This window comes from Cetorhinus maximus, chromosome 20 (assembly GCF_964194155.1).
Source record: "Cetorhinus maximus chromosome 20, sCetMax3.hap1.1, whole genome shotgun sequence".
NCBI classification, from domain to species: Eukaryota; Metazoa; Chordata; class Chondrichthyes; order Lamniformes; family Cetorhinidae; genus Cetorhinus; species Cetorhinus maximus.
In genome coordinates, this window is record NC_135898.1 from 3,419,982 (window position 1) to 3,708,339 (window position 288,358).

The 288,358-nt window shown below is 44.9% G+C and overlaps 5 protein-coding genes and 1 non-coding gene across 9 annotated transcripts; 3 read left to right on the forward strand and 3 right to left on the reverse strand.

Moving 5' to 3' along the window:
• Window positions 1–14,031: 14,031 nt before the first annotated feature.
• Window positions 14,032–14,137, forward strand: LOC144695110 (U6 spliceosomal RNA). The gene has a single exon (XR_013579873.1). It is a non-coding gene; the product is annotated as a U6 spliceosomal RNA (small nuclear RNA).
• Window positions 14,138–47,179: 33,042 nt separating this feature from the next.
• On the reverse strand, window positions 47,180–57,061 carry LOC144694737 (nucleoplasmin-like). The gene is made up of 8 exons (XM_078565311.1): window positions 57,004–57,061; window positions 56,020–56,105; window positions 52,140–52,250; window positions 51,801–51,894; window positions 50,260–50,408; window positions 50,145–50,173; window positions 50,038–50,071; window positions 47,180–47,224 (listed from the first exon to the last, which is right to left on the reverse strand). Exons 1-8 carry the CDS (start codon window positions 57,059–57,061, stop codon window positions 47,180–47,182), a joined length of 606 nt encoding a protein of 201 aa, XP_078421437.1.
• Window positions 57,062–61,246: 4,185 nt separating this feature from the next.
• LOC144694796 (F-box/WD repeat-containing protein 1A) lies at window positions 61,247–95,927 on the reverse strand. Of its 3 annotated transcripts, XR_013579825.1 has the most exons (14): window positions 95,121–95,311; window positions 86,703–86,780; window positions 85,689–85,920; window positions 83,687–83,873; window positions 80,042–80,138; window positions 78,702–78,839; window positions 78,099–78,217; window positions 77,286–77,535; window positions 75,807–75,925; window positions 74,619–74,729; window positions 74,088–74,166; window positions 71,276–71,467; window positions 70,260–70,513; window positions 61,247–61,684 (listed from the first exon to the last, which is right to left on the reverse strand). XR_013579825.1 is itself a non-coding variant. In XM_078565396.1 (13 exons), exons 1-12 carry the CDS (start codon window positions 95,163–95,165, stop codon window positions 71,306–71,308), a joined length of 1,617 nt encoding a protein of 538 aa, XP_078421522.1. In that variant the 5' UTR covers window positions 95,166–95,927; the 3' UTR covers window positions 70,208–70,513; window positions 71,276–71,305. The 3 variants fall into 3 exon arrangements, 2 of the variants coding, with proteins under 2 accessions (XP_078421522.1, XP_078421523.1); XM_078565396.1 differs by lacking the exon at window positions 61,247–61,684 and having other exon boundaries at window positions 70,208–70,513; window positions 95,121–95,927; XM_078565397.1 differs by lacking the exons at window positions 61,247–61,684; window positions 86,703–86,780 and having other exon boundaries at window positions 70,208–70,513.
• A 235-nt stretch (window positions 95,928–96,162) lies between these two features.
• On the forward strand, window positions 96,163–111,629 carry pbdc1 (polysaccharide biosynthesis domain containing 1). Of its 2 annotated transcripts, none has more exons than XM_078565398.1 (6): window positions 96,163–96,229; window positions 99,555–99,620; window positions 102,354–102,413; window positions 110,212–110,352; window positions 110,486–110,597; window positions 110,818–111,629. In XM_078565398.1, the coding sequence occupies exons 1-6, from the start codon at window positions 96,209–96,211 to the stop codon at window positions 110,988–110,990; spliced, it is 573 nt and encodes a 190-aa protein (XP_078421524.1). In that variant the 5' UTR covers window positions 96,163–96,208; the 3' UTR covers window positions 110,991–111,629. The 2 variants fall into 2 exon arrangements, with proteins under 2 accessions (XP_078421524.1, XP_078421525.1); XM_078565399.1 differs by lacking the exon at window positions 96,163–96,229 and adding an exon at window positions 101,568–101,610 and having other exon boundaries at window positions 99,549–99,620.
• Window positions 111,630–113,039: 1,410 nt separating this feature from the next.
• On the reverse strand, window positions 113,040–197,593 carry xpo7 (exportin 7). Its single transcript, XM_078565402.1, has 28 exons — window positions 197,521–197,593; window positions 174,334–174,480; window positions 171,195–171,288; window positions 168,633–168,799; window positions 167,018–167,083; window positions 164,168–164,272; window positions 163,277–163,442; window positions 153,054–153,127; window positions 149,268–149,387; window positions 147,101–147,247; window positions 146,253–146,425; window positions 145,850–146,043; window positions 145,188–145,293; window positions 141,308–141,443; window positions 138,579–138,652; window positions 136,593–136,673; window positions 135,462–135,525; window positions 134,876–134,984; window positions 133,786–133,892; window positions 132,868–132,956; window positions 130,535–130,642; window positions 130,135–130,217; window positions 124,798–125,012; window positions 123,342–123,480; window positions 117,639–117,799; window positions 115,257–115,355; window positions 113,851–113,978; window positions 113,040–113,485 (listed from the first exon to the last, which is right to left on the reverse strand). The coding sequence occupies exons 1-28, from the start codon at window positions 197,536–197,538 to the stop codon at window positions 113,392–113,394; spliced, it is 3,264 nt and encodes a 1,087-aa protein (XP_078421528.1). The 5' UTR covers window positions 197,539–197,593; the 3' UTR covers window positions 113,040–113,391.
• A 16,617-nt stretch (window positions 197,594–214,210) lies between these two features.
• Window positions 214,211–266,637, forward strand: LOC144694624 (docking protein 2-like). The gene is made up of 5 exons (XM_078565219.1): window positions 214,211–214,346; window positions 235,592–235,891; window positions 238,831–238,948; window positions 260,247–260,419; window positions 265,437–266,637. The coding sequence occupies exons 1-5, from the start codon at window positions 214,287–214,289 to the stop codon at window positions 266,511–266,513; spliced, it is 1,728 nt and encodes a 575-aa protein (XP_078421345.1). The 5' UTR covers window positions 214,211–214,286; the 3' UTR covers window positions 266,514–266,637.
• The last annotated feature ends 21,721 nt before the right edge of the window (window positions 266,638–288,358 follow it).

The following is a 288,358-nucleotide window of genomic DNA, read 5'->3' on the forward strand; positions in this document are numbered from 1 at the left end:
TTCAGAGAGACATATAGAGAGACTGGCATCATAAAAAGAGAGAGACTGGTATCAGAAAGAGAGACACATACAGACACTGGTACTGCAGAAAAGCAGAGAGAGATATGTATCACAGAGAGAGACACAGAGAGACTGGAATCACAGAGAGAGAGACAGATAGAGAGAGACCGGTATCACAGAGAGAGAGAAACAGAGAAAGGTTGGCAAGTCTTTTTTTTATCCTTGTTCTATTTTCTTCTCTTGTTAAATTTTGAAATCAAACCAGGCCTCTGAGGGCAAAGATAGAAAAGGAAGGTTGGAGACTCAGGAGGAGGTTGGGAGTCAGAGGAAGGGGTTGTGACTGGGAGTGGGGTGTGGATGGTGGGTAAATGACAGCAGAACAAGCGGAGATGATAAAGGGGTTGAGCTGATAGTTCAATGGGGAGAAGGTAGGGGTAGTAATGGGATTGGTAGGAAAGGTAATTGAGTCATGAGAAAGTGAAGGGGAATGGTATTCAATGAGCAGCAGGGGGTGAGATCAGCGTGAATGATTAGGAGTGATAGACAGCAAGCTGTTGAGGGACACATTTTCTCAGAAACCCAACCCAAATGCATCTCAAGCTTATTAAGTGGTAGCCATGACTCAGTGGGTAACACTGTCACCTCTTCAGTCAGAAACTTGTGGATTCAAGTCCCATTCCATAGATTTGAATACATCATTTTGGTTGATACTTCACTGGTGGTACTGAGGGAGTGCTGCACTGTTGGAGGTGCCGTTTTTTAGATGAGATGTTTAAGCATGCCCTCTCAGGTATACGTAAAAAAAAGAGCAGGGGAGTTCTCCCCAGTGTCCTGGGTTAATACTTATTCCTCAACTAACATCACACACTCTCCTGCTCCCTCCCCTTGCCCAGATTATGATCACATTTTAAACCTGATTGGATTAGATTAATGAGGTTAAATTTCACGTTAAAAAGGAATTCAAAGAAGGAAACTTTTTATTGTTCCTTTATATTTTCCCCTTTTCCCAGTCACATATGAATTTTAAAAATACAATTGATTCTTAACTCCTGTTGTGTATTCTTCGAGTAACTTCAATCTGTATATACCTATGTGTAATAGGTACACATTCTGCACAAAATCATCATCCGGGTCAATGCTTGTCCTGTCTATTTGCAAGTGACGCTCTTAAAACAATGTCCTTTAAATAGAATGAATGCCACTATGCCTATGAATCTGCTGGCAGATTGGAGATTAACGAGGAGACACTGGCTAATATTGATCCGATCCCCTCACAGGTCAGCAGGCTTGTTCCCTCATCCTACTCCTCCATTCATAAATACATCAGTTTTCACACAAATAAAAAGCCCAAAGTAAACCTTTTGTGCTTCCACCTCAGTATTTTTACACACTGGAAGCACATGTCAGGAATTCAGGTATTTCCCTGCGTTGGCTGGAAAAATTTAGCTCATCCTTTCAGCAATATTGCTTTTCTCCCCACCCTTTACTCTTTCTTTCCATTTCTTTAATCTTTTCTATCTTTCTCTCCTGCCTCTGGGCAAGCTCGCCATCTGCGAGACCCAGCCGTGCCCAGTTAGGGTGCCCATGTGCTTGCCTATATAACAAGAGTCACCTCACATTCAAGGTAATTCAGTCACCGAGTTGCTTTGGGATGCTCCTCAGGGATCTGACAAGGTGCTATATATATATAAAGACAAACTCAAACTTCCTGCAGCAAAAGGGAATGAGAGTTTTGAGATGTGATGGAAGAGGGAACAACTTTAAACTTGTTCTGTAAAAGTTCAAGATCTTTAAAGAGACAGCACTTTCTTAAACACTGCAGTTTGCCTGCAACATCAGAAAGATCACTGCCTCTTAAAATTACACATGCTAACTTCCTTCAGATTTCAATATTTCAGATTATTATAAATTGTAATAAAGCATATCATGTACTCACCTGAGCTTGGAAGCACAGCAATAGAAACTGCAGGCATCTGTCACAGAAATAATGGCAAAATATATATATATGTAAATTAACAATGCATTTTCAAATTGCTAAATTATGAGAAAATACGCTTAAATTACTGCAGAACTGTTAATTGCAAATGCGACTTTAAATTAAAGAGAAGGCTCTTACAGATAAACGTACTGAAACGCTAACGGATGCATAGCTGATGCTCTCACGTATTTGCTCTTCTCACTGACTCCTTAAACCGAAGGTTGGCAGACTGCCCTTTTTTTTCTCTGTTTCCTGTCGGCCGACAGTAATTCGACAGAGGTCCGGGGGAAGGGGGGGGAGGGAGGGGGACGGGGGTGGTGGCGAGTGAAGGAACCTTGCGCCTTTAATGCAGCCTGCAACCCAGTCAGAAGCGTCCAGGACTGAGCAAGGAGCCTGGGAATTAAATGTTTTCTTCCCCCTTTTGCAACACAGCGGAAAGGTGCAAATTCTCAATATGTATACATTAGAGAGAAAAAAAATCTTGCACTTTGTTCTGATCTTCAAGCCGAATTCCCCAACATCAGCTGTGCATTTTATTAGGGGTTTGCCTTGGTTCTGCACACAGTCTCGCCGTTATTTATGGGCTCCGGGGCTGGTCGAAGCAGCAATCTCATCTTGCCCACGGTGACAAGTGTCAGAGGAAGTCCCGTGTCTTTGAATAGAAAGTTCTTTTTTTAAGCTGTCCAGATTGGGCCTCTTCTTGCATTTACTCCATTGATGGGAGAGGTGGCTCTGCCTTTCAGGCTGGCAAGGGATGGTTTGAAAAGTAGAAGGAGGAACTGGAGAGATAGAGTGCACGGGGGGTGGTGGGTGGGGACAGGGGGGGGCGGTTGGATGGGGGAGGTGGACGCCCGGGAGACACAGTCTCTCTCTCTTGTCACTTGTTGAATTAAAAGCCTCATGGCTACTGGCTCCTGTGGTGGGATAATGACTTGTCCTGATACCAATCCATTGAGAACAGCCGATCAGTAAACACTTGCCAAATGCCCAGGCAATCATGTCCTTTTAATTACTGTATTGAAGCTATAAACACAACATTAAAATTCATGAACGGTGGAAAGAGAGCTCGCCTAGAAATGTCAGTCCCGGCTTTTTTTTTTGAATCACAAAATAAGGTGGCAGAATGTACATTCAGTGAGATCTCAGCCAATTTTTGGAACTTACTGGAATTAAACTTCCCCCGTTTTTTAATTTCCCCCCATTTTCAACCTCCGTCTCCTGAATGTTCACACAGACTGAATACTTCAGTGCGGAAAGCCGGTGCTTCTCTCCTCAACACGTGAGTTGGGTCTCCAGTCCCAATTCCTCACTTTACTCCTAACTTCGTAATGTCACCTGCCTCTACCTCAAACTCCACGTCCTCCGCCGCAGAAAGAGAAAGGACTTGCATTTCTAGAGCGCCTTTCACAACCTCAGGATGTCTGAAAGCACTTTACAGCCAGTGAATTATTTTTTGAAGTTTAACGTCCCTGTTCTATTGTGGAAAACCCATAAACAGGCTGCCATTACCTCCAGCCTCAATTCCTCCAACAACCCTTTCACTGAACTTCATCCTATATTATCTCATCAACCATCCAAGGCACTGCCACCTGCCCCTGACCATACTCGACCCTGCTTGATCACCCCAGTCAGCCCTGACCTCCAATGGCAGTGAATGCAAAACCCTAGTCCTCAGTTACAAACCCATGCGTAGCCTCACCCCTGCTTCCTCTGCCTCCGCATTTAAGCTGCCAAAAAGTGCCCACCAGCTGTCTATCCCTCTTCCCCTCTTGCAACTATTGGTGCAAGCTCCTTCAACTGTCCTGGCCTTACTCGCTTGCAATGTCCCCTCCCTCCCCCATCTCCTCAAAACATACCTCTCCGCCTGTGCTTTCAATCATCTTACATTCTTCCACTGATGCCCCAACATCCACTTTATCCCTGTGTAACAAGCTTCTCACTGGCTCAGTGGGTTACACTCTCACCTCTCAGTCTTTAAGGTTATAGCTTCAAGTTCCACCCTCGAGACTTGAGCACATAATTCAGGCTGACACTGTCAGAGGAGAATTGAGGGAGCCCTGCATTGCCACAGATATTGTCTTTCGAACGAGGATGTTAAACTGAGGCCCTAGGTCTTAGGTGGACATAAAAGATTGCATGGCATTATTTGAAGAAGAGTAGGAAAGCTCTGTCTGGCATCTGAACCAATATTTATCCCTCAGCCAAATGCACGAAAACAGATCATTATCTCACTGCTGTTTGTGGGAGCTCGCTGTACGCAAATTGGTTGCTGCCTTTCCTACATTGTATCAGTACGTCAAAGGTACTTCATTGACTGCAAAGCATTTTGGGATGCCCTGAGGATGTGATAGGCACTATATAAAGGCAAACTCCTGCTTTCTTGATAATAGCATACAATCACTGAACAGATCTGTATCACCATGTGGATTCATTGACTCCTTTGTTTTAAGTGGTTTAAGATCTCCAAAGGTGTGGAGCAGGTCGAAGCCATGGAGGGGATCTGAAAGCAGGGTTAAGAATTTCAAAGTGAGTCTTTTCTCCTTCATGTTTTCCTTGGAGAGGAGAGGCTAAGAGGAGACTTGATAGAAGTTTTCAAGATCATGAAGGGTCTGGGCAGAGCAGAGAGGGAGAAACTGTTCACGCTCATAAATGGATCAAGAACTAGAGAGCACAGTTTTAAAGTGTTTTGCAAAAGAAGCAAATGCAAGGTGAGAAAAATCTTTTTCACACAGCGAGTAGTTAGGGTTTGGAATGCACTGCTTGGAAGTGTGGTAGAGACAGGTTCTATTGAGGCATAAAAGAGGCCATTGGATGACTATTTAAATAGAAACAATGTGCAGGGTTACGGGGAAAAGGCAGGAGATTGGCACCAAGTTAAAAATGCTCAGAGAGCCGGTGCAGACACGATGGGCCGAATGGCTTCCTTCTACACTGTAACAATTCTGAGATTCTTTGATTTCCACACATTACTAGGGGGTCGTCCTGTCCTGTGGAATCATCTGGATCATTTCATTTAGCTGAAATACAGGTGGTTCAGGTTGTTGCATTTTGGGTGACATTGAGAAACAAGGGCTTCAAGAAAAATCATGCTTATCTGGAAGGTTTAATGACTTGAGATCAGATGAAATGTGAAGTTGCCCTGAGATCAGTCTGACTGCAGAAAACCATCAATGCAAATTTGTTCTTGGGATGTGAGTGTCACTGCCAAAGCTAGCATTACTAAAACCCTGAGAAAGTGTTTGTGGACCCTGTTCTACAACTTGCTCTGACAACTTATAAAGGATTTTTATGGAGTAAAGAAGGAGAAACAGTTTCCATCAGCAGGTGGTTTAGTACCAGAGGACACAGATTTAAGAGCACTCGTGAAAGGACTTACACAGATTCTTTACGGCCATTCGGCCCACCGAGTCTGCACTGGCTCTCTGAAGGAGCATTCTACCTAGCCCCACTCCCCTGTCTTATCCCCGTAACCTTGCACATTCTCTCTTTTCAGGTAGCAATCCAATTCCCTTTTGAATACCTTGATTGAACCTGCCCCCACCACCCTCTCAGGAAGTTCGTTCCAGACTCCTGTCACCCTTTGGATGAAAAACACTTTCCTCACATCACTTTTACTCCTTTTGTTCCCCTCTAGTTCTTGATGCTCCCTTGAGTGGGAACAGTTTCTCACTATTTACCCTGTCCATACCCCTCAGGATCCTGAATACCTCTATCAAGTTTCCTCTCAGCCTTCTTTTCTCCAAGGAAAACAGTTCCAACCTCTCCAATCTATCCTCATAGCTACAGTTCTTCATCCCGGGAATCATTCCTGCGAATGTCCTCTGTAGATAGATTGCAGAAGAAGCTATTTTTCACCCAGTGACTTGTTGTGATCTGGAATGTGCTGCCTGAAAGGGCAGTGGAAGCAGTGACATTCTAAAGGGAATAGGTTAAATATTTAAGAAGGAGAAATTTGCTAGAGTATGGGGAAAGAGCAAGGGAATGGGACTAATTGGATAACTTTTTCAAATAGTCAGCATAGACATGAAGGGCTTTCTGTGCTGTGTGGTTCTACGAGCTGGCTTGCTTGGCCACTTCACAGAGAACATAGTGTGGGACTGCAGCTACCGGTAGCCCAAATTGGGTGGGGGTGGTTGATTCCCTTCTCTGAAGGGCATCAGTGAACCAGTTTCATTTTGAGGACAATACAGCAGCTTCCATCGTCTTCCCTGATACCAGTTCAAAACCATAGACACGAGCTTTCAAAGCCATGGACAGTCTCCCCAGGTTGCACCATCAATACACAAGCTACACTGTTAATACCTGAATAAACCTCAATGTACAGTAACAATACCCATCTGCTGATGACTGCTAGACTGTGTTTACTCTCCATCATGCAGAAGCTCCAAAGTGCAGGCACATAAAACAATTTGTAACAAGGCTAATTTCTTCTTATCAGTTTAAGTAATGCGAAATAACATCAAACTTTATCAAAGATTGGGGTGGGGTGGTGGTGTGAGCGTGTTAAAGATCAACTGTTCGGCTAATAACATAATTAAGAGTAATTGGATGAACTTTTCTTTCCAACCTGAAGCATTTTATATTGGAGGTGGGTGGGGGAGGAGGGATTTAATGTGCTGTTACAGGATGGGTACTGTACTGGCCACCACCTATCAGGAATTGATAGAACCCCAACCCACATTCATACAAACACAGCAAAACCCTCCAGTGCTGCTTTAAAAAAATCAAACTACTGCAAAGAATTACAACTGAATGAAACTTGCTTTCTGTCTTTATTCTTTCTCTCTTCCCTCCGTTCATTGTGTTCTGTTTATATGGTGCCGATTGTGGTGGGAAAGAAATGCTAAGAGGGGTAGCCGAGAGTTTGGTCAGAGTTAGTGGAAAAGTGTCAGTGGCAGGTTTGCCTCTCTGAGGGAAATCAGTGAAGCAGTTGGCTCATTTTCTGTCACTCTCACATCTGTTGGCAGTTATTGAATCTCCACTGTATCAATAATTTGCTTCAGCGTCTACACATCCTGACAGCCTGTCAAAGCTACAGTGTGTGTGATTCTCCACTATGCAGAGTCTCTGAGTTCAAAGAAGAACTTTCAATTATATAGCACCTTTCAAACCCTCAGGATATCCCCTAGTTCTTCACAATTAATTAAGTACTTTTGAAGTGCAGTCATTGTTGAAGCATTGTAGGAAGTACAGCAGCCAACTTGTGCACAGCAATGTCTTAATGACCAGATAATCTATTTTAGTGATGTTGGTTGAAGAATAAGTCATGGTTGCAGGACATTGGGTAAAACTCCTCTGTTCTTCATCAAAATAGTAAAGTTGGATCTTTTACATCCACTTGAGAGGGCAGATTTTTTAAAAAATAATTTCCAAAATGTGGGCATCAGTTTAGGCCAGCATTTACTGCCCAGCCCTAATTGCCCTTGAGAAGGTGGTGGTGAGCTGCCTTCTTGAACCGCCGCAGTCCATGTGGTGTAGGTAGTGCTGTTAGGAAAGGAGTTCCAGGATTTTGACCCAGCGACAGTGAAGGAATGGTGATATATTTCCAAGTCAGAATGGTGTGTGGCTTGGAGGGGAACTTGCGGGTGGTGACATGCCCATGCATCTGCTGCCCTTGCCCTTCTAAGTGGTAGAGGTCATGAATTTGAAAGATCTCAACTAAAAGGTGGCACTGGAAGTATTAGCCTAGATTTTGCACCAAGTCCCTTCTGACTCCGAGGTGAGAATGCTAACCATTGGGCCAAGGCTGATATTCTCACCTTACGTTTATACTGCTCGACAGATTCATGAGCTTTATAAAGCACCTTTCATGGCATTAGGACAACAGGAAAACTCCCCTGCTCTTCTTCAAAATATTGGCTGTGGGAACATTTATGGCCACTTGAGAGGGCAGACAGGCCTGGGTTTAATTGTCATCCATAGGTCCATTGGCATCTCTGAGTAACTTGGATGCAGCTGCTCAATGATTTTCATTTTGGGTCTCACATGACATTGGGGACCCAGTTATGGGCTGGAAACAAGGGACATCATCAGAATCTCAAAGGTGCTGAAACGATTGGAATGAAGATCAGACAGATTCTCCAAAGATCATGAGTTCAGACCCATCAGTTTCCCAGCTAAGCAGCAAAAACATCTTCATTTAACCTTTGATTTAAGAATTCAATTTCCATGGTAGTTCAAATTGTAAAGTGAGTAGCTCCCAATTTATTAAGTGGTTAATTTTGCACCATTAATTTGACACTTGCCTCCATCTTTGCTAGAAGACCTCCCATGTCATTGCTTGTTGTTAGTCTTGAATCTGGAGCACAGTTTTTGCAATGCTTATCTGTTCCTATACAGTCACTGCCCTTGAATTTAGGAGATTGAAGGAGTGATCTAATTGAGGTGCTGATGGAATAGAAAGAAACTATTTCCTCTGGTGGCTGAGTTCAGGACAAAGGGTCAAAACATTAAAATTAGCGCCAGTCTAGACTGTTCAGGGGTGACGTCAGGAAGCACTTTTTAACTCAAAGGGGAAGGGAAATCTGGAATTCTCTCCCTCCAAAGCTCTTGAGACTGGGGTCAATGAAACATTTCAAAATTAAGATTAATATATTTTTGGGGAAACGTATTCAGTATTATCCATCCAAAGTGGGTAGAATCACAGAGTTGATGCAGTACAGAACCATTCAGCTCATGGTGTCTGCACCACCTATCCAAGTGAGCAGCTCACCTAGTGCCATTCCCCCACCTTCTCCTCGTAACCCTGCACATTGTTCCATTTGATAATAGTATAATTCCCTTTTGAATGTCTCGACTGAACCTGCTTCCACTACACTCTCAAGCAGTGCCTTCCACACCTCAACCACTCACTCCATAAAGAAAGATAAGATACAGATTGGCCATGATCTAGTTGAAGAGCGGAAGAGACTTGAGGGACTGAATAGCCTTTTCCTGTGTTCCTGAGCTCTAAATTGTTAAAATCCAATAATGAGTGGTATTTATCAACATCATGGGTCATTGAGAGAGTAATTGCAGCTGTAAATTTCAGTCGACAGGTCAATGACTGATGTTCTTTCTCTTTTCCTTTAAATATTGTTTCCCATTCATGCCGAAGTATCATGTCTGGGATCTTCCATAGCATTGCTCATGGTAAGTCTGATAATGAGTTTTACAAGATCACGTCATTTATGTCGCGTGTAACACATATTATTCTGCTGTTACATTGCTGCTATATCAAGTTTGGGCTCCATGTTGGTAACAGGCGGGCTGTTTTGCCTTTTAAAGATTGTTTAATATCTGTAACATCTTAAATCTAGAGAATCTCAGATTGTTCACTCTTTATATACATATGATTAGATGAGATAAACACAAACATATTACACACACTACCAATAACAATCAGAGGATACCTTTCATAAGTGTATTAATCTCGTTGCATTGATTGCAGTCTTGGTTTAAGATATTTCCATTCTTTTACTTGAATAATTGACCTCTTGGCTTTCCTTCATCTCCCAGCTTACCTCCATTGGGTAGCTAAAATTCTTTCATTATCACTGGGTCAAAATTCTGGAACTCCCGAACTAATAGTGCTGTAGGAGCATCTTCACCATACAAACTTTAGCAGGACCTCTGTAATCCCTGAGATCTGTGTCCTCCTCCAATTCTGGCCTCTTACACATCCCGAATTCTGTTACACCAGCATTGCCGTTCACCCCTTCAGCTCTCTAGGTCCTCTCTTGAATTCCTTCCCTCACCATCTCTGCCTCTATCTTCTTTAAACTCTTCCATTAAGCTTTTGGTCACCTTCCTAATATCTTATTCTGTAGCTCAGTGCCAAATTTTGTCTGACAACGCTCCTGTAAAACGCTTTGTGGAGTTAACTCTATTAAAGACACTGTATAAATGTAAATTGTTGTTGTTTTTCAAGAAGACAGCTCACCAACACCTTCTCAAGGTCAATGAAGGCTAACCTTGCCAGTGATGCTAAAGTCCTGAGAATGTATAACAACCCTTGGTAGGTACTGCGATAACTGTCACAAGTGACGACTCATTATAGTAGTGAGCGTGAGTGGCTGTTTTATTTTGAGAGCCATCATAGCTGGCCTATCCCTTCCTTCAGTGAGCATCCACAGCAGATGTCCATTCCAGCCTATGTGGCCAAGTGTGTGAACCCAACACATAGTCATCTGAGATTGCCACAGACCAAGGATGAAAGTTGGGACCTTCCTGGTATACACATTGATTACCTTGAAGTTCAATGATTCACCATGGAACAATAGTGCAGCCTATGTGCTGCACATTTTTCCAGACTCAAGATAGCAAGTACCAATTGAGGTGTGCATCATGAAGTCAGGATTAGGAGCAGATTTGTCATATGAATGAAATAAACTGTTGGCTCTCTCTGACATCTCCAACCAAGTCTTTTGCTCTCTGTCTAAACCCCTCAGTTTTACCAATGACTTCCCATTACTGCTACCATTTTTAAAAACCTGCTCAAAAGCTATTGTTCCTCTCTTGCTTTCAGTTATTTCTCACTCGCCCGTGAAGCTCGGGTAGAGGCATTTATAAATTCAAATGGTGCTGCTTCGTTGTTGCTGTTGCTTTTCGTGTTGTTGGTGCGGTTGTTGATGTTGATATTGATGTTTCTGTTCCTGTCATTTCTGTGCTGATGTTACAAAGGTTGGTGTTGATTCTCATATTGCTGTTGTTCCTATCAATGAAATCACTGTTGCTGTGCAGCTACTATCATTACCAAAAGAAGTTCATCTGTTTAATAAAAGACCAAGAATAACTGATACATAAACCTCCCTTTGATCCAGTATCACTTTACACCTCCTTCCCAGACCTGGGATCGTCCATTCTGTCACACTTGAAGATTTTCATTCACCTGCTCAGTCACGGAGACAGAGTCTTGTGTCCATCTGCAGTCTCATAAGGGGCTAACATGACAAATGACGATGGACTTTTGCAGCCATGTAATAGTGATGTCTTGCAGGGTCAGGTCACAGGGCTTACTTGAAATTCCACAGGTATGGTTTAAGAATTCAGAGCAAATGACCATGCGCTAGCTTGTGCTTAATCCTGATACTTAAACTATTCTTGTTTGGAGATGGCGGGATTGAGGAGGGGATGGTGGGAAGGGGATATATTGAGATGGGTCTCATAATGAATGTATTCAAGATTCCAGTCCATCAGTCCAAATCCACACAACACTGATAACCTGTTCTTTTTTAAACTGTCAACAGAAGAAGCGGATATTTGTTGACTCCATGGTTTCACCCAGCCCCATTCCTTCAACTTGCTCCATCCTTCCATCCCCTCCTTCATCCTCCAGTCCTCTGTAATGCTGTAGCCCCTTCCACCTCTCCCCACTCCTTCAGAAATCTTCTCATTTTTGCGACCAAGCTTTTGGGTTAGCACTGCTACCTACCATCTTTTGTGAGACACTGTGGGACTATCCTGTGATAGAGATATGATTTGAAAGCAGGAAAAGAGTTTTGAATACATTTCTATAGCACTGATAGCAGGATGTCCTAAAGCACTTTATAGCCACCAAAGTACTTTTGAAGTGAACTGTATAATGAGTCTCTGCCCCGTCATTCCTTTTCTTCATACAAGGGATGTGAACTTTGCTAATCAAAACTCGACTCTAATAATGAGAATGTAAGAGAACAGGGAATTATTGCCCTGCCAGTGTTTATAGAGGCTTGTGGAAGCTAGAAGCAAACCAGAGAGTCTGGACATTCACCTGTAAGGAGCTGGCATGAGCTTTGTATCGATAAAAGTTGGGCATTTAAACAAATTAGGGGAGTGTTAGCTTGTAAAGGACTTTGTTTAGATCACACTTAAAGTCCTGCACACCTTTCTTTAAATTATAGAGGCACTGGAGAAAGTATGTGGAAGGAGTTTGATAAGGTAGGTGTAGAGAAAATATCTCCACTTGTAGACGAGAACAGAACTAGAAATCATAAATTTAAGATAAATTCATTACAGGATTCAGGAGAAACTTCTTTACCCAAAGAATGGTAAGAATGTGGAATGTGGATGGAGGAGGCATGTTGGAGCACAAACACCAGTACAGGCCAAGTGGGCTGAATGGCCTGTTTCTGTGCTATAAGTATGATGTAATACCACCAATATGCAGTTAGAGACTGACCTATATACTCTGTAGCCACATCTTACATTGACCTGAGAAGGCTGAAGGATTCCTGAGGTTGGGGTAGTCCTTCCAATCACTCTTCTCCTTGCTCCAGATGAGAGTACTTGAAGGATAGGACATCAACTTGGATATGATTTAAGGGTCATGGTGCTGCTGCCTGGCACAAAACAGCAGCGGAAAGATGAGTGATGGCTTTGTTAAATCTTGTTTCCCTCTCACTGTAACTTCAAGGACTTTGCATGCAGATAGAGGGAGCAAAAAAGCAATCGGATCTCACATACTTTGTAACTGTCTCCAATCGACTTTGGACTATTGACAAGAATGCACAGCTGCCAGTAGGTTTGCATGTTGCCCCTCTGCCTAGCCACCTAGCCCAGGTGGGAGGTAGAACTGTGCCATGTTCCCTGGTGCTCTAGAACAGGCCCTACAGTATCAGAGCCAATACAACAGTTTGAAAGTCCGAGGAAAGGGGAATACACCAGCCTCCCAGCCGCGTTTGGGGAATTATCCCAGAGTGTGATTCCTAACAGCAGGCAGGAACACCATCTTGTCGACTGCTTCCCTTTCCCTTAAAAGAGGGCCGTGGAGGGGGAGTCTGGTCTCAAAAGAAACGTTGTTTAATTTCACTTCAAAGAATGCAGTGACTCAGGTTCAATCCCTGGGATCAAACAGCTTCCTCAATGGGATTCCTGACAAATAACTGGGGTGGCCTAAAATAGACAGTTATGTTGCAGGAGCCACACACAAAATGCAAGGCAAGGCAAGGAAAAATTCTGTGACACAGCCGAACTCTGATCGCAATAAGATAGATCAAAAAAAAAGAGAACAGAAGCCATGACATATATACATCTGCAAGCGGCTCTGGAAACAGTTGTGGGAAGGCTCTCTCTTTCTCACTGTCCCTTTTCTTGTCTCTCTGCCTGTCTCTCATGCTCTACTTCTATCTCCCTCTTTCTCACTCACTCTCTCTCTCTCTCTCTGCTGGTCTCTTTGCCTGTCTCTTTCTCTCTACTTCTCATTCTTTTTCTTTCTCTCTCTCTCTCTCTCAGTGTCTCTCTTGATCATTGTCCATTGTCCCCTGGGTTAGAGAGAGGGAAAGTCAGCCAGGGTTCCCGCTCTGGAAGTGAGGGTGCTGGGAGGTGTGGGGAAGGCATGGTTCTCATTCAGATGAGAGTAGTGGGGAGGCAGGGCAGAGTAGAATGTCTGAAGGAATCAGAGAAAGAGAGAGAGGGAGAGTAGGAGAGAGCACACGGCGTCTGTGTGACTACAGCAAGCTCACCCCTACCCTTCCTCTGAATATAGGACCCTGACGTCAGTGTTGCACATGACAAGGAGCTTGAAGCTGTGAGAGTGTTTGTGGAAATTGTACTCACTCCTCAGGAATTTGCAGTCCCCAATCGGAACAGATTCAGGCCCCAGTTCAGGCCCACCCAATTGGGCAGGCTGGAAAAGGCTCCTGTTACCATGGCTGCCGTATCCACTACCCAAACTGGGAGGCATTCTGTCCAAGGCCTTGTGATGGAATGACGTCAGAAGCATAATCCTTACTTAGCAGGCAGCAGTTTGATCTCAATATTCCAACCATTGCCCCTTTTCACCACGTGATCTCATAGATTTCATTCCTGCTGCACACCTGTCTGGAGCTATTATCCTTTATGATATTTTTTTGAACCCTTGAAGAATAACTTGAGTTGCAGTCCATCTTTTCTGGGATCTAAATCATACCCGATCACGAGGCACCCAGCCATCTTTAAACGTAATGGTGCCTTATTGACACAATTTCCCCTCTAGAAATCTCTCTACCCACTGCCATTGTAGAATGTCCTGAAATCTCAGGGCAACATACATGTTCAAACAGGTGAAGGCCATTCAGCCCCTCAAGCCTCTTCCACTAATTAACTAGATCATGGCTGATCTCTATCGGCAGCACATATACTAAAATTGGAACGATACAGAGAAGATTAGCATGGCCCCTGCGCAAGGATGACACGCAAATTCGTGAAGCGTTCCATATTCTCAAAAAAAAGTTACCCACTTTGGTTCCACATTCCTTAATCCCTTTACCTAACAAAAATCTATCAATCTCAGTTTTGAAATTTTCAGTTGATCCCCAGCCTCACCAGCTTACTGGGTTCCAGATTTCCACTAGCCTTTGTGTGAAGAAGTGCTTCCTGACATCAGCCCTGAACAACATAGCTCTAATTATAATGTTATGTTTGCTCTGGGTTCTCCCACCAGAGGAATGAGTTTCTCCCTCTCCCCGTCAATTACCTTAAACACCTGAATTAGATTACATAATTCAACCTGCTCTCGTAAATTAACCATTTCAGCCCCGGTATTCTGCTAAATCTGCACTGCACCCACTCCAAGACCAACATATGCTTCTTGAGGTGTAGTATCCACAATTGAATGAAGTATGCTAAATGGGATCTAATCAGAACTTCACATAACCATATTCGAACTTCCATCCTTGTGATTTCCAGGTCTCTTGGTATCTCTAACATTCCAACAGCCTTTTATACCCCCGCCCTTCTTTACTGCAGCCGCTGGCTCTCCAGAACCTGGTGCATTGATTGGCTGTGAACCCCAAGACCATGTCAGATAGCCACCCCAGCTCACAGCCAGGAGGGCTGGCTGGAGATGAGCCTCTGAGTAACGCTACACAAAGGAGGAAACTTAGTATTGTCCAAGTCTCCAGTGCTTAGCGTCGTATCATGTACCATGTTTATCCACCCACCTATTTCTTCATCTCACTAAGGCTGGGAAGGTTTCATATTGCACACTCCCAGTCTGGGTTGTGTGTGCGTTTGTATGTTATTTCCTCTAGTGTGTAAATGCAGTACAAGGACTGTGTGAGTGTGTGGATCCTTCTGTGAGGGTTAGTATGAGTGTGTGAGTCTTTGTGTGTCTGTATATGTATATGGGTGTGAGTATGAGAATGTATAGATGTCAATGTCTGTGAATCTGTGTGTCATTGTGTTTGTGTGTGCATGTGTGTGTGAGACTGTGTCAGTGTGTGTTTCTGTGTGAGCATATATGTATGTATGCAAGACTGTGTGCGCATTTGTGTAAATGTCTGTAGGTAAGTGTATCTGTCAGTGTGCATGTTTATGTATGTGTTTCAGTGTGTGTGTGTGTATGCATAGGAGAGTGTGTGTATGGGTATGTCAGTGACTGTGTGTGTAAAAGATAGAGGTCAGTGTACATGTGTGTGCCAGCGACTGTGTGTGTGACGTCAGTATGTATGTGTGTATGAGTGACTGTGTGTGTGAGGTCAGTGTGCATGTGTGTGTCAGCAATTGTGTGTGAGAGGTCAGTGTATGTATGTGTCAGCGACTCTGTGTGCACATGTTTGTATGTGAGAGAGAGGTTAGTGTGTGTATGTGTGTGTCGGTGACTGTGTGTGTGTGAGAGGTCATAATGCATGTGCGCGTCAGCAATTGTGTGTGTGAGGTCAGAGTATGTATGTGTCAGTGACTGTGTGCACATGTTTGTGTGTGAGAGAGAGGTTAGTATGTAGTGTGTGTCTGCGACTGTGTGTGTGTTTGTTTGAGAGAGAGGTCAGTGTGTATGTGTGTGTCAGTGACTGTGTGTGTGTGTGTGCATATTTGTGTGAGAAAGAGAGGTCAGTGTGCATGTGTGTGTCAGCGAATGTGTGTGTGTGTGTGAGAGAGAGGTCAGTGTGTATGTATCTGTCAGTGACTGTATGTGCATGCGTGTGTGTGAGAGAGAGGTCAGTGTTTATGTGTGTGTCAGTGACTGTTTGTGTGTCTGTGTGTGTGTGTCTGTGCGTGCGTGTGTGTGAGAGAGAGAGAGGTCAGTCTGTATGTGTGTCAGCGACTGTGTGTGTGTGAGAGAGGTCAGTGTGTATGTGAGCGTCAGCAACTGTGTGCGTGTGTGTGTGTGTGTTTGTGAGTGAGAGAGAGAGGTCAGTGTCTCTGTGTCAGTGACTGTCTGTCTGGCTGTGTGTGTATGTGTGTGTTTGTGAGAGAAGGGTCATTGTGTATGCGTGTGTCAACGACTGTGTGAGTGTGTGTGTGTGTGTGAGTGAGAGGTCAGTGTGCATGTGTGTGTCAGCGACTGTGTGTGTGTGAGAGGTCAGTGTCTATGTGTGTGTCCGCTCCTGTGTGTGTGCGTGTGAGAGAGAAGTCAGTGTCTATGTGTGTCAGCGACTGTGTGCGCGTGTGTGTGTGTGAGAGAGAGAGGTCAGTGTCTTTGTGTCAGCGAGTGTGTGTGTGTGTGTGTGTGTGTGTGTGTGTGTGCATGTGTATGAGAGAGGTCAGTCTGTACGTGTGTCAGCGACTGTGTGTGGGTGTGAAAGAGGGGTCAGTGTGTATGTGTGCGTCAGCAACAGTGTGTGTGTGTGAGAGAGGTCAGTATGTATGTGTGTCAGCGACAGTGTGTGTGTGTGTGTGAGAGAGAGAGGTCAGTGTCTTTGTGTCAGTGACTGTGTCTGTGTGTGTGTCTGAGTGTGTGTGTGTGAGAGAGAGGTGTCAGTCTGTATGTGTGTGTCAGCGGCTGTGTTTGTGTGAGAGAGAGGTCAGTCTGTATGTGTGTCAGCTACTGTGTGTGTGTGTGTGGGTGCGTGTGTGTGTGTGTGAGAGAGAGAGAGAGATGTCAGTGTATGTGTGTGTCAGCGGCTGTGTGTTTGCGTGAGAGAGGGGTCAGTGTGTATGTGTGTGTTTGTGAGAGAGGGGTCATTGTGTATGCGTGTGTCAGCGACCGTGTGTGTGAGAGGTCAGTGTGTATGTGTGTGTCAGCGCCTGTGTGTGTGCGTGCGTGCGTGTGTGTGTGAGAGAGAGGTCAGTGTCTATGTGTGTCAGCGACTGTGTGTGTGTCTGTGTGTGTTTGGGAGCAGTCAGTGTGTATGTGTGTGTCAGTGACTGTGTGTGTACGCGTGTGTGTGTGTGTGAGAGAGAGGTCAGAGTGTGTGTGTGTGTGAGTCAGTGACTCTGTGCGCCCAAGTGTGTGTGTTTGAGAGACAGGTCAGTGTGCAACACAAATTACTTTAGGAACAACTTCAGAGACCACCAAGATATAAAGTTGTGTATAAATGGATTTAAAGCGTGTCAGATTCCTGTCAGGAAGCAGTTGGAGAAGCTGGGGTACAGATGTTTGGGGGGTGGGGGGTGCGGGTGGTGGTATGAGCCTGACTGCCTCTGCCACCCCATGAAGGACCTGCCACACTGATCTTTTAGGACTATTTAGAATTTACCACTTTTCCCATTAAACCATCTAGCTTTTTAAATTGCTCTGATCCTAATGGGGGGCCTTACTTGAATTCCAGTTGCCGGACAATTTACTTTCAATGCTGAAGTGACAGGCTCAATGGATCGGGCAGTTGGTTTGGTGAGACGGGAAGGAATTGAAGATCTTGTGCAGCAATCTGAGCCAGCAGGCAGTTCTGTAAATTCCCAGCGCGACACCCAACCCCCCACCAATCCTTTTCATCTCACCTGTCCCTCAAGTCAGGAAGGGGGATCCCTCCTCTTCAAAGTGTGAGTCAACAGTCTGTGTGGTGACAGACAGCCAGAAAGAATGTATTTAGATAAAGGGAATCTCTTGGCCCAATCTGTTTGTATATTCTAGCTGTATAAACGCCATTTCCATGCAGGTATCCGCACGCTTGTCACTCAAACCTTGCGAGCTGCCACTTGCTAGGGTAATGGGAGGTCTAAACCGAGGAGGTCATAGGGCACCCTGGGACAAATTAGCAGAGCTCAGTCTCAGCAAATGACACGTGGGAGGTGCAGGGGAGCTGGGGATGGTGGAGCGGTGGGGGTGGGGGGGGAGGGGTACAGGATGGCCTGTCAAGCTTTCTTAACCCTTTAAGTGCCACGCGGCTGCAGGCTTCCAGCGTTCAGTGTAACCTGTGGCAAGGGATAGGGCTGCCAGGATTGCCCTGGAGGCTCCAGGAATTCAAGATCAATTTCCAGGACCTCGAGCAAAAATGCATCAGGGCATGAATGTGCTTTTCATTTTGGCTTAATTGTTATTGAAAGATTGTCGATTGGAATTGGCGGGGGTGGGTGGTGGTGGTGGGGGAGGAAAGGCTGTTTCAGAATGATTGCAAGTGGGAGACTGAATGATGAAACCACCAGGAATACATCCAACCTGAGATGGCAAAACTAGGCACTTTTTATATGCCAGTCCTTCATTCATTGACAGGAGCTGTTCCTTCAACCAAGCAAAATGCTGCAAAGCAGTGGTATTAATTGAAAATAAGAACCAATCCACACCTACTTCCCCAGAATTTTTTTAAAAATTACAAATAGATCTTGTAGAACTCAAAATCAGAAGGGTTTCTTTATGAATTGGAAACAGTCTTTGCGAAGTCGCTTGACCAGCAGCTCCAACATCATTCAAGAAGCAAGACAAAGCAAGCCGCTTTATTGGCACCCCATCCACCACCTTAAACATCCACTCCCTCCACCACCGATGCACAATGGAAACAGTGTGTACCATCTACAAGACGCACTGCAGCAACTCGCCATGCCTCCTTCGACAGCACCTTCCAAACCCCTGACCTCTAACCTAGGACAAGGACAGCAGCCACATGGGAACATCACCGCCTGGAAGTTTCCCTCCAAGTCACTCACCATCCTGACTTGGAAATATATCGGCCGTACCTTCACTGTCGCTGGGTCAAAATCCTGGAACTCCCTCCCTAACAGCACTGTGGATGTACCTACACCACATGGACTGCAGTGGCTCAAGAAGGCAGCTCACCACCACCTTCTCAAGGGCAACTAGGGGTGGGCAATAAATGCTGGACTTGCTGTATCCTGAGAATCAAATTGGGTTAAGTTCAAAGCAGAGGTAAAGAGCATATTTGGAAAGTAGTGACTGTCAAACAAATAGATAATAGTCGTGCTTGAACTCATTACCTTGTCTCAGTCGTACCACTTGCCTCTGACTAACAAGGTCAGGGGTTCAAACCACAATCCAGAGATTTCAGTTCAAATCTAGGCTGACACTCCATTGCACTATTGAAGAAGTGCTGCACTGTCTAAGGTGCAGTACTGAGGGAGTACAAGTTGTTGGAAGGACAGTACTGAGAGAGTGCTGCACTGTCAGAGGGTCAGTACTGAGGGAGTGCTGCACGATCAGGGGGTCAGTAGTGAAGGAGTGCTGCACTGTCAGAGGGTCAGTACGGAGGGCATGCTGCACTGTCAAAGAGTCAGTACCGAGGGAGTGCTGCACAGTCGGAGGGTCAGTACTGAGGGAGTGCTGCACTGTCAGAGAGTCAGTACTGAGAGAGTGTTGCACTGTCAAGGGGTCAGTATTGAGGGAGTGCTGCACAGTCGGAGAGTCAGTGGTGCATTATCTGTGGGATTGCCTTTCGCCACTGTTTGCTGAGGTGGGTATTAAAAATCCTCTGGCAACATTTGAGAAAGAGCAGGTAAGTCTTAGTATTATTCCTCCCACAACCGATAATACAAAGAAAAGAAAACTTGCTCTCTTTCCAAGTGCTCTTTCTCGGGTCTTGTTTGGAACAAAATGCCTGCCACATTCCACGCATCCATAATCAATCTCTCTTTGTCTGTTATCTTTCTGCCTATCCATAACATTTTGCTACTGATAATCTAGTTGTATCTTTCTCTCCACAGTGTAATTATCTAACTCTAATTATCTGTGATCTAACCCCCTTAGAAAAGCTCCTATATTTATAATCTACCGCTATCCATAATCTATCTTCCTTCATTTTTTTTCAGAAAGTTGAGTTTTGAAAGCAATCAAAATCTTCAAGATGTGCAGAGAACTGAAAGAGGACAGAGGACTTGAGAGAGAAAGAGAAAGGTTTCAGAGAGAGAGAGAGAGAGAAGGGAGTTGAAACAGAGGCGCGCACACAAAATTATTGACCTATTGATGTTGACAAACTAGCCTTTTCTCAAAGGCCCCAAGAATAGAGTCCTTCCTTCCATGTTCTCCGCTTACAGCCGGTTGCCTTAATCCCCTACTTTCAAAACAAATTTTTGACGTAATCTAATGCTCTTTATCTAAACCTGAGCTTTAATATCCAATAGTGTTTTGATTGCAGGTGACCATTTCACTTGAGGAATCACTCTGGATTGTGCTGGGCCGTTTAATGGCCTCTCACCTGTGGAGATACTTGGGCAATTGTAAATAAGATAAGGCATCGCTTTCAACAGTTGGACAACCTTCAGCAGGAAAAAGGCGGCATTGTCCACTTTCTGTGTGACCTCTGACCTCCAGGAGCCAGTGAGAACCTCTGAATTTGATACCTCACAGATGTAGAGCCCTCATCTAGCATGAAAGCCAAAGTATTTTCTTTTAAGTTTAGTCTGTCTGCCTTCAGGCTACTCTTCATTCCACAATGCTCTCCAGGCAAGCAGGCAGACTGCTCACCTGCTCCCAAGTTTCCGCTGATGCCATGTTTAACCTCAAAAGGAAGGGGGCTCTTATTAACAATGCCCCAAAGTGCTCTCCGGTGAATATGGATTGTTCTTGAAGTGAAGTCACTGTCTTGAGGAAAATGCTGCACTTTTTTGCACACAGCAATGTCTCACAAAACGGAAAGTGAATGGATGTCCATTCACTCCATCAATTTGGCCGTATTTCAGGGAGGAAAGTTGACCAGAATACTTGGCGAACTCCTGGCACTACTTCCAATAGTGCTGTGGGTTATTTGTGTGATCTGAACAGGTTTAAAGCTCCTTTCCAAAGACATCAATCCGACCGTGCAGCATTCCCTCAGTACTGCACTGGATTGTCAACTTGGAATACATTTTCCGATTTCAAACTGAACCTACAAACCCGCTCACATCTCAGCATCACCTTCTCAAGGGCAATCAGGGAAGAGGAATAAACATGGCCCTTGCAGCAATGCCTGTATCCTCAAAATGAACTAAAAAGGACATAAGGTACAGTCATGCAGAATAATAAGGAAAGACCTGGCATTTCTATAGCACCTTTCACAATCTCAAGGTCTTGCAGTCAGTGAATTGTTGTCACTGTTGAGCTGTAGAAAAAGCAGCAGGCAACTTATGCACAGCAAGATCCCACAAACAGCAATGACCAGATAATCTTTTTTTAGCAATGTTGTTTGCGGGATAAATATTGGCCAAGAACCTGGGAGAAGTGCCTTGCTCTTCTAATATTGGGCATGGAAACTTACCTGAGCGCGCAGACAGGGCTCAGTTTACATCTCATTAGGACGATGTCACCTCTGACAGTGCAGCACTCCTTGTGTGTCAGCTTGGATTGTGTGTTCAAGTCTCTTGAGTGGGGCCTGAGGTCACAACCTTTTGACTATTGCCACCTCCGATGTGCATGAGGTGGTTATTCTTAACGAACTGCTACAAGATTTGAATCTCTTCCTCTGTTGTCTCTCCACCCACCCACACTCTGTTACAATGTGTAGGGTTAGTGTAATTAAGAAGAGTGCATTTTGAGCCATTATTTCACCAGTGACCTATTTGGCTCCGAGCATGTTCCAAACATCCCCGATCCTAGTAGGAATCTGATTGGGGGAGAATGAAGCAAATTTGCCAGCTTCTCCATGGATTCCAGTCACTTTGGTATATACGCAGGTGAAAAAGTCGCTTCCCCGGAAGCTGTGCAGGTAAGCCACTTAGCTTTGATGGCAGTGAAAGGTCATTCTGGGGTCAGAAGGGAAGCAACCGTAACTAGATACTTCAATGGCTGAGCTTTTCAGGCCAGTGACTGAATTCCTCAGTCAGCCCTATTCAGGGCCTTGTGTGGCTGTGCGATGGCATTGTGGGAAAGGCTACATTCGAGGCAAAGGCAAGCTCTTCAGCATTGTTGGGAAATTGCTGTCCAAATTAAAGAGACTGGTATTTTTATAGCACCTTTTACAAACCACAGGACATCCCAAAGTATTTTTAATAGCCAACAAAATGCTCCCTTTCAGGTGTATTCACTTTTGTAATGTCAGAGAAAGCAGCCAATTTGTGCACAGCAAGATTCCACAAACAGCAATGTGATAATGACCATACCTGCTGTTTTAGAGATGTTGTTTGAGGGATAAATTGAGGACACTCAAGAGAACTCCCATGCTTATTTTCAAAAGAGTGCTATGGTATATTTGATATCCATCTGGGAGGGTAGACCGGGCATCGGTTTAAAATCCCATCCAAAACATGGCACCTCTGACAGTGCAGGGTTCCCTCAGTATTAGAACTGGGTGTTTCTGTTAGATGCTCAAGTCTCTGGATTGCATCTTCAACCTGCTCCCTTCTGGCTCGCTGATGAGAGAATGCTACCCACGCCTACACTTATGCTGTGCAGAAGTGTCAGCCATGGCTCAATGCATAGCGTTCTTGACTCTGAGACAAAGGTCATGGGTTCATTTTTGAGTGATTTAAGTGTAAACTCTATGCTGACATTCCATTTGGAGAAACAAGGGAGTGCTACACTGTTGGAGGTGCTGTCTTTCAGATGCAATGTTAAAATGAGGCCCCATCTGTTCTTCTAAGGTGGGTGTAAAATGTCCCATAATGCTATTGGAAGAGGAGCAAGGGAGTACTCCACAGTGTCCTGCTCAACATTTATCCCTCACACAACAACACTGAGCCAAACATTGAATCAGTCAGCCCTGCTAGAATCTACTCTGACACTGATTTCTGCAGATATGAGACATCCTTCGAGGCCTGGTCTGTTAGGATATCTTCTTCAATGTATCTCCAGAAGTGATCAGCAGGGACCTTCAAAAAAGAAATTGTTCATAGGCTGTGAAAACCATCTCTAGTTGTTGGGCAGTTATAACTGAGTGACAGGTTAGTTCACAGCTGAAGATGTTTGTTGAATCTCGCCGAGGTCCCTTTCCTTTAGACGTGCTTGTGAGTGAGTGAAATGGGCTAATTTGAATTCAGTTTTATAAGTTTACTCCAATGGCATTTAAACTCAGTAATCTCTGGGTTACTGGTCTCGTCACATAACTACTAACCTACTGTACCCACAAAGCTTAGCTTGTTTTGTGTTGTTCTTGAGTCATGGTGGATGCCATGGGAAGACCTTAGTTATTGCCCAGTCCCCATGTCTCCCCAAGAGTATTGCATCTGCAGGTCACTTCACTCCAAGGTGTCAGGTTGCCATCCCTGAACGATTATGACCATCTGATTTTCTGCCTTTCTTTCTATGTTTCCCTTTCCACTGTCTGCCTTCAGTTGCATTAGCCTCAGGTCCTCGTGGTCTCTCTGGATCCCTTCTCCTCAATACCTCTCTGACTGCACCTTCACTCCCTTCCTCTTCCCTTTGACGGCTCAGTTTCTGAGTTTCAAACACAGTTTATTAAAGGGCTCCTTACAGTGATTGATATGACAAATTAGCCTTTCCAGAACCCTTCAGGGTGCACTGACTGTGCAAAAAGAACTGTCTTTTAATGAGGTGAATACTTGTCAAAGCTCCTGAGTTGAATGCTTGCTCTCTCCTATCTGTCCAGATAAGCGGACAGTACAAGCAATGTCCATTTGCCTAGAGCGTGTGGCTCCTTGCTCTAACCCCCTACAGATGCAGCTGTTCCGAAACAAATAGACGCATACAGCAAGCCTGCAACCTCGATCCCTCCTACACATACACCGTCCCCCCCCACACAACACAAGGCAATGTTATCAAACTGTTATCCTGCAAGCTGTTTGCTGCACGTGTGTGTAAATTTCTGAAGCTGAAGAGCATGTTTGTTAAGCTCCTTAAGAAGACCTGTGTTCAGTTGATCCAATCTAGGGTATTTCATTATGATCATTTTAACAAGCACACTAATTACAATGTGAATATGTCACTGGACGACAAAGAATTACATAGAATTTACAGCACAGAAACAGGGCATTCGGCCCAGCTGCTTTGTGCTGGTGTTTATGCTTCTCCCAGCCTCCACCCATCCTTCATCTAATCCTATCACCATATCATAGACTCGTAGACGTTTACAGCACAGAAGGAGGCCATTCAGCCCACCGTGTCTGCGCTGGTCAACAAAGATCTAACAACACTAATCCCATTTTTCAGCACTTGGCCCATAGCCCTGGAGGCTATGGCAACGCAAGTGAATATCTAAATACTTTTAAATGTTACGAGGGTTTCTGACTCTACCACCCTTTCAGGCAGTGAGTTCCAAACTCCCACCACCCTTTGGGTGAAAAAATTCTCCTCTTAGCCTTAAATCTATGCCCCCTGGTTATTGACCCCTCTACTAATGGAAAAAGCGCTTTCCTACCAACCCTATCTATGCCCCTCATAATCTTATACACCTCTATCAGGTCCCCTCTCAACCTTCGCTGCTCCAAGGAAAACAACTCCAACCTATCCAATCTTTCCTCATAGCTCAGACCCTCCAGCCCAGGCAGCATCCTGGTAAACCTCCTCTGCACCCTCTCCACTGCAATCACATCCTTCCTATAAAGTGGTGACCAGAACTGCACGCAGTACTCCAGTTGTGGCCTAACCAGTGTTTTATACAGATCCAGCATAACCTCCCTGCTCTTGTATTCTATGCCTCGGCTAATACAGGCAAATATCCCACTTGCCTTCTTAACCACCTTATCTACCTGCTCTGCTACCCTCAGGGATCTGTGGATATGCACACCAAGGTCCCTCTGTTCTTCAGTACTTTCCAGGGTCCTACCATTCATAGTGTAATCCTTTGCCTTATTAGCCCTCCCCAAGTGCATTACCTCACACTTTTCCGGGTTGAATTCTATTTGCCCACCAGACCAGTCCACTGATATCCTCCTGCAGTTTACGGCTATCCTCCTCACTATTTACTGCCCTATCAATTTTCGTGTCATCCGCAAACTTCTTGATCATACCCCCTACGTTTAAATCCAAATCATTTATGTACACCACAAACAGCAAGGGCCCCAGCACCGAGCCCTGCGGAACCCCACTGGAAACAGACTTCCAGTCACAGAAACATCCCTCTATCATCGCCCTCTGCTTCCTGCCTCTCAGCCAGTTTTGGATCCAATGTGCCACTTTGCCTTGGATCCCATGAGCCCTTGCTTTCTTGACCAGTCTGCCATGAGGGACCTTATCAAAAGCCTTGCTAAAATCCACGTAGACCACATCAAATGCATTATCCTCATCAACACTCCTCGTTACCTCTTCAAAAAATTCAATCAAATTTGTCAAATACGACCTTCCCTTGACAAATCGATGCTGACTATCCCTGATTGATCTGTGTCTCTCCAAGTGCAGATATATTTTGTCTCTTAGAATTCTTTCTAGTAACTTCCCCACCACTGAGGTTAGACTGGCCTGTAATTTCCTGGCCTATCCCTTCCTCCCTTTTTTAATAATGGGACAACATTAGCAGTCCTCCAATCCTCTGGCACTTCTCCTGTGGCCAGAGAGGATTTGAAAATTACTGCCAGGGCCCCGATATCTCTTCCCCTGCCTCCCTCAATAGCCTGGGATACATCTCATCCTGGCCTGCAGATTTATTCACTTTTAAGGCCGCTAAACCCGCTAGTACCTCCTCTCTCTCTATGTTAATTTCCTCTAATATTTCACAGTCCTCCACCCTGATGTCTATACCTGCATTGTCCTTTTCCATTGTGAAGACCGACGCAAAATATTCATTGAGGACTGTATCCACGTCTTCCGGGTCCACACACACATTACCTCTATGGTCCCTAATTGGCCCTATTCTTTCCCTAGTTATTCACTTGCTCTTTATCTGTTCAAAAAACCCCTTTGGGTTCTCCTTTATTCTGCCCACCAATGCTTTCTCATGCACTCTCTTAGCTTTCCTAATTTCCTTTTTAAGTTCCCCTCTGCACTTTTTATACTCCTCTAGGTACTCTGCATTATTGAGCCCTCGGTATCTGCCATAAGCTTCTCTTTTTTTCCTTAATCCTAACCTTTCTGTCCCTTGACATCCAGGGTTCTCCGGACTTGGCCACCCCCCTTTGTCTTTACAGGAACATTTTTGCCCTGTACTGTTGCTATTTCCTCCTTGAATGCATCCCACTGCTCTGACACAGTTTTATCTGCAAGTAGCTGCTCCCAGGCCACTTGGGACAAATCATATCTTAGTAAAATTCACCTTTCCCCAGTTTAGAACTTTTATTCCCGGCCCAACCATATCCTTTTCCATAATTATCCTAAATCTAACTGAGTTATGGTCACTATCTCCAAAATGCTCCCCTACTGGTGCGCCTTCCACCTGCCCGGGCTCATTTCCGAATATTAGGTCCAGAGCTGCCCCCTCTGTTATTGGGCTTTCTATGTACTGGCTAAAAAGTTCTCCTGGATGCAACTTAAACATTTTGCTCCTTCTCTACCTTGCACACTGAAACTATCCCAGTTAATATTTGGGTAGTTAAAATCCCCTACCATTACTGCCTTATTATTCTTACACTTCTCTGAAATTTGATTACATATTTGATCCTCTATCTCTCTCTGACTGTTTGGGGGCCTAGAGGACACACCGAACAGTGTGTTTTCCCCTTTTGTGTTTTTTACTTCTACTCGTATGGCCTCATTTGATGATCCTTCCAAGATATCATCCCTCCTCACTGCTATAATTGATTCCTTGATCAATATTGAGACCCCCCCTTCCTCTTCTATCCCCCTCTCTATGTCGTCTGAATCCCCAATAACCAGGAATGTTGAGTTGCCAATCCTACCCTTTTAGCCAAGTCTCGGTTATGGCTGTGATATCACACTCCCACATGCCTATCTGTCCCCTCAGCTCATCTATCTTATTCCTCAGGCTCCTTACATTAATATATATTCCATTTAGCTTTGCTGAACTCTCTTCTTTCTTATCTAGCCTATGTTTCCTCTGTCTTCCAGACTCAATTACTAGCGTTTTAACTTCTAATTCCATCTCAGCTTCTCTTCCCTCTGAACTACTTTTCAGGATCCCATCCCCCTGCTAATTTAGTTTAAATCCGCCCCAACAGCATTAGCAAACCTCCCCGCGAGGATGTTGGTCCTGTTCCTGTTCAGATGTAACCCGTCCAACTTGTACAGATCCCACCTCCCCCAGAAACAGTCCCAATGCCCCAGGAATCTAAGGCCCTCCCTCCTGCACCATCTCTCCAGCCATGCATTCATCTGCTCTATCCTTCTGTTCCTATACTCACTACTGCGTGGCACCAGGAGTAATCTGGAGATTATTACTTTTGAAGTCCTGCTTTTCAATTTCCTACCTAACTTCCTAAAGTCTGTTTGCAGGGCCTCATTTCTCTTTCTTCCTATGTCATTGGTCCCAACACGGACCACGACCTCTGGCTGTTCACCCTCCCCCTTCAGAATGCCCTGCAGCCGTTCCGTGACATCCTTGACCCTGGCACCCGGGAGGCAACATACCAACCTGAAGTCACGTCTACAGCTGCAGAGCCACCTGTCTACTCCCCTCACTTCGTGCCCCCCACCACATCCACCACCTCACCTCCACCCCCCCCCACCCCCCCCCCCCACATCCACCACCTCACCTCCACCCCCCCCCCCCCCCCCCCCCCCCCCACCCCCCCGGAGCAGCTGGACCACCCACAGTGCCATGGCCTTGGCTCTGGTTGGCCTTGGCTCTGGCTGGCCTCCACAGATGAACCGTCACTCTTACTGTTTTCCAAGGCCGAAAAATGGTTTGCGAGTGAGATGCACTCAGGGGATTCCCTCACTACCTGCCTGGTCCCCTTCTTCTCTCTGGCAGTCACCCATTCCCTCTCTGCTTGCACTTCCTTAAGCTGCAGGGTGACCACGTCCTGAAGCATGATATCCTCAAACTTCTCAGCTTCACGAATGCATCGTAGTGCCCCAGCTTCCGCTCAAACTCCAAAACCTGGAGCTCGTGTTGCTCCAGCTGGAGGCACATTATGCACACATGGTCATCCAGACAGCCAGTGTGTCTAGGATTTCCCACATAGTGCAGGATTTGCAAATCACAGGACCGAGCTCCCCAGACATACCTTAACTAAATAGAATATGGACCCTTGCTTTTATTTTACCCTTATTCCTACTTGAGTATAGACTAGATGCTAGATCCTCTAGATAGACTAGATCCCCTGGGTGCTGCTGACTGCCTGTCCCAGTGTCCTCCTCTCACACTCTCCTCTAGGTGCTGCTGACTGCCTGTCCCAGAGTCCTCCTCTCACATGTTCCTCTAGGTGCTGCTGACTGCCTGTCCCAGGGTCCTCCTCTCGCACTCTCCACATATCTTCTAATTCTTTCTCCCTCAAGTGTTTATCTAGTTTCCCCTTAAATGTATCTGTGCTATTTGCCTCAGCCACACCTTGTGACAGTGAGTACCACCTGCTCATCACCCTCTGGGTAAAATACTAGTAATTCAGGGAGATAAAGTTCAAATCCTACCAGGGCAGTTTGAGAATTTAGTTAGAGAAGAATCTGAAAATAAATTAAAAAGCTGTTGTTAGTGAGAGTGTCACTATGGATAGTTGTAAAAACCTATCTGCTTCACTAATGTCGTTTGAGGAAGGTAGCCTACTGTCTAGACCCAGTCTGGGCCAATATGTGATGTCAGTCCCACAGCAACCTAAATGGCCTCAAAAGTGACCCTGTGAGTCACTCAACTGTATTAACCTGCAATCAGCGGTTCAAGAAGGTGGCCCGCCACCACCTTCTCAAGGCAACAAACGGTGGGCAAATCAATGCCAGTTTTGCCAATGACACCCATCTTCTGAGAATGAACATGAAAAATAGGAACCTCCTTATTCTGTTTTACATTGATCAGAATTCCAGTCGCGGTGCATTTAAACTGATTGAAAATGAAACCAGGGGCAGAGTTTTTAGGTTGGCGTTCGGGCGTGCACCTGACCTGATCAGCCACGAAATTGCGCGGGATGCCGTTGGGCGAGCGTCCTGACGTCATTCTGCGCTCGGGCGATATTTCGGTTGGCGGGGGTGTGCCTGCCGAGGAGTACTCAAGGGAATTAAAGTTGTAATTGTTTCCGATTTTTTTGTGGCCCATCCAACCTTACGGTTGGCGGACGGGTGAATCAGCCAGGCGGCCTTTGCATTTTTTAACAAACCTCATCCAAGGGCAGGATGGGGTTTCTGCTATTAAATAAAAAAATAAAAATATATGGACACAATTTTCATCATGTATATGTTCAGGTGACTGATTGTGATGTGTGGACATTTCTTTCCGGATTTAAGACAAATTATTTATTGGTTTTAAAGTCTTCGGCTCCCTGAGGCAGCTCTCTGCCTTCAGGGAGCTTTCACTCAGCGCTCGCCTGCGCCCACACTTACGTCAGCGCCCTCCCTCCTCGTCCCCCACCCCAGCAGCACTGAGCATTTCAGCGTTAATTGGCCAGCCAGTGTGAAATCGAATTGGCGTGCGCTAATTAACAGATCGCGGTCAGCGGTCTATTTCCCCGGCTGCTCCTGGACTGCCGGTCACACCCGCACGCCAACCTAAAAACCCTGCCCAGGTTCTGTTATAGACCTGGGGTTCTTTTCATTGTGATTTTTCAGCTATGACTTACAATGTCAGCCCCAGCTCAGTAGCTTGCACTCTCGCTTCTTGAGTTAAAAGGTCATGTATGCAAGTCCCACTCCAGAGATTTGAGCACAAAACCCAAGTTGATACTTCCAGCACAATACTGTCACAGTGCTGCACTGTCAGAGGTGCTGTCTTTTGGATGAAACATTAAACTGAGGCCCCTCTTAGGTGAGGGCAAAAGACCTCACAGAACTATTTCCAAGAAGTGCAGGAGAGTTCTCATAGGTTCTGGGGGCTAGTACTTAACCCTCCACCAATATCACTGAAAAACAGATTGTCTGTCTTTATTGTAGTGCTGTTTGTGGGGATCTTGCTGTGCACTAATTGACTACCATGCTTACAACATTACATTACACTTCAACAATACTTCATTTGCTGTAAAGTGCTTTGGTACACCCCGAGGTTGTGAAAGGTGCTGTAGAAATGCAAGTTATTTCTTTCAGTTGGGCCCAGTGTGCCCCACTGCCCTGGAGTCGATGCTCCGCTCAGGGACTGCTGCCCGGCTCACTGTGGTGAGCTTCGATGGGATGACTTCTCAAGTTTTGCTGATAGAGTGGGGGTGGTGATGGATTGTCTCGCGACCCGCAGCACGGCAGCTCATCCTGCCCACGCTCTCGGCCCGCAGCCAGCCTCAACCAGAATGCCTCCTTTGTCAAAAGAAAAACATTTGTATCCTGGCTGCAAGGAGGGAATGTGTTGCTCCCAGCCTGTCTGATAAGCCGAGTGCTGCCTGCTAATTTACTCTTATCAGCAAATGGGTTATTGTAACTCACCACCTCCAACACTTTGAATCCATGAGACCCTCAGTGAAACAGATTGTATTAACTTATTGGCTGATCACCCATGCCATTGCACACGACCAGGGGAGGGGAGCAGGAGCTGGGGTTGGTGGGGCGGTGGTGGTGGTCACAGGGTAATGGGTCAGTGGTTAAAGGATTTACACTGGGGATGGCACATTGGGTAAATACAAGATTTCATGTAACAAATTTAGGAGAGAGCAGAAAAAGAATTCTTTGTAGAGAGTTGTGCGTCTGTGGATTCATTCCTAGAGTGAGTGATTGAAGCAGAGACCAGGACAATATTTAAGAACAGGTTAGATAGGCAGCTGAAGGATATGTGAACTGGGTTGGTATCTGGGATTAAGATGCTGCTCATTTGGGGGATAAACAGGAACAGGGACTGGATGGATTAAATAGCCTGTTTTGGTGTGATCGCTGTGATCCAGGATGGAGTGGGAGAAAGTGTGAATGGTACAGAACATCAATATACTGGCAGGGGTTGTCAGAGTGGTCGGGGGATCTCTGAACTAGGGGGAAGAGCATGCCATTATGACTTGGGGGTAACAAGGAGAGAGTCTGTGATTTGGAAAAAGTTGGAGCATAACTGTGTCATTGTAAAGGTGTTAGAGTGGACGTTGAGATTACATTCGGAGAAATAATTGTTGGCTCTGTTGCTCTTATAGGTCTTTGAAATGCAAGTTCTTCCATTAATTCTTAAAGCTATAGATGATGGTGGCATAGTGATAATATCACGGGATGAGTAATCCAGAAGCTCATACTAATGCTCTGGGGACATGGGTTCAAATCCCATCACAGCAGCTGGTGGAATTTAAATTCAGTCTGGAATATAAAGCTAGTCTCAGCAATAATGACCATGAAACTATGATTGATTATCATCAAGAGCCATCTTTCCAGAAGGTATTTGATAAAGTGCCACATCAAAGGTTATTGCAGAAAATAAAAGCTCATGATGTAGGCAGTAATGCATTGGCATGGAAGATTGGCTAGCTAACAGGAAGCAGAGAGTTGGCATAAATGGGTCTTTTTCTGGTTGGCAGGATGTGACGAGTGGTGTGACACAGGGATCAGTGCTGGGGCCTCAACTTTTTACAATTTATATAAATGACTTGGATGAAGGGACCGAAGGAATGGTTGCTAAATTTGCTGATGATACAAAGGTAGGTAGGAAAGTAAATTGTGAAGAGGACATAGATCGGTTAAGTGAGTGGGCAAAGATCTGGCAAATGGAGTACGATGTGGGCAAATGTGAAATCATTCATTTTGACAGGAAGAATAAAAATGCTTATTATCTAAATGGTGAGAGATTGCAAAGCTCTGAGATTCAGAGGGATCTTGGTGTCCTAGTGCATGAAACACAAAAGGTTAGTATGCAGGTACAGTAGGTAATTAGGAAAGCTAATAGAATGTTATCATTTATTGTGAGGGGAATTGATTACAAAAGTAGTGAGGTTATGCTTCAGTTGTACAGGGCATTGGTGAGACTACATCTGGGATGCTGTGTACAGTACTGGTCTCCTTTGTTAAAGAAAGATGTAAATGCGTTAGAAGCAGTTCAGAGATGGTTTACTAGACATACTAAGAATGGGTGGGTTGTCTTATGAGGAAAGGCTGGACAGGTTAGGCTTTTATTCACTGGAATTTAGAAGATTAAGAGGTGTCTTAATTGAAACCTTTAAGATCCTGAGTGTTCTTGACAGGCTGGATGGGGAGAGGATGTTTCCTCTTGTGGGAGAATCTACAACTAGGGGGTCACTGTTTAAAAATAAAGGGTCACTCATTTAAGACAGAGATGGGGAGAATTTTTTTCTCTCAGAGGGTTGAGAGTCTTTGGAACTCTCTTCCTCAAAGGTTGGAAGCAGAGTCTTTGAATATTTTTTAAGACAGAGCTGGATAGATTCTTGATAAGCAAGGGAGTGATCCAGGGTAGACAGGAATGTGGGGTTGAGGTTACATTCAGATCAGCCATAATGTTATTGAATGGCGGAGCAGGCTCAAGGGGCCGAGTGGCCTACTCCTGCTCCTAATTCGTATGTATCTGGTTCACTGATGTCCTTTAGGAAAGGAAATCTGACACCCTTACCTGGTCTGGCTTACATGTTACTCTAGACCCACAGCAATGTGGTTGTCTTCTGAAGTGCTCCATTCAAGGGCAATTAGGGATGGGCAACAAATGCAAGCTTTGCCAGCGCTGTCCACATCCCATCAAAGAATGAAGAAAGAAAAGATGAGCCACTGTCCAGGTGTTTTACACATGAAAACCAGAGACCATCAGAGATGAAGGCAGCTTCTTGCCATCACTCTCTCAAGACTAAGGGGTTTACCTATACCCCTGGAGTCTCCAGGAATTGAAGATTAATCTCCTGGACTGCGCAGTGAGAAATATTAACATATTAAAAAGTGTTTTTTTCATTTTCTTCTGTTTATTATTTTTAAGAATAGTAGAGTGGATGGAGAAGTGCAGTTTGATTGACGGTCAGGAATCAACCAAAGAGGAGTCTACTCCCTTTCTAATTGGAGGGTACATCACAAGGATAGATGTGCTGGGCAACCAATGGGAACTGGAAGCAGGGCGTCAATGTGATGAAAGCTCCTTTCAGAGCTGTCCAGGACCCAACCTACATGGAGCAGTGAAGTGAAAGGTCTGGGTCTCAGAACTGTTTGACATGGTTGCATAGAAACAGCTGCAGGTTGAGGGATGAGGCCAAGGTGTGCATACTCCACTCTGCACAGCATACCTTAGGTCAGAAACCCCCCTCATATCTGGTACAAGGCAGAAGCCACTCAGGCAATATGTGTTTTGAGACAATTAAGACTCGTTAGGAGTCAGTGACAAGTGACAGGTCTGCACTAGACTGACAGGAGGGATGCATGAAGTGCAGAGTGATGGTCAATGACAGATTGTTCCCTCATCTTGTCCAAATTAGCAGTTGATGAAACTAATTGTGTCTGGAGGTTTCAATTGACAGTCATCCTCAAACTCTCCCTATTGCTAGTCATATACCTCCCCTTGGTTGGCATTGGCTCAATCCCAGAATGAAAGAAAAAACTTGCAGTTCTTCAGTGCCTTTCATGTCCTCAGGACATACAAATACATCTTACGGCCAATGAAATATTTTTAAGTGTGGTCACTGTTGCAATGCAGAAAATGCAGCAGCCATTTCACACACATCAAGCTCCCACAATCAGCAGTGTGACAATGACAATATAATCCGGTTTTGGTGATGTTGGCTGCGGGTCAAATATTGGCCCGGGGCCCAGGGGAGAACACTGCTGCTCTTCAAAATAGTGCCATAGGATATTTTAGGACCAGTTGAGATGAAGACGGGGACCTTAATTTAATTTCTCATTCCTCCGACAGTACTATTCCAACACAGAGATAAAAACAGAAAACTACTGCGGGTGCTGGAAATCCAAAACAAAAACAGAATTACCTGGAAAAACTCAGCAGGTCTGGCAGCATCGGCGGAGAAGAAAAGAGTTGACGTTTCGAGTCCTCATGACCCTTCAGCAGAACGGACATACACTCCAACACACTCCTGACTAGTCTCTCATGTTCTACCCTCAAACTTGAGGTCATCCAAAAACTCTGCCATCTGTGTCTCAACTTGCAGCAAGCCTGGTCATCCCTGTGCTCGCTGACCTACATTGGCTCCCAGTCAAGCAATGCCTTGATTATAAAAATGTAATTCTTGTTTTCAAATTCCTCCTTGGCCTTGCCTCTCCTGCTCTCTGTCATCTCCTGCAACACCAAAATCAGAGATATCTGTGCTCTTCAAATTTTGGCCTTTTGTGCATCCCCAATTTTAATTGCTCCACCTTTGGTGGCCGTGCCTTCAATGGCCTCAGCCCATAGCTCTGGAATTCTTTCCCTGCACCGCTCCACCTCACTTATCTTAAAGACACTCCTTAAAACCTACCTCTTTGACCAAGCTTTTGATTATCTGACCTAATATCTCCTAATGTGGCTCGGTGTCATACTTCAATAACACTGCTGTGAAACACCTTGGGGCATTTCATTTATGTTCATGATGCCATACAAGAAGTTGTTGTCATTGGCTGGGGCAGGAGACAGAAAAAAGGAAGAGGCAAGGATTTTAAAACCAGGACGAGAATTTTAAAATGCAGGTGTTGTGGGACTGGGAGGATAGTAGATGATGGGCAAAACAGGATTTGGTCTGAGTTGGGAACTGGCCAGCAGAGTTTCAGATGATTTGAAGTTTATGGAGACTGACTCAAGAGAGCATTGAAATAATTGAATCGGAAAACTGAACAGACTAATGTTCAACTTCATGATGAATCTGCAGAATCACAAGTCACCTGGTGGAGGGCTGGAATCATTGTAAAAAAAAACTCAAATTCAAAGCATTATTAATTCATTAATAAATAGTATTCCTTTGGAAGGCCCACAAGGTTAAACTGACTCTTGAATAATTATTTCCTCAAAGCACTGAGAATTCATTTATTTGATCATTTTTAGCTCACATAAGCTCCAGTTTAAAACCCACACCCCCCCTGATGGTGCAAATATTGGTCAGAATAAATGGTCTTTGTAAAGTGGAAATCCAAATAGGCACCTTCTCCTGGGAAACTGGTTGCGACTCAGTCCGTGTTCAAAGTCTGGATCTGTTAGATGTCCAATAAACAAAACACTAGCCGTTGACCCTTGAGGGGCTAAAAGACTGAATGCAACCACTGGTTAGCTATGAGCTTGTGTCTGAAAGAGAACTGCAGAAAGTGACAAAGGGCAATTGGAAACAATTATCTCCCTATTGCGAGTGATTGAGGAGGTAACAATGGGTAACAGGTACTTAGGTTGAGTGTGGTGCTGGGACCGATGTGACTGCTGGGCTTTTGGAAGGCTGGGGGAGGGGAGAGTGAGGAGAGATTCCCCCCCCAGGCAAGTCAACCTAACACAGAAGCTTTTCTATTCTTGTATTCAGACAACAAACTTAACACAACAACCATTAACCCATTAGTAACCATTATTGGTTAGACAATTATGAGCCTGTTTTCTCAGTCTATCGCCTTATTCACGGTCGTTGTGTTTGGACTTGGGTCCAGCTAGTTCACGACACCACTTTCCCTCAAGTGCAGGTTGAGGAGTATCCTGCTGTACATCTAGGACTTTAGAATCTAATTAAGGAACACAGAAAAAAAGGACAGAAAAAGACTAACAGACCTATCTGAACCTTATTCATTAGTCAGTGCAGGCCGGCACACTTCTTGCGACCAATTACAAAATAATTCTAGGGAATTCCTCCCAACTCCTCAGGCAAGGATTGTGCAGTTCCCAATTCCCGGAGATTCAGCTGTTAAAACCAAATAGAGCTATGTTGCCTGGGCTTCATATCTTTCCTTCTGGGTTCATCTCTTGAATTTTGTGGGTAGAAGTTTGGGAAAAAGGCTGCCTGTTTGTAGTGCTAATCTAAAAGCAAAACACTGTATATATGCTGGAGATCTGAAATAAAAGCAGGGAATGTGGAAAAACCCAGCAGGTCTGGCAGTATCTGTGGAGAGAGAGAGAGAGAGAAAGAGAAAGAGAGTTAACGTTTTGAGTCCAACATGACACTTCTTTGGAACATTCTTGTGTTCTGAAGAATCCTATTGGACTTGAAAAGTTTTTCACTCTTTCACTCTCCACAGATGCTGCCAGACCTGCTCAGTTTTTCTAGCACTTCATTTTTAATTCCATCTGGAGTACAGTTGCATCATTGGCAGAGAAACCCTCAATTACTGCTCCAAGATCTGTCAGTATCAACCAAGGCAAACTATTTTTATTCCCTGCTCTCTGAAAACTATGATTTTCTAAAGTTCATTTGGATGCTTTCTAACTTGCTCAGCCCCAGAGACGTTTATACCTATCTTCTTTCACTTCTGCCGTTTGAGGACTCTTCCCTTTTTATGACTCTGATCTACTCTTCATGATGGTGTGCAGAATGTCATACAATCCTCCCAAATGTAGCCAGACCAAAGTCTTATGCAAATTCAACATCACTCCCTTGCTTTTGTGTTCTACAATCCTGAGTTTAAAAATAAAAAGGGTTTGCTTCTTCAGCTGTTATCCATCTCAGTTGCAAAGAGAAAAGGAAAGTCAGAAAGAGGGGGAGGTATAGAAAGGGAGAGAGAGCACTAGAGAAAGGGATAGGTAGAGAGAAAGAGATGAAGCGGATTGAGAACAAGAGATAGAGCAATAGAGACAGTGAGTGAGGCGGAGAGCGAGAGGAACAGAAAGATAAAGAAAAAAAGAGAAAAAGAGAGAGAGAGAAAGAAATTCACCAGTGTATTGGATCATGTTCGACAGGGTTTATTTTGTTTCATATTTGCATCCTGTTGAACTTTCCCTGATCTTGGCTCAGATGTTAAGGGGTGAAACTGTAAAGCCATAACTGTATGAGATGGTATGTCCCAGAGCCCAGACTGTTTCAATTCCCATCAGTTATTTCAGCTAAACTCATTAAGGGACCATGTTACTTGAATATTGATTAATGAGTCATAGTCAGCCATTACTGCAGGCCTCTTGAATTCTCTGATAAAAGCTACCCATTTCTGAAGGTCTAAATTAATCACCATCATAGCACCCTAATTTGGTTGTTAAACATCACATCATGTTTGTTTATCTTGAATTGGAGTATTGTGTGCAGTTTTGGTCTCATTTAAGCAACAATATACTTGGCATAGAGGGAGTGCAGCAAAGGTTCACCAGACTGATTCCTGGGATGGCAGGATTGTCGTATGAGGAGAGATTTGGCCCTCTAGGCCTGTATTCACTGGAGTTTAGAAGAATAAGAGAGGATCTCATTGAAATGTATAAAATTCTGACAGGGCTGGACAGACTGAATGCAGGGATGATATTTCCTCTGTCCAGGGTGGTGGGTGCTGGGGCTCCCGAACAAGGGGTCGCAATCTCAGGATACTTGGTAGACTATTTAGGACTGAGATGAGGAGAAACTTCCTTCAGTCAGAGGGTGGTGAACCTGTGGAATTCTCTACCACAGGTGGCTTTGGAGGCCAAGTCATTGAATATATTTGAGGAGGAAATAGATTTCTGGACTCTAAAGGCGTCAGGGGTATGGGGAGAGAGCAGGACTATGGCATTGAGATAGAGGTTCAACCATAATCATATTGATGGCGGAGCAGGCTCGAAAGTTCAAATGACCTATTTCTGCTCCTATTTTGTTTCTGTTTCTAGCCCTAGAACCTTCCCCATCTCTAACCTCCTCCAGCCCCTACAACCCTCCTTATCCCTGTAACCTTCTCCAGCCCCTACAATCATCCTCATCATCTCTGTAACTATCTCCAGTCCCTACAATCCTCCCCATCTCTGTAACCTTCTCCAGTCCCGACAACCCGGTTTGGGTTCCACCGGGGTCACTCAGCTCTTGGCCTCATTATAGCCCTGCTTCAAACATAGACAAAAAAGCTTAGCTTCCGAGGGGAGAGTGACTGCCCTTGACATCAAGGCCGCATTTGACCAAGCGTGGTGTCAAGGACCCCTAGCAAAACTGGAGCCAATGGAAATTGGGGAAAACTCCCCACTGGTTGGAGTCATACCTAGCACAAAGAAAGATGGTTGTGGGAGGTCAATCATCTCAGTTTCAGGACATCACTGCAGGAGTTCCTCAGGGTAGTGTCCTAGGCCCAACCACCTTCAGCTGCTTCATCAATGACCTTCCTTCCATCATGTCAGAAGTGGGGGTGTTCGCTGATGATTGCACAATGTTCACCATTCACGACTCCTCAGATACTGAAGCAGTCCATGTCCAAATGCAACAAGACCTGGACAATATCCAGGCTTGGGCTGACAAGTGGCAACTAACATTCGTACCGCACAAGTGCCAGGCAATGACCATCTCCAACGAGAGAATATAACCATTGCCCCTTGATGTTCAATGGCATTACCATCACTGAAGTCCCTATCAACATCCTGGGGGTTACCATTGACCAGAAACTAAACTGGACTATCCATATAAATACTTTGGCTGCAAGAGCAGGTCAGAGGCTAGGAATCCTGCGACGAGTAACTCACCTCCTGACTCCCCACAGCCTGTCCACCATCTACAAGCCATAAGTCAGGAGTGTGATGGAATACTCTCCACTTGCCTGGTTGAGTGCAGCTCCCACAACACTCAAGATGTTCGACACCATCCAGGACAAAGCAACTGCTTGATTGGCACCCTATCCATTAACATTCACTCCTTCCACCACCGACGCACAGTAACAGCAGTGTGTACCATCTACAAGATGCACTGCAGGAATTCACCAAGGCTCCTTAGGCAGCACCTTCCAAACCCATGACCATTAGCATCTAGGGAAACTAAGGATGGGAAATAAATGCTGGCCCAGCCAGCGAAGCCCACATCCTGTGAATGAAAAAAACCCCTCATATCTGCTCTTCTTCTGTGCTGACCTCTAATGCATTCTGAATTTTCATCACTCCACCATTGGCATTGGGTGTATCTGCAGTTTTTAAATATTTGTTAACGGGTTGTAGGTTCTTATGTCAAGGCTAGGATTTATTGTTCATTGCTAATTACCTGAGTTGGTGGTGAGGCAACTTCTTGGGCCCCAAGCTCTGGCATTCCCTCCAAAACTTCACTTCCTACCTCTTTTTTCTCCGAGTAGCCTTGTAGGTATGTAACAACCTCATTCTCCTTTTGGATGTTTTTCTCCCACCAAAAGATTGGCAGCTTTACTTCAAAGGTTGGCTGCAGTTGCATTGTTTACTTGAGCCTGACCCAGATTGAGAAGTGGGAGAGGAGATTTGGTGGGGTAAGGGGATTGTTGTTTGGAGGGGGGAGGGAGAGAGAAGATGAGGGGGTGGAAGAGGGATCAGCCTCATCCTACCATGAACAAATGAAGTGGGATTTCAGGATGAATGGCCCAGCAGGTTGCCTCTGGCACTGCCTACACCTGCACCGATCCCTCGTGCAAGCCAACTGCTGGTTGTGAAGGTAACCAAAGATAAAAGAGATTTAAGAACCTTTGTACTACACGATACTCCCACGGATGAACATTCTTGCGCAGTAGGAGCAGGGGAGGGGAAAGATAATTCTGCAAAAATGTCTGTAGAGCTGATACATAGTGGAAACATACAGATGGTATATTAAAGAGGAGTGACAGCATGACTCCAATAGCCAAGTAAAGCTAATCTGAGCAGGCCCCAGAATATCAAAGACCAGCCTGACCAAATGGTGGTAATTATGTGAGGTGTTGCTCGAAGCTCTCTCACTAATTCCTGCCAAATGTACTGGTCACACACAACAAAAAAAAATACCAGGGCATTGACACCTACCTGCAAGAGCCTTTTGTTCAACTGGCAGGAATGCACAGGAGGTGGAAATTTCAGGAGTTTAGAGGGAGGGAGGGGCAAGCGGAGTTAAGGAGCAAGCGGTTAACCCTTTGAGGGGTCAGGTAACATGGTTCTACTCTTGTGCTACAAACACCCAGACCAGTCAAAGCAATCAAGGTGCCAACACTGGGGAGTATCACCACTGCAGCCACCAGCAGCAACAAAACAGCTTTCCCATAAATTCCTCTCGTCAGATCTCTGAATTTTCTGGTCTGGCAATACCTCAATTTTAAACCTCTTCTTCAAATCCCAATGGCCTCACTCCTCCGTTTCTCGATCACCTCCTCCAGCCTTTGAATTCTCCGAGTTCTCTGCCCTTGTCAAATTCTGGCTCCCTGCATATTGCTGATTTTAAATCATTCTGCTGTTGGTGTCTATATACCTTCAGCTGTCTGGGCCCTAAGTTCTGGAATTCCCTCCCTAAACCTCTCCATCTCTCTTTGTGCCTCTCCTCTGCAAAACTCAGTCTTTGAGCAAGCTTTTGGTCTCCTGTTCTAATATCTCATGGCTCAGTCTGTCAAATTTTGATGGATAATACTTCTGTGAAGCATTTTGCAACTGTTTTACCAAGTTTAATTGTTTTACTATATTATATTGGAGGGGTGCACGTAAAGCTTAGGCAAGTTACAGAAATAGAGCGGGGGTGGGGTGCCATATAGATATTTCATCCCTATCCAACACTGCCTCTTAGACATCTCCTTGGCTGTTTTAAAAGTTCTTTTTCTCATAACCCAATTCCCCTCCAACTCATATCTCATTGTGGATGACAATCTCAAATTTGAACTTAAATCCTACTCGTTTCTTAGACATTCCCGATGAAAATCTGCTGTGTGGTTTGAGAGCTGGAATCCTGCTGGGACACGCCTGTTGCCCTCCCGCTGAGCCCTCTGTCATCAGGCCTGCAGTATCCAAATAAACACCGTCTCCCCCACCCCTGACCTCCCAGCAGGTGGAGTTACTCCATTCAAAATGGAGGGGAAGCCACCATTTACCCAAGACCCCCTCTATCCCACTGCACACAGCCTAAAACATCGTTGTTGCCTTGGAGATTTACTTGTTGATAGAAACACATTCACCAAGTTAGTGACAGAGATGCTGCTTTTTTGGGCAAGACATTAAACCGAGGCCCCTGCCTACCCTCTGTGAACGTAAGATACCGTATGGCACCATTTCAAGGAAGGGCAGCTGAGTTCTCCCTGTATTGTGGGACCAATATTTATCCCGCCACCAACAACACTCAAACAGATCATCTGGCCATTATCCCATTGCTGGCTGTGGGATCTTGCTGTGCATAAATTGGCTTTCATGTTTCCCATGTTAAAGCAGTGACTACAATTCACAAAGTGCTTCATTGGCTGTGAAGTGCTGAGGCGGTGAAAGGTGTGATAGAAGTACAAGTCTTCCTTTCATTCAAAGTGCACATTATTTAATAAGAAACCACATTATATTCTGGACCTCCACTTCTTTTAGACAAGTCATCAATTTTCCCTCATCTCTTCACATCCCGCCGTAGACCCTTATTGTGTAAAATATTTTCACTTCCTGAATGTGCAAAATGCTCACAACTGTCAGCCATGAAGAACTGTACATTTTTTCTCTCTGGAAAAAGTGGTTTGTCAAATGACACCCACACCCACAAAGTGCCTGTTCAGAGTCTTTCATCTGGAACAGAATTTTTATTCATCTCAGGTGCTGGAGGGGATCCTTTCAAAGTTTGGAACTTTCGTTACTAGTTTTGATTTTAAAAAGTACATCTCAATATTTCTTTAAAACTTGTGCGCGAGAAGCATAAAGAAGCATGACAGCTCAATGACTTACATGACTCATTCTGAACGTACTTCACATAAGCATTATCAAATGCAATTGGACACCAAGCTACATGGAATCATGGATTCACAGGTGAAACAGCACAGAAGAGAACCATTTGGCATGTCATGCCTGTGCTGAGCAATTCAATTAGCCCATTCTTTTTCCTCTTAGTTATTGATTCATCATGAGCGCTCTGGTCAGGGAAGACTTGGGTGTCCTGTGGCAACACCACCAGTTCACGGACCAGGATTTCACAGGCGACATCGCCTTGCTGCCCTAAAAATCATGCACGGTCCAAGGCATGACCACCAGTCTGGAGAGTAGCAGTGGCAAGGTTGGTCAAACCATCAGCTGAGAGAGGACCAAGACAATGATAGTCAGATGGTAACCAAGCCCTCCCATCACCATCAGGCAACAGAAGAGAGGACGCTAACAACTTCCCCCATCTTGGGAGCAACATCTCCAGGGAGGGCAATGTAGAGACTGATGTCCACACAGGAATCAACAAAGCAGCATTGGTCTTCCTGTGCCTCCACAAAGTCTGGGCATTCAATACCATCAAAATGGCCAAGAAGCTGTGAATCTACATGTCCACAGTTGTGCCAACTGCAAACTATGCCAGCAAGGCATCTAAGAACAGCAAAGTTAAGTTGGACATCTTTCACCAGCACTGCCCACCTTAGATCCCTGGCATCACATGGGGAAGAAAGCATCACCAACGAGGCAGTGCTACAGAAAACTGGTCAGAAGCACCTACAGGATATGACTGAGACACAACCGAGACTGGCAAGACACATTTCACTTCGCAGTTGTGGCAGCAGAACACAGCAACAGATGGAAAAAAGATGATGGGGCCGGCCAAAGACGACCAAGTGAAGTACGTTTAAGGAGGAGCTTACAGAGCAGAACACTACCTGGGTTGGAGTGAGAGAAATTATAATGGACCAGGATCAGTGTCTTGCTGCCACAGCTCCTTTGGTCCCTTGTGGGACTAAGTCTAAGTCTCCTCCTTCCCCAAAGCCCTGTAAATTTTGTCACTTCAATTATTTATCCAATTCCCCTTTTCAAGTTGCTATTGAACTCACCTCCACTGCCCTTTCAGACAGATTCCAGATCATAACTCAGTGTGAAAATGTTCTCTCATGTTACCACTTTTTTTTTTTGCCAGTTATCTTAACTTATTTCATCTAGTTACAACCCTCAGCCACTGGAAACAGTTTCTCCTTATTCACTCCAGCTCAACTATCGACAATTTTGAACACCTCAATCACCCCTTAGCCTTCTCTGCTCTAAGGAGAAGAATACGATTTCTCCAGTCCATCAACGTAATTGCAGTCCTTGATCCAAGATCATGATAACCTCCTCCAAACCCATGAAAGGCCTGACATACTTTCTAAATTGTGTTGCCCAGAATTGGACAATACTCCACAAGGACAAATGGAGCAGGCAGCAACTATTCAGCCCTTCAAGCCTGCTCTGCCACCATTCAATGATATCATGGCTGCTGTGCAGTTCAACTCCTTTGCCCTATAACCCTTAATACCTTAAATGACTAACAAAAAAATAATCTAATTTAAAATTAACAATTGATCCAGCATGAGTTGCCATTTTCAGAGCATTGTAGAGCTGGAGAGACTGGGCAAAAAGTGTTTGATAGGAGTTCAGATCCCAGCCACTTACACTTAATATCTAATTTTCACTGTGAATGCAGCTCACTTCAGGCAATGGGAGAGTACGTGTGTGTCTTGCTGCTGGCCCCTCCTGCAGCATGATGAAATATAGCTCCAAAGAACTGATTTTCTCCTCATTGACAGTTAATTCAAGCGGTGTGCTCCAGCCTTGGGAGTTAGCAAACCCAACAATTCTTATCCCTTCAAGCGAGCACAGAAAGAAAGCTATTTAAGTCTAGAGACTATTTTCGCATAATCAGATTACTGTCCCCCTCATTGATGGCCAACCCACGGGGACTGACTGCACTGGAGAGTGATCAGTAGCAGGCACCATAGTTGACCATTCTGGCTGAGGTCTAACAGACTACACAGATTGCAATCACCTTAGTCTGCATCACTAGGTAGATAAAGGTAGCCAGACACAGGGCAGTAGGAAACTCTTCCCCCACCACTTGGCCCCTTAGCGCAGCGCACCCCTCCCCACCCCTCCACCCCCCACTCTCCACCCCCCCACCCCCACCACCTAGCTCAGTTCAGTACATGACAAATGCTTCACCTCTTCCTTGCTGGTTGGTGCACCAGACATGACATTGGAACATCCTGAGGTTGTGAAAAGTACTTTGCCAGTGAAGTGATTTTGGAGTCATTGTTCTAACATAGGAAATGCAGCAACCCATTTATATAGCAAGATCCCATAAACAGTGATGGGATACTGACCAGATCATGTATTTCCCAATGATAAAAGCAAAATACTGCATATGCTGAAAAACCTGAAAAAGAAGAAATTGATGGAAATGTGTCACAGGTATGCCAGCAACTGTGCCCAGGGAAACAGGGTTCATGGTTCAGTTTGATAACAGTTCTCTCTTCATAACTGCTGCCTGACTTGAGTAGTTGCAGCATTTTGTGTTTTTGTTTTCCAGTGATGTTGGTCAAGGGGTGAATACCAGCTCCACAACACTGGCGAGAACTCCCCTTTTCTTACAAGATGCTATGGCATGATTTCATGTCCAGCCAAAAGGCCATTTTGATTTAATATCACACAGAGCACCTACATCAGTAGCGCAGTGGCAAAGTCAGTGTCGGCCTAGATTTTGTACTCAAGTCTCTGTGGTGGAATTTGAATTCACAACCTCCTGACTGCAAGACAAGTTAGTTTGATACCATGACTGTACTCATTCTAGATTATATTGCAAACATTGTTTTTGCACTCAACTTTGAAATCATCTGATCAAGCCAAGACCCTTTGGCAATGATTTAGAAGTATTTTCATTTCAGCCAGTCTTCCACTGCAACTGGCTGTCAAAATTTGAAAGGGAGGGGCTAAGCTTTAAGTGCAAGCGATGAGGCAAAGAAAAAAGAAACATGCATCATTTTAAAAGCCCTTTACTCAGGACAAATGCCACAGATAAATGGCAGCTATTCAAGAAACTAAAGGTGTTCAGGAATGCACAGGTGATTAGGCAAAGTTATGCTTGGGTCCTTTGTGAGTATTCCCCAGTCAAATAGCCATGAGCAACCCAGAAGATTGTTAAGAGCTACCCATACTCCTGCAATCTGCATTTTCCAGCAGCTGGCACACATCAAGATGATTTAACAAAGTGGTTTATCTTCAATATTAGTTAAAATTCAGAGTTACTTCTGACAATTCAGTGCAGGACAACTGCCATATTTGGATGAACAGGAACATCAGATTGAGTGTATTAACAAGGTCAACCAAGGTTTCGCTCATACCTACTTAACGGAGTAATGCTCGAGGCTACTTGCACAAGTGTCTTTTCAACTAGCTGACTAAATGCACTTGAGGAACCAAAGATGTGGAAACACTGCCCCTCACAGGACAGCAGAAACCTAACATCTAGTCAGTGACGAGGCTGTCTTCCCCAGCCCCACACAAGTCAAAAGCCAAATAGCTTCATTCAAAAATGATGCACAACACAGTGCATTTTTGGCTTACTAGGAAGCCAACCCCAATTCTATCCATTCATAAAACTTGAATTTGAGCAAGAGGCCAGTGCAAAACTGAACATGCTGGGGAGGTGCTATCCACACAACGAGGTGATTTGCATTTCCAATTCATAAATAGCAAGATACTTTTGTTACCCTCAGAGTTGTCCATCCCAATGCTTTCCTAGCTGGCCTCCCATCTGGCACCCTCAACTTAAACTCATCTAAAACTCTGCTGACATTTTCTTAACTCACACCAAGTACCGTTTACCCATCACCCTATGCTCATTGAACTACCTTGACAAAACCACAAATTAAAAATCCTTGTTCTTGTGTTCAAATCCTGTTGTGGCCTCATCTCCTCTAGCTCTATGAGCCAAAATGCCTGCATCTCTCCCATTCTGGCTGAGGAGAAAATCTACAGCACAGGAGCTGTCACTCAGCCTATTGTGTACCAGATGAGAAAGATTGATCTAACCCTAACTTCACTTTGCAGCTCTTATCTGTCGCCATTTCAAATGCACATCCCATTCGTTATTTTTTTTCAAACGCAATGCAAGTTTCTGTCTCTACCAGCCTTGGAGGCAAGGAGGTCCGGACTCCCAGCACTCAGGGTAAAAAATTCTCAACTCCCCTCTAACCCTTCTCCTAATTAGTTCAAATCTACACCTCAAATATTGACCTCACTGCTATGGGAACTAGATCGTTCCTATTCACTCTAGCTAGACACTTCCATTTTAAAAACCAAAATTACATTTCCCTTCAGCCTCCTCTGCTCCACCCTCCATTTCTTGCACCCCACCATCAGTGGCTGTGCCTTCAGCTGTCTTGGCCCCAAGGTCAAATTCCTTCCATTTGCCCACATGGGCCATCACAGACAGACATGAGACACAGATATAGCAAAGTGTGACCTTTATTTCAATAAATTTAATTCCAATTTTACAAAAATAAGTTAAAGTCCTTCCTCTGGGCTTTTGTGGATTACCTGAGGGGGAAAATAAAATATTCTAGTCAAATTAATGAAGAAAAAAAAAGATACTCAAGAGTTGCCAGTTCATATGTGATATGCCTCAGTAGGGGCCAAGACTTGGAGGGTAAAAATTAGAAGAAATTGAATATTGTACAATCTTTGCACACCAAGGGTCAATTATGAAGCTTCCAGTTTTGGACATGCAGGTTGTAAGATATCAGTGCTCATCCAATTCTGGCCTCTTGTACATCACAATCATAATTGCTGCACCATTGGTGGCTGTGCCTTCAGTTGTCTGGGTCCCAAGCTCTGGAATTCCCTCCCTTCCCTTTTCCACCTCCTTCCTTTCTTTGAGATGCTCTTTAGAAGCCTACTCTTCAACCAAGCTTTTAGTCATATGACTTAACATCGCCTTGTGGCTTGGTGTTATACTATCATGTACCTGGGGACGTTTCATTATGTTAAAGGTGCTTTCGAAGTTCTGGTTCTTCTCAGCTCCAACCTTCATCCATGCATGCAACTTGAAGATAAATAGTTACATGCTTGCTGGCTGGCTGTTCATGAACACTGAGCAGAAACTTCATATCGTGGATCCTTGATCTAAGCAATGATTTTTAGACCTCGGTACAAGACTCGATGTGAAATAAACCCTCTTGGAGCAGCACACCCCGCTACAACTAGGGCAATCAATGCAAAACTTGCCCAGAACATAGCTGAATTTGACTTTTCTTACATAAGTTGGATGTTTGCAAACTAACCCCAGCTTCCAATGGCAAATGATTTTACACTACTTGCTGTATGAAATGATTGTTATCCCAACCTTACATTTGATTCAAGTATGGTAGCACCAAGAGCTATAGGGAGCCGAGACACTAACAGTCCAAATACTGAGCTCGCGCTCTCTCTCTACGACCCTCCCCAACTCTTCCAAAGAGAGATTACATGAACAGCCATCCTGTCACTAATGCCTTATTTATTGTGTCCTGGCCCAGCTCGTCTTTCACAAGGGGATGAATCTTTGGGCCCTTACCTTGCAAATATTTCTTCAGCATTCTCCATCAAGTGTTTACTTCTTTCCAGCTACCTTTTTCGCTTTGCTGGACTCTTTTGCCTAAGGCATTAAAGAAAGTATTCATTTCATACTGTGCACATTTCCTCTACAGCAATAAGACTAATTGCCATCAAGGCAGTTCATCAAGGCACTTTTTGTTAAGAGTTTATCCAACAGTTGAAGATTGAGATTTTAAAAGTAGAAGCATAGCTCTGGGGCTTAAGAATAGGTATCCAATTGCAGGGGTAATTGAAAGCTGAAAGCTCCACAAATGGATTTATGGGGGATACACAGGAAGTTGTAAACAAGACTGTTCCATGTGGTGGGCATTTGCCTCAATCCTTTACTGTCAAAGCAATGACAGAGGTCACATGACTATGGCAAGCCACTGTGCACGGTTACCTGTTGTGCACTGAGGCGTTTCTCCAAACAAAGACAAGCATCAGAACAGTCAGGTTTAGGAAAGATAGGACACTTACTTTCTCTGACATATTGGATGGCAGGGATCCAAGAGAGAAGAGGGTGGCTGTGAAATTTCAGGCAGGGGTGTATTAAAGAGGTTTGTTTTTGTAAAGCCAGGTTTTCACAACAAGTTTGTCTCCTCCCTCCAACTCAGTTATAACCTACAAAGTTCTGGCTTAGATGATAGGAAGTTGCCCAAGGTAATGGAAGCTGTAGTTAACATAACTGACTGCCTAAACCGAGGACCAAGTAGAAGACAAGATTTCAATCGGAATTGTATTTCAGGAAAAAATAAAGCAGACCTTCATGTAACTATTCTTCCATGGGATGTTGGCAACACTGTCAAGGCCAACATTTGTTGCCCATCCTTAATAGCCCTCGAGGAAGTAAAGGTGAGCCACCTTCTTGAACCACTGCAGTCTGTGGTGTAGGTACACCCCCAGTACTTTTATCAAACAAGTTCCAGGATTTTAATCCAGCAACAGTGAAGGAATGGTGATATAGTTCCAAGTTAGAACGGTGTGAGGCTTGGAGGGGAACTTGCAGGTGGTGGTGTTCCCATGCGTCTAATACCCTTGTCCTTCTAGATGGTAGAGATTGTGGTTTGGAAGTTACTGGCAAAGGAGCTTTGGTGAATTGCTGCAGTGTACGTTGTGGATGGTACACACTGTTGTCACTGTACATCTGTGGTGGAGGGAGTGGACGTTGAAGATGGTAGATAGGATGCCAATCAACCAGGCTGCTTGGTCCTGGATGGTGTTGAGCTTCAAGGGTTGATCTTGAGTGTGCTTCATCCAGGCAAGTGGAGAGTATTCCATCACACTCCTGACTTGTGCCTTGTAGATGGTGGATAGGGTTTGGGGAGTCTGGACAGGAGTTACTTGCTACAGAATTCCCAGCCTCTGACCTGCTCTTGTAGCCACAGTATTTATATGGCTAGTCCAGTTCAGTTTCTGGTCAATTGTAACCCTCCAGGATGTTGGTAGTGGAGGATTCAGTGATGGTAATGCCATTGAATGTCAAGGGCCAATGGTTAGACTCTCCCTTGCTGGAGACAGTCAGTGCCTGGCACTTATGTGGCATGTATGTTCCTTGCCACTTGTCAGCCCAAGACTGGATATTGTCCAGGTCTTGCTGCATATGGACATGTACTGCTTCAGTGTATGAGGAGTAGTTAATGGCACCAACAGTGAACATCCCCATTTCTGACCTTATGATTGAAGGAAGGTCATTGATGATGTTGAAGATGTTTGGGCCTAGTACACTACCCTGAGGAACTCCTGCAATGATGTCCTGGAGCTGAGATGACTGACCTCCAGCAACCACAACCATCTTCCTTTGTGCTGGGTATGACTCCAACCAGCGGAGAGTTTCCCCCGATTCCCATTGACTCCAGTTTTACTAGGGCTCGTCGATGCCACACTGTCAAATTCTGCCTTCATATCAAGGGCAGTCACTCTGACCTTCCCTCTATGGTTAAGCTCTTTTGTCCTTCTTCGGACAAAGGCTGTAATGAGGTCTTGAATTAATGACGACTTTCAAAACTGGTTTCATTTGCTCCTTAGGCAAAATGGCTGCCTTCTACACCAATCTGCTTTTGATTAGGGAGAAAGGTAGTCATCCAGTAAATTAGCTTGTTCTAGTCCAAGGGAACAAGCTTCCTCCATGGAGCAATTTCCATGATTCACAAAGGTCTCTGTGAAGGTCTGCTGATTTCTTCATTGTGTCTGCATTTTACATTCTACACTTCTTTTGCTTACTGTCCAACTAATTCACCAATAAGATGTTCCAGGACATTCATTCAATCAAAGCACTTGATAAAAAAAAGATAAATTTTTTGTCACCCAAATTATAAGCAATCATGAACATATAACCCATGTACAATGAAAGAGTTATGTAATTCACCAAATGTTAACATGTAATGGAGAGGGTGCAGGGACGGATGGAAGTTGCATCAGGTTCCAGATAGACAGTTAGTCCAGTGTTGGAACAGTTCAATTGGTTTTGCACAGCACAACTTGGAACAGGTCAACCATGTTGCAAAGGGAACATAAAAGCAAAATACTGTGGATGTTAGAAATCTGAAATGACAGAAAATGCTGCAAAAACTCAGCAGGTTTGGCAGCATCGGTGGAGAGAGAAACAGTGTTAATGTTTTGATACATATGACTCTTCTTCAGAGCTGAAGAGAAGCTTGAAACAAACTTTATCTCCACAGATGCTGCTAGACCCGCTCAATTTTTTCCAGCATTTTCTGTTTTTATTGCAAATGGAACAGACTGGGTAATTCTTGGCCCTTAGGCACATTTCCACAACCCAGTGCAAATAATAGAGCTGGAGCAACAGTGGTGTGATAACAATCAGCAGTTTCACAAAGCAACACACCTAATGGAGTTTCAATTCAAGCCTACCTTGTTAACTGGCAGTTCCTCACCAGATTCTTCTCTGAAAACAAAGAAGTCACGAGTCAGCAAGGAAACACTAAAATCTGTCGATGTCAGGTAAACTAGTCACTTACTCTGTCTTTTCAGCTTCTACCTTCTTCTTCTGAAAGAAGAGAGCAATGTTAGAGAACCAGCTCAAACTGTTTTTGAAATGTACAAGGTTTTCCCAAGACAAGGGAGAGTAGCTACCTTTGAAAGCCCTGCTTTCTTGGTGGATGCAGGTCTTTTTGCTGGCTTGGGGGGTGTTTCCTCCTCTTCCTCCTCCTCCTCTTCTTCTTCTTCTTCCTCCTCCTCCTCCTCCTCCTCCACCTCTTCATCCCCCCATGGGTCATCCTCTACTGGAGATTCAAGAGGAATTTCATCCAATTGCCAAGCTCTCATTAACAATGACTGCAGCCAGCCATCCCAGTGCACCTATTCTAATTAACAACTTACTGTCAGACAAACATCCATCAGGTCAAAGCTGGCAGGTGGGCACATCTACAAGATTAACCTCATCCTCCCCCAGCAACATCTTGGCTAATTTTTCTTGCACAATGAGGTTGAAATTAAAACCTCAATTTCAACTTTTGTGCCTGATACCCAAAGTTGAAACAACTGCAGGGTTTTGTCCCAGAGAGTAAGAACCTTCCGGTACTTTACTCAAGAAACTAGCTCAGGGTTTGATGTGCTATTGAACCGATGATAATGCACCCCCTTGACATCAAGACACTGTGAGCACAGATGAGGGGACAAAGTTGGGTGGACAAACAAAGGAATGCAGAGCTGGAAAGCAAAGTACTCTAGATGCTGGACATCTTAAATAAAAACAGAAAATGCTAGAAAAATTCAGGTCAGGAAGCATCTGTGGAGAGTCAAACACTGAATGTTTCAGATCAATGACCTTTCAGAGTTGACCTGAAACATGAACTAGCTCTCTCCACAGATGCTCAGTATTTCCAGCATTATCTGTTTTAATAGATCATAGACCTCTTCACCTCTCCCTCAGTCAAGGACTTGCAGAAGGCCATGTAACACAAAAGATGTGGAACAATGACACCAAGCAGATTACCTTGGCTGGATATCCATAGTTGGATAATGTATTGATGCTCATCAGCCTGGCTAACTTAAAAACTGGCCATGTGGGCTTGCAAATTAGGGACACAGGGACCTACGAAGGTTCACTCAACTGAATCCTGGGATGGAAGGGTTATGAGGAAAGGTTGGACAGGTTGAGCCTTTATGTACTGGAGTTTAGCAGAATGAGGTGATCTCACCAACGTATAGGATCCTGAGGGGATTTGACTGGATGGAAGCTGAGAGAATGTTTCCCCTCGTGGGAAAGATAAGAACTAGCGGACAAGGTTTAAAAATAAGGTTTCCCATTTAAGATGGAGATGAGGAGAACTTTTTTTTTTGAGGGTCATTAGACCCATTCTGTAGAATTTTCTTTTCCAGAAAATAGTGCAGACTGGGTCACTGCTTGTTTCAAAAGCTGAATTAGGTAGTTTTTTGATTGACATGGGAGTCAAAGGTTATCATAGGTAGGTAGAATGTGGATTTGAGGCCACAGTCACATCAGCCATGATCTTATTTAATGGCAGAGCAGACCTGAGGGGCTGAATGGCCTACTCCTGTTCCTCATTCAGATATTCCTATGTATGTGAAATCCAGGTGCAGAAGAAATCAACATTTAGGAGTTATTAAAAATACAAGCGGGAGAATGAGAAGAATCTGACTCTTATACTTACAGACCATGTTTTGCCCAGTGATGTACACAGGCCCTGATCCACTCTTCAATCTGAAGGTAACTGGGGGAGTCAGCTCAATGCCAGAGATGACGGTCTAGGGAGAGATCAGGATTATCCAGAAAGTATAATATCCAATGGTGCAAAATACAGTTCCAGAAACTCGACAAGTGCAACACACAAACTGAAGGGAGAAGCAGCATGTGAGCCTTGTTGCAGTGTAGCTAAATGAGTCACTATCACCAAAGGAAAGTGGTTGGAAATACCATTTAAGATAGGAATGTGGGCAGAAATTTTGAAACAGCCACAGGCTTCAGGAGAAAAAGTAGCCCAATGACTAACCATTGGCAAGATGGAAAGCTGCAGTGTAGCAATAGGAACGGGTGCACTCTCATCTTCTGGTACTATTTCCACAATGTTCAGCTCATCCTTTGCACCAACCCCCAAACATATCTAAAAGTTAAAGAGACATATGCTGAACATTAGACTGTCATGTAGAAAAAAAAGCAATTTGTCAACTTAATACAACTTAGACCTCATTCACAACATGAGCTATTCCTCCATCTGAAAACACTCCCTTCAGGTTGGAGCACCTGTAGCTGGGCATAAGGTAGGTAGGAAGATCTGTTTTGTCTTTTCTCCCTTGATACAGAATTCCTAACAACATACCATGTTTCCTCCTTCATGCAGGAGTGACTGGTCACACTGATGGTCAGTAACCTTCTTGTATTGCATCCGAACGGTCATTTTTCCTGCATAAAGCTGGACACCATGTGTGAACAGCCAATTTGCACATTGTGTACCGTCCAATCCAAGTTAACTTGGAGCCAATTGTATCACCTGAGTGGCTCAGTACAACAGCAAACCTTTGTCAATAAGCTTTTCAAACTCCACTAGAAAGTTGCAGGTTTTAACGCTGTTTTCAACTCTCCAGGAATTGAAGGTTAACTTCCTGGACTCTGCTGCAAGCAATTCTGGGGGGGGTGGCGGGGGGAAGAAATCATAGGGACTTCACTTTGGGGGAGAAGAAATCATCGGGACTTCACTTTGGGGGAAAAGAAATCATCGGGACTTCACTTTGGGGGAAAAGAAATCATCGGGACTTCACTTTGGGGGAAAAGAAATCATCGGGACTTCACTTTGGGGGAAAAGAAATCATCGGGACTTCACTTTGGGGGAAAAGAAATCATCGGGACTTCACTTTGGGGGAAAAGAAATCATCGGGACTTCACTTTGGGGGAAAAGAAATCATCGGGACTTCACTTTGGGGGAAAAGAAATCATCGGGACTTCACTTTGGGGGAAAAGAAATCATCGGGACTTCACTTTGGGGGAAAAGAAATCATCGGGACTTCACTTTGGGGGAAAAGAAATCATCGGGACTTCACTTTGGGGGAAAAGAAATCATCGGGACTTCACTTTGGGGGAAAAGAAATCATCGGGACTTCACTTTGGGGGAAAAGAAATCATCGGGACTTCACTTTGGGGGAAAAGAAATCATCGGGACTTCACTTTGGGGGAAAAGAAATCATCGGGACTTCACTTTGGGGGAAAAGAAATCATCGGGACTTCACTTTGGGGGAAAAGAAATCATCGGGACTTCACTTTGGGGGAAAAGAAATCATCGGGACTTCACTTTGGGGGAAAAGAAATCATCGGGACTTCACTTTGGGGGAAAAGAAATCATCGGGACTTCACTTTGGGGGAAAAGAAATCATCGGGACTTCACTTTGGGGGAAAAGAAATCATCGGGACTTCACTTTGGGGGAAAAGAAATCATCGGGACTTCACTTTGGGGGAAAAGAAATCATCGGGACTTCACTTTGGGGGAAAAGAAATCATCGGGACTTCACTTTGGGGGAAAAGAAATCATCGGGACTTCACTTTGGGGGAAAAGAAATCATCGGGACTTCACTTTGGGGGAAAAGAAATCATCGGGACTTCACTTTGGGGGAAAAGAAATCATCGGGACTTCACTTTGGGGGAAAAGAAATCATCGGGACTTCACTTTGGGGGAAAAGAAATCATCGGGACTTCACTTTGGGGGAAAAGAAATCATCGGGACTTCACTTTGGGGGAAAAGAAATCATCGGGACTTCACTTTGGGGGAAAAGAAATCATCGGGACTTCACTTTGGGGGAAAAGAAATCATCGGGACTTCACTTTGGGGGAAAAGAAATCATCGGGACTTCACTTTGGGGGAAAAGAAATCATCGGGACTTCACTTTGGGGGAAAAGAAATCATCGGGACTTCACTTTGGGGGAAAAGAAATCATCGGGACTTCACTTTGGGGGAAAAGAAATCATCGGGACTTCACTTTGGGGGAAAAGAAATCATCGGGACTTCACTTTGGGGGAAAAGAAATCATCGGGACTTCACTTTGGGGGAAAAGAAATCATCGGGACTTCACTTTGGGGGAAAAGAAATCATCGGGACTTCACTTTGGGGGAAAAGAAATCATCGGGACTTCACTTTGGGGGAAAAGAAATCATCGGGACTTCACTTTGGGGGAAAAGAAATCATCGGGACTTCACTTTGGGGGAAAAGAAATCATCGGGACTTCACTTTGGGGGAAAAGAAATCATCGGGACTTCACTTTGGGGGAAAAGAAATCATCGGGACTTCACTTTGGGGGAAAAGAAATCATCGGGACTTCACTTTGGGGGAAAAGAAATCATCGGGACTTCACTTTGGGGGAAAAGAAATCATCGGGACTTCACTTTGGGGGAAAAGAAATCATCGGGACTTCACTTTGGGGGAAAAGAAATCATCGGGACTTCACTTTGGGGGAAAAGAAATCATCGGGACTTCACTTTGGGGGAAAAGAAATCATCGGGACTTCACTTTGGGGGAAAAGAAATCATCGGGACTTCACTTTGGGGGAAAAGAAATCATCGGGACTTCACTTTGGGGGAAAAGAAATCATCGGGACTTCACTTTGGGGGAAAAGAAATCATCGGGACTTCACTTTGGGGGAAAAGAAATCATCGGGACTTCACTTTGGGGGAAAAGAAATCATCGGGACTTCACTTTGGGGGAAAAGAAATCATCGGGACTTCACTTTGGGGGAAAAGAAATCATCGGGACTTCACTTTGGGGGAAAAGAAATCATCGGGACTTCACTTTGGGGGAAAAGAAATCATCGGGACTTCACTTTGGGGGAAAAGAAATCATCGGGACTTCACTTTGGGGGAAAAGAAATCATCGGGACTTCACTTTGAGGGAAAAGAAATCATCGGGACTTCACTTTGGGGGAAAAGAAATCATCGGGACTTCACTTTGGGGGAAAAGAAATCATCGGGACTTCACTTTGGGGGAAAAGAAATCATCGGGACTTCACTTTGGGGGAAAAGAAATCATCGGGACTTCACTTTGGGGGAAAAGAAATCATCGGGACTTCACTTTGGGGGAAAAGAAATCATCGGGACTTCACTTTGGGGGAAAAGAAATCATCGGGACTTCACTTTGGGGGAAAAGAAATCATCGGGACTTCACTTTGGGGGAAAAGAAATCATCGGGACTTCACTTTGGGGGAAAAGAAATCATCGGGACTTCACTTTGGGGGAAAAGAAATCATCGGGACTTCACTTTGGGGGAAAAGAAATCATCGGGACTTCACTTTGGGGGAAAAGAAATCATAGGGACTTCACTTTGGGGGGAAAGAAATCATAGGGACTTCACTTTGGGGGGAAAGAAATCATAGGGACTTCACTTTGGGGGGAAAGAAATCATAGGGACTTCACTTTGGGGGGAAAGAAATCATAGGGACTTCACTTTGGGGGGAAAGAAATCATAGGGACTTCACTTTGGGGGGAAAGAAATCATAGGGACTTCACTTTGGGGGGGAAGAAATCATAGGGACTTCACTTTGGGGGGGAAGAAATCATAGGGACTTCACTTTGGGGGGGAAGAAATCATAGGGACTTCACTTTGGGGGGGAAGAAATCATAGGGACTTCACTTTGGGGGGGAAGAAATCACAGGGACTTCACTTTGCATGCTTTTTATTATTATTTTTATTACAAACTGTCAATGGAGGGCGGAAAGAAGTGCTGTTCAACTGGGTGGGGTGGTTTTGATAAAACCTCCAGTCATAGCTCTGACCATCCCTCTGGGAAGAAGGTACTTTAGGTCAGGTTACGAATTTCCACCCTGGGAGAATGAACGCCTAAGAAGCCAAAAGCTCTACGAAAGCCATGGAGGAGTAATATCAATCTCATTACCGTCTTCAAAGCCAGTTGATGTTCACAGAGCTCATCGTCTGTAATTTCAAACTTCTGCGTGGTCTGATCTGCATTCAACTCACAACCTGCAATGAAATCAACAATCTGGGCTCAGCTTTAATCACCCCTGCAAGGGAGCAAACAAAAACACCAAAAAAGTTCACTAGACTTCAATCCATTGCTGCTCATCAAGATTCTTGCCATCAAGAATTCTCAACAGCCATCCACCAAGCCCCCAGAATTTGGACAACTCCCAAGAGATTGCGGAAGGAGTAGAGATCAGAGGTCGGCAGGCATATGCATTTGGACTTTTGCTCATTTGGAGGGTAACCACAACACAGACTGGTTAGGTCAAAAAGCCCGGATGTCACAGCTCCGTTGTAGCTCAGTAAGTATCAAGTTGACAGAATCTCAGCTAAGCAACAGTTGGAACACAAACCATGCAGCATTCTCAATATCAAGGGCACATTCCCTCGCTCCAACATCTTGGGCAGCCTTCCCAATCCTACCCTGCTGTCCAATTACGTCATGGTCATAGTCAAACCCTCAATCCAGAGGGAAGCCCATGGGCTGTCCAGCAGACAGAATAGGCACTTGGGTAAACTGGAGATTTTTGCGTGTTGGTGGGGGAGGTGGCAGCGGTATGATTGGTTAGAGACAGAGCAAGTAAAACTTAAAACGCAAACCACAGAGATCTTGCTGTGCAAAACAGGCTGCCACATTTCTTATAGTGCAACAGTGGCTATATCATTGGCTGGAAAGTGCTTTGAGAAGTTTGGAGGTCATGAAAGGTCAGATGGATAGTCTTTATGAGAAAGGAGTTCGTGTACCAACTATTATGGAATGTCACAATATCAAGATAAATTATAAAGTAGGATTCGAAACAGTAAAAGCTCAACATGTGCATTTGACAATCAAAAGGACAAACCATAAACTTATAAAGTGACAAAATTGATGGTCTGATCAAAGTCACATGTTCCTTACTCCATAAGACAGCAACCGGTGCGTCAGATTTGCTGGTGTTACTTTTGTTTGAAGCCATTCTTGAGTGTTCTAAATAAAAAAAAGACAAAAAGACCCTGTCAGCAAATTTCAACTTAACCGAGAGGTAAAGGCCAAATGCATGATAATACAGCAGGCCCAGAAAGGGACTCCATCGCAGGAGCAGAGGGGGATAAGTTTCACAATCCTCCTCCCTCCCACTCCACAACCTGACATCGCCTTCTCGCCAACCAATCAGACCTGACAGTCCAACCTCTGCCACCCGAGCCCGAACCCCACAGCCCAGCCCCCCGCCGCCCGAGCCCCACAGCCCAGCCCCCCGCCGCCCGAGCCCCACAGCCCCGCCCCCCGAGCCCCACAGCCCCGCCCCCCGAGCCCCACAGCCCCGCCCCCCGAGCCCCACAGCCCAGCCCCCCGAGCCCCACAGCCCAGCCCCCCGAGCCCCACAGCCCAGCCCCCCGAGCCCCACAGCCCAGCCCCCCCGAGCCCCACAGCCCAGCCCCCCCGAGCCCCACAGCCCAGCCCCCCCGAGCCCCACAGCCCAGCCCCCCGAGCCCCACAGCCCAGCCCCCCGAGCCCCACAGCCCAGCCCCCCGAGCCCCACAGCCCAGCCCCCCGAGCCCCACAGCCCAGCCCCCCGAGCCCCACAGCCCAGCCCCCCGCCGCCCGAACCCCACAGCCCAGCCCCCCGCCGCCCGAACCCCACAGCCCAGCCCCCCGCCGCCCGAACCCCACAGCCCAGCCCCCCGCCGCCCGAACCCCACAGCCCAGCCCCCCGCCGCCCGAACCCCACAGCCCAGCCCCCCGCCGCCCGAACCCCACAGCCCAGCCCCCCGCCGCCCGAACCCCACAGCCCAGCCCCCCGCCGCCCGAACCCCACAGCCCAGCCCCCCGCCGCCCGAACCCCACAGCCCAGCCCCCCCGCCGCCCGAACCCAAACCCAACAACCCAGCCTCCACCACCCATAAGACCATAAGACAGAGGAGCAGAAATTAGGCCAATCGGCCCATCGAGTCTGCTCCGCTGACATGGCTGATAAGTTTCTCAACCCCAGTCTCCTGCCTTCTCCCTGTAACCTTTGATCCCCTTACCAATCAAGAACCTATCTATCTCGGTCTTAAATACACTCAATGACCTGGCCTCCACAGCCTTCTGTGGCATTGAATTCCATAGATTCACCACTCACATGCACTCACAGTCAGTTTCTCAATGACTTGTGGGGGCAGAGGGGAGTGGGGGAAGCATTAGACTGTCTTAAACCTGTTGAGCCAACAGACCCAAAAAAAATAAAAGCAGTAACTAACCCATCCCATCCCCAGGGTAAAAGTTGCAGGCAACACTTGCTGTTGGAAACTTGTAACATTTTCCAGAAGGTATCATTTAGCTCTCCACACCCCAGACTCTGTCAACAGCTGTCAATGGTATTGCATTAGGAACCACTGCACAAACCACCTAGAACAATGTTCACACGTTACTGACCAACATTGTACATTCACCATAGAGATAGCCACTATTAAAACTATCAGCTATACTTACCCGTGCGTAATTACAGAATTTAACAGAGAAAGAAACAGAACAGCTTTCACTCTCAGGGTTTTACAGCTAAAGCTGTTGTCATGTCAGGTGGAAGCAATTGATTGCTCTGTGGATTAATACCAATTAAAGGGGAAAGGGCTTCATTTTTAACCATTTCAGTGCCACACTCTCCACATCATTAAAGAAAAATCTTGCATTTATATAGTGCCTTTCGCACATCCTAAAACAATTTAGAGCCAATGAAGTACTTTTGAAGTGTTGTTGTTGTAATAGAGGAAACTTAGCAGCCATTTTGCACACAGCAAGATCCAACAAAAAGTAATGAGATAAATGATCAGATCATGTTTTTCTAGAGATGCTAATTTAGGAATAAATATGGGTTCAGGACACTGGGGAGAACTCCCCTGCTCTTCTTCAATGAGTGGCTGTGGGTTCTTTTGTGTGCACTAGAAAGGGCAGACAGGGCCTCAGTTTAATGTCTGATCCAAGATATGGCACATCTGGCAATCAGTGTTGGCCCTGGGAGTGTCAGTCCAGATTAGGTGCTCAAGTCTCAAATTCAGATCCAATTAGCTGAATAAGCTCATTTCCATTGTCCATCACCCTGCATCCTTTGCTGCCCCAAAATCTCTGTCCCCCATTTCTCCCAAAGCTCACCATCCTGATTGCTGCTTCTCCAACATGGTTTTCTGACATCATTTATTACATTACAGGAGGCATTGTAAATGTATGTCATTGTTCCCAGGACTTCTCGCCCATAATTGACTCCTCACTGGGTAAGGTCCCATGGAAGTGACTGCTCACTTCAGTAACACACCCATCCATTTGTGAACCAAAATTTCAGCAAACTTGGTGTCTGTTTGACCCTGAGATAAATTTCCAACCCCATATTCTCTAAGTTACTGTAACATAGTCTTGTTTCATCTGCTGCTGGAAGACACAACAATGGCTTTGTTTCCTCTAAACTCAACTATTCAATGCTGTCTTTGCCTGCTTCTCACATTCCATCCTCCATAAGCTAGAACACATCTGTATGCTAATTCACACAAACGTCCGTTCACCCATCGCCCCCTGTGCTTGATAATTTACATTAACTCCTGGTCCAGAAACGTTCCATTTGATCATTTTCATCATTATTTTTAAATCCTTCCAGGGCTTTCCCCTCCCAATCTCTATAACCTCCTACAGCCCTGTAACCCTCCGAGAAGTCTACATTCCTGTAATTTTGGACTGTTGAGCAAACCAAATTTCCTTTGCTCTGCTTTTGGAGTCCATGCATTCAGTTGCTTAGACCCTAAGGGTTTGGAATTCCCTCCTCCTTCTTTCCTCCTTAACACCTACCTCTTTGACCAAACAATTGGCCACATTTCCTAATGTCCTTATATAGTTCGGTGTCAGATTTTATTAATATCTCTCCTAGGAAGAGTTTTGGGTTGTTTTCCTGTGTTAATAGCACTGTTTAAATGCAAGTTTGGTTGTCAATTTTGACAGTTTGCCTATGGCAGAGAGAAGGACTTCACAGCTGAGTCTGAAGCTGTCTTCATCCAGCATTCAAACACAAGGGTTCCAGGATAGCAATCAGGACAGGCAGCCCCAACTGAACAAACTCCCTGTGTGCCCCTCCTCACATAGCCTGAGCCCTGTAAGATGCTGCTTTCTGACCTTAACAGGTTACTCTCAGATTTGGACACATGAATTATGAGAAATAATGAGACACCACTCAAACCTTTGACTAAACACTTTACTGGGCTTGTCAGAGATCTAAATTAGCAATAAAATGCCAAGACAAAGCAATACAATTCCTCATTTAACTATCAAGCAGTTAGCCCTGGAGTACAATGCCAGATGTGTTACCAGAGATTATACATACAATCACCCGTGAGTGGTCACTTCACATTGATTGTAGTTCCTTCTGTGACTGACCAGGCCACCCTACCTTCCTACCTCAGCAACAAGGTTCCTTTTGCAACTTTTATCTCTTTCAATAATGAACCAGATGTTACACTGACAAGACCACATTGTCCTATCAAAATCCTCCTTAGGCTACAATGTTCAATCTTTGTCAAGTTCTTTGTTTAAACCATGGAGTTGGAGCCTGCTATGTCATTGTCCACCTTTCTGAAACGTTCTTCAGTAAATTTTTATCACTGTTGGTGCAGCAGATATCTTCAGATTTTTCCCATTTAAGTCAGTTGAATTGGCATTCTTTCCAATTTATGCTGGCGCTAGATCCTCTTATCAAACCTCATGGTCAGTTAATTTGTATCTTGTTTTACAGAACTCCCAAGGCCTGCTTCCTCAATTCAAACACACATAGAGTATCATGACTCCCTTTCAGACTGATACTGGTTTCTGGTTTGAACAGTTGCTTAGGAAACAAAATTATCCTTAATCCTCAGAATGTGTCAGATCAGTGAATTTTTCAGTAGGAGGTTTCTTTTTAGTACAGACCTTGGCCTCCTAAGACATGCTGCTAAATTTGGTCAAGTTCCTGTACAACTGGGCTAAAGTAAATAACACTTTGTATTGTTATGACTGGTGAGAACACATGTCAGGACTTAACCTTTCTTTCCCACCTATTGATTAATAGCAACAGGGTTTTTTTGTAATTTATGAGCGTGAAGGTATTAATTCAGTGTCTGTACATAACAACTTAAGCGCTCATTGCAAAGAACTGAATCTGACAGACTTTCTTCAATTTAACCTCAAAGGAGTTTGTTTTTATTATACTCAAAACCCACCCAGGTAAAGATATGAAGACATTTAAAAAAGGTAAACACACATCCCGACCTTTGCAACACACACTCACAAGCATGCAAAATTACAAATTTTACAGCAGAGGAGGTTACTGTTTGGCCAAATTAAGATTCAATGATAAAAGGTAAAAAAAAAATAGTTCATTGTTTATGAGTCCTTCACTGTTATTATGGCTGAGGCAGTTTTTTTCACGGTGGCCTTGATTCCAGTGGGGATGAGGCCGATATAAACTTTAATTTCTGGAGACAATCCCTCTTAAACGTAATCCGTTCTTTCCAAAAGTCGATGATATTGCACCTGAGGTTCCTTTCGATTGAAATGCTCTATCTCTGTGATGGATTCCACAATATTACAGAGATAGGGCTCTGAACTGGAGAACAGGGGAGAGAAAAAGATAGTGTTACTGCTCCATTTTCAGACTCCTTCTTCTAGACTGTATATAAAAGACAATTCAAAATGGATATTCTGGTGACATGAACTCTCTCCCCATAAGTAGTTGGGTACTCCACAGAAATTAATTGATTAGCTCATGCTTTGACAGGCCTTGTTTACTGTGTTATGGCTGAGGTGATTAATTTCTTTAATGTCCTACTGAATTGACCATTCTTCCATGTGATGAGCTAGAAAGAACACCTCCTGTACATCCATTGTTCCAGTAAACTTTCTATCTTTACCTGACAGGTAGCTTTGTAGAAATGCAAATGGTGAGAGCCAATTACAAGTTTCAGTTCATCTTTGAAGTAATTCTTGACATCAGCAGGTGTGAAATTCAATAGGGGGTTTGCCTTGGCATGCCCTAATTGTAATCCACATTGGAAACCTCCAGCAACTGATGGACTTGTTATACCAGAACTGTTATGTCACCTGTTGCAGCCATCTTAAGTCAGTGTCTTTGCTTACTTTATAAAAGTGCTTTTAAAGAAGTTCTATATATATATATATATATACACACATTTGACCTGCCAATGAAATTAAAGATTAATATTACATGCACATGTCACATCATCATGACAGCATCACATTTACATTGTTGATGTACCTAGATTGGATAGCTTTTGCAGGTCTTAATCACAAGGTTCGGATAGATATCAGCTTTCTCATCTACAAGAGGAGAATACAGATAGATATCAACCTGTATCCTCGACATGAGGAGAATACAGATAGATATCAGCTTGTCTCATCTGCAAGAGGAGAATATAGAAAGATATTAGCCTGTCTCATTGGCATGAGGAGAATAGATAGATATCAGCCTGTCTCATCGACACAAGGAGAATACAGAGATATCAGCCTGTCTCATCATCACGAGGAGAATACAGAAAGATATCAGTCTGTCTCATCGACATGAGTTTATAAATAGATATCAGCCTGTCTCATTGACACAAGAATACAGATATGTCTGTCTTATCGACACGAGGAGAATACAGATAGATATCAGTCTGTCTCATCGACACAAGGAGAATACAGATAGATATCAGTCTGTCTCATTGACACGAGTTTATAGATATCAGCCTGTCTCATCGACATGAGAATACAGATAGATATCAGTCTGACACGAGGAATACTATTTATGATATCTGAGCTGTATTTTGATTACTTATCAATTATTTTGTCTGTTTATTCAATAAAAGTATTGAAACATATTTTAGGTGAAGATGAATTGGATTCAAAGAAGGGCTGTCATTAACATTTCATTTATATAGTTTCTGCAGTTCTCTGGCATGCCACTTGGGAGTAAAACAGTCACACGAGTGAGCACAGCAACCATTCGGTGCAAAGGAAAATCCCACAAACATGCAATGACTAATCAGTTAATCTTTGTTTTGGGTGGTGTTGGACACCAGGAGAATTCCTTGTCCTTTAACTGTGGTATCTTTTACGTCAGTCTTTTGTAAGATGTGACGAAACCTAGATTTAACGCCTCCTCCATCCAGCAACACCTCCAAACGATGCCAGTGCAGATTGTGTGGTCCAGTCATGAAGTGGTCTTTAAAGCCACAACCCCCTGAAGCAAGAAGGGAGGCAACAGTCCAAATGTGAAGGAGTAGATTTTATTATCAGTTCAAAGTCTAGGATCACTTATGTAAGTTGAGGAGTAATAACTTATCTTACACTTTACAGGATGGAGAATTGGGAGTAGATCAGCTTGCTACAGTTGAAGAGCTAACTTCACTCAGCAATGATGGGCTGAACGGAAGTCGATGTTTGTTTCAGTGCAGTTACAGCCATTTGAAAAGCAATTCGTGCTTTCATCCATTCTGTATTGCTGATAATTTGTATGTTAGAATATTAATAGTCAATGGCTTTAACCATAAACAACTGGCATCAATATTACTGGTGAATGCTATTTAATAAAGAACGATGCAAAGTATTTTCAAAGGTCATGGAGAAGTAACCATGAGTGGCCCTTCATTCTGAACAACTGGCAACTCGGGTGGCCCTTGCTGTAACCGTCTGGGGTTCTTACCAATTGCCTTCCATCTTTCTTTGTCACAGGATTAATGTCTGCATTGATCAGATACCCTCTGATACGTCATCTCAGCGGCATCCGATTAGACTGTTCTATTCTGGAAGGCATCGGCCTACTGCTTTCACCCAGTACACCTACAGTCCCAATGAGCCTGCTTATGCCTTGAAAAAATAAGTCAATCAACTAGGCAAGTTATTTTTATTTGTTCATTATTGAATTCACAAGGAAGTACATTCAGCTGTATATCTTATGTAAGTTTACATTCCTCAAAATAGTTCATCAAGCAAAGAATGGATCATAGTGAGACTGGGTGAAACAATCCAAAAACCAAGGTTGATATTCACAATGTGGTACTGAGGGACTGCTGCACAAAGGTACCTTCTTCCAGGTGAGATGCTAAACCAGTGCCCTGTCGGCTCTCTGAGGTGGACAGAAATGATCACAGTGCACTCTTACAAGAGCAGGAAAGTGTCCTGGTCAATATTTATCCCTCAGCCAACATCACTAAAACAGATTAACTGGCCACTTATCTCATTGCCGTTAAATACAACCTTGCGGTGAGCAAGTTGGTTGCCATGTTTATCTATGTTACACCATCTTGAAGTTGTGAAAGGAGCTATCTAAAGGCCAGTTCCTTCCTAAAGTCCATCTCTAATGGGGATTAGATGCAAGCCGTTTCCTCGACCAGAAACTTGAGCATACAATCTTGGCTGATGCTACAGTACAATACTGGGATTAGTGCTGCACTGTTGGGAGGGTCATGTCCTTTGGCCAATGTACCCCTCTCAATCAAAAAGGTACTGGATGGCCAATTCATCTCGTTGCGTTTTGCGGGATCTTGATGTGTACAATCTCGCAGTATTTAAAAAGTCTATCACAGAGAAAGACATGAGAGAATTCAGCTGAATTGGATCCTTTCTAGTTCTTCTACATTGAAATTAATGCATTTCTCTCCCTGTGTCCTGAACAGGTACAGTGACACAAAGTGACGGTGAGCAATGTGGAGAGAGAGGCAAGATTCCATGAAACAAAAACAAGACGAGAGTTTTTTTTAAATTCATTTATTTTCATTCATCATTATCACAGCATCCTGTGCGTCTCTATCCACAACACGAGCAGATCTCCTGTTCAAGCTTCGGTTCAATTTTTTAAAAAACACACAAGAAAACTTCCAAATGTTATTTCAATTTAAAATGAATGAACTTCAGGGGAAGTTTTAAGCTGTGGACTGTGTAGGAATTTTACATCCCTGCCTCACTACACCAATAAACCTACTGCAGGGTTTTGATAACATTGAATAAGGAGAAAAACTGTTTTCACCGGCAATTGGTAACCGGAGGACACAGATTCAAGGAAAATTGCAAAAGAATCAGAGGCAAGATGGGAAGTATTTTTTTTTTTACAAAACAGTCTGGAATGCACAACCTGAAGAAGTGAGGGAACAGATTAAGTTGGAATTTTCAAAAGGGAATGGGATCAATATTTGAAAAGGATAAATATGCCAGGGTTTAGTGAGTAATTGAATAGCTCTTTCAAAGAGCCAGCACAGAGGCAATGGGCCAAATGGCCTCCCTGTGTGGGCTGTCTGATTGTACACTGTTGTGAGCTGCCACTGCCTGCACAGGGGAGATGCAGAGGTGGTTTAATATTTCCCACGCTGCTCCGTGCAATTGTGGGATATTATTTTGCTGCTCTTAAACTGACCCAAAGTTAATTGGGCTGTGAGAAGAAAAATTAAATCCTGTTGCTGGTCACAGAAGACATTTGATAGATACAGACTGAACAGTATACAGGGGACCCCTTCCTGTGCTTTGCCCTAAGACTACAAACTGTAACCGACCCAGACATCACCCACAGGATTAGATCTTCTGAGGGCTGCCACCAGGCTTCCTGCTTATCTGCAGTGTGTGCAGCCTAAGCGACTCAAGAACCGTGTTTCACAGATGTGAAAGGTCATGCAAAAAAGTGAGTTAGCTCAACCAGTTACCCGACTAAACTGTAATTTATTGCATTTTCAGGCTGGTATAATTTGAAACTGTTTCCACTGGCAAGAGTGTCAGCCTCTGAAGACCAGACTTTAAATAGGATGTCAAGGTCTTAAGAGAGGGATCGGAGATGGTTTATTAGGGTGGTTCCAGAGATGAGGGAATTGAGTTATGTGGAGAGACTGGAGAAGCTGGGGGTTTTTCTCCTTTGAGCAGAGAAGCATATTGATAAGTGTCCATAATGATGGAAGGTTTAGTCCAGTAAATACAGAAAAGAGGGAGGAAGGTCATTAAGTAGAGGACACAGATTTAAGATAATTGGCGAAAGAACCAGCAGAAAGAGGAGGAGAATTTGCAAAAAAAAAAAATAGCAAAGTGTTGTGTTCTGGAATTCACTGCCTGAAAGGGAAAAAAAAAGGAAGCAGATTCAATGGTAACTTTCTAGAAGGAATTGGAAGAGGAAAACTCTACAGTTATGAAGGAAAAATGTGAAGTGAGGTGATCTGGATTAGCACTTTCACAATGGGCTGACTGGCATCCTTCTACGCTGTGCGTTTCTAATACATTATATTGATAAAATATTCCTGTTTAGTGATTTTGAATGAGAATGAAAGGAAAGGATTTGTCACTGGTTACTGAGTTTGATGTGAAAGAGCCAAGTTATCACAAAGTTGATTCAAGAACACAGCTCTCTTGCAATATAAATGGGACAAACAGTCATTTAGTTCATCCTTACCCCATCAAAACATGGAAGTCTCTGCAAGACTCTAAAGCTTTGGCCTCCTTTATCCTAGCAGAGGTGTTCACTCACTCAGAGGGAAGAGCAACCACATAAGAACCCAAGCACCTTGACTCTTCCTATCAAACAGATTTGATAAGCTTTTTTTCAAAACATCCTCTGAAAAGATTTCCTGTCAAGAATGAAGTTCTAGTCTTTCCGCACATATAAAGTGCCCCAAACCAGGGACAGCATGTCCCATGACATTGATGGATTCAGCGTGTTCCTTAGTTATGCTCGAGACGAGAAATCCAAGTTTCTTCCCGGTGGGGGAGGTCGCACAATGGGGCGGGGGGAAAGCTTGGGAAGGAGAAAGGGAATAATTGATAATACACATCGCTTTGATTTGGAAAGTCAAGAGTGCAAGTGTGGGAGCGAGGGCAACGGAATTTACCTCCTTCAAGGAAAGCATGAAGGGTTTGGGTGAAACTCTATTCTATTTTCATTTTTAAAGCCATTCTGGGTGGCATTTCTCTGGAAGAGAGGTCGAGGGGCGATCAGACTCAACATTATGAAAGGATTCAGATAGGATATACGTAGAGAGAGATGTTTCCTCTTGGGCCAATATCAGATAGTCACGAATAATTCAATAGGGAATTTGCCCCAGAGAGTGGCGAGATAGCAGAACTCACTCACTACCAGATGGGGTAGTTGCATTTATATGGAGGCTAAATAAACACATGGGGGGGGGGGGGGGGGGGGGGGGAACGAATAGGAGGATATATTGATAGGGTGAGATGTAGAGGGGTGGGAGGAGCTCATGCGGAGCTTAAACACCAGCATGGGCTGAAAAGTCTATTGCTATGCTGTAAATGAGATGAATTGGACAGCTGGAAGATATGTCGAAAATGTGAAATACTACACAAGAACATTTTATGAGTCAGTAAAGTTAAGGCAAATGACCAGAGAAGCAAGCAACTTAAGGAATGGAAAATAAGATCCAGATACTGGATGAGACACAAAGTGGAGCAGACAGGAATGAACCTTTTGTTTCTCAGTGTCTGGACATAGTAGCACTATTTGCACGTTGAAATGGAGCGACGAGCCCCAGGTAGCTGGCTAGAGTTTCATGGTGATGTTCTCAAAAAAAAAACATTTCTGGCATTTGAAATCCTTGCATGTTGGGAGAATGATAAGTTGCAATTTAATCATGAACCACATATCTTAAAGAATGCATTTTTTGTTTTTAAAAAGACTACATAAATAATCCATAGAACAATACCTCAAAACAAGAAAATGTAGAAAAATAGCACAAACTGCTACCAAAGCCACGGTGAACTGATAAAAGGAGAGCTTGTACCCCCCCCAAAAAATGTGGGAGTGCGCGGGGGAGAAGTTTAGATTGAGTGGAGTCGCATTGTGGAGAAATGACATGTTAGAAACCTGGGCGTCACCTGATAGTTTGAGAGTCATAAGTTGGTGGGGAAACCAGGGGTAATTTGCTGAGGGACTACAGTGACATATATGGGGAAGAACTAGGCTGAATCAACAACTTTGTTCTCTTTATTACCATATCCCACTAAGGTTTTAGAGTCCAGCTTCCCAGAGACCAAAACACAGCTGGCCCAAGAGCCCATTGGTCACCTCTTGAGACTGGATGAGCTTTGGCCACGAATCTGTGTGAGGCATCGCCCAGCCCTGAACCCTTCTCTCCCAGCAATGGGCACCGGATAGTGATCTTCATCAGTGAACTCTTGACTGATCCTGGGTTGGGTACAGAGAGTCCATTTGATGCTACCTCTCCTGCAGGCATCCCCCCCCCCTACCACCACCACCACCACCACACCGATTCCCCAGCTCAGAGAAGCTCATTCAATGCATAGAGTGAGGATTGAACCCAGAGCCTGGTTACATACCCCTGGGAGTGGTGTGGGGGTTGAGGGGGAGCAAGCTCACCCTGCTTTACCTTCATTTCCCTACCCTCCCTCCTCCAAAAGTCAACAATTCCAAGTCCAAAGTGGCATAAATACCTAGAGTTTGGGGAGTGTGCTAATAATAGCAGTACCTCCCAACTCCCATGTGGTTAAGGCTATCTTGATCAGCAATTTTCTGTAGTGTTCAACTCAGGGGTTGGGAGGGGGGGTTGGGGGGAAGCAAACACAGAAAAGAAACATAAAACACCGATACTAACGTCCCCTCCCCGCCGCCCAAAAAAACTTCTCCACAACACGGACCGGCCGTCATGAGACACTACTGAAATTTGACCTTTAAGAGCCCTGGGGTTTCATCAATGATTAAAGAAAAGTTTTACAGAGAATACTTTTTAAAATAAACTAAACACAAGGTACTATACACAAACTGTACAATAGTAACTGTAAATTGCACATTGGCTTCTAGCAACACAATCCATCACCTTCCTCTCGGACAGAAGGTGGAGACATACAATTATACATCATAGGTGCTAATCAGAGCAGTGCTGAGGCCCCTTCTGCACTGTTGCCTTTTCTCTGACAGTTTTCTCCCATCTTTAATATCTGGGCTGCTCAATGCGGTTTATGAGGACCGGCAGCACTCCAGGTGACACCTCCCAAGGTACAACACTACAGGTGACTGCCACTCTCTTACTGTGACAGGGTACAGCTTTCAGGGGGCTGGCAGTGACCCGCTCATACCCTTTGCATTAACCTTGCTTTCCCAACAAGCAATGGTCAACAGGCTTTTCAGCTTTGTGGCCGAGTTTGATCCTGCCCTCAACTCATGTTCATTTGGGGATCAAGTATTGGTTGGAAGCAGCAGCCAAGGCCCAATCCACCACCAACAATGCCACCCCTCTCAGCTCAGGATCAACATGAGCCTGTGATTGTCAAACAACAGGGCAGACCTGGATCCAATTGATTGCGATGCTGTGTGTGCGTGGAATTTATTTTGGCAGTTGCTTTATTCTGGATGGTGAGATGGCCAAGTCGAGATGCTAACAGGATGGCAACATACTTCATCACAGTAATGCGATTTCCATCAAGCGATTGGGTCACCCCCACTACATGTTCACAATGTCATTGTTCTTTCCAGTGAGGACAAGTGATTAATAGGAGAACAATCCCAACATCACAATCTCCACTGCAAAGTTGCAACGTTTTATTGGTTATTCAGGAAACACAGCATCAGAACACACCCCTTAGGAATTACTCAAATCAAACCCTTGATGCTAAGTGTCTATTTCTCTCCCCCTCCTCTCTGGAGGGTGTGGAGTTTTACTGGAGTACAGTTCCATGGGCAGCAGCCTTTCACCATCAGACCCAAGCTGGTATCCTTCACAGGCTGTTTAGCCGTGGCATCACCGTAGAGCCCAATTCTGTCCTCGCTTTATAGGCAGTGGTTAAGGAGGGGTAATATTTAAGAAAAGCAAATCTGGCTGATTTCATTTCTCCCTCTCTTCAACCAACCACCTCCCCCCCAACCCCAACCCCAACCCCAAACCTGCCCTCCTCCAACCAGCTTGCACCCCAGGTTCAGAGACACCTCGACCAACTCTAGCTAACACCTGGGATCTTCTGCTCTCTGGGGCTCAGTACCATTAGTTGGGGAGCTTCTTCAAACTCTGATGCTAAGTGGGAGAAAGAAAAAAAAATCTGCAACAGTACAGATTTGGTCATTTCAGCACAACCCATCACCAATTCCGGGGGCCTTTCACTGTTCCCTTTTAGAGAATTTTTTTTTTTTAAGTTTTTCCTTCGTCTTTAAAGTTCCTTCAAGAAATCAGTCCGTACAAACTTACAAAATTAATTGGGTTTTGTTGCGTTACTTTGAGATGGAGGTGGAGATCCAGTTGAAACTTCTTCCGTTGATGTAATGATGTGTGGGGATTTGTTTTTCTTCTCAGAAGTGCTTTCATTCTTCACTGAGCAGGTACTCACTGCTCGCTGTCCCACATCCTGAAATGAGTCCCCTTCAAAATGACCGCTTCCTTGTATGAATGTGTGGCTCAGGATCATTAATTTTTAAGTGCCTAAAAGCTGTATTTGAGACATCCTAAAGAGAACGAGACAAAGAGAGAGAGAGCGAGAGAGAGAGAGAGAGAGAAAAGAGGACAAATGTCAACACTTTATATCAGGGCAAAGGGAGCAGATAGAAGTGTTGGGCATCTGAAAAGCCAAGGCTTGAAGCTGTTGGACTACTACTTAATTTGCCAAGGCTTGGTCTCCCGGACTGTGGCTCTTGACCCTGGTGACATTTTAACCTCGTACCTGCCTGAGTGAAGGTTGCTAAATCGTGGTCTCGAGAAGAAATGGTCTTCAGACTTTTGATAAACAAAGCCGAGAAGTGTGTAGGGAGAGATTTGTAGAGACACAGCAAGTCACCCAAAAAAAAATTAAATCAGTATTCTTTTTCTAACTGCTTATTAGCAGATTCGCACCAATTACGGATATTTTCAACTCTCAACTTAGCCAAACAGAATTTAGAGCTTGGATTGATTCATATGTCAGGAAGGCATTGTGATTTGGTTACTATAGATGATTTGCCGTTAGGTTACTGGGGAGTGCAAGCCGTTTTTAAACCAGGTACCAGACTCCTGCACTTGCTGGCCAAGCAGAGTGACATAGCTGCCTGGATGGAACCAGTTCGACTTGATAATAAAGCTCACGGTTGAATTCTAAACTGAATCACTGGGCTCATTCGTCCATCCTTCCCTTGATCAAGAGACCAGGACCCTCATTCACAAAGAACGGGAGGACATCTTCAAAGGTGGCAGCAGGACAAAGGGGTTATTAGCACACGTGTTCTGTTCCTTACCATGACTGGTCTGACGCGAGATGCCTGCACCTATCTGGAGACGTAGGTGTACGTGCGGGGTGCTGACTGCGAGCCGTCCCCTTGCTCGGAGGGCACATTCAGGAAATCCCAGATCAGGATGGTGTCATCATGAGAACTGCTCACTATCTGGAACTCGTCAAACTGAAGCCTGAATACTCTCCCGGAATGCTCCTGTTGTCAAGGGGGAGAGAAATTGGAGGAAGGAGCGGGGGTTAAATAAACATTATAAGAAAAGGCTCATAAACTGACTTCATACTCCTGCTAACCCACAGGATGTACATGTTGGAAATTAAAGTGGTTGGAAAATCACTTGCAGTGTTACCCAAAAACAGCCAGTATTCCATTAGGTTTCCTAATTGCCTTATTCCGTTTAACACAGGAGCCAGAGTCGGCCATAAAGCCCCTCAAACCTGCTTCCCCATTCAATAAGGTCATGACTGACATTCTATATTAACTCCACTTTGCCGCCCAATCCCCTATTCCTTTGCATCCAAAAATATTTCAAGCACAGTCTTGAATATACTCAATAATGGAGTATTCAGAACCCACTAAGGTAAAGAAATCCAAAGATTCACAACCTCAAAGTGAAGGAATTTCTCATCTCAGTCCTAAATGACATACTTTATTATGAGACTATACCCACTAGTTCTAGGCTCTCCAGCCAGGGGAAAAAGCCTCTCAGTACTCATTCTGTTTAGTCCTTTAAGAATCGTATATGTTTCAATGAGATCACCTCTGATTCTAAACTCCATAGGCCCGTACTGCACAATATCTCCTGGGATTACCCATTGGCCGGGCAAAGCCTGTAGTTTCTTTTGTGAGATGTCCCTTTCAGACCAAAGTGGGTTGAGGAGTATTCTAAAAGAGGACTAATTTGTTTCCTGATTATGACATTATTAGGTTCTAAGAAATGTCCATGTGACCCGAGGTTGCTAAGTGGATGAACAGCTAACAAGCAAAGGGTAAATTGAAAGCTAATACAGCAGTGTTTGGTTTTTTCAGCCCGTGTTTGTGGCAGAAAGTTCAGAATAATGAGAAGTCAGGCGAACTACAATAAGCAAGTTTCTCTCTGCATGGAAACAGTTTTCTGTTTTGCAGTTTTTGAACAGATCCTGGTGTTGAAGCAGGCCTTTGAGAATAAAGCAGAGAGATTGTTAGTGTGTGTGTTATACAGTCGGAAAGGACAAAGAGCTGAAGACAGGAACTGTAAGGGACTATGGATTGGATAAGACCCATTACCAGAGCCCACCAGACTGTTTAAAGGGATCAAATAAGGGAGTGTCTGTGAAACCTGTGAAGCCATCAGGATTGTCATGAACAGACAGAGAGAAAATTCGTAGACACAAGCCTTGTCAATGGTAACCGTGCCCGGATACTTTGGATGGAACTTTGGATGGAATATGGGCGCGGTGAATGTGACTCAAAGGTCAAAACGATTGAATGGGAAGTGAGAAACGTTACAAAATGGAGGCCAAGTTGAAAAAACCGTGAGATTGTATGTGGAAGTAAAGAGAGTGCTTGTATCTAGTGAGGTGTACCTTTGTTGTATTGACCATTTAAAGCGAAATTTACCTTTTTTGAAAAAAAAAAAGCCGTTGCCTTTTAGCTTGAAATACATTGGTTTTAGGTGGCTTCCTTCAGTAAAAATTTTAAAATGTATTGGGAAAACCATATCTTCACAAACTGCATTTTTCTTTTAAAATATGGAAAGACAGTGCATTATCTGTAGCCAGAGAATCCTCATCTGTGTGTAACTTGTCTGTGTTTTGGACCTTAAAAGCTGAGACAGGAAAAATTGGTCCAGTTCTATATTCTCCTCCACGCTGAAGTTCTGCTGGTGAGAACCTCTAGACAACGACGGGGTCTTGACACAAGGGAGCCCCAGATTGACAATGTCGAGACCCTGTGAACTTCAGCCTTCATTTTATAATGCCTATCCTCTAAAGACCATCTGTGCAGAACAACCCTCTCTGTTCGTCCTTCCTGTGTGCGCGCACTGGGGTATTTTTAAAAAGGGATAGATAGAGTACAATTGTGTGTTAACTGGTTCTTGCAACTTGTTTTGAAAAAAAATTTTGTTTCTAATAAATCAATTGTCTGGAGTTTATTGAAAGAAGCCAGGTTAAAGTCTCTTTTATTCTGGGTCTAACAGTAGTGAAGGTAAGTAATTGGACATTTTGGTGAGTGAATTAAACTTTTAAACTAATGGTGCAACCTGCAGATTAGCGGGGCTAGATAAACTGCGCATCCCTCCTATCCTGGTCATAACAAAAGTGAAATGTTGTCCACCAGTTTTCTTTTCATTGACTTCATGGGGATGACTTTCTTTTTATAAAGCTATCAGTCTCTGCGGGGATCGTGACATTGCTCTATCTAATGGACATTTGTTGCACCACCTCTGGGGCAAGTATATCCTTCTTCGGGTAAGGAGACCAAAACTGTAGATTGGACTCTAGGTGTGGTGTCACAGAAGGCCGATATAATTGCAACAAGTGCCTTCCTCATTGCTTGCTGAACCTTCATGTTAACCTTAGGTGCTCCCAGGTTACAATATGAGATTTAAAGCCCCAACCTTTTTTTTTAAAAAAAAAAATTCATTCACGGATGTGGGCGTCTGGTGGTGAGCTGCCTTCTTGAACCGCTGCAGTCCACATGGTGTAGTTACACCCACAGTGCTGTTAGGAAGGGAGTTCCAGGATTCCGATTCCGGGATAAGCGTGTTCACAAGAGCACAGTAGATTCGTGATAGATAGAACTATCACAGTTTAAAAGTTAGAAGCTGGATTCTTACCACCAATGTTCGCAGACAGAGGGTCCCGGCTGGCGATCGGGGGTCCAACGCAGCCACTAGGTCCCACACTTTAATTTTGCTTTAAAACAAAACAGAAAGAGAAAACAAACTGAATAAACACAAAGACACAAATCATCGTGTCAGCTTGTGATTTTTCTCATCCGTCTGCCAACAATGTAAACAGCCACAGACTCGAGCACAGGGCTGCAGGCTACTCAGCTGTGGAATGTGCTACCTAAATGCAAGTTGATTTCCAATTACAGACGCTCATTGCACAATAACACTTCATTTTCAATCTGGCCTACTCTGCCAAGAATGCCATACTGTCTGAGGGTCAGTGATGAGGGAGTGCTGCAGTGTCCGAGGGTCAGTACGGAGGGAGTGCTGCAGTGTTTGAGGGGGTCATCTTCTGGATGAAATGTTACATGATGACAGTGACTATATTTCAAAAACTATTTTATTGGCTTCAAAGCTCTCCACGAATGGTCTGTGGCTGTGAAAGGCGATATACTAGTGAAATTTCTTTCTCACCCATCGTAGGCTCCGCTAACTATCCGCTTGTTGTCAAAGCGAATACAACGAACTAGTTCTTCGTGACCCTCCAGAACTCGCAGACAAGCACCGCATTCGATATCCCACAACCTGCAGCAGGGACAGATTAATCAAAGATAAAAAAAGACGGAGTGGAAATCTACAGCAAGAAAACAGGTAAAAAAGGCAGAAACTCAAACTCTCTTTTATCCTTTACGATGCTCCTTAAAACCTAGTTACAAGTCTAAGTGTTTGGTCATCTGTCCTAATATCTCCTTAGGTAGTTTGCTCAGATTTTGTCCGATAACATTTCAAGGAGCTTCGCAACAATGTTCAAGGTGTTATATGAATGCTAGCTATTATTGTTGAGATGGGCAGTGGTTTGATAACACTATGGAGGAGCAGTGAGTTAACGGGGGGGGGGGGGGGGGAGGAAAGATGACATCTGTGGGTGTTTACACAGGATTCTTTGCCATTTTCCACACAGGAGAGATCTTGCGGCTTCTGATTGTTAGATGGTGGGAGGTGGCTGTCAGCTTCTGCTACTCAGGTGAACAAGCAAATACTTAAAGAACACACCGGAGTTCAGCAGGCAACACTCGCACCTCAGTATCAAAAGGGTTTAACTCCTAGTCCAGAGACTTCAGCACATCATTTGGGCAACAGTCTCAGTGCAGTACAGAGGGAGTGCTACAGTGATGGAGGTGCCACATAGCTGATGAGTTGTTACACTGAGCCCCTAGCTGTCCTCTCAGATGGATGTCAAAGGCCCAGTTGGCCATGACTGGAAGAAGAGCAGGGGAGGTCTTCCTGGTGTCTGATGTCTTGGCCAATATTTATCCCTCAACCAACATCATTATCTAATCATCATCACAATGCTGTTTGTGGGAGCTTGCTGTGCCCAAATTGTTGCCATTTTTCTCGACATGACAACAGTGAGTACACTTGCTTTGGGACAGCCAACATCATGAAAAACGCTACAGAAATTCAAGTTATTTCTTTTAACCAGGTCTATTTCTGCCTGAAATAAATAGAGCATTTAATGATGCTCTAACTGGCAACTTTGAATAGGAAGTTCATGCACGTAGCTAATGGTCATCACTCTGTGGCTGATAGAAGCAACAACTTTTAGTGGGACTGCAGTTTGAGAGAGGTTAAAAAGACCTGGTGTGGGTGGGAGAGACATACCGGATTGTGTTATCAGAGGAACCGCTGACGACTAGTCTGTCCCTGTACTGCAGGCAGGCGATGCCCCGTTTATGACCATTGAGTGTTCGCACAAACTCGCAGGAGCCAGTGTTCCACACCTAGAGGGAGAGGGAGCCGTAAGGAGGTACGCTGAACAAAAACAGTCGACAGCTAGACAAACAAGAAATTCTTAGTTTACTAAAAAGAACAGAGGACACAAGGGCAAGCAGCTGAGAGAAATTTCTTAACTCAGAAGGAATACCAGAACTGACTGAGCTTGGAATAATCCTGACAAAACAAAACAGAATGGTAGAAGACGAAGGAATGTCCAATCGGTGAAGGCCAAGTTTGAGTTTTATAATATTGTCAAGTGTTCAGAGGAGCTGGAGAGTGGTGTGAAGAAAGTGTGATTGTTTTCTTTGCACGAGGTGTCAATGGATTTTTAATGCAAGTCCCACTCCAGAGACTTGAACATGTAACACAGGCTTACAATCCCAATGCGATACGAAAGGGGCGTCGAGCTGTACTTGAGGGTGCCCGACACCGAGGGAGTTTCACACTGTCAGTGATGCCATCATTCGGATGAGGCGTTAAAGTGAGACCCTGTTCAAGTGAAATATAAAAGGTTGAGCAAGAATGGAGAGTTGTCCCACTGTCCTGGGTCAATATTTGACCCTGAGCCAACACCCGTCAAAGAGATTTTCTTGTTTTTGATCTCATTACTTTTTATGGGAGCTTTCTGTATACTATGTGGCAGGGTGTTATCCACTGTGTTAGAAAAAGAATGAACTAGCTGTGAATGACTTGGGGATGTCCTGACAAGGACAACGTTCATTGCATATTATTGTACTTAGGTAACGAGCATTAACTGGGCATTGACTACAGCCCCTTCTAAATAGATTCAGACTAAAACTGTGGTTGTGGGGTTAGGAGATGTAGACTTGTAGCACTTGACAAGATATAGCACTTTACAAATGCTAATTCAGGTGCCCAGATTGCCAGGGAACATTCTTGGAATGCTATGTGATGGCAAAACGTTTAAAAAACTGGATCAACCTGCTGCTCTGCTGGTGAGCTGATCCAAGGCAGTCAGCATCAGAACTTGTGGGCTAGAGACACGCAAATTCCAAAGCAATTGTACCCAGTATCCCATTGCTGGCGAGAGTTGATATAATATACTCATCTGACAAGAACAGAACCAAGTCTTGGTTAAGCGCACCCCACCCAGTCAAACAGCCTGTAGACTCCAGTCTGTTAAGATGACAAGATTTTTATTGGCTAAGGGAATCAAAGGACATGGAGCAAAGATAGGTAAATGGAGTTTGTGTAGAGATCAGCCATGATCTGACAGAACTGCAGAACAGGCTCAAGAGGCTAAATGGCCTCTTACTGTCGCAATAAAGAATAGATACTTGGGGGAGGGAGGAAAAAGATGGACAGACATTGAAAGAAAGGAAGGAGTAATGAAATAGATCTTACTTTGATCGTCCTATCTCCAGAAGCTGATACGATGTACTTATCATCAAAATCCACAACATTGACAGCTGCCCTGTGGCCGACCAGGACTCTACGTAAGGTGATGTCCGTGGAGGTGCTCATATCCCACACAGCGATTGAACGATCCTTGGAGCAAGTGACCATCATCCCATTGGTGAAGCGGAGATGCAGGACAGCTTCACAGTGATGGATCAGTGTATTTAACATCTCCCCTGTACCAACATCCCACACTCTGCAATGGTCAAATCAAACATACAGCACTCATGTTTAAAAAGAAACATTCAACACTGGGATGAGAGGGAGGAAGGGAAAAGGGAGGGATGAGTGAGGGGGGGGAAAAAGAGAGAGAGAGATGGAAGAAGAGAGAGAGGGCAAGGGAAAGGCAACATAAGTAAAAATACGCGGTGCAGTAGGTTAAACACTTGATCTTTCACCTCTGGGAGCCAGACTAATGGATGAATGAACCAGTGTACTGACACTGAATCTCTATCCAGTCCTACAGCTGCACACACTCTCATTGTAATCATGATCATAATAGTTAGAAGCAGGACTAGGCCAATCAGCCCCATGAGTCTGCTCTGCCATTCGATAAGATCTTACTATGACCTTAACTCCACTTTCTTTCCTGCTCCCAGTAACCCTTAACTCAGCTGTCGATGAATAAATCTGTCTAACAAGGGAGTTAACGAGGCTGACCAGGGAGCGAGTAATTTCCCTCCCTCTCTATATCCCAGTACAGAGCATCAATATCTACTGCCAAATCTAGCACACACCTGGACGTCGCCAGTCACATACCTTACTGTGGAGTCCGAGGATCCAGTAATGATCACTTTGTCATCGTACTGCAGGCACAGCACGGAGCCGGTGTGTCCTGTCAGAACATTCTTACACTCCAGTGTGTTCTTGTCCCAAATCTGGGTAGAGTAGAACAAATGTCAGAGATCATCATTGGGTTTTAATATAATTAAATCTCTGTTGCCAATCCCACTGAGTGAAACAATCCAACACCAATCATTGGCTCCTCGCCCTCTCCCCTCCACTGTGTTCCATGTTTCAATATTCTTGCTGTGGAATATAGACCAGAATTGGACCGAATATTGCAGTATAGCTAGACCAAAGCCATGTGCACACTTGTTAATTAATATTGAACTAAAAGATTACTTGGTGTGACTAAAAGCAGCTCCTGTTCCAGGGGAAATCCAGTACAGTGGAGATTGGTATAGTACAGGCCAGACATTAAACTAGGCCCCTGACAGCTCTGTAAAGGCCACACTGTTCATATCTCCTTAACAAAAGGAACCTAAAGACCATTTGATCGATAAACCCATGACAAACTAGCTGCTGGCTGGATTCAGATTATCAGAAACTGTTCCCCAATTCCATCACCGCTCCACTTACCTTGATAGTGTTGTCACGTAAACCACTGATAATTTTTTGATCATCATACTGTAAGCAATATACACCTTTACTCGTCTCGCTGTGGCAGTGTATCCGCTGTAAACCGTGATGCCCACACCGCCAGTTAGATTCAATGGTCTGAAAAGGAAACGCAAACCATTTTCTGTTTCTCTATTTCTCTCATTTGCCCTGTACCGTCATCCCTTGTTACTTCATCTCTCCTATACCTCTCTGCCCTATCACAGACCTGTCCCTGGGCTATTTCCTCTTTTCCCACCTTTACCTTGGCTCTGTCTGTGATTCAAAACTGTTTTACCTCTAATTCCTTCACTTTTGACAAAATGTCATCAACTCAAAACCTTAACCCTATCTCTCTCTCTGCTGATGCTGTCTGACCTGATGTCAGATTTCCAGTATCGGCAATATTTCGCTCTTGTGACAACTCCTGACTGCTGCTGTCCCCTCTCTCAAGGCTGCAGGTAGCTGTTCAAAACTACTCAACCAGGCCAACTTAAAAAAAATAGAAGATCCTTTCGTATGGACTTGAAGCATTAACTCTGTTTCTCTCTCTACAGATGCTGCCAGAGCTGCTGAGTTTTTCCAGCATTTGCCATTGTTATTTCAGATTTCCAGCATCCGCGGTTTTTTGCTTTTAACAAGATCGTTTCTCTTGTGTAACTTGCACAATTGCCTTTCTGTCGAAATGCTCTTTAATAGGCAGCTCTGTGAGTAAAGAGGGCAACAGCAGCAGACTGAGATTGTGGTCTGGAGAAAGGACAGATGTTGTTGTGCATACAAGTTGCTGCAAAATGATAATGCATATAATTGTACGATCCTTGAGCCTATCACAACCCAGCCCTTGGCTCAGTGGGGAGCAAGCTCGCTTCTGAGTCAGAACGCCATGGATTCTAGTTTCACTCCAGAGACTTGAACACAATCTTGGCTGACACTCCGAGTGCAGGACTGAGGGAATGCTGCGCCGTCAGAGTTTTGGAGGAGGCATTAAACCGAGACTTCGGTCTGTGCAACCTAAAAGACTCCAAGACTTTACTTTGAAGAAAGGCAGGGGAATTCCCCCCCCACCACTATGCCCCGGGTATTCATGCCTCAATCACCATCAGTAAAACAGGGAGCTTGCTCAGCACAAATTGGCGACATATCCTGCAGTGCAAATGTAACACTTTGTGGATTGTAATTATCAATGCGGTGTTTTGGACACCCCAGAGTCTGCAAAGGTGCAACATAAATGCAAACACCTTCTTTCAAGAATGACTTTTTATCTCATTGTGATTAGTGTCATGCTTGAACCTGTCCTCAGAGCACAAGCTGCAGCCTCTTACCTCTATGTCCTGTATAATTTGGGGATACAGAGATCTGTAGAAGGAATCTGGAGGTAGAATACCATCGGAGGGCTTGTTTTTCAACAGATATTGGATCCTACAACATAAACAAAGTCCAGGAATATCAGCAGGTTGATATCAAAATCTCTGCAACTTAGAAATTCCAAATGCACCCTAATGCAGAGGGGAAGTATTTAGCCCAGCAATTTCATTTCCAATGTGTCTCAGAACAACTTTGTTATAACTGGGATAACTTTACGACTGAAGCATGATAACTGATCAATGTCCTCATGAAAAAACAGACACACACACATACACACATGTCAACTTCAATCACTGCTGCCATTGTTCACAAGTAACACATTAAAACAGTTGGAAGAGTTGGATGTGGTGGAGGTGAACACATCTCCAATAAGAGATCGCTCTTTAACTTGTGGGAGATTTTTGGTTGCAGATAAATAGATAATACTTTCTTTAGCCACTTTAAGCAGCAAATTAAAGTTACATAGATAAATCTCTGTCTATTGCTGAACAAAGAGACATGTCAAAGCTCTTCACCTTGCACTCATTAGGACACTTCGGAAGAACACCAATATAAGAGAAAAAAAAAACAATTTATGCTGTATGTGAAGAGAGTACTGATTGGTTGGCAAGTGAACTCTGATTGGTAGAGGCATCGCCATAGAGAATGCACCAGTAATGGTAACTGACAGTTAACTGCCAAGTGTTGTTTGAAATTTAAATCAGGCAGCTTTACCCTGATTGGTCAAGGCATTGATCTGAGTAATGAGTCAGTGAATGGCTGTCATTGATTTTGTTTAGCTGAAACAGACACAGTGTGTATACACGTTGTTTCGGTCTGCAAAGAACAGGACCCTGTGTATTAATATATGTAGATTCCAGTACACACAAATGCATCACACTGCAAGCCCAACTGACAATCTTAAGCTGGTTGTCAGCGTAATTCTTAGCACACTGAGAATTATTTAGCAAATGTTGTCCAATCGTGGAATCACCTCTAATGTTGGACACTGTGTTTTGAGTTTTGCAAGCAGGGGCTGGTTGGGTACAGTCTGTACTCTGCCCATTGCGAACAGTGGCTGGGACATGTTGCTTGATACGATCTGCCAGTCTTTGGGACGTACGGCCTACATACCTAGCATCACACTGGCACTGAAATTCATATACCACATCACTCATTTGTGTGATAGACAGAATGTCTTTTTGGCTTGACAGCAGCATCCTGTTATTGGTGAATACCACTCATGTTGCTACTGCATAGTAGCAGCGTGAAACAGCGAGCTTCACCTGTTGCTCAAATTTTTGAGATACCTTGCCCTACCAGGATGAGCAGAGGTAGACTGGGCACTTTACAGAGCCAAAAGTGACAGTCATTCGCTGACTCATTCCTCAAAGCAATGGCTTGACCAATCAGGGTCAAGCTGCCTTGTTGAAATTTCAAACAATGTATAGCAGTTAACTGTCAGTCACCATCACTGGTGCATTTTCCATGGCAACGTCTTTACCAATCAGAGTCCACTTGCCAACCGGTTAGCACTCTCTTGACATACAGTATAAATTGTTGTTTTACCCTTATATTGGTATTCTTGCAAAGTGTCCTGATGAGTGCAAGATGAAAAGCTTTGACATGTTCCTAATTTCAGCAATACTCAAGTTCTGTACTATCAAATCTCTGTTAAGTGGGAGGATTAGCTCCTCTCATCATTTAGGGAGCATTTATTTGAGCAAAGATCAAGAATTATATAAAACTTGAATCTTCTGTTCTTTACATTTTGCTTCCTTTACCAAATGTTTGTGCAATAGTACTCTGTGTACGTAAAAAGAACTTGGGACAAACCATTAAGTTCCAGACTTTTATTTCAAACATCCCTGCTTCAGTAATGGGACTGGAGAAGGAACATGAGAAGGCCATTCAGTCCCTCGAGCTGTTCTGCCAATCAACAGGATCAGAGCTGGTCTGTCTGTTCACTCCATCTACCTAGAGTAGATTGGTTGATGCAAACAAATGTTGTTTGATATCCAAGTATAAACAAATGAGTGTTAACTATCTGGAATCCATCTTAAAATCTGGTCAGAGTCTGGCTAAAATTTGTTACTATTTTGGCAAGTTTAACCTGGCATGAAATATGCTATAGATATCTTCTTGAATATAGTAAATTGTTTATACATTTCAGGAATATTACCATAGAAGAGTTGAGCTCATGTTTTGCGTTATGTTGTCAAGACTAATTTCAATTAAGTTGAACTGTCCCAAAATGGTTGGGCTTTTTGATTCTGGGTTAAATTTCACCAGGAGATGGGTGGGAGCCAGAAGCAGCAAGTCTCAGCATGTTCTGCGAATGACTTTTCTTGCCTGTTAAGAGCACAGGTACAGACTGCAAACAATAGGCTCCTGTCCTGAACTCTCTCTCCAGATAGCAAGTATAGGTTAGGAACCTGTGTCAACCAAAGAATCAGAGCTCGCATGCAATCATCAGTTTTTGACAGGAAATATTGTCAAGAAGCATTTTAAACTGGGAAGATATTTTTGTTCGGGCATGTTTGATTATTTTCTTGTAAATTGATATTGTTTATTGTGTTACAAACCAAGTCCCATCTTAAGGGTTCATCGAGGTTCAGAACAAAAGATGCAGACAGAAGGATTTTAAACACCATCAACAATCGCATTAAGCCCTTTACTCCCGGGAAAAGCAATCATCTCCAACTGCATCAATTTGACATTTATCACCCATTTTCTACTCTAGGATATCCTGTGGCAATATGTGAAACAGAACCGGAGCTCTCTCCATCTCCTGGTCAACATCTCAAATCAACGTTGCTCAACAGTAACCGGCCGCTCGTCTTGTTACTGCTTGTGGGATCTTTCTGTGCCTGGAATGGCTGCTACGTCAATAGTTACTTCACTTCAAAGTGGAGTGATTTGTTACAGGCAGCACTTTCAGACATGGACAAGGTAAGGTATTAAATAAATGAGTATGTCTTGTTTTTTCAGCGCCCCTGTTTGCATAATTATAGACAAACAGTTTTGGCCATGTGTTTGATTCTTGAGCTAAGAGGGCAGCACTAGACACGGCAGCTTCACAAACCCAATTAGAAAGACGGGGAAAGTTTCAGTTGGTATTTCGTGCAACAAATACTCTGAGCAGTCATGGATCTCTCGACCCCATTTGACACCTTAAATCACTTGGTTTAAAATTTACCCCACCATTCAAATTATTGATAAACACATGCAGAAAAATCCACCCGCACTGTGAGTCTAAGAGATGGACTGCCCCACCTTTAAGTTTCACACCCCCACCTTACTGCACTCAATCTTGCTGAGGTACAATGTAACTGTGTGTCTGCTATGAACCTGATCATCATCAAATGATTGTACTGCAGGAACGTTCATAACAGAGCCCATGAAGAGTAATGTGCATTACCAACAGGGCTGACCTCTGTCCAGTGATCCTTGGCTACCCAGTCTCGGGCTTGTACCGGAGGTTAGCTAATTCAGCCTAGGTAGGAGAGACTGAACCCATGACCTCCAGGATCCAGACAGCTCAGGATGACAATGGGCGGTGTCATCGCTCCCTGAACCTGGAATTCGCATCCTTGGAGGCACTGATGCACCATGATCCTTACCATCCTCTCCTTTCCGAGAGTCCCTTCCAGAGGGAATCCGTGCGCACCATGCGTTCCATCAGTTTCTTCCAGAGCATTCCATCGGAGATCACCCGATACCATTCCTTACATACAAGTTCCGCAGCGCACAGTGACCGGGCATCCAGGAACGAGAGGATGTTCTCTGCGATGTGATCCAGACCACGGGCTGCACAAGCAAAAGGAAAAAAAAGAAAGAGAAGTAACGGCCTGGGCAGCTAAACGAGCTTCTACAAGCGCCTTTCTCAACAACCCCCTACCCCACCCACCCCACCCCACCTCCCAGTCAAAACAGGCAAGGTGGCTGGGCACTGGTACACTGGACCCCTCAATTTTTGCAATGGTGCCCCTAGCTTGTGACACATGCTGGCAGAGAGAGAGAGAGAGAGAGAGAGAGAGGCAGTAAATGCTGATGCAGCTGTACTAGCCTTTGGGCGGAGGGCGTCCCGTGTCCGTAGGAACAGGAGGCCATTCAGCCCCTCCAATGTCTTACATCATTCAGTGGGATTAGAGCTCATCTATGATCACACTCGATGTACCCACTTATCCCTCATGTCCCTTAATAACTTGGGTTAACAAAAATTTATCAATTTCAGACTTAAAATTTACAATAGAAGCAAAACACAGAAGCAGGCCATTCAGTCCGTCCTATTGTGTCGGCTCTCCGTAAAAGAGCTCTCGATGAGTTCTGCTCCCCTGCTTTCTCCATTACCCCTGCCAGTTCTCATCCAACTCCTGCCTAACGTACACATGGAAATTTCATTGGTTGCTTTCTGCCATTTTTCAAAATGCTGTTGCTTGGCCGCTGGGCAATTCTTTTAACCTCACTGTGTACTGCACCTTTGTTTCATTGCCATTTCCCCCTTTAAACCCACCAACCACGTTATTCTCTCTCTCTCTCTTTTCCCCACTGCCGGTTTTCATAGTCTTCATTCTTTTGCCAAAACAACACAGGAAATGAGTCAGGCCATTTACTTGAAAATAACCCTTTCCTAATATGGGGATACGAACACACTGCTCAAGAACATATTTTGGGAATTCCCAGCCCCCTCCATCTCAATCAATCAATGAACATTTGAAAAAAAAATCTTGTGGAGCAGCAATTTTGTTTATCCACTGACCCCAGGAAGAGGCCTCAAGAGACACTTAAGAGGAGAGAATGGGCGCTTGGGGGTTGCTGGTGGATGACGCGGATGCACAGGTACCACTGGAAGCAGAAAACACATTCACTCACTTCTGCGGAGAGAGTTTCACATGCACCACCCTTCATGTTAATAAGGCTGTGAAAAGGGATATAGATTCATTGGTCTTACAAGTGGGGCATGTATTAAAAAAGGCAAGAAAGTTAAGCTGAAGTGTCCTATATTACTGGTTAGACTTCAGCTGGAACAGTGTGTCCAATTCTGAGTACCGCACTTTAGACAGGGTGTGAAGAGCTCGAACACAGTGCAGAGGAGATTTACTGAACTTCTGTTCCTTGCAGAGATGGAGAAGCTGGGATTGTGATTTGAGGAACACAGAAGGCTAGGGAGAGATTTAATCGATCCATCCAAAATTACAAAGAGTTTTGTAAACCAAATAAGGAGAAACAGCTTCCCCAAGGCAACAGGGTTGGTAATCAGGGAATGTAGGTTTAGGGAAATATGAACAAGAATCGAGTGTGGTGAGGAGGTGGCAGGGCAGGTGAGGGGTGGAAGGCAGATGAGGAGAATTATTTCTTTAACGGAACAAGCGAGTTGTTGTGATCTGGAATGAGCTGCCTGAAAGGACAGTGGAAGCAGATTCAATGTTAAGTTTCAAAAGGGAATTGGATGAATACCTCAAAAAAAGGAAAAGATTTGCACAGGGACGGGATAAGAGCAGTGAAGCAGATCTAAAAGAGCAGTCTTTCCAAGAGCCAGCACAGGCACCATGATTCAATGACTTCCAAGTGACTGCGCTGAACACTACTGTCTCAGTAGTTCCCCCTCCTCTCACTGCATACCTGGTAAGACTGTGATAAAGTCCCTTTGCAGCATTGGTTTCAGGTAAGAGTTGATGTGGCCGTGCTGATAGTGACACATTCGGGATATCAAGTTCTCGACGAATTCCACCTGATCGGTTTCTGTCCACTGGTCAAAGTATTTCACACACTGCTCTTTCTGTTTCTCATAACTAGTAGAAGCTGCACGTTGCTTGGCTGATATCATACTCGGCGTCCCATTGCTGAGTTTAGTCTGCAAAGGAATAAGAATTCTTTTTTAACAGGAGAGAAACAGAGTTGAGATTAGGCGCAGCAATTTTTATTTGCATTTACAAAGGGGGCTTTTATTGTCGAAATCAACTCCGGGAGGTTACATATAGGCGCAAACGGGAAAATAGATGGAGGAGAGAGGTAGGAAGGGTGGGGAGTGACCAAAAGCTTGGTCAGAGAGGCTTTTATTCAGGATCTTGGAAGGGGAGGAAGGCTGAAAGACTGAAGAGCAAATGGGGTTCAGAGGACTGAAGGCACTGGTGGAATGGGAGTACAAGAGGGGGGCCGGGAATGTACAAGTGGCTAGAGTTAGAGGAACAGAGAGCTCGGGCAGAACAGAGCTCCATGAGGTTGCAAAGTGAGGCTGGGCTCTGAGAAAACGAGCTTCATTCGAAGAGGTTTCGCTAGTGGCCACAGTTGGAGCTATCTCACTATCCTCATGATTTCGATGCGGTTAGGGCAGGGGCAGTTTTATGGGGAGGGCGACTTTAAGTGAAATGACTTCTAAAGCAGCAAGAAAGATTGCAGGAACGTGATTACCCTTTGACATGAAGTACAATTTAAATTCCCTGATCTTGGGTTGCATTGGTTTTGCAGATTTCATCCAGATCGTGCTGATAAAACTGCCTCCCCACTTTTAAAAAAATCAATTCCACATTTTCAAATTTTACTGTGTATTCCTGGTGTTTCAACCAGGTTGCTGGAAGTGGGCAATTATAAGATAAACCACCCGTTGACAATCGCAACTGAAAGTTAAATCGTCACCTGATTAAATGTATTCTTTTCCAATACAAGTTTCTTAGGGGGTTCAGCCTCATTAAGGTCATCGCGTCCAGATGCGTTCTGGGGAGGACAAAAGAAATCAAACACACAGAAAAGAGAGAGGATCAGAACTGGGAACTTTGCAAGGTTGATCTATTAAAAAAAACCCAACAGCCAGAGGAGGGAGAACAAAAAGAGGTGAATGAAGCATTGAGGCAGAGTAGGGCACAAAGAATATATTGACTGAGACGGTTTCTCCAGTGTAAACTCCAATGTTCTTTCAATGCCACATCATGCCAAACACCTTCATTTCAATTTGTTTCTCACAAAAAACATTTTTTTTGCACTGTTCAGTTCAGATTTTTTGACCAACCCCCTCCCTGCCCCCGCTACACCCCCCCCAATACCACCCAACCAACAACACAACTTTCTCTTAGTGAGCTGTGTTGATACCTGTTCTATCAACTGCACCTCAAGTCACGTTACAGAGAAATAACAAAATCATAGCACATAAGAAACCCTTTGGCCCACGCAATTCATGTTGATGTCTATCCCCAATTTCCTAACCCGCACTCTTTCCAGATCCCTTTATTCCCCTTTCCTTCAGCATCTAACAAACATCTTCTTAAACGTTGCCTTGATCTCTAGCTCCAGGAATTAATTCCACTGACTCATAACCCTCTGTGTAAAAAAAAAAGCAAGTTTTTTAATGCTCTCTGTTTCTATCTACCCAATTCCCTTTCTTCATTATTTTAAACACCACTATTAAATCATCCCTGCTCTTCTCTGTTGTAATAAAAAGCGGCCATAATTGTTCACCTCTCTTTGTATTTGCATTTACTCAGACAGGTAGCATTCCACTGATCATGTGCTGTTCCTTCCCCAAAACCTCAACAGGGAAGGGAAGATCATGAACAGCAGGAGACTATTCAGTGCCACAAGCTTGCTCTGTTCTGCTATTCAATTAGATCATGGTTGATCTGTACATCAACTCAATACGATACCACGTTAAGTTTCCTAGAATGATCAGTAGAGGATAAGGCTATTTGATCAATGATGTCTGTGCAGCTCTGACAGGGGCTATCCAATAAACCTCCCTTCTCTGCTCTTTGTGCATCAACCATCAAATTCCTCCTTGTCTTGAAGTTAATATTCTTACTGAGTTAAATTTCAATTGCTCTGCTCTTCGTGTCCCACTCAGTCAATTTTGCTTACACCATCACCCTACAGTGCATTGCCCATCTCCATAAGCTCCTGTGCATAACTGTGCCTGGACCTCAGAGAATTCCACGTACACCAGGAGCACTGCATTCCACCATCCACTGGATTGACCAATCACCTGCTCAAATCAAGTTACACAGGTCTCCAATTTATGTTGGGTAATGAGCAGTATTTCAGTTAGTTCACAATCCCAGGCCCCTATTCAAGATGCAGCCCAGGATCAGAAGGACCCAATCTACAATGACTTTCATTTATACAGCACCTGGGACTCAGGAGAAGATCCAAAGGAGCTGCACAAATATTTCACAAGCCTATTATGATTGACAGATATATTCCTGATGGTCTAATTAGCACTTACACAGCAAGAAAGAAGAAATGTAAATCTCTAGCTTTCTTAATGTTTGGACACCTGAAAGCACTTTATAGCCAATGTTTTTCGTCACTGTTGTAAGAAACGTGGCAGCCAATTTGTGCACAGCAAGATCCCACAAGAGCAATGTGGTAATGATCAGGTCATCTGTTTTAGTAATGTTGATGAATGGATAAATATTAATCAGGGAAATGGGATAACTCCCCTTGCATCACAAGATCTTTTACATCAGAGTTTCTCCTTGTTATTAATGTGTCCACTTGAATCACGAGGAGGTCACTTATTTGGTTAAACCAAAAGTTTCGATACAACTCCAGCTCTGGACAGGGCAGGCATAAAAAACTGACTGGGAGAGGGGGAGGGGCTGGGGAGGAAAAGTCTCAGGAAATGGATTAAACTTTTTAAAAGATCAAACCACAAACCTCACTATTTGAACCCTGGTCCAATTGTGACATTTGGCTAATTCTAGGCTGACAGAGCAAAGTCAAACAGCTCCAAGGAGATTGAAACTCCGCCATTTACCAACAGGTTTCAGCACGATGAGGGAAAATAAGCTGCACAACAGGGACTGAAATGAGGAAATGAAAATTCAAGTGAGAGAGAGAGAGAGAGAGAGAGAGAGAGAGAAACACATGTAGTTTCTATTGTTCAAATGATAAAATTAAATTTCCATGCTGTAGATTGGCTTTGAAATGCCTGCATAGAACTGAGGATACAAAGAGCTTGCATGAGCTCAGGACATTCAAAAGCACTTTACAGCTTTTGTTGAGTTGTCAGTGTTGCAATGCAAAAGAGGTGGCAGATAATATGAGCACAGTAAGCTCCCACAAACAGCAATGTGACAATACGTATTTTAGTGAGGTTTTGTTATAAATATTGGCCAGGACACCAGGATCTTCTGCATAAAGTGTCATGGGTTTTTTTTTATATCCAACTGACAGAGCAGACAGGGCCTTGATTTAACTTCTCACCCAAACAATGGCAGTTTGACACAGCCCTGGTTAGACCACATCTGGAGCAATGTGAGTAGTTCTGAAGGGTATATTAGCTTTGCAGGTAGTGCAGTGTAGACTTACCAGGATGATACCTGGACCCCAAGCATTACGTTACACGGGCTAGGGTTATATTCTCTTAAGAAGGTTAACATAAGGAATGATATGATTAAAGGTTTCAAGGTATTTCATTAGAACAGATGTTGTAGATAGGGAGAAATGATTTCCACTGGTTGGGGAGTCTAGGATTAAATTATTGAATCAATCATTAATTTTAAAAAAATAGGCTAGAAGAAGTTTCAAACTCTCTTCCACAAACTTTAAATTGGAGCTGGATAAATTTTTTATTTTACAGGGATATGAAGAGCAAAGGCAGGAATATGGAATTAGGTTACAGATCTGCCCTGATCTCACTGAATGCCAGAATAGGCTCGAGGGCTCGAACCTGTTGACCTGTTGTTCTACGAATTTGGACCTGAACGCATAACCTTCAAAATCAAGAGTGCTAGCCAGTGAGTCACAGCTCATGCCTGATGAACTAAGTTAATATCACAAAAGAGACAAACCAGTTTACGGTGTGAAAAGGGAGTAGGAAGTGACCTCTTGTTTAACAGTATTGGTCACCTTATTTAAGGAAGGATGTCAATGGATTGGAAGCAGTTCAGAGAAGCTTTACCAGACTAATGCCGGGAATGGGTGGGTTGTCTTTTAAGGAAAGGTTGGACAGGCTGGGCTTGTATCCTCTGTTCAGAAGAGCAAAAGGCGACTTGATTGAAACATATAAGATCCTGAGGGGACTTGACAGGGTGGATGTGGAGAGGATGTTTCCTCTTGTGGGAGAATCTAGAACTAGGGGTCACTGTTTAAAAATAAGGGGCCGCCCATTTAAAGTGGAGATCAGGCGAATTTTTTTCTCTCAGAGGGTCGTGAGTCTTTGGAACTCTCTTCCTGAAAAGGCGGTGGAAGCAGAGTCTTTGAATATTTTTAAGGCAGAGGTGGATAGATTCTTGGGAAGCAAGGGGGTGATAGGTTATTGGGGGGGTAGGTGAGATGCAGACTTGAGGTTACTAGCAGATCAGCCACGATCTTATTGAATGGTAGACAGGTTCGAGGGGCCAAATGGCCTACTCCTGTTCCTTGTTCGTGTGTTGGTATGTTAAACCGCCATTTTTTGAGTGTTTTACATCCACTGTACTGGCCACAGAGGGTGATTACAAAAAGGTAAAAGAAACTGATATATGACAGTGTGGTGAAAGATGAAGGCCCAAAGTAGTTGTATATTTCTCAGAACTAAAGACTTGTTCAGAGAGCAGTGGATGGAAACCAGAGTCAATCAAGGGACAGTTGGCCAATGATGGGGGTGCCATAGGTTTATTATGCAAGGATGCGCTAGATCGGTCAACTGGCCTCCTCACTGCACTGATCGAACAAAAAAATATTTTGAGGTTAATTTACCATTTGTACAAAACACTGAAATTAAGTTGAGAATATTCAATGCAAAACTGCTTCAGATGATTTCCATGACAAAAGGATATCAGGTTATTAATTGTAAGAAAATTTTCACTCCCCCGCCCCCTTCAAAAGAATGTACATTTAAAAATAACCGACTCTTTTTACAAACCTACTACAGATGATATGTCCAACACACCAGGAATCACATGCTAGGCGTAAAACTATCCAAAAATCCATTTGTAACCTCTTGCCTAAAACCAAGCAGAATGATCCAAACCGTAAACCCAGTCAAAGTAATTGGGTTCTAAATGGTCAAAGGCAGTTTGGACTTGAACTTATCAATGCCTGCATCAGTTTTTTCCCTTGTCAGTGGGATGTGTTTGACCTTCCAGTTTTGGATTTGTGAAGCTGTAGTACCAGTGTACAATTTGCTCCGAGTGCCACTCAGGCAGAGGGAGGTTAGGAGCCAACACTACAATATCGTCACATGCTCGGAGCTGGCTCGAAGCATCACCTCATACAGCAAACATATACCCAAAGGGACCAGCTTTGATCTGTGCTGAGCTAACTGATCTCAAATTGGGAGGTGGGGGGGCGGGGGGGCGCGGAGAGAAGGATAAGGAAGGGATGCTGCGGATCGGCTCAGAATCCTGGATCCACAAGGGCATGAGGATCAGCCTGGGCCCCAACTCCAATCTTGTTCCATTGACCCTCGTGCCTGTGAAATCAAAGCCCAGTGAACTGTCACTGCTTTCAAGAAAGGATTCAACAGGAAACATTTCTATACCAAAAAGGATGAAGAAGAAAACGTGAACTTCTAGCGGGTAGAACGGTTACATCTTCAGTCATCAGATTTATGCACCCATGCAAATACCTAGCTGATAATCTCCGCTGAAACTTCCTGTGCAAGACCTAGGGAGAGCTCTGTTGTCAAAGGGGCAGTACTTGGAGTGAGATGCCAATCTGATGCCTATTTAGGAAGATGTCAAAGACTCCACTGCCGCATTTGCAGGGGAGTGGATTTCTCCCCTTGCCCTGGTCCAATATTCATCCATCATCAATGTCACCACAATATATATCAATGGGGTATTGTGGGATCTTGCTGTGCCTGAGCCTACTACTTCATTTCCCTGAATTATTACTGTGGCCACACTTGCAAGAAAGTTATTCATTGTGGATCAATGTTTTTGGGGAGTTCTGAGAGCCAATGTATTCACAGCAAAAACACAGGAAACAAAATATATGAACTTGAAGCGGATTTATTAGAAAGAATCAGTGTCCAAACTTCTCCCTGTGAATTTAAGGCAGCAAAAACTAGATAATAAAAAGATTCAGAGAGTAATGGTACATCTGGCGAGGGATGTTCAGAGATTGTGATCGCACCTGGGCCTCTCCATCCAACTGCTGCTTTCTGACAGATCCATTATCATTAATAGCGAACCTCCTCTCCCCAAATAATAAACTCCAAAGCTTCAGTTAAAAACAGAGCGATAGGAGGGGAGAGAATAAACACAATATTTTGTCTTGTTTGGCAGTGTTTTAAGATAAATGGGCCTCAGCATTATTTTTTACTCCTGATGTGCTAATGACATGGTCCATGGTAACCTGCTGTCTTTTACAATAATCCACTTCCCCGTCATGGGTTTGGAGAGGCAGAGACATAGCCTCTGGAGTAGATGGAATCCCTGCTGAAATTATCAAACATGATACAGGTAGAAGCTCATATCCATCATCTGGGTAAAGGAGTGCACGAAGAAGAGAATCTCAGTGACATTGTGATTGTGACTACATTCAAGAAAGAGGGAGACGAGTCCGATTGCACTAACTACAGAGGAGTCCACCTGTCTGCGGCCAAGCAAGATCATTGCAAGCATCCCCTTCAGTTGCCTCCCTCGAGTGACTGGAGAGCTCCTGCCAGAGTTGCATTGTGGTTTTTGCCTTGCCAGAGGCACCACAGACACAATCTTCACTGTGTGGTGATCCAAGAAAAATGCAAGGAACAGCACCAACCACTATACTTGGCCTTTTTTGACCTCACGAAAGCCTTTGACTCTGTCAGCTGTGAAGGATTATGGAGGAGCCACCTGAAATTTGGCAGCTCTCAAATTTGTCACCATCCTCTGTCCACTCCACAATCATGTATAAGCCGTGATCCTCACCAACAGAACCACCCTATGTCAGTGAAGAATGAGATCAAACAAGACTGTGTCCTTGCATCAACCCTCTTCTCCATCTTACTTTCTGCAAAACTGCACCTCACCTCCAGCAAGTTACCCATAGGTGCATAGATATTTTCCAGAACAGACAGGAAACTGTTCAATCTACGCCCACCTTCGCAAGATCCTCCAAATCCAGGGGGGCAAGAAAGGTGGTCCAACGCAGCTTCCTCTCCCAAGACAACATGGCCAGCATCGAGGTGTTAATCACTCAAAACCAGTTCTGCTGTGTGGGTCATATTGTTCATATGCCAGACACCAGAGTCCCGAAGCAACTGCTCTACTCAGAACTCAGTTGTGGCAGGACACTCCCAGAAGTAAAGTGGAAACACTTTAGAGATGTCTTCAAAGCATGCTGGATGAGGTCAAGCATCCCTGATGAATCATGAGAGTCTCTGGCTTGTGACTGACCAAAATGGAGAAGGTTCATTCAGGTAGGTGCCAAACACATTGAGAGACTTTGTTGGGAACGTGCAGTGGTGGAGTCGAGGTGTCGGAGAGAGTGCTCAAACCTCCAAACGAATCCCCAACCCAACCCTTGAACCACCACCTACCCAACATCTGCCAGAGTCTGCAGATCACACATTGGACTCATCAGCCATCTGAGAACCCATCAAACTGGAGTGGATGCAAGTCATCTTCGATCCTAAAGGACTGCCTAAGAAGACGACAATAATCCACTTTCTGAACATTGATTTCAATGACTAGAGACAGATAGAGTGGGAGAGTGTTTCTCAGAGCTTGCCTTCATCCCACCTTTCCTTCTGAAGTTTGCTTCATTATTGACTTGGCTGAAGTCAGGAAAAAACACACACAGCCCAACTCAGAAGCTGGAAGCACCTGTTAAATTCAACAGTAATGAACAAAAATAATATCCAAAAATATTTTAGACCAAATGTCTCTCACAGAAATCAGAACATGACCACAGTCCCAAGGCATTAACATCCTTCCTCACCAGAACTCAGCAATATTCCTGACTGTACAGTATAAACAGCATCAGCGTAGAATCTTCATGCATCATACAGCATTCAGCCCATCATAGCTGCTGCCTCTGTGAGAAAACTATCCAAATTGTCCCATTCACCCGTTCTTTCCTTGTAGCCTACCAATTTTTCCACTTCAAGTATTTATCCAATTCCCTGTCCAAAGTTACTGTCCGTCAGGTATTCCAGGTCACAATAACTTGCTCCGGTAAAAAAATTCTCATCTCTCTTCTGATTTTTCTGTCAAATACCTTAAATTTGTATCCTCTTGTTTTCAACCATTAGGAAGTTTCTCCTAACTTAATCTATTAAAACACCTCATGGTGTTGAACACCTCTATTAAATTTCCCTTTAACCTTCTCTATGTGAAGGAAAACAATACCAGCTTTTCCAGTTTCTTCACCTAACTGAAGTGGACCATTCTGGCAAATGTCCTCTGCATTCTCCCCAAGGTATTGCCATCCTTCAAGTGTGGTGCCCAGAATTGAACACAGTATTCCAGCTGAGGCCTAACCAGTGTTTGATAAAGCTTTAGTGTAACTTCTGTGCATTTGTATTTGATGCTTGTACTGTATTAACAAAACCAGTGTTCCTTTATGTCTTACCAACTTCTCAACTTATCCTTCCAACTTCAAATAATCTCTCTTTTCCTGCACCCACTTTAATAATGTTCCATTAAGTTCATATTGCCTCTCTTCATTCTTCTTACGCAAGTCACATCACTTCATACTCGTCTCTGCTAAATTGCATTAGCTGCTCATGTCACAAATCTGACTGTGTCCTCCTCAAATCTGTTACTCTCCTCATGTTCGGCTACATTTGAGTTTTGTGTCATCTGCAAACTTTGAAATTCTGTTTTGTATGCCTCAGTCCAGGTAATTAACATACATTAAAAAAGTAGTCTTCATATTGATTCCTGGGAAACACAACTGTGTATACCTGTTGCCAGTCTGAAAAACACCCCTTCACCACTCTACTGTCAGCTTTCTTAGCCATGCTGTAATTGCCTCTTTAATTTTTCTATCAAATCCTTTGTGTGGTACTTTGTTAATCACCTTCTGAAAACCCATATAACAGATCAGCCACACTATACTCATCAAGCCTGTTACTTCATCAAAACACTCAACTGTTACTTTCAAAGCCAAACAAATCAGACAGAATACTGAGAGCTTAAATCTCCAACTTACCATGTATTCCACTATCTTGTCATGTAGTATGGAGTCAGAGTCCATTATTCACAAGCTCAGAAAGAGCAAGAGAGAGAAAGGTGGCTGTCCTCTTTAATGTAACTTCCTCTGGAAACAGGAGGAGGAGGAGGCGGCCACCGCCTCTCCTTCATCAACAAAACCTCTTTTCAGTTTCTCCTTTAGCTCCAATGTGTAGGTTTTAATAAAATGAACAGTGAGAAGCAGACTCTGCTTGTTGGACTGAGCTTGGGGAGTAGCCTCCTGTTCCCCCTCCTCCCTCCCTCTCCTGTCAGTCCTTCACCTTCATTGGAATATCCTTAGACCAGCCTCAGTGTTAAACCCCCCCCCTCTCCCTCTCTTCCTCCCTCTCTCTCTCCCTCCCTTTCCCTCCTCTTCCTCTCTCTCTCTCTCCCTCTGTCTGCTCCTCTCTCCTGGACTGAGAGGCCTTCAGCTTTTCCCTGCTGTCTTTCCCACTCTATCCCCTTTGCTTTCCCCGATGTGTTTCTTCCTCGCGCCTGTTCTCTCTCTCTCCTTTCCCTGTCTCTCCCTCTTTACCCTGTCCCTGTCCCTCTCTCCCCTGTCTCTCTCTCTGAGGATGAGGATGATGATGATTTTTCTCTCTCTCTCTCTCTCTCACTTTTCTTTCACCCTCAGCTCACAGACATCCGGGAACCTCCGGAGCACCACGGGAAAAAACACACACACACACACACAAACTCACACAACCCACCTTTTAAACAGCAAAAAAATATATAAAAAAGGAGAAAGAGAGAGAAAAGCGGGAGCCGGAGGCAGGAGGAGCCCGGACCCAGAGGCTGGGAAATCCCCGCAGCTCAAATGGCAACATCGGAGTCAATGTAACAAAACATTGAGACAGAAAAAGGCAACATTTGACCTTTGAACCCGCCCGCCCCGCGGCTTCTTTTTTTTTTAAAAAACGCGATCAATTAAAATCCCCGACATCAGGTGAGAGGAATAAGGCGGGAGGGGGTCAGAATGTGAAATAAATAACCAGGTTCCCGGGTTTTTATTCATGTGAAGGGGGGGGAGCCGCTGACCCTTGACCCGGCAGCAGCAGCAGCAGCAGCATGGCTGGTCTGGGATCTCTGGTGAGAGCAGCAACACTCCCCAAGACCCTCCCCCCCCCTCACCCTCACTCCAAATATCCCCCTCCTCACCCTCAATCCAAATATCCCCCCTCCTCACCCCCAACCCAAATACCCCCCTCCTCACCCTCAACCCAAATACCCCCCTCCTCACCCTCACTCCAAATATCCCCCCTTCACCCTCAACCCAAATACCCACCCCCTCACCCTCAATCCAAATATCCCCCCTCCTCACCCCCCTCACCCCCAACCCAAATACCCCCCTCCTCACCCTCAATCCAAATATCCCCCCTTCACCCTCAACCCAAATACCCCCCTCCTCACCCTCAATCCAAATATCCCTCCTCACCCTCAATCCAAATACCCCCCTCACCCTCACTTCAAATACCCACCCCCTCCTCACGCTCACTCCAAATACCCCCCTCACCCTCACTCCAAATACCCACCCCCTCCTCACCCTCACTCCAAATACCCCCCTCACCCTCAATCCAAATACCCACCCCCTCACCCTCAATCCAAATACCCCCCTCACCCTCACTCCAAATACCCCCCTCCTCACCCCCTCACCCTCAACCCAAATACCCCCCTCCTCACCCTCACTCCAAATACCCACCTCACCCCCCTTACCCTCACTCCAAATGCCCCCCTCCTCACCCTCAATCCAAATATCCCTCCTCACCCTCAATCCAAATACCCCCCTCACCCTCAATCCAAATACCCCCCTCCTCACCCCCTCAACCTCAATCCAAATACCCCCCTCACCCTCAATCCAAATACCCCCCTCCTCACCCCCTCACCCTCAATCCAAATATCTCTCCTCACCCTCAATCCAAATACCCCCCTCACCCTCAATCCAAATATCCCCCTCACCCTCAAATCCCCCCTCCTCACCCTCAATCCAAATACCCCCTCACCCTCAATCCAAATACCCCCCTCACCCTCAATCCAAATATCCCCCCTCCTCACCCCCTCACCCTCAATCCAAATACCCCCCTCACCCTCAATCCAAATACTCCCCCTCACCCCCTCCTCACCCTCAATCCAAATACCCCCCCTCACCTTCAATCCAAATACCCCCCTCACCCTCAATCCAAATACCCCCTCCTCACCCTCAATCCAAATATCCCCCTCCTCACCCCCTCACCCTCAATCCAAATATCCCCCCCTCACCCTCAATCCAAATACCCCCCTCACCCTCAATCCAAATACCACCCCCCCCCCCCCCTCACCTAGACTTTCTCTAATCCTCCGCAGTTCAGTTGGGGGTTTTTTTTTTGGGGGGGGTGGAAGTCCTGCCTTAGGAAGCTGCCCTCAACGCCTCGGAATCAGATGCCTGCGGGTTCGAGCCCCAAACTCCCGAGACTGGTGCCTGAGCCGATGCTGAGGGAATCTTTATTTATGCTCCACCGAGGAACGTCCCGCGGTACTTTGTCAATGGCCACATGGCTCACAGTCGATGATCATCCAGCTCATTGTCACATTGCTGCTTTTGGGAGCCTGCAGTGTGCACACATTGACTTCATCCATTGGAAAGCACTTTGGGACACCTGGTGGTCATGGAAGACACAATGGAAATGTCAAACTTAGTTTATTTTTTGTAACCCAGATATTGACATGATTTTCAACTCAAAGCTGCTTCATTTAAGTCTCTGAAGTACCCTCATTCCCCAACTGCTGCATTCACGGTGTTGCTTACTCCCAAATATTGCTTGACTCAAGTGTTTACCTTTACGAAATGTTGTTTTCTGGATGTGGGTGTCGTATCTGTTCCTGCCCTGAGCAAATGCTGGGCTCCGAGCTTCCACTGCTGTAGCCCATGTTGATGAAGCTCATAAACTAACTTGCGTTTATAAAGTGTCTTTAACATAGCAGAATGACCCAAGGAAGCATCGTCATAAACATTAATATTGAATCACATAAGGAAATAGCAGGACAGGTGACCTAAAGCTTGGTTAAAGAGGCAGGTTGTATGGAGTGTCTTAAGGAAGGAAAGTGAGGTACAGAGGCAGAGAGGTTTCAGGAGCAAATTCCAGAGCTTGGGTTCCAGGCACTTGAAGGCGATGATCGTTGTAGAATACAGAACATTGGGGAATACAGAAGGGGCCAGAATTGGAAGAGTGCAGAGATCCTGGAAAATTACAGGGACCGGGAGGGGAGAGGCCATAAGGCATTTGAAAACCAAGCACTGGTGAACTTGGAGCCAATGCACAGCAGCAAGCACAGGGGTGATGGGTGAATGGGAGTGGGTGTCAGTTAGCACGCAGCAACAAAGTTTTGGGTGAGCTCGGTTTTATGGAGTTCAGAAAATGGGAGGCCACCATGAGAATGCAGGAGAGCGTTGGAATAGTGGCACTCAGAAGTAATGAAGGCATGGATGAGGGTTTCACAGCAGCAGGTGGGCTGAGATGGGGCAAAGTTGGGTGATGTTACGAAGCTGGAAGAAGGCAGCGGTGCTGATGGATTGAACGTGGGGCCAGAAGGTCAGCTCGCTGTTTCCCTCAATTCTGTCAGGTAGAGAGTTCCAGAATAATGACCCAGCACAAGGGTGGATTGTTGAGGTATGTCTTAAGTCAAGATGATGTCTGACTCAGAGAGACACTTTCAGGTAGTGGTATTCCCACAAAATTGCTGCTCTTTCTCAATGCTGTTAAAGTTCGAATATTATTGGTGTTGAACAGTTAATTGAAGAATCTCGAATTACAAAATATATATAATTCCCAAAACTAACAGAGTTAACGTGACTTCACTGGTAGAAATGCAATGTTTCAGGTGTGATGGTAAACTCAGCCCCGAGCCGTGTGTTCATGTGGGTGTGAAAAATCCCACAGCACTATTCAAAGAGATTTCTCCTGGTGTCTGAACTCAATAGTTATCTCCCAGCCAATGCCATAGGAAACCAAATTATATGGTTATTTACCTCATTTTCATTTAGGACCTGCACTTCCTACACCCCAAGTGATTCCACTTCAAAAATATTTCATTGGCTGTCAGGCACTTTGGGACATCCTGAAGTTTTGAAAGGCACTATAGAAATGCAAGTTCATGCAGAGCTGTAAACAGAGATTTGTTGAGTTCATATTGCAACAAAACCCTTTGTGTGCAGTTGATGAACGGAATGTTTTGTATTATTTTAATTATTTGTGAATCCTGTGATGTTTTACTGCCTCGGAACCCCCTGCTGCAAATGATAAATAATCACTTGCAATCATTTGCAAGAAAATGATTTTTTTGTTGTTATTACTTTCAAGCTGGGCTGTGGTTATGGTTAGGGTTACAGCCGGTAACACAGACTGATCGCTGGCTCTATTTCTGTCTCCTCTCCTCCCAGAGTGGTGCTGAATTGATTTCAACAGCACAGGCCCTGTCCCTACCAGCAGATGCATATGGAAATGATGTGAGTATTTAATTTTGGCGTCTTGCTTTTTTATGTTTAAGAAATATTGTATTACAGTTCCCACCCTGTCACAGTCCCTGTTAATCTTGGCAAATTGTTCTCTTTCCTGCATTGTTGTCGGCCTGATTCTCAGCCTCCCATTCCTCACTGGAATTCCCTTCCCTTGTCTTTCTCTTCAGCTGCCTCCTCTCATTGCTCATTGTCTGCTGCCAAGCACACTACTTCAATCTTTGCTTCTCTCTGTTTATTCATTCCTGGGATGTGGGCATCACTGGCAAGGTCAGGATTTATTGTTCATCCCTAATTGCCCTTGAGAAGGTGGTGGTGAGCTGCCTCTTGAACCGCTGCAGTCCATGTGGTGGAGGTACACCCACAGTGCTGTTACAAAGAACAAAGAAAACTACAGCACAGGAACAGGCCCTTCGGCCCTCCAAGCCTGCGCCGATCATATTGCCTGTCAAACTAAAACATTTTGCACTTCCGGGGTCCGTATCCCTCTATTCCAATCCTATTTCTGTATTTGTCAAGCTGCCTCTTAAACACCACTATCGTACCTGCTTCCACCACCTCCTCTGGCAGCGAATTCCAGACACTCACTACCCTCTGTGTAAAAAACTTGCCCCGCACATCTCCTCTAAAGTTTTCTCCTCTCACCTTAAATCTATGTCCCCTAGTAACTGACTCTTCCACCCTGGGAAAAAGCTTCTATCTAAAAGGGAGTTCCAGGATTGTGACCCAGTGACAGTGAAGGAACGGCGAAACAGTTTCAAGACTTGTGTGAGACTTGGGGAACTTGCTCTAGGTGGTGTTCCTACATCTGCTGCCTTCGTCTCTCTAAGTGGTAGAGGTTGTGGGTTTGGAAGGTGCTGTCGAAGGAGCTTTCATGAGTTGCTGCAGTGCGTCGTGTAGATGGTACACACTGTGTGCCAGTGGTGGAGGAAGGGAGTGAATGTTTACAAGCAGTGGATGCGATGCCAATCTTTGTCCTGGATGGAGTTGAGCTTTTTGAGTGCTGTTGAAGCTGCAGTCATCACTGCAAGTGGAGAATTCATCTCCCGCCTTGTGCTATATCAATGGTTTATTGGCTTTGGGGAGTCAGGAGGTGTGTTACTGCAGTGGTGATCTGCTAACCTACCTGCTAGTGTCTGTTGCATTCATTATTAAAGGTTTTGAATTTCCCGGGTCATCAAGCTAGGCTGTCACTTCCATTGGGGCAATATTTGTCCTTCAACCAACATCATGAAAACAGGTCATAAAGACTCACTGCTTATGGAAAAGCAGTGACTACATTTAAAAAATACTTACCTTGTCTGTGAAACGCTTTGAGACACTGAGGTTGTGAAAGGATCTGCATAAATATAGGTCTTTATAGGGACCATCAGAATTGCTTAGTTGAAATCATACAGTTTATATATGTGTAATGATACCAAATAACCAAAATGTCAAAATTCCCCACCCTGTCATGTCATCGACTTAACTTAAAGACTTGACAGAACAAGAGTCTCACAGCCAAGCAGAGACACTTTACCCGCTAAAGTTTCCTGTCTACGCAAACTCCATACAGCTGTGATTTTTCCACTCACCTTTCACAAAGTCTTAACAGAGATGGAAGGGTTTTGCAATGCAATGGAAAAGATTGGCTTTCTGACACCCAGTGTAACAGTTCTTGATTTTCTTCACAAAAATCTTTTTTTTTCATTTGAAGCGATGTAGAAAAAAAGGTCCAATATATCCTCAGGACTTGAATTAAAAACATGGTGAAATATAAACAGTAAATACTGGAAGTAGCAGGTCAGGCAGCATCGAGTGGAGAGAGAAGTCAAGTTCACATTTCAGCTCGAAGACCTTTCATCTGGTCTGCTGAAAGGCTGTTGAGCTGAAAGGTTAACTGTTTCTCTCTTTCAACAGATGCTGCTATGTTCCGTACACTCTCTGTTTTTATTTCAGCTTGCCAGCATTTGCAGTATTTTGCATTTGGACACAGAGGAAGGTTTGTTCCTGTACACCAAACATGAAACAGTTTCTCGCAGGACACTAACAGCAGGCGATCCATCACTTTGAAACCTTGCTGATCTTTGGTCTGTGAGCAAGGCTTTTAAGCACCAGAACACCCAAGACAGTCAGACAGCAGGTGCCACAGGATGGATAAAAGTGGACAGAAGGTTCTACCCAGGGCTCTGGGAGGAGGATGTAGGGTTCGAAGTAAAGTAAGACGGCCACCCTTCGAAGTGGGATAGCATTTCGTGTTCATGATTTTGAAAACATTTTCACAGGAAACAAGGTTATACCATTTGAACTCAGTCAATCTGGTCGTAGCTATTGGTCTATAGGATCATAGAATTGTTATGGCCCAGGAGGCCATTTGGCCCATCGAGTCCACGTCCTCTCTCTAAAAGAGTAATTGAGCTAATCTTGCTCCCCCTGCCCTTCCCCCTTAGCCCTGCAAATGTTTCCGGGTGCTTATTCACGTCCCTTTTGAAAGCCACGATTGAATCTGTCTCCACCACCCTCTCAGACACGGCATTCCAGATCCCTCTGCTCCACTGCCCAATTCAGACTCTTATTCTCCTAGGAGCTTGTGCCTTCTCCTCCCTATTCATGTGCACCACCACTCTTACCTGTATTGAAATTCATTTGTCAATTAAACAAATGAATGTCGTCTTGTATCTTGTCACAAGCTTTGTATTAACTGCAACCCCTAACTTAGTGTTTAATCTGCCTGTTGTTTTGCAGCCAAACCTGGAAATGATATGGGCTATGAAAGCCTATCAACATGCCGAGATTTATTTCAATGTAAGTACAGTTCTTTGCAATATTTTTATTTAAGGGATAGTCGCTCCTCCTTTACTGTTAAGATTCTGTGCCTTTGACTCGATTATTCCGATGCTCTCCTGACTGATCGCCGCACCTTCCACCCTCTGGAAACTTCAACACATCCAAAATTTTTCTGCCCTTCATCATGTCCCATACCAATGCCCAATCACTCATCACTCCGACGCTTGCTGAGCTACAGGGGCTCCCAGTTCCCCCAACACCTACAATTTAAAATCCTCATCATTGCGTTCAAGTCCCTCCAGGGTCTTGCATGGCCTTATTTGTGTAACCTCCTTGAGGCCTACAGCCTGCCCTCTTCCCTCTCCCACCCTGACCTCCACTGAACAGTTTCGGGCTTCTTGTGAACCCATTCTCTTTAAAAAAATTCATTCACGGGACGTAGGCATTGCTGGCTGGGCCAGCATTTATTACCCATCCCTAATTGCCCTTGAGAAGGTGGTGGTGAGCTGCCTTCTTGAGCCGCTGCAGTCCATGTGGTGTAGGTACACCCGCAGTGCTGTTAGGGAGGGAGTTCCAGGATTCCAATCTTACTGCAACTGTCCAGCCCCATGTTCTGGAATTCATTCCCCCAACCTCTCCACCTTTTAAGATGCTCCTTATAACCTATGACCACTTTCACCTGTCCTAGTGTCTCATTAGATTAAAAAAAAAATTAAAAGTGGCGTCACGGTAAATCTGTGACCTGATTGGCTGGTAGAGAATCTACACTGAATTTGAAACTAAAACATTGTTAAACTAATTAAACCAAATAAATTAATCACTTAATGAATAAGTAGAGGGTATCTAGACCAGAATCAGGGGATTACTGTTCTTAGAATTTAGCATTTATAGTAGAAATCTAGCCCTAGGGAACGTATAGTTAATAAGGAGACAAGGAGCAGTTATTAGATTTAAATTAATTTATTAAACAGTTCTAGAAATGGCAGTTGCTGGGGTGAAGTGCTTCACCTGTGGGATGTGGGAAATCTGTGACGCTTCAAGTGTCCCGGACAACTACATCTGCAGGAAGTGTACCCAATTGCAGCTCCTCACAGACCACATGGATCGGTTGGAGCATCAGTTGGTTGCACTTAGGAGCATTCAGGTGCCGGGAAGCGTCATTGACAGGAGTTTTACAGACGTGGTCACACCCAAGGTACAGAGAGATAGATGGGTGACCGCTAGAAGGGGCAGGCAGTCAGTGCAGAAATCCCCTGCGGTTGTCCCCCTCTCTAACTGGTATACCATTTTGGATACTGTTGGGGGGGGATGGCCTATCAGGGAAAAACAACAACAGTAGCCAGAGCAGTGGCACCACAGCTGTCTCTGTTGTTCAGCAGAGGGGGTCAAAGCACAGAAGAGCAATTGTCATAGGGAACTCTATAGTCAGGGGCTCAGATAGGCGCTTCTGTGGTCGTGAAAGAGACACCAGGATGGTATGTTGCCTCCCTGGTGCCAGGGTCCAGGATTTCTCTGATCGGGTATGGGACATTCTGAAGGGGGAGGGAGAACAGCCAGAGGTCGTGGTACACATTGGTACTGACAACATAGGCAGGAAGAGGTCCTGCAGTGGAAGTTCAGGGAGTTAGGCAGAAAGTTAAAAAACAGGACCTCTAGAGTTGTAATCTCAGGATTACTCCCTGTGCCACGTGCCAGTGAGGCTAGAAATAGGAAGATAGTGCAGCTGAACACGTGGCTGAACAGATGGTGTAGGAGGGAGGGTTTCCGATATCTGGATCATTGGGATCTCTTCCGGGGCAGGTGGGACCTGTACAAGAAGGACGGGTTGCATCTAAACTGGAGGGGCACCAATATCCTGGCTGCGAGGTTTGCTAGTGTCACTCGGGAGGGTTTAAACTAGTATGGCAGGGGGGTGGGAACCAGAGCAATAGGTCAGCAGGTGAAATAAAGGACTGGGAACCAGTGAATATGGCCAGTAGGACTAAGAGGAAGGGCAGGCAGGGAGAAATTACTGAACACAGTGGGACTGGGGGTCTGAAATGCATTTGTTTCAATGCGAGAAGTATAACAGGCAAGGCAGATGAGCTTAGAGCTTGGATTAGTACTTGGGACTATGATGTTATTGCTATACAGAGACTTGGTTGAAGGATGGACATGATTGGCAGATAAACGTTCCAGGATTTAGATGTTTCAGGCAGGATAGAGGAATGTAGAAGAGGTGGGGGAGTTGTACTACTGGTTAAGGGGAATATCACAGCTGTGCGACAGGAGAACACCTCGTTGGGCTCATGCAGCAAGGCAATATGGGTAGAGCTCTGGAATAGGAAGGATGCAGTCACAATGTTGGGGATTTACTATAGGCCACCCAATTGCCGGCGGGAGATTGAGGAACAGTTATGTATTCAGATTTTCAAAGATGTAAAAGCAATAGGGTTGTTGTGGTAGGTGATTTTAACTTTCCCTATATTGACTGGGAATCACTTAGTGCTAGGGGTTTGGATGGTGCAGAATTTGTAAGGTGCATACAGGAGGGCTTCCTGAGACAATATGTAGATAATCCAACTAGGGAAGGGGCAATACTGGACCTGGTATTAGGGAATGAACCCGGCCAGGTGGTCAAAGTTTCAGTAGGGGAGCATTTCGGGAAAAGTGACCATAATTCAGTAAGTTTCAAGGTACTGGTGGATAAGGATAACAGGAGTCCTCGGGTTAAGGTGCTTAATTGGGGGAAGGCTAATTATAACAGTATTAGGCAGGAACTGAGGAATCTAGACTGGAGGCGGATGTTTGAGGGCAAATCAACAACTGACATGTGGGGGGCTTTCAAATGTCAGTTGATAAGAATTCAGAACCGGCATGTTCCTGCTAGGATGAAGGATAAGCATGGCAAGTTTCAGGAACCTTGGATAACGAAGGATATTGTGAGATTAGTCAAAAAAAGGGAAGCATTCGTAAGGGCTAGAAGGCTGGGAACAGATGAAGCCCGTGGAGAATACAAAGAAAGTAGGAAGAGACTTAAGCAAGGAGTCAGGAGGGCTAAAAGGGGTCATGAAAAGTCACTGGCAACCAGGATTAAGGAAAATCCCAAGGCCTTTTATACATATGTAAAAAGCAAGAGGGTAGCCAGGGAAAGGGTAGGCCCACTCAGGGACAGAGGTGGGAATCTGTGTGTGGAGCCAGAAGAAATGGGAGAGATACACTAAATGAATACTTTTCATCAGTATTCACCAAAGAGAAGGACTTAGCGGTCAATTTGTCTGGGGAAGAGTGTGTAGATAGCCTGGATCATGTTGAGATCAAAAAGAGGTGTTAGGTGTCTTGAAGAATATTAGGGTGGATAAGTCCCCAGGGCCAGATGGGATCTACCCCAGAGTACTGAGGGAGGCAAGGAGATTGCTGGGTCCTTGACAGAAAGCTTTGTATCCTCACTGGCTACGGGTGAGGTCCCAGAGGACTGGAGAATGGCCAATGTTGTTCCATTGTTTAAAAAGAGTAGCAGGGATAATCCAGGAAATTACAGGCCGGTGAGCCTTATGTCAGTGGTAGGGAAATTATTGGAGAAGATTCTTCGTGACAGGATTTACTACCATTTGGAAGCAAACGGGCGTATTAGTGAGAGGCAGCATGGTTTTGTGAAGGGGAGGTCGTGTCTCACTAACTTGATCGAGTTTTTCGAGGAAGTGACAAAGATGATCGACGATGGAAGGACAGTGGATGTTATATACATGGATTTCAGTAAGGCCTTTGACAAGGTCCCTCATGGCAGACTGGTACAGAAGGTAAAGTCACACGGGATCAGAGGTGAGCTGGCAGAATGGATACAGAATTGGCTTGGTCATAGAAGACAGAGGGTAGCAGTGGAAGGGTGCTTTTCTGAATGGACTAGTGGAGTTCCACAGGGATCAGTGCTGGGACCTTTGCTGTTTGTGGTATACATAAATGATTTGGAGGAAAACGTAACTGGGCTAATTAGTAAGTTTGCAGACGACACTAAGGTTGGAGGAGTTGCAGATAGTGAAGAGGATTGTCAAAGGATACAACGGGATATAGATCTGTTGGAGACTTGGGCGGAGAAATGGCAGATGGAGTTTAATCCGGACAAATGCGAGGTAATGCATTTTGGAAGGTCTAATACAGGCAAGAATTATACAGTAAATGGCAGAACCCTTAAGTGCATCAACGGGCAGAGGGATCTGGATGTACAGGTCCACAGGTCACTGAAAGTGGCAACGCAGGTGGATAAGATAGTCAGGAAGGCATATGGCATGCTTGCCTTCATTGGCAGGGGTATTGAGTATAAAAGCTGGGAAGTCATGCTGCAGCTGTATAGAACCTTAGTTAGGCCACACTTGGAATATTGCGTGCAATTCTGGTCACCACATTACCAGAAGGATACGGAGGCATTGGAGAGGGTGCAGAGGAGGTTTACCAGGATGCTGCCTGGTCTGGAGGTTATTAGCTATGAGGAGAGGTTGGAGAAACTCAGATTGTTCTCACTAGAGCGACGGAGATTGAGGAGCGACTTGATAGAAGTTTACAAAATTATGAGTGGCATGGACAGAGTAGATAGTCAGAAGCTTTTTCCCAGGGTGGAAGAGTCAATTACTAGGGGACATAGTTTTAAGGTGAGAGGAGAAAACTACAAAGATGTGCGGGGCAAGTTTTTTATGCAGAGGGTAGAGTGTCTGGAATTCGCTGCCAGAGGAGGTGGTGGAAGCAGGTACGATAGTGGCGTTTAAGAGGCAGCTTGACAAATACATGAATAGGATGGGAATAGAGGGATACGGACCCCGGAAGTGCAAAATGTTTTAGTTGACGGGCAATGTGATCGGTGCAGGCTTGGAGGGCCGAAGGGCCTGTTCCTGTGCTGTACTTTTCTTTGTTCTTGTTCTTTGTAGACAGCTCGCCATCAGTTTGGATCTGATGAAACTCTTACAGCCATTCTAAATTTCTGCACTCCTCCAATTCTGGCCTCTGCGCAACACTGATTTTAATCGGTCCGTCAGTTGGTGGCCGTGCCTACAGTTGCCTGGACCCTAAAGCTGTGGAAATTCCATCCCTGAACCTCTCCAGCTCTCTCTCCTCAAGGATGCTCCTAAAAGCCTACCTCTTTGACTAATTTTTTGGTTGCCTATCCTAATATCTGCTTATGTGGCTTGATGTCAAATATTCTCTCATTACAGTCTTATGTTGTTCCTTAGGACGCTTTAGCACCTCTCTGAAATGCCTCGGGATGGCCATGTTAGAAATGTTAAATAAGTGCAAGTGGTTGTTATTGCTGAGGCCTCATGTGGTCCAAATTCCTGTAGCGTTCTCACTGGGGGCAAATTAGAGATTGTTCTGCAATTGATTTTACTCATTCAAAAGGAAATGACTGAGCTTCTTGTAGACACTTGACTAGCCTGAGGAACTCACCATTTCAGGATTTGTTGAGTCCACCTATGGTTCTTCACTTGGAAAGATTAGTGGATACAAAACAGAATAAGTATTTCCTGGACTGGCGGTTATTAAGGAGTAATTTCAGTGAGGCTTGGATTCATCAGAATTGTTTTTTTTTGTGTGTACAAACTTGTGCATTATATCGGTGTAACAAAAAAAGCTTTCTGCAATGACCTGCTTTGGGCCGCTGAGGATCACAGAATGGTTACAGCACAGGAGGCCATTCAGCCCATCGCGTTTGTAATGGCAAATGCTGAGGTGGGGGGCTGCATTTCCATCATGGGTTTGGGAATTGAGATTCGGGCCATTTACCGAAGTTCTGAATGAACCCACATGCACTCGTTATTTTCACCCCAGGGAGCAGGGGACGACTGGAATCCGGGCTGCTGCTTCCTGAGGCAGGGAGGCAGAAGAATGTTGAGGTCGGCAGATGATAAGGCCCACCTCCATTTTCTGGAATATTGGCCCAATTCTGTGTATGACTGTTAGGCATTCTAGCACTCATCCCTCAATCCTCCATGGCCCCTGCATACTCCCCAATATCTCCTATCTCCCCTCTATAACTGCTCACCCAGTATCCACTATTGACTGAACTCATGAGCCCAAAAATAACACGGGAAAGTCTTTGAAAAGTTCATAAAATATAAAAAAAATTCGGTTTACTCCCCTTTATCTTATAAAACGTCAATCAAAAAACACCCATTCAAACTCCCATTGAGAAAAACTCTCCTCAAAATAAAGTTATTCAAAAACTCTCTTCAAAACACTTCAATCCTATTAACTGCTCATGAAAGTATCAGTACAACAAAGCTCACAGCCCCCTGTGCAGCTTGTGTGAACAATCCCTGCTGAGCTTGGAGCTCAGCCATGCATTCAAATAGGATTCCATTACACAGCTGAATAAACAAACCCTAGAGAGCTCAATACTTCAGAGTCTTTGAAGTTACCTGACTGGATGGCCAGCCATCTATTCAGTCTTTTCAAAGGCTCATCAGACGTCTGGACTTTAAATCAACATAAATATCTAGGAACAGTGTGCAGATGACAGATTAAAATTAGATTCTGAATACTGAAGAATGCAGAAGAGCACTTTATCTGCTGGATAAAGTATTCTAATGCATGTGAACACAATGTAATGCTGGTCAATTGAATGCTCACTTAATTTTAATGGACCAGGGCCCTCTGATCAATCATTGCATTTAAAAATATTTAAATTATAATACACCATCACATTTGATATTTGAAGATGGCAAGAGCTTTTAAACTGACCTGTCAAAAGGTTCCAGACTCCACGATAGGCTTCCCCAAGGTTCATGAATTGACTGACCTGACACGTTTCACAGGCTTCAGAACCTTACCACCTCACTGCAATATCAATCTCATTGGGAAACTGGCAATTGACCAGGCATTTAAAAGGCCAACGTCACTTTAATGAGCCTCGGTACACCACCCAGCATGATTCTGGCGCCAATCAAAATACTGGCTAACAAGAATCGGCTGGGAAATTTGAATTCAAGAAATCCTGCCTCTATTTCCAACCACCCAGCATCGGGACGGCTGTGGAAATCCCTGAGGATGTGTCACTATTAGGGTGTTCCTAGAAATGTTTAACTATTCGCATAGTTCCTTCACGAATGTGTCAGTAGTGGGCCCAGGAAATCTGTCTATGTTCAGTAGTTCCTTTGGGATTGTGAATATTAGCAAGGTGAAGCCCTGACAGTGTGTTCGTAATAACGAATTGGGGAGGAATGTGTCTGTTTTCGGTTGAGGAGGTGCTCTGTGAATATCAACATTTGCAAGGGATTGGCAGGAATGTTTTCCAGGGAGCCGCCTGGGACCCTATCAGTATTAGCAGGATGTTCCCTGAGGTTTTGTGACCATTTGCAGCTTCCTTCTGTCATTAATAGCAAGGTATTGAATGAGAACGTACCATTATTTGCAGCAGATGCCCAGAAACCTATCAGCACTTCCCCTGGAAATATGTCAGCATTTGCAGCAGGTCTCTGCGAGTGTCAGTTAATTGCAGGGCATTCTGGGGCTTTGTCAGTATTTACAGGGAGTCTACAGGAGCGTTTCAGTGGTTCCGGGGATTCCCTGCAAGTGTGTTGATATTTGTGGCGAGATCCCATACTTGTGTGTGCGGTTCCCTGGGTGTATGTCAGGATTTACAGAGGATTCAAGGCTGTGTCACAGTTGCAGACGGCCCGTGCGATTGTGTCACTATTTCAGGGTTTCCCAGTGGGAACTGGTTGATATTCAAATATGCCAGGCAATGTCTGAAGTGATGACTCAAAAGGTTTATTCCTTTATTTCACATCATTGCCTCCAATACAAAATTCAGTCATTGTGACTCATGGTACATCTGCTCTTTTCAAAGCTTATTTGTTCAGTTGACCCAAGATTTCTCAAACTGACCAGAGAAGATGATCTGATCTATGACGAGTTCAGGAAGCAGTTCAGGGACATGAAAGTCGACATACTGGATCAGGAGGAGTTAAAATCGGAGGCGGCAAAACTTGTGAGTTCCTTTTAATTTACTTGTCGTCTTTTGTCTGATGGTGTTGCCCGTTCCTGGGGTAGCACAAACAATTTACACTCGGTCTGAAAGAAGCAGTGCAGCTCTCTGAAGTCTGCCTTCTCTCCTGTTACAGCGATGGCGACCCTTCTGCCTGCAGTTCGAAGCCCTGGTCGAAGATTTCAACTACGGGACGCTTCTACGACTAGACTGCTCGAAAGATTACGTGGAGGAAAACACAATATTTGGTAGGGATGAGTGGGGGAGAGAATTGGGGCTGGGGGGGGGGGGGGGGTTAGGGGTGAGGGTGAAAAGAGGCTAAAAGGGGAGGAGTATTCAACTCTCCTTGGGGTAAGAAAAGCTTCAGCATTTTAAAAGGAACGCATGAGGAGACAGTTTGTTCTGTGGAGGTAAAAGTTCTCTTCAGAACTGATGTGCTTTTCTGATTCCATCCATTTCTCCACCCAGCTACCAGAATTCAATTCTTTGCCATAGAAATTGCCCGGAATCGGGAGGGCCACAACACAGCACTGTATGAAAGATCAACAAAAGCAATCGCAGCCAGTGCTGATGAGGCTTCCGCTAACCAAGAGGGAGCACTGGGAAATTGCGCTGGAGAAGAGAGCGCTGCACATACATAGCCGATTGGAAGGATGGACCGGATTGCCTGCATCATATCCTACTGCTTGTCAGGAACTGGGACTGCTCCTGTTCACAGAATTTAACCCAGAGCTCAGTGTTTGAAAGCTTCAGTCGAGACCAGACACAAGTGCAGTAATTCCTGTTGGAGGCAACTGGAATAATATTGAAAACAAGTCTTCTTTATCCCAGGGCTATTGAAAGTTGCAAAGTTTACACAAACAGAGACCATGAGCAAGTTTTGGAATGAGTACCTCCATCAGCTTTCAATGACTGTATAATATCATAGACATTTGAGGATATCCCATGGAATGAAAGAGGCAGATTAACACAGATTTGAAGATACAACTATTTGTGTGTGAAAGTCTATTATGGTTATTGTTATTGCTATGCTAACTGCAGAAAAATGAGAGCGGGGGTGTGAAGGTAGGAAGAGAGTTAACTGGAAGAGAGGAGGGGGTAAGAAAAAGGGGAGGGCGGACAGGGGAGTGGTGTGAGAGGAGGGGAGAAAGAGGAGAGGAGTGGAGTGAAGTAAATTTTTGCCTTTTAAGTATTTATCCAATTGCCTTTTGGAAGTTACTATTGAATATTCAGGTAACACATTAAAAATCAGTAATAAAGAAAAATAAAATTCTCAATTCCCTCTGTGGATCTTTGTCAGTCTCTTCCAATCCACTCAACCTAAACACCTTATAATTTTGAAAACCAGAGGCAAGGAAGGGAGAATGGAGAGGCAGAGGGGTGAGGTGGGGGAGGAGTGAGGTAGTGGGGGGAGAAACAAAGGGAGGGAGAGGAAGGGGGAGAGGGGATGGGGAAGGGGGAGAGGGGATGGGGAGGAGGGGAGAGTGGGAGGAGGGGAGAGTGGGAGGAGGGGAGAGTGGGAGGGGGAGGAGGGGAGAGTGGGAGGGGGAGGAGGGGAGAGTGGGAGGGGGAGGAGGGGAGAGTGGGAGGGGGAGGAGGGGAGAGTGGGAGGGGGAGGAGGGGAGAGTGGGAGGGGGAGGAGGGGCGAGAGCGGGGGGAACAGGGAAATGGGAGAGGGAGAGTAGGGAGAGGGAGACTAGAGAGAGGGGAGGGAAAGGAGGGAGAGAGAGGGGAGGGAAAGGAGGGAGGGAGAGGGGAGGGAAAGGAGGGAGGGTGGAAGAGGGGGGTACCAGGGGACGGGGAGGGGACCGAGCGGACAGGGTGGGGAGCGAGGGGATGGGGAGGGGAGCGAGGGGAAGGACGAGGGGATGGAGTGGGCGATGAGGAGGGGGACGAGGGAACAGGGAAGAGTTGGGAACGGGGAGGGGTCGAGGAGGGGTTGAGGGGATGGGGAGGAGATGGGAACGGGGAGGAGACAGGAAGGGGCCAGGGGACAGGGAGGAGCAGTGGAGGGGAGGGGGTGGGGATGGGGCCAGCAGGATAGGGAGGGGGAGAATGTGGCTGGGGAAAAGGAGGATGGTGGAAGGTGAAGAGTGAAGACAACAGGGGGAAGTGCTGGGGATAAGCTCACCCACTCCTGTAGACGACTGCTTTTCCTCTGCACACTTGAACCAACGGGAGACTACTTTCAGTACAAACCATTGACATTTTATTCGCAGTCACAATGCTTACACTATATGCAGCAAACATTCTTACATACCAACCTACCTGATCACGCAGTGATTCGGAAATGTGTTTAGTCAGAACATTCAGTGGAAAGGAACAATAAAAATATATAATCCATTGGTTTTCTGTTCCTTGGTGAATATAAACGAGCTGTGCTCAACACATAATTAGCAGCAATGGTTTCTGTTACCTCTTTTACAGAAATTCCCTAATCACTACCGGAACAATTGTTGGAAAAATATGACGGACAATTGGTACTTGGAGCTAATTCTGCATTAGTTGTTAAGTTTCTTTTTTGTCATTATTTGTATAGATTAAGTCCTGCTCTTGGATTACACGGAGCTCTGTATCTAACTGAACTCCCACACTCATTCCACCCCAACTACCTTACATCGCCCCTTGTTGCACATCATCCAAGTCTCTCAACATCGTGCTCCCAACTCTAAAAATTTCAATCACAACTCTTTCGTTTCTCTCTCTCTTTTAATTGATTTCATATAAACATTGTTCAAAATGTCTTAAGAAAAAAAAATGTACAAGTTTATACAAGGCAGATGAGGGGGCGAGAACACAAAAGCACTCGCTGCCATAATTTTGTTGTCGAAGGGAGGGACAGTGACAAGTCCTGCAGTCCGATGCTGGGGAATTGAGGAGGGGGAGCTGTGGGCGCTGCCCTTGTACCTGCGACCCCTGGGAGCTGTCCGACTGAACTCTGCCTCTTCCCTCCACCCCCCCCTCCCGTGTAACATCACAGATGCACTTCCCTCCCTTCCTTGACCCCTTCCAACCACGTGGGAGGTGAGATTCAGACAGACGTCAGCTCATCATGTCGCTGCTGTTGACACCGTACGTCGAGTTCTTCATTGAGTCGTTCACTTCTCTACGAAACACCGAGAGGTTCTGGGTGAATCTGAGGAGTGATAAAAGCAACAGGAGGTTAATGTACATCTCTATCAACCCACACCCCCCTTTCAACACTCAACTACCTGACACAGGTAAAACTCTCCAAGTACATACCACAGCGCGCAGCCCCAGCACCTGAAAATTGTCAGTTTCTGAGTAGATTGAAATGTTAACACATCACAGAAAAATTTCTTGTTGGGATTTTGGCATCACAAATGAAGCTGGTATTGCCATAGACTGAAAACATGTGATTTTCTCTGCATGAAGCACTTGCTTGGTAAAATGCATTGTCAATCTTTGGAATTACAAGCAACACCCTTGTTACACTTCACACACTCGAGCATGTAACTGTCCTAATTATCAAGCTCTGACCTGTCTCTGTTCTTGGTCAGTAAGTTGCGTTCAATCCCTTCCATCAGGTTCTCAAAGCAGAGGTGCATGGCTTGCTGCTTCTCTGGAGGTTGGCTGTTCACTATGCTGTTCCTCAAATCAGCAAAATACTGTAGGAGGTGGTGAGATGGGGGGTGGTGGGAGGAGGAGGAAGAAACAAACAAATTGGGAGAAAGATTAGCATTAGCAACCTTGCTCACACACAGAGACAATCCTTTCCTGTGATATGGTTTCAAATGTGCCGGTTTCTATTCCCCAGTGTAAAGAGATTTTAAAAAGCCTTAGTAGGTTGCACTCTCCCCTCTGAGTCACAAACTTGAGAGTTCAAGGCCCTCTTCAGGACTTGAGCATGTGACCTAGGCTCACACTCCCCGTGCAATCCCGAGGGAGTGCTGCAGTGTTAAGTGTGACTTCAAGAAGAGATTTTAAACCAAGGCGGTATCTGCCATAATCTGGCCGCTCTAGACAGTGGGCTGTTTGGCTGTGGAAGGCATTGCTCATGAGTACAGTCCTGCCTATAAACAACCAATATTAAGCAGGGGGCAGGGGGAGGGGATGGTAGTAGATAGGTGCTTTGGGTAGCAATCAAAGAAAGTGGTGATGGAGGCTTGGCAGAGACTAGCAAACTGCAGTAAAGGATGAGGTCTGCACGTGCAGCAGCAGAATGAATGACTGCTCAAGCACGGGATGCATTTGGGGAAAATTTTAGACACAGCATGGATTTATTATTAACTTTGCTGCATAAAAAGCAGTTGGCCCTCACTGTCACAGCAGTGAGGCAACTCCAGCAGAGCAAACATTTGGCAGCATTAACAGTTAACCCTTCGCACTGTGCCTGAAACAGATTAAAAAACTGGGTGAAACAAGTTGAGTCATTTATGGGGCCATTGAGTCACAAAGGTCTGAGTTCAAAGTCCCAATCCAAGACTTGAGAATATCATCTAGGTTGACGCTCAGTGCAATGCTGAGCGAGTGCTGCACTATTGGGGGCGACTTTAAGGTGGGATGTTCAGTCAAAGCCCTGTCTGCCAGTTCGGATGGATATAAAGATCTTACTTGTAGAGCAGGGACGTCTCCCAGTGTCCCAGCTCCAAACAGATTACCTGGACTTTCATCTCATTTACTGCTATTGTGTTCGCCTGCATAACACTTCAGAAAGTCAGGACATGGCCGTGAAGTAGTTTGGGACATCACAAAGTGAATGACACAGCAAAAAAGCAATGTTTCTTCTTCTCCTGCCCCCTCTTGTTGAGGAATTCTAAGTGATGTACAGTGCACTAGGCAATGACTACCCTGGCGTCTTTCCAACATAGCCCACAAGTTCGTCCACATCTACTGGAGCCGCTCTTGTTGCCAAAGCTCGGAAATTTAATGGCCTCAGACCTCACCTTTTCATTTAGGAGAATTAATCCAAGCAGCGGGCGTGACATGGACCACTGATTTCTGCAGTCTTCAAAGATGATAATGTTCAGAACTGTGGACAGCATCTGTAGCAAGAACCCACAATATTAAGAGCTGGAAAAGGGTTCAGAGACATCAACATAAATCGAGAAGACAGCTGGAAGAAATTTTATGCACTGGGAACGAATCAAGTATAGGACATCGTACACCGTATGAGAATCATACATTACAGAAGGAAGCTATTCAGTCCATCTAGTCTGTGCCAGCTCTTTGATCAAGCTAACCATGTTAATCTCATTCCCACCCTTTCCTCATAGCCCTCCAAAGTTTTTTCTCTTTAAGTATTTATCCAGTTCTCTTTTGGATGTTAGCACTGAATCTGCCCCTGCCACCCTTTCAAGCACAGCATACCAGCACACATAAAAACAGGTTGTGTAAAACAGTTTTCCTCGTTGTGCCTTTGGTTCTTTTAAGTATCACCTTAAACTGTGTCTTATGGTTATGAGCCCTTCTGCTACTGGAAACAATTTCTCCTTTTTGTACTATCAGAAACATTCCCGAATTTCAATCAGTTCATCAAATTGCATTCTAATCGTTGCTGCTCAAGCAGGAGAAGAATCCCAGCTTCTCCGGTTTCTCCACTTAACCTGAAGTCCCTCATCCAGCGAAGTTGCTCCCCACCCCCTCCAAAGCCTTGACGCCCTTCCAGGAGTGCAGTGCCCAGAACTGGACACAAGACTCCAGCTGAGGCCGAATGACTGATTCAGGAAGGTTGACGATAACCCCCTCTCTTTTGCATATTTAGTCTTGTTCTATTAATGAGATCAAAGATCCCATATGCTTCTTTCACAGCCTTCTCAACTTGTCCTGGCACTGTCAAACATTCGTGTACATACACCCCTGTGTTTCGGTTCCTGAATCCCCTTTAAGATTGCATCATTTAGTTCAAATTGTCCCTTCTCCATCTTCTCTACATTAAACTTCATCTGCCTCATTCTCCCCCATTTTGTCCCTGTTCTACTCAAATTTGCTGCCATCATTGTTTCCAATGTTTCTGTGTTTCAAGTTTCCTGCTATCTTTGAAATTGTGCCCTGTACACATTAATGAGCTGGACATGGGTATATCAAAAGAGCAGTGTTCTTAACATTGACCCACAGAATCTTTACAGTGCAGAAGGAGGCCATTCGGCCCATCGAGTTTGCACTGGCTCTCTGAAAGAGCATTCTCCCTAGTCCCACTCCCTTGCCTTATCCCCGTAATCCTGCACACTCGTCTTTTCAGGTAGCAATCAAATTCCCTTTTGAATACCTTGATCGAACCTGCCTCCACCACCCTCTCAGGAATAGCATTCCAGACTGCAACCACCCTCTGGGTAAAAACATTTTTCCTCATATCGCATTTACTCCTTTTGCCAATTATTTTGAATCTGTGCCCTCTGGTGCTCAATGTTCTCTTGAGTGGGGACAGTTTCTCACTATTTACCCTGTCCATACCCCTCAGGATCTTGAATACCTCAATCAAGTCTCCTCTCAGCCCTCTTTTCTCCAATGAACACAGACTCAACCTCTCCAATTTATCCTTATAGCTACAGTTCTTTATCCCGGGAATCATTCTTCTGAATCTCCTTTGTACTCTCTCCAATGCCTCCACATCCTTCTTCAAGTATGGGGCCCAGAACTGGACACCGTCCTCCAGATGAGGCCTAACTAGTGTCTTATACAAATTCAAATTGATGTTTTCACACTCCTGACTGCCCTCTGATTGACCATAGCAGTTTGCAAGCATCAGTCATGATTTAGTGTGGCCTGTGCCAAGCCTTAATGAGATAGGATGAGTTTTGTCATTAAACATCACACCTGCACTCCACAACCAGTGCTACCTGTCAGCAATGTAACTGGACAGCATTCTGCTCTACATTTCTTTGGAAAGAGCAAGAGCAGTCAACTAACTATAACCTACATTTATGTTATTTATATTACACTGTTAATAGAGTAAAATATCTCCATGCATTTCACAGGAACATTATCAAATAAGATTTAACACTGAACCACCTAAGAAAATATTTGCACATGTGACCAAAAGCTTGGTCCAGAAGGCAGCTTTTAAGGAGTGACTTAAAAGAGGACAGACAGATGGACAGGTCTAAGGAGGGGATTCCAGAGCTTAGGGCCCAGGCAACTAAAAGCACGGCAGCTAATGGAGGATTAATTAAAATCAGGGATATGCAAGAGATTGGAATTGGAAGAGTGCAGATATTGTGGAGGGTTTTTGGGCTGGAAGAGACTACAGAGATAGGGAGGGGGCAGAGGTCGTGAGGGGATGACTGGAGCCTCTGATATCAGAGTTTTGAACATGTGCCAGGAATTACCTGCTGAATCATTTCAGGGTGCTGCTGCATGATGTGTAGGAAACGGTCACTCTCCTGGGATAGCGGTGTTGTTCGTTTCTTTGTGCTGCGAGACAGCTGCTTGAAGAGGTATGTTACAATGTGGTCCAGACTTGAGCAGCAACCTGTACACACCATTGTGTCTGAAAACAAACCAGCAACAAACATCAAGTTCTTGGTTCTTTTTGCCTCATCGCTACTGTGGCATCCTTCCATCTCATAAGACGATGGTTTGCAACATTGTGGTCAACTCTGTGTTAAGCCTGTCCACTGTGTTAACGCTTTGCAGCAAAACTGGAGAGTCCTCTACAAGCCGCAAGTCTGGGCAAAATGTATGGAGGCCCTGGGCTGCTCAAACATTAGGGAGTCCCTCTCGACCTTCCCCCCTGAGCCCAAAGGAATGCAAAGTACTATGTTTGACACAGGCTCGGTTGCAGGAGTTGCTGAAAAGATGACATATTTAGACATCAGTCCACCTTTGGGCTCCACTCCAGAATTTTTTGTTAGGGTTTACTCCCTTACCCTTCAACTCTCCTGAGGTTTCTGCAAGGCAGTGGAGCTATTTAGCTGGGAGTTTGGTTCATGAGTGCATGGGTGTGTCCACATGCCAGTGGGCCTGCACACTGCATGTCTGGTGATCAAGCTTCCTCCAAGTTTCTCTGAAGCTTTATCCTGGGGCCATAAGGGACCCAATTTCCTTGTATCTCCACGAAGAGGCACAGCTGAGGACTCGCTGATGGAGAGGCTGTGTACTGACAGGGAGAGACTTACACATCTGCCTCTCTTTTTCTCATTGCTGCTAGCCAGTGGCGTAGGCTGAAAATGAGTAGTAAACTAGCACACAAAAATGGACAGCTCACCCACACACTAGACGCATCATATCAACCATATGGGATCCCTGGCTGTATAAATGGAGGCACTGAATACAAAAGTCAGGAAGTTGAAGGTGAAAGCAAAATACTACGGATGCTGGAAATCGGAAATAAAAGCAAAAAATGCTCAAAAAACTCAGCAGGTCTGGCAATATCTGCTAAAGTTTTGAGTCCGTATGAAGAAGAGTCATATGGACGTGAAACATTAGCTCTGGCCAGGATTTTCCCCTCGGCGATTTGGGGTCGGGGCCTGGTCACTGAGGGGAAAATGACGCGGGATGACGTTGGGAGGAAACCCCAAAATTTAAATTTTTAGGAAGGCGGGCGGACAGCGAAATCAGCTGTCCACCCGCCGACCTGTCAATGGCCAATTGAGAACATTGACAGGCTAGTTAAAGTAATTAAAGACCTGCCCGTCCAACCTTAAGGCTGGTGGGCAGGCCAGGAGCCCCGGCGGGCTTCTGATAATACATCAAACCTCATCCACTGGTGGGATGAAGTTTCATGTCTGTATTTTAAAAAATTAATAAAGTTAATGTGGTCTTTATTAAAATGTCCCATCTTGTGTGACATTGTCACATGAGGGGGACATGTTAATAATTTTTTATTTTTTTGTATTTTTAAAGTTTTTCGGACTGTCACTGATCTCCCTGAGACAGGACTTTGTCTCAGGGAGCAGTGCGCACATGCACGAAAGAGTGCACTTTGACAGGTGGGGATTCCCCCCCGCCCCCCCGGAACACGAAGTGCATAGCGCTTTCCGTCGGGCAGGCCTTCATTGGCCTGCCCACTTAAAATGGCGGCGGGCCCCGTTTCAGTGGCGGGGGTCAGCTGCCCGCCCGCTGCCAAACCAGTGGGGCCCGCACGCCATCCAAGGGCAAGATTCTGCCCTCTGTTTCTCTCCACACATAGAACCATAGAACACTACAGCACAGAAAACAGGCCATTCGGCCCTTCTAGCCTGTGCCGAAATATTACTCCGCTAGTCCCATTGATCTGCACCTAGTCCATAACCCTCCAGACCTCTCCCATCCATGTATCTATCCAACTTATTCTTAAAATTTAAGAGTGAGCCCGCATTTACCACGTCAGATGGCAGCTCGTTCCACACTCTCACCACTCTCTGAGTGAAGAAGTTCCCCCTAATGTTCCCCCTAAACCTCTCCCCTTTCACCCTAAAGCCATGTCCTCTCGTGTTTATCTCTCCTAATCTAAGTGGAAAGAGCCTACTCGCATTTACTCTGTCTATACCCCTCATAATTTTGTAAACTTCTATCAAATCTCCCCTCATTCTTCTACGCTCCAAGGAATAAAGTCCTAACCTGTTTAATCTTTCCCTGTAACTCAACTCCTTAAGACCCGGCAACATCCTAGTAAATCTTCTCTGCACTCTCTCAATCTTACTGATATCCTTCCTGTAGTTAGGTGACCAGAACTGCACACAATACTCCAAAGTTGGCCTCACCAATGTCTTATACAACCTCACCATAACATCCCAACTCCTATACTCAATACTTTGATTTATGAAGGCCAGTATACCAAAAGCTTTCTTTACAACCCTGTCTACCTGTGACGCCACCTTCAGGGAATTATGCATCTGAACTCCCAGATCCCTTTGTTCCTCCGCACTCCTCAGTGCCCTATCATTTACTGTGTATGTCCTACCTTGGTTTGTCCTTCCAAAATGCAACCCCTCACACTTTTCCGCATTAAATTCTTCTGCCATTTTCTGGCCCATTTTTCCAGATGGTCCAGATCCCTCTGCAAGCTTTGAAAGCCTTCCTCGCTGTCCACAACGCCTCCAATCTTAGTGTCATCAGCAAACTTGCTGATTCAATTTACCACATTATCATCCAACTCATTGATATAGACAACAAATAACAATGGTCCCAGTACAGATCCCTGAGGCACACCACTAGTCACAGACCTCCAGTCTGAGAAGCAATCATCCACTACCACTCTCTGTCTTCTCCCACACAGCCAATTTCGAATCCAGTTTACAACCTCTCCATGGATACCAAGTGTCTGAACCTTCTGAACTAACCTCCCATGCGGGACCTTGTCAAAGGCCTTACTAAAGTCCATGTAGACAACATCCACAGCCTTTCCTTCATCTACTTTCTTGGTAACCTCCTCGAAAAACTCTACAAGGTTTGTTAAACACGACCTACCACGCACAAAGCCATGCTGACTATCCTTAATCAGCCCTTGGCTGTCCAAATAATTGTATATCCGATCTCTCAGAACACCTTCCAATAATTTACCTACTACTGACGTCAGGCTCACTGGCCTGTAATTACCTGGTTTACTTTTGGAGCCTTTTTTAAACAACGGAAAAACATGAGCTACCCTCCAATCCTCCGGCACCTCACCCGTAGCTAAAGACATTTTAAATATTTCTGCCAGGGCCCCTGCAATTTCTACACTAGTCTCCCTCAAGGTCCGAGGGAATATCATGTCAGGCCCGGGGGATTTATCTACCTTTATTCGCTGTAAGGCAGCAAGCACCTCCTCCTCTTTAATCTCTATATGTTCCATGACACTACTGCTTGTTTCCCTTCCTTCCTTATACACTATGCCAGTTTCCTGAGTAAATACTGATACAAAAAACTGTTTAAGATCTCCCCCATCTCGTGAGGCTCCACACATAGACGACCACTCTGATCTTCAAGGGGACCAATTGTGTCCCTTACTATCCATTTACTCATAATATACTTGTAGAAACCCTTCGGGTTTACCTTCACATTATCTGCCAAAGCAACCTCATGTCTTCTTTTTGCCTTCCTGATTTCCTTCTTTAGTATTTTTTTTACATTTTCTATACTCTACAAGTACCTCATTTGCTCCTTGTTGCCTATACCTGCTATACACCTCTCTCTTCTTCTTAACCAGATTGCCAACAGCCCTTGAAAACCAAGGTTCCCTATGCCTGTTAACTTTGCCTTTAATCCTGACAGGAACATGCAAACTCTGCACACTCAATATTTCGCCTTTGAATGCCTTCCACTTACTGAACACATCCTTGCCAGAAAACAACTTATCCCAATCCACTCTTCCTAGATTCTTTCTCATTTCCACAAAATTGGCCTTTCTCCAATTTAGAATCTCAACTCGAGGACCAGACCTATCCTTATCCATAATTAACTTAAAACTAATGACATTGTGGTCACTGGACCCAAAATGTTCACCTACACATACTTCTGTCACCTGACCTGACTGGTTCCCTAATAGGAGATCAAGTATTGCATCCTCTCTCATTGGTACCTCTATATATTGATTTAGAAAACTTTCCTGAACACATTTGACAAACTCCAAGCCATCCAGCCCTTTTACAGTATGGGAGTCCCAGTCAATATGTGGAAAGTTAAAATCTCCTACTATCACATGCTGCCAGACCTGTTGAGTTTTTCCAGCAATTTTGGTTTTTATTTTAAGTTGAAGGCGAACTTTTCTAAAACACTGGTTTGGCCGCAACTGGAGTATTGTGTCCGGCTCTGGTCACCACACTTTAGGAAGGATATGACGGCATTGTAGAAAGTGCAGAAAATATTTATGAAAATGGTTCCAGGAATAAGGGACTTCAGTTGAATGGATAGAATGGTGAATCTGGGGCTGTTCTCCTTACAGGAGGTTGAGAGAAGATCTGACAGAGATGTTCAAAATCATGAGGTGTTTGTACAAAGCAGATAAGGAGAAACTGCTCCCATTGGTGGAAAGATCAGGAACTAGAGGGCACCCATTTAAGGTGATTGGCAAAAGAAGCTACAGTGACATGAGAAAAATCTTTGTTAAGCAGCGAATGGTTAGGATCTGGAATGCACTGCCTGGGAGTGTGGTGGTGGCAGATTTAATTGTGACTTCCAAAGGTGAATTGGATAATTATCTGAAGAGAAAAGAACTGCAGGGCTATGGGAAAAAAGGCAAGGACTAGCTGAGTAGCTCTTACAGAGAGCTAGCATGGACATGATAGGCCAAATGGCCTCCTACTGTGCTACAATCATTCTATGACCTGCAGGATATTCTATTCACGACTTTACATCCTACATCCCATAGCGTCAGCTGTGGCTCAGTGGGTAGTTCTCCTGCCTTTGAGTCAGAAGGTTGTGGGTTTGAGTTCCTCTCCAACGTGGAGCACTTAATCTAAGCTGAAACTCCCAGTGTCAGAATTAGGGGAGTGCTGCACTGTCAGAGGTGCCATCTTTCAGATGTGATACAAGGCAGGTCACATAGCACAGTTGACAGAAGAGCAGCAGAGCTCTCCTTGGTGCCCCGGACAGTATTTAACACTCAACCAGCATCATGAACACCAAGTTTTTATCTGGTCTTTAATACGTAGTCGATTGAGTCCATGTTCTCATTAACTTGTACTGATCTGAAGTTGTCAACAACATGTTTAGTTAATCTGATTTATCTTGCTGTGAGGGAGAAGTGCTTAAACAGCCCTTTCCAACCCTCCAGTCCCACAACATTCAAACAGAGACAAACCAGCGAGTCAGGGCCGTGCCAGTGGACCTTTGCAGGCTCCACTGCTGGGTGTAAAGAGCTGGAATTGGCAGTCCTGGGAGGCCCCCAGTACTTGACTTTTGCTCACCATGCTGCTAAACTCTGTGAATTTAAGTGCCCACACTAAGAGATGGTGCAAGAGTGTGAGCAGTTCACCTTGTATAAAACATGAACCTGTCTCGATCCAATTCTCACTCATTTTGGCTTAGAGACTTAAACATGAAGTTGTGTTCCTGTGTGGGAGGCATTAAAAAGAAAATCTTCATCATTGCTCTATTCTTTGCTGTGTGAATGAAGACAAATTACTTACCCAGTGCAGTAAGACCTTCTGAAATAGAGGAGAGAATGTACATGATAACATGGGGTTCCAGGCTGGCAATAAAGTTCATGTGGTCCTGGGTGAGAACTTCTAACAAGGAATAGTAGGACTGACTGAGCTTGGGATAATCCTGGGGGAAAAAAAAAGCAGAAAACAGAGGAACGTTAAGCTGCTGAGGGCTAAGAGGAGATTCAACAGAGACTTCTGTACTACGGAAGAGTTTTGAATGAGCATAAAACAGCAGAGAGACATGCTGGAGCATGAAAAACTCAGGCCATAGGCAGTGGTTGAGGCAGGGACCACTGCAGCTTTTTGGGAAAACTGGAGAAATAATTGAAGCCAAGGAAAAATCAGGGCTGTGGGGAGAGGAAAGCGAGGAATGTTTGCTGGATTGCTCCAGCAAAGAGCCAACAGACACGATGGGCCGAATTGCCTCCTTCTGTGCTCTAAACTTCTCTGATTCCAAGTCAAAGAAAGGAGACCTCATGCAATAATCAATTTACTGACCAGGAGGTCTCCACTGCAGCTTTAATTTTCTACTGTTTCTTCTTTGCAAAGAAAGACATAAAATATTCCAGCCTTCCTGCATGGCACAGCAAGAGTTCTGCCATGTGACTGGAAGTTCTGAAGCACCGAGGTGTGGGTGGGAGGCACAGGGCATTTCTCCGTGGGGAGAAAGTAACATCAGCACGAGGCATGACAGTTAAGTTTCAACGAGACACTGCAAGAGGAAGAGTTCAAAATATCTTACAGAAGAATCCCACATAGATGACAAACCTTCAAGATTACTGGGATGTAGGCATCATTCGAGTGAGCAAGCACAAACACAAAGGGGCTGAGTGGCAGACTCCTCCAGCAGCAGAGTCACGCAGTTATCAGTCACTCCAAGTACGTTCAGCTGTGTGACTTGTACTGGCTCCTGGATAAATCCAAGACTCCTGCCCACGCTTTCAAATATATTCTTTCAGGGAAATACGTTCTCAGAACCACACAGTGCAGAAGAGGCCCTTCGGCCCATCGAGTCTGCACTGACACGTGAGAAACACCTGACCCACCTACCTAATCCCATTTACCAGCACTTGGCCCATAGCCTTGAATGTTATGACGTGCCAAGTGCTCATCCAGGTACTTTTTAAAGGATGTGAGGCAACCCTCCTCCACCACCCTCCCAGGCAGCGCATTCCAGACCCTCACCACCCTCTGGGTAAAAAAGTTTTTCCTCACATCCCCCTAAACCTCCTGCCCCTCACCTTGAACTTATGCCCCCTCGTGACTGACCCTTCATCAAAGGGGAACAGCTGCTCCCTATCCACCCTGTCCATGCCCCTCATAATCTTGTACGCCTCAATCAGGTCACCCCTCAGTCTTCTCTGCTCCAACAAAAACAACCCAAGTCTATCCAAGTTCCCAAAAGACAAGTGCACTATCTGAGGGTAAGATCACTAACCAGTAGGTCACTGTGAGGGATTGACAGGAGTAGCTTAATGAATGTTTGCAAAGCATTGTCAAGGGCATCATCACCATACAGACGGAAGACCCCAAAGTTAACGTAGTTGCCACTGAGAGCTGCCTTCAACATGGAGAAGCAAATGGAAATCCCCTTCAACTTCAGTCCGTAAACTTGGTCCTTTGGTACCTCTCCCAAGGTGAGGATACGGTTACCTGTTTGAATAAAACAAAGAAGAAAAGATCACACTTTTTTTGTCTTTCCTAAATCTCCAACTGTTTCACAAAGATCACTATAGACAGTCCCTCCTTCCACAGAAATTTACAGTTAGTCTCTCATAGCACTTAACTGCCTCCACTGCCAAACCTGGAAAGCATTAGGTATTGGTTACTCTTGTGTGTGTGTGAACTGCTTCCTAGTTTATACTGACATCCTCTCATCCTGCAGTGATGCTTTCACTTCAAACAGTATTCTGGGTGAACCCCCCCACTATTCCACTTACTATCTTGTGTCAGTGCACATTGCTGTGCAAGCCAATCTTTGGTGAATGAGAGAGGACCTACTGGAACTGGTGCCTGAAGAAGCTGTATGTTACATCAGCAGTAGAGCAGAGTCAGAAAGTGTGTGTGGTAAACAGCAGCGCTGAGCAAGGGCAGCAAGAGCCAAGAGAGTTACACTGTCAGCCCAGCAGTGTGACAGAAACCGCCAGAGGAGAAGTACAAATGAAAAAGGGAGCTCAGTGTTCAGTCAATCGTTATTGTTCATCCTTTGAGGTGAAGATGACCATAAGACATAGGAGCAGAAATTAGGCCAGTTGGCCCATCGAGTCTGCTCCGCCATTCAATCATAGCTGATAAGTTTCTCAACCCCATTCTCCCGCTTTCTCCCCGTAACCTTTGATCTGCTTACCAATCAAGAACCTATCTATCTCGGTCTTAAATACACTCAATGACCTGGCCTCCACAGCCTTCTGTGGCAATGAATTCCATAGATTCACCACTCTCTGGCTGAAGAAGTTTCTCCTCATCTCTGTTCTAAAAGGTCTTCCCTTTATTCTGGGGCTGTGCCCTCGGGTCCTAGTCTCTCCTACTAATGGAAACATCTTCCCCACGTCCACTCTATCCAGGCTTTTCAGTATTCTGTAAGTTTCAATCAGATCCCCCCTCATCCTTCTAAACTCCATCGAGTATAGACCCAGAGTCCTCAAATGTTCCTCATATGTTAAGCCTTTCATTCCTGGGATGGTTCTCGTGAACCTCCTCTGGACCCTCCCCAGGACCAGCACATCCTTCCTGAGATACGGGGCCCAAAATTGCTCACAATATTCTAAATGTAGTCTGACCAGAGCCTTATTAAAACCTCAGCAGCACATCCCTGCTTTTATATTCTAGTCCTCTCGAAATAAATGCCAACACTGCATTTGCCTTCCTAACTACCGACTCAACCTGCAAGTTAATCTTAAGAGAATCCTGGACTAGGACTCCCAAGTCTCTTTGCACTCCAGATTTCTGAATTCTATTTCCCCACGTTGTATTCCATCTGCCACTTCTTTACCCATTCTCCTAACCTGTCCAAATCCTTCTGCAGCCTCCCCGCCTCCTCAATACTACCTGTCCCTCCACCTATCTTTGTATCATCTGCAAACTTAGCCAGAATGCCCTCAGTTCCTTCATCTACATCATTAGTGTATAAAGTGAAAAGTTGTGGTCCCAATCATATTCATCGCTTGGGGTGTTTGGTGGGGTTCCAGTGGGTACGTGAGTGACTGCTAAGGCCAATCTCTGCCCGGAAGGTTCTGCTGCAAATAGGACAGGATACCAGAGGATTGGACGAGTTGCTGGCTTGGGATTTCCTCTTGTTTTTTCTCTCTGCCTCTGATATGCGCTTGCTTTTGAAGGAGGTCGCACAGTTTCTTCTTTGTTTCCACTGGGTTCAGTGATCGTGGACAAGCTCCCAGGACTCCAAGTTGAAATCAAAATGCCTAAGTGAAGCCTTCAGAGTGTCCTTGGACACCCAGACTATAGCTCTCCAGAGAAGATTCACTTTGGTAAATGAGTGTTAGGCATTCTGGGGAGATGATGGTGTCGTGGTAATGTCAATGGGCTTGTAGTACAGAGGCCCCAGGCTAATACTCTGGGCACATGGGTTCAAATCCAACCATGGCACCTGGAGGAGTTTCAATTCAATTCATAAATCTGGAACATAAAGCTAGTCTCAGTTCATAATACCATGAAAATATCATCAGTTGTTGTAAAAACCCATCCAGTTTGCTAACATTAAAGGAAGGAAATGTGCCGTCCTTACTTGGTCTGGCCTACATATGACCCCGGACCCACAGCAATGTGGTTGACTCTTAACTGCCCTCTGAAATGGCCGAGCAAGCCACTCAGTTCAAGGGCAATTATGATTGGACAACAAATGTTGGCCTCGTCAGTGACGTCCACATCCCATGGAAGAATAAAGAAAATGACTAGCCCAACTCAGCTGTGACTGTCTCAATATGTATGCTTGGCATGACGGCTCTGGTGAGCATCTCAGTGTTTGGTATTTTGTCCTGCCATCTAATTTTCAAAAGCTTCCAAAGGCAGCTCAAGTGGAAGTGGTTCAGTTTCTTGGCATGATGCTCGTACACAGTCTAACTCTCACATACATGGAGCAGAGTGGGCAGGACTATTCTGTTCTGTTCATTGACTTGAAACATGAAATCTTTTTTTATTTGTTTATGGGATGTGGGCATCGCTGGCTAGGCCAGCATTTAATGCCCATCCCGAATTGCCCTTGTTCAGAGGGCATTTAAGGGTCAACCACATTGCTGTGGGTCTGGAGTCACATGTAGGCCAGACCAGGTAAGGGTGGCAGATTTCCTTCCCTAAAGGACATTTGTGAACCAGATGGGTTTTTACAGCAATTGACAATGGCTTCATGGTCATTATCAGACTTTTAATTCCACTGAATTTTACTGAACTCAAATTCTACCATCTGCCATTGCGGGATTCAAACCAGACTCCCCAGAGCATTACCCTGGGTCTCTGGATTACTAGTCCAGCAACACAATTCCAACTCTCCACAAATACTGCCTGACCTACTGAGTTTTTCCAGCTTATGGTCTTCTTTCAGGTTTCCAGCATCTGTAGTACTTTGCTTTAATGTGGGCAGGACTATTGCTCCATAGACTTTTGTTTGATCAGCCGACTCGCTCCTCTTCATTCCAAGACTGATTCGAAGTCTGCTGAAGGGCACATTTGCTTTGGCAATTGTTGCATGCGTCTCATCTTCTACACAGATAACTCAAGACAGCTTGTTGCTGAGATACATGAACTTATCCATTGCTGACAGGTTCTGATCATGGAATGAAATCTTGGGTACAAGATAGGGATTTTCTGGAGCAGGCTGGTACATTCCTTCAGTTTTCTTGGTGATGATTCTAAGGCTGATGTTTCGCATGCATTTGAGTCCATGCAAGTCCATGCTATGTTGCATGTCCAGCTCTGATCTTCCAGCTACTGCGCAGTCATTGGCAAAAAAGGAAGTCGCCAAGTATGCCCTTGGGAGACCTTGGCCTTTGTCTAGAGTCATCTCAAATTGAGCAGCTTCCCGTCCATGCGATATCTGGTTTTGATGTCAGGACCAACACCATGCAAGGCATCAGAGAGCATGACGGAGTAAAACATGCTGAAGAGGGTTGGCACTAGCATGTAGCCCTGTTTAAGTCTATTAGTGACTGGGACTGGGTTAGAAGACTCACCGACATTTTGGACACATGTAAGCATGCCATCGTGGAACTGTAAAGCCATTGTGATGAATTTCTCAGGGCAGCTGAATTTCCCTGGGAACTTCCAAAGGCTCTCGCAACTGTGTCAAAGGCCTTGGTCAGATCAACAAACGTGGTGTAGAGGTTCTGTTCTTGGCATTTCTCCTGGAGCTGTCTAATGACAAACACCATATCAGTGGGAGGCACTTGTAGCCAGCGACTGCTCAACCAAGCCTAGCCTCCTTGATAGACACAGGCTCCTGGCATCAGAAGAGCCTGAAGGAAACCACATGTGCTTAAAGTTTCCAATATTACTTTAAGCATTATTAATCAGTGGTTCCTGGACCTTTTCTGAAACCGCACTGACTCTCTGGCAGCTGATCCTAGTTAAGATGTTGCACTAAGCAGTTCAGAAGGATTCTGATGAAGATTTTGCCAGTGATGTGGCGAGGAGTGAGATTCCGCTATGATTGTCGCAAAATCATTGCAACTTGAAGGATAGCATCGGGGTGCCCCCGCAATCTCTCGCTCCCAGCAGCAAGCAAGGGGCAGAGGGTTAGTGTGAGAGTTGTAATCCTCTGGGCTTATTTGATGTGCAGCACTGTCACCAGTTTAAATAAATGTGTTGGTAGCAACATGCTTCACACATGATGGTCAGAATTAATCATTCACAAAGTGATACTCTCATAACTTGGGAGGCGGAAGTGTATGATAATATCACTGGACTAAAGGCCCAGGTTAATGCTCTGGGGACACAGGTTCAAATCCCACGATGGCAGCTGGTGGAATTTAAGTTCAATTAATAAATCTGAAATACGAAACCTGTTCCATAATGTGAACGGGGAACTATCATCGATTGTCACAAAAACCCATCTGGTTCACTAATGTCCTTTAGGGAAGGAAATCTGCCATCCTTACCTGGTCTGGCCTAAATGTGACTCCAGACCCACAGCAATGAAGTGGATTCTTAACTGCCCTCTGAAATGGCCTAGCAAGACCACTCAGTTCAAGGGCAACAAAAGTTGGCCTTGCCAGCAACCCCCACATTCCACAAAAAATCAAATAAGAAACACATAACTTGCAGGAATTCATGCTACTGTTACACAGCTCACAATAATCCCCTTTGAACCAGCTTGAGTTAGGAAGGACAAAATCTATACAGAATAAAAATGACCGATACTTCCCAACCCCCGCCATTGCATTTTGCCTTTTCCAAGTTCTTGGAACTCTGTTCCTGAGCCTAGTGATTGGCCAGTGCCTCCTCAGAGGATGCACCAGTTTATAAGCACTGACATAAAGAGTCAGGTCCTGGAGGTAGGGTGCAGCATGAAATGATGCTGCTCTTGGGCAGTGGCACTGAGGAGTCAAAAAAGCTCCAGCAGCAAGAAGAGATGTCAAAGGGTAGGAGATACTTAGCTGAACCTTACCCTGTGCAGCAAGAGGCCACATTCCTGATTATATAGGTGTCGTCATAGAGACTGAACAAAAGCTGATGCAGGGTACAGAGGGTGAACAACAGCTGGGGTAGGAGGCCAGGAAAGGTACACAATCACAGAAAAGTAAGAGCAGAGTTAAATCACACTGACCGTAGGTTGTAATCATTTTACTGGTCTCTCGAAAAAGGAGGATCCCATTTGGAGAAGACACATCAAACTGCAGCCGCTGTGACCTGCAAGCGGGACAGGAAAGACATCAATTCTAATGCTGCAATGTCTGAATGCAAACCTCATCATGGCAGCAGAAATCAAACATTTCAAGTGCAGGAGAGAGAGTCAGATCTTATCCCAAACAACACCATTATCTTCAACAAGGCACAGTGAAATCTCCAGGGCATCGTTATACCAGAGATAGTGAAGCTTGTGTGCACATCATGGCAGTGCCACTATAAAGTTTCAAACCTTTTAGCTCCCATATTTAGCAAATTGTTCACACTGACATATCTTGTTGCAGGTCAGAGGAGAATTCATGGTCAGAGGGCTACTTTACCTGTTGTGGACCAGTTCAGCCATCAGTTTGAGGATGGGTGTGGTACAGGCTGGGTCATGGTACCAAAGTTCAACAACACGCTGTAGTATTGGCATGTAGGTGGGATAGCTGTGAGCACAGAAGCTAAGGAAAGTGTATCAAGTGTTCAAACAAATGGAACTTCTTTCAACCTTTGAGTAAACAAGGGAGAAAGGAGTTCAGATTTTAAGGGCTGCATGAAGGTAAAACAGTCCATTTGCTTACATAATAACTATGAACGCGGTTAAAGTGATTGACTGGAAGAAGGTACAATGCGTTTATCGCCTCTCTCACTAACCTCTCGCAGTGCTTCACAATTATCGTTCAAGTACAGTCACTGTTACTTAAGCAAACATGAAAACCATTTTGTTCACAGCAAGATCTCACAGGCGGGGACTGAATGACCAACTTGTCTGCCTTCAGCAGTGTTGCTTGAGGGAAGAATATTGCCCAAGACACTGGGAGAACTCTCCACCCTGTACTTGAAGAGTGGCATGGGATCCTTAAAGTTCTCAGCAACAGGGAGCCGGGCCTTAGCGTTTCATCCAGTGCTCCTTTAGTGCTGCATCTCTGATAGTGCAGCTCTCTCAGTACTGCCCCTCTTAGAGTGCAGCGTTCCCACAGTGCTGACCCTCTGACAGTGCAGTTTTCTCTCAGTATGCATTTCTGGCAGTGCAGTGCTCCTTCCGTATGCATCTCCAACAGTGCAGTGCCTCTTCAGTATCAACCTGAAAATGTCAGCCGGACTATGTGCTCAAGTCTCTGGACTGGGACTCGAACCCACAACCTTTTCATTCAGAGTTGAGTGTATTACTAAACTAAGCATCAGCTGAGAGATCTGCAATAATTCTAAAACAGGACATTGCTCGTATCTTGAGATTATTCCATGTGGGAACATCCCTGAAAAGCTCAAAGCTTGTGTGCCTTTGGGACAGGCAGATTTTTGGTCTCTCCGGGAATCAGGCAGGTGAAAAGCGTTGAAGCCCGGGATCAGCCATGATCATATTGAATCGTGGAACATGTTCAATGGGCTGCATGGTCAACACCTGCTCCTATTTATGTTATTAGGTTTTTGGCTCCTAAATTACCAAGATATATATATGATCGTGTCCAGTATTGCAAAGGTAAGGTATGAGGCATTCTTTGAGAAATATACAGCTCTGAGCAGATGGCAGATAAAAACTGAGTTAAAAACTTGGACAGCTTAGAAATTACTGTTACTGTTGGTTGGCAATTACTGAACATTTTCACCTGATGCTCTGTCTGATGGAGAACTAATACATTTACAGGAGACAGGCTAATATCACCTTCATTACAACAGCAGAGGAATGCCATACTAATCTGATAATCTCCGACAGTAATTTTCAGGCTGCTGTCTCAGATTTACTGAGCACTGGGAAGAACTTCCCCCTGTGGGCACAGTGGGAGGGCTCGTTTAGACTTGGGCTGGATCTGATGAAATCCTCAATGTACTTCCCACATTCCCTGCTATATCATCATCACAACCACTGGTTAGAAAGAACTTGGTGATCCCTTTCTTAAAATAGATCACAAACAAAAGCGCCTCAAGGTATCAGTAGCCATAGAGAGAGCATTCACAGAAGCAGCTTTGCACTTTATAGTCTGAATGCAATCTGGATCTGTAATTGACTCCAAACTTGACACTGGAGTGAGATTTCTGACAGGACATAGTCTAACTCGATTCACTTTGCAATCAGTTTGGCTTTGACATATGCTTTACACTGCACAAGATCAATATTTGTGGAAAGCCCAAGTCCCTTTGTATTGACACTAAAGCAGTGTGAAGGCACTGAAATGACTAAGGTGCCTTTAGCAACAAATGAACCCATTTTCTCTACTTCTGTGTTTGTTGAGTCAATAATAATTCTGGTCTGTGCAGATCACGGGCAGCCCAAAGGGACCATGGAAGTCCTCTCTAATCCATCCTGTTAATAAACTGTGTATTGTGTTTCAAACTGTGTCACATTGTATTTTCTCGAACATGGGACCTGGACAGTCTAAACACCTCAAGAAACAACCAAAATCATTCGAGTGAGTTGTGTGTAGGACTTCTTCGGCTTGGCTTCAGGCCATCCTGGAATCACACAGGGCAAAGACCGGGCGATGTAACACAGCCTCTCTGAGACACTGACTGTACTCAGGCAAAGCGCCTGAATCCAGGCACAGCCTCATAACTGCACAAAACTGGTAGAACAGCACACAAACTAAAATCCGAAATAGAGGTGTTCTGTTTCCAGTTAGCTTCTGATTCCAAGTGGCAGATTTTTTGGTTTTCGACATGCCAAAAAGGATACATCCAGTCAAACAACATCATAAAGCTGGTCTTAGCGTTGAAGGCAAAGGCAATTCCCCTCAGATCTCTCACCAGGCCAACTAGTGTTCGCTGTGAGCAAAACAAACATGGATGAGTACAGTTGAACAAACACATCTGCCCTCCCCAAAACCCTTGACTCCCCTGCAGACAGAAGAATCTGGCTGAGTTAGACAGATTTTTGACCTATCAAAGAGTCGAGGGTTATGGGGTCAGACAGGAAAGTGGAGTTAAGGCCACAATCAGATCAGCCATGATATTACCGAATAGTGGAACAGGCTTGAGGGGCCAAATCACCTACTCCAGCTCCAATTTTTTTGATTCTATGATCCTAAAATAGGCTGTTATATGCTGAGGAACAGCGGTATCTTCAGCAAATTATTCAACCTTGAACGGGGCTGCTAAATGTGAGCATATTTTCCAGCTCATAAACGAAGAGTTTGGTTCAAACCGACAGTAAACAACACAAGCACCGGCTTGGCATTTTCATTCTTTTTGCTTCTGAAGCAAGTGTGCACTTGTACACAGCTGGAATTAAGCAGAAACGTTTCAAAGCATATCATCTGCTCTATACAGCACGCCACAGATTTATGTACTCTGGGCTGGAATCAAATAAACAGGGGGTAGCTCTGTGACTAACCCAGGCACTTCAACTGGAGGGAGAAGCACTGACACTTCATACTGTCCCAATCAAACATTAATCAGCAGAGAAAATGGGAATAGATTTGGAAGTGTATCTAGTTTGTTTTTATAAAGGTGTTAATGGGAGATGGTTTCACACAAAACCAAATGGAGTCAAAGCTACAGAACCAAGTGACTTCTCATTTGCAATTTTGTAGATGTTGCGCTGTTTGCTTGAAACATTTTGAAGTTGAGGTTGAGGCAATTAACACAGCTGTACCTTAGCATCTTGTTCATTGAATGTGTTTGAATTAAACATTTGTGCCACTGTTTCAAATGCCGCAGTTAAGGGGAGCATGAATTGCTCAAACTGGTCTTCATCCTCACCTGTGGGATTCAACATAGGGACGGATGAGTTACTCACAAGGCTGTTTTTGAAACACTGACTTTCTCACATTCTCTCCTGAAGTCATCGACTCCTTGCCAGTTGCTCACTGGTATCTCTCCCAAGTAGCCAATGTTGGTGAGCGTGCATGAATTAGTCTTCAACTGACTGCAAGTGTGTCAGAACCAAGTCAAATTCTGTGCTCACCTGGGGCATGGCCACTTTCAGTCAGAGCCACAGGGAACTCGGGCTGATTTAAAGCCCTCTAAATCACGGTCCGTCACGTTCTCCCCACTACAAACCTAGCTGACCAGCCTCGTCGTGCAACCTTTCAAAGGTGATGCCATAATATTCTTCACTGTTCCCTGGCTCCCATCAATTTTCTTCCTCCTTTACAATTGTGCCCATCCAATCCTAGTGATTTGCTCTGGAGCTTAAATATTGCACTCAAACCCTTTGCCCTCTTAAGATTAGACAACCTGCCCATAGGTCCCCCCCCGCCCTATTTGTTCAGACATGGCAGTCCCTGCCCAGTTCCCTCTGCTTTCAACAACCTCCTCCGAGCCTTTCTCTTTGACTGTGACCCCAGCTTCTCTTAAACGAAAGGGTAAATTTTACAAACTCAGCCTAGACATAACGTTTAGAGGGCATGTGAATCAGAAACAGGGCATCATTGCCCTGGCTCCCCGACCAATGCTCCATGGCAACTGCTGAGTGTGTAGAATTTACCCTGTGAGGTGATCCAATGTCTTCTCCAGGTGTGGAGATGCAGAACTGCGAGCAGCAGTAGATAGCAGTGTTGTACGCACTGGCGAGAGAATTTACTAGTTGGTTGAGAACATGAATCCTTGATCTTCAGTCAACTATAATACTAACTAATCTGGATGTGCAGACATGCTCCATCACTGCTTATGATTATATACAAACATAGAGACTGACAAATATGGATAAATCATTCCTCTGACGCTTGGCAGTTTTTGCGTACCTAGATCAACCATAAGCAATCGTCCAAGTGCTGTGTAGAAGGTGGTGCGGCAACGCATATCACTCAGGTTTGATTGGTTATTGATGCCCAGGAATGAAAAGTGTTCGCTCTGTCAATTCAAGGTGCAACACAAGATTACTCGTTCTCTGATCATCAATAAATATACACAATGTATGGCATAAAGATCATGATCAAACTCTACTTTCAAACATTGAAAATCTTAATTCCAAAAAGAAATCCATAGGCTTGTGACTGGTCAACAAAGTTTTTACTGTAGTTAGCCTGAAACAATGATTATTTCTGATGGAGCAAAATTGAGAAAGGTGATATCACCAAGACCTGCACTAGAAAATGTATCCTTCAATGAACAATCAATGTACCCACTTGGATTTAGAACATCGTTTATATACTTCTCCAAGTACAGTGTAGAGAGAAAGGGTGAGAACAAAGTGAGAGGTATGAGGTAAAAACGCAAAGTGCTGGAAAAACCCAGCAGTTCTGGTAGCATCCATGGAGAGAGAAAGAGAGTTAAGATTTTGAGTCCAATATGATCCTGGTTCAGGACTGAGAAGTACGAGGTACTTACTGTGTGATTGTTCAGCATGAACTGAACAGCAGTGAGTTTCACCAGCTTCCTCACGCTGCTGTATGTACAGACAGAGAGTCAAGGATAATAAACCACCACTGGCATCATTCAAACAACTTAATTCACTCCTTAATTTGTTTGCTTCTTGTCCATCCTCATCCAAAACATCATTCACCAAAGGGTTGCCATAAAAGCCTTTGCATTTGACAGTTGGGAGCCACTTGAGGTAGTATCAAGATTAATTATACTCCCAATTTCCCCTTTGGGTACAAGTATGGCTCCCAGTTATTGTTTACCTCCTGCTGCAGATATTTTATATATATAATATAGAATTGTTTTTAGATATATGTACACACAAACACTCACATATGGATTAAATGAGAAAGTTTGCCCTTCTGGAAAGTCACTTATAAGAAGCAGTTTTCAACTAGTTTCCAACTTAAGTCAGCGCTGATGCAATGCTTCTGGGTATATTTAAAACTAGTCAGAGGAAGAGCTGTAGCTTTTTTCATCTCTGTGTATCCCTCATCTTGTAATAAACAATAACACCGATCTCTATTGAACCCAGGTTTACGTCCAGGCGCGATATTGTATACGAGTGATTCACAGTGCTGCTGTTCAATCGTATGGCTGATATTTAAACTTCCACAACAATATCCCAATCTATTTTTCTAACAGACAATTTGCTTGCAGCTTGTGTTCAGTGATTATGCTTGAAGAATTTGCTGTTAAGCACTAACTCCATGCATCACCTCTACACTTGAACCTTTCTCTCCAATGCTTAATCTGTGGTTCTTTACTGTAACTGATCTGAATGGTGCTCTTGAACTTCGCATAGACCATCCTACTCTCCCTTCATCCTCCCTGCATCCTTACCATGTTGAAATTAAGACTGCATTTTCTGCTAAACCCTCGCTTTCCCAGGATCTCCTCCCTCCCCTGGTCTTCTGTTCCTCTCACAATATACTGGCTGTTGCACCAAAACGTAGCGTTAACACCAGTGCTGCTTCCTGATTCATCCCTGTTTACCTCAAGTGAGCGCAGTCTGGCCTCGACCCTTCACCTGGGGATCCTGTAAGCCATCACTCCTTTTGAGTGATCCAGTGGATTATTTCTTTGATCAAAGGATATCCAATGGAGAGATCGTTCAGGAGCTGAAGTGTCTTTGACGTGATTGGCTCACACCTTCCCCAGAACTTCAGGTTGGTAATTCTGGTTGGTGATCAGAGAATCAATTGTTAGAAGTCAAAATGAAACACCCATCATTACCTTAAAAGCTCAGCAGATAGGCTTCAGTTTCCTCATCAAAACTGACTTTCAGAGTTACAACATTGTTTTCTCCATTTTCACACAGAGGCATCAGGTGGAACAGCATATTTAATCAAATATATTTACAAACGGAAAAATAATACGGCTGAAATTCTGAGTGCAGCAGGGACACAAGTTACCTATTTGATTTTCCCAAGGGGAGGAATGAGATTTGGTATACTGTCTAAATACAGGGATGGCCTATATGCAAGTAAATATGGTAACTGGAAGTTGCTGCTTCACATTTACACAGAGTATTCAATCTCAGTTCAGTATTGAGTGGAACTGACCCACTTAAGTTCAACCGTTTTCTTTTCAAGCAGCATACCACCTCTGTGCATTTCCTCACAAATTCAGTCGCAATTTCAGGCACACACCATCTGATTGTTTTCCTAAGATGGGATTGGGTTTCATGCGAGATGGGCTAGATTGTTTTCTTTTATGTTGGCATTGTTACTTCCCCATTCAACACATGACGTGTTACTGAAAAAAACCTTCAATATATTATCATCCTCAGCTCTACCTGAGCTGGATAATCAGGTGAGAGAGAAGCTGTGGCAAGACACTGTCAGTGAACACCGGACTGTCTGGTATATCCAGCGAGTTAGGTACGTACATTGGAAATCAGGGGAGAAATAATAACCTTAATCTCTGGCAAGCTGGATTTCCACCACAACAGATATTACTCTTCCCTGAAATCAATCAAGTGTAAAATTGGATGGAGCGGAAAAAGCAGTATTGCACCCGGTCCTATCAAGTGAGTGAGATTAAAATTCCAACCACCCCCCCACCTCACAAAGTCCAAATCCGTGACCATATTAACTGTCGTATGTGTCATCTAGGGGATGCTAACAAATCCTGGTGCTCTGATGTAGAATGTATCCACTCAGATCACTAAGATCAGCCACTTTGCAAGCCTTCAGAAGCTTCAAACAGTTCAAACCAGCAAATGAGAAAACCAAGTGCCTACAGGAGTGAGATCCAGATTTTGGAGCCACACTCTGTGCAATGCGCAGCACAGAATTCAGCAAGCTTTAATTGGCCACTGGAGGTCTGAAAGCTGATAGGTCTGTGACATGCCACAACTAAAAAGCAGGTTCTGCAAGTACAACTTCAGACAAGGTTGAATCCCTGAAATACTGTCCAAAAACTGGTTCATTTGATCCAGCAGCTCAGATAAGCCTGAGGTCTGAAGTGGAAAATAGTGTACAAAATTTCAGAATTACAATATGAATTTCTGAATGCTGCTTCTTATTTAAGTTGTTATACAACGCCAGCCAGCAAAATTCAATTGAATATGCAAGTTTATGGAGTTAGAATTTCTGCACTGAAATCCTTAATGGTGCTCAATGGGACTTTCCCACTTGTGCCAGAACATGATCTCATCTGATGGACGCTGTGGATTTTCTGGGGTCTATTTCCATTTGCACTGCTGCATCTTTTTCTTTTCAGTAAATATCTTGGAACATGTTAACACTGTGGATCCAAATAAAGATGCAACATTCATCCAAGTACAGTTTTAAGACTGAGTGGGAAGTTTGGAGGGGCCACAGCAAAGGCTGAATCATTCCCAAACCAAGGGTCACTCCCTGCTCACTTGGACCGCCAATCTCAGTGCCAGTCATGTTCATAAGCAACTGCTCCGATAGCCTAGGGTGAAATGGAGATTGATTTATCTGTCTGCAGGTTGTCTATCTGCTCCTGGGCATCCACCAACCAACAAACTAGGTGCATGGTACAAATCAGACGGAATGAAACCCCAAACCCTAGTTGTCCAGCTGTCAGAAGCATCGGTGCACATACACTCACATTTTTCCGATGAAAACGCTCAGGACCATTGTCTCATCGTTCAGCCCCAGTACCTCAGACAGCCTGCGATACAACTGCACAGGGAAAAAAAGCAGAACAATCATTAAAAGACAAAGATATAAACCACTGGGACATCCAAAACACTTCATAGCCCATGAAGTGTTGTGTAGGCAAACTTGGCAGTCAATTTTTGCACTGCACAGTCCCTTGAACAGTGGTGAGATGAATAATCACTAATTAGCTTTTGTGATGTTGACTGAGGGATAGATGTTGACCAAGACACTAGGAGAAACCCCTACTCCTGTTCAAACAGCTCTGTACGATCTTTTACATTCACTTCAACAGTCAGACAAGATCTCCTTTGCACATCTCATTGAAAGATGCGACTCCTGACAGTGCAGCACTTTAAGTACTGCACTGAAGTTTCAACCCAGGTTCATGAGGTCATCTCTAGAGCAAGCCCTGAACCCATAACATTCTGAGCAGAGGTGAGAATGCCACCAACTGAGTGAAGCTGATAGTTTAAACAGAGCCTAGTACAAAGGCTGGCCTCACGTTACAGACATCTCCAGCCTGACAGATAAGCCAAAAAGCTAAGCTGCTCAGAAACATTAATCCTATTTATATTAGCGTAGTTACTGATGAGTGGCTAATGCAGAACAATGAAATATGGATAATGAAAGTATCCTCAAAACGAACCTTTACAATTGGCAAAAAAGACCCATAATCATAAGATAAACTCATTATTGATGTTTTTGCTTGCATCCATATCTGCTTCATTGCAAAACGGCTAAACTAAATGATGAATATATTAATAAAAATTCTAGAAAGGGTTACATTTATGTGGCCAATCATCAGTCTTACAAATGTTCCAGAGTGCTGCACAGCCACTTTGAAAGTACTGTGACAGCTAAGTTAGCAAATGAGGCACAGCAAGATCCCACAATTAGCAAAAACAAACCAGCCAGATCGATCTGTTCTCGGTGAGGCTGTTGCTGCTTCCTTTGTCCCATCTGATGTTTGATGGGTAAATATGTCTGTGCGCAGTCCCAAACACCCACAACCCCCAACGTCAGTCCCTGGCCTGTGGAGTATCTGGTAATATTTAGCTAGGCTGGCAGTACGGGTACTGCAACAAACTTTGTATCTTTGAGTAAGGAAAGGGTGGAGGGGGTGGGGGACAGTGGGGTGAGTAGGCTGAAGTGGGAAGTGTTCCTGCTCCTAATCACTATTCAGGGACCCCTCCCCATTTGATGAAACTATGTGCCTGCAGAAACTGGTTGAGAAAACAGCTCCGATTCGGCAGTGAAACTACTCTTTCCCCCTGCCACCCCACCCCAATTCTTACCTAAATGTCAATTTGGTGTCATTACACCGGTTTCTGCCGCATCTTCAACTGAAACACATCCTGGTTAAATATTCCACTGGTTTAGTCGAGTTGAGGTTTGAAATCCAAGATTCAGGAATCATACATGATGCAGAGCCTCAAACTAAGTCCTAGTATGTGAGAGTTCACAGAAGAATACTGCCCCCACTTGAGTACTGCAAGAACCCTTGTTGACCAAACTAATGACAGACAACAGGATTTCACCGTCTGCCAAACTGGCTGTAGAAGTAAGGTGGTCTGCTTACATATACTACTGTTGGAATGCTCTTCCTACTTTCTGAAGCAACTCTTTAACACAATGCTCATCCATTCAATGCAACTGAGTTTATACCAGTTACCGAGGGGGTGCTGCATTGTAAAGAGGTGCTGCCATTTGGATGAAGTGTGAAAATGAGGTCGGATCGATCTGCATGGGCTGACATTAAATATCCAGCAGCATCATTGGTCGAGGGTCCTGGTGTCATGGCCAACATATTTCCCACAGTTAGAACCACTGAAAAAAGCAATACATTGCTGAAAGAGACATTTTGTTGAATCTTCTCCCTTTGCACTCATCAGGACAGATGCAAGAATGTCAAATTTTAAAAGGAACAACAGTTTATACTGCATGAGAAAAGGGTGCTGATTGGTTGGCAAGTTGGCTCCGATTGGTCAAGATGTTGTCATGCCAAATGCACCAGGGAGCTACTGTCCCCCATGGATTTGTTTATTAAAAAAAGGTGCAAAGCCTGGACGTATTCTTTTTGCCTGCAGAGGATAGATCCTTGCAAATGAATATTGCTTCCAGCAAGCGTAAGGGAAACATTGTGAGCTACTGATAATCTTAAATTGGTTGTTAGTATAATTCTTAGCAAACTCAGGATTTCCCAGCAAGTACTGTCCAATTGCTGAATCACACCTAACGCTCGATATTATGTTCTGAGTTTTGCAAGCACTGGTTGGTTGAGTACGGCCTGTACTCTGTCTATTGTGAACAGCTGAAGGGATGTGCTGTTTGATAGGATCGGCAGTCATTGCGACGTAAGGCTTACATGCCTGGTACCATACATTCAGCTGTTCCCAATAGGCAAAGTACTGACAAATAATTTATTGGCCTTTTTTGGCTTGAGAGAGGCGGTTGAGGCATATGCAAGTTTCTTTCTTTCTGGTCAATCTGATAAAACAAATCATGGCTTTTATATCAATGCATTCCTGAATAGTCAGCAAAGGTTAGCATGTTGATATTCTCCAGAAAACTACAAAAGGCAATTAAAACCATTTTTTTTAAAGAAATTCCAAAAAGAAACCGATGAAAGAGAACAGATGAAGCAGGAAAAGACAAATTAACTTCAACCCTTTTCACCTTTGAGGATTTTTGGACCTGATCTCCGATGTAAATCTTCCGAAACTGCTCAAAGAAGCTGAGCATGGCCAGTTCCAGCTTCTCGTTGCCTGCCTGAGCCAGTCGAGAGTCAGTCAAGTTCATCAGCTGTAAAACGCTGTAAGTGAACCCAAAAACATAGTCAGATCTCCCCAGTGCACACTGCCACAAGGAAACGGTCTCTGGACTCGTCAATACAGGAGTGTGCCTGATGAATTCATTCACACTTTCAAAATATTTATCTCACCAGCTCCAAACTCTTACATCATACACTCGCATCATAACTTCATGCAAGTGGTGAAAGTACAAACATAATTGGTTGACAGGACAGACGGCGATGCAGCAGGTGAGGCAAAACAAGCCACCACCACTACACAATGTTGGCACTTGGAAAATCAACTGGAAACTATATTGGAGGAGTTACTAAAGAGAACTTAACCAGCGAAGTGACAACCAGGACACCATCCAATTCACTGGATAAAGTACAATGGAAGGCAGTGCTTAGTAGTCTGCCACAAACATCTGTTATGACGTGGCAGACGATGTGTGCAAGGCTGATCAAATCCACGAGGGAAACTTGATCGCGTGGTCACAACTGTTTTGCAACCTGTATTTTATTTTGAGATGCTTGCCCTGAATTGAAAAGTAATAAGACTACCATGGCTTCAGAAGATTTGAGAAAACTAAATTAAACATTTATTAACAAAAGATTTCAAGCATATACATAGGTCTACAAATTACTACTATATTAACTCTTAAAACCCCTAATTAGTCTGGCTGCCAGTTAAACCTTCGTTAGGGCAACAGGAAAAACAAATAGGTTTAAACAGACCCAGGCAAAACAACATGATACCCTGGACAGTGATATTCAAAGTGAGTTTTCGCAGCTTCGGTTCCTGTAGACAGCAACTTGATGTACTGAGTCTGGAGGCCTTTCACACTTGTGTCAGGGTCTTAGAATGCCTTCCCGTCTGCCACAGCCTTATCTCTTTCATACATGTTTCTCCCTTTTTAATGTAAATTCCATTGTTCCGTTATGTCTTTGGGGCTTTACCTTTCTCAAAATATAAATCTTTTCATAGTACTCATATTATCAGTAACCTCTGGGAAAAATAAGCACACTGTTTGGCTTAGCTTCTTCTGGCTAGGTGTAACATCTTACCATTTCTTTGAAATTCAAACCAATCTAATTTATCTAAAAATGCAAATTTTACTTATACCCCACATTCTAAAACTTCAGCCATGTTTACATATTTAGCATTTCAAACTTAGCTTCTTTGTGATAACTCAAAGCCTCCAGACTAGCTGTCTCCAATTCAATTACACCACACACACACACACACACACACACACACACACACACACAAAAACAGGGAAATTATTCACACCCCACTATTAACCTACCTTTACAATAAATCACAATAATATTATGAGAATTATTATATTTTCATGACATGTCGTAAAAGGCAGATTATTATTCGGCATTAGTGCAAACTCCTGATTTCTCTGCCAGTGAAAATTCTCTTCGATAATTAGGGTCACGCTCCAAGACCCTGGTAGCATTGACTATTAATTTGAGTGAGGAACAGTAAGAAAGCAAAAGGCTGACAATTGGAAGCAGGAGGTCTTGAGTGGTGACTTTTCACGTTCAATAATTTCCTAAACGAATTACATATCAGACAAAAACAGAATTACCTGGAAAAACTCAGCAGGTCTGGCAGCATCGGCGGAGAAGAAATCAGTTAACGTTTCGAGCCTTCATGGCCCTTCGGCAGAACTGGAGCATAGTCAGAAGAAGGGAGAAATATAAATTGGTTTAAGGTGGTTGGGGGGCGGGGGGTGGAGAGAGAGACATTGAGGGTGTGGTGTGGTGATTGTGGAGATGAGCAGATAATCAAAAGATGTCACAGACAAAAGGGTCAAAGAGGTGTTGAAGGTGGTGGTATTTGTCTGAGAAAAATGCTAATTAAGAATGGAAGACAGGATATTCAAAGTACAGCTCTAGTGGGGGTGGGGTGGTAAGACTAAAGGTTTTAGTTTTAGATTTAAAAATAATGGAAATAGGTGGGGAAAGAAGAATCTATATAAATTATTGAAAAAAAAGCCGGGGGGGGGGGGGGGGGGGTAAGAAACGGGGTGGGGATGGGGTGAGGGGGAGTTTAAGATCTAAAGTTGTTGAATTCAATATTCAGCCCGGAGGGCTGTAAAGTGCCTAGTCGGAAGATGAGGTGCTGTTCCTCCAGTTTGCGTTGGGCTTCACTGGAACAATGCAGCAAGCCAAGGACAGACATGTGGACAAGAGAGCAGGGTGGAGTGTTAAAATGGTAAGCGACAGGGAGGTTTGGGTCTTTCTTGCGGACAGACCGCAGGTGTTCCGCAAAACGGTCGCCCAGTTTGCGTTTGGTCTCTCCAATGTAGAGGAGACCGCATTGGGAGCAACGAATGCAGTAGACTAAGTTAGGGGAAATGCAAGTGAAATGCTGCTTCACTTGAAAGGAGTGTTTGGGCCCATGGACGGTGACGAGAGAGGAAGTGAAGGGGCAGGTGTTGCATCTTCTGCGTGGGCATGGGGAGGTGCCATAAGTGGGGGTTGAGGAGTAGGGGGTGATGGAGGAGTGGACCAGGGTGTCCCGGAGGGAACGATCCCTACGGAATGCCGTCAGGGGGGGTGAAGGGAAGATGTGTTTGGTGGTGGCATCATGCTGGAGTTGGCGGAAATGGCGGAGGATGATCCTTTGAATGCGGAGGCTGGTGGGGTGATAAGTGAGGACAAGGGGGACCCTATCACGTTTCTGGGAAGGAGGAGAAGGCGTGAGGGAGGATGCACCTCCCCACGCAGAAGATGCAACACCTGCCCCTTCACTTCCTCTCTCCTCACCGTCCAAGGGCCCAAACACTCCTTTCAAGTGAAGCAGCATTTCACTTGCATTTCCCCTAACTTAGTCTACTGCATTCGTTGCTCCCAATGCGGTCTCCTCTACATTGGAGAGACCAAACGCAAACTGGGCGACCGTTTTGCGGAACACCTGCGGTCTGTCCGCAAGAAAGACCCAAACCTCCCTGTCGCTTGCCATTTTAACACTCCACCCTGTTCTCTTGCCCACATGTCTGTCCTTGGCTTGCTGCATTGTTCCAGTGAAGCCCAACGCAAACTGGAGGAACAGCACCTCATCTTCCGACTAGGCACTTTACAGCCCTCCGGGCTGAATATTGAATTCAACAACTTTAGATCTTAAACTCCCCCTCCCCCCATCCCCACCCCGTTTCTTTCCCCCTCCCCCCGCTTTTTTTTCCAATAATTTATATAGATTCTTCTTTCCCCACCTATTTCCATTATTTTTAAATCTAAAACTAAAACCTTTAGTCTTTCCACCCCACCCCCACTAGAGCTGTACTTTGAATATCCTGTCTTCCATTCTTAATTAGCACTTTTCTCAGACAAATACCACCACCTTCAACACCTCTTTGACCCTTTTGTCTGTGACATCTTTTGATTATCTGCTCATCTCCACAATCACCACACCCTCAATGTCTCTCTCTCCACCCCCCCCCACCCACCTTAAACCAATTTATATTTCTCCCTTCTTCTGACTATGCTCCAGTTCTGCCGAAGGGCCATGAAGGCTCGAAACGTTAACTGATTTCTTCTCCGCCGATGCTGCCAGACCTGCTGAGTTTTTCCAGGTAATTCTGTTTTTGTTTTGGATTTCCAGCATCCGCAGTAGCTTTTAGCTTTTTGTTTTTACATATCAGACAGCTGCTTGGCTCTGATTGGAACTGTGTGGAATGATTGTGGATGCAATCTCCACAGCCTTGCAACCAGGCAACCTAGATGGCAGGAGAAAGGCAATTTTGGACTCACCGGCAAACTAGTTCTCCATCCATTGAATCCTGTTCGTCTGTACTTGCAAAGGAAACTCTGCCCCCAATCACAGCCCCAATAATGTACACCAGCCACGTCAAACGACCTGGAGGAAAAGTACTGAACTCATTAATCTATCAGTAATTTATCTCAGAAAGTAGATGTACACACTCAATGTTGTCTGTGGACCTCTTGAAAAATAATCCTTTTAATATCACTGGCAAATTTCTTGCAGTATCAGGTAATGACTACACGTTTTATCAATACACAAGATGGCAATGGAGCTGGGAAGCAATTCAGAAACATGCTCCGCATGCTCCTTGTGGCTAGACACAGCAAAATGAAATAGAACCTGCCGACATAGCAATTCACAATAGTAAATGTTAGCAAAAGGAAATCGAGCCTGTTAACATAGCAACTCACAATAGTAAATATTGACTGAGAAGAACAAGTAAAATTCATGGCAAGTAGTAAGGTTTGCACATGCTTTAGAAAAGATTTTAAATAACATATAAAGATGTACTGGGCACAATCGCCAACTGAAATCATGTAGGACCTTCAATCATCAGAAATACAAAACTCTGAGCCCAGGCCTAAAAGACCAAAGACTATTATTGCAGGGTTTGAGGCAGCTCTCTTGCTGCTCTCTATTCCCTTCTTACCTTCCTGTACAGCAATGTCGATAGCGCTGGCATTTGCACTCTGCAACAACTCCTGGTAGGTCTGTGCTGACTGATCGAAGAGCTGCACCAACAGAGCGCATGTCTTCTCATACTCACAGCGGCCGATGGTGGACAGTTGGTCCAGCTGTTGCTGAACTAGACCAGTATCGTCCAGGGGGTCTTCCAACCCGTCCCTAAAGACAACAAATACCTGCTCAACTCATGCTCCATGCAAACCATTTTCTTGCTGCTAGATATCATCAGGTACATCATTTCTCAATCTACCACAAATATAAACATCTCCGGTCAATTATTTACACAATGCCATTTCTTATTTCATTACCACAGGTTGAGCTTTGCTTCTGCAGGATCAGATTAACCCAAGATAAAACTGTCACTATACCTCAGAATGATATGAATAGATTCTAGTCTGGAGGTGATGTATGCTTTTGTGACTTCAGGTGTATACGTTTCCAACATGTGTGGTTCTGTGGCTTTGACGTAAGGTACAGAGGCAGCCAAACGCTGCCACAAGCTAAGCAGGTAGTGTACACTGTTTGGGGCAAATTCCCAGTGCTACAGGAAAAACAAGAGAGACAATTATAAAACAACATTAACTTTTCCAGTTACTAAAAGATGAAGCCAACTGCTGTCTACACATCTTTCTGGTAGGTTGAACAATGTATTTCAGAACTGAAGGATAACTGTTGGAGAATCAGTCTGCCCACTATGCAACATAATGCTGAATATGGGTTAAATAAAATACAGATTTACCCCAATATTGCATCTCAGCCCAGTCTTACAAGACCATGAATTACATTTTTATCTGCATAAGCTTTTAAAGTAGCCCCTTCAATTGCCCTTAACTCGACTTGCTTCTAATTCAGTTCCACATCTTTAGTATAGTATTAATCTGGACTGGAACTGCAAAACCTGACATCATGCCTATTCCACAACCCAAACTCAAACATATTGCCAACAGTAGAGCACTAGCCCATCTGAGGATAGTGCCAACAACGTACACAGCCAGCTGATGGTACTGCCAACTGCAGACTGCCAGCTAAAATGTTCTGTAAACAACTGGCCAGCAGCCTATACAAAACGCAAGCCAACTGCAGGCAAAGACCGCACCCAAAGATACTATCAATCATAGGCAGCTACTCCACTCAAGTGTGACTCTAATATCAATCATCTGCTCTACAAAGAAAATGTTATTTGTGAATTTCATCGGCAAGATAGTTGGGTTAATACCTGCAGACTGGTCACAGTGAAATTAGCAACCAGCCGGATGACCTCAGGATAGTTTTCCACTTTCACCAGCTCTCCCAGCTGATAGTTACTCTTCAACCGAGCCAATAACCTGCAGAACTCATGGTAATTGTTCGGGTCGGACAAGCCCTGGAAAAGCAATGTTTGTTTTACATGTTTTTGACACAAACAGCTGAAAACTGTAGCTAACAGCTTGCCCATACATATTAAGGTTCAAATAGTGAAACAAATGCATTTATGTGGCACCTTTTATATATTAAAACAACCCTATAATTGCTTCAACAATGATACTGAGTCTGAATTTAGAATCTCAGAATGTAAGTACAAGTCAGTTACATCCACGTGCATATCCTTCCCCACAAATGTTCCTGTCCTGTCTTGTTTCTAGCTATTCCTACCAGGAGATATGCTGTCATGCTATGTCACGCTCATCTGACTTGCGCCACCTTCATACATGCAGTGACGTTCGCCTGCAACCACTCTGTGTCATCCACCTCGGTCAGCCCCTCTTTCTGCTCCCCTCCACTTTGTCCTGCTGAAGAGATCTCTGTAGCTTTTCTGGTCTGATCAAATGGTTCAAAGACTGACATTTTTCTGGAAGTCACTTTTTAAGATTTCTTTCTGCTCTTGCAATTTCAAGTACCTCTTCATGTGTCTTATGGTCTGTATGTGGCATTCTATGCACATGCCCCAGCATACACATAGATCTTTTATTTACTGTCTAGGTTTCTGAGACAGACAGGAAATCGGATAGAATGTAGCGTCAACTCCAGAGATAAACTGGAAACACCACTACCACACAGGTTAAAGAAGTCAGTAATCCTAATCTAGTCGTAGCTCTATTAGAAGTCTTTGAGACCTCTTCCCACCCTTCTCCATGGCACCAATGACACACAGGGCACTCTCTGTTGCCAAGGGTATTGAAACATCAGTCAGAGAGCAAGGTAAGAAATTAACTTATGCTGCTTTCAATTTGTGAAGCATTTACCAAAACAATCTAGAAGCAAATAGCAGGGAGCAGGTTAAGAGGAAGACCAAAGCAGTATAGAAAAAGCGTTAAACCTCTTGGCAAACAGAACACGAGATACATTGATATCCAAGCCCTTGATATGGTCTGGAAAAGTACACTGACAAGTATGCTCTGGACTCTCCTGTTAGCTTGACGAATAATTTTACATCTGAGGTGAATAAAGCTTTGCTAACAAAGGGTGTTCAGGCTTACAGAGCCAAGGCAAGTAGCTGGAGTTAGGATACAGTGCAGCCATTATTTCACTGAATGGCAAAGAACAGGCTCAAACAGCTGAATGGCCCTACTACTGTTCCTATTTTTAACTTGGAACAGTAGCTAATTTTAGCAGATGTAAATTACTGGGCAACAGGCACACCTGAGAATAAGAAAGGGTAGGCACATAGGCTGAACATTATTGTACCAGGGAGAAGGGGTAGGGGCAGTAAAAGGTGGGGGGTGGCGGCAGAGGATTGGAGCGTTGGTTGAAATTTATCAACGGCAGAAAGGTAGAGGGGAGCCTGCCTGACCAGCCCTGGTGACCTTGAAGCCGTTTTATTTTTTTCCAGCCTCCATGCTGCTTCCCACAACCCAGCAGTGGTCATCGTTCCTGGTGCCACTTCTGAGCCTGAAGAGCTGCTGGCTCTCCAAGTGGCTGACAACTCTTGGAGGCGGGTTCTCATTCACGTGGTACAGGAGCTCCGACAGCAGTTCATTAGCTGCCTGATTGCCACAGAATCCAATCGGAGCTCCCTGGGCCAGATGAGGAGGAGGGGTTGCCTCCCCAAGTCTATTGTCGGGGTCAGCAATGTTCTGACAAAATCTGGCCAGAGAAACAAGCCACTCAGATATAAAAAAACTTGGTTATTCAGGATCACGAATGTGAATAGACTCCATATTATTATTTCTTATATTCTTATTAGGGTGGGAAAGTCGAGTTGAGGTAGAAAATCTTCCATGATCTTATTGTGACTCATCACTTGCAGGTAGTCCTGCATCACTGTCTCCTGAATGGCTATTCAATGGCATTTCACAAACAGGCCACATTGATCACACTGAAAAGAAAATACAACCAAAAATCAACTCTGAAGCTTCTGCTTTATCCCACTCCTGTTAAGAGATCCTCAGTTTCCCGTCCGTTACCTGCGGGTTTTCTAATATCCTCTTCACTCCGTCCACTAAGTGAGACAGGAACTTTGCTCTTTCTGCGTTGTTAAATAGTGATCTCCGGACCGAAGCTATCTGTACTAAACAAGATAACACCTGGAGGGGGGAAAAGCTACAGTCAGTAAGAGGAGCTTGACAGAATATAGAGGTGCCTTTTGCTGAAGTGATTATCATGTGTGACGATACTCCGGGCGCTCGAGGGTCCATTCTACAACACTGCCAGTGACTAAGAAATAACTGTAAGCATTCATCCTCGTGTGTTAGAGGTGCAAATGATTATGAGGGATTTTAATATAGAGAAAAGCTGTTCCACTGGAAGGAAGGTCAACAACTGGAAGGCACAGATTTTAAACAGTTAGTAAAAAATTGAGGGAGATAATGGAGAGAACCTTTACCATGCAGGGAGTTGTTATGATTGGGATGCAGTGATTAAAAGGAAGCAGATTCAATCATAACTTTCAAAAGGGAATTGGATCAACACTTGAAGGGGAGAAATTTGCGGGGGTATGGTGAAGGCCAGGGGATTGGAACAAATTGGCTAGCTCTTTCGAAGAGCTGACACACACAGTGGGCTGTGCTGTGTGATTGCATGAGCAGCTGTTTCAAAGCAGCAAAAGTGATTTCAGTTTTCCAACCACATCCCATTCCCAGTGCAGGGATGGGAACTCACTCACTTAAGCCTCGCGCTGCAGCATTTCTCTGCCGGCACTGGCAGCAGTGCAACTCCGAGGTTTGTAACCCAAGTCACCTCAGTGCCGGATCACGGCGAGGCAATCACCGAGGAACAGAGTAGTGCCGGCAGATCCTTCACCTTGTCAATTTGGAAATGAGGCAGCGCTGGGATACAAAAGTAAAAGCGGATGCTGGAAATCTGAAATAAAAACAAAAATGCTGGAAATACTCAGCGGGTTTGGCAGCATCTGTGGAGAGAGACACATTTAACTTTTAAGGTCAACTTTCTGATGAAAGGTCATTGATCTGAAACGTTGACTCTGAATCTCTCCACAGATGCTGACCTGCTGAAGGTTTCCATTATTTTTTTGTTTTATCTCAGCATTAGGGTATATTGGGTTTGGAAAGGAAAGCAACTTATTCAAGTATAAAATACTCAAGTGTTCAGCCATGTTGAGGATCATTGTCAAATTATTGAAACAGAATCTTTTACAAGCAGGCAGATCGACCCATCAGTGAACAAACATAATGCATAGTGCGGTTGCTTGAACGATTGGCAACTAGTATTTATCAAAACAGCACATCTTCTAGAGTACTGCTGTTGGTAAGTAAGAGGATATCTGATTTTGGCATGCTATCAACAAACTGTGATGGGGAAAGCATGGCAGGAAGTGAATGCAATGCTTATAGAAAGTAAGAAAATTTTTTTACTGTATCAGAATCAGATCTTTCACGATCGATTAGGGCAGAAAGGGTCAGTCTGCTTTTGTTCAGGAGGTGGGGTGATGGTGGCAGGAGTGAAAGGAGGGGGGCAGTATCTGAAACAAAACCATTCACAGTATCAGCTTTCAGGGAAGTTAGGAAGGTCAGCAGTTTAATGGAAAAAATGGTCAAAAGAGCAAGAGATGGATCTCATGGACAAGATGAACCTTGGAAAGGCTAAGTAAAATGTAGGTTCAAGGTGAGGGAACGAGCGAACCTGGGGGAAGGGAACGGAAGGGCTGGGGAAGCAAAAGGGGCAGTTGAACACATGGTATAATTCTTGGTCTCAAGACTCAAACTTGGCAAAGAAGTCCATGAGCCTCTTCTTGTTGGAGATGAGTGTACATGGTATGGGGAAAGGGATTTACGCAGAAGGTTGCTCAGGGAGAAAAGATCATAACAAATAGGGACAGGAGTAGATCATTGGCCCACTGAACCTGCTCTGCCATTCAATAAGATAATGACTATTCTGATTGCGGCCTCAACACCACTTCCCTGCCTATACCCATTGTCAATCAAAAATCTGTCTAACTCAGCCTCAAATATATTCAGTGACTCAGCCTCCACTGCTCTTTGTGGAAGAGAATTCCATAGGCGAATGACACGCTGAGAGGAGATTCCTCCTCATCCTCAGCTGAAATGGGAGACCCCATATTTTTAAACTGTGCCCCCAGTTTTAGATTTCCCTATGAGAGGAAACTGGGGATTATTTGTGCTCTTCAGGATTATCCTCAAGTAGTGCGCATTAACTTTCATAAGTCAGAAGGGAAAAGGTGGCAACTGAAGCAGACCAGAAGATCTGACAGACAAAACCAGTTCTACCTGTTCTTTTGATCAAACAGAGATAACCAGCTCTACCTGTTATTCTATCAAGAAATGGAGGAAATGATCATCAATCTTGCCCAATGTGCTTTTGCTAAATTCCCATAGGTAATTGGGTGTTCTGGCCTTTTTTAAAATCACAGTGGAGATAGAGGGAGTTGGGGGTGAGGATAGGAGCCTGAGTGATGTAGTTGGTAGCGCTCTTGTCTCCGAGCCAGAAGGCCTTGGGTTTGAGTTGCATTCCAGAGTTTGGTGGTCACAGAAGATCCCAGCCACTGGTGCAGGCTATCGGTCCCCAGCCCATATAAATGGGGAGGGTCAGTGGCAGGAAGGGCATCTGGCTGTAAACCCACCCACCTAATCCAAAAAAATGGTTGATACGAAAGTGATCACCAGCATTGTGGAGACCCCATGTAACATGAGAAAGGCCAAGAGAGAGGGACTAGGATGAGGAAACAGATGTTGCGCAGTGTACTGGCAGGATTGAAAAATGAAGATTAAGTGGGGATCTTATCAAAGTGCTTAAGGTGATTATGGGGCTCGATAGGGTAGGTAGAGATAAAGTATTTGCCCTAGTAGGGAGGGTCCAGACCAAGGGGGCATTAGCTTAAAATTAGAGTTAGGTTCATGAGGGGTCAAGTTAGGAAGCGCTTTTTCACACAAATGGTAGTGGAAGTCTGGAACTCTCCCCCAAAAAGATGCTGAGGCTGAGGGGATCGATTGAAAATTTCAAAACCAAAGTTGCTAATTTTTTTTGAAGGTATTTGGGATATGGAATAAGACGAGTAGATAGAGTTAAGATTAGCCACTGCTTGGGGAAACAACCTTCAGTAGCTAACAGGCCTCTTCTGTCCTTACATTCCCTTCTAATGTACAAAACCCCGAGCCAAGGGCATTCTGGCCCCCAAAGTTCAAGCAACTGAGTCCTATTTTATATTTATTTGATGGCTTGATCTTGAAAGTTGGGATGGAAAGGGCTGAACGCTGAAACAATACTGTGGATAAATACTAACTTGTAGCGCAAAGATCTTTGAGTACCTGAATCAGCAATTAATGGGAACAAGGACTTCAACTTTAGATGCGGCTCCTGAGGTTCCCTGGTGTGCAATCTAACCCATGAAGGGAAAAAGCTGAGAAGCTAGTCACCCTCCACCCATGACCTGAAGTGTGGGTTGTGGAAAATCGGCACCGCATCTTCAAATTTCCACAATAGGTCTGATAGCATCTGTGGAGAGAGATACAGAGTTAACGTTTCGAGTCCATATGACCTTCCTCCAGAGTTCTGAAGAAGGGTCATACAAACTCGAAACATTAACTCTGTTTCTCTCTCCACCGATGCTGTCAGACCTGCTGAGTTTTTCCATCATTATCTGTTTTTATTTCAGATTTCCAGCATCCGCACTATTTTACTTCTATATTCAAATTTCCATAGCTCACTCTTCACTACCTCACACCAGTTGGGCTCCTTGAAATCTCTGGGCCCTGATAAACATAAGTGTAACTCACCAGAGGGGACAGTGATGGAGGGATGGAATGGTACAAGTCGAAAAACAACTGCAAAGTTGACGAATCCAGGAAAGCTGTTGGAAAAAAGTGGAGGTTTTAACTCGACAGGCATGAAACAGTAAAAGAAAAACAGAAAATAAACATCACAGTGGTATCAAGTTCAGCTGAGTATGAACCCCTTCTTAAATATACATAGCATAGAAGAGATGTCAGCTGGTAAGTCGCAAATGGAAGAGGTGCTAATGTGCACATTTTCAGTGAAACATCTGGACACAAATAAGGATTATATGACGCTTTTACTGCTTACCTGATGAAGTCACTTGATTCAGCAACAGCAAAGTGATCCCTTTTCCCACTGGACGGTATTTTGTGAAAGATTTGTTAACAAGATTAGATTTGGGACGGGCCCCTTCTGTATGATTGTTTCAAAATTATATACAATCATGCTCTCACTCATTGACAAAACTCTCACATTACTGACATGCTGCTCCTTGTAGATGGTGGACAGACTTTGGGGAGTCAGGAGGATTCCCAGTTTCTGACTTGCTTTTGTAGCCACTCATGTGGCTGGTCCAGTTAAGTTGCTGGTCAATGGTGACTCCTCCCCAGGATGTTGATGCTGGGGGATTCAACAATGTTAACGCCACTGAATATCAGGGGAGGTGGTATACACTTGTTAAAGATGGCCATTGCCAGGCGCTTGAGTCCTGTGAATGTTACTTGTCACTTATCAGCCCAAGCTTGAATGCTTTCCAAGTCTTGCTGCACACAGATACGGACTGCTTCATTACCTTTGGTGTTGCAATCATCTGCCAACACCCTCACTTCTGACCTTATGATGGAGGGAAGATCAGTGGTGAAGCAGGCAAAGATGGTTAGACTTAGGAGGCTACTCTGAGGAACTCTTGCACTGATGTCCAGTCCAGGAAGACTCTAATTTTTCACCAGGAGAAAAAGAGGCTAATGTTTGTCACAACTGAAAGGTAAGCAAGCACTTATTAAGGTGGGGTGGGGTGGGGGGAGGGGGACGCGGTGCGAGCAGGGGAAAATGTGTGAATGAGAAAGCAGCAGCAAATACTGTATTTGTTACACAGATCTACTTGCTCTTCAATGGTCTCCGTTTCTTTCTCCTGTTCCACTCAATTTTCTGTTCTGGAGGATCCATACCTACAACATGAGCCCTCCCTTTGTCATCATGGCTGCCGCTGTGCAAATCTTCACCTTTTGCATCTCAATAGAAAATGATGTATCATCAAGCCGAGGAGAAGCTTGTGTGATCATCTGCAGCAAGACACCTTCTGATCTGCACATAAAGATATCACAATATGTCCTTCACTGCAGGGCTGAATCTCATTTCGATCCTGGCACTTCTCCTGGAAATGTACCCTTGAACAAGTGCTCTTTTTGGCACATCACTTTGCAACTGAACTCATCTGACACATGCAAACAACATTTTCAGCCAATTACGATGCATTGCCAGAAGTCAGTGTGTATGACACTGAACCACTTTCTCTGCAAGTCTGGTACGCACCAGCATATGTGACCTGTAGTGTGGACATTTGGGATAAAAAGGGCTTTTATTTTAAGGTTAAAGAGCTAAAGCTGATTTGATGGCAAGTGAATTCAAACCGATACCGATGGAATAATTCTCAAATTACACTGTGAGAGCTATAGTCCACCTATTAACATGCTGTGCTGAGGTCAAATGAGGCATCCCAACTAAGTTAGGCTAACTGAATGAAGGCTTAGACTTAACCTCACAACTCCAAAGTCTTACTGCTCATATCTGAGCTTTTAGGATAACTCTCCTGTTTTTCTTAGGTAAACAGGGAGTGGCAATCACTACATAAAATGGGATTAAAAAAAGAAAATTAAACAATTGAGGTTTCCTTGAGCAGTCTACAGTACATCAATAAATCAAACCTTACAGCAACAAAAGCAGCAACTTAATTAATGTTTTGTTTGCATTGCAACAGCATCAGTAAAATGGATCGACTTTGCTCCAGTTATACTGAAACTGCAGCCTGAACCTGGAGTCAGCGCCCAAAGTAACACTCACTTCTCACTCTCCTTCAGAGCTAGTTTGAGCCTCAACATTTGATTTACACTCCACAGGATTTGCATTGGTGCAGAGCCAAATCTACTTTACACTGATGCTGCACTCATAACTACACAGTTTGGAACTTCAGTTAATGGGCAATCAATATCCCCACCGTGCACTGTAATATCCCACTCTCTGTGCAGCAAGAATAAAGCAAAGCCAGGTCAAACCAATCCCTCAAGACATTGTGCCGAAAAGCACAATTCTGCATTTGGTGTTATAATTCGAGACGGGCACATAATTGTGCAACTGCAATGTGCAACCTAGTTCATTTAATTGAGTCAAACTTATTAACAGAAGTACTGATGAAGAATCATATGGACTCGAAACGTTAACCGTATTCCTCTCCGCAGATGCTGTCAGGCCTGCTGAGTTTTTTTAGCTATTTTAGTTTTTGTTTCAGATTTCTAGCATCCGCAGTATTTTGCTTTTATCTTATTAACGGAAGTCATTCTTTTATGAGGTACTAAGCGCAGCACTCCTTTTACACAAGGTTCAAATGGCCCACAAAAGCTAATCTTCCTCAGAGAACAACCACCATTCAGCTTTATGCTCTTGTCAATGGCACTGATTTGCTTTAACAGGAGAAAGGAGCCTAGTCACAGAATATAAAGCCCAAATGATGAAAGTTGCTGAATTCCCTGTAATAAAAAGAAACATAACCTACTCAGTAACCACAAAAGAGCAGTGCCCATTAGCACTTCAATAAATGGCATAAGAGCATCAGCCACGCCTCAGTGGGTAGCATTTCACTGAGTCAGAAGACCTTGAGTTCCAGTCCCAGTCGAGAATTGAACTCTTAATCTAGGCTGACACTGTAGTACTGAGAGGGGTGCTGCACTGTTTTTCGGGTGAGGTATTATAGCCCAGGCCCTGCTTACTCTCTCAGGTAGATGCAAAAAGGCAGGAGAGTTCCTTGGTTGCATTGGTCAACATTTATCCCATGAACAAACTTCTAGAAAAAGTAGGGGGAGGTGCCAGAGGACTGGAAAACAGCTAATGTGATTCCGCTATTTAAGAAGGGTTGTAAAGATAAGCCAGGGAACTACAGGCCAGTGAGTCTCACATCAGTGGTAGGGACACTATTGGAGAAAATTCTGAAGGAGAGAATCTATCTCCACTTGGAGAGGCAAGGTTTGATCAGGGATAGTCAGCATGGCTTTGTCAGAGGGAGGTCATGCCTAACAAATTTGATTGAATTTTTTGAGGAGGTGACCAGGTGTTTAGATGAGGGTAGTGCAGTTGATGTAGTTTATATGGATTTCAGCAAAGCCTTTGACAAGGTCCCACATGGGAGACTTATAAAGAAGGTAAATGCACATGGGATACAGCGTGATTTGATAAGGTGGATTCAAAATTGGCTTAGTTGTAGGAGGCAGAGGGTAATGACAGAAGGATGCTTTAGTGACTGGAAGCCAGTGGCGTACCACAGGGATCTGTGCTCGGTCCCCTATTATTCGTCATTTATATAAACGACATAGATGACTATGTGGGGGGTAGGATTAGTAAGTTTGCGGATGACACAAAGATTGGCTGGGTGGTCAACAGTGAGGTTGAGTGTCTTGGGCTACAGGAAGATATAGACGGGATGGGCAGATAAGTGGCAGATGGAATTTAACCCTGAAAAGTGTGAGGTGATACACTTTGGAAGGAGTAATTTGACAAGGAAGTATTCAATGAACAGCATGACGCTAGGAAGTTCTGAGGAACAAAGGGACCTTGGCGTGCGTGTCCATAGATCTCTGAAGGTGGAGGGGCATGTTAGTGTGGTGGTGAAAAAGGCATATGGGGCACTTGCCTTTATCAATCGAGGCATAGATTACAAAAGTAGGGAGCTCATGTTGGAGTTGTATAGAACCTTGGTGAGGCCACACTGGAGTACTGTGTGCAGTTCTGGTCACCACATTATAGGAAGGATGTGATTGCACTGGAAGGGGTGCAGATGAGATTCACCAGGATGTTGCCTGGGATGAAACATTTAAGTTGTGAAGAGAGGGTAGATAGACTTAGGTTGTTTTTGTTGGAGCAGAGAAGACTGAGGGACGACCTGATCGAGGTGTACAAGATTATGAGGGGCATGAACAGGGTGGATAGGGAGTAGCTGTTCCCCTTAGTTGAAGGGTCAGTCACGAGGGGACATAAGCAGGGGTTTTAGGGGGGATGTGAGGAAAAACATTTTTACCCAGAGGGTGGTGACGGTCTGGAGTGTACTGCCTGGGAGGGGGTGGAGGTGGGTTGCCTCACATCCTTTAAAAAGTACCTGGATGAGCACTTGGCATGTCATAACATTCAAGGCTATGGGCCAAGTGCTGGTAAATGGGATTAGGTAGGTAGGTCAGGTGCTTCTCACGTGTTGGTGCAGACTCGATGGGCTGAAGGGCCTCTTCTGCACTGAGATATTCTGTGATCTGTTATTTGTGCGAGTTTTGTGTGTGCAAATTAGCTGCTGTACCTACCCAATGGTGACTCATTACAGCCTTGGTTCGAACATGGACAAAAGAGCTGAACTCCTGAGGTGAGGTGAGAGTGACTGCCCTTGACATCAAGGCAGCATTTGACTGAGTGTGGCATCAAGGAACCCTAACAAAACCGGAGTTAATGCGAACAAGGGGTTGGAGTCATACCTAGCACAAAGGAAGATGGTTGTGGTTGTTGGAGGTCAATCGTCTTAGCTCCAGGACATCACTGCAGGAGTTCCTCAGGGTAGTGTCCTCGGCCCAACCATCTTCAGCTGCTTCATCAATGACCTTCCTTCCATCATAAGATCAGAATGGGGATGTTTCCAGCATCTACCCTGTCAAGCCCCCTAAGAATCCCATATTTCAATAGGGTTGCCTCGTATTCTTCTAAACTCCAATGAGTACAGGCTCAACCCATTCAACTTCTCCTCATAAGAAAATCCCTCCATACCCGGGATAAACCTAGAGCACTTTCTCTGGACTGCCTCCAATGCCAGTATATCTTTCCTTAGATAAGGGGACCAAAGCTGTTCCCAGTATTATAGGTGTGGTCTAACTAGTGCCTTGTATAGTTTGAGCAAGGCTCCCCTATTTTTATACTCCATTCCCTTTGAAATAAAGGCCAACATTCCATTTGCCTTCCCTATAACCTGCTGAACTGGTATGTTAGCTTTTTGGAATTCGTGTACAAGGACTCCCAAATCCCTCTGTGATGCAATATTAAGTACCTACTCTCATTGTTGGACAATACATCCTAGAGAAGGTTATTTTCAATTGACCCCTCTCCTGAATGGCTTCCTTACTTGCTGGAGCCTACCAGGTCTGTATAAACCTTCCCCTCCAGGGTACTATAATGACTCGCAAGTAGGCTGCATTTCTTACAACATTAACTTGAATTGGAGACATGACCTTTACGTGAATCAACAGCTTTTTTTTCTGGGAAGCTGGAGTTGAGTTTGGGTTGCAACCATCTGCAGTGTTGTCTTTTTAATGAGAATTTACAGCACAGAAACAGGCCATTCAGCCCAACAAGTCGATGCTCCACACAAGCTTCCTCCCATTCTATTTACTTGATCTCAGCCCAACAATATCTCCTTCTCCTCCTTTCTCATGTATTAATCTAGATTCCCCTTAAATGTATCTATGCTATTTATTTCAACCACTCTAGGCTTTGAGTAAAGAGGTTTCTCCTCAATTACTTACTAGATTTATTCATGACTTCCTTATATTTATGGTCCCTTGTTTTGGACTCCTCTGCAAGTGGAACCATCTTCTCTATCCCTACCTTATCAAACCTGATATTTTAAAAACCTATTCAGTCACCTAAGTCCTCTCTTTACTTGGAGAAAAAAGTTCACTTACTCTTAACTTCCCCAATTCTCCCATTGGCTGGTGTGCTCCCCAATTTGTTAGTGGCCCCCCATTCCAGCATAAAGGGGTTGTTGCAGTTTGCAATCTTTCCCAGCTTGGAATTCACATTTGCAACATGTTGGCAAATAGCAGTCTCCTCGGAACTAAAACTCACTGCTTTGTTCTGGTTAAAACTAACATCAAATTTATTTCAAGACTATATAATGACACAGAAGTAGAACCAGCAAATGTACCATACTTGACTTTAAACAACATTTAAACTGCTTGCAAAACAATTGGAGCACAAAATCTTTTGTAGGTTTTCAGAATACTTCAACTTAGGTCTGATGTTACATGAGGGGTGACCACCATGTAAAATTGGATGCACCCCTTTACTTGATCGCATAACTCGCCCACCCTTTATTGCTGTATTGACTGCACTCAAGAAATTCAATACACCCAGGCACAGGATAGAATGTCTCTCCACTAGCTTTCTTGTTTGGAAGCAGTTTTATAAGGATTCATGCATTAATGTTCGTTGCCAATCTGCCTTCATTCTGACACAAAAGCCAAATACTGCAGATGCTAGAAATCTGAAAAAAACAGAAATAGCTGGAAATACTCAGCAGGTCTGGCAGTATCTGTAGAGAGAGGATCTGTGGGGAGAGCCAATATCCCAGGTCAATGACCTTTCATCAGAACCTCTCCAAAGATGCTGCCTGACCAGCTAGATTTTGCCAGATTTTTCTATTTTTGTTGTCTGCATTCTGACCTCCACTTTTCTCATTTTACACTTCCTGAAGCTAAGCGACGAGAGCTTGAAGTTTGCAGTTAACACGGTCCATGCAAACTGTAAAGTTTGATGGCCAATGCAAATATATTCATATTGCAGATGCAGAGAAGCATACTTGTTGGGCTGGCCAGTATGTGAATGATGACTCTAAAATAGCCTCTACTGTGAACGAGATTAGAACTGGGCTTTAGCAAAGTGTCAGCACAATGCAATCAGAACAATCACTGTAGCAGCAGATCATACCTTTGTGTTCTTTGTTTCCATGTCCCGGATAATGCTCACTATGACTTGCTGTGGGTGCAGAAAATTACCCACCAGCAGGCATTTCATTTTGAGTGCTCCATTACATCTGGCCACTAATGATTTTACTTACGTGTGGATTTTTCTGCCGTCATGTTCAAATAAACAGGACATTTTTTCTTACCTCCCAAGTAAGCTGTCAAAAATGTGAAGCTTTCAAAACATTACTTCACAACAGATTCTCAAGGGAATAATTCGAAGGCATGCTCAGTACATTGACAAGTAAGAATATCTCAGCGTTACAAAGTTGAAGATGATTACTTTTGGAATACTAAAAATAGAATTTCAAACTTTACTACATTTTAGTGCTCAAAGGGACTTATATTTCTGGTTAGATTTTCAAGGCTTTTATTTTCACCATAATTCTGCATTAGAATTGCAGCCCAATTGGTTTTCAACTTCTGTCTATGCCAACAGTTTTTCCTTTCTTATTCTGTGAATGTTCTCTGCTCCTTTTCAGATGACGAGTTCAGGTATCTCACACTTGTGGCCATACTTATGGACAGTGAGCTTTCGTCAGGCTATTCAAACGTGTTTGGAGGACAATAAGAAAATCAAATTAATCTGACAAAGGTGGAAGCAGATTCTAAATGAAAGGAAGTGTATAAATATTTGAAATGGGAAATGTTTGAAGGTCATGGAAAGAGTAAAGAGGAATAGGACTAAATGGAAATCTCCTTCAGGACAGTGGGCTGAACGGTCTCTTCCTGTGCTGCAAAAAATCTTACTCAATATTCACATTTTAGGTGTTGGAGCTATTTCCAATGCAATCAGGAATGGATGCCCTGTGTATTTCTCCCCACATGAACTCAGGAACATGACAGCATGCTATCGTCTTCTGGTGCCATCCGACTCAGATCAGCTAACTCAATGCAGACGAGGAAATGAACCTGGAGCCTTAGTGGACTGTGTGGCTGGGCCACAGTGCCTTCATCAGTGCCTGCTCTGACATGGTTCCACACTGACAGAACAACGATAGCATCTCAGTGCCTTCGGTCGAAGCCTGAATGTGGTATATAACTGGTGTAACGCCCCAATCTAGCCTCATAGCCACTGTAGTGAGACTAACCATGTAGCCACGTGGGAACTTGTTGACCAGTGATGCTGAAAATTGTCAATGTTGATGGCCGGTGATGAAGAAACTGCATTCACTCCAAATGAACTGAAGGCATTTGACACAAGAATCTTTGAGTGTTCAGCATTTCTGACTGTGGCGGAGATGCATTCAGATGCAGTGAACTGCAAAGGAAGGCAACTTACAATTTAGAGCAAGAGGCTGTCATTACAAGAGCTTTGCAGGAAAAGGTGGGTGAAGAAAATGGCATTCTACTTTTCATGCATGGTAAATGACTACTTTGCACCGTGAAATGTCAGGAAATGAATAATTTTAGATGTGATATTTTGTGAATGTGGAGAGCTTAGGAGGAATAGGTGACTTTGGATCTATGCTTCCCAAAACTCTCCCACTAGAAAAAGTTGTCCTTACCTCCTGTTAGGGACTGTTGCAAACTCAATGATAGAGATTGATGGCTGTGATTAGTTAACGACTCCATTATCAATGTAACATATAATTAACAAGATGGTAGAAGGTGAACCTGATGGATCCAGGTCTTTCTTCATCTTGCAATTCCTATGTTTCTATACCTGTAGATATCTTTACTTCTATAAATCACCTCTTGTCAATGTAGAAAAATACTGGCTTCAGTTTTGATGAAGTGGGTCTAGCATGTATGTATTCAGCCTTTCAGGTAGACACAGGATGCAGTGGGAGTTTTATATAAATTCCAATGTGCCATTCTACTGTTAAATGGGTAGCTCTGGGCAATGGCAATTGAAAATGACAGAGACACACAGGCCTCTGAGGATTATAAACACAACTTGCTTGCAGAAATAAACATGCGGCTGCTTGTAAGAAAAATCGGTGATGGAGGAACTCTCAAAAGTAACTCGTCTTTAATAGTACGTCTTAAAAGTGGAAAACATGTAACATTGAACATAAACCTGCTTCAGACTCTGAAGTTAAGCTCCCCATCTATCTCTGCAGAGAAAGTATCAACTTGCATTTATATAGTGTCTTTGATGTGGTGACATATTCCAAGGCACTTCACAGGAGTGTTATCAAGCGGTATTAGAAAAAAGACAGAAGAAAACCAGGATACAGATAGACACTATTGCCAAAGATTGTAATTAAAACCCAAGGGGCACTAGGGTGTAAAAAGGGATGAATCAAATAAGGCAATTTCAGTTTTTTTTTTCCAGAACTTTATAAGATGAGCAGAATTAAAAGTAAATCACATCATTTCAAATCATGGAAAAGGTCGTGTAGGATAGGGCAGCTTTAGTTAAAAAAAAGCTTCAAAAATGGATTCTGATCATATCATGAAGAACCTGACATCAGCAGCTCAGCACAGACAATGACTAAACAGAGCTTACTGAATATAAGCAAACAAATGCTGGAGGAAGAGAAAGAGAAAGCAAAGGAGCTGGGAGTCCACTGTCTACATTTCCACACAGCATCAAACAGACCAAAAGTCACTGTCACTTCACCTGCCTTCAAAAAATCACCATCAGCCTGTCAGGTGATAACCAGACATGTGTTGGCACAGCCTGCACACAGGTCCTCAAGCCAGGGAAAGTTAGGAATGTGTTCCAATGTAAAATACTTGAAAACTAAGTGTTGGTCTCACAAACTACAGAGACTTCATGCAGCCCACACAAAATATACAGGCCCATTAATAGAGCATGAATGGAAAAAAATGTTCCTACAAGAGCAGGAAAGAGAGGGAGAGAGAGATGCAAAGGAGAGATGGGGAAGAAAAGGTGGGTGGGGTGGGGTGGGGGGGGGGTGTGGAGAAAGGAGAATGAAGGTAGAGAGACAGGAGAGTGGAGGGAGAGCAGAGGGAGATATGGGAGAAGGGGGGCAGTGGCAAGAGAGAGGGGAGGGAGAGAAGATCGGTGGGGGAGGGAGAGAGTGTAGGGAGGGAGTAAAAGTATGTGTGGGTGAAGAGAGTGTGGGGAAAAAGAGGTGAGGGGGAAGGATGGGGGGGGAAAAAGAGAGAGTGAGAAAGCGTGGGGGGCGGACTGTGTACGGGAAAGAGTGGGGTAGAGAGAGAGAGTGAATGACAGTGAGTCAGGATAACTAGAAGGATTGAGGTTTTCATTTGAAACATTAATATAATGATAACCAATCTCACAGCAGAGCTACTGAATATGACCATACCTGACCTCCAGCTGGTTGGAATCTGGACAGTACAGAGGTCGTCTGAGGACTCATCCGTTGACGTGCCAATGAAGTCAAAGTTGAGGCAGTTGTGAGCCAGTTTGAGAAGTTGCATGAGGAGACCATGTTGACTTTCGTCATTCAGATTCAAGCTCTTTCCAGATGCCTGCAAGAACATGCATGTCATTACTACCGACCCAATCAACAGTCCAAGTGTTAATAGCAGGGGCAGGGCTATGACACTTTTCACAGTGATGTCACTGACATTTTAATAATGGTGAAATTTTCAATGGAGTCACCTAAATTGGGAAGAGGAGTATAATCCAGAATGAGTCAGTTTCTGCTGTGTGCCCACAGACAGCTGATCAAGATAACTTTGTTTGTATTACACACTTGTTCACAATGGGTGTGTTTTATTATTTCTGACTGTGGAGTCCGAAGTAGTGCAGGAAGGGGTGCTTCACCTGTGTCAGATTTTGTGCTATCTTTGGACCATTGCTTTTGCATCACATTGATATAGTTTATTTGTGTGCATTCAGGGCAGTGGCTGCAGCACTGACATTACCAACTGCAATCTTCCTCCATTTGTGATTTAATATTTTTGGCTGACCAACATTCTCAACATTGGAAAAGGCCCAGGCAACGTAAAAAAAAAGGTAAGGGCGCAGGCTGAGAGCAAATAGTAGTACCCAGACTTACTTTTTTTATACTTGTTTTCAGGTAAGGCTTCTTGATCTGGAGGTTGCTTACAAACATCACCTTGTGTGGACAGACACATACCTATGAGTACCGTGCTTTTTTATAAATAGGATCATTAGATCATCGAAAGATCCTGTAACCAATCTACCATCGCCATACTCTCTTATTGCCAGTAAAACGTAAAGCATTTACCTGCTTTAGTAAATTGCACGAAAGTGTGAAGATATCAAAAAGTGACGTGTCTCTAAACGATGATGCAATTTTCCTATGTTTTGTCAGTGGGTGTGTAGTGTCAGCCTGGAGGGAGAGATGCAAAATGATCAAACTATATGTTTACAAAGGTAAATTTACTAATTTATTAGTTCGTAAATTATTTAAAGTAACGATGCAGGTTAACAAGGCCAAATAAAATGCAAACAAAGCACTGGGGTTCATTTACAGATGAATAGAATTAAAAAGCAAGAGGTTATGCTAAATTTCTGTGGAAACTAGGTCAGAACACACTGAAAGGGCTGTGCTCAGTGCTTGTCGCCATATTACAAAAAAGCATATAGAGGCACTGGAGCATGTGCAAAAAAGATTAACAAGGATTCAAACAACTGAAAGATTATAACCATCATTAAGGACTGAACAAGCAGAGGCTCTATTCTTCAGGAGGCTGGGGGGTGGCCCGATAAAGGTTTTTTAAAATTCCAGAAGGATTTAATTGCGTAGATGTAGGGAAGATGAGTGAATCCAAAATTAGGGGTCATATTTCAACACCCCTCTTGATGGATTCAACCCTTCGTCAGCAGCTGGTCTGAGGGATACTCACTTCTCTGATAGACCTGATGCTCCAGTTCCAAGCCTGGCAAGAAAGCTGTGTAGAGTGAGGTGACGATAGATACTAGTCAGATCATGAAACCATCAATTTTTAGATAATTAAAAAGGTACATTTTTATTCTTTCAATCAATCACTGGGCTCATGATTCCACAGGGTGGGAATCTTCACTCCTGAAGGCTGAGGAGTGACCTAATGAAGGTCTTGAAAATTATGAAGGAGTTTGATAGGGTAAATATAGGGGGAAAGGGAAGTGAGCAGGAGAATAGAATTAAACAAGATGGCTTGCGTGGTGATAAACACTGATGTATATTTGAATGGACAAATGGCCTGCATCTATAAAGGAATGCTCTAGCATCACTATTCAGCAGCTGGGGACAAGCTCAGAGGCTTCAAGTCAAGTAAATCATTGCACTGTTCAAAAACAGAAGATCTGGCACAAAGAGCAAGGAAACAGAACAACAGATAAACGAAGTGGTGGAGAGAACTGCATCACATATTTCACATTGTATGAAACACATCTATTTTGAACAGAACAATCAAGTCCACAATAATTACGGGAAGCCAACAGTCAGTTAACCAGGTAAGAGTTTACATTGCAAATGCAAAATACTCCAGGTTCTGGAAGTCCGAAATAAAAGCAGAAAGTGCTGGAAATACTCAGCAGGTCAGGCAGATCTGTGGAGAGGGAGAGAGAGAGTTAATATTCCAGGTCAATGACCTTTTCTATGATTATGGAGGAACCACAATCATGTATGAGCACACCCAGCTTTGTAACCTGAAGGGATATCTGGAATTCAGACACAACGGTCAGGTGGGTGGAAAAGAGTTTGAGCTGGGAACCAGGCTTGCTAACTTTCCTCTCTGAAATCACACTAAGTTGTTTGTAGAGAATACTCAATGGTAAAATGAACTGCCTTATAATTGATTTTGCAACTATAATTTGAATAAAGCAATGATTCTATTGTTTGCACAATCACAGTCCATCCTCAACTCAGCCCAATTCATTCTTTGAGAAACCCCATTTGGTGCAAATGTCAAATGAAGTCAGTATGGTCTGCACCCAAGTTCTGTGATCCTTTGCGCAACTTTCTGCATATGGTCACACAACAAACACACCCATGCTACCAAACTCAGATCAAATGGGCACAAAGGCTGCTTCAGCCAAACTCATCTTGTGACTTTTGAATGACTGGGCAAGAACTGCAATGAGCAAAGGAGGGAAAATAAACAAGGGAAAAAGCAAATCAGGAAAATTAACATAAAATAGCCCATGTAAGACCTGAGGGTCAATGATGTGATCCTACATTCCCAGCTGGGAGCTGTGCTCACATAAAGAAAGACCAGTAATTGAAGCTGCAATGTAGCTGGCTCAATTCTGACTTGTACTTGAAAATGCACTTTCCCCACTGGGAGTGTGGAATTTATCCTTATGTACAGGCTAATTGACTGAAGTACAAGTGTGCAACAGTCAGAAAGCTGAAGTAAAATTAAACACAACATCCTATAAATCAGACAGATATTTTGGGTCAAGTTTCAACAAAGCTAAGGCCAGGAAGCGGGTATGAGGAAATCGTTCCAGGGACAGGGAATTATGGCTACAAGATTAGGTTGGAGAAGCTGGAGTTATTCTCCTTGGAGCAAAGGAGATTGAGGGAAGATCAGATTGAGGTGTACAAGATTTTGAAAGGTTTGGATAAGGCAGACAAAGAAAAACTGTTCCCATTAGCTGATGCTACAAGGACTAGGGGACACATATTTAATGTTTTGGGCAAGAGATGGAGTGGCAGTGTGAGAAAGAACTTTTTTACACACCTAGTGGTAATGAGCTGGAACCTTCTGCCTGCCTCATCAATGATTTCAAAAGGAAATTAGTTGGGCACTGAAAGGAAATAAACTTGCAGGGCTATAGAGATAGAGCAGGGTAATGGGATTGACTGGATTGCCACACAGAGAACTGGCATAGACTCAAATGCCCGAATGGCCTCCTTCTGTGCTGTAAATGGCTCTATGACTCTACTGGGAAGAGTAGTCAGGACAAGATGTTAAGTTGTTAAGTTGTGTAATATGGGATAGTAAGTGGGAACGAGTGATCAAATGCTTCTAAAATTTGCCGAGAGCAGAAAATGATGGGCACACATGTACAAAACACAGTAAAAAGGAAATGGAAATACATGAAAAAATAAGACACCGACTTCCTTGAAGGAAGCGGTGGCACTTACCTGGTTTATTTCATTTGTTAACTGGGAAAGAATCATTACTCCTATGACACAGTGCTCAACACTGTCCTGGTGAGAGAAAACACAGAAACAAAGCGTTTGTTTACTTCTCTTCCCATAGTATTCCCAAAGCAAATTAAGCGTGATTAACATCTGATCTGTTAGCCTCCTGGGATCTATGGCTCATTAATACAATGACAACTCTGCCTCTTCCAAATGGAAGTTAGATCAAAGCGTCAATCCATCTGATATGGGAGGACTAATGATAAAGATTTCAGATTAACCCAAGATCAGAATGGGCTTCAAAACCATTTAGATTCAGTCTCTGATCTCAATCACTCAGCAAGCTTGCTATGTGGACCCAATTGTCAGTTGACAAATTCTTTACTTCATTATCTTTTCCAATCAGCTTTTCTTTCCTCTTTTCCTGATGGCACTGGCTCCTGCTGGATGATGGTTTCACAGGGGCCCTCACTCACCCTAGCTTATGTGTCCATACCTCATGAGGACAGAAAGGGAGTTTCTGAGAAAGACATTTCTTCTCAGAGAATGAATCTATGGAATTCTCTACCCCTAGAGGGTTGTCAATGCTCCGTCACTGAATTTATTCAAGGCTGGAATAGACAGATTTTCAATCTCAAGAGGAATCAAGGACATGGGGAGCTGAGGCACAAGATCAGCCATGATCATATTGAAATGCAGAGTAGGCTTGAGGGGCCGTATGGTTTCCTCTGCTCCTATTTCTTCTGTCTCCACTGGCAGAAGGGTTGGTAATCAGAGGACACATTTAAAATAGTTGACAAATGAAGAGAATTTTTTTACGCAGTGAGTTAGGATCTGGGACGAACTGCCTGAAAGGGCACCAGCTAATTACACCTTTCCAAAGGAAATTGGATAAAAACCTAAAAAGCAAAGAATTGCAGCACTGTGGACAAAAAGCAAGGCACAGGGACTACTCAATCTCTCTTTCAGGGAGCCGGCACAGGCACAATGGGCTGAATGGCCTCCACGTGCGCTGCATGATTCGGAATCCATTTTTAGATACTCATTGCCTACATCAGTCTGCATCCCAGTTAAGAGTGAGTTTGTCCTCCCTCACTATTTGTTTGCACACACTTTACAGCACAGATCACATTGTCACTGATCAAAGAAGTGTCCCTGGCTGATTCTCTCTCTAGAGTCCAAAAGCACTGAAGCTGTCTGTAGCATTGCTATTAACTCTGCACAGAGACAAGGCGAGACCATTCAGCCCCTCGAGCCTGCTCCACTATTCAATTAGATCATGCCTAATCAGCATCTAAAATCCATTCACCCGTCTTGGTTCCATACTCCTTAAGACTGATCACAGTGCAGGAACTGAGCTTGGAAAGCTTTGGGGGTACATAGCTCACTATAGACTGCCTTCACCGACTGAGCTGCAGAGAAGGAGGTGTCAGCCAAACATTAATAACTTTAGTTTCTACAGTGCTTGCTTCTGAAGAAAAATACATGCATTCAAGGTGATCACCACAGAAAATATAAAAATAAATTTCAGCATTAGTTTTTGAAGCCAGAATAAACACTCGCCCTACAATAAAACAATAAAGCTTTGTTCAGAGAACCAAAGGCATTCTCCTACCTGCAAGAATCTCGTGACATCTGCAATGACGTTCCTGAACACGTACTCATCCTTCTGGCAGTCAAACCAGCCCAGTTTGGTGATTCTGGCAAACAGCTGGATGAGGGCTTGTGTTACAAAGTTTGCCAGCTTTGGCCTAGTGGCCAAGTAATTCAAGACATAGTTTCCTATTTCCAAGAGCAAAAGAAAACAGATTAAAAGCTGCAACATCCTTGAAAACATATAAGTGAATGCGCCCGATTTTAGAAAAAGAACAAATTTGCATTTATAGGCCTCTTTTCATGATTTCCGGTTTCCCCCTGCTTTGCAGCCCGTGAAGGACTTGTTTTCCGGAGTGGTCATTTTTGTAATGTGGGAAACACAGCAGCCAATTTGCACAGAGCAAGTTTCCATAAACAGCAATAAAATAAATAACCAGACAATCTGTTCTGACGAATGTTGACCGAAGGATAAATATTGGCCAGGCTGCCAGAAAGAACTCCCTACTCTTATTTGAAATAGGGTCATGGGGTCTTTGATGCACACTTGAGAGCAGATGGGGCTTCTCAGGATGGCGGCCGGTGACTGGTGGAGTTCTGCAGGGGTCAGTGTTGGGACCACAACTTTTCACTTTATACATTAATGATAGATGAAGGAACTGAGGGCATCCTGGCTAAGTTTGCAGCTGATACAAAGATAGGTGGAGGGACAGGTAGTATTGAGGAGGTGGGGAGGCTGCAGAAGGATTTGGACAGGTTAGGAGAATGGGCAAAGAAGTGGTAGATGGAATACAACGTGGGGAATTGTGAGGTCATGCACTTTGGTAGGAAGAATAGAGGCATAGACTATTTTCTAAATGGGGAGAGAATTCAGAAATCTGGACTGCAAAGGGACTTGGGAGTCCTAGTCCAGGATTCTCTTAAGATTAACTTGCAGGTTGAGTCGGTAGTTAGGAAGGCAAATGCAATGTTGGCATTTATTTCGAGAGGACTAGAATATAAAAGCAGGGATGTGCTGCTGAGGCTTTATAAGGCTCTGGTCAGACCACATTTAGAATATTGTGAGCAATTTTGGGCCCCATATCTCAGGAAGGATGTGCTGGCCCTGGAGAGGGTCCAGAGGAGGTTCACAAGAACGATCCCAGGAATGAAAGGCTTAACATATGAGGAGCGTTTGAGGACTCTGGGTCTATACTTGATGGAGTTTAGAAGGATGAGGGGGGGATCTGGTTGAAACTTACAGAATACTGAAAGGCCTGGGTAGAGTGGACGTGGGGAAGATGTTTCCAATAGTAGGAGAGACTAGGACCTGAGGGCCCAGCTTCAGAGTAAAGGGAAGACCTTTTAGAACAGAGATGAGGAGAAATTTCTTTAGCCAGAGAGTGGTGAATCTATGGAACTCATTGCCACAGAAGGCTGTGGAGACCAGGTCATTGAGTGTATTTAAGACCGAGATAGATAGGTTCTTGATTGGTAAGGGGATCAAAGGTTACGGGAGAAGGCGGGAGAATAGGGTTGAGAAACTTATCAGCCATGATTGAATGGTGGAGCAGACCCGATGGGCCGAATGGCCTAATTTCTGCTCCTATGTTTTATGGTTTCTTATGAGGCCTTGGTTGAAAGTCTCAGCCAAAAGGTGGCATCTCTTGTGGTGCAGCATTCCCTCAGTACTGCACTGGAATATCAGCCTGGGTTTTTGTGTTCAGGTCTCTGAAGCACAGAGGTGAGGGCGTTGTCCACTAATCCATAGCTAACACTGCTGTCTGAAGTGTGGTCGCTATTATTTTGTCCACAAACCTAACTGCGAATTTATACACAGCGAGGTCCCACAATTCAGTGACCAGTTAATTTGCTTTGTTGGTTAACTGTAGACTAAGTGAAAACCAGGAATCTTGAAAACCACCTTTCTCTCATTCAAATATCATTGAGACCTTACAGGCCCACCTCAACATACAGACGGGGCTAGTTTAATGTCTGGTCCGAAAAATGCATATCAAAGAGCTCAGCATTTCCTCAGTAGTGTAATGAAGTGCCAATATATTCTGCACTCAGCTTTGTGTCAGTATTTCGAGAGAGTACTAAGGATTGTGAGCACTTGCACTGCATTCCCAAGAGTGTGCCAGTATTTTCAGAGTCCCGAGGGGTGCATCAGTGGCAAAGAGTACCAATAGGTCTGTCAGTGTTTATAGAAATTCCCTCGTAGCACATCAATATTTGCCAATTGTGTCCAGCGATGTGTCAATATTTATAGAGTCTTTGCAAAACTTTGTCAGCATTTGAAGAGAGTACCCAAGAAGTGAGCCAGTAGTTGCACAATGCACCCAGGAGCGTGTCAGCATTTATACAAGAACTCCTGAATGTCAGTGTTAGCAAGGGGACAGATGGAGTCTATCAGTATTAGCAAAGTGCCTCAGGGGTGTGTCAATCATGGTAGGCCCTACAAAAATATGTCAATATTGATAGGAAATACGAACCACAGCCACATCCCGCTCCAAAGAGAAATGTTTGAAATTCAAGATCACACGATAGGATTTCTATTTGTCCCCTTACAAAAAAATTAGGGAAAAAACAGACTTGCACTTACGTATGTCGGTGCGTTGTTCTAAAGGCAAAGGGTTATTCGTTCGTGACACAAGCTTTGTAAGGCAGGTTGCCGCCAACAACTGCGAATATGACGACTAGAAAATAATAAGCATAATATTAAAAAGGGCAACTGTTGTTTAAGAACTTCACATGTGTAGCAATGAGCTAGCACTGTACAGTGTATCACTGCTTATTTGCTTTTATGACAAGTATTTAACTGATGAAGATACAACATTTGCTAGATCCAGATTTTGTCTTCCCTTGGGCGTTCAAGGATTTCGGTAATCTCCAGAGTTCAAGCATAAATTGATATGCATAGTTTAAGCTATCATTTCAGAACAGTAATCACTTCACCTCTAAATTTGGACACAAGTATCTGTTGGTACTCATAGCGACAAATGCACATTAAATCGAACATGAGTTAAAGCTTGATATCTGGCTCCTGAGGGTTTATGATACAGCCCACGAGCAGAAAAATTTGGGATGGACTTGATTTACATTTCTTCTTCTTCAGTTCTCTGCCTGAAGGTCCGACCCACAGTGTCACGATCTCCACCACGGCTAGGGCAAGGAGACAGGTCCCAAATCCATCCCAGTCAGAATGGGGTTCAAACCCCATGCTGTTGGCACCGATCTGATCCACACCCGCCGTCCAGCCAACTGAGCCAAACTGTTCCCCAAGGAGTCCCGAGTTGTTGTGCCATCATGCCTGCATGTTGTAGCCTGGGGCTATGGATAATGATGGTCGAGGCTCCAATTTCTTTTCATCACATGGCTGACCAGGAATTTCTCCCGTTTTTACTGCCTGCCATTGTTGTGCGTTGACAGGATTTGCAGGTCAGTATAATCAACCTGCTTGGCCGCATTAGGAATGTGCCGTCCATGGCCATTAAGTCCTGGAGTGGGACTCAAACCTGGAGCTTCTGGCTCCGAGGCAGGGGACACGATCCAATGAGCCACAAAGCATCCCTGATTTAGATTGATGACTTGTGGCGATTTTATATCCCAGTGCAGCAAGGTTAAAAACAGGAACATTACATAGTATTAACAGCACCAAAACAGACCATTCGGCCTAACATTCCGCAGACAGAAAGAACATGTATGTACATTGTGCCTGTTTCAGCTGAACAAAATAAGTGACAGCCATTCGCTGGTTCATTCCTCAGGGCAATGCAGTGACCAATCAGGGTCAAGCTGCCTGGTTTAAATTTCAAACAATGCTTGGCAGTTAACTGTCAGTCACCATCACTGGTGCATTCTCCATGGCAACGCCACTTGCCAACCAATCAGCACTCTTCAAATACAGGGTAAATGATCCATCTCCCACGCCTCTACTCTCACACCTTCTTCTCCCTTTTAGAACCATGATAGGGTCCCCCTCTCCTCACTTTTCACCCCACCAACCTCTGCATTCAAAGGATCATCTTCTGCCATTTCCACCAACTCCAACATGATGCCACCACCAAACACATCTTCCCTTCACTCCTCCTGTCAGCATTCCGTAGGGACCGTTCCCTCTGGGACACCCTGGTCCACTCATCTCCCTCCCATGGCACTGTCCCATGCAATTGCAGAAGGTGCAACACCTGTCCCTTTACCTCCTCCCTCCTCACCGTCCAAGGGCCCAAACACTTTCAGGTGAAGCAGTGCTCCACTTGCACCTCCTACAATGATCTACTGCATTTGCTGCTCCCAATGCAGTCTCCTCTACGTTGGAGAGGCCAAAAGCAGACTGGGTGACCGCTTTGTGGAGCACCTTCAGTTTGTCCGCAAGCATGACCCAGACCTCCCTGCCATTTCAACACCCCATTATATTTAATTATATTTAAGGCGCCATTTCAACACTCCACCCTGCTCTCATGCCCACATGTCTGTCCTTGGCCTGCTGCATTGTTCCAGTGAAGCTCAACGCAAACTGGAGGAACAGCAGCTCATCTTCCGACTAGGCACTTTACAGCCTTCCGGACTTAACATTGAGTTCAACAACTTCAGACCATGAACTCTCTCCTCCATTCTTACCCTCTTTTTTCAATATTCATTTGCATTTCTTAATTTTTATTTTTTCATTTTAAAATTTTTATTTGTTATCCACTTATTTTTATTAATTTTCATTTTTATTCATTGCTTCATCCCCACCTTTTATTCTATTTTCAATCTTTTTTCCCGCCACCATCCCCTCCCTCACCCCACCCCCACAAGGACCATCTGCCACTTTTTCATGCTGTTCTTTCCAGAGTGCTTACCCTTGTCCTGCCATTATCACATTCTGCTTTCTGATTTTAATGCCACCATCAGCACCTCCTTTAGCCAGTATCATTATCATTAACACCCCTTTGTCCTTTTGTCCACGACATCTCTGGCAATCTTTCCTTTGCCTGGCTATCGCTGGCCTTCTGTCCAGCTTCACCTGCTCCACCCCCCTTAAACAGTGTAAATTTCATTACATTTTTACTTCTCTTTAGTTCTGAAAAAGAGTCATAAAGACTCGAAACGTTAACTCTGTTTTCTATCTCTCCACAGCTGCTGTTAGACTTGCTGAGTTTTTTCAGCATTTTCTGTTTTTGTTTCAGTATAAACTGCTGTTTTCCCCTGATGTTGGTATTCTTGAGAGTGTTCTGATGAGTGCAAGATGAAAAGCTTAGACATGTCTTTTTTTCCGGCAACACTCAAGTCCTGTACTACCAAATGACTAAAAAATATGGAATTAAAAGTCTAATGATAACCATGAAACCATTGTCGATTGTTGTAAAAAACCACATGGTTCACTAATATCCTTTAAGGAGGGAAATCTGCCAGCCTTAGCTGGTCTGGGCTACACGTGACTCCAGGCCCACAACAAGCCACTCAGTTGTATCAAACAGCTACAAAGTCCCCTCATGAATTGCACTGTGGGGGCACCTGGACCACATGGACTGCAGCAGTTCAAGAAGGCAGCTCACCACTACCTTCTCAAGGGCAATTAGGGATAGGCAATAAATGCTGGCCCAGCCAGTGAAGCCCACATCCCATGAATGAATAAAAAAAACCTTTGCCAAGTCATGAATGAACAAGGTGGGGTGAATGGTCATTTCACAATCAAAGCTTCCTTATATTATTTTGGAATGCCATGTCATTTGAACTCTCTACAAAATGCTACTTACACTTCCTCTTTCTAGGAGCAATTGGCATCTGCTCAGACAGTCCGGGCTATTGGTGAATTCAACCAGGGCCTTCTCTGCCTGCAGGCGAGTTGATGTGTCAGTGGTTTCATAGAGCTGTTTACACAGTATCTCTAGCTGGGCTAAGCTCTGCAAAAGAAATAAGATGTTGATTATTGAAACACACTTAAACTGTGACCAGCTTCACATTACTCTCAGCGTGAGACCTGACATTGCAGGTTTATGGGATTGTTCCTGCACAAAGAAAGAAAAAAGTTAAAATAGTGCCTTACACAAACTCAGGTCCTAAAGTACTGTCTAGTCACTGAAGTACTGTTGAAGTGTGTCAGCAGTGGCTCGGTTGGTAGCACTCTCGCCTCTGAGTCATAAGGTTCTGGGTTCAACTCCCACTCCAGGGCCTGAGTACAAAAATCAAGGCTGACACTCCAGTGCAGTACTGAAGGAGTAGGAGGTACCATTCCTCATCTTAATCTGAGGTCCCAGGTAGATGTAAAAGATCCCATGGCAATCTTTTGACAAAGGCAGTGGAATTGACCCCATTGTCCCAGCCAATATTTATCCCTCAATCAATATCACAAAAAACAGATTATTGAGTCATTATCATATTGCTGTTTCTGGGAGTTTGTTCAGTGTAAAATTGACTACATTTCAATCGTACTTTATTGGCTATAAAATGCTTTGAAATGTCTCATGGCTGTGAAAAGTGCAATATAAATGCAAGCCTTTCTTTCCTTTTTGTATGCAACACCACAGCCAATTTGTGCACAGCAAACTCCCACAAAAAGCAATGTGATTACAATCAGATCGTTTGTTTTCAGTGATGTTGACTAAGGGATAATTATTGGTCTGAACAATATGGATAACCCCCCTGAGATTACTCTGCTTGATTAAGAAGGACATAGATTGAAGCCACACTAAAACTCCAGTGCAATGCTCAGCAGGGGATGCTGCTGTGTTGGAGGTGCCATCTTTCAGGCACAATATTAAAAGGAGACACACTTGCCTGTTCAGGTGGACACATGGATCCTATGGCACAATCTGAAGAGCACAAGGGTAGTGTCCTGACCAACACTCCTCCATCAACAAACCTGCCAAATACAGATTAATGGATGCTTTCTATAGCCATTTTATCGATCCTGCTGTGCAAATTGGCCTGAGTGTATAACAATAGAAAAGAGTAATTCATGAGCTGTTGAGTGCTCTGGGTCATCCTGAAGTTTTGAAAAGTGCCATGGCTGTTGTGGGGTTCCAGTTGTGCATTGCATGAGGGTAGCGAGCTTCCTCAGGTTTCAGTGTGTGCTGCATGGGGGTACTGAGTTTCCATATCACCCTCGGGATATGAACAGCAATCAGCCGAATCAAGATGCTGCTGTTATATTAGATTAACCAGCCAAGACAGTGGGAGCACAAATGCTACATGTGGAGACTAATAATTTGATCATCAATATAAGCTTAATTGAGCAATAGTCTGCTCGCTCCCAGTGAAGGATGACAGAGCTTAACCATTAACTGTGAACTCCTACTAATTACAGTTTTAACAAAAGTGCATTTATCCAATAGCAAAAGATGACCTTTATGCTCTTCCAGGAAGCCAACTAGGAAACTGCAGAAAGATAAACTCTGGACTCTACTTGAATGAAAGGCTTGACTCTTGTTACAAATGTTAAAGTGTTATTTAACTCCCCCCTGAATTACTCAAGAGAGAGGGCGTGGTGCTGGTGATCTTGCGATCTGATACTGAAGCAGATCTTTGGTGAACGAAACCACACTGGCCTAGCATTGCTGCCATCTGCAGATAAGGTGAGTTTGAAGGGTTTTCAGAAAGATTTTGCAGATCACGTTCCTGTCTACAAGGTGGTAGTCTCAGGAGAGAGGCTACCCCACCTTGATAGCCTATGTGCAGGACAACACATCTGGAGAGCCAACCGCTATTACAGAATCACACAGTGCAGAAGAGGCCCTTCGGCCTATCAAGTCTGCACCGACACGTGTATTTTTTTAAACAACAAAAACTCGGACCTGTGAATGAGGACGCAATATAATTTTTTACTTACCCCATTTTGCAAGCCACTTAGTTCTATTTCCTTTGATCTACCTGAACCTATTGCCAAGCAAATTGTGTGCAAGCAACTTCTGCCCAGGCACCTACTTTTGACCAGAAAGCTCAGGCAGTGGGTCCAGTCAACTCTAATTTGTCTATCCTCCAGAGGTAGCTTCACTTGCTACCTCTAATCAGCTGAAGTTAGAAACTCAGTAACATCGCAGTAAGAGAACCTTTAACCTGTCACACTATGGCATGTTTACAGACACCAACATGAGCCACCCCATGACAAGAACACACGAAAAAGAGCACCAAAAATAGGAGGAGTAGACCATATCCCTTGTTTCCCTAAGAGATCAAAGATCTGTCTATCCCAGTTTTAAATGTCTTCAATGATGGAACATCCGCAACCCTCTGGAATCAAGAATTCCAAAGATTCACTACCATTTGAATGAAGCAATTTCTCCTCACCTCAGTCCTAAATGTCCCAGCAATGTGCATTCACAACAGGGACTGAACATACAAATCCCCATAGCACCACCAAGCCTACCCCATCCAGACAGACTTGGTGCAACCATGTACACACTGTTGCATGTCCTAAACATGCAACCTCCTGGAAGAGGCAGAAACAGAAAATATACTGATATCAATGCAGGAAAAACACTCAAATTCCTCTCTGATCAACATGAAGTAATAGGAACATCGAAAATGGGAGGAGTAGGCCAAATAAACCACATACACTGGCTGGCTCCCCCTCATCAACTCTATCAGTTACATCCTTGAAAAATTCAAGTAGATTTGGCAAACCTGATTTCCCTGTCGTAAATCCATGCTGACTCTGTCCGATTCTGCCACTGTTTTCCAAGTGCTCAGCTATTAAATCTTTTATAATGGACTCCAGAATTTCCCCCCCTACCGACGTCAGGCTGACTGGTCTATTTTCTCTCTACCTCCCTTTTTAAATAGTTGGGTTACATTAGCTACCCTCCAATCTGTAATTAAGCAAGAGTCCATGAAACAGCATCAACTCAGAGCTATTTGTCAATTTACCTTCCATAACCAGAAATATCTCCTTCACACAAAACCTCCCTGTTCCCCTTTCAAATAATGTACTGTTTATTTTGGTCCATTCCATTGGACATTCTGTGTGAAAAGAAGTCATTTCTGATATTAAATCTAACGCTTTGCCTAAGAATTTCATTTTACGCCCATTGGTCCCACTATCCCTATCATTCTCAAACAATCTAACCAACTGGACATTAGCCCAATCATCTCATCATTTGGGAACTGCAATCAGATTTGCTCAGAGCCTACATTTCTTCAAGAGAAAGTCTTTAACGCTTGCAGCCCATCATCATAACTAAGAGCCTTGAAGCTAGGAATTATTCTAGTCAATTTCTCCTGCATCTTCCCCACCTCAATGTCCTTTACCACATGAGGACCCAACTGGATAAGTATTACAAACCTTTGTTCACTCTAATAATAAGTCTTCATTTTATTTTCGATGCACGAAAAAATTACATCAAAAACCCAATTTGATTTCCTGATAGCCATCTTACGCACCATTAATTCAGCACATTCTATGAGTGACCATCTTCTCCCCTCAGCTTCCTTGCTTCATCCATTGCCCTTCACAGTTCTGAGTTTTCCAAACCCAAATAGTCTATTTGTCAGCATTAAATGAGAGCTGCCACACATGGATCCATTCTCTGAATGTTTTAGATCAGTCAGCAGCCAATCAATTTGATCCAGTGTACTCACTCCTCACAATCAATTTGATCACGTGTACTCACTCCTCACAATCAATTTGATCACGTGTACTCACTCCTCACAATCAATTTGATCACGTGTACTCACTCCTCACAATCAATTTGATCAAGTGTACTCGCTCCTCACAATCAATTTGATCAAGTGTACTCGCTCCTCACAATCAATTTGATCAAATGTACTCGCTCCTCACAATCAATGTGATCAAGCGTACTCGCTCCTCACAATCAATTTGATCAAACGTACTCGCTCCTCACAATCAATTTGATCAAGCGTACTCGCTCCTCACAATCAATTTGATCAAGTGTACTCGCTCCTCACAATCAATTTGATCAAGTGTACTCACTCACAATCAATTTGATCAAGTGTACTCACTCACAATCAATTTGATCAAGTGTACTCACTCAATCAATTTGATCAAGTGTACTCACTCACAATCAATTTGATCAAATGTACTCGCTCCTCACAATCAATTTGATCAAGTGTACTCGCTCCTCACAATCAATTTGATCAAGTGTACTCGCTCCTCACAATCAATTTGACCAAGTGTACTCACTCCTCACAATCAATTTGATCAAGTGTACTCACTCCTCACAATCAATTTGATCAAGTGTACTCACTCCTCACAATCAATTTGATCAAGTGTACTCACTCCTCACAATCAATTTGATCAAGTGTACTCACTCCTCACAATCAATTTGATCAAGTGTACTCACTCCTCACAATCAATTTGATCAAGTGTACTCACTCCTCACAATCAATTTGATCAAGTGTACTCGCTCCTCACAATCAATTTGATCAAGTGTACTCGCTCCTCACAATCAATTTGATCAAGTGTACTCGCTCCTCACAATCAATTTGATCAAGTGTACTCGCTCCTCACAATCAATTTGATCAAGTGTACTCGCTCCTCACAATCAATTTGATTAAGTGTACTCGCTCCTCACAATCAATTTGATCAAGTGTACTCGCTCCTCACAATCAATTTGATCAAGTGTACTCACTCCTCACAATCAATTTGATCAAGTGTACTCACTCCTCACAATCAATTTGATCAAGTGTACTCACTCCTCACAATCAATTTGATCAAGTGTACTCACTCCTCACATTTTCATACCATCTACAAACTTGAGAATTTTACCATTTATGTCCTCAACCAAATCATGAATGACGATGACAAAAAGCAATGGTGCCACTATGGAAACTTCTGGAATCTTCATCCTCACCAGCTGTCATTCAGATTACTCCCGTCAACACCAACTCTCTGACTCAGCAGCTTCAACCATACCAATCTAATATCTACCTAAACAACAGTTGCTTTCCTCAGTGTTGTTGGAAGTCAAGGTGTACAATCTCAACGTGGGTACGATCAGCCACCGCAATGGTTACTTCCTCAAAGATGCAAATAAGTGGTTGCAAGACTGCCAAACTCAGATTTACAGAATCAGAGTGCATAAGAGGCCCTTCGGCCCATCGAGTCTGCACCGACACATGAGAAACACCTGACCTACCTAATCCCATTTACCAGCACTTGGCCCATAGCCTTGAATGTTATGACATGCCAAGTGAACTTATGCCCCCTCATGACTGACCCTTCAACTAAGGGGAACAGCTACTCCCTATCCACCCTGTCCATGCCCCTCATAATCTTGTACACCTCAATCAGGTCACCCCTCAGTTTTCTGTGCTTCAACAAAAACAACGCAAGTCTATCAAACCTCTCTTCATAACTTAAATGTTTCATCCCAGGCAACATCCTGGTGAATCTCCTCTGCACCCCCTCCAGTGTAATCACATCCTTCCTATAATGTGGCGACCAGAACTGCACACGGTACTTCAGCTGTGGCCTCACCAAGGTTCTATACAACTCAAACATGACCTCCCTACTTTTGAAATCTATGCCTCGATTGATAAAGGCAAGTGTCCCAAATGCCTTTTTCACCACCCCACTAACATGCCCCTCCGCCTTCAGAGATCTATGGACACATACGCCAAGGTCCCTTTGTTCCTCAGAGCTTCCTAGTGTCATGCCGTTCATTGAATACTTCCTTGTCAAATTACTCCTTCCAAAGTGTATCACTTCACACTTTTCAGGGTCAAATTCCATCTGCCACTTATCTGCCCATTTGACCATCCCGTCTATATCTTCCTGTAGTCCAAGACACTCAACCTCACTGTTAACCACCCGGCCAATCTTTGTGTCATCCACAAACTTACTAATCCTACCGCCCACATAGTCATCTATGTCGTTTATATAAATGACGAATAATAGAGGACCGAGCACAGATCCCTGTGGTATGCCACTGGACACTAGCTTCCAGTCACTAAAGCAGGCTTCTGTCATCACCCTCTGTCTCCTACAACTAAGCCAATTTTGAATCCACCTTATCAAATTACCCTGTATCCCATGTGCATTTGCCTTCATTATAAGTCTCCCAAGTGGGACCTTGTTGAAATCCACATAAACTACATCAACTGCACTACCCTCATCTACACACCACTTCCTCAAAAAATTCAATCAAATTTGTTAGGCATGACCTCCCTCTGACAAAGCCATGCTGACTATCCCTGATCAAACCTTGCCTCTCCAAATGGAGATAGATTCTCTCCTTTAGAATTTTCTCCAATAGTTTCCCTACCACTGACGTGAAACTCACTGGTCTGTAGTTCCCTGGCTTATCTCTACAACCCTTCTTAAATAGCGGAAACACATTAGCTGTTTTCCAGTCCTCTGGCACCTCCCCAGTGGCCAGAGTGGAATTAAAAACTTGGGTCAGAGCCCCTGTAATCTCTTCCCTTGCCTACCTCAGCAGTCTGGGACACAAATCATCCAGACCTGGAGATTTGTCCACTTTTAAGCCTGCCAACACTTCCAATACATTGCCACTCCCTATATCAATTTGCTCAAGAACCTCGCAGTCCCTCTCCCCGAGTTCCATGCCTTCATCCCCATTCTCCTGGGTGAAGACGGATGTGAGGTATTCATTCAACACTCTAGCGATGTCCTCTGGCTCCACCCATAGATTTCCCCCTTGGTCCCTAATGGGCCCTACTCTTCCCTGATTATCCTCTTCCCATTGATATGCTTAGAGAATATCTTGGGATTTTCCCTACTTTTACCAGCCAGAGCTTTCTCATATCCCCTCTTTGCTCTCCTAATTGCTTTCTTAAGCTCCACCCTGCACTGTCTGTACTCCACTAATGCCTCTGCTGATTTGCTCCCCTTGTACCTGCTAAAAGCCTCTTTTCCTTCTCATCGTATCCTGAATATCTCTGGTCATCCATGGTTCTCTGGGCTTGTTACTCCTTACTATCACCCTAGAGGGAACATGTTGAGCCTGTACCCTCTCCATTTGCTTTTTGAACGCCCCCCCAATGCTCCTCTGTAGATTTCCCCACAAGTAGCTGTTCCCAGGTTACCATGGCCAGATCCTGCTTTATTTTACTATAATCCACTCTCCCCCAATCCAAAACATTTTTTTTGCAACTTGTCTATTTCTTTGTCCATAACAAGCTTATGTAAAATGCAATCAGCTGAGTAAATAGCAGGTGACATACCAGTTTAGAGAACTGCTGTAACACTGTAGTTTGGAGATGTTTGCACTGCAGTTACCCATAATTGCTAGGGGTTTCAAATCAGCAGCAGTCCGCTGGGTCAATTCTGTTGCTGATGCCATGTTAATAATGGAGGGAGGTAATGTCTACACCTCTGACGAGGTTCTGCAAATGGATTTTCATGGGCCCCGAGAGGTCCAACTGACCCAATGGGGACCTCGCTGCACAGCAAAAGGGAAACCTCAGCACAGCAAACTCAAGTCAATGTGAGCATGCTTTAAACACATTTATTAATGTCACCAAAACAACATCATACTGTTTATCACAAAGGAGTCTGAAAACAACTCATTATTTTGTAAGGGTCATATCGTTTTATTTCTGTTGGATTATTGTAAAGAACATATCTTTTTATTTTCTATAGGACTGTGGATTAGAATTACAATGGCTGCAGTTTGAAAGACATGCCCACTGGGACAGTATGAGATATATATATACAATGTGTGCCATCAAAGACAGTGTGGTGCTGGAAAGGAGCCCTGGACCAAGGGAGCTGCCTGGCAACAATGTTTTAATTGGCTCCTAACCAGGTTTTATGTGAGGGCAGTGCAGCTGAATAGCTCTTGGCATGAAAGGAACAAGGCTTAAAACCTCTTTTCCTGTGTGTGGAAGATTCCAGTAAATTCCACAATAGTAGCTAACTGGCTTTTTCTTCTCATATCTCTATAACCTGCTCTCTCTCTGAAAACCCCTGTCAAGAGGCAAAGGGGAAAATCACTGTTAGAGACATTGAAAGGCAAGTGCTCAACCGTGAACTAAATACTGAAAGTGCTGGAAGGCCACTTCGTGTCATCAACAAGAACTGAAAATAATTTGGAAGACATCGATCAAAATCAACCCATCGAATCCTGTACTCTGGGAATTGGTGCTATTGAACTGTTTTATCCCACCCTTAAAATCCATGTCTTTTTGTGTGTCTTATGTGTTTTGTATGTGTGTGTATAAGGATTTAAGAAGGACTAAGGTTTGGGTTATAGAGTTAGAAATTAGCAATTCATATTTCTGACTTTTGCCACTGATTAACAACAGTTTTGTTCAATAAAGTTATTTACTTATTAAGTTTACAAACCGAGTGCTTGTATTCTGTTAACCTAAATTAAACAGTTAGGTCGAATTGGGGAAATCTGGTGGTTTGGTCAAGCTTTTCACATTTGTCGCGGCTCAGGGAACAGTGGGGCTTGATATTACAATGCACTATTCCCAGTGAGTTGTAATAATTTGTCCAAAATTTGTCTGTTATAATTATGAAGAAAAACTCAAAATAAACAGGCACATCTTAACTGTCCATCATCCATGAGCTTTGACCCTTTGTGAGAGAACGACACCAAAGAGGCAGAGCTCACAAGACCAGCAATAGTTTGAGTGCTGTCATTTCTGGGCAATGAAAATCTCTGATATTTTACAGGGCAAGATGCAATGGGGCTCCCAATTAATTTCCATGTTACTCACTGCCAACTTCCAACAATACCCAGGATCAGTTATTAACATCAACTTGATCTGTATTGTGACAAGAACAATTACATAACGGCTGGCAAATTAAATTCAAAAAGTTAACGTTAAGCCTCAGCTCAAATAGCCAGTTTATTACAGATCTAACATGTTTGTAACGTATTTACATAGACCTTGCAGTGCAACAAGCTGTCACCCTTTAAACACAGTCCCGGATTAGCGCTTTCAGCCCAGAATTTACAATACAACAAAAGTAATTAGGAATCAGCTGACTACTGTACAGTCTCATTAAAACATTGTGTCAATGGGTTGCACGCAAAATATCTTTCCCAGCAACTGTTTCTTTATGGTCAGGGTATGAGGTACAATGTGCTGATAACGACATTGGGGCCAGAGTCATTGATCAAAGTCAACTTGTTTTGTCACCAACCCCCCCCACCCCTAAGCTCTCGTTCTTTGCTGTCTCACGGCTGTTTTACAAATGTAGCAGAAAGTGAATTCTGTGCACCTAACAAGGTGACCAAATGGTTATGAGGATGGACTCGTAACCCAGAAGCTTCAAGTTAAAATATCAACATGACAAAGAGTACTAGAAATTCTTTTGGTAGGCACCAGAACCAATAACCATTAAAGCTGCCAGATAGCTGCCAAAACCCAACTAGTTTACGAATGCATGACAGATGAGGAAAGCTGCCATCTTCATCTTTCCACATAACCTGTCCCACGCTATCTGATCGCTCTTAACAACATACAAGGTGGCAGGGCAAGCCATTCAGTTGTCAGAGTAACTAGGGGCTGCCAATAAACACGAGTGTGCCAGCATCACGCACTTCCCAAGGACAAATAAGAAAAAGAACTTCACCAGTCCTGGAAATCGCCATAGCGTGTACATTAAAACATGTGCTTCCATCTCAGGTGGAGCTCATAATGCCTCTTCTCACAGCGTGAAAGGGAAACCTATGTGATTCTCAAGCCAGTGTGTTAGCGTGGAACGTCTAATGTGTCAGCTGTGGCTCAGTTAGTAATTTTTCTGCCTCTAAGCCAGAAGGTTGAGGGTCAAGCCCCACTCGAGATTTAAGCACATAATCTGTTGAAGGTGTTGTTTTTCAGATGAGACATGAAACCAAAGCCCTGTATGGCCTCTCAGGTGGTTGTGAAAGATGCCATAGCGTTATTCAAAAAGAGCAGGGCATTCCTCCACCACGCATCTCTCCTGTCCAGCACCACCTCCCCAGCCTCAAGCCCTGGCCAGTGCTTATTTCTCAATAAATGGACAATCACTGCCGCTTGTGGGGGCTTGCTGTGCATAAGTTAGCTGTTGCGCTTCCTACATAGTGACTGCCCTTCAAAAAGTGCTTGATTAGCTGTAAAGTGGTTCAGGATTGCCTGGGGGAAAATTACTTCTCCTAATGTCCCACTGGGGGTTACATAAAGTAAACACAGAGACTGCGATCAGTTCACCATCTCTTCTTTGCTCAGTGTGCTGTTCTTGCTGCTTGTCTCTCTCTGCTGGATTAGCATTCACCCAGTACCCTACTGATAACAGGAACACCCCTGAAATTTCTCAACGGATCTGGCTAGGCATAAAGTCAACAATAGGAACCTGTCTGTATATAAGCGGCAGTGCTTGAATCATGTAGCTTACTCAATGTATTGATAGCAAAGAGGCTACTGGTCTCCCAACCACCTATCCGTGCTTTTCACCCAGTGACAGACCCGTAATCACCCTGGTGTTAGTTATACAGACTCCCTCCAGAGACAAAGCTAGATTAAGTTCAACTTCAAAAGAGAATTTGAGGAATACTTGATGGGGAAAAAATTGACAGGGCCAATGGGGAAACGATCAGGGGAGTTGCAGTATTATTAATACATAATGTTAATTGCTTCGCTTTACAAAAAAAATGGCACTGACACAATAGCCTGAATACCCAGTGCCGAATCATTCCATGAACTTGGCATTATACAAGGATTTGACATTGTTTCACCTTTTAGTAAAACCAAGATGATTGTGTTTAAAGAATTCCATAAAGTAGTTTATATATGTGAACAAATGCCTTAACATCTTGCAGTTAAATAGCACCTCTTGCAGAGTAAAACATCCAAAGCACTTTACAGGAGCGGTAAACAAAATTGGGATCTGAGCAACCAAGGAGAAATTAGGCTGGGTGACCAGAAACCTTGGTCAAAGATTTAGGATTTGAGGAGAGAGAGAGATGGAAAGATTAAGGGAGGACCTTCCAGAGCTTAGGACCTAGGCAACTAATGTGTGGCCACAATGGTGGAGTAAATAAAAGCAGGTATAGACAAGGGAATTGGAAGTGTGTGGAAATAAAGAAATTGAGAAGGACGAGGCAATGGTGGAAGTTGAACATAGGGATGAACATTTAAAAGCGGAGGTATTCCTGGACTTGGAACCATTGAATTGCACACAACAGTTTTAATAGTTACAGCTCCTTTGTTTTTCAATGGGTCCAAGAAGCTGGAGTAGGGATGGTGTAATACAGGTTAAAGGTTGCTAATACCTCAAGGTAAATAGCATCACGTGGCTAGCATTACACTGACGAAAGAGATGCAGTGGGAGATTACTGGGAAATATACTGCATTGCAGTAAATAATGTGACAGTATAATGAAAGCAGCATCAAGGTGTGCAGTGGCTCAAAAAGGCACTCAACATCACGTTCTCAAGAGCCATGAACAAATGCTGGCCTTCTCAGCAACACTCACATCCCATGAAAGAATAAAAATAAGTTAATACATGGCATCACTCCATGAATACTCCAGGAGGGAGTCGGCTTTAGATCAAGTTCTGAGGTGCGTTTGGCAGTTCGTGAAACCTTTTGCTTTCTGTACTCACCCCCACTCTCCTCAGTTGATTGTTTAAGGCCATCATTTCTGTTGCCCTTGGTCATAAACTATAAAATACATGAACCATCTTCAAGTCTAAAAAAGCACTAAACTTCTGTCAATTGTTACACATTCCCTTCAGTAAATGAAACTAATCAAGGGATATCTGAACACTCCCTTTTGAAAATGTTGCTGAGAATTCTCAACATCATCATCCTTCATCTTCCTGTTAAAAACAGAGTGGCCCAGTTTCAGCTGAAGCCAGAGAATGAATGCAGAAGAAACACTCTATAAATGCACAAGTCCTGATCTTGTTGTATAGACAAAAGGCAACTTGGTTGGTGAGCAAGATGTACCTGCAGCCTGATGAAACCTGTTGTCATGTTACAGGACACAGTAGCAGATTGTGGGATCGTACAGGTTCAACGTGGAGTAATTTCTAACTATGTTGTTATTGCACAAATAAACACCCGGATACAGTTTTGTCTAAATCAACAGAATGGGAGGCCAGGCATTTCTGTAAAACTTCAATCGTGCCTTGGGCTGTCCCAAAGCACGTGAGATCAATAAACTGCTTTTCAAACGCAGTCATTACTGCTGGTAAACTTGGCAAGCTCCATCCAACAGCAAATAACCAGAGAATCTGTAGGTGATGGTGTTGGTTGATGGAACAATATAAGAGGACCCTGATCTTCTTCACAGGGTACTGCACAAACATTGTGCAAATAGCCCAGCAGGCCTTGGTTTAATGTCTGACCCAAAAGATGCTTTCACTGACAGCGCAACACTCCCTCGGTTCTACATTGAACTAGCCGATATCATAAGCATGTCCTAGAGTGGGCCCTGAGCCCCGTAAATATCTAACTCGGAAGAGAGTGTCTCATCCAATGAACCAAGATGACGCATTTTATGTTTGGCGAGTAGTGCAAACAGCTGATGTTGCTCATCAAAATAAACTGACTGTTCTCACGACAATCTTGTGTGATCTAAACCACTATTGGCAGAAAAGCCTGAATAAGCTCAGCTACAGTATTCATTAGATGGAGGTCCATGCTCATTCTGATCAGTGAGGTACACCTTTACATTTCATCCATTTACAGCATTGAAAGCAGTGAGGCCAATAAGCACTCACTTCACTCTTTAGTAGGAGATCAAATTCAGGCAACAACAACAAGATGATGATGTAAAGCACTGCGCCGTCTCAGTGGTGTAGCACCTTGATGTGGACACAACAGCTTTGGAAGTTTTCTGCATGTTTCAGCGCCTGCAATTGGTTCCATATTCCTACTGAGCTGCATCACATGCTGGCATTTCTACAGGTCCCCTGTGAATACTAACACACTTCAGGGAATTCCCTGTAAATACTGATACACCCCCCATTAATCTTAGTGCCAAGGATAAACAGCAAGTGCCCAACTTTCCAGCTATAACTGGAGACTTTCTTGATCTGCAGCAACACCAACAACATCCTAGTGAGTCAACATACACAGCAAAATCCAGGTACCAAGGAAAATACAGTGGATGCAGAAAATCCTGAAATAAAAACACGCCTTGCTGGAAATACTGAGCAGATCAGGCAGCATTTTTGGAGAGTAAAACCAGAGTTAACATTTCTGGTTGATGATTCCACTGCTACCACTCACACCTCCTCTATACTCATCTTTTGTTTTTTTACTTGTCCCAGTCCCATCTCCTCTTGCCTCACACCAACATCCCATTTGTCATTTCACCCCATCATACATTTCACCCTATCACAGACCTCCCTTTTTGTTCTTACCCTAACACCACTTCCCTGCCCGTACATGTTTCACACCTGGTCTCTAGCTCATGTTTCTCAGTTCTGATGAAAGATCATTGACTTGAAATGTTAATTCTGATTCTCTCTCCACAGATGCTGCCTGACCTAGTGAGTATTCCAGCATTTTATGTTTATGTCTATAAAATCTAGATATTTAGGATTATATATAATAATTTTAGAAAGGAGGTTCGTGATGTCTACTCCATTTGGAAACGACTCTTCAAACAAGCTATTTGCGAACCACTGGCATAAATGACGACAACACTTTCATCACCCCGAACCTCTAAACCGTTCTCCCGAACTTCATACTGAAAAATCCCTTCAGTGTAACACTGCATTATCTTACCTTCATTGCCTGTGGGTTTCAAATCAAAGCCAACGATGATCAGGTGTAGCTCATCAGATTTCAAAGACTTGCATTTAAATGGCACTGTTCACAACCTCAACAAGTCCCAAAGTGCTTTGAAATGTCATAATGCAGGTCTCAGAAAGATTGCTAAAACAGCAACGCACTATGTAGGGAGTGTTAAGCACAGTGAGGACTGATGTAGACAAAGGTAGGCAGCCATCTCACCAGCAGCAATGAGATGAATGACTCGTTGTTTGGTGGTATCAGCTGGGGGGGGATATCTCTGTTTTGCATCCAATAATGAATCGGCAATGTGGAAAGCCCACTTGAACCACCATGACAAATACACATCTCTTCTGAGGATTCTGGCAATATTCCGTTCATTGGGTACAAGATCAATGCATCACCCTCCACTATGTGTCACAAACAAGCAGAGTTATATAAATGACAATCGCAATACTGCTAAAAACTGATGTCGTGGAATAATAGTAGCCTTGGCTCAGTGGCTAGTGCACTCGCCTTTGAATCACAAGGTTCTGGGTTCACTTAAGTCCACTCCAGGGCTTGAGTACAAAAAAAAACAAGGCTGACACTCTAGTACGGTGCTTAAGGAATGCCGCACTGTCAGAAGAGCCATCTTTTGGATGTTTCATTAAACTGAGGTTCCATCTACCTCCTCGGTGGGTGTAAAAGATCGCTTGGTGCTATTTTGAAAAGTAGGTGAGTTTTCTCTGGTGTGCTGGCCAATATTTATCCCTCAATCAGCATCACACACACACACACACACACACACACACACACACACACACACACACAAAAAATGATTGCCTGGGTCATTTTTACATTGTTGTCTGTCGCTGTGTGCAAATTAGCTGCTGCACTTCCCATATTACAAGAGTGACAACGCTTCAATCGTACTTCATCGGTTGCAAAGCACTTCGAGGTATCCAGCCCTCATGAAAAGAGCTCTATAAATGCAAGTCTTTCTTTACGACCACGAAGGAGCTTGCTTCTGGAAATAATTAGAGTAAAAAGAATCCTGATTCCTTCCCAGTGATCCCTCAGATGGCAGATGAGCAAACTGCTCACTTGGTTCAGTTGGTTGCAATCTCATCTTTGTGGGTTCAGTCCCACTTTAAAGACATAATCTAAACTGACATTTCAGTGCAGTACTGGGTTGTTGGAGTTGACCTCTTTTGCAGGAGATGTTAAATTGAGGTTGCATCTGCCTGCTCAGGTGAACATAAAAGGTCCTGTAGCATGACTTGAAGAGGAGTTAAGGGGGTTTCCAGAGGCTTCAGCCGATAATCATCCTACAATATGCACCACAAAGGACAAATTAAACAATCAATTATTCATTTCATTGTCATTTGTGGGACCAAGTATTTTTATGTTCTCCTTTCACAGTCCACAACACTTAGGGAGGTATGGATGTGTTTAAGTGGGAGATGACATCCTGTTTGCTCCAAATATGGATTGAAACCAAGAAAGAAACTCTCTCCATCAGATGTGGATATGTGGAATGGACAGTGTGAGAAGCTAGCTAATATAGGTTTAATTGGTACCTTTAAATAGCACTAAATCAATACTTTTTGACATCAGTCACTACCCCACTCGTCCCCCTCACCAAGAGATAGAGGAAGGAGCAAAGGGACTCTGAAAGTAACGGGGTGGGAAATGGAATAGAGGTGAGCAAAAAAGCTCAGTCTTTAAGGAGGCTCTTAAAGGGCGAGAGCCAAGTTTCAGGGTGAGGCATGGAAGGCTGAAGGCAAAATAAAATCTTCAATGGTGAATCGAAAGAAGCAGGGCTACACCAATTCAGAGGAACAGAGAGTTCGGTAGGAGAGTTTTTTGGGCTTGACGAGGTTAGAGTTAAGGAGGGAGTATGGCTATGGAGGGATTTTTCAAGAGGAGGATGAGAATTGTTTTTATTTTTAAAGCAGTTATGAAAAAGGAATCACCTTCGATTCTGATATCCATATCATGATGTGAACAGCATCACGAGAGCCATCGACAGCATTCCTCAGATATAAAAGCAAACAGCGATACAGCTGACACCACAGACTCAGCACAGCACGGATAATCAAACCTGCTGCCAGCCCATCACTAATCCAACACACTGGGTCGACACAATTTACTTTTGAATACAAATGATTGGAACATTTGGTGGAGGGCTTCGAAATGGTTGGATTTCGGTTTCTCTCTTTTAAGCTACTGGCATTCCTCACAATAAGTCGGAGAGGTGCTGATTTACGACTGCAGGAGAATTATAACATGTCCCTTTAACAACAACTGCTTGCATTTTTACTGCGACCAATGCTCGTAATACAGGTCAAGGAGCTTGACAGAAGCATTGATCAGACAGAATTTGTCATTGGGCCTCATGAGAAGATATTAGGGCAGGTCAAAATGCTTGATCAAAGAGGCAAGTTTGAGGAACATTTGAAAAGAGAGAGTAGATAGCTAGAGAGGTTTAGGGAGTTGAAAGTACAGCCACCAATGGTGGAGCAATTTAAAACAAGGCTGGAAAAACAGATAGCTTGGAGAGTTGCAGGACTGGAGGAGATAAGGGAGGGGTGAAGACAAGCCTAATTCACCAAGTCTAATTATTGCAAGTACACACAGCCTGACACAAAACATTTTATAATTTCTCACAAGGATCTGCAGGTGATAAGATCCCTGGAAATTCTCGGCTCCTTGTCAGAAAATGATAGCATTCTCTCGTTTTTTTTAAACATACAGTTGACTGAAGCCTGACAGCTGCTTAAACATCTAAGTATAACAGTTCAAATCATATTCTCAAAAGGCAAGAAGCTGCACCTTCAAGAACAAAAGCAAAATAATGCAGATGCTGGAAATCTGAAAATAAAGCAGAAAATGCTGGAAATACTCAACAGGTCAGGCAGCATTTGTGGAGAAAGAAGAACAGAGCGAATGCTTCAGGTCAATGACCTTTCATCAGAACTGGGAAAGTTAGAAATGTCTTATATTTTGAGGAGCTGAAAGGGTGGGATACTGTTCTCGATCTTCCCGCCTGCACCCACCCCTTCACTTGTCTCACCTCTTCCATTTCTAACTTTCCCAGTTCTGATGAAAGATCACAGACATGAAACATTAACTCTTTCTCTCCCCAATGATGCTGCTCGACCAGCTGAGCATTTTCTAATTTTCCATTTTTGTCATCTTTAAGAAGCTGCCCTATAAAGATGCAACTTAATTTGAAGAAACTCTGTATAACAACAGCCAAATAAACCCAGAATCATTTAACCCCAGAAGGCTTTAGTGAGACCATATCTGGAGTAATGTGAACAGCTTCAGTCTCCTTACTGAAGAAAGGATATTCTTGCCATAAGAGGGGGTCCAACAAGGGTGCAAGAAGCTGGGACCAGAGGGATGTCCTATGAGGAGAGCTTTAGTAGACTAGGTCCACATACCCTCAGGTTTAGGAGAGGTGATCTCATTGGCACCTGGAAAATTCCTAAAGGGCTCACCAGAGTAGATTCTGGGAGAATGTTTCTCCTAGCTGATGAGTCAAGAACTCAAAGTCATAGTCTCAAAATAAAGGGTCGGCAGGGCAGAAATTTCTTCACTCAGAGGGTTGTGAATCTTTGGCATTGTCTATTCCAGATAGCTGTGGGTGCTCGGCCATTTAGTACATTCAAGAAAAGAAAATGTGATTTTTGAACAATGTAAGAATCAAAGGCAATGGTGGATAGAGTACAGCTGAGGTAGATCAGCCATTATCTAACTGAATGGGACAGCAGGCTTGGGAATCTGATCTATTCTGGCTCCTGTCTCTCATGAGGCCATCCAGTCCTGCACTGAATTTAGGCCCTTCTTGTAGGCTGATTTTACACAGTCCTCTGTCTCTGCTTTTTCCCAAGACCTAGCTGATTGCTCACAACTCTTCATATAGCATCAAGAACAAGCTTAATCCAAAATTAAGAGGATGGGGGATAATTGGACGAGGACACACATGCATTTTTTCAGTTTTCACTTTAAAGGCAAACATTCTTTATTTTTTGTAATTTCACAATTGATTCCTAAGTCCACATTTGGAGGGTATCTCTGCAAACTTGCCATACTGCAGTTACACTACCAAAGCTGTGACACCTCCACTGGTGACAAGTATACATCCACATTATCGTCATAAACATGGAAACAGGAATTTATTGGATTATAACAAATTGGATTATGTCCAGTGACATTACCAATACGCCACTGTCTCCTGCAAACACAGTGGCTTTAATGTATAATGTGGGAAATATATAATGTATAATGTGGGAAAATGTGCCATTTTGGCAGGAAGAATAAAAGAGAAGTATATTATCTAAATGGTGAGAGCTCAGAGGTGCAGAGAGATCTGTGTATCCTACTGCATGAATCACAAAAGGCTAGTATGCAGGTACAGCAGGTAATTAGGAAGGCTAACAATGTTATCATTTATTGCGAGGGGAATTGAATACAAAAGTAGGGAGGTTATGCTTCAGTTGTACAAGGCACTAGTGAGTCCACATCTGGAGTGTTGTGTACAGTATTGGTCACCTTATTTAAGGAAGGATGTAAATGCGTTGAAAGCAGTTCAGAGAAGGTTTACCAGACTAATACCTTGAATGGGTGGGTTGTCTTATGGAGGAAAGGTTGGATAGACGAGGCTTGTATCCACTGGAGTTTAGAAGAGTAAGAGGTGACTTGACTGAAACATATAAGATCCTGAGGGGTCTTGACAGGGTGGATGTGGAGAGGGTGTTTCCTCTTGTGGGAGAATCTAGAACTAGGGGTCACTGTTTAAAAATAAAGAGTCGCCCATTTAAGAGAGCGATGAGGACATTTTTTCTCTCTCAGAGGATTGTGAATCTTTGGCACTCTCTTCCTGAAAAGGCGGTGGAAGCAGAATCTTTGAATATTTTTAAGGAAGGGGTGGATAGATTCTTGGCAAGTAAGTGGGTGATAGGTTATCGGGGGTAGGCAGGATGCAGATTTGAGGTTACTATCAGATCAGCCATGATCTTATTAAATGGTGGGGCAGGCTCGAGGGGCTGAGTGGCCTGCTCCTGCTCCTTGTTGTATGTATGCTCATATGCTTTTCCCCTCACTCTCTAAGAATCCTCCTCCAGCCTTCCATCCTGTTCACATCTCCGCTCCCGTGTCCACCGTGCATTGCTCTGCTCCGGACCAGCAAACTTCAGCTGTCTAACCCTCTGACGAGGCAGTTTCTTCCCTAAAGCTCTCACTTTCTTTAAAGCTTTCTTTAAATCAACTTCCTTGATGGTGCCTTTGGCTATTTTCCTCTAATTTTCTGGTGACTCAGGCCCAAGCCTCAATCTGTGAGGTGCTTTGAGACAACTTAATGAGTTAAAAACATAAATGACAATTCCTGTGTGCTTTTTAAGGATTCTTCGGGACAATGCAGTTTCGAAAGGGTATATTGGTCTTGGAAGGAGGGAAGCACAGGTTCACCAGAATGTTACCAGTTCTCCAAGGGTTAAATTATGATAGCTTACCTAAACGAGGCTTGTATTCCATGGAATACAGAAGGTTAAGGGACGATTTGATAGATGTTTGATGGATTCTGAAAGAAATCAAATTGTGTAGATAGAACCTTTCCATTGGTCAGGGAAGTCAAGAATATAAGCTTAAAATGAGAGACTGGTCATTCAGGAGAGAAGCTGGGAAATACTTCATGCATTCCTTCCTGCCATCTGATCCTTTCCATGACTCCAACACTACCGCCTTCCTATCACTGCATCCAGCTGATTCGCCCACCACTCTGGTGCCCAGGTATCAACCAGCCATCCTAGCTAATTATCGTTCTTTTTGTAAAGAAATATCTCCAAGTATCAGTCCCTGAGTTGAACTTGACAACTAACGCAATCTTAACGTACCTGAAAATCTTGATCGAGATTCACCTGTTCCATCTCATCAAGGATTGTGTACTTCTGCAAAGTCTCTTTTAAGACTTGTCTCTTTGAGACTTGCTCAGACATTCCTCACAATTCATCCCGATAACATCGAGGAATGTTGGTCTTGGGTGTCAGCCTTGGCTCCCACCTTAGGGTTAGAACGCTAATGTTTCAGTAGCAGTAAGGACTGCCGCTTTGGATGCGATAAGAATCTGAGGCCTCATCTCGCCTTTCAGGTGGACATGCCAGATCCCATGGTGCTGTTAGGAGGATGACAGTCAAGTTGTCCCAGAAAACTCATCTCTCAGCAAACAACAGTAAAACAGATTTTCTGGCCATTTCCTCAACGCTGTTTCTGGGAACATGCCAAATGCAAGCGAGCTGTCACTTTTCTCTTCATTGCAATGGCAACACCTCAGTAATAATTCACTGACTGTGGAAGCCTTCTGAGATGTCACGGAAGGGATGGTAGAACTCAAAAGTTCTTCCGACTACTGACACTCTTCTCTCTGAAGTTCCATTTCAAATTCAACATTTTCTCTTTGTGTTGAGATTGTGATTTAGTTATTTATCACATTGCTGTTGTGGGATCACATTGTGCACAAATTCATTTCCCTATATTAACACAACTCGACAGTATGCGCATGGCTGTAAAGCACTCTGGGACATACCCAGGTCATTTAAATGCAATTTCTTCCTCACCAGTGCAGCAGCCCAGGGCTTGGACATGTGCAGTATTCCATGGGAACAGGTCCTCTTGGAGGCTCGACCACAATAGCTTCAGGGAGTTCTAGTGGATTTCTACACGACTGAATTGATAACATAATGCAGCATCCTGCAAACCTCCACTCCTGTCTTACACCGTTTGGACGTAGCGATTCAACCGACAGCTCCTCCCACAACTCTTGGCAAATCAAAAACACGCACCTATTTTACTTCAAATAAATGTTGCAGGTTGAGCTGCTCACTTTCACAACTAAACGACTGAGTACTGGCAAGCTGATTCCAGGTTGAGGAGGTGAAGTAATCTCGCAGTCTGTTAGAGAAACTGCCTCACAAAGGAAGCATTGCAATGTTAAATATGCTTAAGCTCAATGTGCATCACGGGCAGCTTTGCCACCACAAGGTTCTTCATAGAATGTGGTATTCTCTGCCACAAACTAATTACTCTCCATAAAGAATTCCATTCTAACATTCCATTAATTCTTGAGTGGCTTATTTATACGCCTTCATAAATGGAAAATCCCAAATTAGAGGGGAAATGGTTGACAGAATTTTGGGTGGGGGAAGACAAAAATACATCTGGTAGCAAGAACACTGAGCTCAGTGATAAGAAGAACAAGAGCAGCAATGTCTAGAGCTCATTGTCACCGAATCATGATATGGACATATCTTGCCTGTTCTTTCATTGTTGCTGGATAAATATTGTGCAGCTTCCGACCTAAAGCAGTGCGAGCACACCATCATCACAAGGATTCCAATAGCTCACCACCTTTGCATGATGGGCAATAAATGTCAGCCTCGTCAGAAACACACCTCACAGCCTCAAGAAAAAAATGTTTCTCAAAATGTACACAGTGCAACTCATCTCAACTGCAGTGCAACTTCATCTCAATGCAAAGCAAAACTTGCAGGCCATCACAGTGAATAAAACATAGATTTATGGAATAAGTCTAACGACATTTCGTTATACATAATTTTTTCCAACTGACTTCCATGCAAGCAAACCATTCAAACTGTGTGGCAGATTCGATATAAATGGTTAGGATTTTCATAACTTACACTCAATTGTTGCAGGTATAAGTAAATAAAATACTGCAAAGCACGAAAAATTGAACTCATGTTAACTAATCATACAAAACAAATAGAAAGTGTAAAGTTTACATTGGAGATTAGGAAATATTTTCAAAACTAAAAGGGGAGATCAAGATTGTTTGCATCTCCTGTGTTCATTACAGATAAATAAATCTGTTTACCAAGGGTTACAAACTCAAAATAAAGACTGTAAATGGTGGAGACAGCCAGCGCATCCACAGAACAAGGCTGGAAACAGATAAAAGTTAATGTTTCAGTCCTTTTGTTACAAAATGCTAGCGTCAGATCTTATGAAACTTCACCAGATATGGCAGATGATCAGCTCATCAGAGAAGAGCGGGGAGAAATGCAAAGGCACAGGAAAACAGAATGATCTGTCAAGTGATGAAGAAGCTGATTCTTTTTGCAGAAGAGCAAATATGAGAACAAGTGATTTTGAAATAGACCATGTGCCCTGCAAATGAGACACAACAGCTTGAAATGATTATTTGTTCACTTCTGTACAAACATTTACATCATACCCCATGGGAGTGAGAAAAGCAGGTCAATAGACAGAGAAAGGTGCAAGTGCAAGAGGATAGTAACCAGGGAGTAAAGGAGATGAGGCAGAAAAAAAGAAATGATTGGGAAGGCAGAGCTGGAAATGCCTGGAGTGGAGTGGGGGGTGGGGTGCATGGGATGAAGTGAAGGAAGTTCTGCATTCCATACAAAGAATCATAAAAGTTATATGGATGAAATATATTATCTGTTTATGGCTATGACTTCTTTCTCCCAGAGAGATAAAAGCCAATTCAGGACCATCAAATAAAAAATAAGCTGCCTGTATTCAAAAGAGAAAGCACGAGTCACCAAATGAAAGTAATAACAATGTAAAAACCACTACTATTGTCTCTGCACTTTGCAATAGAACCATCCAAATCTGCACTGTTGATGCAGCAGCAATGTGATCAAGTTAGTTTGCACTGATCCTGAAAAGAACTGTCCTGTTGCATGTCAAAATCCATTTTGCTTTCAGTCTTGAAGACTGAACCTGGCTGCTTTCATTCAGGTGGTGGGTGGGAGGAGGGGGGTTGTGCAAGAGAGAATGCAAAACAAAAAATAAAGAGAGCCACAGGCCTGACACTGCAGCAACTGAGAAAGCCCTAAGGTTTTATTATTAAAATAGCATTGATGCAAACTCCAATATAAGAGCTCTTTCTGGCTTCAAGTATTTTTCTGGACAGGTCACTGCAGTTAAGGAATGGAGGCTGTTATGAAGGGGGCTTAGAGCAGCTCTGGGCCCAGTGTTGCTGCAGCAGGATCAGCCTCTTGTTTATTTACATCAGCTTGCCAAAGGCTTCAGGAGCCATCTCCAGCCCAGTACTCCCCGGTTACCACTGGCAACCCCCTCCCCCACCCCCCCTGGGCCCGCTCCACATAAGAAACCGCCCGCTTCAGCCGCCGATACACCACTCCCTCCTCACGCTGCAACCTGTAAACGTGCCCTCGCCGGACCCGAATCCTCCCGCCCACCACCGCCCTCCTCCTCCTCCTCCTCCGCCATCCTTCCCGCCACCCCGCACACACGCCTGGCGGCTCCATCACTGTTACCTGCACATGATCCGCCATTTTCCTCCATTCATGCTCGGCCTCGGCAACGCGCCTGCGCACTGCCCGCTCTCTTTCCCCCCGCCCCCCCCACACACACTACTCTTCCTCTCCACCCTCCCGGGTCCACTCCCCTCCACGCGCCTGCGCGCCCGCCGGCATCCTCCCCTCCCCACCCCGCCCCGACGAACACGCCGCCTCCTCCTCCTCCTCTGCGCCTCACTCGGCCTGACGCCGGCTCCCGTCCTGCGCGCCTGCGCACTTCCCACTCACGGCATGCTATTTTTCCATAGTTCTGATGAAGAGTCATACGGACTCGAAACGTTTAACTGTGTTCCTCTCCGCAGATGCTGTCAGACCTGCTGAGTTTTTCCAGCTATTTTTGTTTTTGTATCGTCTCCCACCGGCTCGGCTCAGGGCTGCCGTCTGCGCGCCTGCGCACATCCCGCACCCCTTGTCACGTGGATGGAGGCCCCGAGGCGCCGACGCCGTCATCACGTGCTCCAGTCCCGGGCTCCTGGAGCAGCGCAAATTCCACGGCAGCCAAAGAGGCATTCAATGCAGAGTGTCGGAAACATGCATTTAACATGTGCAGAAAGAATTGCGATTTAGCGTGCAGAAGTGCACTTAATGTGTAGGAAGCAAGGATTTAACATGGAAAAGTGCATTTAATATGTAGGAAGAAGAGATTTAACATGCAAAATGCGCCTTTAATATGTAGAAAGAATTGGGATTCAGCATGCAAAAATGCATTTAATATATAGAAAGAAGAGATTTAAAATGCAAAATGTTCACTTGGTAGCGCAGAACTTGAGCATTGCTGAAAACAAAGGCATGCTGTCAAAGCTTTTCGTCTTTAACCCATCAGGACAGGTGCAAGAATGCCAATTTCAAATGGCGCAACAGTTTATACTGCATGAGGATTTATTTGTCATTGAATTTACTCAAGGTTGAGTTGGACAGATTTTTGATCGACGAGGAAGTGAAGGGTTAGGGGAGGCAGACAGGAAAGTGGAGTAAAGGTGGCGATCAGATCAGCCGTGATCTTACTGAATGGCAAAGCAGGCTCGAAGGGCCAAATGGCCTCCTCCTGCTCCTAAGTCCTATGTTCTGATGAGAAGAGAGTTGGCAAATGGACTTTGATTGGTAGAGGCGTTGCCATGGAGAACGCACCAGGGAATGGTTCACTGCCAAGCTTTTGTAAAAATTCACACCAGGAGAGCTGACTTTGATTGGTCAAGGCTTTGCCATGGGGAATGAACCAGGGAATGGCTGTCCCCCAAGCCTTTGCTTAGTTGAAAAACACACAATACGTGGGCATGTTCTTTTTGGTTGTAAAAGGACAGAGCCCTGTGTGTGACTATATGTAGCTTCTAGCACGTGTAAGTGGGCCACACTGTGAGACCGACTGATAATCTTAAATTGGTTGTTAGTGAAATTCTTAGAACAATTGGGATTGTTTAGTAGGTCATTTGCAGGAACAGGGGGTAAAAGAGGAGTGAGAGTACGGGATTAGTGAGTGGCTAGGATCTGGAACGCAGTGTCTCAGGGTGTGGTGGAGGGCTGAATGGCCTCCTTCTGTGCTCTAACTATTCTGTTATTCCATTTGGATTGTTCTTGTTTTACCAAAGGAGCCGGCACAGGCACAATCGACAGAATGGTCTCCTGTGCTATCTCACAAGAACACAAAGATTCCCATTACATTGCATTTACAACACAGCAACAGGCCATTCAGTCCATCCCATGCAGAATACTATTTGAATGGAGAGAGCTTGCAGAACTCGGTGGCACAGAGGGATCTGGGTGTCCTGGTACATGAATCATGTGAAGTTAGTATGCGAGTACAGCAAGTGATCAGAGAGGCTAATGGAATGTTGCTTTTCTCCCCCTTTATTATTTCATAGGATGTGGGCATTACTGGCAAGGCCAGCATATGTAATCTATCCCTTGAACTCAGTGACTTGATTGGGAAAATCAAATTGGCAGAGGTAGCCACGAGCAAGAATTCATACAGTGTATTCAGGATGGTTTCCTAGAACAATATGTTGTGGATCTAACCAGGGATCAGGCTATGATAAAAACAAAAAATGTTGGAAAAACTCAGCAGGTCTTACAGCATCTGTGGAGAGAAAAACAGAGTTAATATTTCAAGTCCATATGACCCTTCTTCAGAGCAGTTCAGAGCAGTGTTCTGGAGAAGAGTCATAGAACTCGAAATGTTAACTCTGTTTCTCTCCCCACAGATATTGTCACATCTGCTGAGTTTTTCCAAAATTTTCTGTTTTTATTTCAGATTTCCAGCATCTGCAGTATTTTGCTTTTATCTTAGGGATCAGGCTACTTTGGACCTGGTAATGTGTAATAAGGCAGGTTTGATAAATGATCTCAGAGTAAAGATCATGTGATCATAACATGGTAGAATTTAGCACTCAGTTTGCAAGTGAGAAACTTGGGTCGGAAACAACTGTGCTAAACTTAAATAAGGGTAATTACAAAGGAATGAGGGCAGAGTTGGCTGCAGTGGACTGGGAAAGGAATTTAGCAGAAAAGGCAGTTCATGAACAATGGCAGGCGTGTAAGAAAATAGCTCATGACTCACAACAAAAATATATCCCTGTGAGGAAGAAGGGTTCTAGTAATGGGATAAACCAACCATGATAAACCAAGAAGTTAAGGATAGTATCAAATTGAAAGAAAAAACAAGCAATGTGGCAAAGATTAGTGGTAAGCTAGAGGATTGGGGAAGTTTTAAAACCAACAAAAGATGACCAAAAAAATAAAGAGTGAGAAAATAAACTTCAAGGGTAAACTAGCAAGTAATATAAAAATGGACAGTAAGAGCTTCTTTAAATATATAAAAACGAAGAGAGAGGCCAAAGTCAACATAGGCCCCCTAGACAATGAGGCTGAGGAAATAATAATGGTGAACCAGGTAATGGCAGAGGAGTTGAATAAATACTTTGCATCAGTCTTCACGGTAGAAGATACTAATAACATTCCAAAAATACTGAAAATCAAGGGGCAAGGGGAGGGGGGCGGGGTAAGGAAATAAATACAATAATTATCACTAGAGAAAAAGTACCAGGGAAACTAATGAGGCTAAAGGCCGATGCCCCCTGGACCTGATGGGTTGCATCCTAGGATATTAAAGGAAGTAGCTACACAAATAGTGGATGCACTGGTAGTAATCTTCCAAAAATCCTTAGATTCTGGAAAAGTCCCAGAGGATTGGAAAACTGCCAATGTAACACCCTTATTCAAAAAGGGAGGGAGACAAGAAACAGATAACTATAGGCCAGTTAGCTTAATATCCGTCACTGGGAAAATGTTGGAATCTATTATAAAGGATGTAATAGCAGAGCATTTAGAAATACATAATATAACCAAGCAGAGTCAGCATGGCTTCATGAAGGGGAAATCATGCCTGACAAATTTAGTAGAATTCTTTGAGGAGGTAACAAGCAAGATAGATAAAGGGAACTAGTAGATGTAATATATTTGGATTTCCAAAAGGCGTTCAATAAGGTACCGCACATAAGGCTACTTAATAAGATAAGAGCCCATGGTGTTGGAGGTAGTATATTAGCATGGATAGAGGATTGGCTAATTAATAGAAGACAGAGAGTTGGGACAAGGGGGGCATTTTCAGGTTGGCAACCTGTAACTAGTGGAGTGCCACAGGGATCTGTGCCGGGACCTCAATTATTTACAATATACATTAATGACTTGGATGAGGGAAGTGAATGTACTATCGCCAAGTTTGCGGATGACACAAAAATAGGTGGGAAGGCAAGTGGTGAGGGTGACACAAAGAGTCTACAGAGAGATATAAATAGGTTGAGTGAGTGGTCAAAAGCCTGGCAGATGGAATATAATGTGGGAAAATTGTGAGGTTATGCAGTTTGGCAGAAAGAATAGAGGAGCTGAATATTATTTAAATGGAGAAAGACTGCAGAAGGCTGCTGCACAGAGGGATTTGGGGGTCCTGGGGCATGAATCACAAAAAGCTAACATACAAGTTCAATAGGTAATAGGGGAGGCAAATGGAATGTCGGCCTTTATTTCAAAGGGAATGGATTATAAAAATACAGAAATCTTGCTAAAATTATACAAGGCACGAGTTAGAGCACACCTAGAATACTCTGAACAGTTTTGGTCCCCTTATCTAAGGAAAGATATACTGGCATTGGAGGCAGTCCAGAGAAGGTTCACTAGGTTTATCCCGGATATGGAGGGATTTTCTTATGAGGAGAGGTTGGGCCTGTACTCAATGGAGTTTAGAAGAATGAGAGGCGACCTTATTGAAACATGTAAGATTCTTAGGGGGCTTGACAGGGTAGATGCTGAGAGGTTGTTTCCCCTTGTGGGAGAATCTAGGACCAGAGGGCATAATCTCAGAGTAAAGCATCGCCCATTTAAGACAGAGATGAGGAGGAATTTCTTCTCTCAGAAGGTAGTCAATCTGTGGAATTCTTTACTGAAGAGTCCTGTAGAAGCTGGGTTAAGTATATTCAAGGCTGAGATGGACAGGTTTTTAATCAGTAAGGGAATCAAGGGTTATGGGGAAAAGGCAGGAAAGTGGAATTGAGGATTATCAGAGCAGCCATGATCTCATTGAATGGCAGAGCAGACACAATGGACTGAATGGTTTAATTCTGCTCCTACATCTTATGGCCATTTCAGAGGGCAGTTTAGAGTCAATCACATTACTGGGGGTCTCAAGTCACATGTAGGCCAGACTGGGTAAGGACAACAGATTTCCTTCCCTAAAGGGGATGAGTGAATCACATGGCTTTTTATGACAATCAATGATCATTTATTGATGATTCCATGGTCACCATCACTGAGACTAGGCTTCTAATTTCAGATTTTTATCAATTGAATTCAAATTGCTTTAGTGGGATTTGAACCCATGTTCCTAGAGCCTTCGTTCTGGGCCTCTGGGTTACTAGTCTGGTGACATTACTATTACACCACCATCTCCCTTTAATGGAAAATGGAATATTAAAGTAGGGAAGGTCTACTGCTGCTGCACAGAACCTTGGTAAGACCACACCTGGGATACTGTTTTGGTCTCCTTATTTGAAAAAGATATAATTGCATTCGAAGCAGAACAGCGGAGATTCATTTGACTCATTCCTGGGATGAAGGGCTTTTCCTGTGAGGAAAGGTTGAATAGGTTGGGCCTATACACATTGGAGTTTGATAGTGTAAATACCAGGAAGATGTTTCCACTTGTTGCCGAGACTAGATCCAGGCAACACAGTTTAAGAATAAGTGGTCTCCCTTTTAAGATTGAGATGAGGGGGAATTTTTTTCTCTCAGAGGGTTGTTAGTCTGTGAAATTCTCTTCCTCAGAGAGCAGTGGAGGCTGGCTTATTGAATATATTCAAAGCTGAGTTAGACTGATTTTTGATAGACAAGGAAATCAAAGGTTATGGCGGGGGGCAGACAGGAAAGCGGAGTTGAGACCACAACAGCCATGATCTTATTAAATGGCGGAGCTGGCTCGAAGGGCAGAGTTGTCTCCCTCTGCTCCTAAGTCCTATGTTTCTAATTAAGCGTTGTCCAATCTGGAATCTCAGCTAATGTTGGTCACTGTGTTTTGAGTTTTGCAAGGGACATGCTGTTAGATACGATCCAGTACTGAAATTCATATACCACATGACTCATTCGTGTGGTAGGGAGAAAGTCTTTTTGACTTGACGGAACATCCTGTTCGTGGAGAATACCTTTCGTGTCGCTACTGCATAGCAACAGCGTGAAATGACTATCTTCAGCTGTTGCTCAAATTTCTGAGACACCCTTCCAGGGTAATCTGGGGTAGAGTGGGTACTTTACAGGACCGAAAGTGATGGCCTGAGGCCCATTGAGGAGTTTGCTCAGTACACAGCGAGCCATTATCCCACAGGATAGCTTTGATGTGTCCTATTTTGGCATGAAGCTTGCACGGTGAGTGTTAATGCCTTTTCAATCACATTGTTAAGGTTAAGAGAAACAGGTGATGGATATTAATTGTCTTTGAGCACATATAAATAGGGGACTCCGCAATTGGTGGGCACCGCAGGGGCTGGGGTGCATCATCACCCCTGGAAATGACGCTTTGATTTGATTTTTGTAAGTTTCCTTTGATGTTTTGTTTTAGTTACAGTGCCTCATCAGGGGCTGTTTACCCCCTCTGATTTATTGATTTTTATTTATTGATTTTTGTTTCATCAAAAGAGTATAAATAGGGGATAGCTGGGACACTGGGCTGTGTGGGACGGGAGCTGTGGGACTGAACAAGTCAATAAATTCAATAAAGAAAATATCCGTGTCTTGGTTTTGGCTTCACCAACTGGCTTGGATCCGATTAGCAGCAAGTAAATGGCTCGAGCCCTATTTACGAAGTTGCCAATAAGGCAAATCTTAGTGCATGGAACTGTGGGAATCCAACGTGTACATTGACCAGTGAAAGTAGGCTTGCGGTTGTCAGTAGAGGAGAACCCAGTGGTGGATTTCTCATCCAGCACATTGAGGAAAAGGAGCTCGTTACACTGCTCCATCTCAAAGGTGAATCTGAGTGCAGGATGGGGCCCATTCAGGTGTGTAACGAAATCTTTACATGCAGCTGCAGATTCACATATAGCAAATGTACATCTACATATCGAAAATATGCAAGGGGTACGAGGTTGGGGGTCATTCCACTGAAGCCATGTTTCTCATGGAAACCAACATGGATGTTAGCGAGAGCTGGACCTCGAGGGTATCCCATAGCAACACTATCTATTTGGGCACACATGGTGTCATTAAAACTGAACTGAACTGCGCGAGTTGCCGAGTTCATAAGTTAAATGAATACAGGTTCAGACAATGGTGGTGGGTCTAGATCACCATGATATAGTGAAATGGTGCAAATGTCTATGGCTTCCTTGAGTGGCATATGAGTGAATGGCCTCGCAATGTTGAGCCAGCACATGGACACAGCATTGCTATTGATATGCAAGTCCTGTACAGTTTTTGCAAAGGTGAAGGAATCCTTTACCGTGTATGTGAAAAACTTGCTCAGAACTGGTTGTAGCAACTCACCCAACTATTTGACCAATTGGTGTTGTGCAGAACCAGTCATAGATAAGACAGCACATAAAGAGACAAGACTTTTGTGTGTCTTGGGCAGCCCATATACACACGGATGGAGTGAGCCACGATGGCGAATCTTAACATTTACACCACCAGGCAGCTCGTTAGTCTTAGACAAGTCCAGCAAAATGTTTTTGTAACTTGCTTTCGAGTAGGGCCGTGTGGTCATGTTTAGCAGCGGGTCCAATGGGTACAAATTTGGACCTGTTACTAAGAACAGAGTGCATTCTGTCAACATGGTCACACTTGTTAAGGATGACTATTCCAGTCTGTTGGTCGGGCTTTGATGTGTGGGTCTGGTTTGGCCTTGAGGCCTCACAACACTCCCAGGTATTCTTGCTGCGTGTGAAATTCGGCTAAGTCATTGGATATCCCACAATATGCGTGTGCCAGATAGCTAGGTGCGCTTTCAAGTACTCAGCATATTCATTGGATGCTAGTTTGTGGCAGGATAGCTGGGAATAGAGGGGTTCAAACTCAGCAAATACCATGGCAATATGTCTACAAACCGGAGTCCACTTGCCAACCAATCAGAACCCTCTTCTCCTTTAAGATGTGGTATTCTTGTGAATCTGTCCTGATGAGTGCAAGACGAAAAGATTCAACAGAATGTCTCTTTTTCTCAACAATGCAAAATGTGCATTTATGATGCAGAAAGAAGGGATTTAAGAGGCAAAGAGTGCGTTTAATATGCAGAAAGAGTGCAATCCACAGACAGAGAATGCATCAAATATACAGAAAAAATGTATTCAACATGTAGATAATGCATTTCATGTACATACAATGAATTTAACATGCAGTTAAATATGCAGAGGTATTTAATGTACAAGGAGAACATATGGAACTTGATATATATTTTTAAAAAGTAATCCTCAAGATGTGAGAATGCAGCCACCATTTATTGCCCATCTTAAATTGCCCTTGAGAAGGTGGTGGTGAGCCGTCTTCTTGGCCTCAGCAGTCCATGTGGTGTAGGTACACCCCACAGTGCTGTTAGGGAGGGAGTTCCAGGATTTTGACCCAGCGACAGTGAAGGAACAGTGAAATATTTCCAAGTCAGGATAGTGAGTGACTTGGAGGGGAACTTGCAGGTGGTGGTGTTCCCCATGTACCAGCGACCCTTACCTTTCACAGGCAACAGAGAGTTTTGAAGGCTTCAGCTCTGTTTCCCTCTCCATAGATGCTGCCTGACCCGTGCAGGATTTCCAGCATTTTCTGCTTCTATCACAGACACCATGTATCCAGCTGAGGCTGCAGGAGGTAGTGGAGGGTCATGCAGGTCCCTAAGAGAGGTATGGCAAAGCAGTCAATCTAGAGTCCAGTGGAAGAAAGCAACAGTTGAACACCATTCTGCCAGCACAGTGTTCTGATGGACAGTCCACATTGTCAGGCTTTGGGAAACTTGAAGCATCTGGTGCTGAGGACAGAATGCAAGAAAGTTTGACACTCAGTGTGACCTGCAATGCCCCCAGAATCAAACAGCCAGGTGGAGGGGTCGGGGGGCAAATGACACCGGCTGGCAGAATGAAGGTAAAAGCTTAATTAGCAAGATCCCAATTGCATGCTGCAGCAGTAAGGGGAAGATACACAGGGATGCCAACCTGCAGGATGTAAACACTCTTGGCTTTTCACCAAGGACAGGAGGCCCAGGTTCTCGCCAACATATTGCACTTGTGCCCAACGCAGTAAAAAGATTCGTCTCGCAGACGATTTAATCGTTATTATTTATTTAGTTTCTTTCAGCTTCTTCTGCTTTGTTTTGCTTTAATCACAGAAACCTACAGTGTGGAAGGAGGCCATTCGGCCCGTCATGTCCAGGCCATTTATTTAAGATGAGCTTTTGGAGGTTCGAACCGAAGCGAAGTTGGAAAAGATGAGAAAATAGATCATCTTTGGATGAAACTGGACAAACCTGGGACAGTCTGGGATAATTGGCAGCCTTGTGGGAGAATCAATGTGTACGTGAGCCTTAGAATTACAGTGGAAGTCATGGTCTTGCCTTTGGATTCAGTCTTCCAGTGTAAATGTTCCATTGACATTCTGCGAATGGAGGTGTGTCCCCTAGATTGGCGGACTCAATATCCACCGCCCGTCCTGTCTACACACTGTGTTGCAGCAACTCACCAAGGCTATTTTGACAACACTCTCCTGCTCCAGGACCCACTACCTCCAACATTGCATTTATATAGTGCCTTCAGCATAACAAAAACATCCCAAGGCACTTCACAGGAGCTTTATCACAAAACATCTGGCACCGAGTTACAGAAGGACTGGTGACTAAAAGCTTGGTCAAAGAGGGAGCTTTTAAGGAGGGTCTAAAAGGAGGAGGGAGGGGGTTTGGTATGGAGTTCCAGAGCTTCAGACCCAGGCAGCTGAAGGACTCAGATGTTTTTTTTTTAAAACTTGATTTTTGTTGGGTCAGAGGAAGTGTGAATTGACCAGCCTCCTGCCTCTCACTCCCATAGGCCCCTCACACCTTGCTACCACCATCCCTCATCTCTCCTCGTTACCACCTGCCTCCCCTCACACCCTGACCCTTAAGGTCAACTTGGCTCCAGAATTCCTGCCTCTTTCCGATAGCACTCGTTTAGTTATGGGTCCAATTACCACAATGAATTGGTCTGCCTGTCAATGACATCAGACATTCCTTGTGTTCGAATGCTTACATGGCCTCCTCCTTCCCTATATCAGTAAACTCCTCCAGCCCTACAACCCTCCAAAATCTCTGTGGTCCTTCAGTTCAGCACCTTGAACATCCCAGGTTTTAATCACTCCACCTTTGGCGGCCATACCTTCAGCTGCTTTGAGTCCCAAATTCTGGATTTCTTCCTAAGCCTCTCCATCTCTGAACCTCTCTCTCTACTCCTTTAAGACACTCCTCAAAACAGACCTTTGACCAAGCTTTTGTTCACCTATACAAATACTTCCTATTGGCACAGCGTCAAATTTTGACTTTTAAAAAATTCTTTCATGGGATGTGGGTGTTGCTGGCAAGTCCAGCATTTGTTTCCCATCCCTAATTGAGCTGAGTGGCTTGCTCAGCCATTTCCAAGGGCATTGAAGAGTCAACCACATTACTGTGGGTCTGGAGTCACCTGTAGGCCAGGCTAGGTAAGGACAGCAGATTTCTTTCCCTAAAAGATATTAGTGAACCAGATGGGTTTTTACAACAATTGATGAAGTTTCATGGTCGCCATCACTGAGATTAGTGTTTTAATTCCAGATTTTTTGTTATTAATTGAATTTGAATTCCACCAGTTATGGTGGGATTTGAACTTATGTCTCCAGAGAATTCACCAGAGCCAAAGGAGGTATCAAGAGGCTGGGGTTGGAGGGGAGCTTGGAGGAGATAGGGGAGGGAACAACTGGTGAGGTAAGAAATCCTGACAGGTCCCAAGTGCCTGAATATTGTAATTCTTATCAGTGCAATTCCCAGTGATATGATAGGGAAACACAATGCAAGTGTGGACACCTTAACACTGCAATTCCCAGGGGAAAATGTTGACAAAGGAATTTTCAGTGACGGACATGAGAATTTAACCCATTTATTTGCATTGGAGGATATTGCGACCACCCCAGAACACTGGAGGCACACCTCCAGTGAGGCCTTCACACGATACTCAGTCTGGTGGCCAGAAAGGCAGCCCACCGGCAGCGTCCTCTCCCAAGCTAGCACGGCCAGCATCGAGGTGCTCATCACTCAAAACCAGCCGCGGTGGGCCAGACACGTTGCTCGTGTGCCTGACACCAGACTCCCCAAGCAACTGCTCTACTCAGAACTCAGCCATGGCAGGACACACCCAGCAGGGCAATCGGAACCTTTTGGGGATCTCCTTAAAGCATCCCCGAACAGGTCAAAGATATCCAGCGACTCGGGGGCAGACTCTGCACAAGAGGGCAGAGTGTGCAGATTGAGCATTGGGTTTAGCAGCCACCTCAGGACCCATTGAGCCGGAGTAAAAGCAAGTCGCCCTCGATCTCGAGGGACCGCCTGAGAAGAGGAAGATTTAATTACATCGGAATTTTAGCAGCGCCATTGGAAAGTTGTAGCAGTTGGGTTAAAATTGTATGAAGATGTCAGATGCCTTGGCTGAATGGATAGCTCGCCTTGACTCTGAGTAAGTTAATTGTGGGATCAAACCCCACTCTAGAGACTGGAGTGTAAAATGTCTGCTAACATTTCCAATGCAACACTAAGGGAGGACTGCACTGTAAGAGCTGCTAGCTCCTTTTCATTATTCATTCACCGAGATGTGGGCGTCGCTGGCTAGGCCCAGCATTTATTGCCTATCACCAGTTGCCCTTGAGAAGGTGGTGGTGAGCTGCCTTCTTGAACCGCTGCAGTCCGTGTGGTGTAGGTACGCCCACAGCGCTGTTAGGGAGGGAGGGGTTTTGACCCAGCGACAGTGAAGGAACGGCGACATGGTTCCACGATTTTCGGATAAGAAGTTAAGCTGAGGCCCCAGTCGGCCCCGAAAGGTGGATGTAAAGGGTTTCATGACCCCCATTTTAAGGAAAAGCATGGGCATTTTCCCCGAGCGTACTCCTCCGCCGACATCACCAAAGCGGCTGATCTGGCCACCGACACATTGCTGTTTGTGGGACCTTGCCATGCAAACTGCCTGCCATGTTTCCCAACAGCAGCAACACTTGAAACAAGGACTTGCGTGCCTGCAAAGTGCTCGGGACAGGTTGTGAAAGGTGCTCGAGAAATAACAATCCCTGTCGGGCGAAATACCAAGGTGTAATTACAGAATCCGCTCTCTGGGTGGCAGCGCAATGCAAGTCGTAAAACAGTGAATCGAGGAGCCAATGTTGGGCTGCAGGTGACTTGGGGCTGCCATTCGGAACTGTTACAAGTCTTGTTCTGTCCTTCTGGGTACCTTGGAAGGTCAAGGTAAAATGCATATTTTTGAAAGGTAACTTTGATTGAAATTCCAATCTTTTTGTCTTAAGACGTGCTGCAGCCGTGGTGTTGCTCACCAGGAGTTAAAAATAAACCCCTTGGGCTGATAATTAAACATTAGTTTGCTCAGCCGCTGAATAAAGATGAACAAAGAAATAAAATTTTCTCCCCCACAGACTCCAGTTTCATAAATAAACAAACCGCTGTACTGATCGTGCTCCAGGCATTTTGTGGGGCTTCTGTCTGATACAGAAGGATATAATAAATAGGAGCAGGAATCAGCCATTTGGCTCCGCTGTCTACTAAGGTCATAGAGTTATACAGCACAGAAACAGGCCCTTCGGCCCATCGTGTCCGGGCTAGCCATCAAACACCTATCAATTCTAATCCCATTTTCCAGCACTTGGCCCCGTAGCCCTGTATGCTATAGACTAAGGTCATGGCTGATATTCTACCACAACTCCACCGCCTTGCCCGATCCCCATATCTGTGACTCCCTTAGTGTCCAAAAGCCTGTCGATCCCAGTCTTTCACAAACTCAATGACTCAGCATCCACAGCTCGCTCAGGTGGGTGAAGAAATTTCCCCACACCTCAGTCCAGAATGGCTGACCCCTTTTTCTGAGATTGTGACCTTGTCTTTGAGACTCTCCAGCTGTGGGGGGGGAGGGGGTGGGGAAACAGCCTCTCAGCTCCCCCCCAACTATCAAACGCTGTAACAATTTTAAACATCTCAATGCGATCGTCCCTCATCCTTCCAAACTCCGGAGATGCTAGGCCCAATTCTATTCAACCTCTCATCTGAGGATTCAGTCTAGTGAACCTTCATTGCTGCCCCCTGAGAGTTAAGTATATTCTACCCTGTGTGAGGAGACCGGTGGCTTCTGTTGGCAACACTCTGCTGAAGTGGTCGGGTGGTCGATGTAGAGTGGCCAACCCTCTGGGATTGCCCTGAAGTTTTCCAGAAATTGAAGATTGATCCTCAAGACTCAGCTGCGAGCGAAACCCGGGAGATAAACGACGTTGTGTGGTGCTTTCATTGAGCTTCAGCACTTCCATGTCAACTCCTGAGAATGAGGTGACCTTCAGAGGAAGGTGGCTAGATGGAGCTGAGCTACCCGACCAGCCATGGATTTAAATGCTGTGGCCGAACAGTATGGACGGGCTGAATGGCCGACTGTCATTCTTGCATTCCAATTTCAACATTTAGAGCGGCAACCCTGTGTGCAATGGTGTAAGTGGAGATTTTGGATAGCGAGTGTCACCATTTTGAACAGAAAAACCACGAATTTGGCAACAGCTCAGGACCAATTTGCCAAAGGATGTTCCGTCGCCAATGAATACCGTCCTCCGGAAAACTAACATAGAGCTGACAGACATGATGGCATCGCTTGATGCCAGCTGATTCAGGGCATGGCCATCCCTCTTGGTGAGAGTGATGGTTACTGGGAGAGCCGGTATAGAGATTTTCCAGCCTGGAACATGTGTGTTAGCTGGGCTTGGAGCAAGGGTGATCTCCCCACGGACCCCAGGCCAACACTCATCCCTCAACCAACATCACTGAAAAAAGATTATCTGGCCATTTATCTCATTTCCTGTTTGAGGACCTTGCTCTTTGCAAAATGGCTGCTCCCTTTGCTTCCATAGTCTCATTGGATGTGAAGGCGTTTGTGAGATATGAGGAGATCCTCTCTTTCTTCTGGCTGATGTAGATATACAACACCAACTATTGTTTTATATTCAGGTGTATAAGCCATTTGATTAGGTCAAGGGAAGCAGAGCGTATAGCTGTGCTACATCCTTCATATTCCCCAGAAGGAAAAAAACAGGAAATAGCTGGTACTGGTCTGAACTGGAGTTACATTTTCAGGTATACAAGACCAGTTTGGACCAGTACTAGTCATTTCCCAAGTTTTACTGGTTGTTCCTTCTGGGTTGTGAGCTGGCCATTGATTGTTACATGTTCCATCATCTGTTCTGCATGATCACGGTCGCAAACCGGAGGGCTTTGCACTTCCCATTTGCTCAGCAAGACTCCAGATCTGCCATGGTTTGTGCGGATGAGGTTTAAGGTTGCTCTTGAGCTTTGTTGGAGGTGGAAGCCAGGGTTCGGCACTGGCTCTTTCACGAGCTGTTTGTTTGGGACCTCTTGTGAATGACCTTCAGCTTTCAAAGCTTTATCTGGGTTGGAGTTGCATTGGTTAAGTGAGGGGTCCGAAAGAGCTTGTGTGTCCTCAAGCAGTGGAGGCACATTTTTGAGACACCAGCGGATAGGAAGATGTTTGCTGGACTTGGTGAAGTGTTGTAGCTTTGTGGTGTGTGGATAGGGTGGTGGGGTGGGGGGGGAGGGTGATGTATGACAGCATGGGCAGTAAATATATATGTATTTTTTATCCATTCATGGGATGTGTGCATCGCTGGTTGGGCCACCCTTTATTGGCCTAATTGCCCCTTGAGAAGGTGGTGGTGAGCTGCCTTCTTGAACCGCTGCAGTCCATGTGGTGTAGATACACCCACAGTGCTGTTAGGGAGGGAGTTCCAGGATTTTGACCCAGTGACAGTGAAGGAACGGCCGATATATTTCCAAGTCAGGGTGATGAGTGACTTGGAGGGGAACTTCCAGGTGGTGGTGTTCCCATCTATCTGCTGCCCTTGTCCAGATGGGAGCAGTCGTGGGTTTGGAAGGTGCTGTCGAAGGAGCCTTGATAAGTTGCTGCAGTACATCTTGTAGATGGTACACACCGCTGCTACTGTGCGTCGGTAGTGGAGGGAGTGAATGTTTGTGGATATAGTGCCCATAAAGCGGCTGCTTTGTCTTGGATGATGTTGAGCTTCTTGAGTGTTGTGGGAGCTGCATTCATCCAGCCAAGCGGGGAGTATTCCATCACACTCCTGAGTTATGCCTTGTAGATGGTGGACAGGCTTTGGGGAGTGTTATGGGGAAATTAAATATATATATTAAAAAAGGAGAACACAGTAAGAATTTGCTGAACATACTTAAAATCCCCAGGCAGCCATTGATGCTAAACCTATTGACAGCTGAGGGTAAGCAGATGGACATTGCACACAAAGAGGCTTTGAGTTTTTGTGTGACTTACACAGTTTCAAGAGATGAGCTAATGTCCAGTCACAGGGAGGACAATTCGAGTGGTGCAACGGTGCTGTGAGGCCTTGGGAGCTGGAGTGGAGATAAAACATGACATAAAGTTAGATTAAGTGTACTCCTCTCTCAGGTAGGGACGGGGCAGATGGTTTTAGCTTAGTTATGGGAGGACATACAATAGACAAAGAGGGGGCTTTGATGAAACACAAGCAGTCTGGAGCTGTGAGAACCAAGGTCTTTGCGTATGTGTTTTAATTTTGATTGGATAATATAATTATGTATACATCCTTTAGAATAATTGGGTAGCAAAATCATTTGTTTATGTACTCAATAGGATAGTGTTAACATGGTACCTGTGTGTTGGTTACCGATTGGATGTATTCAAATGTACTCAAATGTATTGTAATAGGAAAAACTACAAAAGTAATGAAATGTAATCAATCTGGGAGCTGTGTCTTTATTCTTAGGAATGATTGCGGCTCCCTTGCATATGCTTGAATAAAACCGGTTAAAGGAAGCCTGAGTCTCTGTGGTCGCTGTGTGATCGGGGATTGTAACTTCTCCTCTTCAACTGGCCTATGTGGTAGTTGCAGGATTGGAGGGGGTACCCTCTTCAGGGAGTCAGGAGGTGAGTTACTCAGCACAGGATTCCTAGTCTCTGACCTGCTCTTGCAGCCGTAGTATTTGGCTAGTCCAGTTCAGTTTCTGGTCAATGGTAATGCCCAGGATGTTGATAGTGGGTGATTCAGCAGTGGTAATGCCATTGAATGTCAAGGGGCGATAGTTGGGTTCTCCCTTGTTGGAGACGGTCATTACCTGGCACTTGTGTGGCACGAATGTTACTTTGGTGACTGGAGGGATCCAGAGAAACACCCCATTGCAGTGTTCAGTTGGATTTGACTGCGTCTACCTCTGGTCCATACTGGTTGTACTTGGCTACAGAGGATAAAAGGGCCATCGCTAATGCCCAAAGCACTGATACTGATGCTCCCCAGCGTGTGAATGTGATAAATGCAGCTATTCAAATGCAGCTTCCTCCTCCCAGAGTCTTCCAAGCTTGTTTTGCAAACAGGTAACCTAACTTTCTGACGCTGAAAATAGGTGTTGTAGACCAACCATCACCAACCCCTGCACTCCCAGGGCATTTTTATAGCACCTTTCACATGGCAGAGTATGGTTGAGACAAATAGCTCTGAAATGCTTTCCAAAGGAAATGAGATGAGCATGTGAGAGTAAGAGGGATTAGAAAGGTCTCCTGAAAGGCCGAATGATGGAGAGGGAACGAAAGGATCTGCAATAGGGCGGAGGACAGGAGAGATTAAATAACAAAAAGGTTTCGTGGTAACGCGAGATGTATGAAATGTATCTGCTATTCACCTCAACCACTGCCTGTGGTAGTGAGTTTCCCATTCTCACCGCTCTCTGGGTATCACTGCGTTGTTTGAGAGCGCGCGCTCCATCTCAGGGCACTTCAGGCAAGGCTTTAGGTTCAATGCTTTAGGAGCTGCGTGGAACGCCCGCCTCCGGGGTGAGACAGACAGCTGACGTTTGCAAGCACAGTGAAAACCACAGTTCCTGAGCCTGGGCTTGCTGACATCTGAGAGGTGATTGTGATCTGGCACAGGAGGATGAACCTCACAAAATGGAAGAGGCCATAAAGCAGGGAGTGTTTCATGTTCAGCTGCAGCAGAAATTTGGAAAGGTAAAAGGTGCTTTTTAAAAAAAACACTCTCTTGTATTTTTTTTGGTGGGAGGCGATTTGAGGTGTTGGGGGCGGTGGGCAGACGGGCATTTTGAGGCAGTTCCCGAGAGTTATTTTGTTGAGCTTCCTCCTTTAGCACTTGGAGGTTGAAGCTGTGAAAGATTTGTATGAAATTCTTGTTGGATCTGTTTATTTAAATGAGGCATATTTACATGATTCAGTAGCAGCCATGCTGAGCTCCAGTATTAAAGGAAGAGACAACTTGCATTTCTACAGCACCTGTCACATCCCAAAGTGCTTCACAGTCACTTGAGCACTTTTTTGAAGTTGTACTCGAGGGAAACACGGCTCCTAATTTGTACGCAGGCAGGTGCAACAGACAGCAATGATAATCTCGTTTTAGTGATGTTGCTTGAGGAATATGTACTAAATAGACTGGGAAAACTCTCCTGCTCTGCCTGAAAATAATTCTGTGCGATCTTTTACTTCCACTTGAAAGGGCAGACGGGGTCTTGGTTTCATGTCTCCTCTGAAAAAGGCCCCTCCAACAGTGTAGCACTCACTCAGTGCTGAGCCTCCGACAGTGCAGCGATCGCTCAATACTGACCCTCCGACAGTGCAGCACTCCCTCAGTGCTGACCCTCCAACAGTGCAGCACTCCCTCAGTACTGACTCTCTGAGAGTGCAGTGCTCCCTCAGTACTGACCCTCCGACAGTGCAGCACTCCCTCAGTATTGCACTGTGAGTTCTGTCTGAACTCGTGGGCTCAAGTCTTTGAAGCACTGTTTTAAAATTAGGGGTCACCCTTTTAGGACAGAGACGAGGAGAAATTTTTTCTCTGAGAGTTGTGCGACTTTGGAACTCTCTGCCTCAGAAGGTGGTGGAGGCGGGGTCAGTGAATATTTTTAAGGCAGAGGTAGATAGATTCTTGTTAGGCAAGGGAATCAAAGGTTATCGGGGTTAGATGGGAATGTGGAAATCAAAACACGAGAAGGTTAGCCATGATCATAATGAATGGCAGAGCAGGCTCGAGGGGCCGAATGGTCTACTCCTGTTCCTATTTCTGATGCTGTTATGCTTCTTAAGTGGGGCCTGTGCCTTAAAGGAGCCATTCCAAACTGCAATGCTTAGAACCTCATTTGCTCTGAGACTTGGAGTGACCAGTTTCCCATATTTTTAAGCTGATGTCCCAGTTTTGCGATGAAGAGCAGTGGACATGGGTGTGTGGCTTTTAAAGCAGTGATTTTCAAAAGGCCTAATGGTGACACTCGCCGATGGTTCCACGCCATCTCACTCAGTCTGCTGAGCGGACGACTGTGCCCCGGGGCAGGATTTTTAGCTCGAGTGTGCAGGCGCGTGCCCGACCCACTCGAGCGTAAAGCAGCGCCTGTAAACGTCAGGCGAACGTCCCGACGTCTCTCTGTACTTTGAGGTGACCGATCTGCGGACATTATTTTCTCTTTCATCCCCCGCTCGCCCGCGCCTGCACTTACATCAGCGCCCGTTCTTCTCCGGCCACCCCCAACCCTGGCAGCGCTGAGCATTCCAGCGTGCCTTTCACGCTGACTGCCCGTTAACTGGCCAGCCAGTGTGAAATCGTGGTCAAGGGCCAATCGTGGTCGTCAGTCTGTTCCTTGGGCCCGCCGATTGCACCCACCCACCCACCCATCGAACTGAAAATCCCGCCCCTGGTGAATTGGACGCTGTGGGGACTTCCACGAACTTTATATAAGAATAATTTGAGAAAACAGATTGTGTTTGAATTAGTGCCTGCAACACTGGCAGTGCTAACCCAGTGCCAGCTTCCTGGGTCAACATCCACGCACGGCAGAGAAGATGGTTTCTGTGTAATTTCACTCACATCAATGGAGGGGACAATATTGGGTGGGGTGAAAACCTGGCTTCTGACATGACCCAGTCAGTTCCCTACCCAGAGGGTGCGGTTGAGATTGCTTCCAATAGGTCTGTAGCAGAGCGTTTCGTGCAGGTTGCAGCCATAGTGACACATACTCTTCCCGAACCTGTCCTCGCACAAAATTATTGATAGGTTTTATCACACAGACAGACTCACACATACATACAGGCAGAAACACAAGCTCGGAGACACTCACAGACACAGTCACACTCACACACACACACACACACATATGAACAGTCACAGACACGCACAGACACACACATACACATATGAACAGACACACACACACACGCACAGACACAAACAGACAGACAGACAGACACACACACACACACAGACATGAACAGACAGACACACACACACAAACACAGACATGAACAGACAGACAGACACACACACACACACACACACGAACAGACACACACACATAGATGATCGAAATATTTAATGTACTTGGATTTCCGTAAACTCAAATCTTTTAAATTTCAACTATGTAACTCTCTTCCTCCAAATGATATCTATCCAGATGGCATCAGGAGACCGACAGTTATTGCAAATATCAGCCTGTCCCATTTCATAGTTCTCTTGCCTCTGAATCAGAAATTGTCAGCTTGAGTTCCACCCCAGGCCCTGTGTGTATGATCTAGGCTGACAAATCTAGTGCAGCACTGGGGGAGGGTTGTACTGTTGGAGATGCTATGATTGTCAGGAAATGTTGAACGGAGGACCAAACTGCCTGATCCAATGGTTCAGATGACTATTGAAGATCCCATTGTTCTTTGTGGGAGCTTGCTGTGCACAAATTGGCTGCCGCGTTGCCTGCATTACAACACTTGAGAAATATTTCATTGGTTGCAAAGTGCTTTAAGATGTCCTGATGTTGTGAAGGGTGTGGTAGAAATGAAAGTTCTCTCTTCCACAAGCAATATTGCCAGAAAGAGAGTAACTGTCTTTTATTTTATTGATGTTGGTGCAGCTACAGAATATTTGTGTAAATAATCAATGCACTTTTTGAGTAATTCAGTGTGTGAAGTATTTGAAGTGAAAGTTATTATCAGAGCAGGTTTACTGTAATTCCAACAACCTTGTTATCTGACGAAAGATTCTTAATCGATGTGAACAAGATTTGAGAGACAATTTGCTGGGTTCAGATAGCCAAGAGGCAGAGCAATGAATTGGATTAAATTTGACTGTCAAACGATGTGGCAATGAAAGTGATTTGCTTCTCGGCAAACATTCCACAACTTTGCATCTTTGACAAAGAGACCAAGTCTCGCATTGCACGAGCACTTCCTCACATGTCTCCCCAGTGTTTCAAAACACTTCATGGAAATGGAAGCCGGGTAAACATATGTTGGAGAAAGGAGTCGAGGGACATATGAACACCCTTTCCACATCCACCCCTATCAAGACCCCTCAGGGTCTTATCTGTTTCAGTCAGGTCGCCTCTTACTCTTCTAAGTTCCAGCAGATACACAAGCCTAACCCGTCCAACATTTCCTCATAAGACAACCCACCCATTCCAGGCATTAGTCTCGTCAACCTTCTCTGAACTGCTTCCAACGCATTTACATCCTTCCTTAAATGAGGAGACCAATATTGTGCCCAGTACTCCAGGTGTCGTCTCCCCAATACTTTATATATCTGAAGCATAAATTTGCTACTTTTACATTCAATTCCTCTCGAAATAAGCAACAACATTAGAACCATAGAAAAGTTACAGCACAGAAGGAGGCCATTCGGCCCATCTTGTCCATGCCAGCCCGAGGACACCCAAGTGAGATGCGAAGTGAGGTGGGAAGAGGCTTGTGTGGAGCATAAACACCAGCATGAAGCAGTTGGGTCGAATTGTGTGTTTCTGTGCTGTAGATTCTAAGCAAGGCTTAATTCTGAGGCTCTCGAATCAACCCATTTGGTCTATTGGCCCCAAAGATACATAGAACAAGCAGCTGCAATACATACACAATATTGTGACATAAAATATCCACTTCTACCACACAGCAACAACTTGCATTTATATAGCTCCTTCACCGTAATAAAACATCCCCAGTGCACTTCACAATTGTAATTGGATACCGAGCCAAAGAAAGAGATATCAGGAGGAGTTAGCAAAAGAAGAGCGAGAGAGGTAGAGAAGCAGAGAGGTTTAGGGAGGGAATTCCAGAGGTTAGGACCCCGGCAGATGAAGGCACGGCCGCCAATGGTGGAGCGATTAAAATCAGGGATACTCAAGAGGCCGGAATTGGAGGACACAGAGATCTTGGAGGGTTGCAAGGTTGGAGAAGATGACCAAGGCAGGGGAGGGGGGATGTCATGAAGGGATTTGAAAACAGGGACGAGAACCTTAACTTTAAATCACAGATCCAGTAGAGATGTTTCAGGCAGCTTTCAGCTCTGCTTGAAATGTACTCGCCCAAAAATCCAGTCCCAATGTCTGTTGAGCAGGACAGGAGTGGGGGATTAATGGGTTTTTAAAACGCATCAGCCCTTTGACTCTGAACAAGCACCAGGTAAGCTGGACACATGTTATTTGCTGTTTTCAGTATGCTCATAAAATTAAAAGCAAAATATGATCGCTGGCATCTCAGAGGGGAGCTTGGCTCAGTGTTAGTCCTGGTTCAGTCATCAGTACTCCCATCTTTGAGTCAGAATGATTCTGGGTTCCAACACCACTCCAGAGACTTGAGTACATTAACCCACAGCTGACATTTTGGGGAGTGCTCCAATGACGGAGGAGAATTGTCGTTCAGATGACACATAAGCCAAGGTGGATGTGAAAGAAAATGTTGGAAGTTGAGTTCCTGTGGTATCCTCACTGATTGAAACCAGCACCAGCCAAAAGAGAGATAAGCTGAGCTGTTATTTCGGCGCTGTTTGTGGGATTTAGCTGTCTGCAGACTGACTGTCCCAACAGCCGATACAAAAACTGTGACAACACTTGGAACTATGGATCTTGTCAATCTACAAAATCTATGTTATAGGTCTGAAGGCTGGTAAAATAAAGAGCATGAAACTTCATTTCAGGAAGACCTAGAGAGGTTAATAGTCTGGGCCAGGGGTCCAATGACAGATGAATGTCAGACGATGTCAGATGAACGTTAATGCGGAAAAGGCGCTACGTTTTGGGAGGAGGAATGAAGAGATGAATTTCCACTAAATGGGAAAGCTTGGCCTGTTCTCTGCCCTGTGGAGTCTGGGCTCACTCGCGGTGAATGGGGACTTGGACGTGGAACTGCAGAGCTGACCCTGCCCATTGGCTGATGCAGCAGTTAATTTGCACATCAACTGCAGGGCCACATGTCAGCAGCCCGTTTACAAAATCGGCAGGGCCTGTGGTACAGGAAGCAAATGACAATCGTTCTCTTTAAATCTGGTTAAAATAACGAATTGAAGAATGTACGACCAACGCAGATCAGTGGCTCGAACACCCACCTCTCTGTCTGAAGGTCGTGGCTTCAAATCTCACTTCAGAGGCCTGAGCGCGTAATTTGGGCCGACGCTTCCACTGCAGCGCTGAGGAGTGCGGCACTGTTGGGAGTGCCATCTTTCACGACTTCAGGAGGTCCCAAAGTGCTCTAGAGCCAATGTTGGCACTTATGAAGTGTAATCACTGCTGTACTGTTGGGAAACACAGAAGCCAATGGGAGCTAAGCAAGCTCCCGTTAAATGGCAATGAGATAGAATCTGAGAATGATACAGCGTGGAAGGAGTCCCTTCAGCCCGTCATTCCTGTGCCAGCTCTTTGAGAGGATTTTTAAATTCATTCCACACTCCCACTCTTTTCCCAAGACCCTGAAAATTTTTTAAAATATTTTTCAAGTACTTTTCCAGTTCCCTTTTGAAAGTAACAATTAAATCTGGCAAACTGCCTCTTCAGGCCAGATCATAACAACTCACTGTGTAAAAAAATGTTTCCTCATGTCACTTCTGGTTCTTTTCACAATTAGATTAAATCTGCGTCCTCTAGTTATCAACCCTTCTGCCAGTGGAAACAGTTTCTCCTCGCTTATTCTATTCAAGACATTCATGATTTTAAAACCCCCTATCAAATATTACTTTCACCTGACACAAAAACAGAAATAGATGGAAAAACTCAACAGGTCTGACAGCATCTGCGGAGAGGAACATAGTTAACGTTTCGAGTCCGTATGACTCTTCATCAGAACTAAGGAAATAGAGAAATGAGGTGAAATATAAGCTGGTTTAAGGGGGGGTGGGACAGGTAGAGCTGGATAGGGGGCCAGTGATAGGTGGAGGCAAAGAAGAGACTGCCAAAGATGTCATAGACAAAAGGACAAAGGGGTGTTGACGGTGGTGATATTTACTATGGAATGTGCTAATGGGGACATTAAGGGTAGCAAGCAGGACAAGCTAGTGGCAGATGGCCCTAGTGAGGGTGGGGTGGGGGGAAGGGATCCAAATGGGCTAAAAGGTGGAGATAAAACAAGAGATTGAAATAAATTTAAAAATAGGCGGGAAAAGAAAAATATATTTTAAAAAAATTATAAATTATTGGTAAAAGGGGGATCGGAAAGGGGGTGGGGATGGAGGAGACAGTTCATGATCTAAAGTTGTTGAACTCAATGTTAAGTCCGAAGGCTGTAAAGTGCCTAGTCGGAAGATGAGGTGCTGTTCCTCCGGTTTGCGTTGAGCTTCACTGGAACATTGCAGCAGGCCAAGGACGGACATGTGGGCATGAGAGCAGGGTGGAGTGTTGAAATGGCAAGCGACAGGGAGGTCTGGGTCTTGCTTGCGGACAGACCGAAGGTGTTCTGGAAAGCGGTCACCCAGTCTGCGTTTGGTCTCTCCAATGTAGAGGAAACCGTATTCCTTACTTTCATCTTCTCTGCTCTCAGCTTCTCCAGTCTCTCCACATCAACTGAAGCCCATCATTCCCAGCACCATTCTAATAACCCCCCTCTGCACCCTCTCCTTCACATCATTCCTGGAGTGTGCTGCCCAGAATTGGACATGTCTACTCCAGTGTTTTATAAAGGTTTAGCATCACTGCCTTATCTTAGTATAATATAAAGCGACGAATCCTACATGGTATTTTTAATGGTCTTATCACTTTGTACTGCCATCTTCATAGATTTGTCCACTGACACCAAGTCTCTCTGTTCATCCGCTCACTTGAAAATTATTCCATTTTATTCAGATCGCCTCTCTTCATTCTTCCTACCAAAATATATATCTTCACTTCTCCATATTTTCAGTATTGCATTATACCTGCCATGTGTCTGCCCATTTTACCAGTCTGCAGATATCCTCCTGAAGTCTGTAATTCTCCTCCTCTAAGCTGAACTCTTCACTGGACTGGACACAGTTGGGGGAGATGGCTGAAAACCATCTCCCCCGCCTGCCGGTTAGGTCTTATTTCTCACCTCTCAAATTGCCAATATTCCAGGGGAAGACAAAGAAAACACTTTAAAGACATTCTGAAGCTCTCCTTGAAGCACAGCAGCATTGCCATGACTGACGGGGAGGAACTTGCTGTCAATCGTTCTTTTTTTATTCTTTCATGGGACGTGGGCATCATGGTCAAGGCCAGCATTTATTGCCCATCCCTAATTGCCCTTGAGAAGGTGGCGGTGAGCTGCCTTCTTGAACCGCTGCAGTCCATGTGGTGTAAGTACACCCACAGTGCTGTTAGGGAGGGAGTTCCAGGATTTTGACCCAGCAACAGTGAAGGAACGGCGATATATTTCCAAGTCAGGATGGTGTGTGGCTTGGAGGGGAACTTGTTGATGGTGGTGTTCCCATCTATCTGCTGCCCTTGTACTTCTAGATGGTAGTGGTCGTGGGTTTGGAAGGTGCTGTCGAAGGAGCCTTGGTGAGTTGCTGCATTGCATCTTGTAGATGTTACACACTGCTGCTACTGTGCATCAGTGGTGGAGGGAGTGAATGTTTAAGGTGGTGGATGGAGTGTCAATGAAGCAACTGCTTTGTCCTGGATGGTGTCGAGCTTCTTGAGTGTTGTTGGGGCTGCACTCATCCAGGCAAGTGGGGAGTATTCCATCACACTCCCGACTTGAGCCTTCTAGATGGTGGACAGGCTTTGGGAGTTAGGAGGTGAGTTACTCACCGCAGAATTCCCGGCTTCTGACTTGTTCTTGTAGCCACAGTATTTATACGGCTAGTCCAGTTCAGTTTCTGGTCAATGGTAACCCCCAGGATGTTGATAGTGGGGGATTCAGTGATGGTAATGCCATTGAACGTCAAGGGACAATGGTTAGATTAACTCTTGTTGGAGATGGTCATTCCCTGGCACTGTGGTAAGAATGTTACTTGCCACTTATTAGCTAAAGCCTGAATGTCCTAACCATAACCATTTTGCTTTGTGCTAGGTATGACTCCAACCAGTGGATATTCCCCACTGATTCCCATTTAATTCAGTTTTGCTAGGGCTTCTTGATGCCACACTCGGTCAAATGTCTTGCTTTGTTGTCAAGGGCAGTCACTTTCATCTCACCTCGGGAGTTCAGCCATTGCTTGGCAGTTGTGTGCTCCAAATGTTAAGCTACATACCAGCCCAAGCCTGAATGTTTGCATTTGGACATGGACTGCTTCAGTATCCTGAGGAGTTGCGAATGCTCCTGAACGTTGTACAATCATCAGCGAACATCCCCACTTTTGACCTTATGATGGAAGAACGTTATTGATGAAGCAGCTGAAGATGGTTGGGCTGAGGACACTATCCTGAGGAACTCCTGCAGTGATGTCCTGGAACTGAGGTGATTGGCCTCCAACAACCACAACCATCTTCCTTTTAGGTATGACTCCAACCAGTGGAGAGTTTTCCCCTGGTTCTCATTGACTTAAATTTTGCCAGGGCTCCTTGGTGCCACACTCGGTCAAATACTTCCTTGTTATCAGTCACTCTCACCTCGCCTTTGGAGTTCAGCTCTTTTGTCAAGACTGGTATGAGGCCAAGTGGCCCTGGTGGAACTCAAACTGAGCAGCAATGAGCAGGTCATCGCTGTGTAAGTGCATCTCTCAGAGAACAACTCAGCTATCCCATTCCCCTGTCCTTTTACTGTGTTCACTATTTACTACATTTCTGAGTTTAGGAGCATCTGCAAACTTTGAAGTTATGCCCTGTATATCTAGGTCCAGGTCAGTAATATATATCGAGAAGTGCAGCAGTCCCAATATCGACCCCTGGCAGGACAACCTAATATACCTCCCTCTAGTCTGAAAAACAACATTAATCTCTGTTTTCTGTCCCTTTGCTAATTTTATATCTTTTCTGCCACTGTCTCTTCAAATGCGTGCATTTCAATTTTGATAATAAGTCTATTATGTGGTACTTTATTCAATGCTTTCTGAAAATTCAGATACACAATATCAATCGCATTACCCTCATTAACTCTCTCCATTTCTTCATCAAAGAACTCACTTTGGTTAGTTAGTCAAACACAACTGCCTTTGACAAATACATCCTTGGTCATTAACCCACATCGTCCCAAGTGACCTTTGACATTTGGCTCACTGGGTTGTTGTGGCTGGGTTTATCCTTCTCCCCGCAGGGATGCAACACTGGCAACCCTCCATTCTTCTTCCACTGTTTCAGCATCGAAGTAGTGTTGGAAGATCATGGCCAGTATCTCTGCAATTTCTACCCTTCCTTCCCTCAACAACCGAGGAAGTATCTCATCCAGACTGGGTAGTCTTCCCACTTTCAGCACTGTCAATTTTTAGGATAATAACCAGATTATCCTTTTCCGTGATTTTGGTTGAGGGATAAATATTGGCCAATGGGGAGAACTCCCCTGATCTTCTTTCATACAATGCCATGGGATCTTTTCCATCGGCCAAGAGGGCAGAAAGAAGGTACCTTTGAAATACAGCACTCCTTCAGTACTGCCCTGGGAGTGTCAGCTGGTATTTGGAGTGGGACTTGAACTATAATCTTCTGACTCAAAGACAAGAGAGTGCTCCCCATTGAGCCATGGCTGAGATTATGAGTATTATGCACGGCGTGTAAGTCCTAATGTTTGGTGTTCTGCTTGGGGGCTGGTGATTATGGTTGAAGGACCATTGCTGGTTTTGGATCGAGTTGCTTGGTTGAATCAAATTTGATATCAAGTCAGATCTTCACCCAACGCAAGTTGTAGTTAAGTTATTGTCACTGCCTGTTGTCCTTCCATATTTAACCAACCAACAGCTCTTCTTTTAGCTGAAGTTTGTTGACTTTTGATGCAGTAGGAATCAGTTATCTCGAAATCCTGCCTTCAGTACAAATGGTATCCACACTTGGGTGTGTGTGTTTATGTGGCTGCCTATTCCAAATAATGTCACTTAATGCCTCACTCTCATTCACACCATTACTCATGGTCATTGTCCTGTAGGCTTTTTTAAGAAGGATGTTTTTTTTTAACACAGCGAGCTGTTATGGTCTGAAATGCACGCCCTGAAAGGCAGTCGAATTTCAGAGGGGAATTGGAGAAATAATTGAAGGGAAAATAATTTCTGGGCCTTGGATTAAGAGCAGGTAGGGTGGGATTAATTGGATAGCTCTTCCAAAGCACCAGAACAGGCTTGATGGGTTGAATGGACTCCTTCTGTGTTGCATCATTCTGTGGTTCCATGATTTTGTGAATTCTGTCAGGATGCAGTCAGGATGGCCCTAACCCGATTACAGTCGTGGCCCTGGTCTTTAAATGAGGGCAAAATCACTCCACAGTCCTGAGGAATTTGCTCAGCTGGGCTCATACTTTGTAAGAAAGTGCCCTCTGCTACCTGTGTAGACAAGGCAGAGACTTTCACTGCCGAATGGAATGGGTATCTGTTGCACTGAAATTACTGTAAGTAATGTGCTTGAATGTAGTTGGCTGCCTGCTCCAATCACTTCTCGGGGAGTTAGTTTAATATGATCTCCAGTGGTTCGACTTCAAAATCCTGCACATCCCCAGCGTGTGAGAATTGGACCCAATTCAAACCTGTGGAATTCTTTCACATCCCTGTGTCTGCTCATTCATCTGTAACCTGGGGCTGAATTCTTCATCCCACAGACGGGTGTGTGCCTGACCTGAACGGGAGTAAAATAGTGCGCGATGGCGTTGGGTGAGCGTCCAGACGTCATCGCGCACTCACGCGATATTTCGCTCGGTTGGTGTGCGCGGGTATTGAGTAGCGCCCGCCATTAATTAACAGGCCACTTAAGGCCCTTAACAGTCCAATTGACGGTGAGTTTTCCTTGCCTGTGTGATTTTCTGCTCGTCGCACGGGCAAAATGGGCAGGCAGCCAGAGAACATTTTCACAAACCCTCATCCAAGGGCAGGATTAAAAGGGCCAGCGGCATTGCCAGTGTGAGGGTCAGGAGTTTAGGAGATAGTTTGCTGCTGGTTGCTTATTGGTACTTGGCAGCTACATTGTTGTTAGGGGCTTCATTCGTGGCATTTCCAGGCCTCATTCCAGGACTCGTTGCTGTCTGCCAGGCCCCCCGGAGGATTCAGACCGTGTGGACCCTTCCAGGTATCAGACAGCCTTCCCTTACCCTGGGAATGGGGATTGTGGTCTCCTCTGGTGGCACCTCCTCTGAGGAGGGAGAGAGGGGCAGAAGGGAGAGGAGGCCACGTCCCTATGCAGCTTCCAGGGGAGGGACCTGTGGGAGGAGAGGCACAGGCACAAGGGGTGCTGGGCCAGCAGCAAGTCCAAGGTGGAAGGGGCCACAGAAGATGCCACTATCCTGCTGCCAGGGTTTACAGGCAGCGATGCAGCTACCTCAATATTCACTGACATTGCCAGGGCCTCCAGAGCTATGGGCCAAGCGCTGGAAACTGGGTTTAGTGTCGTCAGGTCTTTGTTGACTGGTGTGGACATGATGGGCCGAATGGCCTCCTTCTGTGCTGTAAACGACTATTAGTCTATGAGTCTGAGGTGCAATGCCAAAGGAGGCTCCGCCTCTCAAGGGAGACCGTGACTTCATTAGTCAGATGATCGGGCCTGAGATCAGCTCCGACTATGTGGGTGGACACCCCATGCCAGTGGCTCTGAAGGTCACAGTGACCCCCAACCTCAATGCCTCCGGCTCTTTCCAGGGCTCAGTGGGGGATCTGTGTGGAGTGTCCACACCAGCTGTCCACAGTTGCATCAAGCTGGTGACAGAGGCTGGTCAGGCGGGTACTGACCTTTATTCTTTACCATATAGGCGAGGCCAGACAGGCTGAGCGAGCCAGAGGCTTTGCAGCCATTGCTGGCTTCCCCCGTGTCCAGGGTGCTATAGTCTGTACACATGTGGCCATCAAGGCACCAGCGGGTGAGCCCGGTGCCTTCGTCAACAGGAAGGGCTTCCACTCCATGAATGTGCAGATAGTGTGTGATCACAGGATGCTGATTCTACAAGTCTGTGCAAGGTACCCAGGCAGCTCCCACGATGCCTACATCCTCAGACACTCCCAGGTGCCGGGGCTCTTCAGTGCTCCAGCCCGGCTGGATGGATGGCTGCTGGGTGACAAGGGCCCGATTGCTGGCGGCAGTCGGTTTTGCGGGGGTCCTGGGCCCACCTGCTGCGCCCGCCCAACGAGGGAAAAATACAGCCCCTCGTAATTTTAACAAGTCAACCTTGACGACCCCTACTCACATTCCTGATATGGGCCAGTCATCTTCCTTACAATTCTCTAGGAGAATTAGGGATGGACAATAAAAGTGCTGGCCTAGCCAGTAATGCCCACATCCTGTTAAAGAATTTAAAAAAATTGTTTCTGTAATAATGCCGCAGATTATTTGCCATTCCTCCCTGAATCCTGGAAAGACAGCAGTGCGGCACTCCCTCAGTACTGCCCCTCCGACAGTGCAGCACTCCCTCAGTACTGCCCCTCCGACAGTGCAGCGCTCCCTCAGTACTGACCCTCTGACAGTGCAGCACTCCCTCAGTACTGACCCTCTGACAGTGCAGCACTCCCTCAGTACTGCCCCTCCGACAGTGCAGCACTCCCTCAGTACTGACCCTCTGACAGTGCAGCACTCCCTCAGTACTGACCCTCTGACAGTGCAGCACTCCCTCAGTACTGACCCTCTGACAGTGCAGCACTCCCTCAGTACTGACCCTCCGACAGTGCAGCACTCCCTCAGTACTGACCCTCTGACAGTGCAGCACTCCCTCAGTACTGACCCTCTGACAGTGCAGCACTCCCTCAGTACTGACCCTCCGACAGTGCAGCACCCTCTCAGTACTGACCCTCTGACAGTGCAGCACTCCCTCAGTACTGCCTCTCCGACAGTGCAGCACTCCCTCAGTACTGACCCTCTGACAGTGCGGCACTCCCTCAGTACTGCCCCTCCGACAGTGCGGCACTCCCTCAGTACTGACCCTCTGACAGTGCAGCACTCCCTCAGTACTGCCCCTCCGACAGTGCAGCACTCCCTCAGTACTGACCCTCTGACAGTGCAGCACTCCCTCAGTACTGACCCTCTGACAGTGCAGCACTCCCTCAGTACTGCCCCTCCGACAGTGCAGCACTCCCTCAGTACTGACCCTCTGACAGTGCAGCACTCCCTCAGTACTGACCCTCTGACAGTGCAGCACTCCCTCAGTACTGACCCTCCGACAGTGCAGCACTCCCTCAGTACTGACCCTCTGACAGTGCAGCACTCCCTCAGTACTGACCCTCTGACAGTGCAGCACTCCCTCAGTACTGACCCTCTGACAGTGCAGCACTCCCTCAGTACTGACCCTCCGACAGTGCAGCACCCCCTCAGTACTGCCTCTCCGACAGTGCAGCACTCCCTTAGTACTGACCCTCCGACAGTGCAGCACTCCCTCAGTACTGGCCCTCCGACAGTGCGGCACTCCCTCAGTACTGCCCCTCCGACAGTGCAGCACTCCCTCAGTACTGACCCTCTGACAGTGCAGCGCTCCCTCAGTACTGACCTACCAACAGTGCAGCACTTCCTCAGTACTGACCCTCTGACAGTGCAGCACTCCCTCAGTACTGACCCTCTGACAGTGCAGCACTTCCTCAGTACTGACCCTCTGACAGTGCAGCACTCCCTCACTACAGCCCTTCCGACAGTGCAGCACTCCCTCAGTACAGCCCCCCCAACAGTGTGGCGCTGCCTCAGTACTGCCCCTCCGACAGTGCGGTGCTCCCTTAGTACTAATCCAGCAATAATGCAGTGCTCCCTCAGTGCTGATCCTCCGGCAGTGAGTGTTCGCTTAATACTGACCCTCCGACAGTCCTGCTCTCCCTCAGTACCCTGCCGGTAGTGTCAGCCTAGATTGTGGCCTGGTGTAGACTGTTCCAGTGAGTGGACACAGGGCTGCTAGCTCTCAGTACTGGGCGGAGGTCCTGTATGTGGGGGCAGCAGAGGACTCGTGATAAGCGAGTGTAGATGGCACATTGTAAAGGGGAGATGGGACTCTGTGGCTGCACCTGCCTGAGGAGAAGATAAAACCCACGAGGAAGGCAATGGGAAACCACCCCACCTACTCTTCCCCGGTAATTGCCTGAAGAATTTCCCGTGTGATCCGATCTGCCTCAGAGTAGAACCTGATGAACGGACTCCTTTTCTGAACTCTCCTTCGCCAAGGAGTCTTCACTTACATTTTGCCCAGGGTCAGGTGCATGTCACGGTTGGTGATGGTGGTTGAGGCAGACATATTATCGCACCTGCTCTCCAGTTCCTCACTGTGTGGTTCGTGATCATATATTACACACATCAAAGATGAGGCAGTTAGTGCTGGGGCACAAGTCTGCGTTGGGAGACAAAAATACACACATTTCGCATGGGGGAAACTTGCAGCACAACCTGTGGCTGTGTTACAAACACAAAGTGACCTTGAGAAGGAGAGTTCCCCACCTGGTCACACCTTTATCCCAATGCGGCCATTTATCAGCCCTTCCTGCATCCTCCCTGGATCCAACCATTGGACCTCCTGTAGGTCACATCTTCACTGCAAAGGCTGCAGAGGTTCATGGGGAAGGTCCCAGTACCAACTTCTCAAGGGCAACTGGGGATGGGCAACAAATCTCTGTCTGACGAGCATATCAAAATGGTGGGGCAGGAAAAGACCGGCTGGTCCCTTACGCCGGACATTCATCAGGACTGAGCCCATGCCCTCTGCTCCCCTAGTCTTGAGGGAGACCTTTCTGCCCTTTGTCCCTGTACTGGATCTTTGGATGAGCAATCGAATGAGTGGAGAGCAACCAAAGAAATTCTGGTAAAAATGATGCTAAATGTTCCACTCATGCAAGGAGGTGACCAGCAAAGTCAGTAGACAGTAAATGAGCAATCGGCACAAAACATTGGCCACACTGCACCTGGAACACAGGCTCCAACTCTGGTCACACTGCACCTTGAACGCTGGGTCCAGTTCTGGTCACACTGTACCTTGAACACTGGATCCAGTTCTGGTCACACTGCACCTTGAACACTGGATTCAGTTCTGGCCACACTGCACCTCGAATACTGGATCCAGTTCTTGTCACACTGCATCTTGAATATTGGATCCAGTTCTGGTCACACTGCACCTTAAATGCTGGATCCAGTTCTGGTCACAATGCACCTTGAACACTGGATCCAGTTCTGGTCACACTGCACCTCATATACTGGATCCAGTTCTGGTCACACTGCACCTCATATACTGGATCCAGTTCTGGTCACACTGCACCTCATATACTGGATCCAGTTCTGGTCACATTGCACCTCGAATACTGGATCCAGTTCTAGTCACACCGCACCTTAAATGCTGGATCCAGTTCTGGTCACAATGCACCTTGAACACTGGATCCAGTTCTGGTCACACTGCACCTCATATACTGGATCCAGTTCTGGTCACACTGCACCTCGAATACTGGATCCAGTTCTTTTCACACTGCACCTCATATACTGGATCCAGTTCTTTTCACACTGCACCTCATATACTGGATCCAGTTCTGGTCACACTGCACCTCGAATATTGGATCCAGTTCTGGTCACACTGCACCTCATATACTGGATCCAGTTCTGGTCACACTGCACCTCATATACTGGATCCAGTTCTGGTCACACTGCACCTGAAACCTGGGTCCTGTTCTGGTCACCCAGACTTCGAGGAGATATTCAAGTGTTGGAGGCTGAGCAGAGAAGAGCTATGTGAATGATTCGCAGCGGTTTGAGTTACGAGGAACGACTGGAGAAACTCAGAATATTTCGTCTGGTAAGGAAGCATCTGAGGAGTGGTCCTTGTACAACATAGTCCAGTGATAAATGAGTCCAAGTATTAAACAAAACATGGGTCTTTTCCTTGTCAGTAGGTTTATTTAAAGGACGCAGTATTACAGAATTACAGATGTCTGCATCTTAACTACCCTTGCAGTGTCCCAGCTGACTCTCTTTTTTTTACTCTCTGTCATTAACCCAACAATGCCCAACACCAGTCTATCTCTAACAACATAATTAATCAGCCATTGACAGCCAGAGGACACTTGAATTAAATTGTGCGACGAGGGCAGAGGGACACAGGGTCAAACCACTTTAGGACTGGTCTCAGGACACATTCCACGCTGAGTGAGCACTTAGAATGGACTCTCAGATTGACTAGTGGAATCTTAAACACTGGAATCTGGAGATATTATCAAAGAGTTAAAGGGGGGAAGGTGGGATGAGATGGTGATGTCATTGAAGAATTAATATGGACTGAATGGTCTTTCTCACTTGGAAACATTTGGAATTCTGTTACTAGAAAAGGATTAAGTCCCAAACAAGTCCCAAGGCTGTCATGGTTTGAGTCTTGAAGACATTTTTGAGATTGATTACACAACTGCAGAGGGTTTATTCCTAACTGGGGTTAATCTGTAGTGAAGGTAATGGTAAGGTTCTATCTCCTGGTAAGGACAGCCCCTCTCCTTGCTCATGCCTGCTTCCTTGTGAGTTAGCCAAGCTATTGGGAAATGTACTGTCAATAAAGCTAATGCAATTCAAGCTGGTTAAATGGTCTTTTTATCTACCAAGAAAATGTGTTCAATATTCCCCGACAGTGTGGTCTCAGTCCCAGGACAGTCTGTTCAATATTCCGCCGACAGTGTGGTCTCAGTCCCAGGACAGTCTGTTCAATATTCCCCCGACAATGTTTTCTCAGTCCCAGGACAGTCTGTTCAATATTCCGCCGACAGTGTGGTGCATTTATCTACGAATGCCTATGAAGCAAAACCCAGGAGTGGGGATAGAAATACTGCCGAGAATTGGTGAGTGATGGTGAAGGGGCATTGACTAATGAAGGATCCCCAACACCTCCTCCAGAGTGGTAGCGTTGTCATCCAAAGATCAGTTCACTCCTCAGGGAAGTGAGCTGCGATGCAGAATTTTTCACTCCACTAGTAGGCTTCCTGTGGCATTGATCATTATGGGTAGACTGGAAATGGACTGTGGCTGTGTTGCTTCGCTGCTAACCCAACCTTTGAGAACAGTGCTCACATATTCCCTTTGAGAACATCGCCGCTGAGCTCAGGAACTCACTTGTAAGTTTCAGGCTTCACATCAGAAGAACCCAGTCTTGCTTTCTTTCTGCATTTATTATTTGAAGAGGTACTTTTGAATCTAAAATGCAGTTTGACTTCTTGAGTGTAATGGGTGGAGTGCGATGGTGCACGACTGACAATAGATACACAAATCTAACACATCTCCTATGAATAAGGGCAGGACGTATACACTGTGTAAAACATGTATTATTCAGCTACAACTCATTGTCCCTTTAAACTTTAAACTATCCAATTGATTTCAGGTCAATTACCATTCATCGCGACCAGAACCTGACATTCTTCATGTGAAACAAGTTGAAGAAGCTAACATGTAGACATTATTGACGCTGGCATTTCTTATACAAGTAGGGGTCTTGTGGCACAGTGGGTAGTGTCCCTACCTCTGAGTCAGAAACACCAGGTTCAAGCCCTACCCTTGGCACTGATGACCCTGGAAGGTGCGTTTATAATGCGGCCAGACAGGTTGATGATCAGCCTAAAAATTCTTCCAATATGCCTGACGGCAAGTGGGAGAGTTTCCTGGTCAGCCACACTGCAGAATGCAAAATGGCAAACCACTGCAGCCCTTCAACAGGCGAGGTAGTGGCAGCATTAGACAAATTGATGGATATTGTGATAGAGGCAGACATCGTCAGACAGATATTGAAATAGGCGGAAAGAAAGAGATATAGATAACCTGATAGACTGACCGACAGAATGGATAGACAAATGGAATGTTGCTCAGAGATAGCAGAGGAAATTCCTTGGCATGGACTCTCTGGACTGAATCTTTCGTCCTACAGACGGGCACGTGCCCGACCCGAACAGGAGTAAAATAGTGCGCGATGATGTCGGCCGAGCGTCCCGATGTCATCGCGCACTCGCGCGATATTTCGCTCGGTGGGCACGCACGGGTGTCAGAGCAGCGCCTGCCATTAATTAACAGGCCACTTAAGGCCCTTAACAATGCAATTGTCTGAGACTTTTTGTCGCCTGTGCGATTTTCTGCTTGTCGTACGGGCAAAACGTGCAGGTGGCCAGCAGACATTTCCTCAAACCTCATCCAAGGGCAGGATAAAATGGTCAGCAGCATTGCCAGTGTGAGTAGTCAGGAGTTTTGGAGATAGTTTGCAGCTGGTTGCTTATTGGTACTTGACAGCCTCATCTCTGTTCGGGGCTTCATTCGTAGCTTTTCCAGGCTTCCTTCCAGGACTCATTGCTGTTTGCCAGGCCCCCGGAGGATTCAGACTGTGTGGACCCTTCCAGGTATCAGACAGCCTTCCCTTACCCTGGGAATGGGGATTGTGGTCTCTGCTGGAGGCACCTCCTCTGAGGAAGGGGAGAGGGGCAGAAGGGAGAGGAGGCCAGGTGTCCCAGTGCAGCTTCCAGGGGAGGGACCTGTGGGAGGAGAGGCGCAGGCACAAGGGGCTCAGGGCCAGCAGGTAGTCCAAGGCGGAAGGGGCTACAGAAGACACCACTATCCTGCTGCCAGGGTTTACAGGCAGCGATGCAGCTACCTCAATATGTCCGAGGTGCAATGCTGAAGGAGGCTCTGCCTCTCTAGGGAGAGCGTGACCTCCATTTGTCAGATAATTGGGCCTGAGATCAGCTCCGACTGTGTGGGTGGACACCCCATGCCAGTGGCTCTGAAGGTCACAGTGGTCCTCAACTTCTATGCCTCCGGCTCTTTCCCGGGGTCAGTGGGGGGTCTGTGTGGCGTTTCCCAATCAGCTGTTCACAGTTATGTCAAACTGGTGACAGAGACTGGTCAGGCGGGTACTGACCTTTATTTATTACCGTTTGGACGAGGCCAGCCAGGCTGAGCGAGCCAGAGGCTTTGCAGTGATTTCTGGGTTCCCTGTGTCCAGGGTGCAATCGATTGCACACATGTAGTTATCAAGGCGCCAGCGGGTTAGCACCTCTCCACCACAGTGAGGAGAACACTGAGGGTGTGGAGCCAGACCTCAGTAACCTCCAGGGAGGCAGGGACACCAGGGACGCCTTGATCCAACACTCCTTCAGTAGGCTACCAAAGATCAGCTTCAAACACGTGCCAGGGCTGCCTCCTCCATCCCGGGTGTCTGAAAGGACCCTTTCATTTGAACATAAAGAACCCTCAGTGCCTGTGCAATAAAGTTCAGAGCCACTTATGTCCAGCATTACACACTGGCGTTCCCCACACCAATAAAATAAAAAGGTGAAGCTTACTCAGGACATGATGACAAAACCAGATTTATCTCATTTTGACAAGTACAGACTATTTACGTCAACCTCTCTGGTCTTAAGTCCCAGACCAGTATATATTAACTAAGCACAAATGAATATAAACTCACCCGTGACCTGTCCCTCTGGTGCTCATGGTGCCTTTAACTTACGCTTGCAGTGTCCGCCTCGAACTGGGAGAGCAGCAGCAGGTTGGGTGGGCCTATGCCTGTACCTGTCCTCTCAGCTTGGTTATGGCTCGTCTTCTCCTGAGAGATCAGAGGAGCATCGATTAGTCCGCTCTGTACCTGCAGCACCATTGCAGCCTGGCCAACCCCAGCTGAGGAACACCTCGCAGGGCATATCTGAGTCGTGGCCCTCGAGCTGCAAGACACTCAGTCCAAGCAGCCAGGGCTCACCCCCTTGGCCAGCTCCGGCATGATTGACAGTTGGCGCTCAGATTCTAGCACTCCTGAGCTCCACAGGGAAATGGCCACACCTTAACACTTCTGCACACTGACCCATGCCAACTCGGTACTCACCTTTCCTGAGCGCAGCAGGTCATTGAAGAGCTTCCGGTATTGCACCCGTGTGCACTGCACCGGGTCATGGCCTCTCACCCGGGCTGCCACCTCCTCCCATGCCCTCTTAGCGAGGTGTGATGGCCTCCTCCTCCCAGCCCTGGGGAATGGCAGCCACCTCCTCCAGGAGGATGGTGAGGCACTCATCGGAAAAGCAGGGGGAGGCTGAGTGCCCACCCGACTTGCCCTCCTGCCTGGCGTTTGCAGCCGCACTCGAGTGCATCGTCCGAGCGGCAGCCAGAGGTCCTTCCCTGGCAGCCTTTCTGGGGCTGCCTGGGCCGTTTGGCATACCGGCCGCCCGGTCACTATTGGAGCCGGTGGCTATCAGGCCCCCACCCCCCGCTCCGGCCCTTCCTGGCCAGTGAGGAGCTGCGTTTCACGCTGGGCAGGCCTTAAGCGGTGTGAGATCGCGGCCGGCTCCGATCGCCGGGGGTGGGTGGTTTTTGTGGCCGCTCCCAGGCCTGCCCGCTGTGCTCGCCCAACGAGGGCAAAATCCAGCCCTGTGAGGCTGGCTGAATCAGGTGGGATGTCAGGCTTCACTCTCCCCCCAGAGCCCCCTGTCAGCCAAACCAATCCAGGAGGTGGGGGAGGGTCAGGTTGAAATGACTCCAGGGAGATTGACCAACTGGGACTTTCCTCAGGGCTGTTGTAAACCTCACTGAGGGTGCAGCACAGAAAGGACATGGACACGGGGAAGTGGGTGTTTCCCCCAGGTTTGCAGGATTTGGATCGGGTAAATAATTAGGAACCTTCTGCTGGTGGGAGGGTCAGTAACCAGAGGAGACAGAGTGAAGACCCAGATGAGTAGAGGAGGAGACTTTATTTTCTACACACAGCGAGTTGTTGTGATCTGGAAGGCGCTGCCTGAAAGGGCGGTGGAAGCACATTCAATAATAACTTTCAAAAGGGAGTTGGGTAAATACTTGAAAAGGGGAAAGAAAGACTGAATAGTGGGAAGCGGGACTAACTGGGGTAACTCTTTCAAAAAGCTGCCACAGGTGGGTGCGATGGGCTGAATGGCCTCCCTCTCTGCTGCATGATTTTATTGCTGTCGGTAATTTGGTGTCAGTGACAGCTTCTCTCTCTCTCTTCCTTGGCAGAAATGGAGAAAGGTTTGGGTTTTGCTCTACAGTGAGAGCACTTGCTCCGTTGCCCGCCTGGAGTATTTCGAGTTCAAGGAGGCCACCAGCATGACAGAGCGGCAAGGGACCAGGAAAATGGAGAACAAAAAGGTCATCAAGCTCAGCGACTGCATTCGCATCTCCGAGGCCCCCGGCGAGAGCTGCCCCACCGAATGCCGGTCGTTTCATTTGGAAACAATTGAAAAGCTGTTTGTCTTCGCGGTCGAGTCGCCAGAGTATGAAGATTGGAGCCGGACCCTGTGTGAATTGGCTTTTCCGGTAAGACCCGCTGCACTTAGACTCACAAAGGTTTGAAAAAAAACAGGAAGCGCTTGCTGGATCTCTCGGCCCTGGTGGGGCCAGGGCTCCGCAGCCCAGTTCTGATGTTCAGTTGCTTTCCTGTCTCCTTAAGGTGAATTCAGGCCATTATAGCTGGCTGTAAACCGAGTGGTCATTCAGAGTGCAATTGTAACAGCTTGAAAATCTCATGCTGCGGCTTGGTGGTCTAACTATTTCTGAATCTTTGAAAAAGTGAATGCCACTGGGAAATGTGCCAGATGTGACAACTCAAACACGTGAGCGGATAGTTAACATCTCAGGGCATTTTACTGTGACGAAGGCACTACGTAATTGAAGTTGTTGTTGATATAGATCATGGGGTAGATTTACCTTTGTCTCCCACCATTGGAGTGAGGATATAAGACAGCCTGGGCCACAGACTGGCTCACAGCTAAATATTACCACTGTCGGAATAATTCAAGGCTAAGAGGTGGAAATGACAGCACTCCTACTCCTGAGGGCAGAATATTGCGCCGATGGGATATGACTGTCCCGCCAAAGTCAATGGACCTCTGAACGGTTTGCCGCATGTTACAGGCCTGGCCCTGCCACAATGGGGCCATAAAAATCTGCCCTGAGATTGTGCATTGTTACCCTGCCTAGTGCGATCGAGCGACGTGCCAAAGCCACCTCAGTGAGCTAAGCTTGTGTCAGGCGTAAACAGATTCAGCATGTGGTAACTTGGGCTGTGGGACCTGATAGCAGTGAGACATTATCTGGAGCCATTCAGCTCATTGAGTCTGCCTCACCATTGTGTTACTTGACAGTTCCTGTCCTGTCCCAAACTGAAATCAATTTTTGTTAAACAGCTCGACTAATTCTGTATCCATGTCCTGTATTCATGAGGCAGTACATTGCAAATGCCACTGGCCTTTGTACGAACATTGTGCACATACCTTTGACTGGTCCTGTTCCCATTCCAAAATTCTGGCCCTTCATATTGGACTCAACTGCTCGAGTGAGGAATCTCTCCCCCGCTACCTTGTCAATTCTCGTTCTTCTAAACACTGCAATCTGGTCAACTTTTAACTTCTTCATTTTGAAAGATACACTTCAGCAGCACACAGACCATTCAAAACCCAGGCGCCTGGTGATTCAACAACCTGTATTTATACACCAACTTTCACAGAGGTAACTACCCCAAGGTGCTTACAAGAATTATCAAACAAAGCTTGACAGTGTGGAGACGTTAGGACAGATAACCAAAAGCATGGTCTAAGAAGTAGGATTCATGGGGCATCTTAAAATGAAGAGTGAGAGGCAGAGAGGTTTAGGGAGGGGATTCCAGAGCTCAGGGCCCAGGCAGAGAAGGCAGTATGGCCACCAATGGTGGGGAGATGGAAATCAGGGCATGTGCAAGAGGCTGGAATTGAAAAAGTGCAGAGACCTCGGAGGGTTGTGGGGCTGAAGGATGTTACAGAGGTTACAGGAGGAGTGAGGGCGTGAGGGCTTTGGGAGCAAGGATGAGAATTTTAAAACCGAGGCGTTGTCATACCTTGCTGGACACTCTCAAAGGAGGTTGTCGGGAGCACTGCAGCACTGCGTTTCTGCCACCAGAAATCTCTCAGTGAAAAATCCAACAATAATAAACATTCCCCAAATTCTGCGTCTTTCCGATGTACCTTAAAACTCCCGGCCTCTTTTAGTGGAACGATAACAGCGTGGATCTGGCAGCAAAGTGCAAACTTTCTCCACGCTCTCCTGTAAAAGATGTGCAAACATAATTTGTGAAAGTCTTGCATGAAGCGTTTGCCTGTGACATCTCACTGTCAAACACCTGAGTTATTAAGTTAACTATTTATGAAAAAAAAAGCATAGGCAAAGAAAACCAATAATTTCACGTTGGGTTTTGCTGACCTGGATCTCAAGATTTACAAGCAGTTACCATTGCCCTCTGACCTCAGCTATTAGCAAGTTTATGATTAGTCGGATTTACTTATCTAAATCAGCTTTGAGCTGTACAGCCGTGTCCTTAAAGGGACAAGCCAGCAGCTAAATATCATAATCATCAGTGAGCAAATCCATGGGGTGTCAGATAATTATATCTACAAGTAGCACAGAGCTTAGACACAAAATATAAGCAGCAGTTTTGAAGTGCTTGTCACAATGGAAATATGAAAAGAATAGAGTCTAATTATAAATCAGTGAGATCGAGTTGTGAAATGGCAGCTATCGTTTTCATTAGAAAATTAACTATCATTAGAAGGTTCACTCGACTCATTCCTGGGATGAAGGGCTTATCTCATGAAGAAAGGTTGGGCAGGTTGGGCCCATACTCACGAGAGTCCAGAAGTGAGAAGTGATCTTACTGAAACATTTAAGATCCTGTGGGGACGTGACAGGATGGACAGTGGGAGGATGTTTCCTCTTGTAGGGGAATCTAAAATTGGGGACACCGTTTCAGAATAAGAGGTCTATCATTTAAGGCTGAGATGAGGTGAATTTTCTTTCTCTCAAAGGGTTGTTAGCCTGTGGAATTCTCTTGCCCAGAACGCAGTGGAGGCTGGGTCATTGAATTTATTCAAGGCTGAGTTAGATTTTTGATAGACATGGGAGTCAGGGGTTACGGGGGGGGGGGCGGGGGCAGACAGGGAAGTGGAGTTGAGACAACAACCATCAGCCATTGAAGGATGGAGCAGGCTCGAAGGGCTGAATGGCCTCCTGCTCCTAAGTTCTATGTTGTTATGTTCAGGCCTGCGCTCCTCTTGAGCATTGGTTTCCAGTATCAGTGAAACAACATGAAGGAATGGAGGGAAGAGACAAAGACCGAGGTAAAAGGGGGAACAGACCGGAACAGAAGAGAGAGCTAGAGTGCATGAAGAATTGATTGGAAGCTTCCCTTGGTTGCAGTATTTTGCTGATATTAATTCTTTTTCCAGATGAATTGGGGTGACTGGCCAACACTTAGTAAGAGCAATGGTAAGCAGTGGTCAAAGAAGGGAAAAAACAACGCGGTGGCAATGGAGGAGAACGCACTATACGGCACTCGAATGGCAGGTAAAGGGCAATGCTCATCCAGTTTCCCATACATTGTTCATGTGCGTTCCTGTGAAAGAGTTCAATAAAGTCGATACGGGGAAGATGTTTGCACTTCTGCAGGAGTCCAAAACTAGGGGCTCAGAAACATATCGAGTCTGCAATAAAATCCAAGCAGAATTCAGGAGAAACTTCAGAACCCACTAACAATGAGAGTCTGCGATGAAGGTGCACAGGCAGCCATCCCAAGATCAAAGGTCATGCATTCCTATTGCACCTTCCACATCAGGATGTCCCAAAGCGTTTTACAGCCGATTCAGTCCTTTGAAGTGTAGTCACTGTTATAATGTAGGAAACGCGGCAGCCAATTTGCACACAGCAAGATCCTACAAGCAGCAATGTGATCAAGATGAGCTGGTTTGTTTTGGTGATGTTGATGGAGGGATAAATGTTGTGTAAGACAATGGGGGCAGCTCCCCTGCCTTTCTTCAGAATAGAGAGCAGCCGTGTCCCAACAGGGCCTGAGAAAAAAAAATCAATTGCTCGTGTATAAGGCCTCATGATTCATGGCACAGAAACCAAAGTGACAGCTACAACTGTGTAGGGCATTGGTGGGACTGCACTGAGAGTGCTGTATCCAGTTTTGGTCTCCTGATTTAAGAGGCATTATACTTGCATTGGATGCAGTTCACAGAATGTTGACTAGGTTGATTCCTGTGATGAAGAATGGAGAGGTGATCTTTCTGAAACATATAAGATCCTGAGGGGGCTTGAGGGGGTGGACACTGAGAAGATGTTTCCCCTCATGGTGGAATCCAGGACTTGCGGGCACAGCTTTAGAATAAATGGTCTCCCATTTAAAACAGAGACGAGGAGGAATTTCCTCTCTCAGAGGGTCGTTAGTCTTTGGAATTCTCTCCTCCCAGAGAGCAATGGAGGCTGGGTCAATGAATAAATCCAAGAACAAAAACAAAGATACCTGGAAAAACTCAGCAGGTCTGACAGCATCTGCGGAGAGGGATACAGTTGACGTTTTGAGTCCGTATGACCCTTCATCAGAACGAAGACATATTGAAATGAGATGAAATATAAGCTGGTAGAAGGGGGTGGGATAGGAGAGCTTGATAGGGGGCCAGTGATAGGTGGAGACCAAGAAGAGACTGCCAAAGATGTCATAGATAAAAGGACAAAGGGGTGTTGACGGTGGTGATATTATCTAAGGAATGTGCTAATGGAGACATTAAGGGTAGAAAGCAGGACAAGCTAGTAGCAGATGGCCCTAGTGTGGATGGGGTGGGGGGAAGGGATCTAAATGGGCTAAAAGGTGGAGATGAAACAAAAGATCGAAATAAATTTAAAAATAGGAGGGAAAAGAAAAAAATATAGTGTAAAAAAAAATTATAAATTATTGGAAAAGGGGGGATCGGAAAGGGGGTGGGGATGGAGGAGAGAGTTCATGATCTGAAGTTGTTGAACTCAATATTCAGTTTGGAAGGCTGTAAAGTGCCTAGTCGGAAGATGAGGTGCTGTTCCTCCAGTTTGCGTTGAGCTTCACTGGAACATTACAGCAGGCCAAGGACGGACATGTGGGCATGAGAGCAGGGTGGAGTGTTGAAATGGCAAGCGACAGGGAGGTCTGGGTAATGCTTGCGGACAGACCGAAGGTGTTCCGCAAAGCGGTCACCCAGTCTGCGTTTGGTCTCTCCAATGTAGAGGAGACCGCATTGGGAGCAGCGAATGCAGTAGACCAAATTGAGGGAAGTGCAAGTGAATAAATCCAAGGTTGAGTTAGACAGATATTGATTGACAAGGGAGTCAAGGGTTATGGGGGGTGGGGAGCAGGCAGGAAAATGGAGTTAAGGCCACAACCAGACCAGCCATGATCTTGTCGAATAGCTGAGCAGGTTCAAGGGGCCAAGTAGCCTAGTCCTGGTTCAATTTCTTATGTGGCCAGAGCTTATATTCATGGCAAGGGGAGGACCTGAAATGTGGGTGGGGGGGAGAGCAAATAACTTCAAAAGAAATGGAGCCAGCAAAAAACCAAATGGCTGAGTAGCATAGGAAGCAAAGCAATTTCGTTCTTCATAGAAAGCCATGGTTTGAACTCTCATGGGTTGATTGTTTTTTTACGGCTTGTGGTCAACCTTTGAAGAGAAGCATCAGAAGGAAAGGAGAGACAGCTCCTAACAGGTCAGAACAGAATCTTCAAATTAGAGCCAGGCTGTTACCAGGTGATTTCAGGAAGTGCTCATTCACTCAAAGGGTAGTAGGAATCTAGAACTCCCTCCCTGCATTGATGCTGGGGTCAGGCGGGGGTTTGGGAGGGTGTGGGGGTCAACTGAAAGCTTCAAAGCTCAGATTAATGTATTTTTGTTTGGTAAGCGAGTTAGGGGCTATCGTTCCATGGCGGTAAATGGAGTTAAGATACAGACCCAACATTGGAATGTAGGAATAGGAGGAGTCCATTCAGCCCATCGAGCCTGCTCCGCCATTCAATACGACCATGGCTGATTGAACCCTTCAATGCCTTTTACCCACACTATCCCCAGAACCCTTTACGTTATTGTTATTCAGAAATCTGTCAATCTCCACCTTAAACATGCTCAGTGACTGAGCTTCCACGGCCTCTAGGGTAGAGAATTCCAAAGATTCACTACCCCCTGATTAAAGAAATTTGTCCCCTTGTTCTGCAGTTAAGACTCAAATGAAGTTTAAAAGTTTTCTTCTCCAGCAGTGAGCAATTGGACCCCAGTCTCCGTGTCAGCAGGGCCATCATGGTTCATTTTATTTCCCTGGGTGAGGCAGAAGAATATTGAACCAAGGAGATGAGCTGTGGTCTCAGTGGGTAGCATTCTCACCCTAAAAATCAGAAGGACATGGACTCAAACCCTGCTCCAGAGAGTCAAGCACCTAACCCAATCCCAGTGCCGCATTGAAGGAGGATTGCAGTGTCGGAGATGCTGTCTCTTGGATGAGACGTTAAACCGATGCCTCGTCACCCTCTCAAGGGGCTGTAGAAGATGCTGTGGCTGCGAGTGGAAGACAAACAGAGGAGCTCTTCCCATGCCTTGGCCACGGTTAATCCCTCAACCCCAACATCATTAAAAAGAAAACAGATTATCTGGGTCATTATCACTGCGCTGTTTGTGAGAGTTTGCTATTTGCAAACTGGCTGCCGCATTTCCTACATTCACAACAGTGACTACACTTCTCTGAGGCAAGCTGAGGTCATTAAATGTGCTGTCTAAATGCATTTCTTTCAAGTTGTCCTTTATTTAAAATCCACTTTCTGTAAAGTGGTTTCTTTAAAAAGTTAGTGAAAAGATGCTCCCACAACTGTCACGTGACCATACCACTAGCCCCAAAGCTTTCAGACTGAACAGAGGAACTGACTCATTGTAGAGTGGAAATTGTTTGTCACCATGTTCAGTTAAATACAGATGCAAAGTGCCGGTGTTGTTCTTAACATGCTGCTCTGACGCCATTTTAATAGAATGTTTAGTAGTAGGACGGTTACAGCACAGTGGGAGGCCACTCGGCCCTTCATCACGCTGGTGTCAGCTCTCTGCAAGGGCAATTTGGCTAACCCCGCCCATTCCCACAGCACTGCAAATGGTTTCAACTTCAGCGGCTCATCCAGTTCCCTTGTGACAGCCCCGGTTAAGTTTGCCCCCACTGGTATGCTGCTGCAATACCGACCCCCGGCCACTGACTAAAGATTGACATCCTGGAGCTCTGATAGTCAGAGTCTGTCCCCCACAGGGCCGGGAATGCTCCTCGCTTTCCCCTTAGCCAGAGTGCAGGGCTCACTCTTTTCTCTCCGGCCTCCAAAAATGCCTGATGTTTTTGCCTCAATTGGAGTTGTGATCTTTGTGACACTGGGGGAATCTGACGTGTGAGATGTTTGTTCCCTCCTCCGTTCTATTCTCCCCTCAGAGAATGGCGGAGGACACCCCACATACACTGTCAGATCAACCTCCTGGATCGTCAGGGGAGCCAGTCTAAGTGTGAGCTTCACTCACTCACTGACCACGGTGTGGTAACTTTGCACTTACGTTACTGGACCAGCATTCTCGAGCCTGAGGATGCAAAATCCTATGGGATGGCAGTTTATATTTCACACCAACAGCTTGAGAATTTTAAATTCCCATTTAAAAATCTAGAGATTAAAGACCATGAAAATATTGGATTGCCATAAAAATACAGCTGGTTCATTGTTGGCCTTCAGGGAAGGAGAGGTAACTTTCTTAAAAATATAAAAACAAAAAACTGCGGATGCTGGAAATCCAAAACAAAAACAGAAATACCTGGAAAAAACTCAGCAGGTCCGGCAGCATCGGCGGAGAAGAGCAAAGTTGACGTTTCGAGTCCTCATGACCCTTCAACAGAACTAAGTAAAAATAGGAAAGGGGTGAAATATAAGCTGGTTTAAGGGGGGGTGGGGGTGGTTGTTGGGACAAGCAAGCAGTGATAGGAGGAGATAACCAAAAGATGTCACAGACAAAAGAACAAAAAGGTGTTGAAGGTGGTGATATTATCTAAAAGAATGTGCTAATTATGAGTGGAGAGCAGGACAAGCAAGGTAGCTCTAGTGGGGGTGAGGTGAAATAAACCATGGGTGGAATACATTTAAAAATAATGGAAATAGGTGGGAAAAAAAATCTATATAAATTATTGGAAAAAACAAAAAGGAGGGGGAAGAAACGGAAAGGGGGTGGGGATGGAGGAGGGAGTTCAAGATCTAAAATTGTTGAACTCAATATTCAGTCCGGAAGGCTGTAAAGTGCCTAGTCGGAAGATGAGGTGCTGTTCCTCCAGTTTGAGTTGAGCTTCACTGGAACAATGCAGCAGGCCAAGGACAGACATGTGGGCATGAGAGCAGGGTGGAGTGTTGAAATGGCAAGCGACAGGGAGGTCTGGGTAATGCTTGTGGACAGACCGAAGGTGTTCTGCAAAGCGGTCACCCAGTCTGCATTTGGTCTCTCCAATGTAGAGGAAACCGCATTTGGAGCAACAAATGCAGTAGGCTAAGTTGAGGGAAGTGCAAGTGAAATGCTGCTTCACTTGAAAGGAGTGTTTGGGCCCTTGGACGGTGAGGAGAGAGGAAGTGAAGGGGCAGGTGTTGCATATTCTGCGTTCGCATGGGGAGGTGCCATAGGAGGGGGTTGAGGAGTAGGGTGTCCCGGAGGGAACGATCCCTATGGAATGCCGTCAGGGGGAGTGAAGGGGGGTAACTTTCTTACCCTGGTGTGGGCCTCCATGTGACTCCAGCCCCACACCAACGTGGCTGGTTGAACTGACTTCTCATGTGGCCTATCAAGACACTCAGTAGCCTCCAACCTGCTATCTGGCTTCAGTAAAAGCCCCTCTGCACCACATGAATTCATGGTCTCTTCCTGTGTCCTAATGGCCCCTTCCATACTGAGGATGGCAAGACATGATGTCCTTGCTTGCAACGCCCCTATCCTGGGATTGAATCAAACCACACACTCTCTTGGCAGCCTTTCCTTCCTCTCGCTCACAGAAGACCCACCTGAAGACTGTGAACACCCCTCCTCCCTAAGGCAAACCCCAGGAACAAATCAGAGAGAACAAGTGTGAGTCAGGCCCTTGCCTGGCTGTGGTCTCCTGTCTACTTGTCCTACTTGATGTCGTCTGCTACCAAAAAAACACATAACCTCAGCCCAGTTCAGAGATGAATAGGAGTGAGAGATAGGCATCAGTTCTGTTCTCTGTCTGACAATCTAGTGAGTCTTTCATACGTTCCTGCGCAGTTTTTCCAACATGATAAGAGTGACAGTGCTGGGTGATCGAGCGACAGTGTGTGGGATGTAAGAAACTTTCTCGGTGTGTTTTACGGGAAACCTCCACCAATCTGAGAAACGGACTGTGGACGTGCGGGTGGATTCTGTCGTTCTTGCTGCCAAGTAGCTCCCTCAGAGTCCGTCAAGCCAACTTAGCACATCCAATCGGACGGAATGGGACCGGAACCTGGGTACGACACCTGGGTCTGCATTGTTAGACCATCTCCCAGTGTCCAGATATAGTGCAAAACGTAATGGGGCCTGCGCTCGGGTTGCTGACCAATGTCCAGTGAACCCACTCCCCACTAGTGGAGAGTGGGGGTGGGGGTGGGGGGGTGCGGGATGGGGAGGGTGTGACCCCAGGTGAGAGTGTTGCCACTGAGCCGTGGCTGTCCCCTCACTCTGGGGGCATGGCGGTGATTAGGGTTTAGGTGTGGGGACGTCTGCTCAATCTCCCCCAACTCCGGTTCCATTCTACATGAATGCTGGACTTGCTCATTCTTCCTGCCAACTCCCTATGGGCGGGATTTTACGTTCCTGCTGAAGTCAATGGAGTTTGCAATGGCTTTCCGCAATGGGGCTGTAAAATTCCGGCCCGCGGGCTGGATTTTATCGGGTGCCATGGTCTCAGCTAAGCCCACCCACGGAACCGACGGCTTCCCCGCCCACCCCCGCCCCCGGCAGTTCAACCCTGGGAGCAGGGTGTACAGCCAGTCGTGACACAGAGGAGCTGGGACTCAGTGGTAGCTCAGGGGTATTCCCGGGGCCAGGCTGCTGAGGTGGGGTTGGGCTGAGTTTGAGAGGCCAGGAGGGAGTGAAGAGGTGGAAGTATGACCTTGCAGGGAGTGTGTGCCTCCGATGAGCTCAAGCGACTGGCAAAGGAGGCACCCCTCTCTCCCCCCCACGCCCCCCCTTCCTCCTGCCCTCCACCCCCACTGTTGCCCCGGTGTCAGACTGCGCAGCTAAAGCTCCCGGGTGACATGGGCCTCCTCCTGCCGCGGGGTTAATGGCGGCTGGGGCAGGACAAGGCTCTTAAGAAGTGAGCTGCAATAGGATCAAGGGTGGCTGGCCCATCTGATGCCTCCCTCACACCCCTGTAAAATTCCAGACAGCTCGAGGGGCAGCAGGTAGGGTGCTGGGAAAGCCACCCTCTGAATTTTACGAGACCCCCACCCGCCCCAGCCAACCCTGCGCTCCAACCCTCTGGGCAGAGGAGTGTAAAACTCAGACCCCCTGACGTGTCTACAGAAGGCCACAGGGTATCGTGGCTGTGCTGAGACCAGTGGGGCAGAATCTGACCCGCTCATTTCAGAAATGTCTTTCCTTTCAAATGTGACTCCATCTCTCTCAGTGAGAGAATTTTTCTGGAGTTTGCAAAGGGTGGGTCTTAATGTAGAAACAAGTGTGACCCTTTGAAGCTATAAGATTGTGACAGGTGTACTTCGGAGCTGATAACACAAGTACACAAGCAAATACATGCATGCAAATCCGATCTGTGTAAAGCAAACTGTTCATTTTCAATAAAACCTCTTTTTTTTAAAATCTTGAACTCCCACCTCCATCCCCACCCCCTTTCCGTTTCTTCCCCCTCCTTTTTGTTTTTTCCAATAATTTATATAGATTTTTCTTTTTCCACCTATTTCCATTATTTTTAAATGTATTCCACCCATCATTTATCTATACCCTTTATGCCCTTTTAGTCTTATTTCACCCCACCCCCACTAGAGCTATCTGTACCTTGCTTGTCCTGCTCTCCACTCTTAATTAGCACATTCTTTTAGATAATATCACCACCTTCAACACCTCTTTGTTCTTTTGTTCTGTGACATCTTTTGGTTATCTGCTCCTATCACTGCTTGCTTGTCCCAACAACCACCAACAAAACTCAGCATGTCTGGCAGCATCTGCGGAGAGGAGCACAGTTAACGTTTCGAGTCCGAATGACCCTTCAACAGGACTAAGTAAAAATAGAAGAGAGGTGAAATATAAGCTGGTTTAAGGCGGGGGGGTGGGGGGGAACAAGTTGAGCTGGATAGATAGCCCTAGTGGAGTGGGGTGAAGGAATTGAAATAGGCTAAAAGGCAGAGATAAAACAATGGATGGAAATACATTTAAAAATAATGGAAATAGGTGGGAAAAGAAAAACCTATATAAGTTATTGGAAAAAAAAGGGGGGATCGGAAAGGGGGTGGGGATGGAAGAGAGAGTTCATGATCTAAAACTGTTGAACTCAGTATTCAGTCCGGAAGGCTATAAAGTGCCTAGTCGATTTCTGGTGATAAACTGTCCACCAATATCCATTACAAGCCTACCGACTCCCACAGCTACCTCAACTACAGCTCCTCACACCCCGATTCCTGTAAGGACTCCATCCCATTCTCTCAGTTCCTTCGCCTCCATCGCATCTGTTCTGATGATGCCACTTTCAAAAACAGTTCCTCTGACATGTCCTCCTTCTTCCTTAACCGAGGTTTTCCACCCACGGTGGTTGACAGAGCCCTCAACCGTGTCCGGCCCATCTCCCGCGCATCCGCCCTCACACCTTCCTCTCCCTCCCAGAAACATGATAGGGTCCCCTTTGTCCTTACTTATCACCACACCAGCCTCCGCATTCAAAGGATCATCCTCTGCCATTTCCGCCAACTCCAGCATGATGCCACCACCAAACACATCTTCCCTTCACCCCCCCGGCGGCATTCCGCAGGGATCGTTCCCTCCGGGACACCCTGGTCCACTCCTCCATCACCCCCTACACCTCAACCCCCTCCCACCGCACCTTCCCATGCAACCGCAGAAGGTGCAACACCTGCCCCTTCACTTCCCCTCTCTTCACCGTCCAAGGGCCCAAACACTCCTTTCAAGTGAAGCAGCATTTCACGTGCACTTCCCTCAATTTAGTCTACTGCATTCGCTGCTCCCAATGCGGTTTCCTCTACATTGGAGAGACCAAATGCAGACTGGGTGACCGCTTTGCAGAACACCTTCGGTCTGTCCGCAAGCATGACCCAGACCTCCCTGTCGCTTGCCATTTCAACACTCCACCCTGCTCTCATGCCCACATGTCCGTCCTTGGCCTGCTGCAATGTTCCAGTGAAGCTCAACGCAAACTGGAGGAACAGCACCTCATCTTCTGACTAGGCACTTTACAGCCTTCCGGACTGAATATTGAGTTCAACAATTTTAGATCATGAACTCTCTCCTCCATCCCCACCCCCTTTCCGATCCCCCCCCTTTTTTCCAATAATTTATATAGATTTTTCTTTTCCCACCTATTTCCATTATTTTTAAATGTATTTCCATCTATTGTTTTATCTCTACCTTTTAGCCTTTTTTGATTCCTTCCCCCCACCCCACCCCCACTAGGGCTATCTGTACCTTGCTTGTCCTGCTTTCTACCCTTAATTAGCACATTCCTTTAGATAATATCACCACCTTCAACACCTCTTTGTCCTTTTGTCTGTGACATCTATTGGTTATCTCCACCTATCACTGGCCCTCTATCCAGCTCTACCTGTCCCACCCCCCCTTAAACCAGCTTATATTTCACCTCTTTTCTATTATTACTTAGTTCTGTTGAAGGGTCATTCGGACTCGAAACGTTAACTGTGTTCCTCTCCGCAGATGCTGCCAGACCTGCTGAGTTTCTCCAGGTATTTTTGTTTTTGTTTTGAGCTTAAGCAGCAGTTGCTTCCAGTTCGGGGGTGGGGCTGTTCCGACTTTGCCAATGTCTCAAGCTCATTTTGATTTGGAAATTCTCATCCGTGTTTTCAAATCCCTCCATGGCCTCGCCCCTTCCCCCCTCCACCCCCTCCCTATCTCTGTAATCTCCTCCACATCCACAACCTTCCGAGTTCTCTGAACTCTCCTAAGTTTGGCCTCTTGTGTACCCCCGATTTTAATTGCTCCACCATTGGCGGTTTTGCCGTGGGTTGCCTCGACACCTCGCACTGGGACTTCCCTCCATACACCTCGCTGCCTCTCTACCTTGACTTCCACCTTAAAGGCAATGCTTAAAACCGACCTCTTTGACCAAGCTTTTGATCATCTGACCTCCCGGGTGGAATTTTACGCCAGCAGGATTTTATGGTTAAGCCGAAGTCAGTGGGACTTTCAAACGGCTTGTTGTCTTTTACGGCCCCTCCCTCACCGCGAATGAGCCATAAAACTCCGCCCCACATCTCCTTATATAGCTTGTTGTCATACTTGGTTTAGTATTGTGCCTGTGAAACACCCTGGGATGTTTGATTATATTTAAGGCACCATTTTAACACTCCACCCTGCTCTCTTGCCCACATGTCTGTCCTTGGCTTGCTGCATTGTTCCAGTGTAGCTCAACGCAAATTGGAGGAACAGCACCTCATCTTCCGACTAGGCACTTTACAGCCTTCCGGGCTGAATATTGAGTTCAACAATTTTAGATCATGAACTCTCTCCTCCATCCCCACCCCCTTTCCGTTTCTTCCCCCTTCCTTTTGTTATTTCCAATAATTTATATAGATTTTTTTTTTCCCACTTATTTCCATTATTTTTAAATGTGTTCCACCCTCTGTTTATTTCACCCCACCCCCACTAGAGCTACCTTGCTTGTCCTGCTCTCTTAAATAGCACATTCTTTTAGATAATATCACCACCTTCAACACCTCTTTGTTTTTTTGTCTGTGACATCTTTTGGTTATCTCCTCCTATCACTGCTTGCTTGTCCTAACAACTGCCTCCCCCCCCACTTCTTCCCCCTCCCACTTTAAACCAGCTTATATTTCACCCCTTTCCCATTTCTACTTAGTTCTGTTGAAGGGTCATGAGGACTCGAAACGTCAACTTTGCTCTTCTCCACCGATGCTGCCAGACCTGCTGAGTTTTTCCAGGTATTTCTATTTTTGTTTTGGATTTCCAGCATCCGCAGTTTTTTGTTTTTAATAGTCATATAAATATAATTTGTTGCCGTTGATACACAGAATGGGAGGAGGACACTCAGCCCCTTGAGCCTGTTTCACCATTCTATTCGATCATGTCTGACCTGTAGCTCATCTCCATTCACCTAACTTGGCTGCTGGATGTTTGTGCACTAGGACAAGTGTGCTGCGTGGGAAAATATTTTCACACTTTCTTATTCTGCTGTCAGCCCAGCCCGTTCCGCACTAGCCCTGGGAAAGGGAAGCTGGCTCTCTACCTGTTCTGGCCCACACATGACCCCAGCCGGACAATTGTCCCTGCACCTACATAATGCTCAAAGACACTCCTAGCCCAGTACTGAGGGAGTGCTGCACTGTCAGGGATGCCACCTTTCAGATGAGATATTAAGCCGAGGCCCTGTCTGCCCTCTTACATAGATGTAAAAGTTCCCATGGCACTCTTAGGGCTCCCAGATATCTTGGTCAATACTACGTGCTAAACCCGCATCATGAAAATCATACGACCTGGTCACTGTCACATGGCTGTTTGTGGGAGCTTGCTGTGCATTAATTGGGAACCAAGCATGGGAAGCTGATGCGTATAAAGGGAAGCGACGAGGTGGAGAGGCAGCCTGAACACTTGCCTTAGCCCGAATTCAATACCTGGCTTTCTGTCCAAGGAGAAGTGATCATCGCGTTGGGGTGGGGCGGGGAATTGGGGAGGTGGAGAGGGGAGGGTGTGGGGTGGGGAGGTGGGGAGGTGGGGAGGGGGGAGGGTGTGGGGCGGGGCTGCTTCCTGGACCCTGTGAAGTGTGGCCAGCAATGGTGAGGTTAAACTTCAGTCAAAGTTGGAGCTAAGCGAGTTTGTGCAGACAATTGAGAGACACACACGTCATGGAAAGGGTTTTGGTGAAGTGGCTTTCTTGGTTTCCTGCTTTGTGCTTCACAATGTTGCTGAAGAGTTTCATTACATTCAGGGCACAGTTAGGCTGCATGTGAATCTTGGCTGACCAGCTATTGTAAAAACTCACCACAAGTCACAGTAAAATATCTGCACTTGATTATAATCACTCTATTCCTGTCCTAATGAGGTATATATTTTTTAATTTATATATCAGTAGATTGGGGAACAAAGGAGAGCAAGAGGAACATATCAGCATCAATAAAAGGGAACTCAGATAAAGACAGAAAACAATGCTATTTTATTTTAATAGCTTGTGGCCATTCGATTACAATCACAAGTTGACCTAAGGAAGTGGTGATAGGATCTTGAGTGACTATTTTTGCAGCTCTAGGTGTCAGTGAAATGTCTGCCATGGCTCATTGACTCTCGCCATTGCTTCTGAGTCAGAATGCTGTGGGTTCAAGCCCCACTCTCAAGCCTTGCGGCACATAATTTACTCCAAAACTCCCTGAGCAGTACTGAAGCCTCAGAGAATGCTGTGCAGATAGAGGTTCAGTACCGACGGTGTGCTGCACTGTCAGGAGATCATTGCAGAGGGAGCGATGCACTGTCAGAGGGTCAGTACTGAGGGAGTGCTGCACTGTCAGGAGATCATTGCGGAGGGAGCGATGCACTGACAGAGGGTCAGTACTGAGGGAGTGCTACACTGTCAGAGGGTCAGTACTGAGGGAGTGCTGCACTGTCAGGAGATCATTGCGGAGGGAGCGATGCACTGACAGAGGGTCAGTACTGAGGGAGTGCTACACTGTCAGAGGGTCAGTACTGAAGGAGTGCTGCACTGTCAGAGGGTCAGTACTGAGGGAGTGCTACACTGTCAGAGGGTCAATACTGAGGGAGTGCTGCACTGTCAGAGGGTCAATACTGATGGAATTCTGCACTGTCAGAGGGTCAGTACTGAGGGAGTCCTGCACTGTCAGAGGGTCAGTCCTGAGGGAGTGCTGCACTGTCAGAGGGTCAGTACTGAGGGAGTGCTGTACTGTCAGAGGGTCAGTGCTGAGGGAGTGCTGCACTGTCAGAGGGTCAGTACTGAGGGAGTGCTGCACTGTCAGAGAGTCAGTACTGAGGGAGCGCTGCACTGTCAGAGGGTCAGTACTGAGGGAGCGCTGCACTGTCAGAGGGTCAGTACTGAGGGAGCGCTGCACTGTCAGAGGGTCTGTACTGAGGGAGTGCTGCACTGTCAGAGAGTCAGTACTGAGGGAGCGCTGCACTGTCGGAGGGTCAGTACTGAGGGAGCGCTGCACTGTCAGAGGGTCTGTACTGAGGGAGTGCTGCACTGTCAGAGGGTCAGTACTGAGGGAGCGCTGCACTGTCGGAGGGTCAGTACTGAGGGAGTGCTGCACTGTCAGAGGGTCAGTACTGAGGGAGCGTCGCACTGTCAGAGGGTCAGTACTGAGGGAGTGCTGCACTGTCAGAGGGTCAGTACTGAGGGAGTGCTGCACTGTCAGAGGGTCAGTACTGAGGGAGTGCTGCACTGTCAGAGGGTCAGTACTGAGGGAGCGCTGCACTGTCAGAGGGTCAATACTGAAGAGGTGGTGCCATCTTCCAGATGTAAAGCCAATGACCTGTCTTCCCTCTCAGGTGGATTTAAAAGACACACTGGCTGTTAGTTTGAATAAGAGCAGGGGAGCACTTTCCAGTGATCACTTTCTGACGCCCTTCAACCAACATCACAAACACATGTTATCCGGTTTTTGTAACATGGCTGTTGGTGGCAACTTGCTGTGCGCAAATTGGCAGCTGCATTTCCTGCGTTACAACAGCTGTTGTTCGAAAAGTACTTTGGGAAGCCCCAGGATTGAGAAGGAGATCTTTAATGTCTGCCCGGGAGGGTAGCTGAGGCCTCAGTTTAACATCTCATCCGAAAGGCCACATCTGACAGAGCAGCACTCCCTCAGGACTCCAGTGGGAGTGTCAGAAATGAAAAGAGAACGTGATGGGAAAAACTCAGCAGGTCTGGCAGCATCTGTGGAGGGAGAAGCAGAGTTAGCTCCTCGAGTCCAATACAACTCCGCCTGCATTGTGGGCTCAATTGGAATTGAACACACAAAGCCCTGAGTCCTACCCACTGAAACATGGGCAACAAGGAGCAAACATGAGAGTCGATGTTATCTTGTGCAAGGCAAGTACTTTTGTTGTTTGTTCTTTGCCATGGGCCCCACTGACACAATGGTGTGAACACAAACCTCATAAGGAAGTGCTTCTTTCTACTCTTTACATTTGATGTGCCTGGCCTGAAAATACAGGAAGGATATTGTGTTTTTTTTTTGCAAAAAAGGAAGCACCCAAGATCTTATCGACAACTTAATAAGACACTGCAAAGTCGGGCAACGATAAGATAAAGCGTATCAAATGGAAAGTTTTGTCTTCTCGAAGGTGCAAACACAGCGACAAGCTTTTAACCAGTGCTCATCCCCTGCAAAAAAAAAACATTATACATTTTCAAATTATGGAGGAGGCTTGATAAGCCATTCTTTTGGAGAACAGCAGAGGAGACCTCCCACCACACCTCCTGCCGATGTCCTGGCCATTATTTATCCCTCAACCAGCCCTCGTTAAAGTTAATTACCTGGTCATTATCGCAGTGTTGTTTGCACCACAAATAGGCTGCTGCGCTTCCAACACTGCAACACTGACTGGAAAGTGCTTTGGAACATGCTGAGGTTGTGAAAGGCACTACAGAAATGCTGTATGGCTGTGATACTCCCTCAATCTTCCTCCTAGTAGATGTTTCACAAGGGTCTCCATTACTCCCATCTGTGGATGAAATTCAGTGAAATGTCAGGCAGTCCTGAAAGCTCATGGGGTCTTAAATTTCCCCTCTCTCTCTCCCCTTTCCTCCATCCTTCCTTCTCTCTCTACTTTCCCCTGGTCTCACCTGCCAGACTCACCTCTAGGCGATTGGAATGTAGTTGTGAGCAAAATTGCATTCTTTCCAATGACCTCCGCAGACTTTCTGATTTGATTATTGTCACTTTGGTGTTTGTGTGACCCTGCTGTGCGTACAATTGGCTGCCTCGTATCCTACATTACACCAGTGGCTACAATCGCCTTCCAAACACTTGAGCCATGCCCCCATTCCCCCCGCCCCCTCAAACCCTCCTGCACTATGGAAGGCACAGTGACATTAGGGGAGAGGTATGAACTACACCGGAACAAGGTACATGCTAGTCAAAAGGCTCAGAGTGATCCACGTTTAGCGGAATGCCGTCAAGGTCCACATCCAGCAGATGTATCTTCCACCCCGACACTCAATGCTGTAATGCAGGTTTTTCTGAAGAGGTGCTTTCCATTGCGAAAGGCGGGGGAAGCAGAGCCTTTGAATATTTTTAAGGCAGAGCTGAATAGATTTTTGATAAGCAAGGGGGTGAAAGGTTATTGGGTGTCGGTTGAATATGAAGTTGAGGCCACAATCAGGTCAGCCATGATCTTATTGAATGGCGGGCCAGGCTCGAGGGACCGAGTGGCCTACTCCTGCTCCTAATTCATACGCTCATATGTTTTAATGCTTTGAGGGGCCGCTCAAATTTAAACCCACCATTAATTTGCTGACATCTCAAGTCGCTCCTGACAACAGATCTTGGGTTCCGATGGACGACTTAGTCACCAGTGTGGGAACATTGTGAAAAACGAAACGTTTGAACTGGGGCATTACAGCATGCTCAGCAGAATGCCTAACGGAACCAGTAATCACAGCTGACACTTCCTGTGCACCTTCACCCGCCCCACAGTTATGGCAGTGACATAAAATAAACCATGAGAACGACCAGACTGTTCCAGAAACCCAACTGATTCACCAAGAGCCTTCAGAGAAGGGAATCTGCTGCCCTGTTCAAACTGACCCACACGTGACTCCAGTCCAGGGCTGTGTGGCTGATTCTTAACATCCTCCTGAAGATGCTTTGTTTTCAAATTAATCGCTTTGAAAAATCTCCACAGACCATTTTAACCTACCTTACTCGGTGGGATACTGATTCTGGACCATAACTGAGTCATTATCCCCCAAAGGTCAGAAGAGTATTCAACTTTCAAGTGACCATGCAAACTTAATTCACATCCAGTCACAAAGATCTTCGGACATCATGGTAAAAGTCACGGGCGAGTAAAATCAAGCAACTGTGAGTTTGATGAGGATGTAAACATGGTCCTTGCTAACACCACGCGCATCTACAGAACAGATAACCCCTCCCCAGCCCCAACCCACGACCAAAGAGCGAGATTTTATCAACTCTAATTCTATGTAACCATGTGTCTGACATTGAACTGATCAAAGTCTTTTCAAGAAAGAGTCTGGATAATTCAGGAATTGCGACCGCAGAGAAGTGTGTATCAGAAAGATCACTGTGCCTGCAGCACAGATTGTGAACATATGGAAAGTAGGATGAAGGAATGATTGTTAGACTCAACAATGCTCTTCCTCCTTGTTGGACACAATCATAAAATGGTTACAACACAAAAGGGAGCCATTCAGCCCATCATATCTGTGCTGGCTCTCTGGAGGAGCAATTCACTGAGTGCCACCCCCTTGCCATCCTCCCAGAGCCTTGCACATTCTTCCTTTTCAGACAATAATCCAATTCCCTCTTGAATGTCTTGACTGAACCTGCCTGTACTACCCGCTGAGGTAGCACATTCCAGATCCAAACCACACACTGCATGAAAATGTTTCTCCTCATGTCGCCATTGCTTCTTTTGCCAATTATGTTACATCTGTGCCCTCTCATTCTCGATCCTTCCACCAATGTTCTTCCCTTTCTACTCTGTCCAGACCCCTCATGATTTTGAATACCTCTATCAAATCTCTTCTCAGCCTTCTCTTCTCTAAGAATAACAGTTCCAACTTCCCCAATCTGTCTTCATAATTGAAGTTCCTCATCCCTGGAACCATTCTCATGAATCTTTTCTGCACTCTCTTAGTGCCTTCACAGTCTTCCTAAAGTGTGGCCCCCAGAACTAGATCGATAGATAGATAGATAGATAGATAGATCGATAGATCGATAGATAGATAGATCGATAGATCAATAGATCGATAGATAGATAGATAGATAAGACCAGGTAAGAGCTGTCCCACCCAGCTGGATAACAGTGAAGAGGCATTGGAAGAGGATGGGGTAATCAACCATGTCAAAGGCTGAAGATAAGATCGAGAAGGATAAGGAGAGATAGATTATCTTTGTCACAGTCACAAAGGATGTAATTTAGGACTTTGATAAGAGCCGTTTTGGTCTTGTGACAAGGATGGAAACATGACCTGAGGCAATGAGGCATGGATTTGGGAGGTGACAATACGTTCAAAGACTATGGAGAGGAAAGGGAGGGTGGAGATGGAAGAGGAGCTTGCAAGACATTATTTTTCTGATGAACTGGTCACAAGCTGTATACACTCAATGTACTGTTCACTCTCACCACTAAAATAAGTTGAGGTTTTTGCAAGTTACACTTGACGCTTGTAAATGGAAAATAGACAATCACAAGTAAGGCACCTTTTCACAGTCATCAAGTAGAACATAGTCACACCTCGAGGAAAATGTGCTGAATTTCTTTATTTAAAACATCCTAAAATTATTAATCTTGTTCTGTTTTTTGCTGTGACTTGTAATTACCATGTGACTCAGTATCACAGTATCTTTACAGTGTAGAAGGAGGCCAATCAGCACATCGAGAGAGAGTATTCCACCTCATCCCACTCCCCTGCCTTATCCCCGTAACCTTGCACATTCTCTCTTTTCAGGTAGCATTCCAGTCCCTTTTCAACACCTCAATCGAACCTGCCTCCACTACCCTCTCAGGAAGTTTGTTCCAGACTCCAGCCACCCTCTGAGTGTAAAAACTTTCCCTCACGTCGCATTTACTCTTTTTGACTCATTGTTAAAAGTGAAACAGGAGCCCTTGACAAATCAGCAACGGAAAATGCAGGCAAGATTAGATGTATCATAATACAGCAGAGTGCAGAGCAGTAAAGGAGACAGTGACATAATGGTAATGTCAGTAAACTCATAATCTAGAGACTGAGGCGACTGCTATGCAGACATGGCTTTAAATCCCACCAATTGGATTCATTTAACAAAACCAGGAATTAAAAAGCTCATCTCAGTAAGAGTGACCATGAATCAACGATTGCTGTAAAAACCCATCTGATTCACTGATGCCCTTGAGGGAAGGAAATCTGCTGTCCTTACCCTCTCTGGCCTACATGTGGCTCCAGACCCACATCAATGTGATTGACTCTTAACCACGCTATGAAATGGCAGAGCAAGCCGCTCAGTTCGAGGGCAATTAGGGATGGGCAGCAAATGCTGGCGTTGCCAGTGAAGCTCACATCCCACTTTCACAATTTCAGCTTTTAATGAAGTCGCTGCACCCCCACTTCACTCGAGGTTCAGCAATTCCAAGCTCCCGACAGGAGTTGTGACCAGAGGGATCATTGACCTCTAACACTGAGAGAGGATTTTAGTTCCTTTTTAAAAAAAAATTTTAACGCATTCCCCTTGTGTCTGGGACCAGCATGTTTCTGTTCGATTTTCATTGTCAAAATTGGCCTCAGTTTTCCCATTATGAGCTGTGCCCCTCGGCACCACCACCACCACCACGCCTGCCTCCGAACGATCTTTAGCTTAAGACATGCATTTCACTCCATGAAACTCCAAACATGGGTCAAAATTTCATTGCAAAGGCAAAATGCTGCGGGCGCTGGAAATGCGAATGAAACCCAGCAGGTGCTGGAAATACTCAGCTCTTGTGCCAGCAGAGAAACAGAGTTAGCGTTTCAGGTCAATGAACTTTCACCAGAACTCTGATCACACACGCAGTGGGAAACAAGAAAGCAACGAAGGTGAACAAGCTAAAAGGGACGAGCAGAAATCCTGAACCAAAACAGAAAATGCTGGAAAAACCCAGCAGATCCAGCAGTGCCCGCGGAGAGAGAAACACAGTTAGTGTTTCCAGTCCATCGCGACTCTTCTTCAGAACGAGAGAGGGGTAGAAAGGTGGGGGGGGTTTTATGCTGCTGAACAAAGCGGGGAGGGGCAGGTGGAGCAGGCAGAAGGTCAGGGACAGGTTGCAGGACAGGGGAGATTAAATGACAAACAGAAACCCTGCCGGAGAGAAGAGCAGAGCTTCTTCAAGGTGGGCATTCCTGGGGGAGAAGCAGTAGAGAAGTAAACACTGAAACAAAAATAAAAACACTTCTGATGAAAAGTCATTGGCCTAAAATGTTAACTCTGTTCCTCTCTCTACACGTGCAGCCAGAATGTCGAATAGTTCCAACATTTTCTGTTTTTATTTCAAAGGTTTATTCCTTTGGTCATTCCAGTTGATCTTTAACTGATGATGTTTCATTTTATTTGATTTAATCGTAAGGACTTTCTTCCTGGTATAAGAACCAGAAAGCGATCCAACATGACAACAACTTAGCCATTAAAGACTTAAAGTTACGAGTGATTTCATTATAAGTGGCTTCTCGTGAAAGAAAGACATAGGGCAGAATTTTGCCGTTGGTGAGCAGGGGGCGGAACCCCCGACGTCATCCTGCCCCATTTAAATTTTCAGGAAGGTGGGGGCGCAGCAAAATCAGCTGTGGGCCCGCCGACCAGTCAATAGCAAATTGAGGCCATTGACAGGATCATTTAACCAATTAAATGACCTGCTCATCCAACCTTAAGGTTGGTGGGTCGGCCAGGAGCCCAGGCAGCAAATAGAGAAAACAAGAAACCTCATCCACCGGCGGGATAAGGTTTCATGTAGGGTTTTAAAAAGTTTAATAAACTTATTATGTAAATTATGAACATGTCCCATCTCATGTGACATGAGTGGGACAGGTTAAGGAATTTTTTTTTCTATTTTTAATGTTTGTACAACTTTCAGCGATCTCCCTGAGGCTGCACTTAGATTCAGGGAGATGTGCGCTCTGTCGTGCGCATGCGTGAAACAGCGCACTCTCGCTTTTGGGGAATCCCCCCCGCCCGCACACGGAGCGCATAGCGCTTCCCGCCGGACGTCACACTGGGCGGGCCTTAATTGGCGTAAAATGGCGGCGGGGCCCGCTTCTCCGGCGGGGATCGGCTCCCCGCCCACCGGAGATTGGGTCGGGCCTGCCCGCCCGACAGGCAGAAAATTCTGCCCACAGTTTTACACATCTCCATGCACCTTGCTCAAAAAGATCTCAACACATGTCATGTACATTGAATGTGAAAAAGGGAATTGAGTACTGCTGAAAAAAAGAGACATTTTATCAAAGCTTTTTGTCTTGCACTCATCGGGACAGACACAAGAATGCCAAATTTCAAATCGAGCAACAATTTATATTGCATGAGAAAAGGTTGCTGATTGGTTGGCAAGTCAATTCTGATTGGTTGAACTGTTGAACATAATATCTAACATTAGCGGCGAAATTTTATGGCCCCAATGTGGTGGGGCCATAAAATGTGGCAAGCTGTTCAGAAATCCATTGACTTCGCCAGGACCGTAAAATCCTGCCAGCATAAAATTTCTCCCCATACGTGACCCCAGCAGCACTTGCTGAACAATCCCGAGTGTGCTAAGAGTTACACCCACAACCAATTTAGGATTATCAGTCGGACTCACAATGTAGCTCACTTACACTTGCTGGAAGCCACATAAATTTATATACAGGAACCTATCCTCTGCAAGCAAAAGGAACATGTCGAGGCATTGCGCCTTTTTTAATTAAACAAAAACATGGGTGACAATAATATTTTGGTGCATTCTCCATAGCAACACCTCGACCAATCAGTCAACTTGCCAACTAGCCAGCACCATTTTCTCATGCAGTATAAATTGTTGCTGTCTTTGAAATTTGACATTCTTGTGTCTGTCCTGATGAGTGCAAGATGAAAATCTTCAACAGCGTGTCTCTTTTCTTAGCAACAAAACAAAAGGGAAGAAGTTGCATTTCTATAGTACCTCGCGCAACCTCTGAACATCCCAAACCCTTTACAGCCGTTGAAGCTCTTTTGAAGTGTAGTCACTGTTGTTTTGTAGGAAACGCAGCAGCCAATTTTCACACAGCAAGCTCCTACAAACAAGAATGTAATAAATGACTAGATAATTTGTTAAAGTGTTGACTGAGGGACAAATATTCACCAGGACACTGGGCAAAACCCCCTGCTCTTCTTCAAAATGGTGGCCATGGGATTTTTTTACGCCCACTTGGCAGGGCAGATTGAACCTCTCAACCAAAACATGGCTCTTCCAACAATGTAGCACTCTGTCAGTACTGTGCTGGGAGTGGATCGGGTGCAACAAGATCTGAACAACAAGATATAAATGTCTGGCAAATTAGTCTGATTTTAATAGCATTGGCTGATGGAAGACTTATTGTCTCGGTCACAGCCTCTGAAGAGTTCATGCAGTTGATAATGTTAATGGATTAATGACCCAAGGACATGAATTTGAATCCCGGCTGGGCAATGGAGCTGTACCGCCAGAACAGAGAAACAGGGCTTCAGTTTAACATCTTTTAAAAAAGACAACATCTTGAACAGTTACTGACCACATCTCCCTGTCTTGAAGTCGCAGACGCAAGGTTAACTGCAATGAGTTCCGTCTCTCAGCCTGAAGTACTGCAGTGTGGACAAAAGGTCAATATATTTTTTTTTACCCAGGTCTACATCTTTCATTATTTAAATTCATTTCTGTTGCAGCAAAAGACTTCAGGGTCACAGTGAGGAAGACGGAAGCTGCAGACAGATGTCGACTCCGAGGCACATTCCTCCTCAAAGTACAGGCAGATTGCTTAGAGCTGAAGGATCTGAAAAGTGGAGATGTCCACTGCACCTGGCCATACAGATTTTTGAGACGCTTTGGACGAGACAAGGTAAGCACTTGGACTTATTATTTTTATTCAGCTCAGCGTCATAGCAGATCTGATAATCATTATGCAGCACTGACAACAGAGTCCAGAACTTAACCAGCTGAACTGCCAGGGGTAACAGATCTTCAGAATAACAAATTTTGTGAGTTGAATTACAAGGTTGTAATTCAATTGAGGAGTTTTAATTATATTAGAAGATTGAGGGTTTCATGAATGCCAACTGAGCTCAAGGTTGAATTACAGGTTACTCACTCATTACTCACGCTCAGATGCTCATCTGACATTATGCAAACAAAGTAATTATTCTAAAATATTCATGCATTCGCTAGACGTTCCAATCATTGATCCCCGGTGGTGGTCGCCTGGTAACAGAAGACACTGTTCCTTACAGTGATACTTGAGGGTTTTTTTTACTGGCAAGACCAGCACTCATTGCCAACTGTAGTTGCCCTTGAGAAGCTGGTGGTGAGCTTCCTTGAACTGTTGCAGTCCATGTGCTATAGTCTTTCTGGAGCAGCTTGACATAACTGTCCACAACTGCAATAATCCATTTCAGAGGGTAGTTAAGAATTAACCACATTGCTGTGGATCTGAAGTCACATGTAGTTCAGACCGGATAAGGATAACAGATTTCCTTCCGGGAAGGACATTAGTGAACCAGATGTGACAATCCGGTAGTTTCATCATCAGCATTGCTGATACTAGTTTTTTGATCAGTTTTATTTGATTAACTGAATTTAAGTTACGCAGCTGACCCGGTGGGATTTGAACCTTTGTCCCTGGGTAATTAATTCAAGCACGTTAGCAGTATGCTGCTGTCCCATCACTGAACCATATCCCGGGAGCATTTCTACGTCCATCGTTGATGTAACTCTGCCCAACGAAAGTCAAGTTGGTTTCATATTGGTAAGACTCTAGTGGAACTTGCATCACACAACTGATCATCTGGCTGGCAGGCTTTAGCTCGCTTAAATTAGCAGAAGATGGGGGCGGTGGTCATGTCAGTGGTCTGGTAATCCAGCAGCCTGGGCTAATGCTCTGGGGGGGCATGGGTTCAAATCCCACCATAGCAGCTGGTGGAACTTAAATTCAATGAACCAATCTGGCATTGAAAAGCTAGCCTTAACAATGGTGACCATGAAACTATCATCAATTATCAGGAAAATCCATCTGGTTCACTCATCTCCCTTAGGGAAGGAAATCTGCCACCCTTACCTAGCTTGGCCTACAGATGCCCAGCAATGCGGTTGACTCATAACCAAGCAAGCCACCCATTTCAAGGGGCAATTTGGGATAGAGAGCAAATGCTGGCCTTTCCTGTGATGCCCCCATCCTGTGAAAGAATAGATAAAAAAAAAAAGCAATTCTTTTAGCGGGTAGACAGGACATTGGAGTTGAGGTCACAATCAGATCAGCCACGATCTTATTGAATGGCAGAGCAGGCCTGAGGGGCTGAATGGCCTACTCCTGCTCCTAATTCGTATGCTTATGTGTGGGGCACCTCAACCCCCTTTCTCTGTTTCATCCTTCTCTCTGTCTTTCAATATTGCCATAATTAATGCTTTAAAAATATATATTTTCCCAATTCATCTAATCTACAAATATCCCATCCAAGATTCCTGTTCTTGACATTGCTGTCGCTCATTTTCATTTGGTGTTAACTCAATCCCAAGCCAGTCGGTGAAATGTAAAACGAGTCACCAATGTTTTCCTAGATAATGGATTCAGCCTTAGATATATCTGCTTCCAGCTGATTTCCCCATTGTCGCAGGAGTCTCTCATTATAACTGCTCTTACCACTTAATTAAATAATTCCCTTCCCTAGGAACATAGGAAATAGGAACATAGGTCTTAGGAGCAGGAGTAGGCCAATCCTGCAGGCCCTGCAGCCTGCTCTGTCTTTTGATGAGATCATGGCTCATCTGATTGTGGTCTCAAGTCCACTTTGCCCCGTGCCCCCAATAACCCTTGACTTTGTGGTTATCAACAATATAGTTAACGTGACAGCATTTACACCTGGGACTTCACAACCGTGGACTCACCTCTGAATTGTCTTCCCTCCTCAAGCTTTGAGAAGCTTTGAGAACCCAAGTGTAGCATCAGCTGGTCATTGTCACCTCATCTCTCTTCGACTCTTTGCACCCTGGGCCTTACCCCTTCATCTTTGGTTTCTCAATTTAAAAATATCCTGGACTTGCAACACGAGTGATGCACCAGCACAAAATATATCATAAAATAGCTTTCTACAGTAAGTGTCGAATTGTTCATTGTTAGGCTGGTGTGCAAGAAAAACCAGAAATACCTGAACAGTTTATGATTTTACCATACGTTTGGAGTTAAAAAGTAAAAGACTTGCATTTCTGTCACGCTTTTCACAGCCTTTGGGTGTCCCAAGTGCTTCACAGCCAATGAAATACTTATTATCCATTGTAGTCACAGTTGCAATGTCAGAAACACAACAACCAATTTACACACAGCAAGCTCCCACAAACCATTATTTATTTTAATGATTTTGGCTGAGGGTTGAATGTTGGTCAGGACACCAGGGACTATTTTTCTGCTCTTGTTCAAAAAGATGCAGTGGGACTTTTTTCACCGTCCACCTGGGAGGCCAGATGGATCCTCGGTTTTAATGTCTCATCTGAAAGGTAGCATTTCTGACAGTGCAGCACCCCCTCAGTACTAGCACAGCCTGGATCCTAGGCTCAAATCTCTGAAGTGGGACTTGAACCTACAAACTTTTGTTCAAAGAACCAAGAGATCTGTGTGGACCATGCATGTTTGTCAGTCCTAAAGAAGCGACATATGTCAAAGGTGCAACACTTCCTCAGCTGGGTTAAAGCTTCAATTGCTAAGATTGCAAGCCTTCAATTCTAGTCTCAAATCTTTATGTTTTTCAATTCCAGATTTTTCAGCTCTCGTTACTTTTTGAATAATCAAAGTGCTCAAGTGACTCTGTGACGACTTTTCCTCCCTCTCTCTCTGCAACATCTTCAGTGCCCTCCAACCCTCTGATATTTCTGCGCCCCTCCAATTCGGGCCTCTTGTGCCCCTCTGCTTTGAATCGCTCCACCATCGGCAGCCATACTTTCAGCTCCCGAGCCCGCCAACTCTGGAATTCTCTCCCTGAGCCCCCAAACTCCTAAACCCCTGACCCCTGGACCCCTGAACACCTAAACCCCTCTGCCTCTCTCTTCCTTCAGGATGCTTCCTAAAGTTGTTGGTCATGAGTCCTAGTATCACCTTATGTGGCTTGCTGTCACATATTGTTTGGTAACACTCCTCTGAAGCACCTTGGAATGTTTTATTATATTGAAGTCGCTATATAAATGCAAATTATTTTGGTAATGTTAACCTGCCTTTTCCCTTAACAGAGGCTGATAGAGTTGTTGTATATTGTTCTATCATGGATTTTATTAATAAAAGGCTTTGTTGGCTGAAAAATGCATGCAAACGCTTCAAGTTGCCCCTGAAACCATGAAGAAGCCTGAATTGGAAATATATATATTTTTATTTATTCTTTCACAGGATGTGGGTGTTGCTGGGTGGGCCAGCAGTAATTGCACATCCTTGATTGCCCTTGAGAAGGTGTTGGTGAGCTGCCTTCTTGAACCGCTGCAGTCCATGTGGTGTAGGTACACCCACAGTGCTGTTAGGGAGGGAGTTCCAGGATTTTGACCCGGTGACAGTGAAGGAACGGCCGATATATTTCCAAGTTAGGATGGTGTGTGGCTTGGAGGGGAACTTCCAGATGGTTGTGTTCCCTTGCATCTCCTGCTCTTGTCCTTCTCGGTGATAGAGGTCATGGGTTTGCAAGGTGCTGTTGTGAATTGCTGCAGTGCATCCTGTAGATGATACACGCTGCTGCTACTGTGCGTCAGTGGTGGAGGGAGTGCATGTTGAAGGTGGTGGATCGGGTTCCAGGTATATCGCCGTTCTTTCACTGTTGCTGGGTCAAAGTCCTGGAACTCCTTTCCCAACTGTGGGTACCGACACAAACATGGGGATGGTGCTGTCATGTAATATCGCGGGACTAATGATTCAGAGACCCAGGCAAATGGTGTAAGAACATGAGTTCAAATTAATTATTAAATTTGGAATTGAAACCTAGTCTCAGTGATGGTGACCATGAAACCATCATCGATTGTTGTAAAAACCCATCTGGTTCTCGAATGCCCTTTCAGGAGGGAAATCTGCCGTCCTGATCTGGTCTGGCCTACATGTGACTCCATGTCCACAGCAATATCTTAATGGCCTGCTGCAATGGCCTAGCCAGCCACTCAGCTCAAGGGCAAATAGGGATGAGCAACAATTGTTAGACTGCCAGCGGCACCCACCTCCCATGAATGATTAAAAAAAAAACATGGACTGCAGCGGTTCCAGAAGGCAGCTCACCACCACCTTCTCAAGGCCAACTAGGGATGGGTAATAAATGCTGCACTTGCCAGCGACGCTCGCATCCCACGAAAGGATATCATAAAAATAATTTATGAAAATAGTAATCAAATGATCATTGGCACCCACTTTAAACTGAAGGTCCTCCATTGATGGCTCGGCATTGTTTATTCATTCGTTCATTCACGGAATGTGAGTGTTGCTGGGAGACCAGCATTTACTGCCCTAGTTGAGAAGGTGGTGGGTGAGCAGCCTTTGTGAATTTAACTGAGTGGCTTGCTCGGCCGTTTCGGAGGGCAGTTAAGAGTCAACCACATGGGGGTCAGCCTGGAATCCCATAGCGGAGGACAGACCAGGTAAGGGTGGCAGGGCTCTTTCTGTAAATGGCATTTGTGAACCAAATGGGTTTGTTTTGTGACGATTAGTGAATGACTGAAACTAGCTTTATAATTTCAAATTGATTTCATTAGCTGTGTTTAAATTCAGAGCTGGCCCGGTGGGATTGGAACTCATTTCTCCGGATCATTATTCATGACCTCTAGATTACTTGTCCAGCAACTTGACCGCTGTGCTTTTTGCTCTATTAAAATTCATAAAATATGTTGTCTGCCTTTTGTGTTTCTAGATGACATTTTCCTTTGAGGCTGGGCGGCGATGCACATCTGGAGAAGGCAATTTTGAGTTTGATACCAGACAAGGGAATGAGATTTTTCATATTATTGAATCTGCCATCAAAGTGCAGAAGCAAAAGAGTGAGTTGGATAATCAGCAGTCTAGTAGTGTGGATAATGAAACTCAGAGTTCCAAGCCTCTACCAATCCCCGCTCATGGGCCGGAAGAGGAGGTAGGCCAACATGACTTCGATGAAGAGCAAGAGCAACAATCAGCCAAGGTCAAGGTTGAAATGTCAGCTGCCACTCTCCCTTCCCTGAGGTCTCTGTCGTTGGAGTCAGTCTGCAATCCACCTTCCACAAAGTCATCTTCCACAACCCCCTGGAGGCAGGCGGTGAAGAGTCACCACAGCTACCCAGAGGCCGGGACCATTGGAAATCTGCCTCAACTCCTGGAAATCCAACAGACTTACTCTGAGGTGAGGGATGTAGTTGGCAAGTCCGGTTCACGTGGAAATGCAAAAGCAGCAACCAAAGCTCCAACCGGGAAGAAATTACCAGATAACCAATGTGCACCAGAGTGTGATTATGCCATCCCTTTCGATGCTATAGCAAAGACATTGTTCCTTCCATCCTTAGGCTTACTGCCTGCCCTACAACAGGACAATCAGGTTCCTGAAATGACATTTTCTACATTTTTATCCCCCAGTTCTCAAGAACTTGGAGACCCTCTCTACGATACCATAGATGAATGCAACTTCCAGGGGAACAGAAATGCATCTTCGTCCAGATGCCTCCCCAAGTACCACATCTATGATGAGCCGGAAGGAGTGGCTGCTCCTTCAGTTTATGACAACCCAGAAGAGGTCAAAGGTCATGCATGGAAGCTTCAGGGCTTGGACTGTGACACACGAGGCCACGAGTACCCGTACAATCCAAACATGGATGACTACGCAGTGCCAAAAACCGCAAAACATGGCATTGCCAAAAAGAAATCGAGAGAGAGGTTGCGCCAAAAGGACAGTGTTGGTGTTGAATGCGAATATGACAATGTACTGTTAAAAACCTTGGAGAAGAAGGGGGCCAAATAATTCGAGCGGGAGGTGGGGTGAGGGGCAGGTGTGCCAATTCAGAACTTTGATCGGAGGCATGCTGAGGAGGCTTGGTGCTGGAGGGGGCGTTTGGAGATTTGGCCCCACAATCTGCCACGTCTCAGCCCAGCCTGAGTGGTGAGGGTGGGTTAGGGTGGGGGAGGGGTGTGAATGAAAGTGGCAAGGGATTCTCAGGATGTGAGCTTCTCTTTCTGGCACAACTTGCCTGATGAAGCCTGTAAGGGGGCTGCCAGTGTGAGCCTGGTCAATGAGGAGCACTGCCAGGGAGGGGTGGGGAAAAGAGAAGCTGAGAGTGCCTCTCGTCTCTTACAGCTTGAAATAAACCGATGATGGTAGCAATGATCTTCCTTGCCAGCTAGCCAGTTGTCTCAAATGCTTCAGCTCGTTGTGTCTAATGAACTTTAATTCCCAATAAAATTGTATTCCATTCTGATATGTATTTTCTTTTTTGGGCAAAAGCAACGAATCTGCACAGGGTGAACATTTCAGGTCTGTGACCTTTTATCAGAACTACCACTGACCTGAAATGTGAACTGTTTCTCTCTCCGCAGATGCTGCCTAACCTGCTGAGTATTTCCAGCACTTTCTGTTTTTATTTTGAACCTGCACTGGTTTCAGCTATACATCCCCATGTCTGCCGCTGGGACATTTCTGTATGTCGAGTGCTGTTACTTGTGTAGCAAAGAGGGTGTATGAATAAAGACTATCAGCTAACAGAAAAAGGGATCTCAAGATCTTCTCTAAGCGTATAAATAATAAAAGGGTGGTCAAAGAAAGAGTAGGGCCGATTAGGGACAAAAAGGGGGACTTGCGTGTGGAGGCAGGAGAAACAACAGAGGTACTAAACGAGTACTTTTCATCTGTCTTTACAAAGGAAGAAAATGCTACCCAGACCGAGGTGAGAGAGGTGGTCACTGGTACACGAGAGCAATTTACAATTGTGAAGGAGGAGGTGGAGGAAAGGCTGTCTTTACTTAAAATTGATTTTACTAGGTACTAGGACTAGATGAGAGGCATCCAAGGGTGCTGAGGGAAATGAGAGTGGAAATTGCAGAGGCACTAGTGATAATCATCCAGTCTTCCTTAGACACAGGGGAGGTGCCAGAGGACTGGAGAACTGTGAATGTTACACCCTTGTTCAAAAAGGGGTGCCAGGATAAAACTGGCAACTACAGGCCAGTCAGTTTGACTTCTGTGGTTGGGAAACTTCTGGAAATTATAGTTTGGGACAAAATCAATAATCACTTTGACAAGTGCAGGATAATTAAGGAAAGCCACCATAGATTCATCAAGGGAAAATCAGGTTTAACTAACTTGCTGGAGTTTTTTGAGGAGGTTAACAGAGGAGGCAACGTGTTGATGTAATGCATGTGGATCTTCAAAAGGCATTTGATACAGTGACGTACAACAGACTTATGAACAAAATTCTAGCTCTAGGAATAAAAGGGAGAGTTGGTATTTGGATAAGAAATTGGCTGAATGACCGGAAACAGAGTAGTGATAAATGGTTGTTTTTCAGATTGGAGGAAGGTTTGTTCCCCAGGGGTCAGTGTTGGGACCCTTGCTCTTCCTGACTTAAGTTAATGACCTAGACTGTGGTGTGCAGGGCATGATTTCAAAATTTGCAGATGATACAAAGATTGGAAACATTGTCAACTGTGAAGAGGATAGTCTTGGACTTCAAAAGGACATAAGACATGTTGGTGGATTGCGCAGACAAGTGACAGATGACATTCAGTGCAGAGAAGTGTGAGCTGATTCAGTTCGGCAGGAAGAATATGGAGAGACAGTATAAAATAAAGGGAGAGCCTCTAAAGGAGGTGCAGGAACAGAGGGACCTCGGTGTATATGTACATAGGCCATTGAAGATGGCAGGGCATGTTGAGAGAGCTGTTAATAAAGCATATAGTGTCTTAGGCTTTATTAATAGGGGCATTGAGTACAAGAGAAAGGAGGTCATGTTGAACTTGTATAAGACACTAGTTAGACTCCATATGGAGTACTGTGTCCAGTTCTGGGCACCATACTTGAGGAAGAATGTGAAGGCATTGGAGAGAGTACAGAGGAGATTCACAAGAATGATTCCCGGGATAAAGAACTGTAGCTACGAGGATAGATTGGAGAGGTTGGGTCTGTTTTCATTGGAGAAAAGAAGACTGAGAGGAGACTTGATAGAGATGAGGCCAACTTTGGAGTATTGTGTGCAGTTCTGGTCGCCTAACTACAGGAAGGATATCAGTAAGATTGAGAGAGTGCAGAGAAGATTTACTAGGATGTTGCCGGGTCTTAAGGAGTTGAGTTACAGGGAAAGATTAAACAGGTTAGGACTTTATTCCTTGGAGCGTAGAAGAATGAGGGGAGATTTGATAGAAGTTTACAAAATTGTGAGGGGTATAAACAGAGTAAATGCGAGTAGGCTCTTTCCACTTAGATTAGGAGAAATAAACATGAGAGGGCATGGCTTTAGGGTGAAAGGGGAAAGGTTTAGGGGGAACATTAGGGGGAACTTCTTCATTCAGAGAGTGGTGAGAGTGTGGAACGAGCTACCATCTGACGTGGTAAATGCGGGCTCACTCTTAAGTTTTAAGAATAAATTAGATAGATACATGGATGGGAGAGGTCTGGAGGATTATGGACTGGGTGCAGGTCAATGGGACTAGCGGAGTAATATTTCGGCACAGACTAGAAGGGCCGAATGGCCTGTTTTCTATGCTGTAGTGTTCTATGGTTCTATGGTTCTAGGTATTCAAGATCCTGAGGGGTATGGACAGGGTAAATTGTGAGAACTGTTCCGACTCAAGAGAGCATCAAGAACTAGAGGGCACAGATTCAAAATAATGGGCAAAAGGAGTAAAAGTGATGTGAGGAAAATTTTTTCACCCAGAGGGTGGTTGGAATCTGGAACGAACGACCTGAGAGGGTGGTAGAGGCAGGTTCGATCGAGGTATTCAAGAGGGAATTGGATCGCTACCTGAATGGAGAGAATGTGCAAGGCTACGGGGATAAGGCAGGGCAGTTGGTCTAGGTAAAATGCTCCTTCAGAGAGCCAGTGCAGACTCGATGGGCCGAACGGCCTCCTTCTGCACTGTAAAGATTCTGTGATTCTGAGTTTCACTGCAGGCGGAGAGTGGAGCCATTGGCACAGAAATGATCACGTGTAGCCTTGTGCCCGATGCAACACTCTCGTTCAAACAGAGCAGGCCAAATTTGAGGAATGAAAAATGGGACATTTCTCAACCTCAGGACACTGCCAAGTGCTTCACAGCCAATGAATTGCTTTTGTAATACTGCCAATTTGTGCACAGCAAGCTCCCACAAACTGTAATGCTATCTGCTTTTTTGATGTCGGTTGAGGGATTAATGCCAGCAAGATCACGGGGGAGAACTCCCCTGTCGTGGGATACTTTACGTCCACCTGAGGGGGCAGACGGGGCTTCAGTTTGACTTCTCATTTGAAAGATTGCACCTTCGACAGTGCAGCACTCCCTCAGTTCTGACCCTCCGACGGCCCCTTCAGAATCTTCATGCATTGGATTTGGAATCGGAGAGTGATGGAACACAGAAGGCGGCTATTCAGCCATCCTGCCTGTGCCTGTCTTTTGACAGAGCTTCCAAATCAATCAGCAACAGCAATTTGGATTTATACAATGCCCTTTAATGTGTTAAAGAGTCCCAAAGGGCTCCCACACTCTTTCCCAGTATTTGGTCGAATCCCCTTTTGAAATTTACCATTAAATCTGCTTCCACCATCCTTTTCGGCAGTGCATTCCAAATGATCATATCTCACTGGGGAAAAAGAGTTCTCTTCATCTCCCTCTTTGGTTCTTTATCGCAATGATGGGTCCTCAGATGACTGACCCTCCTGCAGTGAAAACAGTTTCTGCCCATCTACCGTATCGAAACCCCCTCATTTTGAACCATTAAACACCCTCTTAGCTGTCTCTGTTCTAAGAAAAACAGAACTTAAAAAGAAATAAATTAGAAATAGAAAGTGCTGGGAAGGACTCAGCAGGTCTGGCAGCACCTTTGGAGAGAGAAACAGAGTTAATGTTTCAACTCCAGTGTGACTCTCCTTCAGAACTGCTTCTGCTCCAGCTTCTCCAGGCTTTCTATAACTGAAGTCTCTCATCCCTGGAACCTGGAGTCTGGTGAATTTTCTTTGCACCCCCTCCAAGGCCTTGGCATCCTTCCTATGGTGTGGTCCCTGGAATTGAGCACGGTACTCCAGCTGAGGCCCAACCAGCATTTCATAAGCATTTAGCATAAATTCCTCATGGAATGTGGTCCCCAAACTCCTGGTTAAAAACCCCACAAGGCACAATTGGAAGTTGGCTTCTGGGGCGCAGATTTCCCAACACCCTTTGCCACTGACAGGGTCTCCTGGAGACCATCACATGGGCTCTGCACATGGTTTTGTCTCCGCCAAATTCAACACACCTATGATATCCTGTCAGCTGTCCGCTGCATGCTGGATCTAACCCCCTTCCCCCTGGGGCCCAGAGAGCATGGCCCATTCAGCCAATTATAAAACAGTGGCCCTGAATGTAGGACCTGTGACCAACGCCTGCTGGATGCCAAGCTTTTAGTTCATGCTTAGGATGTAGGCGTCATTGGCAAGGCTGGCATTTACTGCCCAATTGCCCCTTGAGAAGTTGGTGATGAGCCGCCCTCTTGAACCGCTGCAGTCCTTGTGGTGTCAGACCTCCCAATGTGCTGTTAAGGTGAGAGTTTGAGGATTAAACCAAGGAAGATGAACCAATGGCGAGATCGTTCCAAGTCAGGATGGTGTGTGGCTTGGAGGGGAACTTGCAGGTGGTGGTGTTCCCATGTACCCATTGCCTTTGTTTGTCTAGGTGGCAGGGATCGCAGGTTTGGAAAGTTCTGTTAAAGGAGGCTCGGTGAGTTTCTGCAGTGCATCTTGTAGACGGTACACACTTCTGCTACTGTGCGTTGGTGGGTGGGGTAATTCTGATGCTACCTAACTGAGTCAGCAGGTACCGGCACTGTCGGAATGTACACCAAGCAAGCCATTCACCGGAAGACTATTGTTGGGTGAAATGTGAGCACTGTTCACTCTGTCAGACTGCAAAACCCAAACCAGCCAAAGAAGATATGGGCCAGAGGTGGATGAAAATGAAAACAGAAAGACCCAAACAGCTGATATTGGTTTTAATTTCCTCTTTGCTTTATTTTTAGTTTCCTGGTTAACCCCAAACAGTGCATTCAGATTAGAGCAGGGATTGAACAGTGCAGCTAAATTGAGCAGGAAAGAAATTTTAAAAATTGCTCAGGGCCTTTGATAGTACACTTGTTATCTCATTTACAATTTCATTCCTGTCCTATAAACCAGCTGCTCTTTGAATGGAAACAAGTGGCGGTGTTTAGATTACAAGGTCCCCAGATAATAAGAGATGAGGAAAGCCATTCTGCCCATCTTAATTCATCCATCCAGTACAATTCAGCCGCCCACTGGGACAGGAGTGGGCTATTCAGCCCCTCAAGTCAGTTCTATTCAAGCGAGGTCATGCCTGATCTACATCCCAACCCCATGCATCTGACCTTTCTTTTTAAACATTTGTTCATGGGTTGTGGGCGTCGCTGGCTGGGCCAGCATTTATTGCCCATCCCTAACTGTCCTTGAGAAGGTGATGGTGAGTGGTCTCCTTGAACCGCTGCAGTCCATATACCTGATAGACTTTGTAGCAATTGTGATACAACGGGCTTGCTCGGCCATTTCAGAGGGCATTTAAGATCAACCCCGTTGCTGTGGGCCTGGAGTCACACGTCGGCCAGACCAGGTAAGGATGGCAGATTTCCTTCCCTAAAGGACATCAGGCAGCCAGACGGGTTTTTACACCAATCGACAATGGTTTCACGGTTGTCATCAGCCTTTTAATTCCAGATTATTTTTCTGACTTCAAACTCCACCGCCTGCCGTTGTGGGATTCAAACCCAGGTTCCCAGAGCATTACCCTGGGTCTTTGGATCACTAGCCCAGTGACAATACAGCTATGCCATCACCTCCTCCCTGGCTTCATGTCCCTTAATACCTTCGTCTGGCAAAAGTCTATCAATCTGAGGTTTTTAGCTGGGATTGCATCGAATGCTTTTGGTAGCAGAGAGTTCCACACTCTAACAACCCTTCCATCTCTCCCAGCTCTGGTTTTGAGGTTTGTCCTCTTACAATTGGCTCTTCAATGACTTTTCGATTTCCTGCCTCCATTGCTCTATCTGAGAGGCCGCTCCACAGGTTGATCTCTTCGTCTGAAGAATAATTTCTTGACATCAGCCTTAAAATTACTTCCTTCTGTTTGACCTTCTATCCCCTTATCTTTCCCTTAGAAGTGAACATGATATCCCAGATTCCCAGTCCCGCAGTACGTTATACAGCTTCACAGGATCCTCCAAACCCAGGGTTAAGAAAGGCAGCCCAACACCAGCATCCTTCCCAAGACAACTTGCCCAGCATCGAGGGTCTAATCACTCACAGCCTGATCCACTGGACAGGACAGTGTAGTATTTGGGTTTGTGTGGGAAAGTGTAGTTAGCACCTCCTATAATGATGATGTAAGAGAGCACATGGCTAGGAGAGGACAGTGAGGATGTTCATGGCTTCAGCTGTGTAACACCCAGTCATGGATACTGTACCTGGTTCAGGTGTGTTTGAACACACCAGTGTCTCAGGAATCATTCCGAAGCTAAACTAACCAACATACAATCGACATACCACTCGTATTCCTGACTCCCGAAGCAACTGCTCGACTTGGAACTAGGCCATGGCAGGAGACTCCCAGGAGGACAACCCAATGCTTTAGGGATGACCTCAAAGCACCCCTGAAGAGGTCAAACACCGCCATCGACTCACTGGATGCGCCTGGCCTGTGACTGACGAAAATAGAGAAGGTTCATTTGGGGAGGCATGGGACACATCGAGAGACGTCATCAGGACTATGCAGAGGTGAAGTCGAGACATCAGAGGGGGTTGCACGAGGCTCCACACAACCCATCTCCATAACCTTCAAGCACCACATGTAGCTGAATCTGCAGATCCTGCATTGGAATTAGTAGCCATCTCAGGACCTGTCGAACCGGAGCGGAAGCAAATCATTCTTGGTCCTGAGGGACTGCCCAAGAAGGAGATATTATACACCGAGAAAGATCATATCGGATTGGTAGCCTTTCCTTGGATGAACAGGCGGAGTTTCTCTGATCTTTCTCCATTAACTCAGATCCCCTACACTGAGCATCAGGTTTGTGGCTCCGCTTTGATCTGGGTTCTGTGTTTTAATCTCTCCGTTACTTCTTGGAGACCAGAACTGGACACAGTTCAGCAAAGTGGCTGTTGCAGTCCTCTTTACTCTACAACAGTGACGACATACCAAATCTCAGTTGATGGGCTATAAACCATGGCGGCACAACATGAGATTGTAAATGGTGCTGTAGATACACAAATTCAACACTTAACAATAACGCTTACATAATGCATCCCTTAATGAAAGGGTGAATTAAAAATGATATAGAGGCACTGGGGGAGATACAAAAGATCGAAGGATACTAGAAGTGAGAGGTTATGTAGGAAAGGTTGAACAGGCTAGAGCCTTTTATCAGAAAAAGAGAAAGCTGAGGGGTGACCTGATAGAGATCTTGAGAATGAAGAAGGGGTTCAATAGGGTGGACGTTGAGGTGTAGGGGAGCACACGACCACATGGAGTGATTGAGGTGAATAGCATTTAAAGGGAAGCTGGATAATACAGGAGGAAGAAAGAAATGGAAGGATATGTTGATGGAATGAGATGAAGTTGGGTTGGGAGGAGGCTCGTGTGGAGCGTAAACAGCTCAGCACAGACTACTTGGACTGAATGGCTTGTTTATGCATTGCAAAATTCTGTCAGGTAAGAAAATGCTACTAAGTGCTTCACAGAAGCATTGTCAGACAAGCATTGTCAGACAAGGGAGAAGATATTAAGGTGGGTGACTAAAAGCTTGATCAAGGAGCTGGGTTTCAGGGAGCATCTTCACAGCAGCAGAGGGTCTTTAGATTGCAAGGTCCTCAATTACAGATGAGGAAGACCATCTTAACTTATCCGTCCACAACAATCCTGTCTCAGATACAGGAGAAGGCCATTCAGCCCCTCTAGCCTGTTCTCCCATTCAGAAGATCATGCCTGATCTATATCCTAACACCATACGCCTGTTCTGGCTTCAAATCCCTCAATACCCTTAGGGTCTGGCAAAAATCTATCGATCTTCTGCTTTAAATTATTAATTGGGCTTGTCTCCATTGCTCACAGTGGAGTCTGACTCGATCCCTGTACAGATTGACCGTGACTTGTTCTCTGCTGTCCACCCCAATAGTGCCAGGTAGTGCAGAGGGTATAGAGAAGGAGGAACTTAGAACAATCACCATCACTAGAGAAAAAGTACTGAGCAAACTATTGGGATTAAAGGGTGATAAGTCCCCAGGACCTGATGGCCTACATCCCAGGGTCTTAAAGGAAGTGGCAGCGGAGATAGTGGATGCATTGGCTATAATATTCCAAAATTCCCTGGATTCTGGAAAGGTTCCAATGGATTGGAAAAATATGAATATAATGCCCTTATTCACAAAGTGGGGGAGGCAGAAAGTAGGAAACTATAGACCAGTTAGTTTAAAGTCTGTCGTTGGGAAATTGTTGGAATCCATTATTAAGGAAGTAGTAATGGGGCATTTGGAAAGGCAAAAAGCAATCCATCAGTCAGGATGGTTTTATGAAGAGTAAATCGTGTTTGACTAATTTACTAGAATTCTTTGAAGATGTGACAAGCAAAGTGGATAATGGGGATCCTGTAGATGTAGTATATCTGGACTTCCAGAAGGCCTTTGATAAGGTGCCGCACAAAAGATTAATACACAAGATAAGATCACATGGAGTTAGGGGTAATATATTAGCTTGGATAGAGGATTGGCTAACCAACAGAAAGCAGAGAGTTGGGATAAATGAGTCCTTTTCTGGATGGCAAGCTGTAACTAGTGGGGTGCCACAGGGTTCGGTCCTTGGGCCCCAACTATTTATAATCTATATTAATGACTTGGATTCAGGGATAGAAGGTACTATAGCTAAATTTTCAGATGACACCAAAATAGGTGGGAAAGTAAGTTGCAATGAAGAAATAAGAAATTTACAAATGGATATGGACAGGTTAGGTGAATGGGCCAAGATTTGGCAGATGGAGTTTAACGTGGATAAGTGTGAGGTTATTCATTTTGGTCGGAAGAATAAAAAGGCGACTTATTATTTAAATGGAGAGAAACTTCAGAATGCTTCAGTGCAGAGGTCTGGGTGTCCTCGCGCATGAATCGCTGAAAGCTAGTATGCAGGTACAGCAGGTAATAAGGAAGGCAAATGGAATTTTGGCATTTATTGCTAAAGGAATAGAGTATAAAAATAGGGAAGTGTTGTTGCAACTGTGCAAGGCATTGGTGAGACCGCACCTGGAGTACTGTGCACAGTTTTGGTCTCCTTACTTGAGGAAGGATGTAGTTGCATTGGAGGTGGTTCAGAGGAGGTTCACTAGATTGAGATTCCAGAGATGCGGGGCTTGGCTTATGAGGAGAGATTGACCAGTTTAGGCCTATATTCGCTAGAGTTTAGAAGGATGAGAGGAGATCTAATTGAGGTATATAAGATGCTAAAGGGGATAGACAAAGTAGATGTGGAGCGCATATTTTCCCTTCTGGGGCATTCTAGAATGAGAGGCCATAGTTTTAGGATAAGGGGTGTTGGATTTAAATCAGAGATGAGGAGGAATTACTTTTCTCAAAGGGTCGTGAATCTGTGGAATTCACTACCTCAGAGTGCAGTGGATGCCGGGACGCTGAATAAATTTAAGGAGGAGATAGACAGATTTTTAATTAGTAACGGGTTGAAAGGTTATGGGGAGAGGGCGGGAAATTGGAGTTGAGGCCGAAATGAGATCAGCCATGATCGTAATGAATGGCGGAGCAGGCTCGAGGGGCTGAATTGCCTACTCCTGCTCCTAGTTCTTAAGTTCTTATTTATGGTTCTTATGTTTTTGGTGACAAATATTCTCCTGCAATGGGAGTGTGGTGTGACGGAGTTATTGGTGAGTGCAGTAAAAATAAAGGCCGGAGAAAATGAGACCCCTGGTGCATTTGACAGGAGCTGAAGGCAGTAAAGGAAGACAATATGACAGCAAGCGAATTCCACACGCTTTGATAAAAGCAAAATACTGCAGGTGCTGGAAATCTGAAACAAAAACAGAAAATGCTGGAAAAACTCAGCAGGTCTAACAGCGTCTGTGGAGAGAAAAACAGAGTTAATGTTTCGAGTCCGATGCACTGAAGAAGAATCATACTGACTTGAAATGTTAACTCTGTTTCCTTCTCCACAGATGCTGTTAGACCTGCTGAGTTTTTTCACATGCTCTGTACTGGTTTAAGATCAAGAATTTTAATTCTGTTAACTTGTGATGAGTTAAAACTGGTCTGACAGGCTCACAATTCTTATCATTTTAAAATGATTTCAGACAGCTCGTATATATATATATATATATGGCAGTTTGAGAGTCCCACTGGCTCGATTGTAAATGAAAGGCACAGCATCATAAAGGAGGCAATGGAAGTGCGATATCTCTGTTGGATTGATATTTCTACTGTAAATCCTACTTGCTAACAAAGACTGCATTCTTTGCGGCTGCATATTAAGTCACTTTGAAATATTGCACATATCAGTAGCAATTCACAATGAATTTCACACAGATAGAACATCTTGCATTTATGTAGCACCTTTCATGACCTCAGACTGTCCCAAGACGCTTTATGGCAGAGGAGAAAGATTTGAAGTGTAGTCGGTGCTGGTAATGCAGGAAATGTGGCAGCCAAATTGTGCACAGCAATACCCCACATTCATGTTTGTGGGATAATCGATTTTAGTGAGGGGCAGGTTATAAAACAGGCACCTAAGCTGAACTCAGGTCAAAATAAAATAGCTTTGGTGTCAACTCTCACAGATGAAAATTGGCCATGTGAGTATTACAAAAAGGGCACAAGCAAAGACGACTGAAAAACAGTTACTTTCAGTGATGTCACATGGCACTGCCCTTGTGACATTCGACGAACTACGTCACATTTGTGTTCTACATTGCTCAAGTTGCTTGTAAAGGAAAGATCATTTTTCCCCTCCTAATATTACTGTGGGATACTTTAAAGCAGGCTTATGGGGACTGTGTGTGTGTGGCTTTGTGTGTGTGTGCGCGTGCGTGAGTGTGTGCGCGTGCGTGAGTGTGTGTGTGTATAATTGTGTGCGTCCATGAGTGTGTGTGAGTGTGTGTGTATATTAGTGTGTGTGCGTGCGTGTATATTAGCGTGTGCGTGCGAGTATATTTATGTGTGCGTGCGTGTCTGTGTGTGCGTGTGTATATTTGTGTGTGTGCGTGTGTGTGCGTGCGTGTATATTTGTGTGTATATTTGTGTGCGTGTGTGCGTGCATGTGTGTGTGCGTGAGTGTGCGCGCGCATGTATATTTGTGTATATTTGTGTGTGTGTGCATGCATGAGTGTGTGCGTGCATGTATATTTGTGTGTGTGCGCGTACGTGTGTGTGTGCATGTATATTTGTGTGTGTGCGTGTGTATGTGTGCGCGTGTGTGTGCGTGCGTGCGCGCGTGTGTGTATTTGTGTGTGTGCGTGAGTGTGTGTGTATATTTGTGTGTGTGCATGCATGTGTGTGTGTGCGTGTGTGTGCGTGCATGTGTTTGTGCGTGTGCGCGTATATTTGTGTGTGTGTGTGCGTGCATGTGTGTGTGTGCGTGTGCGTGCGTGCATGTGTGTGTGTGTGTGCGTGCGTGCACGTGTATATTAGTGTGTGTGCGCATGTGTGTATATTTGTGTGTGTGCGTGCGTGTATATTTGTGTGTGTGCGTGCATGTATATTTGTGTGTGTGCGTGCATGCGTGTGTGTGTGTGTATATTTGTGTGTGTGTGCGTGTGTGTGCGTGCATGTATATTTGTGTGTATATTTGTGTGTGTGCATGTGTGTGTGCGTGAGTGTGTGCGTGCATGTATATTTGTGTATATTTGTGTGTGTGCATGCATGAGTGTGTGCGTGCATGTATATTTGTGTGTGCGCGTGTGTGTGTGTGTGTGTGCATGTATATTTGTGTGTGTGCGTGTGTATGTGTGCGCGTGTGTGTGCGTGCGCGTGTGTGTGTATTTGTGTGTGTGCGTGAGTGTGTGTGTATATTTGTGTGTGTGCATGCATGCATGTGTGTGTGTGCGTGCGTGTGTGTGCGTGCATGTGTTTGTGCATGTGCGTCTGTGCGTGTGTGCGCGTATATTTGTGTGTGTGTATGCGTGTGTGTGTGCATGTGCGTGCGTGCATGTGTGTGTGTGTGTGCGCGCGTGCGCATGTATATTAGTGTGTGTGCGCGTGTGTGTATATTTGTGTGTGTGCGTGCGTGTATATTTGTGTGTGTGCGTGCATGTATATTTGTGTGTGTGCGTGCATGCGTGTGTGTGTGTGTATATTTGTGTGTGTATATATTTGTGTGCATGTGTGCGTGAGTGTGTATGTGTCTATATTTGTGCGTGCATGCGTGAGTGTGTGCATGTGTGTGTGCGTGCGTGCGTGCGAGTGTGTGCATTCGTGCATATGTATATTTGTGTGTGTGTGCGCGTGAGTGTGTGCGTGCATGCATATTTGTGTGTGCGTGCGTGAGTGTGTGCATGCATGTATATTTGTGTGTGTGCATGTGTGTATATTTGCGTGTGTGTGCATGCATGTATATGTGTGTGTGTGTGCGTGGGTGCGTGAGTGTGTGCGTGAATGAGTGTGCGCGTGCATATATATTTGTGTGTGTGTGCATGTATATTTGTGTGTGTGCGTGCGTGTCTGTGTGTGTGCGTGAATGAGTGTGCGTGTGCATGTATATTTGTGTGTGTGTGTGTGTGTGTGTGTGCATGTACATTTGTGTGTGTGCGTGTCTGTGTGTGTATATTTGTGTTTGTGTGCGTGTGTGCGCGTGCGTGTGTGTATATCTGTGTGTGTGCATGTGTGTGCATGCATGTATATTAGTGGGTGTGCGTGCGTGTCTGTATATTTGTGTGTGTATGTGTATGTGTGCATATGTGTGTGTGTGTATTTGCGTGTGTGTGCGCTTGCGTGTGCATGCATGTATATATGTGTGTGCGTGTGTGTGCATGTATGTATATTTGTGTGTGCGCGTGTGCTTGTGTATATTAGTGTGTGCATGCGTGTGTATATATTAGTATGTGTGCGTGCGTGTGTGTATATTTGTGTCTGTGCGCGTGTGTATATTTGTTTGTGTGCATGTGTGTGTATATTTGTGTGTGTGCATTCGTGCATGAGTGAGTGTGTGTGTATATTTGTGTGTGTGTGCGCGCGTGTGTGTGTGTGTATATTTGTGTGTGTGTGCGTGTGTGTGCATGTATATTTGTGTGTGTTTGTGTGTGTGCGTGCATGTATATTTGTGTGTGCGTGTGTGTGCATGCATGTATATTTGTGTGTGCGTGTATATTTGTGTGTGTGTGCGTGTGTATATTTGTGTGTGTGTGCATGCATGCGTGAGTGCGTGCGTGCATGTATATTTGTGTGTGTGCGTGAGTGTGTGCGTGCATTTATATTTGTGTGCGTGCATGCATGCGTGAGTGTGTGTATGCATGTATATTTGTGTGTGTGTGTGCATGCGTGCGTGCATATTTGTGTGTGGGCGTGCATGAATGTGTGCGTGCATGTATATTTGTGTGTGTGCGTGCATGCGTGAATGTGTGTGTTCTTGTATATTTGTATGTGTGCGTGCATGCGTGAGTGAGTGTATATTTGTGTGTGCGTGTGTGTGTGTACGTGCACGTGTGCGTACATGTATATTTGCGTGTGTGCATGTGTGTGTGAGTGTGTGTGTGCGTGCGTGCGCGCGTGTGTGTATTTGTGTGTGTGCGTGAGTGTGTGTGTATATTTGTGTGTGTGCATGCATGTGTGTGTGTGCGTGCGTGTGTGTGCGTGCATGTGTTTGTGCGTGTGCGCGTATATTTGTGTGTGTGTGTGCGTGCATGTGTGTGTGTGCGTGTGCGTGCGTGCATGTGTGTGTGTGTGCGTGCGTGCACGTGTATATTAGTGTGTGTGCGCATGTGTGTATATTTGTGTGTGTGCGTGCGTGTATATTTGTGTGTGTGCGTGCATGTATATTTGTGTGTGTGCGTGCATGCGTGTGTGTGTGTGTATATTTGCGTGTGTGTGCGTGTGTGTGCGTGCATGTATATTTGTGTGTATATTTGTGTGCGTGCATGTGTGTGTGCGTGAGTGTGTGCGTGCATGTATATTTGTGTATATTTGTGTGTGTGCATGCATGAGTGTGTGCGTGCATGTATATTTGTGTGTGCGCGTGTGTGTGTGTGTGTGTGCATGTATATTTGTGTGTGTGCGTGTGTATGTGTGCGCGTGTGTGTGCGTGCGCGTGTGTGTGTATTTGTGTGTGTGCGTGAGTGTGTGTGTATATTTGTGTGTGTGCATGCATGCATGTGTGTGTGTGCGTGCGTGTGTGTGCGTGCATGTGTTTGTGCATGTGCGTCTGTGCGTGTGTGCGCGTATATTTGTGTGTGTGTATGCGTGTGTGTGTGCATGTGCGTGCGTGCATGTGTGTGTGTGTGCGCGCGTGCGCATGTATATTAGTGTGTGTGCGCGTGTGTGTATATTTGTGTGTGTGCGTGCGTGTATATTTGTGTGTGTGCGTGCATGCGTGTGTGTGTGTGTATATTTGTGTGTGTATATATTTGTGTGCATGTGTGCGTGAGTGTGTATGTGTCTATATTTGTGCGTGCATGCGTGAGTGTGTGCATGTGTGTGTGCGTGCGTGCGTGCGAGTGTGTGCGTTCGTGCATATGTATATTTGTGTGTGTGTGCGCGTGAGTGTGTGCGTGCATGCATATTTGTGTGTGCGTGCGTGAGTGTGTGCATGCATGTATATTTGTGTGTGTGCATGTGTGTATATTTGCGTGTGTGTGCATGCATGTATATGTGTGTGTGTGTGCGTGGGTGCGTGAGTGTGTGCGTGAATGAGTGTGCGCGTGCATATATATTTGTGTGTGTGTGCATGTATATTTGTGTGTGTGCGTGCGTGTCTGTGTGTGTGCGTGAATGAGTGTGCGTGTGCATGTATATTTGTGTGTGTGTGTGTGTGTGTGCATGTACATTTGTGTGTGTGCGTGTCTGTGTGTGTATATTTGTGTTTGTGTGCGTGTGTGCGCGTGCGTGTGTGTATATCTGTGTGTGTGCATGTGTGTGCATGCATGTATATTAGTGGGTGTGCGTGCGTGTCTGTATATTTGTGTGTGTATGTGTATGTGTGCATATGTGTGTGTGTGTATTTGCGTGTGTGTGCGCTTGCGTGTGCATGCATGTATATATGTGTGTGCGTGTGTGTGCATGTATGTATATTTGTGTGTGCGCGTGTGCTTGTGTATATTAGTGTGTGCATGCGTGTGTATATATTAGTGTGTGTGCGTGCGTGTGTGTATATTTGTGTCTGTGCGCGTGTGTATATTTGTTTGTGTGCATGTGTGTGTATATTTGTGTGTGTGCATTCGTGCATGAGTGAGTGTGTGTGTATATTTGTGTGTGTGTGCGCGCGTGTGTGTGTGTGTATATTTGTGTGTGTGTGCGTGTGTGTGCATGTATATTTGTGTGTGTTTGTGTGTGTGCGTGCATGTATATTTGTGTGTGCGTGTGTGTGCATGCATGTATATTTGTGTGTGCGTGTATATTTGTGTGTGTGTGCGTGTGTATATTTGTGTGTGTGTGCATGCATGCGTGAGTGCGTGCGTGCATGTATATTTGTGTGTGTGCGTGAGTGTGTGCGTGCATTTATATTTGTGTGCGTGCATGCATGCGTGAGTGTGTGTATGCATGTATATTTGTGTGTGTGTGTGCATGCGTGCGTGCATATTTGTGTGTGGGCGTGCATGAATGTGTGCGTGCATGTATATTTGTGTGTGTGCGTGCATGCGTGAATGTGTGTGTTCTTGTATATTTGTATGTGTGCGTGCATGCGTGAGTGAGTGTATATTTGTGTGTGCGTGTGTGTGTGTACGTGCACGTGTGCGTACATGTATATTTGCGTGTGTGCATGTGTGTGTGAGTGTGTGTGCATGTGTGTATATTTGTGTGTGCGTGCGTGTGTGTGCAAGCATGAGCGTGTGCGTGCGTGCGTGTATATTTGTGTGTGTGCATGCGTACGTTAGTGTGTGCGTGCGTGTTTATTTATGTGTGCGTGCATGTGAGAGTGTGTGCAAGCGTGTATATTTGTGTGTGTATGCATGTGTATGTGTATTTGGGTGTGTGTGTGCTAGCGTGCATGTGTGTGTGTGTGCGTATGTGCGTGCATTCGTGTGTGTGTGTGCATGCATGCATTCGTGTATGTGCGTGCGTGTATATTTGTGTGTGTACGTGTGTGTGCGTGCGTGTGTATATTTGTGTGTGTGTGCGTGTGTGTGCGTGCATGTATATTTGTGTGTGCGCGTGCGTGTGTGTGTGCATGCGTGCGTGTGTGTGTGTATATTTGTGTGTGTGCAAGCGTGCGTATGTGTGTGTGCAAGCATCTTTATTTGTTTGTGTGCGTGTTTGAGTGTATATTTGAGTGTGTGTGTGCACATGTTTGTGTGCGCGTGTGTGTGTGTGTATATTTGTGAGTGTGCGTGCGTGAGTGTGTGCGTGCTTGTATATTTTTGTGCGTGCGTGTATATTTGTGTGTGTGTGCATGCGTGTATATTTGTGTGTATGCGTGAGTGTGTGCGTGCGTGAAAATTTGTGTGTTTGCGTGTGTGAGTGAGTGTGTGCGTGCGTGCATATTTGCGTGCGTGTGTGTGTGCATGTGTATATTAGTGCGTGTGCGTGTATATTAGTATGTGTGCGTGCATGTATATTTGGGTGTGTGCGTGTGTGTGTATATTTGTGTGTATGCGTGCATGAGTTTGTGTGCGTGCGTGTATATTTGTGTGCGTGAGTGTGCGTGCATGTATATTTGTGTGTGTGCTGCGTGCGTGTGTGTGCATGTATATTTGTGTGTGCATGCGTGTGTGTCCATGTATATTTGTGTGTGTGCGTGTCTGTGTGTTTGTATATATTTGTGTGTGCGTGCGTGTGTGCGTGCATGTATATTTGTGTGTGTGCGTGCATGTGTGCGTGCATGTATATTTGTGTGTGTGTATGTGTGGGTGTGTGCGTGTATGCGTGAGTGTGTGTTCATGTATATTTGTGTGTGCGTGCATGCGTGAGTGTGTGTGTGTATATTTGTGTGTGTGTGCGTGTGTGCATGCATGTATATTTGTGTGTGTGCGTGTGCGCGTGTGTGTATATTTGTGTGTGTGTGCAGGGATGCGTGAGGGTGTGTGCGTGTATATTTGTGTGTGAGTGTGTGCGTGCATGTATATTTGTGTGTGTGTGTGTGCATGTGTGGGTGTGCGCGTGTATGCATGAGTGTGTGTTCATGTATATTTGTGTGTGCGTGCATGCGTGAGTGTGTGTGTGTATATTTGTGTGTGTGTGTGTGTGCGGGTGTGTGTGCATGTATATTTGTGTGTGTGCGAGCATGCGTGTGTGTATAATTGTGTGTGTGCACGTGTGTGTATATTTGTGTGCATGCGTGTGTATATTTGTGTGTGTGCGTGCGTGTGTGTATATTTGTGCGTATGTGCGTGCAAGCATGAGTGTGTGTGTATGTGTGTGTGTGCCCACAAGTATATTTGTATGTGTGCGTGCATGTGTGAGTGTGTGTGCATATGTGTGTGTGTGTGTGCGTGTGTGCGTGCATATATATTTGTGTGTGTGCATGCATGCGTGTGTGTATATTTGTGAGTGTGTGTGTATATGTTTGTTCATGCATGTGTGTGTGTGTATATATGTGCGTGCGTGTGTATATTTGTGTGTGTGCGTGTATGTATATTTGTGTGTGTGTGTGTGTATATTTGTGTGTGTGCGTGCGTGTGTATATTTGTGTGTGTGCGTGTGTGTGTATATTTGTGTGCGTGTGTGTGTATATTTGTGTGTGTGCGTGCGTGTGCATGCGTGTATATTTGTGTGTGTGTATATTTGTATATTTGTGTTTGTGTGTGTGTGTGTGAGTGTATGTATCTTTGTGTGCGTGAGTGTGAGTGTATGTGTATATTTGTGTATGTGTGCATGTGTGTGAGTGTGTGTGTGCATGCGCTTGTGTGTGTGTGCGTGCGTGTATATTAGTGTGTGTGCGTGCGTGTATATTTATGTGCGTGAGTGCGTGTATATTTGTGTGCGAGTGCGTGTATATTTGTGTGCGTGTGTGTGTGTATATTTATGTGCGTGAGTGCGTGTATATTTGTGTGCGAGTGCGTGTATATTTGTGTGCGTGTGTGCGTGTATATTTGTGTGCGTGAGTGCGTGTATATTTGTGTGCGTGAGTGCGTGTATATTTGTGTGTGTGCGTCTGTGAGTGCATGTATATTTGTGTGTGTGCGTGCGTGTGTGTATATTTGTGTGTGTGCGTGCGTGAGTGCGTGTATATTTGTGTGTGTGCATGCGTGCGTGCATATTTGTGTGTGCGTCCGCATGTGTATATTTGTGTGTGTGTGTATATTTGTGTGCGTGTGTATATTTCTGTGTGTGCGTGCGTGTATATTTGTGTGTCTGCGTGCATGTGTGTGCGTGCATGTATATTTGTGTGTCTGTGTGCATGTGTGTGCGTGCGTGCATATTTGTGTGTGCGTGCGTGTGTGCGTGCATGTTTGTGTGTGTGCGTATGTGTATATTTGTGTGTGCGTGAGTGTGTGTACATGCGTGTATATTTGTGTATGTGTGCGTGCCTGTGTGCGTGTATATTTGTGTGTGTGTGTGCGCATGCCTGTATATTTGTGTGTGTGCGTGTGCGTGCGTGCATATTTGTGTGTGTGCCTGTGTGTATATTTTTGTGTGTGTGTGCGTGCGTGTATATTTGTGTGTGTGCGTGTGTATATTTGTGTGCGTGCGTGTGTGTATATATTTGTGTGCATGCGTGAGTGTGTGTGTATATTTGTGTTTGTATGTGTGTGTGCGCATGAATGTCTGTGTGTGTATATTTGTGTTTGTGTGTGTGCGTGTGAGTGTGTGTATATTTCTGTGTGTGTGTGTGTATATTTGTGTGTGTGCGTGTGTGTGTACATTTGTGTGTGTGTGCGCATGCCTGTATATTTGTGTGTGTGCGTGCGTGTATATTTGTGTGTGCGCGTGTGCGTGCGTGCGTGCATATTTGTGTGTGTGCCTGTGTGTATATTTTTGTGTGTATGTGCGGGTGTGTATATTTGTGTGTGTGCGTGTTAAATTTGTGTGCGTGCGTGCGTGTGTATATATTTGTGTGCATGCGTGAGTGTGTGTGCATATTTGTGTTTGTGTGTGTGCGCATGTCTGTGTGTGTATATTTGTGTTTGTGTGTGTGCGTGTGAGTGTGTGTATATTTGTGTGCGTGCGTGTGTGCATATTTGTGTGCATGCGTGTGTGTGTACATTTGTATGCGTGCGCATGTGTGTATATTTGTGTATGTGTGTGTATATTTGTGTGCGTGTGTGTGTTTGTGTATATTTGTGTGCGTGCGTGTATATTTGCGTGCGTGTGTATATTTGTGTGTGCGTATATTTGTGTGCGTGTGTGTGTATATTTGTGTGTGTGTGTGTATTTGTGTGTGTGTGCATGTGTATATTTGTGTGTGCGCGTGCGTGTATATTTGTGTGTGTGCATGCGTGCGTGTGTGCATATATATTTGTGTGTGTGTATGTGTGTGCCTGCATGCGTGTATGTATATATTTGTGTGCGTGTATATATTTGTGTGCGTGCGTGCATATTTGTGTGCGTGCGTGTGTGTGTATATTTGTGTGCATGCATGTGTATATTTGTGCGTGTGTGTGCGTGTGTGTGTATATTTGTGTGTGCGCATGCGTGTATATTTGTGTCTGTGCGTGTGTGTATATTTGTGTGCGTGCGTGTGTGTGTATATTTGTGTGCGTGCGTGTGTGTGTATTTATGTGTGTGCATGCGTGTATATTTGTATGTGTGTGTATATTTGTATATTTGTGTTTGTGTGCACATGGCTGTGTGTATATTTGTGTTTGCGCATGTGTGTGAGTGAGTGAGTGTGTGTGTATGTTTGTGCGCGTATGTGCGTATATTTGTGTGTGCATGCATGTGTGAGTGTGTGTGTGCGTGAGTGTGTGTGTGCGTGAGTGTGTGTGCATGAATGTCTGTGTGTGTATATTTGTGTGTGTGTGCGTGAGTGTGTGTGTGTGTATATTTGTGTTTGTGTGTGTGCATATTTGTGTTTGTGTGTGTGTATATTTGTGTTTGTGAGTGTGTATGTATGTATATTTGTGTGTGTGTATGTGTGTGTGTGCGTGCGTGTGTGTCTAGTTTAATTAAATTGCAGACAGTCAGACTGCAATGTTTGAATCATTTGAAATGGTGATGGGTAGGCTAGGATGAATTCTGAGCAGATACATTGTGAATGGAATTTGCAGATAAGTTGAGAGGCTGTTTGATTTGCAAAGGGACATGATAAGATATTGACAACTGGCAAGATAAATAAGGCAAAGTTATTAAGTTTATTTTTCCTGTAAGTGCTGGCCATAATGGCAACATGAAAGATTTTTATATTCTGGGAAAAGTGACTTCCAAAGAAAGGTTGAAACAATGGAATTTATAGATCAAAAGGGGGGGAAATATACTTAAATAAAGATGGAAAGCAATATGGAGGTGACTGTGTGAGACCTTGAAAGGTGCACTGTGTGAAACATCTATAAAAAAACAGCCTATAGCCACCCTGGAGAAGTTGTTGTTCCAGAATGCAAGTGAAAGGTCCGAGGAATACTCTGGTGCAAAATTTCAACACTCGGAGTCCAGATGCAATACTCAGCTGGTTCCTTTATTACGCATGTGGGGAGCAAACGATGGGCAATCCAGGCGCTTCTCCACCGAGGTTCAAATGAGCACAGATTATATATTTTTTACTATCAGTTACAACTTAAATTGGTATTAGTTAGATAAAGGCCACAGCACAATGACCCCCCCCGCCCCCTCCCCTCCCCCGGTGGGCTGATAATTGTGTTCTTGTACAGTAATTGCAGTGCAGAGACTGGCATTGTCCTTTTGAAGATAGCAAAGAATGTATGTTTGTTCTATGCAAATGGTTTACGGGGGCTGACTGGATGTGGCTCAAGGCTATCAGACGGTGTTAAATGGCCTTCCCCATTTCTTGATCGAGTCATCCCGTGTCCCCGCCCGTGTGTGTCTCCCATTTCCTAATTGCAAATTTACAGCTGAGCCCTTTGTACAGGTTTTTAGCTTTCATGTAAGGCTGTGATTGTCTGTGCATGCTTTGGCGCCTTAGCTGCTGGTCCTGGCTAGGACTTTAAAATAAATCCAAATTTTCTGCATCTTCACAAGGTTTTGTTAGAAGCCTTGGAATTCCATTGAAAAGTGAGAGGGAGAGAGAAGAGCTGTAAAATACCTCCCTTACAGCAATAGTGGATGCTTGTAGTAATATTACTGGATGTTTTATAAATTAAGAATCTATTTGGACTGTTGCCTGAAACAGGTGTGTAGTTGGGAGTCCAGTTAAGTAGAAACCTTGTGAGAACTGTTATAAGACTAAATATAACTATGTAACTGTAATCTTGTGTGTTTAAGTTTTCTTTTCTTTTGTTAATAAATGTTTTAATTTGATCTTTAAAGTCTCTAAAGGTGGTAGTGGACTCATTACTTCTGAATTCAGTGCACAAACCTTCTTGCACTAAATACAAATTGCAAAATCGTTGTG

What these genes read in the sequence shown, in the direction of transcription:
- LOC144694737 (XM_078565311.1), bottom strand. Translation starts at nt 57,061, where the DNA reads ATGGCTTCAAACAAAAGTAACACCAGCAAATCTGACGCACCGGTTGCT. An exon ending in ATCAACTGGCTTTGAAGACG is followed by an intron (nt 52,251 to 56,019) that starts GTAATGAGATTG and finishes TTTAACTTTTAG; the next exon opens with ATATGTTTGGGGGTTGGTGC. An exon ending in AGGAACTGCCAGTTAACAAG is followed by an intron (nt 47,225 to 50,037) that starts GTAGGCTTGAAT and finishes TTAATGCCTTAG; the next exon opens with GCAAAAGAGTCCAGCAAAGC.
- LOC144694796 (XM_078565396.1), bottom strand. Translation starts at nt 95,165, where the DNA reads ATGGACTCTGACTCCATACTACATGACAAGATAGTGGAATACATG. An exon ending in CTCTCGGAAAGGAGAGGATG is followed by an intron (nt 80,139 to 83,686) that starts GTAAGGATCATG and finishes TTTATGTTGTAG; the next exon opens with GATCCAATATCTGTTGAAAA. An exon ending in AAATTATACAGGACATAGAG is followed by an intron (nt 78,840 to 80,041) that starts GTAAGAGGCTGC and finishes TTTCCTTTTCAG; the next exon opens with ACCATTGAATCTAACTGGCG.
- pbdc1 (XM_078565398.1), top strand. Translation starts at nt 96,209, where the DNA reads ATGGCTGGTCTGGGATCTCTG. An exon ending in ATGCCGAGATTTATTTCAAT is followed by an intron (nt 102,414 to 110,211) that starts GTAAGTACAGTT and finishes CTCTTTTCAAAG; the next exon opens with CTTATTTGTTCAGTTGACCC. An exon ending in GGAGGAAAACACAATATTTG is followed by an intron (nt 110,598 to 110,817) that starts GTAGGGATGAGT and finishes TTCTCCACCCAG; the next exon opens with CTACCAGAATTCAATTCTTT.
- xpo7 (XM_078565402.1), bottom strand. An exon ending in CTCCATCACTGTCCCCTCTG is followed by an intron (nt 149,388 to 153,053) that starts GTGAGTTACACT and finishes TCCCCCCTCCAG; the next exon opens with GTGTTATCTTGTTTAGTACA. An exon ending in GATGGAGAACTAGTTTGCCG is followed by an intron (nt 141,444 to 145,187) that starts GTGAGTCCAAAA and finishes GTTCACTTACAG; the next exon opens with CGTTTTACAGCTGATGAACT.
- LOC144694624 (XM_078565219.1), top strand. Translation starts at nt 214,287, where the DNA reads ATGGAAGAGGCCATAAAGCAGGGAGTGTTTCATGTTCAGCTGCAGCAG. An exon ending in TGTGTGAATTGGCTTTTCCG is followed by an intron (nt 235,892 to 238,830) that starts GTAAGACCCGCT and finishes TTCTTTTTCCAG; the next exon opens with ATGAATTGGGGTGACTGGCC. An exon ending in ATACGGCACTCGAATGGCAG is followed by an intron (nt 238,949 to 260,246) that starts GTAAAGGGCAAT and finishes TTTCTGTTGCAG; the next exon opens with CAAAAGACTTCAGGGTCACA.